Here is a 288358-nt window from a genome sequence, read left to right as displayed (position 1 = left end):
TTTAAGGAATTGGGAAGAGAGAGGTTTGGGGCAGGGAAAAGGTGGAAGCGGGGTATTTAGGAGGTAAGAGAAGACAGTTATGTTCCTGATCTCAGTAGGATTCTCCATTTGATTAGTAGAATCAGATCCAAGGTCCCTACTGTGGACCACTCCTCCAGAGGCAGAGAAGCCCCAGAAGGTTCTGAGTTCCTGGTTAAAAGTTAACACTTCACTGGAAGATAGCAGCTCACTACTAGCTTGCTCTCCCTAGAGTCATCCTGAAAACTTTTTCTGCCTTAGTTTAGCACTCATGCTGCCATTTCTCTAAGCTTCTTTGGACTCATTTTGGTGGTTAACCCACACTTGCTGCTTCTGCTTTGACCTACTCAGTTTACCTGTTTTGTGAAGACTTCAACCTTACATTTCTTTACTGTGGCCGATTACCCTTCCAGTTCAAGTGACAACACTTTAGCATCCAGCTTCCCCAAACCTAGATGTGACCAAGCCCCAAATTTACTAGGCATTGGAACAACTGCACTCCAACTCCTCATTCCCCAGTGGCTACACCTTACCTACCTTTTTTCAGAAGCAAGTCCCAGAGAAGTGCCAGCCTAGGAGTAAAGAGGTCTAGCTCACTGTATGACTTTAGCTAGGTCTGGTTATCTGGTCCTTAGTTTTTTCATCTGTAAATAGACAAGGGTAGACTAAAGGATCCTTAGACTCGCTTTCAAATCTAGGGATCTACCCAGTCAATTGTGCAAATAGTAGGTCTTGAATAATTAAAAGCTTAATCCATTTATCTATAGGTTTTTCTGAGTTTGTAGTTTTTGTGAGTGTATCTTAAGGGATAAAAGGATAAGAAGTTTAAGCTGATTACTTAATAAGGCATTTTTAAAAATTCATATTTCCTCAGAACAGGGCATCCTGTGACTGAGTGCATGTCTCTTGAGAAAAATTTTTTTTTAAATTGCTAAGTTTTGTTTGTTTCCCATCATGGGCTTTGCATACATGGATGATCTGTCATTTTGTCAAAGTGGGGTATCCTGAATGGCAGCTCTACATGTAGAAACCTATCCTGGACCTCGGGCCTGTGAAGTTACTTAAGCAATGAAGAGGTTAGATGACTTACCCAGGATCTCACAGCTAATAATAATTACTGTAATGATTATACTAATAACCACTTTTAAATAATAAGGTTCACAAACTGTTTTACAGATTTTTTTATTTGATCTTCACAATTCTATGTGTTAACTACTATTATCCTCATTTTTACAGATGAGGAAACTGAGGCATCCAGCAGTTGGCTTGTCCAGGGTTTCACAGCTAGGGAGTATCAGAAGTGAAATCTGAACCTATATCTTTCTGGATCCCAAACCTGGCACACATTCAATAAACCAGGCTGCCTCTGGTTTATTTGAAAAAAGATAAATACTAATGTAATTGATGAATACCTGACAAATCTCTACCAAATGTCGTCCTTGTAATAGCTTATGAACCACTACAGTTCAGTGAGGAAAACACCATTTTAGGTGACTTCCCTCTCTGATAAACCTATGATTAGTCATTTTAAATCTGAAAAAAGGAGAAGTAAATGGCAGGTAACACAAGGCCACCCCTTCCTAATCCTTAGGTATTTGGTGGTGGTGTTTTTTTTTAATTGATTCTCATCTGTGTGTTCATATTGTCCAATGCCTACCCTACTAATATTGTTTAATTACTGATCAAACCAATCTGAGTCTAGAGAGGGAAGACATAGAGCTGTGCTTTTACAACCATAAAGGAACTCCTATAGGGGAAACTCCAGCAACTTCTCTGTAACTCTTCATCTTGGAATTTCCTGGAGCACCTAAAGGTTAAATGCTCATGATCCCATAGCTGGTAAGTGGTATATTAGAGGACTATATATATTTGGAACTGGGAGAGTCCTCTAACTTTCCTAATTTTGTATATAACATATGTTTTCTATAAAACAGCACAGAAAGATGATGACTTGCCAAGTTCACCTAAGAGCAGAACTCAAATTCAATCCCAGTTTCTGATTCCAAATCTAGTACTTTTTTCTCCCCATGCCTCTTTGAAATGACTTTGTTTCTTCATTTTCTATAGCACAAAAGTATTCCATTACATATGTCACCATTTGTTCAACCATTCCTCTCTTTTATTTCAAATTTTTTTTTGCTACCACAAAAAAGAACTGCTATAAATATTTTTGTACATATAGTATCTTCTCCTTTCTTTGTACTCTTTTGGGTATAGACCTAGCAGTGATATAACTGGGTCAAAGGGCATAAAACTTTTGTATATAATCCCAAATTGCCAATTACTTTCCATTCTCAGGCCTACAGTACATCAGAGTGCCTGTTTTCCCACAGCTCCTCCAACATTTGTCATTTTCTTTTTTTGCTTTCTTTGCCAATGCAGAGTTTGTGAGATTGCAAGTCAGAAGTGCTTTGATTTACATTCTTCTAATTCTTAGCAAATAAGTAGTGAATAATTCTTAGACTGTGTTGAACAGGACCAGGATTATTCACTGCACTGCCTGTAAGTCAAACACATAAAGATTCAAAATGGAATTCTAGATATCAACTGTGACATGGTGAATAAAGATTCATTGCTCCACATCGTTTATTTTGTGGCAAATGATCACATGACCTTCAGCCTGCTAGTCTGGGAAGTCATCCATAGATCATTGTGTGGATGTCAACATTTAGTTATTATAGTTCAGCAAAATAAAGTCTGCCTGGATTCTTTGATGAAAAAAACATTCCTGTAAAGTGTTCCTTTGGAAACAATTCAATCACTTATTAAAATGAAGAAGAAAAAATACAAATAGATAATTACTCATGCCCCTTTGGGCGTAACTATAGGCAGAGAATCTTCCTGGGTAGAGAAGGGACTATTATGGTTAAGAGATTTTGAAATGGATATAAAGAACTAGAGTTAGTCATATACATTATTTGGGGTAGAGAGGGATAGCACTGAATTAGAGGAAAGAAACACTTAGAATAAGACTGGCAATAGAGGTCCCTGAATTAGGATAAAGGAGATAGTTTTTGGTTTTGATTCTGCCACCAACTTCTGAAATGACCTTAGTTACGACATTTAATATCTTTGGACCTCTTGATTCCTCTTCTATGAAACAGATCATCTCAAATGTGTATTTCAAAACTAAAATTCTGAGTTTCGGTGACATATATCATCCATTCCTGCTTTTCCTCATACTACTTCCTTCAAGCAGTCAAGAAAAGGGACAGACACTACTGGTTGCATAAATCTGTGCAAATAATTTGACTTCTCTTAGTTTCAGTTTCCCCATCTGTAAAATGGGGATAATTATAGTACCTACTTCCTAGGGTTGCTGTGAGGTTCAAATGAGATCTATGTAAAATGTCTTGCAAACCTTAAAGCATAATATTAACGCTAGTTATATTATTATTGCACATTGTTGAGTACTAGATAAACAAACTATTCAATGTTCCTGAAATATGATCTCCTGTTTTCTGTGTTCATATTCGCATAATGTCTGTTTTCACCAGCTGAAATCTGAGTTACTTGTAGTTGTGGCTAAAAAACACATGTAAGGACATTAGTTATTTAGTGTCCAAAAAAGGACAACTAGGATAATGGAGGATAACAAGTCCCTGTCATATCAGGATCAACTGAAGGACCTAGCGATGTTTAGCCTGAAGAATAGATCATGGGGCCATGAAAACTTTCTTCAAATATTTGAAAGTCTTTCCCCTAGCACAAGGACTCAACATATTCCACTTGGCTCCAGGAGGAAGAAGCAGGAGCAGTGAATGAATGGAATATACAAAGAGGCAAATTTAGGCTTGATGCCTAACAATTAGTTAAATGAAAGTGAAATTGGGATCCCTCAGAAACTAGTGGGTTTCCTTTTACTGGAAGTTTTCAAGTAAGGGTTGAATGATCACTTAGTGATCTAATGTAGAGGGAATTCATGCTGGAGTATGGGTTGGATTGGGTGGCCTATGGGCTACTTCCATGCCTGATTTTCTGTGATTCTCAAATTAGCTAGCGGAAAACTGCTTGGTGGTGAACCTCTCTGAAGCTAAATAGGCTGCTCCTTAGACAGAAAATGTAGAAGCCAGTTCCAAGTCTATTTCTAAAGGCCTTCTAACTTTATAGGATCTGCCAGAACCCGTACTCTTCTAGTATAGCCATTTAAGGAAACTCAAGTTCACCACTGAGTCACAGTGAAGGATTGGAGGACTTTAGTGAAAGGTAAACAGACATGAATTATTCATAAATATTAAAATGTCACATATGTGTGTGTAACATTATGTTATATATGTAATATACATGTATGTATGTATATATATGTATATATACACACATATACATATACACACACCACACATCCTTGTGGAAAGGCACGCCTTTTGGTGAATGGAAACCCCAAGGAACAAAATATTATATAGCCACTGCCTGTCTCCAAATTTCCCTTTTTAAAGGGGAGAAAACTCTAAGCCACATGAAAACTGTCAAAACTAGAAACATCATACTTCCCTTTTTAAGAAACTGGAAATTACAGAAAATCACAGCTCTTACGCCAAAACTAAAATGATGTCTTGTGTTTTTGTTCTTATTGTTGGAGAAAAGTTTTTGAGATTTCTGTTTTTTAGAAAGAGGAAGAGGAAAGGAATAAGCACTCATACAGAGCCTACTATGTATCTGGCAGTGTGCTAAGCGCTTTCTAAATATTTTCTCATTTGATCCTCACAACAACCCCATGAAATGGATGCTGTTATTATCCCTGTTTAAAAGATGAGGAAATTGACACATGGAGATTTAACTAGGGTCGTACAACTGGTACGTGTCTAAGGCTGCATTTGGACTAAGGTCTTCCTGATTCTGGGACACGTGCTCTATCCTCTGTATCACCTTGCTGCCTCTAAATTATATATTTTCTTTCAATGAATTCATGTTTTGAAGTCACATTCTCCAAATCCATCTCATCCTTTCTTTTCTTTTCCCATGAAACTTTTTATAACATGTATAGATGAAACATTAATTCTTAAAGATAAAATATTAGGGATTGGAGGTCGTTTCTATAGTGAAAATCACCCATGTGAGATAGTAATCATTCTTCTTTATGATGTAACTAAGCCTAGTTTTTAAAAGCCCTCTGGGCTTGAATTAAGTTTTAATTTTACTGTTATGTTGTCCCCAGATAATTGGCACCAGGCTTTCATGGTGGAGGCAAATTAACTTTTCTGCAGAGATGCATTATTTTACTTAATTATCAAAGGAAGTACATTATACAATGTGTTTCTGTGGGGGCTTGCCCTTTCGATGTTCTCTATAATAGGCTGATCATATGGAAATTTGCCAGGAAATTACATAGATTTCCAACTTAGAGTTTTTCCAAGAGCTATCACAGACACTAGTGGATGGACCCTGGGGATCCAAAAGGCCTGGATCTTGGTTTGGCTTCTCTCCCCTGACCCGAACTTCCCTTATTTTTACCCTAAGGAAAATTTTCCATAATGACTAGACATAAGACCTCATGGTTTATATCTCCATAATTCTAAAGGAACCTATTCATTCTACTTACAAAAAAAAAGAAAAGAAACAAATTTTATCTCATTGGGACCACAGAAACCAAGAGAATAATGCAATAGTTTCACCATACTATGGGTTGCTTTGTCATTTCATAGACCCATCTCCAAATTTCTAACATTAAGAGAATTATTTTTCTCAAAAATAAATGCCTATAGTTCATAGGAACATAAGTTTTTCTAAACTGGAAGAAACTTTAAATATTGGTTGGTTAGTATAAATAATATAATACTATAAAACCCTGATGAATCGATAATCTACCAATCAATAAACACATATTAAGTACCTTTATATTTATTAAGCACCATTTATAAGCACAAGCTGATAGGTGGTCCAGTGGATAAAGTACAGGACCTAGAATCAGGAAGATCAGGAGATCAAATCTAACCTCAGACACTTCTTACTGTATGACCTTGGGCAAGTTACTTAACCCCATTTGCCTTAGTTTCCTCATCTATAAAATGAGCTGGAGAAGGAATTAGACAACCAGTCCAATATCTTTGCCAGCAAAACCCCAAACGGGATCACAGAGAGAGTCATGAACAACTAAAATGACTGAACAACATGTGCTTGTCCCTGGACATACTAGACAAAAATGAAATCATCTCTGCTCTCAAGGAGCTTATATTCTATCAACAATCTGCAAAGACTTAAGTAAATATAAATCGTGTATCAAATAATTACAAGGTGCCTTGGGAAGAGGAGGATCGGTAGCAGCTGGGGGATAAAGAGACTCTTTAGGACTAGGCTCTTAAGCTGAGTTTTGAAGGCAGATAGGTAGGCTTCCTAAATAGAGCTTAAGAGCTTATGTATAATAAACTCATTCTACCAACACAGGTGAGGAAGGAGTATTTTCCGGACATGGGGGACTGCCTGTATAAAGAACAGAAATGAGAGATGGAATGTCATATATGAGGATCATCAAGGAGGCCCCCTGAGGAAACTAAGACATGCTCAATCCAATTGTCATAAGCTCTTTTTAAAATATGTATCTCTCTATTCAGTCCTTAGAAACAAATGTGCTTATGATAATAGTGTGTAGCTTCCTAATTGGAATATGTTAATTCAACTGGAATATGTGAATTGGAAAATGATGTGAATTGAAATTTCAATCTTTCACCAAAACAATTTGTTTTTTTATTGTTGTTGTTGATAATTCATTCTCAAAGAGGACCAATGACATCAGAAGATGATGTCTTGACTTGTGAGTGAATGGGGCTTAAGTGAGGTAGAGCTGTACAAAGTCATCAGCCTCCCTCTCTCCTTTAGAGTCATTGGAGTCCAATGGCAGGCCAAGAGTCAAGATTACTGGTGATGGGCCAGGATGTAGTGGGTGACCCTGGCCTTTTAAAATTGAGGACTTTCCAGGACTATAATCCAAAATTAAAAGCTAAAATGTTTTCTACCATGTGATCAATCCTTTGATTCAACAAATCTTTTGCTAATGATATCTACCGTACGGTATTTATGCCTAGGGGGTATTGACATTCAATAAGCACTTATTAAATGCTTGTTGATTTTACTTGACTTGTTGAGAGCTGTTTTACGTATATATATATATATATATATATACACACCCATATACGTGTGTATGTACGTATTGTAAACACACACATCCCTCCTACAAATCTTTATCTGTTTTACACCTAAAAAGGAGAAAAAAGTAACTTATGTTCTATGTCTACGCAGACACGGCTCCTGTGAGTCATACATACACAACACACATATGTACATAATTCACTTTTGGGGTGGGTTGGAGTAAATTTTGAAGTGTGATTTCAGTAGTATAGCAAATTCCTTCTATCCCTGCACACTGATAACTGCCCCATAACTTATAGTGTCCGAGAGCTGCCTTAGACACTGAGAGCTTAAGTGCCCAGAGTAACACGATATTTTTCTGAGGCAGGATCTGAACCCAAGTCTTCAAGACATGTGACTATTCCAGTCATACTGCTTCTCAATTTCCAATATCAATTTATGTGTGTCCTTATATGTATGTCTATATAAATATAGGCATACATATCTAATATAGAGCTATACATATATATCTAGATAGATATAGATATATGTGAATATGTAAAATATATATAATATATATACATATACACACATATGTATATGTGTGTATGTGTATATTTCATCCTATGTGATTGTTATGAAAGCAATCAATACCAACTGTGCACACAAAAGGTGCTTAGGAAATGCATTTTGAATGAATGGCACTGATAATGATTTTGTAAAGTAAAAATTTAACCATGCCATTCCTCTATTCCAGATAGTTCAATGACTCCCTATTCTCTCAGGATTATTTATAAAGTTCTCTGTTTAGCTTTTAACGTTCTTCCCAAGCTGGCCTCACGCTACCTATCCAAGCTTGTCACACATTACTCCCCTTCCTGTACACTTTAATCCAGCCAAACGGATTTTCATGTTTTTCCTCACACATGACCCTCTGTTGGGATTGGAAGCTCAATTCCGTGTGGACAGTCTCGGGCAGGTAAAGGTGGGAGCTTCTAAATCTTAGAGCTCTCACGAGACCCTCCCAGGAAACGGCAGGGAACAGAGGTGAACCGAGCTATCTCGAGTAATTCCGCCTCTTCCTGTGAGAAACGTGATGGGAGAGAGATCTCCCCGCCCTCGAGATGGTCCCGGATCTGGGCACACTATTGTTATCTAACAGCACGGTATTGAGATGCAAACTGTGTGGCTGAAGGTTAAGTAGGATTGAGGAAGCCTGAAAGCGCTCTTAGCACGTGAGGAGCCAAGAGGACAGTAGGCTCCGTTTCTCTTCTCTTCTCTCTCCCCTCCCCCTCTCTCCCCGCTTGTACTTCTACTTCCAATCCCTTAAGCTTAGCCTCCTTAGGAAATCTCCCCCTCTTCCTCCTAAGGAAGACCTCCCCTGCACTTGTAACTAGACCCTGAAATAAAGCTCAACCCTTGTTCGACTCTGGAACGTCCTTTCTCTCATATGTGCATCCGGCGTGGCCAGCCGAAGACCTTGGGAGGTGAGGTAAGAAAGACTCAGGTAGCCCACACAGGCCTCTAGGCCTGGCAACCCTCCATCTCCCATCACCTCATCTTCACGTTGGTTATCCCTCATGCCTGAAATATATTCCCATCTCACCTTTGCCTCTTAGAGAATCTCATTTCCATCAAAATTCTGCTGAAGTGACACTTTCTTCACAGTCTTTCTTGATCCTCCTACTTCTGCCCTGACTTCTCTCCGAGTAAGTTTCTTTGAATTTACTTTGCATATGTTTTGAATGTGCCTATTTACATGCATGCATTCTCCCCTGACAGAATGTCATCAACTCCTTGAGGACAGAGATTCATATTTCTCTTTATATCTCCAGTGCACAGTGTAGCATAACCCCTAACACAGTGCATGGTACTTAGTTAGCTCTTAATAACTTGACATATGCTGATTGATTGATTGATTAATACTTAATCCCAAGGCCAGTTTACTGCTACCTGCAGTACTTATACAAGCAAAATGGATATACCATTGAACTCCTTTAGTGGGATTCTTGTCCAACTCTATGTCATAATCTTGACATTATAACTTTTTCATCTACTTCGTTTCTCCAGGGCATGTGGTTGAACCAACACCATTCACATTACGATGAACTTCACTAAGGAGATAAAAACCACAGTAGGAAAGTAAGCATATATGAAAAGGAACAGATCTGCTGGTTTTTACTCAGAAACAATCTTGGAAAATAAGACTCTCCCAACTCAGCTGATGAACAACGAGTACTGCTTCAACACATGTTTTGAAAAGTATGAATCTGTTCCAACGGGATTGATATATTAAGGAACATTTTGAGCATAATGCAAATTTTAAGTTTATTTCTGCATTATTTCTTCTTCAAGAAATAGTAAGAAACAGAAAACTGTATCACTTCACAGTAACTGAACATCTACAACCCTTTCTATGTCCACCTTCACAGGAAAACCAGATCTTGGTCAAACTAAAGTGCCATTTTTTAAATTATTGTTAATCTTCTGGAGCAGCAGGATCTGTGAACAGAGCAGGGCTGATCCTCACCATCCTCGCCCTCTTCTGCCATGGCCTCTGACCCCACCCCAGAGTGGCCACCTGACCAAGTTGCTCATAAAGCCCATGCACAGGGTGAGCAGCAGCCTGAGGCTGAGGAGTTGGCCACTCTTTATTGGAGTATTTATGTATTTCTTCATCATTTAATATATGTAAAATGGCACAACATTTTTATTAATTTCATATATTTTTAAGTCACTAATCAAGCTTTCAAGAGTTGTGCCTCCCTAACCCATTTTCCCCATAAGTTCTATGATTTTTTTTTATTGTACTACTTGTGCATCATGGTGCTTTCTGTGAACCTATATATTGAGTTACAGAACAACTGACACTCTGCAAAGAAATAGTGATAGCACTTAAAAGATAAGTCAGTAGAAGTGATCAAGTATATATATAAAAGATCTTTTCCATGCTTTTGGAATCTTTCCTCCTCTGAAGTATCTTTAAAAATTAATCCTGGAGGGCTCTTAAAATTTTGTCATAGACAGCATGGGCTTCCATTTCATCTACATTCTAGGGGAAAATTGGGTTTTGATGGATCTCATGCTGTTGTCTCATTTTTCTTCTCAACTGCTAGTATATGAGATAATGTTCCTGGTGACCTTCTGCCTTTGTCCTTTGTAGTGAAGTGCACTTTAAATCAGTATACCCTTGGCTACCATGCTTCTCACTAAGTTTAATGGGCTAAAATATTTGCTTGCTAATTTTCTGCCTTGAATCTGATACTGGCTAGGAAACCAAATAACCAACAGTTATTTTAACTATGTCTAAAATGAGAATAAATATGATTTAAGTGAGCTGTTCTCCTTTGAGAAAAGTGAATGAATTTTATAACACCGACACTGGTCATTCAGAGGCTTTTATTGCTTACTAGCTGATTATTGACTGTGTTCAGAATAGGCACAGCTGCCATATAAATAAGTGTCACCATTCATTAGTACAGTAAATATGCTTTTAGATTGACTATAAATAATAATAAAACACGATTTCTGATATAATGCAGCATTGAATAGTGGGTAGAGGCCCCAAGCTGTAGTCAGGAAGACCTGGGTTTAAATCTTACCCAAGAGCTCTATGAAGGTGGACAAGTCACTTAACCTCTGTGCAACTCGCTAAAGCTATGTTAAGTTACAAGTTACTATTAGGTATTATTAATATTAAACAACCTTAATAGTAGCATTATGATAGAATAATTAATATTAAATATTATATAATATCACCATTATATTATTTGATAATGTGATATTAATAATTACTGTATATTCTTAATAATTTCTTAATATGTATTAATATAATACATTAATTTCCATGCTAGGAGTTCACTATGTAGCTGGGTCCCAATTAATGCAATCAATGAGTCCCATGAAGTGGTGGCATATGGAGGACTATTAGTTACCCTGTAACTCAATATATAGGTTCACGGAAAGCACCATGATACACAAATGATGCAGTAAAAAAATCACAGAACTTATGGGGAAAATGGACTAGGGGGGCAAAACTCTCAAAAGCTTGATCAGTGACCTAAAAAAGATAAGAAATTAATAAAGATGGTTTTGCAGTTTTATATATGTTAAATTTGCACCATTCAGTTATAATTATGTAAAACTTGGTCATTGGTTCCAGCCCAGTGCAAAAATTCAGTGCAAATTCAAATAAGTCAACCACTTCAGGGAATTTATTATTTATATTCATTGGGATCTCGCTGTGCCAATGAGATCACAGGTACAGATAAAACAAAACTTTACAATTCTCACTTCCAAAGGCACTGCATAAATTATATTTTTATAATTAATACTAAAAATTATAAAACTAACATCATCATACTTCCATGAAGCAGATTGCAACATCTCCGCAACAGAGTAGATGGTGTTCAAGAATTGCTATGGCAGAAAAAGTCCTCTCCCAATAACTGATTTGGAGATGAAGCTCTTCAGACTTACTGGAGTAGGCTAGAGCCCAGGTGGCATCCATACAATCCATACTTAGACTTTTCTGATTGCCAGAGCCTGCCAGAGTTTATGTACCCCTAGAGTGGTGGGGGAGTACTCACGGCCACCTGTGCCATATGTGACTTCAGGAGAGGGAAATAATAATGCTACTTAAAAAATAGAGTAAATATTGTACATACTTATTATTTTCTTCTATCACCATAAATCTCAAAGTAATCATTGTTCTTGACTGCTAAGGGCCTGGGAATGGGTTTAAAGAGCCAGTCAATGCTTACTGTGCTGTTTCAAATTGCACAGTAAGGAAGACAGGAGACTGTAGAGATGACACTTCTCTCCTGGTTCTGCTTATTACTCTCTGGACGTTGACAACTTGTTTCAGTTGCTTTCTTCCCTTGGGGCAATTCTCAGCAACTGGGGCCTATCCATCTTGCAATATCCCTATGCTAGGCTGGCCCCCTTCTCCCAAAGGTGAGTTCCTCTTGGGGCGTTCATTCTGGGGAAGGACACAGAAAGCATGTCCTGGTAAATTATCAATAACTGGTTTCCCATCCCTACCCCCCAAAGAAAGTTCACAGGACATACTTTTTAAGTTTGATGAGTGTTATTGTCATTTTCTCCATCATTTTCTTAAGTCTAGACCGGGGTAGAGAATCTGTGGCCTCAAGACCACATATGGCCCTCTAGGTCCTCAAGTGCAGGCCGTTTGTCAGCATATTTGACTGTGTTCAGTCAAAGGGACTGCACGTAAGGACCTCTAGGGCCACATGTGACCTCAAGGCCAGAAGTTCCTCATCCCTGGTCTAGATAATCAACAAAACAATAAATTGATTCCTGATTTGTACCATTTGCTGATTTCCAACACCTAAATGCTCATATTGAAAATTTAATAATCAGCCCTCCTGAGCCCCTCTGAGCTGGCTTTGACACACCCTGGGCCCAAGCCAACCACCTCTCAGACTTTTCTGACTGCTCCCCCCATTCTTCTCCTCCCTTTTGCACATTGCCTTCCCCCACTGTAAATTCCTTGAGGAGCTTACATTTTTTTTGTTTGTACTTGTATCCCTAGCATATAGCACAGTGCAAAGCAAATACTAACAAATGTTCATTAGCTGCCTGCCTGTCCACTGAGAATGAAGGATGCTTGGTTGTGGTTAAGTCCTTTCAGTCTTGTCCTGCTCTCTGTGACTCCATTTAGGGATTGCTTGGCAAAGATACTGGAGTGGTTTGCCATTTCCTTCTCCAGCTCATTTTACAGATGAGGAAACTGAGGCAAACAGGGTGAAGTGACTTGCCCAGGGTCACACAGCTAGTAATTGTGTGAGGCCAGATTTGAACTCCCAAAGATGAATCCTTCTGGTTCTAAGCCCAGTGCTCATACATTGAAGCTCTGCATATGGCATGATATAAAGAAATACATATGTTTTCATTTCAGCTTCACTCACTGTAGTGTAACAAAGGATGGTAAATTCTCTAATTCCCCATATGGGCTATACCTCTGGATGACTACCCCCTCTACCCTCCCTCCCCTTGCCCTACTAGATTTACTCTCTATGTACTCACTACAGGAAGAGAAAACTAATCCAAAATACAATTACCCTTGTGAACTATTCACCATGTCAGTAGCAGACTTAGGACTTCTGCCTCCTAATCTTGAGTTCTGACTACTCAGAATATATATACATATACATACACACACACACACATATACACACATACACACACACCACACATATATACATATACACACACAGATACATATGCATATTTTATATACATATATACATGTATATGTATTGTGTATATTACATTATATTGTATTACATTATGTTATGTTGTATTGTTATGTTGTATTATTATATTATAACTAGAAGAAAACATAGTGGTCTTTCAACATTCTGATTTTACAGATGAGGGAACTGAGTCTCAGGGATCTGACATTAATTACTACCAAATTCAGTGATGCAGCCAGATCTGAACTCAAGTCTCTTTTCTTCTACTATACCTTAAATGCATTCCTCATCTAAATGTTCCAGATGCATTATACCCCAGTACTAAACCAATTTCTACTTCACGAATGAATCCTGAAGTCTGGCTTTGCAGAATAGAGTACACACAGTTTTTGGCCCTCAGAGATCTGAATGCCTTTGAGGATTCACATCTTGCACCACAAGCAAGGCAAGATGTCTTGGCTACCATAACAACTGAATCTTAGGAAGGTGAAACTGGCATTCTGTCACTGGGGAGCTATGGCACGTCTCCTCCCCTGGGTGAACACAGACCAAATTATATAGATAACTTTTGAAAGGATTTATGACTCATCTACACTGGAGTCACTTGTCCATGAAAGAGAGAAAAAGGATAGTTTTTCTGTGTTAAAGCAATTAAAAGGGACCCTTTAACCTGCACACACACAAAAAAGTAAAAATAGACTATAGATTAATACCATACATGGAAATCCAATTAATTTAAATGAAATTATATAAAACATAAATGACAGCATTCCACAAATCAAAGACCACACATTTTCATGCAATTTTTATTAAATCTAATTACTTCTCTCTATGACTTTAAATGGAGGTCACCTTCTCTGATACTGAATTATTCTCCTCCCAGTATTTTATGTAAAGGTACCGTTAAATGACTGTAGGAACTTAGTGATATAGCCTCTAGTTGAAAATAGAAATATGAAGGCATAGATACCGGTAAAGAATAATATCTACATGAATGGATTGCTTTGCTACGGGAATTGAGAAGAGCCTAGGGTGGAGTGCCAACAGAATTTCCAAAGAAAGATCCAGAAGGCTCTGAGGGGCCATAGGAATTAATTTGCCTCTTCTCACTCTGGAATGCCTAGAACAATCCTCTTAACCTTCTACCAGCACCAGAAACTGATAGCCCAATTCACAGAATTCTCATTACATGGAATTAAGGAGAAATACATAAGCCTTTTGGTGGAGAGGATAAGTGGTGTTCACTTTGTCTGACAGCACAAAATCTCATCAAAAAGAACCTAGTTAGAGAATTTTCTGAAGGGTAGCTGAGAAATCCAAATTCTCAAAAGGTACCCCAGGTTTATCAGTTAGACCTTGCAATTCTCCTGGATGTTTTCATCCTTGGCCAGTAAGGTAGATCAGCATCTGGGACAGAACTGTGAGATTTCATAGCTACAAATAGTAATCTATTCAATCATTAGGCAGGCAATTCCTGCAGACATGATCAAGGGTATCATGAGTACTGACCAAAGTCCTAAGAATCAGCTACAGGTACCCTAAAAGCAAAGATTACCTGTATCTTCTATAGTAAAGTCCTTGCTGGATTGTTTGTTAGTCATGAAGCAGGATACTTTATGTGAATGTTAGGAAAGGAAGTTAACCTCATCAGGTTCCCTGAGTGAATTCTCTGCTGTTTTCTGTTTCACCAACAACATGTTGAGTATGGTCATTACTTCTTCTTGTGTGTATGGGCACAAGCTTTTTGTTTATTTTCCACTTTTGAAAGGAAATCTTACTTGAGTTATAAAAAAGAAGAGGGGAATGACTGATCTGGGTCTGTAAGTGAAAGTAGTTGATTCAGCGATGGTTCACTTTGGCCTGCAAAACCATCAGATCTTTGTATGCAACAACTTCCTTAAATGCAATCTGAAAATTTTTTATGTTGAAATAGCAGAAAATGCAAATTTATCAACACAAGGGAATAGCTATCTCAACACCCCCAAAAGAGGAGTCAACTTGAACATCCAAATAGAGTCTGTGGCAAAAGACCAAAAGTTTCTGTGAAATGATGATTAACCTTCTCTAGAGTCCTAGGTGACCATTTTCATACCAGATAAGGCTGATTCTCCATCATTAGTTTAATTCACTTCATTTCATTCGGTTCAGTTCAATTGAATTCAGTAAATGTATATTAATGTTAAATACCTAGGAAAGTATAGATAGGATTAGATGAACCAAGGACTCATAAGAACACAACACAAAACTTTCCCTGGCCCTAATCTGTCCTTAACCTCATGTCCTGAAGGACTGTAGACTACTAGGATTAGGATTAGAATTAGGAAGACCTGGTTTCAAATTCTGACTCTGAGTCTTATGAGCTGTATGATATCACCTTTCTCCAATTCCCAAATCATTTAATTTTTATGTACTATAGTCAAATCTCTAGGATTTTTGATTTGCTAATGCTCAGAGGGTTGTTTTGGTGTTTTGGTTTTTTTTGGAGATGGGGAAAAGAGAAGAAAGGAGGGAAGATGTCATCCTGCTGATGAAATCATGAATATTTTTGCATCTTTGCATAAGCATCTATTAGGTTCAGAACATATAGTCCAATATCCTGCCCCTGATACTGACAACACTGACTCAGAGGAAAATATAAAACTCTACGGGAACTTAGTGACTCATTGGAAGAAAATGGAGCAAAATCTTCCCTTGACCCCATCTGTGATCACTGCATGTCCTGAAGCATTGCCATTACTGGCAGTGTTATTCCTGTTAATGAGAACTTCATCTGTTTTAAAGAAAGTGCAGAATCCCACACACCAGTCTTGGACAAGCACTTCCTGCTTCTTCTTCTTTTAGATTATTTGCTTTCCATTAATGACTATAGATCTGAATAGGATTTTTAGAAATAATAACATCATCTCTGTGACCCATGTCTCAGGATCTCCCAACCTCCTCATGCATCTAGGTGGCACAGGCGATAGAGCACTGGACCTGGAGTTAGAAAGAGCAGAGTTCAAATCTGACCTCAGACACTTAGGAGACCCTGGACAAGTCACTTTACCTCTGTTTGACTCCATTTCCACATTTGTAAAGTGAGGATAATATAGTAGGACCTACCTCCCATGATTGATGTGAGGATCAAACGAGATGATATTTGTAAAGTGCTAAGCGCTATATAACTGATAGCTCCCTTCCTTCCTCCAGGTCTCTACAAACTCAGTCCATTCTTAGAATCTACCCCCAAAAAACCATCTTCTCTTTGACTCATATCAATCAATCACACAACGAGTATATTATTTAGCATTTATTGTGTTCCAGACAGAAGCTTATATTCTCTCAGGGGAAACAAAGTATACACATAGAAGAAAATATGTAAGTACCTACATAGATACAAATTTCAATGGGTGAGCCTGCCTTTCAATCCAGGTGCCAATCCATTCATAGCACAACGTGGTTTAGAAGTGGTAGTCATTTTAGCAATCAGGGTGTATAGGGATTGTATGTATAGTACCCTTTAAAATGCACTGAAAACTTTAAGGCATCCCACTGTAACAACACATATCTATAGCACACTTTAAGAACTGAAAAGTACTTACATACATTATCTCAGCTGAGTCTCACAACAACCCTGTGAAACAGCTGACGTAGGTTTTATACCCCCATTTTACGCATGAGAAAATTGATGCTTGGGAATTTTAAGGAACTTGCCAAGGACCCTACTGCTACTAAGCATCAGATAGATTTGGAAACTAGTTCTTCTTAACTCCAAATACAGCATGCTATCTGGTATAACACATTTCCCTTTCAAATTGTGTCATCTATGAACATTTTAGGGAGGCGTGGCCCAATGAAAGTTTGAACAAATTTCCCTTAAATCTAGCAGTTACCACCTTTCCCAAGGGTTTGTTTTAAACCAATACACTTTAAAAACATGGCATCCTGGGTCATGGCTGCTGGGAGGAGTAATATTTGTTTACCTCTCTTAGGATTTACCTATGGCTCATTTTTCTCTCATCAGAAAAAAAAAGGCCTTTTATCCCTTGATTTTTTAGTCAACAAGTATTTATTAAGTAAGTACAATATACTAGACACTATGCTCAGGTCCGGGGATACAAAGAAAGGCAAAAAAAGAAAAACAAAAAATAGTCTCTGCCCTAAAGGAAATTACAGTCTAAAGGGAAAAACAACATGCCCAGTAAAAGAATTATACTTTTGAACTCCTAGTGGTTCAGTGGTTCAATGGTACTATCTCCTTTGATGGTGGATAAAATGAATAGCAAATCTTGGAAAATATGATCTTACAATAGTCGCCCTCCCCCACTGTGCTAAGGGCTTTTTTTGAGGGGAGGTGGTAGGATGGGTGGGAAGGGGAAGAATTAACCTTCACCCATCAGTTATAAAGTCCTCTTAAATTAGAGTCTAGAATTAAGCCCCTACTTTGCCTCCATTATAAGACTTTTTTCTTCTTCCAGAAAAATTCTACGGAAGAATTTTGCGGAATAGAAAGCCACTTGATTATTCATCAGAATTCATTTTTACAGTCTAACACTTTTTCATGAACTCTTGGAAAATCCAAGCTGCTTTTTGCTTTCCTTTGGACCTCCACTTCACTTGCTGTTCAACCTCTGCCCTTTTCCAATTCCCCATATGCTGCCAATATCCAAGTCCCCAGAGCTATAACTAGCCTGAGGCTAATAGGGCTTTGCTCCAGGCTTTGAAATCTGGGGAAGTGCCTTTCCTTCTTAGGATGAGCCAATCCCATGGCCACTTCTTTGTGGTCCTCACTGTCTCCATGGCAAATAGTGTCCCTTGGCTTTACCTCTTCCTCCCCACCCCACACTAGAGGAGACCACCGTTTGACACAGATATATAGATATACATGCATATACACACATATATATATAAATATACATATATATGTGTAGCATCTTCCTTCATAGGTTCTTTGTAGTTGATATGAGTATTTCCAATACTCAGAATAACAATCATTCACAGTTATTCTCTGAAATATTACTGTTATTATATACAATGTTCTCTTATTTCCGCTTTTTTCACTGTTCATTATTTCATGCAAATTAGATGTCAGATTAGATTTTGAACTCCTTGAGATCAGGGGCTATCTTTTGCCTCTTTGTATTGCTAGCACTAAGCACAGAGCCTAGCACACAGTAGGTGCTTAATACAAGTTTATTAACTGACTAATTTCTAAGAGCCTCAGTTTTTTCATATGTAAAATGGAAATAATACTTGTCCTACAAACTTCACAAGGACTATTGTGAGAAAAAGCAAATCTTCACTGCTATGTGCATAAGTTGTTTTTGTTAACTTTGCCTTACACAGATCCTCTGATTTTATTCTGATACTCATAATCCATACTGCCAACCACAACATGGCAACTACTTAGAAACCCCATCATCTGGCAAAATCCAGGGACTAACCTGCTAAGCATGATAGCTAGAAAGAAGGAAGAGAACTGCATAGAAAGGATGTGGACTGCTTGAAACTCGAAAGGGAGAGACAAGAGAGACTTGAAATGGAATTCTGCATACAGCGTCGACGGACCATGTGACCAAAAGCAAGTTACTTCACTTCTCTGGGATTCAGTTTCCTAATCTGTAAAATGAGAATAAAAATACCTGTTGCATTGAGTTTGGGGGAGGTGCAATTGATAGCATTCATGCAAAATGTTTTTTAAAACATTGAAGCCTGTGGAAATGTTGGCAATCATTAAGGAAAGAACTCAAATCCATCTGTGCACAGGAAAATTGGAACCTTAGCTGGAGGGCAGCCAGAGTGGAAAAGAGAGGCAGAGAATCCCAGGAACAAAGCTATATGGATGTCCCAAGGGAGAAGGATTGGGTATATTTTAGGATTAGTGGTTTGTGGGCTAGTCATAGCTAATCCCTGTATCATCTGTATCCACAAGGCACTTGATCCATATCCAATTCTTAACCTGCCCTCAAACAATTATTTTCACTGTGAAATCCATATGGAAGGCCATAGATTATCCATGGATTGAATACTTTTCACTTGTCTAATTCTTTCTGTAGTTTTCAAAGCACTTACACATATATGATCTCATGTGATCCTTTGAGAAAGACAAAGTAGACAATATTATCCTCATTTTCCATAATGGAAATGGAAATGGAAACCCTCTGGAAACAGAGGTTACAAGTGATTGAGTTAAATCCCCAAAATTACATGGGTACTACATAGCCGAATCCGAACCCAGGCCTTCTACCCCATAGTCCATAGCTCTTTCCATCGTGGTTTCTACTTTTGCCCTGTTCCTGGGAATAGTGTCCAAAGTTTTAGTGGAATTTCCGGGAAATTTTCTTTAAGATTGGATGATCTAATTTTAAAAAAAAAGACAGATCTGTTATATTTTCTTCATTGCCTCCAAAAACAGGGTTTTTAAAGCAATCTCCCCTTTCTTTTCCTTTTGTTCCCAACCCAGTGCTTTCCCTGTAGACACATACTCCGCAGTTCTACCTTGGGCTTGAAGCAAAAGTGCTTGATTTCAGCTAGAAAAAGCTGTTGTTGCACTATTTTTGGCCTCACTAGAAGCAGGAAATACCAAGACTCTTATGGGAACCCTTCCCCATAGTATAGCCAGCTGAAATGTACAAAGCTAAGGACTGTAGAATGCAAATGATGGATAGATAAAACTCTAAACCCTTGGAAACTCCAAATCTCCATATCTTCTGAGGCCACAAGGTAGAGATACAAACTCTCTTAGAACTGAAAGTCAAGATAAGATGTTAGTTAAAAGTTTTAGAAATGCAAGCCCCTGAAGAGTAACAAATGGCGTTCCAATTGGAAACACCTGTTCTTAATGCTAACTTGGACTGTCAAACAGGCTAGCACGAATGAGACTGCCAAGCAAAGATGGAAAAGATATACATTGTACACCTTGATGAAAAAAAATATGAATTTACAACCATTACCAGATGTACTACTTACTCCCTGAAGACTTAGCCTGGCCCCCAGGTGCAACCAAAAAACATGCTCCACTCCTAGGTAGGCAGAGATATTTTTCAAAAAGACAAAAAAACAAAAATCCCAACAACAACAACAACAACTTTTATGCTTTGCTTGAGTATTTGGGACACTGGATTCCATCAGAATATAGCTAGGGAACATGGTGATCATGCACCAGCACCCATAAGCTTGATTTCTAGCATTCCATGAATCCTGGTGGGTCCTATTAAGTATTATGGGATTGTAGGTTTAGGGCTGGAAAGGATCTCAAAACCATCAATCCTGATAAGAAGATAAAGGGTTGAACTTGGAATCAGGATGAATTAATTTCAAATCTGCTCTCCCTAGCTGTGTGACTCTGGGCAAGTCATTTGACCTCTGCCTGCCACAGTTTCCTCCTCCGTAAAATGGAGATAATAATAGTACCTCCCTCACAGAGTACAAAAGAGATCATGTGCATAAAGCTCTTTGCCAATTTTAAAGCACTAAAGAAATAGAATATGTTGTTATTAACTCATTTTATAGATAACGGAATGGAAAATGGAAAGAAAGCTGGATTTGGAATCAGAAAGCATAGGTTCACATCCCTGCTCAGTCACTCACTACCGGTGAGTGATCTTGAATAAGTCAATTCATCTCTCTGGGCCCGCATTTCTTTATTTATAAAATAAGGAGGTTGGAGCAGATGATTTTGAAGGTCCTTTCCAGCTCTAAATCTATGAATCTACAATCCTACCCTCTTGATCTAGGGTATTTACCATACCCGGTGACTTCAATCACCATCAATTTGGAAATTATTATTATTGCTTGGAAAGAATGGGGTTTAATCAATTGTAGTGCTACTCATTCTCCTTGTTAACGATTACAGGAGTGAAGCCAATATTTGGGAAATTTGAAACTTAAATCTTTACATCTGCCTTGTTGTGTCCTGTCTAATGAATCATCTTCCAACTAAATCAATCAATGCAATTTTTCAAATATGTGCCAAAAAGCTATTTCTCTGTATTATATAAGGACCCCAATTTAAAAAGGTTAAAATGCACTCCTAACTTCTCCTTAGCTCTTCAGCTCCTCAAAGCTGAACTGTTGGCAAAATATTGTTGACAAAAGACCACTGGCAATGAATATGAGATTGGCTTTTAGAGAGAAGCAACTACTCTTGCCTCTTCAGATTAGTCCAATAACTGTTCTTGAGCATGTCTCTCTATTTGCCACAGGCTCCAAACAAAAAACATTTTGGTTCTGATGCATCAGTGGTTGAAAATGTTCCTGTAGGGACTATTTGTGCATAATTGTGATGTGATCCCCTAAGAACATTGTCTGTTGGAGTGCTAAGACAATGAATGCTAAGGACAAAAATGGCTTCATTTAAAACTATTGGGGAAAGGATAATATAAAAGAAGGTACAAGACAGTTGTTTGGACTGTGCTGGGTAATGATAAAAGATGATAGGAAGAAGGAGGAACTACTCAAAACTTACTTTGCTTTTATTCTCTGTGCTAAGAAGCATGATCTTAGGAAAGGTGAGGACTGCAGGAATATGGTTAAGAATGAGTTTGGAACCTAAGATAAGTGGGGAGCCATTACATAACTACCCTCAATGAGTTCATCTCATATGTCCTGGACAAACCACACCCTAGGGTAACTAACAGATGTAATAGTGATTTTTGAAAGATTATAAAGAAGACTAGATGTTCTGCAAGACTGAAAAAGGAAAAATTATAGCCATGAACCCCAACTACTACATTTCCTTTTAATAGCCAATTGGAAATTAGCTCACAGCCAATGCATTTACTAAAATGGCATGGCATGAATACTAGTAATAAAACATTTTCCTCGTAAATGTCATGCAAACTCTCTCACATTATGTTAGTAGGAAGAGTGGATGCCTATGTAAAATTTACAAGTTGAGAAACACACACAGAAAGGTTGAACATAGCCAGGGCAACTTCTATCTGTAGCCCTGTAGGGCCCCTGTGTCTTTTTCTCCTGTTATGATAACCTTACAATGCTTCTCCAGGACTCAGAACATGGGCTGGGCAGGTCACTTACATGGGCACCCTGGTGCTGCTGGGAGCAAAGTATTCCAGTGCCAGATACAATTGTTTATAGTGGGAAGGGTTGGGAGGGGAGGAAAAAAGAAAATCTCTTCTTCTCCTCTCCTCCTTTGCCATAGTACTCTGGCAAAAGCACAAGCAGATGGACAAAGGTTGATTCTTAATATCATCTACCACAACTTAGAGTTTAAGACCAAGGAAGCCACTACCAACAACTCTCTGAGCTTCCTGAGACAGATCTCAGTTAAACTGTTCAAGAATTATATATGTTCCCTTAATGGAGTATTCAAGGAGGATTAGAACCTCTGGTATGAGGGCTTGCTGAGTCCTTTTCAGGGCTGTTCATCCACCTTTGCTCTCTACCTATCCCTCAACTCTCACCTGAGACTCCAAGAAGCTGTGGCATATGCAGCAGCCATACAGAGATAAAACCACTTCATCAGACAGGCTTAGCAAGGTTGGGGGTAACTGATGGTTTCTTCTACCTGTTACCCAACTCTTGCCTATTCCATAACTCCCTGAAAACTATCATGGAGCAGGGGAGTGAAGATGAAACAAGTATTATCTCTCCACCCAACGATAAAGAGTTTAGGAAAGGACGAAGTTTGAAGATCAATTTTGGAATAATGCTATATTTCATTACAACTAGCTCCCCTTCTACAACAAAACACATCTGAAAATTGACTATGGATAGAGAAGATAAGGGGAAGGTCAATTAATCTTCTTGGATCACCTGCACCCTCTACCCTCTCTAATCAGGCCCTGAGGGAAGAGCTCTGGGATAACTTTCATAGCCTGCAATTTAAATTCCTGTGGGAATTTTACAATTACTTTTAACAAAGGCAATCCCAATGCTCTTTTGCCTCTAGCATTTTCAGAACCTGTAATGATAAAATGCCCTTCATTTCTAGGGTTAGAGTGGACAGCAAAGTGGTTTTTTAACCAGTGCTTTAGAAAAGAAAGCCAGATTTCAGGACAACGCTAGGATTAAACTGGTTGAAAGTACAGTTCCAGATTGTCTGCCCCAATGAGAATATGAACGTCTGCTTTTCTCTCTGTGTCCCCAGTGGTCACCTCAATGCTTGGAATACAGTAAGCACTTAATAATTGTGGTTGTGCATTGTTGTTTGTTGTTTTTCATTTATTTAGATGATAACATAAGCTCAATGATTTGCTCCCAAGTCCAGGTCTGCAAGTAGGCAGGTTGAACATAATGGAGAAGATTAAAGATGACTAAGAAAGGCATACTGCCCAATTTCTCACTCTAGTCACTTTTCTGTCTTTTGACCCAGTTTCATAACCACCAAGAGTGTGTCCCATGGAACAGTGATACATTCATGAAGGCTTATTGGTCAATTTCTTTATTCAGTCCAACACAATTTAGCCTGTATTTTTGTCCCAAAAGCTGTGCTAGGTGTTAGAAATATCAAGACAAATATGAAACCATTCCTGACCTCAAGAAGCTTACATTCTCCTTGACAAAAATAATACCTACGTGGGTAAACAAATATTTATATTTATACAATTTATGATTTCAGGGTTGGGGAGTGCTGACTGAGAAGGGAGGGTTGATCAGAAAAGCCCTTATGTAGGAGTTGAGCTGATCCATGAGGGGAAGTAGGAATCCCAAGAGGCAAAGGGAGAGGAAGAGCATTCTAGGCATGGAGAACAACTTGTAGAAAAGCAGAGAGGAAGGATATGGAATATCACTTACAGGGAAAAGCAAACAGGTCAGTTTGGCTTGAATAAAGAATGAGTGTATATTCCCCAACTGATAAATGGTCAAAGGATATGAATAGGCAATTTTCAGAGGGAGAAATTAAAGATATCTATAATCATATGAACAAATGCTCTAAATCACTTTTGATTAGAGAGATGCAAATCAAAACAACTCTGAGATACCACATCACACCTATGAGATTGGCAAACATGATAGAGCAGGGAAATGATAAATATTGGAGAGGATGTGAGAGAGTTGGAACGCTAATTCATTGTTGGTGGAACTGTGAACTCATCCAGCCATTCTGGAGAGCTGTTTGGAACTATGCCCAAAGGGCTACAAAAATGTGCATACCCTTTGACCCAGCAATATCGCTACTAGGACTGTATCCCCAAGAGATCATAAAAATGGGAAAGGGTCCCACATGTACAAAAATATTTATAGCAGCACTCTTTGTAGTTGCCAAAAACTGGAAGTCAAGGGGATGTCTATCAATTGGGAAATGGCTGAATAAATTATGGCATATGAATGTAATGGAGTACTATTGTGCCATAAGAAATGATGAACAAGAAGACTTCAGGGAGGCCTGGAAGGACTTATATGATCTGATGCTGAGCAAAAGGAGCGGAACCAGGAGAACTTTGTGCACAGCAATGACCACAGTGTGCGAGAGATTTTTCTGGTAGACTTGGAACTTCGTAATAATGCAAGAATTTTAAAAAAAAAAATTCCCAATGGTTTTCTAAGACAAAATGCCTTCCACACTCAGAGAAAGAACTATGGAATTCATCTGCAGAATGTGGCAGATTATGTTTGTATATGTACGTGTGTGTATTATGTTTTGATTTGTTTTATGATTTCTTCCATTTATTTTAGTTAGTCTATACAGCATGACTATAGTGAAAATGTATTCAATAGGAAAGTATATGTCGATCCTATATAGAATTGTATGGCATCTGGGGGGGGGAACTAAGTGGGGGGATAAAAATTTAAGTTTTTTGGTAGCAATTGTAGAACATTAAAAAATTAATTAATTAATTAAAAAAAAAAAGAATGAGTGTATGTAGGAGAGGAAGGACAGGTTGGGGGCAGATTGTGAAGGGCTTTGAATACCAAACAGAGGAACTAGTATTTTATTCTGTACAGATGTTAGAGTTTCTGGAGCATTTTAAGAACCAAAAGTGATATGGTCAAACTTTTTATGATATGATGTGTTATCATTGATAGGGTTTAGGTTGAGGAAGGTCTAAGTTCAAATCTTCCCTCTGATGCTTATTAGCTGATGACCTTGGACAAGTCATTTGACCTCTGTGTGCCTCCAGCAATTCTCTAGATTCCATCTAGTAAATCATAAATTTAACATGTAACTGCCAAGGTTAGAGGAAGCTCCCTAGTCTAATAAATTCAAAGATTCTTATAAAAAGGGGGGGAGGGGAAGTGTATATAGTCAATTACAAGTCTTCAATAGCCCCTTGTTTTGCACTTTTGTAAAATATTCTTTCAGAAGAGAAAACACCCTTTCCTTGTCCATTTGGTTTTGGGAGGGTATTTTTTCTGAATAACACATCTTCACCATGGCTTTAAAATCACAGCTGCTTTTCAAATGAATAATCAAAATGAGATGCATACTTCTGCAGTAGCACTACTCAGAGATTCCTGACACAAGACCAAGAAACCTAAGGACTGAAAAGTCACTTTCACCAGAATACTTTCCCTGCTCTTAATCAGTTTTATGTCATGCACGAGGGCTTAGTCAGGCAGAACCTCTTGGTTCTCTTAGGCTGAATGATTCACTCTCCCATTGAAGTAGATTCTGGCAATTGAGCCCGCCTCTTCATTCCCAAGGAAGGCTTATTGTTCAGTCATGTCCGACTCTTTGTGACCCCTTGGATCATAAGTGGACATGAAAGAATCAAGAGGAAGTCAATGGCTCACAAGACTTACCCTCTAAATAAGACTGGAAACTAGCTCAGTGCCAGTCTAGATGACAAAACTGAGGTCCCTTCCAATTCTTAAAATCAACAGAGGGAACTGGGATTATTAGCCATCCAAATATACATTAAAGAGGTTGGCAAAAATTTCCTGATGTTCAGGTCAATTCAATAATCAATAAACATTTTGTAAAGCATCTGCTATATTCCATATACCATGCTAAGCACTAGAGCAGGAGTTCTTGGGAGGGGGCGGGGATGGGGGGGGTCGATGGATCTGTGAATAGATTTCAGAAATCTTGTGAACTTGGAAGGGTAATATACATATATATATGTATATATATATATATACATATATATATATCTTTATTTTAATACAAGTGGTCTGCTTTGCAATCCTAGGCATTTTATTTTATGCATCTAAAAAACGATTCTGAGAAAAGTCCATAGGTTTCTTCAGATTACCAAAGGGCTCCATGGCACAAAATAAGATTAAGAACCCTTGCCCTAGAGATACAAAGACAGAAATGTAACAGTCCTCAGCCTCAGTGAGCTTCCATTCTATGTGGGAAATAATAAGACACATAAATATATGGAAAATAAATATGACATAATTACAGGGGAGAGGCACTAACAGCTGAGATCAGGAAAAATCCCAGTCAGGAGAAAGCAATTGTACCGAGTTTTAAAGAGAACAAAGAATTCTAAGAACCAGAGATGAGGAATGAGGAAAGATGTGGCAGCTAGACGGCTCATTGGACAGAGCACTGGACCTGGAGTGAGGAACGCTTGAGTTCAAATCCAAACTCAGACACAATAGCTGTGTGATCCTGGGGAAGTCATTTCACCTAATCTTGTTGGTCTCAGTTTTCTTATCTGTAAAATGAGCTAGAAAAGGAAATGACAAACCACTCTGCTATCTTTGCCCAGAAAACCACATGGACAGTATGGTCCGTGGATCACAGAGTCATTTATGACTGAATGACTGAAAAACAATGTGCTAGGCACTCAAATACAAAGACAGAAGTAAAACATCCCCCTACACTAAGCATCTTACGTTGAACCCAGCTCTTCTTGACTTTCAGATCAGCTTTGTATCTATTACTCTACATTGCTTCTCACTATAGACATTAATAATCAGAAAACATTAATAGAGAGTTTAAAGATGAAAAAAGTCATTTAAAATTGCAGCAGCCCACATTATTTATCTATTCTTGAACCACTGCTGGGCCAGCAAGGGCTGAGGTACTGTGTCATTCTTTTTTCAGCTAAAGGGACCCAGTCTTATGGTTTGGACCAAGTTCAGGCCTTAACAGGAATCTTGGCTTCTAATTAGAGGTTTTAGACTCCCTGTTTTTGAGTTCTTTGGCACCCTGGGACAATCAAACAAAAAACCATAAAAGAATCAAGTTTGAGATACACAGTCTATTTTTGCATACCAAAGGAATCCTCTACACAAGACACTCAAAAGCAGGCATTTTATAACAACAAACTTAAAATAAAATTCAGTGCCTTAATTTGTAAGAACTACTACTATAATTTTCTGGAAGACTGATACTTAAACCTCATCAAAACAGAAAACAGTTTGTAGGACTGTTAAATAGGCATTTTATGTTTCTCGTTGGATTTGCACTGTCCACATAATTCTTGGTATGCATCAGCTGGTGAAACATTCAGGCTCAGGCCAGTCCTCTTGTCAGTGGCCATCCTCTTTAAGATCACTGGAATAGTTTCAAGGTACTCCTCCCCAGTCACCATTTAATTCTAATCCTATGACACCTAGGATCTCCTGACCTTTTGAACTCACAAGGTCACATACAGTCTTAAACATACCCATCTCTGAACAGACATTCATTCACCTAAGATCAGGAAAGAATTAACACAAAGAAGGAGACCCAGAGCAAGGCTCATGGTTGCCAAGGCAGGACATTAACTTTAGCCATTATCTTCTCTTGGTCACATAATGGCGAGTGTGGAATGTGACCAGCAAACCCAGCCTACTCTTGATTTTTGGGAAGCAATCAAGACACAATTCACTATTCAAAAGAAAGAGAGTGAGGGGATAGGTTATAGAGGACTCCACATCAACTCCACACATACCCCGAAGCAGTTCACCCACACATACTATCCTCTCAGATTCAAAATGGTTACTTCGAGTATACCCATCAACTTATGTTTGAAGACGTTATGCATGGCTTCCATAGTATGTTATTCAAAGTATGTCATTCAATTCTTAACCTTGTCCCTTGGTAGAATTCATTTAACTTGTCATAGCATCATAGCTCTAGAGATGGAAGGGATCTAAGTCATATGATGCCAAAATCCAGAAGTCATTAATATAATTGAAGAGGGCAGCTAGTGGCATAGTAAATAGAGTACTGAACCTAGAGTCAGGAAAACTTGAGTTCAAATTTGGCCTAAGACATCAGCTGGGTGACCCTGGGCAAGTCACTTAGCCTCTATTTGTCTCAGTATTCTCAACTGAAAAATGGGGATAAGTAAGAGCACCTACTTTGTAGGGCTTAAATGAGATAATACTTGTAAAGCTCTTAACACAGTGCCTGGCACATCGTAAGTGCTATAAAATGATAACTATTATTATTAGCTATTACTATTATAACTATTATTAATAATAATTCCTAAATATTGTGACCCAGGTGTGGTCTGGGGCAGGATACAATCAGAGACTCATTCCAAGATCATAAATCTAGGATTGAAAGGGACCTCAGCTGAACCAGGAGAATACTGAATACAGTAACAATATTGTATGATGATCAACTGTGAATGAGTGACTTAGCTATTCTCATCAATAACAATGATCCATGACAATTCCAAAGGATGAAAAATGCTGTCCACCTCCAGAGAAAGAACTGATAGAGTCAATTCCCAACAGCAATTCCTAAAAGCAGATTGAAACATACTATTCTTCATATTCTTTATTTTTGTGGAGTCTTTTTGTCTGTCTTTTCTTTTACAACATGACTAATATGGAAATGTGTTTTGTGTGATCACACATGTATAACCTGTATCAAGTTACTTGCCATCTCAGGAAAGGAGGTAGGGAGGGAAATAGAGAATCTGAAACTAATTTTTTAAAATGAATATTAAAAACTGTTTTTACATGTAATTGGGAAAAATATTATTCAAAATGGAAGGAAGGAAAGAAGGAGGGAAAAAAGGAAGGAAGGAAGGAAAAAAGAAAAGGGACCTCAGAGGCTATTTAATCTAACCTTCTCATTTTACATATGAGGAAATTTAGGCCCAGGAAGGGTAAAGTGACTTGCCTGACATTACAGGGGTCATTAAAGATGGGATTTAAACCCAGGTCCTCAGATTTTTTCCCACTTTATCACTGGTCCCTTACTATATATTCTGCTTCTTCCTATAAGGGCTTTCCAACATATCAGTATCTTTTTTTTAACCCCTGGAGGCTCCAGTTCTGTCCTGTAAAAATTGAAAGGCTGGAATCCATCCCTATCACCTCTTCTGCCTTTTGATCCTATGAGCCTAGTTGCTGAGGATGATGTGCTCCAGCCCAGATGCGCCCAGGACTGCCTCCTGTGAGAGCCCTGACTGCCTGATGGAACCACTGTGGAGAAAGAAGTTTGTTCTGTGGCTCTGCCAGGGATTCCTCAGCTATTTCTGCACCTGAAATAACAGCACTGAAGAAGCCTAAACTGGCAACAGGTGGCTTAGGAATTTGCTGGATTTTCTGAGAGTTTCTTCAGGTTCAGTCTGCTGCATAACCACAGCCTAGCTTCAAAGTCAAGCAACAGCAATTCCTAGCAGCAGAAACAGTATGTATGGTGACCTGCTAAGCCCAAAGTGAGTTTCCTGTAATACCTTCATAAATGAGAATTTATTACTACCCCCCTCAGTAGGAGTACAGATCTAGAGCCAGAAGACTCTCAAAGGTCTTCTAGACCAGCCCCATTTTTATTACATGTGAAGTAAATAAAGCCCAGTTAGATTAGGTAATTTGCTCACTGTAACCCAGGTTCTAAGTGCTGGAGGCAGCATCTGAATGCAGATCCTTGGACTCCAGAACCAGGGCACTTTCAATTGCACCATGATGCTTCCTTTTACATATTTTATGTAGGTAAGTGGATCGTAGTTATAGAACTGGAAGAGATCACAGAAGCTATGAAGTTCAACTACTTTAAAATGAGGAAACTGAGGCCCTGAGAGATTAACGGATTTGTTCAAGGAAGCAGAGGTGGAATTGGAACCAATGTCTACCTGACTCCAAAGTCCAGTACTCTATTCTCTATACTATTGTCGAACTTTATTTGGGCAGGTGGGTGGCAAAGTAGTTAGGGTGCTGGGTCTGGAGTCAGAAAGACTCATCTTCCTAAATCTGGCCATAGACTCTTACCAGGTGTGTGACCCCAGGGAAGTTACTTAACCTTATTTGCCTCTGTTTCCTCATCTGTAAAATGAGCTAGAGAAGGAAATGACAAACCACTCCAGCATCTCTGCCAAGAAAACCCCAAAGCGGGTCACAACGGACTGGACATGACTAAAAAATAACTGAATAACAACAAACCTTACATAAGAATTCCCTGTGGGCTGCATGTTGACCTAGAAAACCACATGTTAACATTAATTATGTTTTATTGGATTTTGATTTATTTTGTTAAAGCTTTTCCAAATATATTTTAGATAGATGCCATTTTATGATGTGAAAAACGGTCCCTTTGAGGCTATATTTATAGAGTTTTTAGCATAGGTTGTATTTTGTCAAAGACTTTTTCTGAATCTATTGAGATGATGTTGTTCTGAATGTTTTTATTTTTAATATGATTACGTTAATTGTTTTCTTAATGTTGAACTATCCTTGCATTCCTGGTTTATACCCAACTTGATCATAATAAATGATTTCTTTGATAAATCACTGCCAGCTGATAGAATTTTGTTTTAAATTATTGAGTCAACGTTCATTAATATGGTCTTTCTGGATTTTATCTTTCCCTGGTTATCAGGTATCCCTGGTATCAGGATTATATTTATTTCATAAAAGGATTCTAATAGGGTACTTTCTCAGTTTTTGGAAATAATTTATGAAGTAAGTGTACTAAATTGTCTTTAAAAGTTTGATAGAGTTCTCCCGAGAATCCACCAGGATTAGGACTTCCCTTCCCCCCACCTTTGGTGGTTCGTTGACAGCCAGATCTATTTCTTTTTCTGATATTGAGTTATTTAATCCCAGTTTCATTTTAATCTGATCCAGACTGCACTTGATAGTGTTGTGGGCCTCGTATGACCCATGGGTTGTGTGTATTTGACACCTCTGCTCTGTGCTACCCTGATTCCTGACTTTTCTTACTGTAATATGGTGAATTAAACTTATCATATGTCTCTTCGGTATGTAATTATTGCCTGTTTCTTCACTTTCAGGTTTTGGTTGGCTATTATTATATGACAGGTTACGTCTTACAAGTTAGAACTATCTATGTTCTTGTAGGAATCAATTTTTTTTTAAACTATCAAATAAAACTTCCACATAGAAGGCAACTAGATGCCATAGTGTAGAGTTAAGAAGACCTATCTCAGACATCCTACCTCAGACATAAGTTGCACTACTCTGGACAAATCATTTAACCTTTGTGTACCTCATTTTGCTCATCTGAAAATTAGGAGGTTGGACTCAGTGCCCTCTAAGGTCCCTCCTAGTTCTAAATCTATGATCCTACGAAGGAATTGGATGGTGTGTTTGTTGCAACTTTAAAAACATTTCTTAAGCATTTACTAAATACAAGATACAAGTAATTGTTGAGGTAGTTAACTAGGACATTTACCCTATATGCAAGGACCTCAAAGTCCAATAGGAAGGAAATTCAGGCACACAAACAACTATAACACAAAAAAGGAATGTGATTCATGGAAGGTAAGATGGAGGCAAAATGCTCGGAGAAACCACGTTAAGATATTAACTTTTGCTAATGAGCCCTTGCCAGTTATCTAGCCTGGAAAAAATCCCCCCCTCCCCACTTTATGGAATGTGAAATGTAGGGAGTAACTTACATTCATTAAGACCATAGGGAATCTATTCGGAGTCAACTAAGTCCCTAATTTCCAATTCCCTTGCTATCCACCCACATCCATATTATGGAATTTGTTTTCAAGGGGAATAAGGTGGGGGAAATGTTATATGATTTCTTTCCAAGTCTTAATACATCTTAAAATCACTCACCGGGCATGTTCAGGCCTCTACCTTTGAACTGAGAGGCCCCTTAGCAACCAATCAACTCATGCAGTTTTCTGGTCCATCTGGTGACTGTTTCTTCCCAAGGGCTCTGAATAAACTCTGCTGCAGGGGATCCAATGCAATGTTTATCAGCCAAGGAAATGTTGTATTCCTTCCTGTGGCCTTTTAAAAAAATGTTCTATTAGGCACAGTAATGTTGATTCAGACTGCCAATGAGGAAAAGTACCAGCATCTTATGTCTTACACATGCTTAAGATCGATCTTGTCTTCCACACAGACTAGGACTTAGAGAATTATGGGACAGTCGAGATGAAGGGAATTAAGGTGAGGAGGCAGAGCATTGTCAATCACTTTATAGCAGAGAGAGGCCATCAGGAACACCTGGGATGGCTTTGAAGCTGCCCAGAGCAGAAAGGAATTATTCGTAGAACTTATGAAGAGTCACTATCTAGATAGTTATTTTTCTAGGAGATTGTCAGCAAAATATAAACTTTTTGCCTTCACTTAAGAAAAAAATAAAGAAGAGGACTGAAAGCTCATTCCATAATTCCATGGTTAAGAGGAGAGGTTATTATCCCTGAGAACAAGCCAGTACAGGAAAGTAGAGGACCAGGCCTCTCCCTTCCAGTGATTCAGAGCAGCACTGCGATGAGAGGACTGCTTTTAATGGGGAGAGGCATATGGGATCAGCAATGGGTTGCTCTTCCCATGCACAAGCCCACAATTTATTGACTTCAATGGGAGCCGCCCCTCCCAAAGTACCAGCCAGGTGGCTTCTTCGAAGAACCAACAGGCTTATTAACAAAAAAGCCCATCAGCTAAAAGCAGAGTGAGTCATGACATGTACAATCTGAAACAGAAATAGTTGGCAACAATGTCTTTTCTACGTTGTGGTTTTGGGGTGTGTGTGTGTCTGTGTGTGTGTGTGTGTCTGTGTGTCTGTGTGTGTCACAGAGAGAGAGAGAGAGAGATTATCGTTTGTCCTTTGTTTTTGAAGGACATCAAGGAGGTGATGCCGTGACATGCAAGTGAACTGGATTTAAGTGATGGAAGGCTGTGCAAAGTTACCAGCTTCACTTTCTCCTCCACAGCTATTTGAGTCCAGTGGCCAGATATAGAGCAGGATGGCTGGTGATAGACTTGGATGCAGGATAATTTGTAATTGAAAGTATTAATATTCTGTCTGAGGTGGAGAGGAAAGCAGGGAGGGAACAAGGAAGAGACCATGGGATGGCCACTTGTCATTTTAGGGATGAACTTTCTATGCACCTCAGTGAGCTAAACCCTTAAATCAAGCACCAAATGAAAGCTAATGTCTGGTAAGCTAAGCCACAGCACCAATGCTTCCATTATATTTTGGTGGTGTTGAGCAAATTGAGTATGGTTCAAGGACTCCAGCCAACTTCAGACCAAGTCACACAGTCAGCTAACTCTGCAGTAAAAGAACGATGATAATAGCTAGCATTTGTGTAATTGTAAGCAAAGCGCTTCCCATATGCTGTTCTTTAGTCCTCACAGCAACCCTAAAAGGTGTACAGCTATTATTAACCCTGTTTTACAGATGAAGAAACTAAGACTGGAGAGGTTAGATGACCTGCCAAGGGTCATACAGCTAGGAAGTATCTGAGGCAAAATTTGAGCTGAGGTCTCCCTGACTCCAAGGTCAACACTCTATCCATTAAACCAAATAACTACTTTTCCAAGGGCAAGAAAACTGCTAAACTATGAATATATCCAGGAGATTTTTTCAGCCTGGTGTTCACCTTCTACTGATAAAACCAAGTCACCATTTATGAGATCTGTGAGGTTTATGAGCCATTTATTTCTGAAAAGATTAAATAAGCCAACAGTGCCCCCCACAAAAGGTTCATTACCCCAATTATCCTGACTGCCTTAAACTGAGAGTTTGCCTTTCTTCAATACACCCTGCCTCAGTGAGCTCTTACTTTGTAGATTCTCATTTATTTTTCCTGTTAAATTTGCCACTTTCTAATTAGCAAACTGCTCAAAATGGATTACTTGGCATTTTCACCTTCAAGATTAGGCCTCAAGAGCAAAGGGGAAAATTAAGGCAATTATCAGGCTTAGATGAATAAATCCAGGGATGGGAGAGTCTGTGAAAGAATCCTGAGCCAGACTCCCTTGTATTTTTCCTTTCTTTATCTTAAATAACCTATTGATCTTCCCAATCATAATTGATCATAATCTTCTGGGCACTGCAGGAGAAATATAAATTATTTGGACTGCACCTATGATTTCATTGGAGTAAGAAATTTCCAGTGAGAAGGATCCCTCTACCAGTACAAACCGGACATTGTTGGGGACCTTACAGGCTTAAAAAAAAGTGACCTGGGACAGTGAGAGGTTAATTGTTAATTGTTTTATTCAGAAGATTATCAGATATATCAGTTCATGAAATATTAAAAAGCAGTTAACATAGTTTAGGGTGAACATTGATAAGCTGGAGGAAATCCAAATGCAGGGGGGAAGGCCCAGTGGTGCCAACAGGGATGGTGAAAGGATTGAATCCATGGTATATTATAATCTTTTGGAGGAACTAGGACTATTTGGCCTCTCTTGGCCAAAAGAAAACTCATGATATCTGACTTCAAGTATTTAAAGAGAAAGAAGGATTTACATTCATTTCTTTGTTTGATCTCAGGGGGTAAAACTAGGAATGGTGTGTCAAAGTTGCAAGGAGGCAAAATTAGACATGCTGTTGGGGAAAAGTTCCTAATAATTACTGTTGGCCAATAAAATGAACAGCCTTGGGACTGGATTCTCCCTCCCTGGAGGGATTCAAACAAAGTCTGGTAGGTTATAGTGGGGCATTCTTTTTAAGTATGAATTTGACTAGGTCCTTTGAACTCTAAAATTCTGTGGTTTTTCTGTGGGCTTATAGAAATCTTGGTGACATTCTCATTTGAGTCAGATCATCCCAAGAGCATTTAAGCGTTATACTGAAAGAAAATAACAAAAAGATGAAAATCCCAGAAGGTCTTGTTAGGATTTTATCAAACTCTTTTCTTTAGTAAGGACAACAGAATCATACTAGATTTGGACTCTACACCATAGTTCCTAGTGTACTGCAGGAAGAATGCAAATTATTTGGACTAGATGTATGGTTTCACTGATATAGTAAATTTCCAGTAAGAAGGATTCCTCCACCAGTACAAAGCAAACATTGTTGGGGAGCATTTACAGTCTTAAAACATCGCCTGGAATGGTGAGAGGTTAAAGGATTTGACTAGCATCGTATGACCAGTAATTATCAGAAGCAAGATCTCGAACCCAGATCTTTCTAATTCCAAGGCCTATCTCCCATTTACTGAGTACTAAAGAAAACAAAGGCACAAGAAACACTAGACCAGGCCATGTACACAAAGAGGAAGTCAATGCTGAAGTGATAAAATTTTGAGGATAATAAAGGATCAACTTTTAAAATGTTTGAAACAGGGGAAGATGTCAAATATCAGGAAAACATCATAGATGTTATTATTATCCAAAATCTTCATTGAAAAGCAGTCAATAACGACAAACAACAAAGCCTCCTTTCTCATCTCCTCAAAATCATTAGGTTAATCATTTATACATGTATTGAGAGTGTCCTTGAAGAAAATATGAGAACAATCAGACTTTTAATATGCCCCAGCAAACAAAATCTTTTGTTATTTCTTTTATTTTTTATTATTCTGGGGGCAATCAGGGTTAAGTGACTTGCTCAGGGTCACACAGCTAGTAAATATCTAAGGTTAGATTTGAACTCAGACCATCCTGACTCCAGGGCTGCTATTCTATCTACTCCACCACCTAGATGCCCCTCTTGGGGTGTGTGTGTGTGTGTGTGTGTGTGTGTGTGTGTGTGTATGTGTGTGTGTGTGTCTGTCTGTCTGTGTCTCTGTCTGTGTCTGTGTGTCTGTGTGGTGTGTGTTTTATCTCTCTCATCAAGGCTGGAAGTGCAGGTGTTATTCATGGACCTGGTCCCACTGTGAATTGACACAAGACCTTTGATCTTCTGTTTTTCTAACCTGGACCAGCTCACTCCTCCTATGACATCCTGGTGCCCCACTCCCATTCCTTACTGTTTGCCATATTGATGCTAGACTTAGTGTGGACACTTGGTTGGCTTAGTGCACTGCAGCTCAGAGCTGAGCTTGAGATATTGCCTCAGCCTGCCAAGCTTCTAGGATGACAATGGCGTGCCCCGCCTCAGAGCTTCCTAGCTACACAAATGACCAAAAGGAACACAGAATGCAAAATCTTACTGTGCTTGCCATTTGCAACAGGGGAAGTGTGAGTATAATGGATAGAACACTGAACCTGGACTTAGGAAGACCAGGCTGCAAATTTAACAGACATTTAACCAGCTATGTTACCCTGAGTGAGTCACCTAACCTACTTATGTCTCAGTTTCTTCACCAATAAGATGAGTGTCTTATGCTAACTTCATAAAAAATTCTTTGAAGACAGAAAGGAATAACCATTTATATAGTATCTGCTAGTACCAGGAACTATGCTAAGCACTTCACAAGTATTACCTCATTTGATCCTCACAGTAATCCTTTGAGGTAAGGGCTAATATTATCCCCATTTTGCAGTTAGGAAAGCTAAGGCAAGCAGAAGTTAAGTGACTTGCCAAGGGTCACAGATATGGTAAGTATCTGAGGCTGCATTTGAACTCAGGTCTTCTGACTCTGGGCCCAGTGATATAACAGAAGTAACTGTTTTATGATCCTCTGAATAACAATACCAACTTTAAAGAATAAAACAGGAAGGAATATTTGACGTTGTCCCAGAAGACATACAGCATAAAGACCAAATAGAAGAGAGATTCCCTGGAGACACTGATGTTCTCTAGATGTCCCTTTTGGTTGACTACATTTTGTATTAAATCCTAAAACTTGGCAGATCCTCCTATGAGATTTGGAATCAAATAGCATGAGATCCATAGTCGAAAGGATTAACCTTAATTATACATACAGTAAAACTCAAGTGAATGAAAAATGGCTGTCACCAAAACCATGATATGAAGTTGGATGGACAGTCTACTGAACTCATCTATCAAGGGATAAATATAGTTACAGACATATAGATATAAATAATGATATAGACAATGACAAACACATAAATATAGACAGAGCAGCTAGGTGGTACAATGGATAGGGTACTGGGCCTGAAGTGAAGAAGACTCTTCTTTCTGAGTTAAAATCTGACCTCAGACATTTACTAGCTGTGTGACCCTGGACAAGTCACTTAACCCTGTTCACCTCAGTTCCTCACATGTAAAATGACCTGGAGAAGGAAATGGCAAACCACTCCAACATCTTTGCCAAGAAAACCCCAAATGGGGTCACAAAGAGTTAGACACAACTGAACAGCAAATAGAAATAGATGATATATCAATATATAAAAGTATGGGTATCGATAGATAGAGATAGAGATATATCTTATTTGAATACTATACGTGAACAGTAAACTGAGCTCAGAATTGAACAGGAGCAGAAGAGTAGCCTGGTTTACATTTGGGAAGTTGTACTCTGGGGAAGGAGACAGACAGACATTGTCAATGATCTCCAAACTCCTTCCTGAAATAAAGCATCATCCTTTTAACATCAATACTCTTCTGGTGAAACCATATGGCTATGAATCATGGAATACTACAGCCTCTGAGGAATCAACATCGTAGATGACTCAGAAGGAAGTAAAGAGATGAAAAATGAATATAAATAGACTAAAGCATATTATCAGTAATAACTGTGTGCAGAAAAAGGATAAAAGTTATCTAAGTGTTGTGTGAATAGGAAAAGAGGTGGTCCACACAAAGAGAAAGAGAGAGCAAAGGTAACAAGTAGACATCCTAGAAGCAGCACTGGTACCTGTAAAATGTCAAAAGTCCTACATAAAACCCCCTGACAAGTACATTGGGCTGGTTCCCTAAGGAGGATTTCTGAAAGAGCATGGACTAGAATAGCACAGGATGAGTAGGTTATCCATCTTGGAGGGGGACCACGGCTAATCCTTCTTTGGATGAAACACTGTGCTTAGGATAGTGCTTTATATATCACAGACACAGAAGAAACATTTCTTGATTTACTGAAAGATTGACCAAATTTTAGACCAACAATAGAAGTATGTGAGGCAAGTTTGTGGAGAAGTTGCTGTAATAAGATTTAACTCCTTGAAAAGTAATGCTATTTTTATGCTTTGCTATTTTACATTAATCCTTCTATTTTGAATATTACCACAGGTTCATTAGAAAGTCCTACTGTGAGATTATCACTGTGGGATTTATGAGAGCAAAGCGAATTATAATACAGAAACTCTAGGAAGCATTTCCATCTATTTAGAAATGGCTGATGCTGGTCCATGAGTGAATGGGTTGAATGTGAAAGGGCAGAAAAATAGATGTTTTTATGCCAATGTCATTTTTCCATTAAATGTCTTAAAACTACACCCTAGGGAAATAGTGTATTGTATATTAAAAGTCATTTACATTTCTATTTCCATATTTGGTTTGGCTGTAAAGCTCTCCCCTAAGGGAAAGGATTTCCACTCAATTAGATCATGATGCTGAGGATTATGGAGTCCAATTCCTAAGCTGTGAAGGGGTTGAAGAGACAGTGTACAGAGAAAGATTAATTGAAGGTAGAAAAAATGTATAAAGATTCATGTTAGCATGATGGTAGTGTCCATTATGTGTGCTCAAAAAACATCTCATAATTTGTTCCTCCATGCGGCTGCCCCCAATGATACAATTCATTGCTATAAAAATGAATCCTGCCTTCTCAAATTGGATGTGGTGAATTGAGTCTAGTGGAGGTTTCAGTTCATGAGCAGCACATAGTCATAGTCTAATGTGAACCATAGCATGGCATTTATTTGGAATGCAAATTGATGTACTGAACTGGTACAAAGCTGAGGAAAGAAAGGAGAGCTGGATGCCAACATGTCTGGGGAAAAATAGATAAACTGTCTTCAAACACGTTTGAGCTTTGAATTCTTAAAATGAAAGGTGCTATTGATTATCATAAATCTTTGTTGAAGTGAATTGAATTATGTGTTATGATAAAATCCAATTTTCCAATTTTCTTGGGAAACGAATTAGACCCAATTGAGTGTGTGCTGGATCAAGGACATTGGGATTTGAATTCTAGTTCTCAATTAGTCATTGATTTTTCGTTGGACCCATGGGAAAATCAATGAACATATCTCTGTTTCCATTTCTCCACTCAGAATACCTTGTGAATCCTGAGATTCTGCAAGGACTCCAGAGGCCATCTGGTCAGAGCATAAATCCTATCCATATCATACCCTATCATGTGACTCCTGATAAAACTTTTCCAATAATGGGGAACTAGAATCAAAGGTCTTGGTTTCAAATTCTGCCTCAGTCACTTAATGTTTACATTGATGCTAGGCAAGTAACACCACCTTTCTGAGCGTTTGCTTCTTATTTTGAAAATGAGGGGGTTGGATTGTGTGATGGAAAAATGGAAATGAGATGGGAAATGGAAATGCAAAAAGAAATGAGAGCAATGAGAGAAAATTATGAAAAGATAACTAACAGCTTAGTGAAAGAAATACAAAAATCTTACTGAAGAAAATAAGCTCTTTGATGATAAAAATTGGACAAATGGAAACTAATGACTCCATGAGACATCAAGAAATAATAAACTCAAAAGGTTCAAAATAGAAGAAAATATAAAATATCTCATGAGAAGAACAATTGACCTGGAAAATAGATTGAGAAGAGATCATTTAAGAATCATTAGACAACCTAAAAATCATAATAATCCTAGCTATCATATTTCAATATATTATAAAGGAAAACTGCCCAGATGCATTAAAACCAGAGGTAAAGCAGAAATTGAACAAGTCTACTGGTTACTTTCTGAAAAAAAAGCTCAAAAATGTAAGCTCCCAGAAATATTACAACCAAAATCCAGAGTTTCTATGTCAAGGAAAAAATACTTCAACCTACCAGAATAAAGTACCACAGAAATACAGTCAAGATCACACAAGATTTAGCAGCCAGCACCATAAAGAAGTAGAGAGCTTGGGATGCAATATTCTAGAAGGCAGAGGATCTAGGATGCAGACTTGGATACAATCCTATTGGGGGGAGGGGAATAGGAGGAAAAGGTATCTTAAATGAAATCTAGGACTTTCAAATATTCCTGATGAAAAGACCAGAATTGAGTAAAAAATTTGACATTCAAATACTGGACTGAAGAGACTCATAGAAAGGCAAACAGAGTGAGATATAACACACTAAACACCATTAAGCTGTTTACCTCCTTATATGAGGAAACGATACTTGTAACCTCTTAGAACTTTATCATCACCAGGGATTTTTAAAGGGAACTTTATCATCACCAAGCATTTTAATTAGACAGCAGTTCTGAGTTGCTTCTATTATGTTGGGATGATCTAAAAAAAAAAGAATTAAAGAGTGGGGAAGAGGAATGCACTAGAAGAGGAAGAAAAGGAGAAGAAGAATGGGAGAAACTATATCACATAAAAGAGGCATTCAAGGAAGAGTTTATACAATGGAGAAGGTAGTGTCAGGGGGATCAGATGACATTTGAACCTCACTGTCATCTGAATTAGTTAAAGGAGGGAAGAATACACATATACACACAAATGGTTACAGAAATTCAACTTACTAAACAGAAAAGTGGCAGAGAAAGGCATTAAGAAATGTGGGAGATAAGAAACAAGTTAGATTAAGGGAGGCAATGGTCAAAAGCAAAATAGACTCTTAACAGGGAGAAAAAGATCACATTAGCTTTTCTGACTTCTATATCATACTGTTGATGCATACTGAGCCTGTAGTACAATCAGATCCCCAGATCTTTTTCACAAGAACTGCTTTCTAGCCAAATGTTCCCTATCCTTTACTTATACAATTGACTTTTGAACCCAAACACTAGACATTACTCTTTATTAAGTTTAGGCTTCTTGCTATATATATGACTTACTAACTTCGTGCCATTTCTTACCCCTAGGAAGCACCTCTGCTTTCTCTCTAGCAAGCATATAATTCAAGATCCAAATCAAAATCCACGGAGCCTTCAATCATTCCTTTACTTTGTATCACCACAGTACTAATAATTGTCAGTTTTCATGATTTCTCTTTTATACACCATTTTAGTACTATTCTAAGGTTGTTTTATATATACCAGTTGACTTCTTAACTACATTCTTATACTGGTTACTTTATTTTTCTGGAATTCAGTTTCCTTATTTGTAAAATGAAATGAATGGACTAAACTCAGGTCCTTTCCTGCTCTAGCACTCTATGATCTGATAACTCTGAAGGCAAGAAAAATGTTCTTTATTTCATTATAGCACCTTCATAACATTATAACACCAGTAAGCTGCTGAATACACATTAAAAACATGAGTATTTTCAGCTAAATCACCTACCCTTTAATGGGGAGACAAGGAGAATAAAATACTTATTTCTAAATTTATAAAAATGGCAATTTTGCCTATAAAGACAACATACGGAAATATTTTGAAATTGTAAATATATAGTTGAATAATAACAAAATTGCCATGTTCTGCATAAAAATATAATGCCTGCTTGTCTCAGGAGGTTTTGCATTGTCAAGTCAACAATAACCATTTATTAAACATTTACTATGCATCAAACAATGTATTAAACATTGGTAACACAAACAGAAGAAATTCAGCCCCTGCCTTCAAGGCGTTTACATTCTAATGGGAGAAGGTAATATATAGAAGGAAGTTGGAAAGGGTGAGGGAAGAAATATGACTACAACTTTGCATTGTAGAAAAATGCATTGTTCCCTAAAGTGAACCAGTCTAGAGTCCTTTTCCATCAAAAGCTGAGAAGAGAATGAATAGACAGTTTTCCAGGAAGTAGTCATGGTATAATTAGCTAAAAACATAAAAACCATTTTCAAAATAGAAATTAACTTGTGAGGAGAAGTAGGGTAGCATAATGGGTAGAAAATAAACCTAGACATAGTAATTTCTTAATAAATGCTTACTGGCTGACTGGAAGCTAGAAAGACTTGGGCATAAGTTCTGGTACTAACATACACTGACTTTATGAGATTAGACAAATTACTTAAACTCTCACTGGTCTAGACAACTTTCTATGACTGTTGCAAAGAAGGAACTGAGGGTAGAAAGTTTCCAAATCCATCAGTTCCCTATGCCAACACATGAGACAACAGATAAATAACATCGGTGTCTTAAAAGGAAGAAACCTTGGGGTAAATCTGGCTTCCAAAATGACCGCAAATTTCTCTTTCTCAGTTTCAGATATTGAATCTGTGTCACAAGGAAAAGATATCACAGAAGTGATGAATACTTTTTTTTTTTAAATACATAGATGTGGAGCACGAAGAGTAGTTAATTAACAGTATTCCACACCATTTGTAGCATGAAATTTATCTTCTTTCCATGCCTTATACATTCTTTCTTAAATTTGGAATGATTTTAAAAATCAAAATTTACATTTTAAAATCCAAATGACTTCTACTTTGTTTATGACTTTAAAAATAATTAGGTTCCAACCCAAATGATGCCTTATTTGCCGGCTGAAACTGCTTTTTTCCCCTCTATTTGGAAAAGCTGTACATTTTAATGACATTTTGTGAGCTTTCATTTTTGGGTTATAGGATTATTGTTAGAAGTTACCTTAGAGACTGTCTAGTTCAACTCTGTCTCTTTCCCTCTCTCTGTCTCTGTCTCTCTCTGTCTCCCTCCCTCCCCCTCTCCCTAACAGATGAGAAATCTACGACCTTCAAAGGTTAAGTGATTTCACTAAGATCAGGGATGTCGTAAATGACAAGAGGCAAGATTTGAACCTAGATCCTCCTATTCCAAACCCAGTGCCCTTTCTGCTATACCAACATTGCCTAGTTTATTAACTTCAGAATTATAAAGGAAGGTCAAGTTAAAAATAAAAAAATAAATAAATCTTGTGATGTGAATCCCCTAAGATTCCCAGTCACATCATTTCAAAACATGGTTTGGCAGAGTTCACCTTCTTGTGATGGATGCGTGTGTGTGTGTGTGTGTGTGTGTGTGTGTGTGTTTGGGGGAGGAGGGTGTGTTTGCTTAAATTTTCTAATCAGTTAGGCAGAAGATAATTCCCCCAAATCAGCAGCTTCAACCTCCTAAACAAACTCTGTTGCTCAAGGAAACCATGAAAACAAGCATTAGTCTGAATGCCCTGAGTTTAGCATCAAACCTCGTGAAATAACAGAAAAGCCAGCAGAAGTGGGCTCAAAGAAATGGAATGAGGGCTAAGTTCGTGCTGGTGTCCAGTACCTACTGTGTTACTGGTACACATTGTTCTCTTTTCTATTCCTTTTTACTTGGACTTTGGGGATAAAATAAGATAAAATTGGTAAAGCCCTTTGCTTTACAAATGCTCTTAAAGAGCCATACAAAAGCTAGTTATTATTATTTTAGGTTGTTATTATTGTCATTATACCTGTGTTTGGCAGGAAGTAGTGGGTATAGAAGAAACTTTTTAAGTATTTGCTGACACAAATTTAAGTATTATGACAAATCACTGTATCTCTTAACTGAGTAAGATGGGGAAAGTATATTAGATTAAGGAGGATACAGAGGAAGTAAAGAAATACAAAATAACCCATACAAGCTTTGTAAGCCACCTGACTTTTAGAAAATCTTTTCTAGACTGGCTGAAGATTAATGGAAGTAGAACCAGGAGAACAATTTGCACCAGGAGCACAATAGGTAAAGTAACTTTAAATCAACGTACTGCCTGTTCATGATTTCAGAGAACTGACAGTGACGTATTCCTTGTAATTTGACGATGAAGCCACTTTCTCCATGGAGCTTTCTCTGATTCTCCCCTCCCCCATTAATATATAGTGTATGTATTTTGCACACTCTCACATGTGTATAGGTTGCCTCCAACATTAAAATGTGAGTTCCTTGAAGTCAGGGACAAATTTGTTTTCATTTTCTTATTCCCAAGGCTACAGTGCCTGACTGATTGTAAGGTCTTAATAAATGCTTATTGGCTGGTTAATTCCCTGACTCTTTTTAGAAGGGTGCTTGATTGTAGATATAGAAGGAGCCTACATTTTCAGACAGGACCATTGTGTTGATTTGTTTTGCCTAATTGTATTTACTTGTTAGAATGGAGGATTCTATTCAGGATTGGGGAACAGATTGGGAGATAGTGATTTTTTTTTAAAAGCATGTTAAGGGGAGACTTGATCTAGTGGACAGAGTGCTGTCCCTGACATCAAGAATATGTAGGTTCAAACCCTGCCTCTGATACTTCCTAGCTATGTCACCAGGGGCAAGTCATTTAACCTCTAGGAACCTCAGTTTCCTCATCTGTAAAATATAGCAGTTAGGTCAGATGTCTTTAAACTCCCTTTCAGTTCTAAATCTACTATCTAATTGGGTGGGGAAGGGATTTTCTTCCAAAACTGACTGAAGGTTATCTTACTTACAGTCTTCATTTGAGATAAGAATTGTAAAAATAAAAAAGTGCTTAGCATAGAGCCTGACACATAGCAGGCACCATATAAAAGTTAGCTATTATCCATCACAGTACCTTCATTAACATTAAGGGATCAGTAGTTCCATCCCTAGATTCAGATACCAAATTACTTACTAAGGCACACAAGAGTCTGCGGTTCAAATGAAAGCAATCTTTTTGTCACCCTACTAGAACTTTTACAGGAGATAATTGGTGGAACTTCAACATCACTATTGATTTCTTTGATCAGTTTCAGTCAGTGCCAAACACACAGCTGTGGACTCAGAATTTTATTGTTTTTTAAACTCAACCACAGAGCTCTATTGACATTCCTTTTCCTTCCCTTCCTTTCCCTTTCCTTGGAAAGAAACTGATTGGCCAACCCAATCTACATATCCATTCTCAGGGCCTCTACAAATAACTGCCCACTTGTGCTGTTTCTGTGGTGGCATCAGAGTTTGTATTAAGTTCATATCTGTGTACTTTACAGTATACACTGATTTCCTTCATTTAAAACAAATCACTTAAGAGAATTCGAAATTTAAGTAAATCATGAATGAAATTACATTCACTTCAAAGTAATAGCCCATCCTGCATTTACAGATTTGGAGATCCCAATTTATCTTGAACACATAGCCTTGTCTCTGCTGCTATTTTCACCCTAAGAGAACAGCCCACCTCATTATGTCTGGTTTAGGTAATTGTAATTATCTAGTTAATTGCCTCAATTTCATTTCACATCATAGAGATTTGTCTTAAATTCAAAAATTCAACTGAATATCATGTGTTAGAAGATGATGAAATGCTCCAGAGAGGTCAAATAGAAAGATATGGGGAGGGAAAAATCACTTTTAGTTAGGAAGGTTTCTAAAGGAGAAATGCCATGTTGAAGGGAGAGAAAAGATTCAAGTGACAGAGATTGGAGGTTGGGAGTAGGGAGAGTAGCAAGATTGTTCCATACACAAAGGCCTAAAAGAAGAAGATAGGCAAAGGTTATGAAATAGTGAATAGTCCAGTTTGGCTGGAGTGTAGAGTGAGTGTAAAGTACCATGAAATAAGGCAGGAAAGATAGATTGGAGTCAGATTGCAAAGGAACCTGAGTACCATGATGAGGAGTTCTGAATTAATTCAGTGGGGGAATGAGGAGCTATTGAAGGTTTTTTAATGGGGAGCTGAGGGATGCAATATGATCAGGCCTGTGCAATAAAGTATGATTGGATTAGAAAAGTGAGTAAATTACAGGTAGGAAAACTCATTAGGAGGCTATTACTACAATCCAGGCACAAAGTGATGAAGGCCTGAACTAGAATGGTGGCAGTAGAATGGAAAGGAGAGGAGATATGAAAGAAATATTGCAGCAACTTGCCAAGTGATTGGACATGGTAGGGATGCAGCAAATTATAACTCCAAGGTCTCAAGCCTGGCTCACTGGGGTGATAGTGATGCCATCCACATAAATAAAGAATATAGGAAGAAGGGAAGATTTCAAAGGAAATTTTTGATTTATTGAGTTTAAGAAGGCAGTGGGAAAGTCTGGCATACAAGTCTGGCAGCTGGAAATGTAGGACTAGAGCTCAGGGCAAAGATGGAGAAGGTATATGTTTATAACCATATACATATGTGTGTACACATTTATACATTGTTATACATAAGCATCTATGTATGTATATACATATACACATAAATGCATATGTGTATTTATGTGTATATACTTCAGAGGCACCTAGCTGGCTCAGAGGATGGAGTTCTAGGTCTAGAATCAGGAAGACCTGAGTTCAAATCCAACTTCAGACATTCACTAACTGTATGACCCAGGGAAAGTCACTTAATCTCTGTTTCCTCAGCTGTAGAATGAGGATAAAAATGGTAGCCCCCTCACAGGGTTGTTGTGAGGATCAAATGAGATAATATTTGTAAAGTGTTTAGCACAGTGCTTGGCACATAGTAGGTGACACACAAATACTTATTCATATATATATATGTAAATATAGATATACCCAGATATGTATAAAGGAACTGTTTGCACAGGAATGATCTTCGAAACCAAGGGAATGGATAATGTCATCATAAGACAGAATGTAGATAAAAGAGGTAAAAAACCAACCTTGAGAGATACCCGTACTAATAAGGTAGAAGAAGAAATAGGAAATAGCAAAAGAAAGAGTTAAAGAGGTAGAAAAGTAGAGAGGATGAGTTATTTAAAAAAGGAAGAGAGATTATTAATAAAGAGGGGGTAATCAACATCAGATGCTGAAAAAAGGTAAAGAAAAATGGGGAATGAGAAAATTTCACTGGCTTTACATATGCCAGGGGAAAATCAGATCATAGAATAGACTATTCTATTTAGTTTGGCCATTTTTTCATCCAATACCAATCATCTTAGCTTAATCAATCATATATAATATGTATTGAGCGGGAAGATGGGTGGAGAAAGGGATAAATATATTCTGTTACAGTCCATTTCTTTTTGGATATGGACACAGCTAACGAGTCATTTAGGGATGAGTCAAATTGGAAAAAAAATTCAATTCCATCTATCAATTAGAAGATATTGAACCTGATCTGAAAGGTCAAGGTCAAAAAGAAGGGTAGAAATACACATGACAGAAAGGATTATATCTTCTGAAAAGCTAGTAAAACCCATTATCTTTTTGAGATTTGATTTCATTTCTCACAGGCATTCGCAGTGAAATTCCTATTCATCACCTAGCCAATGTACAAGACTCTTCATTCTATAGACTCTTACAGTGCCCGCTGACATTCAAAGAACACTGCAGGACTCCATCCTATTCATTCACACTGCAGCCAAGTGTGAGAGTATGTATAGCGGTTCTCTATCAACAGGATTTACACAGCCTCTGACAAAGTCCTGCTGGGTTGTGAAAGCATCACATGAGGAGAGAGGGGTAACTAAGAAAGGAAAATAACTAGACAGTCAAAGGAATGTAATTTATCTTGGTTTTTTAATACAGATATACAAACACATACGTGTGTGTGTGTGTGCTTATTTGAACATGACTTTTCCCGAGGGGATAAAAATAAATAAATAAATCTAACTTGATTATGAAATACAATATTTGTGTCTAAAAAGTTGTTACTGATCTTCAAATGAGGAATCATTAATGAATCAATTTCAATTCCTGGGGCTAATTCTAAAACTAGTGACTTTCATAAGGAAGACAGACTTTTTATACTATCTGTTTAATTCAGTAAGTATTTATTAAGCCCTCACTATGTGGTAGGTACTGTGTAAGTACTGGAGAAACAAAGACAAAAGAAAAAACAAGAGTTCCTGTCCTTAAGGAACTCAAGATCTATCTGTGTTCTAGCATAGAGATGCTGCTATAAATAGTTCCAAACACCATTTTGACTATAGACATAGAGAATAAACTTTAGAACAGATATGGGTACATACGTGTATTTTATCTATATATGACTGTACCTATGCATAGGGGTAGAAAATTGGGTAGGAACGTGAAGCAAGCACAAGCATGGATATTCTGTCAATTACTCAGGCTTCTCTTGGACTACAAAATTCAATTCAATAACTTCCTCTAAACAGTTTTCAGCTAGCAGAGATAACTAAAATTGTCAGTTGCTTTGGTGCTCTGGCTAAAATCATATCCACAGAAAAATGGAATGCCTTCCTTGTGTCACGAATACAGTTATTAAGTAGAGTTTGTCCAGAAGAATGCAAGAATTCATTTTGATTTCTTTCTCTCTGACTGCACAATGGTTTTTCTCAGTACTCACATTCCACATGTGAAATCATTGTATAAATATATTTTTGGCACCAGTATGTAGAAGATGGGCAGGAAGAAAATAAATAAAATGGAGAAAATATGAAGATATTCAATGAGTAACAGACAAAAAAAGACTTTGGATATTCAAAGCATATAGAAAAAACTAGTGTATGTTTTTTGACCTAACAGTACCAATACTAGACATATGCCCTAAAGAGATCAAAGACAGAGGGAAAGGACCCTCGTGTACAAAAATATTTAGAGTATCACTTTTTAATGTAGCAAAAAAACAACCTAGAAACAAAGTAGTTACCCATAAACCAAGGAATAGATCAGCAAATGTGAGATATATATATATATATATATATATATATATATATATATATATATATATATATATATATATATATATATACACACACACACACACGTATATATATGATGGAATATTATTTTGCTGTAAGAAATAACAAATGATAGATTCAGAGAAACCCAGAAAACTTGTATGAACCAATGTAATGTGAAATGAACAAAACCCAGAGGAAAACAGAGAAAAAAAGCATAAAAAATACAAAGGAAAGCTCTTTGGAAGACTACACATGGTACAGACCTGGAAAAGTAAGAAAATGGCCAGAATACAGCCTAGATATGGTGGACTCCCACCAATCAGTGGAGCATGATCCCAGCAGGAACTAGAAGACCTAGCTCAAGGGTGGGCCAGTGGCAGTAGCATGCCAGGAAGACCATCTTTATGGACACATAATCTAGGTAACACATTTTTAAACCTTAAGTGTCTATATAAATATAGGCTATTACTGCTGTTTTGAACTTTTTATTTAAATACATGAATAGCACTGTGATCTGAGATGTCAACATTAGATGGAGTCCCAGGGACCAAAGCAGAATGTACAACATGTCCAAGCAGGTGGTCTAATTGTATTCTTTTTATCCTTAGGATCATTTTTCACTAAATGGTTATTCTATTATTTATTGTCTATTGATTTCTTCTGTGTACTTATGAAATTGCTGTTGAAATAAATCTATTTGTGTCACTCAACAAAGACACCTTTAACCTGTTTATGGCAGTTTCCCTCAAAAATCATTATAGATATTATTATATCCATGTAGAATTCTAATGCCATACATTTACAGAGGGTCCTGTGCCTTACAAATCACTTTCACATTCTTTTATTTTTCATTCAGTAGTCAAAATCTATAGGTTGAATAGACAGTACAGTGGTTAAAGCATAGGATTTCAGGGAGGAAGTTGTGAATTCAAGTTCTTTCTCTGATCTTGGGCAATTCACTTTGGAAAGGATTCTTAATGTGAATATCCATACATACACATATGAATGTGTATACATATGTTACACATATGTACACACAACTATATCTATACGTGTATATGCATTCTATTTATACATATATAACTATATTTATTGGGTTTTACTGAAATTCTATGTATTGTTAGACATTTAAGAGAATTATGCTGCAAAGCGTCTCATAGGTTTCATCAGACTGCCAAAATGGTCCATAAAACAAACACACACTTATATACATGTATAAATGTATATATGTATATATATATGTATGTATGTAGCCCCTGACTTAGAGTGTCATACTAATGTTTAAGTTGAACCCTAATGACAACAAAGTTCTCTACACCCCTTACTTTCATTTGATCCTCACAATAATCCTGTGAGGTACTACTGGTATTATCGGCACCATTTCGCAGTTGAGGCTCAGAGAGTTTTTGTGACCTAAGGCCACAAAGATCATAGGAGAGGGAATCTGTCTCTTTACATCTAATACAGAGCTCCCTCCCTAAAGTTTAAATGCACTTGCAATTAATATTACTAACATAGAATTCATTTGAGTCTTACAAATGTGTGTGTATACGTGTGTTTGCTGGTTGATACGTATACATATAGACACAGCTATATACACATGTGCATAGGATCATATATGTTATGTATAGCTACATTCACATATATGTATGTATACATGCCTATATCATTTACACATGTACACACATACAGAGAATATCCCAAAAGTTTTAGTAGAGTTTTAAGCTTTAATAACTTGAAATTGTATTAAGACTTTTGGGATACTTTTTATAGGGAATTAGTGTAATTTTAAGCTATTAAAGCTTAAAACTGCAATGAGACTTTTGGAACACCCTGTATAAAATACTGTGTAATTATAATGATATAATGACAAATGAAAATGTGTCCTTTCCTCCTTGGTAGAGGCAAAACTATATATTCAGAATATACTACATACTGTCAGACTTGGTTGATATGATGGTTAATTTTACTGAAGATTTTTGCTCTAGTTTTCTTCTCTGTCTTTTTTTGGAGGGGAGCTCAGGGTAGTAGAGGAAAGAAGGCAGACATCTGGAAATAAAGAGATGTTAAAAAAAAGAGATCAAAACATTTTCAAATATGTATGTATACATGTATACAGATATATTTAATCTTTTTTGTTTTACATCTCATCTACCTTACACTCAGGTTCAAATCCAAAGCCACATTTGAGAAGGAGAGGATTTAAAAAAAAAAAGGCATGAATCAACCACCAAAAGGAAGGAGAAAAACATTCCACTTCAAATTGAAAACACATCATTCAAGAGATCTCATCACACATTGAGGTTTTCCATTAGAATGAGGTGGAACACCAAGGTTACAGTTTCATAGAAATTACTCTGTCGTTTTAAAAGGGAATTGGAAGGACAGTTGACCTTCAGAGTAGAAAGTGAGACTCATTCATCCTCAATAGGACTCTCAGGCTGAAGGGGGAAATATTGTGGGAGTTTCATTTCAGCTGGGCTCCGGCTCCCAGTGGAATGTGATGTTTCAGTAATGGCAAGATTCTGCAGCTACTGATGGCAGCCTGAGGAGAGGGTGTATCTCTTTCAGCTGCCTGCCAGAGGCGATAGGCCCAGCTCCTTAGTGCCAGTCATCATTACGTGAATGCACCCAGGGACAGGCATCCAGGCTGCAGGTTTGTGAAAACACAAGTAGGAGTAAAAGCGATGATGTCACCTTCCTCCTAACTGATACAGTGCAGTCAATTGGACCATTTTTTCAATTAGTCCACCTCATTCACAAGCCAGGGTTTTTAAAACAGTAATATTACATATTCCAGGAAAATCATATGCCATGTAAGCCTGCTTCAAAAAGAGATCTGGGCTGAATGGTGTAGCAGAGAATGAAATGACTGAATAAGAATCCGGAGATATAAATTAATTCTAACCTTGTTTCTATCACTACCTAGCTGGATGACCTCAAACAAATAATCTAACCTCCCTGGGCCTTGGTTTTCCTGTCTGTAAAGGAAGACAGTTACACTGGATTAGAGGTTCTTAGCCTACGGACTTTTTAAAATAAATTTTGATAATTATATTTCAACAGAATTGGTTTCCTTTGTCATCAATGGCTTCCTTCAGGACAGCTAAAATCTCACCTTCTGCAAGGTCTTTCCCGATCCTCCTTAATGTTAATGCCTTCCCCCTGTGATTATCTTCCATTGCCTTTTATTTATCTCGTTTGTATATAGCTGTTTCACATAAGTCTTCTCCATTAGATTGTAAACTCCTTGAAAGCAGGAACTGTTTCTGTCTTTATATCCCCAGTTATTAGCAAAGTACCTGGCACATAGCAGATATTTAATAAATGTGTATTGACTTGACTTATTTTTATACGTTTAAAAACATTACTCTGGTAAGGAATCCAGAGGTTTCGCTATACAGTCAAGGAGATCCATGAAGGAAAAAGGAAATAAGCATTTATAAAACACCTATGTGCTAAGTTCTTTACAAATATTATCCCATGACATAAAAAAGATAAAAAAGCCCCATACTGGATAATGATCGCTTTCTCTTGTAAACCTGCTTCAGAAACCTGCTCTTTTCCATTTGTTAGTAAATGGGGAACCTCTTGATTTAAAAGTCATTTTGATGCAAAACATAGATTTCCCAAAGAACCTATTTTTTTTTCCAATTAACACAGTAATAAATGACTCTCCTATTTGATTAACTCCATCAAATCACTAGAGTGTCCATTAGTGCATGGATGGTTTGGGTTATGAAATGTGCTGCCTTCAGTTCAAGTCAACACACTCCACTGAGAGCAAGCAACAATTCTGCTTACATTACATTTGTCTTCCAGAAAATTCAGTCTACTGAATGACCACGGTCCAGTGAAAACAACATTCAGTCTGAACGACAGAACCTGGGTTCAAATGCTGCCTGTGTTATCTTACCACCTGTATAACTTTGAGCAAGTTACTCAATCATTTATTTTATATTTCTACGCTAGGATGAGATGGGTTATGGTATAATGGATCAAAAGTTGGTTTTGAAGCCAGGAAGAATTGGGTCCAAATTCTGCCTGCCACACATACTGGCTATGTAACCTGGGGGAAGTTAATTAACCTCCCAATGCTCTAGGCAGCTCTCTGAAACCCTAAATTGCAGACAAGGTGTCGATTTGCATTGCTGGGGGGGGGGGACCTCCAATACCAGTGAAAGGATAGATCCAGTCCCAATTCCCTATCTCACAATGCCCTCAAACAGGGCTGTGTATCACACAGCAGGCATTGCATTTTGGATAAATTAATGCAAGTTTGCACATTTTCTGCATTTTGATTATGAGGTAAGGAGGTGGTGCAAAGTAGTCAGGTGATTTGCTGAAAGTCAAACACTGTAGCAGAGCCTATACATGATGCTAAATCTCTGTGATCCTAATGACCTATCCTGTCAAACAATGATATATACAGTTCTTATTTGGAGACTACAGAATGTTTGAGGTTTTTTAATCCAAAAAAGATATTCTAAGGGATTGTCAAAATCCAGTAGCAAAAGTGGCCAGATTAAATTATATGACTATATATTTCTATTTCAGTCATTTGATATATACAGAATAGCATAGATAAGGAAGCTTTGTTTCTATTTTTACTTAACTGGATCCCTTTAACTTAAAAAAGATGTTCTTTCCCACAGTCCAAAGGAGTTTGATCATTTCTTTCTAAGACTCACGGCCTTCAAATAAATAGCACTATTTGTACAAGGTATTCTTGTTTCCTTTAGTGAAAAATAATACAACAACCCTGTCTTATGTTCTTATTGTGACAAGTCAAGGGAGAGAAAGATAAAAAGGATATTTTGTCACCTTCAGGAGAAAAATTGGCAATTGGGATACCTGCGATTAAACATATTTCTTAACCTGAGGAAATCTTCTGGATAGTTTTATTGCCTTTCTCTCTCCATTTGGACACTTCACGAAATAAATCAAATTATATTTTCATTCAAAAGGCTTTTATTGAAGAAAATATAGTCAATTGTTTTAGAGAATCATGAAACTCAAAGTCGCCTGCATTTCATAAGGAAGTGAGCACATTTCTTTTTAAGGCTGTGACTTAAATGGTCCAAACAACAACAAAAAAGAGGGGTGTGGAGGGGGACTATTTTTGTATTCATCCCAGAAAGCCTTTTGGTTAATTTATCCTTGCTCAGTTATTCCTTTGCACTGTCTCTCTATGTATCTCTCTGCTTCTGTCTCTCACTCTGTCTCTCTCTCCTCTTTCCTCTCCTCTCTTTCATTCTCCTCTTCTCATTCTCCCCTTTCTCTCTCTCTCTCTCTCTCTCTCTCTCTCTCTCTCTCTCTCTCTCTCTCTCTCTCTCTCTCTCTCTCTCTCTCTCTCCTCTCTCTCTCTCTCTCTCTCTCTCTCTCTCTCTCTCTCTCTCTCTCTCTCTCTCTCTCTCTCTCTCTCTCTCCCCCCCCCCTCTCTCCTTCTCTCTCCCCTCCCTCCGCCCCTCTCTCCTTCCTGCTCTCTCTTCTTGCTCCCTCTCAGCTGCTTAACTACAGTTCCCACTGGAACTCGGCACAATCAAAAACAGCTCTCCTCTCCAACCGCGGCAAGACATCACTTGGAGAACCACTAACTGAAAGCCCAGGTTCTAGAGCGGGAGGGATGCAGCCAGGTAAACAGGAGGGACCTAGTCTCTCCTGTGCTCCTATTTAGATTAAAAAATAATACTACAAAGAGCCCGGCATCCTTCGGCGCCGGTTCCCATTACCCGGAGACTTGCCGCATATGGTCTGTGGGCTGCCACCAGGGTCGTGTAGCAGTTGTGTTTGTGAAATCGAGGAATGACTAAAAGAAAAACGATCTAGCCTATGGCAGCCGAACGCTGGAGAAGGTCTCCGCAGTAGCTGGTGCAGCAGAATGAATGAGTGAAGGGAGGACTCGCTGCCTGGAATCTGATGGTGCTGCGTCCGCCCCGCTCTCCTCGTTAACTGTCTCCAGAAGGGATACTGAGGAAAGCCGATGCACTAAGCCAGTGCCCCGTACCGGACCTCCAACTGTGCACTCTCCGCTGTGGAAGATGGTCAACAAAGACATGAATGGATTCCCAGTCAAGAAATGCTCAGCCTTTCAGTTTTTTAAGAAGAGGGTAAGGACGGGTCTTGCTCGATTTTCTCCCTTTTGTTTCTTTCTTTTCTTGAAATGCGTCTTTATGCCGACCTGAAGTGGGAATATTGCTCGGGTGACAAGCCCTCCCCCATAAAGCGGTGTGTGGAAGACTGGTGAATGAACTGAGAAATAAGGGCAGAGAGTACCTGCCTAAGGTGCAGCTGGGGGTGGGCAGGGGGAGGTGAGGAGAGGGGGATGGGCAGGAATTGCTAGAGACAGGGTCGGCTATGGAAAGAAAGATTCTCTGTCAAAACCAGAGATTCTGTACCTTTGAAAAACATAATTGGATCAAGTCCAGTTATAACTGTAGCTTTAGTTAGGGGCTCTTGAAGTATCTCTCTCTTTCTCCTAAGTCTGTCTGTCTCTGTTTCTCTGTCTCTCCGTCTCTCTCTCTTCCCTTTCTCTCCCCTCTCCATGTTTGAAGTATTCAACTTTCTTCCTCCTCTCATTCACTTTGTCTAGAGTGCTACATTACCGTCCTCACTCAGCAGGAGAAGTACCTCTGGGGTCCCCAAATCATCCAACCTGTAACGGGCTGTGTCTCTAGCCACAGCACCAATTCATGGGAGAAGATGTAATTCAGAACTGAGTCAGTAAAGGGCAAGCATGACCTCAATCAGAAATATTGAAGGCCATCCTTCAAGAGCTCTCTTTGAATTCCCCTGTGTTCTGGTTGAGCTAATTTAGTACAATTACCTTTGGAGGTTTTTTTCCGGAGGAGGGGGGGAGCTTTTTTGTGAGAGAAAGCAGCAAGGGTCTGGATTTGACCGATACCTCAGTGTTTATTATACATTAATGCATTTTTTTAAATGTGCACACCAGAATATCCAGAGCATTTCACTGTGCTCCATTCGTTGGGAATGGGCAGAAAAAGGGAAATATCATTTTCCTTTCTGTTTGACGATAAAATTATGCCATTGTGCAGACAGCATAGGTGGTCTACATAAACCTACATATTAATGTCCAAGTAGGAGGTAAGCCGAATGGGTTTGTTAAGTGGCCCAATGACATCAGAAACTCCTTAATGAAGAGTGTTTCTTAGGGAATGACAGCCTGACCCCACCTCCTTCCCATCGTGTTTAATACCCTGGGGCAGCCCCATCAAAATTATTTTGTTCATTCATTCTTTCTGTCCTCCATTCATGTACTCTCGGTGAGATGCCAGGAACAGAAATGCAGTCACTCACTTCATTTAACCCGCCAGCACAACACAATGAAAGGCAAGTCAGTTGAATTATGAGCAGGGATGAGCAAACTCCCTGCACCAGAGAAGCAAGCTGGAAAAATACAAGCAGCTTGTCAGGAAAAGATGAGAGGGTTGGAGAGCTTTTTTTTTTTTTTTTTTTTTTTTTTTTTGCCAGACTTTGATTTATTTCTCATTACTGAAGTCACATCATTCCAAAAGGTCCTGGGGGCAAAAGCAAATGCATGGAAAAGAATATTATTTCTCTGTTAGAAGATGCTTGTGCAAGAGCAGAGGCAATAAATACCAGGTGATGCCTGTTACCAGGGCTCTGACTGATCCCTAGGAAGATCAAGTCACCACAACTAAATGGATCTTTACGGTGTCTCTTTGCCTACCTCTCTCCCCCAATATAAAAATAAAAATCTGTCCTTGAAAGATAATGGTGGTCACATATATCAGCAGTCAGTGAACCATCTGCTAATAAAACTATCCTGTTTCTCCCTGAAATAATTCTATTAATTCATCGTTTGTTTTTTTGGGGGGTGGGGTGGGTGGGAGGGATTGTTTTGTATTTTTGCTTTAATAGTTTTAAGAAAGCAGGTATCCTTATTCAATTGTACCATTACAGAATCGTTTTGGTTTTTTAAAAAGTTGCCTTTCATGTATCTTGCAAAGGAAATGTGCTCATTGCAATACTAATTAACCATCTGCTGCCCTTCTGCTAAAAACCACAAACTACCAAATTACCCATTTGGTGCTATATCAATCCTTGATACATATGTGTGTGTATACATATGTATATATGTGTGTGTATACATAAGTATGTATATATATGTATACATTTAAATAGACCAAGGGAATTTACCTACCTTTTATTTGGGGTGGATAAAAGATGAGAATGGAAGCAAAACAAGTTACACCAAGATGACTAGCCATGTGTTTGATCTGCCTACTGATCTGTACCTATCAGATTGCTGGAAGTAGAGACAGGGTTTCAAATACTCTCCCACTCTTTTTTTGTCCTTTGTCCACTAAAAGATGACGAGGATATCACCATGACTAGGTAGGTAGAGCTTTCAACTTAGGAGTTAGGTTCCTTGATTTTTCAATGACATCATACCCTAAGTCCTATATTTTCAAAGTTGATTCCAACTTATGATAATAGATAGCATTAAAATAGGAAAAAAAATCTTGGAGATCATCTAGTCCAAGGCTTCATAATCTTTTTACCATGGTTGCCTTTGGCAGTCTGGTGAAGTCTATGTATATTGCTTCTTAAAATAATGTTTTAAAATAGGATTACAAAGAAAACCAATTTTGCTGAAGTACAGTTATCAAAATACTTAAAAAAAGTAGTTCAAGTGTGTCCAGTTAGAAACGTCCAAATTCTAGTTTCTCATTTAACAAATAAAGAATGGAGACCCCAAGACCTTACATTTCTTGCCTAAGGTTATCCAGTTCCCAGAGTGGTGTCAGGACTGGAATTCAAGTCCTTTAAAACCAAATTTGCCACTCTGTCCTATTACTGCACTACTCTGCCTTGTTTCATGGTATTGGATTTTCCTAAAAGAATAATCCTTTTATTTTTGAATTCTATGGTTGAGATTCCAGGCATAACTGCATATCATGTTTTAACCTAGTTGGAAAATCTTGTAAAATGAATCTTTGTTTGGTGCCCACGGAGAATTCTGGATAAGTCCTGAATGAAAACCTAGAGGGTTTTTACTAGACTTGGTAAAATAAATAAATAACTTGGCCGATGTATGGATATTATTGTTTTAATTACTCAGATCTCTGAAAGTGCAGGGCAAAGTAGAACAGTAGCTCAAAGAAGTTTCTTTCTCAAAAGAAAATTGCAGTTCATCTCTAATTACTTTACCTCTGCAGACTAAAATCCTTCTTAGCAAACAGAACTAGTAGTTCTAAAAAGATAGATATCTTATAAGACTTGTGAGTGCTGTCTCAGTGGACAAGAGGCAATGTGACCTGGTGTAGTAGAAAGAGTGCTATTCCTAGAGTTATCAAGAGGTATGGGTTCAAATTCTGCTTCTGATCTCTGATATTCACTAGCTGCATGACTTGGGGTAAGTCCTTTCATGTCCCTTAATTTCAGTTTCTTTTCTCTGTGGAATAATTTCATTTACATTAATGATGACAATAATAATAATAGTTAGTTTTTATGGAACCATAAAAAAGTCAGAGAACCAAGTTTTGACTTTTGGTTCTCTAATACAGGCAGTTAGATGGCTCAGTGGTTAGTGCACTGGGCCTAGAGTCAGGAAGACCTGAGTTCAAATCTGGTCTCAAACAGTTACTAGTTGTTTTACCTTGATCAAGTCACTTAACCTTGTTTGCCTCAGTTTACTCATCTGTCAAATGAGGTGACAAAGGAAATGGCAAACCACTCCATTATCTTTGCCAAGAAAACTCCAAATGGGGTCACAAAGAGTAGAACCCAACTGAATGATTGAACACCAGCACCACTTACCAACTTATATGATTTTGGGCAAGTCATCTATCCTCTCTAGGGTAAGTTTCCTCATTTGTAAAATCACACTAGAAATGTGATCTCTAAGGACTCTTCTAAGTAATAATCCTATGACTAAATTAGAGTCTTAAAGGAAAAACAAAATATGTCCTAGCCACAAGGACTATGAGTTCCTCAAAGAAGTGAACAAGAAATACAAATGGACTAGGTAAGGAGGAAAGACCTATAAGATATGTAAGTTCTTTATAAATAGTATCTCATTTGAACTTGTTAAGAGGTGGGTGATATTATTATCCCCATTTTACAGATTGGGAACCTGAGGTAGACAGAGGTTAAGTGCCTTGCCCAGGGTCACACCGCTAAGTAAGTGTCTGAGGTCAGATTTGAACTCAAGTCTTCCTGACTCCAAGTTCAGCACTTTGGGTCAAGCATTATAGAAACCTGAGCTATTACCACAAATGTCCCCTAAAACTGAGATTTGATATTGTTAACCTTTCAGCTTCTAAAAGAAAGCATCATTAGATGGACTTACATTCTGTTTTTCCCCTAGAGTTCTTTAGGAATAAAATTAAGGTATACAGGCAGGGGGAAAACTAGGTTTGGAGTTGTAGCACCTAGGTTCAAAGGTTAACTTTGCTTCTTAAGGAGAGTTGCTTCCCTTCATAAAATGTAATCTTCTTAAGGACAGGGGCTGTTTTATTTTTATATTTGTATGTCCAGTGCCTAGCACATAACAGGTGCTTAATAAGTAAATGCTTCATTAATTAATTGATTAATCACTAATGTTGTGACAGTCTTTGTGGTCAGAAATAGACTCTCTACAAGAGGTCAGATTCCTAGTTAAAGGACTTGACATCTGTTCTCTCAGTGTAGAAGATATATTCCTAAAGCCTTGGAGGACTCTGGAGAGGAAGTTTATAGTGATCATATCAGATATAGTCCATTTTTTATATGGTGGGGATAAACAGTAGGGAATATCCCCCAAGGAGGCAAAAGGCTAAATAAAGATGTCCAAATATTCATAACAGCACTTTCATGGCAGTAAAAAGCTGGTAACAAACTGGGTGCCCATTGCCAGAGGAATGGCTGAGCAAATCGAGGGATGGGAATGTAATGGAATGTTACTGAGCCATGAGAAATATGAAAAGATTCACATGAATTGATACAGAGCAAAACAAACAAGACAAAAAACAATATATACATTGAGCACTATAAAGTAGGCAAAGACATCAGAATTCAGATTACTTACAAAGACCAATCTTGGCTCCAAAGGACTGCCACTGACCCTTGTTTTCCCTGTCAGTAGAAGTGTAGTGGACTCCATGTGTGGAATATTGCATAGACTGTCAAATGCAGTCATTTGAATAATTTCTTTTGTTTAATTTTTTTTTCTTTGCTATGAGGGAAGACTGTCATTAGAGAAGAGACAAGGAGTACAAAACAAAAAAACAATTAGAAAGATGGAGGGAGAACAAATGAATGAATATGAATGGAGAAGACCCACTTTGGTCCTCTAACAAACTAGGGTATCTATCTTTGATTCTCCTCCCTATCCCTTCCCCTGTCATGATCTCTTCCCTTCTAGGTAGCAGAAAATTCTACTGGTCATTAATATGTTCTCTTCTAGAGAGGAGGGTAGGATGGTTTGTTCCCAGAAAGACTTTAACAGAATAAAGGGACTAATGATCTACATATCTACTGAATTTATTATTCATTTGGGTTGTATGTAAATTTGGCATTTGTGAAATATAATTCATTTTGGGGCTGTAGTATAAGATCTCATGATCTTTTATCTGCTAACAGGCATTCACTTTCAATCTCCCAGTTTATTTCACTGAGAGAATATCTTGGCAGAGGTCTCTCTGTTCTACTTCTCTTAATGGGCCAGCCTGGGTACGTCAGTGATTGACTTGGTCATTTTTCTTTCAGTCAGCATCTCTCACTGCCTGTACTGGTTTATGGCATCTGCATTGTTTACCCTCCCACCCAGAATCCTAAAAATACTTCTTTCCATTTCTTCTTGTTTATTGTTTTCATACGAGCTCAGAAAAAGCAAAAAGAGAAGAAATATTTGGGACTCTAAGATACAGTTTTCAGTTTTGCCACTAACTCACAGCAGGTGGACCTGAGGATCACTCCAGGGCAAGAGATGGCTAGGTTTGAGGTGTCCGAGAAAAGAGAGGGAGAGAGGGGCAGAATATCCTTTTGTGCTTTGTAATGAAGGGGGCTAATCTCAAATTTTGTGTGGCTTTGAAATATTGGCAGGTGAGTCCTGTTGTGTTTCTAGGCTTAGGAGACTGTGCTTAAGAAAGGTTGTGAGTGAAAAACAGAGTTGTAGCAGACTTCTTGGTGATGGCCTCCATGAGGAGCAGGTGTTGAAGTATTGCTACCACATGAATACTGTAGATCGCAACACTCCAGACTTTACCACATTTTTGTGATATGGTGGAAAGTGTATTTGGAGTCAGGAGAGACCTGCATTCAATCCCATTTCAGATATTTCTAGGCAAGTCACTTAATCTTTATCTGCCTCAATTTCCTCAACGTAAAATAAGGATAATAATAGCATTTACCTTCCAGGGTCATTGTGAGGATCAATTGAGATAATATTTGTAAAGTGCTTAACACAGTGTATGGCACATAGTGGGCATTTAATAAATGCTTCCTTCCTCTCCCTTTTTTCCTTCCTTCCTTCTTTCTCCTTCCCTCCATTTCTCCCTTCTTTCTTTCCTTCCCTCCTTTCTTCCCTCCCTCCCTTTCTTCATTCCTAACTTGTTTCCTTCCTTCCTTCCTTCCTTCCTTCCTTCCTTCCTTCCTTCCTTCCTTCCTTCCTTCCTTCCTTCCATCCTTCCAAGGTCCCTTCCAGCTCTAAATTTATGTTCTTAAGGCCAAAGGATCTCTTGGATCTCTTCCCACTCTTAAGACTATGATCCAGTTAAGACTACAGATAAAATAGTCACTTTTTTTATAGATGAGTCAGCCCAGATTGATACTTTCCAAGTATAAAATAATGATGATGAAGATGAAGATGATTATGATAACGTTTATATAAGGCTTTAAGGTTGTAAGAGAGCTTTACAAATATTATTTCTTTTGATCTTCACAGCAACTCTGGTAGGTGTGGGGGGAAAGAGAGCTACTATTATTGTCTCCATTTTACACACAAGGAAATTGAGGCAGACTTGCCCAGGGTCATACAGGAAGTAACTGAATTTAAATTTGAACTCAGGTCTTCCAGACTCCAGGCCTAACGTTGTATCCACAGTATCACCTTGATGTCTCTAAATGTAAGTTAAAATGTAATAATAAAAAAACAGAAATTGATAAATATCAAGATTGTTAGTAATTTAGATTAATCTAGGGCCCTCTCCCCCTTCCCCAAATTCCTTTGTATATTTTGTATTTAATTAGCTATGTACATGTTATTTTCTCCAAAAGGAATTAAGTTCTGGGAGGGTAAATATGATTTCCCTTTTGTCTTTGAAACCCCAGTGCCTAGTTCTGTACCTGGCACATAGTAGGCACTTTATGAGTGCTTGTACTGAATTAATTGGCAGAAATGATATTCTACATGTGTTTAAGTTGCTTTTTTAAAATAGTGATTTGTAATAGATACAAATCACTATTTCACTTGTCTCCATGTATATAGTGCCCACATGTATGTAAGGTGAATTTTAGTGTAAGTAAGGTGGATTTTAGTGTGTGTAAAGTGAATTTTTGTTATTATTTCTCAGAGTTCAGTTTCCCAGGATCCATAGCCATAATAATCTTTGGTTCACAGGTACTCAATATGAGTTCCCACATTTATGGTTCAAAACATCTCCACTATGCTTGCGCATAGTTATATAATGGTAACATCCACTGTGGCTGAGCAGTAAGATACAGGGATGGGGTGATGTAAACTTGTAAGTCTATTGCTGGCAATATACCTTCTTTGTCTGTTGGCTATAAAACAGGTGATCACTAGATAGTGAATGGGGAACCCTTGAGGTTGAATGCACAGATACTGTGTGTGCCTCAACTAGCCCCCATTGAGGCTTGGGGGGAACCTTTAGGGTTGAAGCTGAAATGCTGTGTGTGCCTTGATGGGCCCCCATCAAGGCTTGGAGGAAATCTGTTTGCCTCAACTGGCCCCCATTGAGGCTTAGGGATTTTGGGGAAGCACAAGTTTCGGCTCTCTCAATTGACCCCATTGAGACATAGGGGTAGTTGCCCCTCCCTGCTCACTGGCCCATGTGAGAAGGGTGATTAGGGAATGCTGTAGGACTTTGTGCTCTCACTATCAGCAGCCTCTTCTGAGAGAACTAGATTATTAACCCCTTTGTAGTGTCTTTCCTGTCTGACCAAATTAAGAGTGAATCTGTGCAGCAGCCCTCAAATACGTTCTGTTTTATCTGCCTTACACCACACAATAGTACTTTTCCTATATAAAAAGAAAGTGAAGTAGCAAATAGTAGCAGCCAAGAAGCTGGCATATAACAACTGACTGACAGATGAGGAGAGCAGACATACATATCAAGAACCTGCCGATTCACTACCATGTTGTTTTGTTGTCTCTAAAAAAGAGTTTAAGTTCTTCGCTTGTCAGAATATCTGAGCCTAATATTCTTTTTCCCTTAAGCCATCCTTGGGAGGAAGATTTTTTAACTCCTCTGTAGCTTAAAAAAATAAAAATAAAAAACACTACCCTGAGACATGTGGATGATTTCTCAATCCGACTTACTTACCCGAGGGAACATGCTGTATCTCCCTAGCTATCAGTTGTATAAATTATGAAGTCATTCTTGCCGTAGACTTAGTCCAACTCTCAGCCTTCACCTCTTTGTCTTTCTTCTCCTCTTCTGAGATTCTCCTCTGGCTCCCCCAAGGGCAGCGTTCCCAGAAAAGTGGTCCACCCTCTTCATGAGGCAGCACAGTAGTTGAAAACAATTTCAGACTGAATACATAGTTCATCTCACATGGTTGACAAGGGATGAATGGATGGACAGATGGATGGAATGAATAGTAGCTCAAAACACCCCAAGGGCAAGGTTGGCTGGGGGCTAATGTGATTGCCTTCTTCCTGCTCTTTATTTAGTATTTGGAGTTATAGGATTGCAGTCACAGTTTGTTTTCTCTAGCACCTTTCCTGGCAAACATCTCCAAGTGCTTTAGAGCTATTTGCAAGAAGGGAACTGAAAATTGAGGGTGTGGATGAAGACTATAGGAAAACTCTTCTCATCATTAGCACAAGCTGCCAAAATTTGACTCTAATTACTTTCCAAAGCCTGCTGTGACATCTTTCTGTGAAGAACCTGCTTGCCTTGTGATTTAGCCTTGCTATCACCTTGGCCTCCTTTCCTTCCTGATACAAGGCTCTCACACAGCAATCCTTTTGCTTAAGGGAATGAAACATTACGTGATTTTTATTCTCTTTTTTTCCTTTTTGTTTCCTTGGAGTAGGGGGCAGTGGGAGCAGAGCAGAGGGAGAAAGAGCCTGATTTGGAAAAGCTCCTGGAATCTCTCTTCCCTGAGCACAATGGACTCACTGCTTTCTTGTCTTAACAGCTTCAGGAACACCTACTGCCCACCCAGCCTTCCATCTTCTCCTTATTCAGTGTTCAGCCAGCCTGCTCTCTTGATACCAGGATGTAAAACCTTGCCAGCTCAAAGGAGAGCAGGAGTCAAGCGGGGAATTTCAGTGCTTCCAGAAATAGAAGGGCTGGAGAGATTCAGAACCTCACTAAGACATGTTTTAAGCACAAGTTTCCCAAAGGACCAAAATTAAAATGTGTCAGACAAAATAGAAAATCCAAGTTAATAGCCTAGGTACTAAAAATAAGCACAAAAGCTGGCTTTCAATGTTTACTAAAAAATGTTTTCTTGCCCTTCGTGATTTCCCTGTGAACTGACTTAATTTCTTTTAGTCCCTAGACTTCTGAACTAATGTTCATTTAGACAAATACATTATACTATAGAATGAATGATAGAAAGGAAAATTCTTTAAAGCAAGACGCCCAATTGGAAATAAGAATATAGAGCGTTGCTGGTAGCTAAAAAGTACTGTGTGAGGATATTGCAAAGATACCAATTAGTCAAGTTTAACCTATTTCACTGAACTTCTCTGAAGGGGAGATCTTACTTGGTAATGAGAATTTATAATTGTATATTGTTTCCTTATTGATGATAAGTGACAATCTTATGATTCAAAACATTCTTTAATGTGTCTTCCAAAATTATAGAGAAGGAAAATCATTTTTTCCTACCCCTATCCAATTCTCCACTCATATCAAATTTGAGGGAGGACCTTGTGACCTGAAGGTACCAACTTCAGGGTCTCTTGGCCCTTGCCTTGGCTTTAGCTCCCTCATCTGTAGGATGAGGGCTTTGGATCAGATGACCTCTTAAGCTTCTTAATGTTTCCATGATGAAATGGCAAAAGCAGATTTCAGGCTTGCTTTGGAAGTTATTGAAGAGCAGTTGCAGCACTTGCAGTTGTGCTGGGGAAAGAATACCAGTTGTGGAGTTGGGGATCCTAGATTCAAATCCTTCCTATGAATACCTGCTGTATGTAACAATACCTGAAGACTCTGGTCACTAAAGTTCTCTGGGTCTCAGTTTTCTCATCTATGAAATGAGGGGGTCACCCCAGATTGCTTCTGACTAGCTCCAGATCTATGACTTTGATTTTTGAGAGAATGCCCAAGTTGCCAGCTTCATTGGACTATATCCCTAGATAGACCTATGCAGCAATATCTGCACTTAGTTATATTTTTTTGGGTAAAGTCCTCATTTTATATAAGTTCCAACATGATGGCATATTTCTTTTCTAGACTGAGCATATGATGCACAGGTAAATTATTTCTCCTGGTCCAGAGGGTCCATATAAAAAGAAAGAATGAGATGGAGTGAAATGTTTCGGTGTACCATTTTATTTCTTAGTCCCGTCCACTTCACTAGGGTTTATGAAGCCATAAGATCCACAGAGGTAAATGAAGATGGTGGTACTGGGAGTTCTCTGGTAGACTGATAAAAGTTTCAGGCAAGTCTGGAGGAGCTGAAACTTTACACTTGTGAGGCCTTTCGGTATGATAAACTGAACCCATTCTTTTCATTCAGCTTGGTGTTGGTGCCAAACACTTGTAATCTGAAACTCAGACCTTGACCCCTGATGCCTACTTTCTAAGTTATTATAAACTTTGATTTTTTTACTCTGTTTCTTCTAGTACCCAAATAAACATCATGCCTTCTTGCCTCTGGGCCTAATTCACAAAATCTTCTTTCCTCACTTTACCTGCAATGCTTTTCTCTACCCCTGGCTCTATCTGTTCAGTCACCACCCCAAGTTCAATACCTAACTCAAATACCACTTCTTCCATGAAGTCTTGAGTGATTTCTTATTCTCTTCCCCTCCTTGATGGAAATTAAGTCTAGAACCTATTAGTTAAGGCATCCAGGACAAGCAACAGACCTAAGGTAAGCAACACAAAAGGGCAAGTGTCCTGAAATCACCTCTGTAATTCATGATGTAAATATACAAGAAAATTAAATTCATTTGAGTGGGAGGAAGAATTAGTTTCTATATGCACAGATGTGCACTTTTGGTAGTTTCCTATTTTACCATTCTTTGCAGCTAGGCCCAGTTTTTCTAAGATTCTTTTGGGAATACATATATACATTCATATACACGTGTGTGTGTGTGTGTGTGTTTGTAATTTTTGTACCCTTTAAATTTCAGGGCTCTGGAATAAAGTTCAGGCAGCTTTTAAAAACACACTAAGACCCTCCTGTTCTCTCTTATAGGAATGTTTAAAGAATCCTTTTTTCTTAGTGTCTTTGTCTGAAGTCCTTGGTCTAATCTGAATAAGATACCTTTATCAGCTTTTAACTAACAATTCTGAAACAATGTCCTGCACTATACTCTTTGAAAATCATTCTTCTCAAAGCCCTAACCAGTTTCTAAGGGAAGAGGCCTGCTCCCTAAAAGAGATCAAGTCTAAAAAAGAATATCTGATTAATTCAATTAATGAAAATATCTCTGAAGTTCACTTTTGAGCAAGTTGGAATGGGGATCTTTAGAAAGATCAGATGATTTTAGTAAAATAACTCTCCAGGGTGCTTCAAAAATTGTCACAATCCTTTTTGATGAATGAAGCTGTTACCTAAACTCTGGACTCCTATTTAATCTTGTTTAAGGAATTTTAGTCTTTGTATTAAACTCTATGTAACTAGACATGGCTTGGGTCTGAGAGATTTTCAAAGGGAGATTAGAATTCTATCCCTTTGGATTTTTCTAAGCAGAGATACTTAGAATTATTTAATGAAATACATTTGTCCCTTGAAGATTTATTTGTACATAAAATGTGTATTGTAGAATTTTTCTTCCACATAAACTACCATTCTGAAGAATTCTTTGGCTAGACTTCCCAAAACACTTTTACTCCTGTGTTTTGGGTGGATGGCAAGTGGGGCACTAAAGGCTATCGTTGGGTAGGAGAAAGCCAGCTGTGCTTTTGAGGTCAGGCTTGTATTTCTGTCCACAGTGGTAGGGTACGGATTCTCTTCTTCCTTTCCCTTTCACTCCTACCCCTCTCTTACCCTTCACTCTTCTCAGTAACTCCACCCAGTGCTTTTACACACCAGGTACCTCCAGTAGCAAGTAAGGGTCATGGCTCTTTACGGAGGCTAAAAGGACATTTGGCTACTTGGTCTGTCAGTCAATAAACACTGATTAAGTGCCTATGTGCCAGACTCTGTGCTAAGCACCAGGGATACAAAGAAAGACCAAAGACAGTCTGTACCCTCAAGGAGCTCACAGTCTAACAGAAAGAGATAATACATAAAAAGAAACCGAGGAAGAGGAGTGAGAGAGGGTATCCAGGGAAAGGGAATGATGGCGTCCAGGCGGGAAATAAAGAGATAGGAGATGTCCTTAAATGGGAGTTCTGAGAGGAATTCTCTAATCTCATTCTCTCCAACCAGATGATAGGAGGAGCCTCAAGGGCAGCGAAGATGAGGTATAAGTTCCAAGGTTGATGTGATCTTGTAAGACGATGAGGTTGCTGGGGGCATGATAGAGTCCAGAGGCAGCCAAAAAGTGAAGCCATTTGAGGTACAAAAATGCACAACTTAAGGGGAATTCTGATCAGAGGTTTCATTAGAAGCCTACCAATAAAGTTGGCTTTAATTTGATTTTAAGATCCCTGAGTACCTTATTACATTTCTAATCAGTAAAGTTGGTTTTAATTTGATTTTATGATCCCTTAGTACCTTGTATTTTAAAGCTCAAGCCAAACTCTAACTAGACTAACCTCATTTAGGCCTGACCTAGAGGACTCCCATATGACCTTTTTTACATTGTGGGTATCTGCACATTGTTCTAATTTTTTATGTCCTTAGCAGAATCCTAAGTTCCTTGAAGGCATGAACCAGGAGAATATAAATTCCTTAGGGGTAGGGAGTAGTTTTTATTTTTGTATATCCAGCGCCTATTGAAGTGCCTGGCATATAGTAGGCACTTAATAATTACTGTTGATTGGTTGTTGATTGAACCATGTGTTATTCTACTGTATTTTCCCACAGAGGTCATCCCTAGTTCTTTATAGTAGGCATTTTACTTGTTCTTTTAATAATATTTTATTTTTCCCAATTACATGTAAAAAGATTTTTTAATGTTATTTTTTTTTTCAGTTTTGAGTTCCAAATTCTGTTCCTTCTTCCCTCTCTCCCATATTCCCTAAGACAGTAAATAATTTGACACAGTGTGTACATGTGCAACCAGTAAAGCATTTCCATAGTAGTCATTTTGAGGAAGTAAACTCAAAAAAATGGAAGAAAGTAAGTAAAAAATAGTATACTTTAGTCTGTTTTCAGACACTATCAGTTCTTTCTCTAGAGGTGGATAGCGTTTTTCATCATGAGCCCTTTGGGATTGTCGTGGATCTTTGTATTGCTGAGAATTAACTAAGTCATTTACAGTTTTTCGTCTTGCTGTTACTTTGTACAATATTCTCCTGGTTCTGATCACTTCACTTTGTATCAGTTCATTTAAGTCCAGGTTTATAAAAATACTTGTTGAATAGACAATAACAGCCAAGATTGTGATTGAGGTTTGTCAAATATTTTGCACCTATTATCATGAGAACTCTGTGAGATAAGTATTAGAGACACCATCACCATTTTACAAATGAGGAAACCGGTTCAGAGGAGCTCATTGAATTCCTAATATCACATACTGACAACCAGGTTCTGAACCAGTGTCTTTCCAGTGTCTTTTTCCTCTGCGCCACAGTCACAAGAGAAAAGGATTGTCCATCTCTTTGCCTATCCAATATCAGGCTTTCAGCAAACTCAGAGAAGAGGCTTAATTTGGGGATGTGACAGCATTCCTGTTGCCTCTGAAATCATCACATTAAAGCAGCAGGAGTAGACATTCTCATTTGTGTATGAGACCAGCACTGACTTGGGCTCTGTGAAAAGCATCCAACAGTTTGGTTCCTTATGTCTGACCCCTAGGTCCCAGAAAACATAGTGGGTGGCCACCAACTTTAAGTAGCCTACACTGAGAGAATTCAAGCTTTGAAAGAGGAAAGAAAACAAATAATGACCTTGGTCATCCCTCCCCACCTCACCCATCACAGGGGGGTCACAGGGAAACAAGATTATGTGTCTTTCCACCATGAAAACCTCCTATTCATGCATAGCTTTTGCCTAGGTATATTCTAGAGAGTAGAGTGGGAATTGTGGAGTTTTGATTGTGCACAATCTGAAAATTGTACCTTTCTCTAGGGGACTATTGACCAAAATATATTCTCCCCCAAAGGCTGGGAAAGTCATCTTTTTTTGCTTCTGTTTTGAAGCATTGACTATTTTTTGCAAGTATGCTGGTGAAGGGGAAGATTAGTGAGCTCATTTGGATCTTTCGGCTTCACATATGCTGGATATAGACTACAGCATCTTTTCTCAATCATTTATTTTTATTTACATTAAATAATAAGACTTCTCTGAGCTATGACAACAGCCCCAAAGTGTAAATACTGTTTATGGTGTAATTACTACTATCAATGGAGTGGCTTTAATGTATTATTAAGGAACAAGGAGGATTAGGAACTCATGATGTCATGTTTCTGTATGATATGAAACTTACCTCTTGTATAGCCACCTTGAGTGTTGTGTGGCATTCTAAGCAAAGAATGAATCTAGAATCTAGAGAAGGAAAGCGATGGAATGCCATATTGTTAATGTAATATCAGTAATAGTCAGCATTTATATCATGCTTTACATATACTATCTCATTTGATCTTCACAACAACCTCCTAGGGTAGGTACTGTTATTATTCTTATTTTACAGATGAGGAAACAGGCTGATAGAGGTTGAGTGATTTTTCTAGGGTCACCTAGCTAGTAAGTGTCTGAAGCTGGATTTGAACTTAGTTCTTTTGAACTACAAGTCCAACATCTTAATCACTAGACCAAGCACATTCATCCTACATTTGATATTGAAAGGACATTGACAAGTTGACTGGGATTTAAGATAACTAGAGGCAAACACCCTGTTGTAATTTGTGAAACATTAATTATTATTAACATTTTTAAGAAGATAAAGGTAATTTAAAGGAAGCCATTGGTGTTGCAGTAGGTAGAACACTGAGCCTGGAGTCAGGAAGACCACTATTCAAACCTGGCCTCAGATACTTTCTAGGTGTGTGACCCTGGGCAAGTCACTTAATCTATGTCTGTCTCGGTTTCCTCAAATGCAATGGGGAATTATAATAGCATCTCTCTCACATGTAAGGATTAAATGAAATAATATTTCTAAAAGTGCTTAGCATAGGATAGAATAATGCCTGACATATAGTAGGCATTACTTAATGCCTAGTATAAATGCTTACTTCTTTCCCTTTTTTCCCCTAAAAGTTCTCAAATTACATTTTAATTTTCGTAACAGATCCCAGCCCCTCCACATTTTAAAGAGACAAGTTAATGGTTTACTGTGGACAAAAAAAATCATCACTTAGTGGCCATTTGCAGATTTATCAGGGCTGGTCTTCAGAAGACAGGCCTACCCTCACTACTGGTCCCCAGGAGAATCCCTTCCAACTTGGGATGATCAGCTAGTTTTGTGGATAGAGCCTTTAGAAAGCCAAGATCACCTCCACACCATAATGAAGCATCAGAGAAAGAATTAAGTAGAAAGCTGATACAGGTCTTCCTAAATTACTGTCAAAGCCATTCTGCTACATGGGGACATAGTCTATGAATCACCCATATCAACTTGGCTATGATTAAGAAGTCCTAACATTAAACAGACTAATGAGAAAAATGCTACATATGGATAATCTCATTCCAAAATGGGTTTGGTAGAATTTTGCCTCTCCTAGGAATCTGGAGAGTTTATACAGAGTCTAATTCATGGCAATAATTAATAGAATCTCTGATGTGCCCCTATGGTGGCCAGTGAGAGAAGGAACCAGCAAAACATCTTTAATTGTCATAGCAAGAAGAAAGATTCTATACTTTTTTATTCTCCCATGCCACTGAAATACAGGTTAGAAGCTGGAAGACCAAGGTGCTAGTCCTACCTCTGCCACTCTGTGTGACCTTAAATAATTTACATACCTTCCTTTATGAACATTTCCAAAGCAGTTAAATGGTGAGGTTGGACATAACAATGTCTAAGGTCCCTTTCAGTTCTAACATTCCATGACCAGAGACCTGTTTATTTTGGGGGGTGGGTTAATGTTTTTGGAAAGAAAAGGAGGGAAATAATTCAAAAATAGCCTCAAAAGACTACTATTCCTATTTAAGTATATATTAAGGCTTATTTTATTATATAGTACTCATCTTTATTTATATAGTACTGTAGAAAGGCCACTATAAGTGGACCCAAGAGACCTGAATTTGAATTCCAGCTCTCCCACTTATTTGCTGTGTGGTCATGGGCAAGTCATTTAACTCTTCCAAATCTTCAATTTCCTCTTCTGTAAAATAGAGAGAATACTTAACTCAAAGAGTTTCTGGGATGAAAGTGTTGAATAAATATGAACTACTTTGCATTTTGTTTTCCTTTCTCTCTCTGCCTCCATCCCTATCCAAGACTCAGTGGGGCCCCATCTAATGTTTCTCTCACTTTCCTTGTTTCACTGGGGGGTAGGAAACTGTGGGTCTGGAATGGTACATAGATGACTGACCAAAAACAAAGCAACTTTGGACAAATAAAACCTCTGCTTTGTCATCCAAATGGGAAAGAAAGGAGGTAGCTGTTAGAGTATTTATAGCCAGTCATGAAGAGCTTTAAGTTCCTCTGGGAAAAAAAAAAAAAGCCATTAATCCCCTCAGATGGTTCAGGGCAGCTCTATGCTCCCAATCCTTCATGCCCATCCAGAATTTTGGTCTCAAGGACAAGAGGTCAAAGTAAAGAACTCTTAACGGACCTTCCTTCCCACTCCCTGTGGGCCAGTACATAAGGTAGGGGAACCATGTTGTGTGTGTTTTCTATGTCAAGATTCTCTGAGGATCTACTATGGTAAAGACCCTGTTTTAGGGCCAATGGATCCGGGGCCTGTTCTAAGAGTGGAGTGCAGATACGTTCCCCAGAATCTCTTTATTATAGCAGGATTCAGGAGGGACTCTATCTGGCATCTCCTTAACGTGGGGAAATGACCCTCTTTGAATAGAGAAGAATAGGGAACAAGTAGAGGCTGTGGAAAGGATCCCAGAACCCTATGAAACTATCCTGCAAAATATACTTCCCAAACCCCTACCTCTGACAGGAATTCACCTTAGGCCTGAAAGGAATAAGCCTGTAAATAAAAACTAGGGGAGGCAGAAGGGAAATAATTATACTGAGAAACTACCTGACCTAAGAATGAAACATTAGCCACCCACAACTAGAACACTGCACTCATTAGCTATGAAGCTCTGACTATCAGTTTTCCCAAGTTAATCTGTATCAGATTGCATGTTAGTAAACCATTAAATAGAAGGGCCTGTATCATAACCTTTACATTTTGTACAGCACCTGATAACATGGTAATGCCTAATCAGTTGCTAATAATTCAAAACAAAGAATCTTAGAATCAAAGGGATATGGAAGAGGTCTTCCTAACTCAGGTTCAGCACCCTATCCTCTCTAACGTTCTGCTGTCCTCTACGGGTGAGCAAACTCCAAAGAAATTTAAATCAAATGCTCAGTATTAAGACAGCTTCAGAAATTGTTTGTAACTTGAAAAAAAGAGAATGCATTTTTTTAGCCACAGAATGTCACCTTCTTAACCCAAAGTTTAAAAAAATAGTCCTGTATTGGATAGAGAAAGCCTTAAAAGATCAGTGATCCTGGACTGGTTTTATAGTTGCCTGAATCACCCTGGACATGTGGAGAAACTTGTTCCTGTTTCCATTAACCATTTATTGATCTGGGCACAGGGGATATAAGGAGGCAATAGACACTGACTACTCCATGAGGAACTTGCTATCTATTTAAGGCATAAGCATATTTAAAGGGACGGATCTGTGATTTTCTGAACTTGAATGTGCCCTCCATTAATAGAGATAGAAACCCATCAAAGTCTGCTCACCCTGGCAGCCTCTTGTCCACATCCTTTCCATAACTTTGCTACAGAAGGTCCACTAGAGACCTTACTTTCTCTTGACAATGTGAGGATACCAACAAAGGATTCTAGCCTTTCATCGCCATCCCTTGCCTTTGCTACATGACCAGCCCATCTTCCCTTCCTATCATATATTTCCCTGATAAAATATTTTTCTCCATCTTCCTCAAATTTCCTCGCTGGTTATTTGTTGAAAGATGCTTATATCCATCATGGGGCTCTTCAATACCCTCTGGTAGAATGTTGGTATTTCTGGAAGGAATTGCCATTGCCAAATCATCTCGCAGCTCATGTATCCCTCATTTAATTCTCATTCCCTACTAAAATGTCAGCTTCTTGAGGGCAGGGACGAGCTTCTGTGCTTGCATTTTTATCCTCAACACTTGGGACAGCATGTGGCACACAGCAAACACTTCGTAAATGCTTTCATTCATTCATTCATAATTTCAGTGATAGGCGTATTTTATCTAATTGATCTTTCCTATGAAATTATAAGGCCAAACCAAAATAAATCATGATCCCAGGGCATTAACCTACAAGAAAATATAGAACAAATCTCCAATCCACAAACAAAAAAAGTACCCATTAAGGGCAAGGATGAAGAATATAAAGTTGACTATTGCCATGATAAATCATACATACATTGCCCTGATAGCATAGTAGAGTGAAAAGAGTACTAGATCTGCTGTCTACCACTTTTGAGTCTGTATCTCGGTTCTGGCCTTACTACTTCTTTGACCTGGGTCAAGCATCTTAACCTGAGTTCCAGATTTCTCATCTGTAAAATGAGGCGATGAGACCAGATAACCTCTAGAAGGATTCTTGCAAGCTTTGCATTGTTCTCTCACCCACTTTTTTAACAGCAACAAATTTAAGTAACAAAGATGATGAACTGCATGCCTGGAAAATGCTATTTAAAAAAAAACCAAACCTTAGTACTCTCATACTATACATCTTTTTTTTTTTTTTTAAAGAAGTTCTTATCCCAGGCCAAAAGTTAAGCAGAAGGCTGGAGCCAGCTGTCAACTCATTGATAATTTAGCCCTAGAAACTATGTGAAACACATAGAAATTGGGCATATGTCTTCTTGACCAAAAGTAAGCATGATTTTCCAAGTCTTATGCTGCCTTACTGAATTTACCCATAACTTTCATCTGGATCCCATCAACTGAATATTTTCCACCGATGTTCAAATTACTGAGCCAAGATTCAAAATCCCAGCCCAGGAATGTATCATAAAACTTTTGTTGCCTATAGGAGCAATGATGATTTCACTTGTGCACTTCCAAGCTTGATGCTTTGCTACCTCATTCTGTTTTAAGACTTCATTTTTAAAAGGGTATTTCATTTCTAGGAAATTGTGTTAAATCAAATGACATTTTTTCCCCTTCTGTTTAAAGCACAGTTTGAGGAGGGACCCAGATGACATCAATTATTGCCTAATTCAACTTGTTGAATGTATGAATGAACAAAACATTTATTGAACACTTAATATATACAAAAAAACAATTAGAAAAGCAAGACAATCCCTGCTCTTGAGAAGTTCACGTTCTAATGGGAAAATAATACATATGGAAGGTCTCAAACGCAAGTCAGATGGAAAAGTTTCATGCTCTTTAGAATGCCACAGAAAAACAGATGGCAATGTTTCTTCTTTAGCATTAATAAAATCATAAGTTTCTGATGTTGAACCGTTTCACAGTGTTAAGGACTTTGGCAGTGAGAACTTTCTCTTCTGGGTCTTCAACAGATATGACTGTAGCACCTGAAAGGGGCAGTTACCAAGCTGTACAAGGTTTCTTCCCAGGAGGCACTGGGCTGAAAACATTGCTGTTCTCAAGGTTCTTGGGTTCAAAGTTCTGGGTTTGAGGGGAGATGGTAATCAAGGTGATGGTGGTGATGATTTGCTTTGCTCAACATATACTGTCTCCTATCTCTCCCTTGGGAGCTTTGCTGTTACAGGTAGATTGACTTGTCTTCAGTGGCCATTACAGCTCGACAGGAAGCAGGATAAATGATTGGGGGGGAGGGGGCAGGTACTGCCACTCCCACTCCCAGCACTTCTATGTTAGCAGTTGGTCAGCAGTTGTTGCTGAGAAGATAGGCCTCTTTTCCATTAGGATTTGTCCCTTCAGTGATGGCTATAGGGTCTAGACTGAAAGCAGGACTGGTAGTTTAGGGTCTCTTGGCTCTTGAAAACAGCTGCTATCTCCATCAAGGTCTGAGGGGAGGTGGTGGTCAAGATGGTGGTGTTGGTTTGACTTATCTGACCTATGCAGACTCCTTTCTCTCCCTCAAAGTACCTTGTTGTTGAATAAAGGAGATTTTGGCCAAAACGTTAACTTATAGAAGTAAACATAGCCTAATTATGGCTTGGAATATTTAAGAGTGTGGCTATGCCTTATGATTAGCCCTTAAGACTTCTATTTTATTAAAATGCCTTCATGGTCTGCTCTTATTTCCATATGACTATATCTCACTAAATGTTCAGAAAATTGCTGCCCTGGCTTTCTCCGTAGTTGAATATAGAGGGTCTTCCTTCTGAAGATCTCAAGCCCTTTATAAACAACTGATTACTCTGTTTCTTTATCTGTCGTTATCCAATTATATCTTCCTTTTAAATTTTTGTTGTTTACAAAGTTTTTTTTTTAGTATAATTATAGTCCATGTGTATATAGTATGTCTAGTTCTCCTTTCATCATTTGTCTTTTCTTTCTGTTACTAATATTTTATCATTTTATTAACACACACATATTCCATTTTATTGTAGAACCACAATTAGTTCAACCCCTCCCTTACTGTTGGATGTATAGATTGTTTCCATTTTTCTACCATTACAAATACTGAAGGTATGATTTTTTTCTTTTTAATTGTATCCTTAAGATATATCCCCAATATTAGGTTTTTCATTGTTGCCTTGCACATTATCAGATTCCTCTCCAGAAAGATACAATACCTCTAACAATGTAATAGTGCACCTACTTCCTCTCAGCTTTTAATGATTTTTTTGCCAAGTTAATGAGAATAACTAGGTAGTAATTCAAAACTATTTTTAACGTATGCTTAGTATAATTAGTGATGTTGAGGGGACTTAATTAACATTTTTTTGTTTCTTATTATGTAAATTGGTCATATTCATTGACCATTTATATACTGGGGACAGAATATGGATATGTAGCTGAACAGCGATTCCTTTAGATAGTGTGGAAGTCAAAAACTTAGGCTATATTAATAGAGTAGTGGCTAGAATAGGGGAAATCATATTCTTGTCATATTCTGCTCAGAACAAGCTGCATCTGAAGTATTGTCAGTTCTAAATAACCTGTTTTAGGATAAGGCAGAAGACATTGAGACAAAGACAATGAGGACAGTGAGGAAGGAAAGAAATAAACATTTATTTATGGTTTACTGTGCTCAGGGCTTTATCAATGTTATCTCATTTGATCCTGATGACAACTCTGGGATGTAATTCCTATTATTATTTCCATTTTACAGTTGAAGAAACTGAGGCAGAAAACCACATACTATGAGGATCAATTGAAGGAACTGGGATAAAAAGAGGAGGAAACTCTAGAGAAAAGAGATATCACCCAAAAGAGATATCAGAGATATCACATCTATAAATATCTGAAGGACTCACATATGCAAGAGAGATTACATTTGTTTTACCTGGTCCCAGAGAATAGATCTAGGAACTATAGGTGAAAGTTGTAGAAAGGCAAGTGTAGGTTTGAAATAAGGGAGAATTCTCTGACAATTAGAGTTCTACAGAAGTAAAATTAATTGCCTCAATAAACAGTGAGTCCCTCGCTTACTGTAGAACTTCAAACTGGGGTGTTGCCTTTCAGACCTGCTAAAGAGCAGACTGTTGTTCATATGTGGGCTATGAGTTCCCTTCCAATTTTGAGAGTCTGTGAAAGGATATATAGATTCTGTTTACCAGGTATTTATCTGATATATTTTCTAAAAGCATTTTAATAAAATATATTATTTCAAATATTATTATAATGTGTACTTTAACAACAGAGACAATGAAACACTAATAGGTGAAATGACTTCTTTATATAGTCCAGAGGTTCTCCACATATTTTTGTGCCCTGGATCCCCATGGTAGTCTGCTAAAATCTGTGGACCCTATCTTAGAATAATGTTTTTAAATGAATAAAATTACGGGATTACAAAAGGAAATCAATTATATTGAATTAAAGTTATCAAAGCACTTTTTAAAACCATGTTCAGAGACCCTAGGTTAAGAATATTTGCATTTTGGTTGTGGGAAGTAAAACAGTTGATATCAGAAACCCCTCCTTTGGACCAGTGGGCCATCCTAGCTTTCGTATGTCTACTTTTTTCTTATTCATTTTCCTATTTTTCTCCCTTTACATGTCTGAGAATCATCCATTTCTTGCCAACAAAGGTCATAAACCTTGTGCCCCTCAATAGATAGTTCCTTCCGTTGATGTGACCTGAAAACATCATCGTACCCCTGTGTCTGTGTACTCAGCCTCAACGATGCGTCAGAGTGGGATTGCAGTGGAGAAATCATTATATGGGAGAGAGGGTAGACAGTTGGGGAGGGGAGGATAGGGCATCCCAGCTACTAAACCTTTCAAAACATTTATAGCAAAGGTACTGCCTTCTTAATTTTTTAGAAGCTTATTTGAAAGAAAGAAACCTTCTTCTTTAGGGAGGATTGAGGTATTGGATCCTTATGAGAATAGCTGCTAATAATATGTTTCGGTTCCTCTCTTTCAAAGAGAAACCCCAGGAGGGGTAAGAGGAAAAGCTGCTAAGCATACAAATCTTTTTCAGAAGTCAATGACTCCAATCCTTTATATGAAACTGGAATCAATAGACTTCCAAAATATTAATTGAGACTCTACAGATTCAGAAAAAGATTTTGAATGTTTAAATCCTTTATTAGCTTATCTTTCAAGGATTTGGCCACATGAAGGTATTTTACAAATCGTAAAGTGATATGGTATGTCAGATATAACTTATTATCATTACTATATTACTATTACTTTCATTATTATTAGGACTCAGCTCTGCCTTACAATAGGGTTTCTTAATTTCTGTGTATGTCATAGACCCCTTTGGGAGCCTGCTGAAACCTGTGAACCCTTTATCAGAATAATCCTTTTAAATGTATAAAAAGGAGACTGTGTTGAAATAAAGATGTAATTATTCCCAACCAAGTTCACAGGCATCCCTTTGGGGTTAGAGGGTCCATGGACTCCTAGGTAAGAACCCCTGCCTTAGTAGAATTACCCTTATGAGTCCTTAATAGTCCTATAGCCAACTTGGTTTGAAGGTTCTCTGAACCTAGCTATATCCTGACAGAAAAATGATAGATTCAAGGCACAGAAGGAGGCATACGTTTTCAAATATAGTCAGTGTGAGCATGTGGTTTACTTTACTATGCATCTTTATTATAAGAGTTTTGTATTTCTTTTTCCCAATTTTTTTTAGGGGGGGTAGGTAAAGAGACATAGGTGAAGGAAGGAAAGAAGGAAGGGAGGGAAAAAAGAGGAGTGGAGAGGGAAGGAGGGCAAAGAAGGAAGAAAGGGAGGGAGGGCAGTGACACTAGATAGAAAAATATATGGTAAGGAGTAGGTGTAAGAAGAGTGGGCAGAAGGGTAATGATCAGGTTATGAAAGGCATACAGAAGATTTTGTATTTGATCCTGAGGGTGATAGGAAGCCACAATACTGTATTGAATGGGAGAGGATATCATGGTCATATCTTTTAGGAAATTCAATTTGGCAACAAGTTGTATATTATAGACATCTGTAATTTCATGTATAATTTTCCTTTTTCTGTTTTATGTATATGGAAATGTCTATTTTATTTGGTGTTAAGTTCAGAATAAAAATAAATTGTAAAAAAATCTTAGTAGAGCTAATCCTTAGATAATGGGCATGCACTCACTTTTAGTCCATGGGAGAAGCTTATCCAACTTGTTGTAGGACCTGCCCAAGTTGAGGCTTCTCAGGCAGAGTACTCAGGAAGGAATCCAGGGTCACTTCCACACCATGATGAGGCATCAAAGGAGGAATTAAGTGGAAACCTGATAGAGACAAACAACTACCAGCCATTCTGTTGAGTTGGAACACTTAGTCTATGAGTCACTCATTTTTTCTCAGTCAGTTTTGCTATGATTAGTAAGTGGTAAAGGTGAATAGATTAACAAGAAGAAAATGCTATAGATAGTCTCATTGCAAATGGGTTAGTTAAACAAAGGCTCTGAATTGGGAGGGGGAGTTGGAGAGGAGTAAATGGTTAGTGATAGTGACACAAAGAAGGAAAAGCAGAAAAGAGCATCAATAGACAATTTTAAAATACCCAGAAGGGAGTAGCAAAAGTTGGGACAGACAAGCAGAGCAGTTTTGTTATTACCATATTAAATTCAAAATATGCTTTAAAACCTAGATATAATAGAAGTTCACAGTTTATAAACAATCTTCCTTTTCTGTTATTCATATATTGAAATCTTCATGTGTGTTAAGTTCATAATAAAAAAAGAAAAAATGTAAGTTAGGATGAGTGAAATTTTACTGCCTATAGGAATTTGAGATGTGAGCTTGGGAGCTCATGATGGTAATTGAAAGAATCTCTAATCTATAGCTTTATTGGCTAGTGAGAAAAGAGATCCGCAAATTTCTCTGGTTGTCATGGAAGAACAAAGTTTTATGCTTCACTCACCACCATCCCAGCTCTAATTCCACCAGATTGTTCTGTTAATGGATAGGATATTGCACTGGAAATTGGGGAAGACTGGCATTCTAGATCTGCTAGATCTGCTTCTGCTACCAATTTGTTGTGTAATCAATCAATTGCTTACTCTTTTACTTGGCCTTAGTTTCCTCAGCTATAAAATTAAAAACTCATACCATGTGATAATATTTTTTAAGTAAACTCATCTAGGCCAACGCATTTGCCTTGTTGGATCCATTGTATTAGATCTAAGCTCTTTCTGGTCTGTAGGACACTACGTGATCCACTCTGTTGATGTAATAATATTTTGCTCCACTTTTGGATACCCGTGTGCCTTCATACCAGGCAGACAAGTTTCCTAATATGCTGTGGTCATTCTAACCTTCATGCTTTGGCTCATGTTATCATCACCCTTCCTGGAATGTGCTTACCTCTACTTAGCTAAAGTTTACTCACAGTCATTGGCCCAGTTCAAGTCCCACTTCCTCTGTGAAATCTTCTCCATTTCCTCTGGCTCAGGCCAGGATGATCCCATCTCAAATCCTTTGGTCCTGACACTTAGCAGCACTTTTAATTGCTTCCTCATTGCTTTGGGTGCATTAGTTTTGTCTTCCCAGGATGGACAGCAAGATGTAGGGAAAAGGGGATTAGATTTGAAGTCAGAAGACTTAGGTTTGAGTCATAGTTCACTGTATGAATGTATTCACTGTATCACTATGTTGGGTAAGTTGGTTTTCCTTTCTTAGTGCCAGTTTCCTTACCTAACATGAGGAACTTTGGGATTCTAGGCAAGACTCAGTGGATGAATCCTAATCATGGAATCAGGTAGATCTAAATTCAAATCCCATTGCATAAACTTACTAGCTGTGTGACCCAGGGAAAGATATTTAACTTCTCTCCAAGTCTGTTTCCTTCTCTGAAAAATGAGGGAGTTGAACTTGATTACATCTAAGTTTCCTTGCAAAACTAAATACCATAATTCTACATAGTACTTAATGATTCATTGTGTTGGACGACTCTCTGATTATAAGTTGCTGTCCAAGAAAGAAATGGTATGGAGAGAGTTCCCCATCCCTCAAATTCTTTAAGCAAAAGTGGAATGATTACATGTAATTTACAATGCAAAAGAAGTTCTGTTTCAAATGTGGCTTGAATTAGCTGTTGAAGTTCCTTTTATCTGAATTTCAGATATTCTGTTAGTAGTCTGACATTTGCTTTATAAAAATAAAAATCATACTTTTACATTTTTAACACATTATACAGACTCCCACTATATTCCCAGTTCCCCTCCCCAAATGGTCAGGTAAAACATTAGAATGATTGTTGATATATGCTATGTTTGTATAGAACTGAATGTTGATATGATTTATAGAATGATTGATGATATATATAGCCTTATGCTTTAGTAATTTTCCACTTGTTAACAGGATGAATGAGTAAATTAGTATAAGTTAGTATAAACATTGCCCAGTGTTTTTATCTGAATTTCCATATTTTAAAATTCTTAGTTTGTATCTTTTTTCTAGCTGTTACAAAGCAATTGCAATTAATATTTTAATACAGTTAAATCTTTTCTTTGGTCTGACATTTACTTCCTCTGACTCTTCATACCTTCTAGCAAAAATCAGCAAGAAATGCACTGGATATATGACACGATATTTCTGATCTTGTGGACAAGAATGCCAAGACATGATGGCAAATGTCAAAAACAGAATCGGTATAGGAGAGAATGCAAGTCATTTGAGAAAGTGCAAGAATAGTTCATCTCTTGGCCTTCACTTGCTATTCTTATACCATTACAGGAGGAAAATGTAGTATAGAACAGCAAGTAGTTTGTAAAGTTCTTTGGTATTCCTGTCGGTATTGTCACATCCATTTGGCTAGGAATGGAACGGGCCATATGGAGTTGTCCTGTGATTTCTAGTTCAGATGTCTCAGAAGGCTTGAGCGGAGAAACAAACTATCCATCTCCTTCTTCCTGAATAATCAATATAATGTGTTCTGCATAGTCATAGGCTCAGTAGAAGATGAACAATTCGAAAGCTTCTACAAAATCTCTTTTTGTTGCTATAAAAGTACATTTTTTGCTGCATGTCATCCACATGGTTTCCCCCAGAGCAAAATGACTATCTTTCCCTGGAATTACATGGAAGTGGCAAAATCTGTAAAATCCTCTGGAGAGGAACTGGGCTCTCAGCTCACTGTCTTGGGCCTGTCATTTGTCTTTCCATTCTCACATTTCAGTCTGACAGATCAGTTCCCTCCTATGTGTCATCAAGGAGTTATGAGGTACTTGGTGGGGATGAAGATGACTAAGTTCGTGCTAATCAGATAATTACATCTGATTTATGTTTTCAGATTTTACCACTAATAGTTTTTTAATGTCCACGTTTCTTTGAGTTTCAGTTCCACACAAATTATTCTTAACTCCCAAATACAATAATTCACTCAAAGTTCATTTGTAATCTTGTTCCAGATGACTTGTTTTCCATTGTTTCAGTACCTTGTTAAAATCATAATAGAAATAATGCCTATAAATTACATAGGTTTAATACAGAGTATATTAATTTATCCTCTTAGTACTAAGCTAGGATCTCACATAGCCAAGGAACTGGCTGAAAAGCAAAAAAGTTCAATCAAATTAATTAGTTGTTTTGACCACACTTGAATGACAAGTTTCATGCCGTGTAAGAATCAAGCTAATTTAATTGATTTTCCCTCCTTTCTTTTTGCATCAGGGGGTTGTTTTACCAGCAGAATCACAGAATTTAGAGCTAGAATGGGCCTATAATCATCTAGTTCCACCATCTAATTTACACAGAAGAAATTGAGATCCACAATATATAGACTCTACCAACTTTTCTGCCTTTTCTTTTCCCTTCTAGACCCAAGTTCTACGATTTAGGGTGGTTTAACTAACAAAAATGAGGTTTCAGAGCTAAATAAAAAAGCATAGACACTATAGGCCATGCACTATGTGAAGATAATCCTGTCCTAAAGGAGTTTACTTTCTAATGAGGGGAGATAATACACAAAGGGAAGTGGTAGCCAGGGAGGCATATTTTGATTTGGAAAGTTATAAGGCTGATATGTGGAAAAATTGGGGGTCTATAGTACCAGAATGGTGGCTGGCAAGGAGATGACTTAGGAGTAAAGTATAGTGGGGCTAGATCCAGGCCTACATGTAGTGGATAACTGAGACAACCACCAAATTGGACGATAGGGACCAAGTGTGAGTTCCAAGGATAGAATGGTTGCATTCTCTGGTGCATGGTTTATGGTCTTAACAGCATGAAGTTGAAGAAGACATAACTGGGGAAGTAAAGGGAAATTTTGGTTAAGCCAGTGTATAAGCAGGGGCCCCAGCATACACAGGAGGGCCTGATGTACAGGTTCTTAGATCTGCTTTTCTAAAAGGAAAGCAACTTTTGAGGGGTCAACAATCACTTTAATCAAGCATATGTATCCTTCACTTAGTTCAGGGGGAAAAGTCAGCATCTGGAACTTCAGAGAAAATACAGAGAAATGCAGATCAATAGACAGGGTTTCCAACTATCTGATGGTAAGCAATACATACATCACAAATCAACAGACAGATCCAACTATCTGATCATACGTACATAGTTACAGAGAGAGAATCACCAACCTCTGGGTTTTCAAAGCTGGGGTGGGGGGGGCTCCTTAGCTGCTGCCCAGAGTCTTGTCTGGCCAAACAAACACCTCCAATGAGTAAGCCCCAAAGTAAAACTTCACCTCAGAGTATTTATACATTTTTCAGAGCCAGAGGGCATCACAACCCTGGAGAACCAGTGCATTAGAAATTAACAAATGGAATGGGCCTCAGCCAATCAAGTTTCCCTTAATGGGGAGGTCCATCAGTGGGTGGGGAAGATCTTTAACTCTCTAAGTAGCATTACAGTCAGGCTAGAGTAAGTCTTGTAGGTATGGATAAAATTACATTATTAGTAGATGATGCCTACCAGCCATAACTAATATATTATGGCTTTTGTTTTTCTCTAACAGATATGATTTTTTTCTTCAAATCATAGTAAACTTCACAAAGCTAATATGACAGGTCAAACCATGAGCCATTTTCCAAGATGTGAATATTAGAGTAAAAATTGCCTGGAATTTGATACTTTAGAGAATGAAAAATGCCTGTTCTTATCTTCCTTCTCTATATCTCTCACAGGCCAACAAATTATGGCACTTATTTAAGAGCACAGCCCAGAGCTAGAAGCAACTGAATTCTCATTATGAATCTGACAGGACTTGAATATATAGTTATGACCTTGGAATAATTATTTAACCTCATTGCCCTAGAGCCTTCTCTCATGTGTCAAAAGAAGCCCCCCTCCACCCCTGCCCCGAGCCACTGTGAAAAATGAATTGGCTTTTGCTGTGTTCCTAGAAAATGACAATATTTTGAGTGAGCACTAAATTGGAGCATTTGACCCAGCAAGTGACCAGCTTAAGTGATTAAAAGTAAGTTGTTTCCCTTATCAAAAGCTGAATAAATTTTGAAAACAAATTTTCATTTTTTTTTTTTAACATTTCATTCACATCCTCTTAATGTTCCATTTCTTGCTGGATCAACTTAGTTTAATGTTTAGCTTAGATATTCCTATAATGTTGCACCTAGCCTTCTATTTCGTTGTTTTTCACTGTAAAATAATGTGGGGAAAACCATGAAGTTGTTCCTCTTGTCATGATGGAGGCAGCATGGTGTGCTGGATCTGGAGTCAGGGATCTAGGTTCAAAAAATAGTTCTGCATTTTGAATCTGTGGAATCTTTGGCAAGTTCTTGACTTCTCTCAAACTCAGTTTCTTCATCTGCAAAATGAAGATTTAACCTAGCAATATCACAACTACATATACATACATACATACATATATACATACATATATATTTTTTATATATATATATATATATACACCCCTCCAAAAAAAAATCAAAGAAAGAAGAACCAATGTTTGCCAAAACATAACAGCACTTTTTTTTGTTATAGCAAAGAATTGGAAAGCAAGGGGGTATCCATCAACTAAGGAATGCCTACGTAAATTATAACACATGAATGTAAGGGAGTATTATTGCACTGTGAGAAATTTTAAAGGAACTGATTCAGAGAAACCTGAGTAGATATATTAATTGATGCAGATGGGAAGTGAGCATAATCAGGATAAAAATTTATACAACTACAACATTGCAAAGAAAAACCACCTTGAGAGACGTAAAAACTCTGATCAATGCAATGACCTATTCCAAAGCATATGTGACCGAGCAGGCAACTCACTACCTGACAGAGATCAGAATTGGAGGGACAGATTAAGATGCACATTTTTGGACGTGGCTAATGTGTTGATTAATTTTGCTTGACTATGCTTATTTGTTACAAAGAAGATGTTGGGTTTTTTTTGTTTTGTTTTGTTTTTGTTTTCTTTATTGGGATGTAGGATTTAGGAGAAAAAGAAGAAGAGGATGGCCACCAAAAAAGAAAGAAAAGATAAAAGATCATTATAGCATTTAAAAAAAATTATGCAGAACAGTAGAAGTTCAGAGGGAAATAGAAAAAGGATTGCTTTGAAACTAACATGTTGAATTTATTATCCTTTTTTGAATGTAAGCTCTATAATAGGGTTTTGTATTTTGGGGTACAATTCTCTTTTCCTATTCTATATTAAGGAAATGATCATGTTTGCTATTTTTCAAGTACAGTGTAACCAAAATAAATTCCTTTTAAGTGGAAAAAATAAGGCAGTATTAGGTGAAATCTAAAGTACCTTGCAACTCTGACACGCTATAATATCCATTAAACTAAGCTCCTTGAGAGCAGGGACTGTATTTTACCTTTCTTTTTATCTCCAGCACTTAATACAATGCCTACCACATAACAGGTGCTTAATAAAAGATTGTTAACTGACATTTCTGTGAAGTGGTTATAGAATTATTTTACTTTGAAATTAGTTAATGTAAGTCTTAAGTCATTCAAAGCTTTTATCATGCTGTGAAGCTTAAAGAAAAAGTATATTGAATCTTATTCAACGTACACTTACTTCCCAAATGAAAGACAATCACAAAAGATAGCTGATGTTTATATCTCACTTAAAAGGTTACAAAGTACATGTATTATCTCATTCAAGTTTCATAACAGCCCTATGAACTTGTCACTCCAGGTATTATTCTCTTCATTTAACAGATGGAGAAACTGAGGCTCAGGGAGGTTAAGTGACTATACCATAGTCATAGAACTAATAAATATTAAAAGCAGAATTGGCACTGGGGTCTTTCTCACTCCAACTCTATGAATCCAAATTCACCTCATGAAAAAAAAAATCTGTTCAATTTTATCTGTGTACAACTTACCTTCCATGTGAAGTTATTTCAGGAAACCTTCATGTAAGCCACAAGCTCAAGTGTGGAAAGATAAGGGTAAAAAAAAAATATATTTATCTATCTCTATATCTATCTGTATTGCTATCTATATGCATATATCTATGTGTATATTAATATACTTTTACCCATAGACATCTGCACATACAGATATACATATAAATCTATGTATAGATATCAATATCTGCCTCTATAGATGTATGTAGATATGTTAATGTAGACATAGAAATAGATGACTATGCAGAGAGATGAATTATGAAGCACTGTGAGTGATCTGATTTAGTCTCTCCTACATTTCCAAAGCAAGGCCCTTTTATTACAGTGTCTCAGAAAGAGCTTTTTTTTTTTGTGGGCAGGGTGGCAGTAAATGCAAGACTGAAGGTTTTTCTTTATTTGTTTCTTGTTGTTTATTTATTTTGGGGGGCTAGCCTTGAAAAAGCTGTCCTTAGAAAAACCATCTCAGGTTAGAGTTTAACATAAATTGAAGTTTAAAAGGATCTTTGTAGTTGCTATGTGTGTGCTTTTATATCTTTTGTTATAGCTTTGTTGATGACAATTTCTATGAATGGTAGTTTGTGAATGACAGCATGAAATGTAGTTTATTTCTTATTTCTCCTTGTCCAAATCACTCAGTCTTCCTTGGCAATCAAACCTCTTCAAGGAAAATTGTAATAGCACTTGGAGCCAGTTCTCCAGGCACCCAGCATCTCCAGCAGATACAGGGAGAAAATCCTTTAGTTCTCCCCCAATAGGACATCTGTAAGTTGATGGATGCTTTAGTTTTGCCGAGAGAGGAGTAGCTCCTGGTAAGCTGCCCTCTTTACGGTCTCCTTCAGCTCAAAGACTCATCACCTCCACCCTCCTTGTGGATTCAGATGTCTCAGGTGAGGACCAGACCAGCTCCCCAGAACAAAATGTCTAGAAACCCCTCAGTTCCATGCCAGAGTGAAAACTGAATCTCAGGTTTTTATGGTTTACATATGGAAATGATTTCTGGCTTCAGCGAGCTATAATGATTTCCTGCTCTCTTCTACATGATCTGAAAAAAGAAGAATGTATAAGAGCAAGCCCTATAAGAACTTGGATTCAAAATCTAGCTCAACTGCTTGTGTGACTTTGGGCAAGTCATTTCTCTTTTCTACATCTGTTTCCTGACCTGTAAAATGAAGAGGTTGGAGTAAATGATCTTGACAATTTGCCTTCCAGCTCTAAATCCTGGGATTCTGTGGTCCTCATACCACCACACCAACAGATGTTAGCTTTTTCCTCTGGTCTCCTTCAAGATCCAATTCAAGCACTACCTTCTATGTGAAATGTTTCCACCACCACTCAGCTTCTGGCACCTTCCCTTCAAAAAAACAAAACAAAACAAAACACTTTAGATTCATTTTGTATATACTCTATACTTACTTATGTAGATGCATGTCTCCCTGTTAGTGAATAGAGAGCTGGTCTTGAAGTCAAGAAGACCTGAGTTCAAATGTAATGGAAGCCAGTTAGATATCACAGGTAAGTAGTTGAGCAGAGGAGAGAGCATTCCAGGTAGGAGTGACAGCCAGAGAGAATGCCCAACTGAGAGATGGAGTGTCTTGTTTGTAGAACAGTCAGGAGGCCAATATCACTGGATAGAAGAGTACATATTGGGGAGTAAAATGCAAGAAGACTGGAAAGGTAAGAGGGGGCTAAATTATAAAGGGCTCTGAATACCAAACAGCATTTTTGTATTTGATCCTGGAGGCAATGAAAAGCCACTAGAGTTTGAGTAAGGAAGCAACACAACTAGACCTGAGCTTTAGGAAAATCCTGCATGACTAAATGAAGGTTGGATTGGCATGGGGAAAGCCTCGAGGCACACTGACCCACCAGCAGGCTATTGAAGCGACCAGGCAGCAGGTGTTGAGGGTCTGTATCAGAGTGATGGCAGTGTCAGAAGAAAGATTGGGGTGTATTTAAGAGATGTTGGAAAGGTGAAACTGACAGGCTTTAGCAATAGCTTGAAGTGGGTTGAGAAGAAAGGAAAAAGCAAGAGATAGTGAAGAATCCAAAATGATTCATATTTCAAGTCTGAGGAACTGGGAGAAAGGTGAGAGAGAAAGGGTTTAAGAGAAAAAATAATAAGTTCTGTTTGGGACATTATGAGTTTAAGATATCTACTGGAATCTAGTTTGAGATGTCTGAAAGGCAATTGGAGATGCAAGATGGAAGGTCAGCCAGAGAGATTGGGACAGGAAACATAGAACTGAGAATTATCCATAGAGTACTTGTCCATATCTCTCCATCCCTCATATGCATATACCTTTGCCCTTACATAATTCTATTTGTATATGTATCTTATCTCTCTATTAAGCTCTAAACTTCTTGAGGACAGGTTTGTTTGTTTTTTAAAATAAATCTTAGTCTACCTGATGTTAGTCATAATGCCTTGCTTTATATGTAGTAGGTTCTAAGGAAATATTTTTTAATTAAATTGAACTAAATTAATCCCATTAATCTCCCAAAGAGAATCTTTATTTCATGAATAACTTTAAGGACACAAGTGATATTTCCATCACTGCTAGTGATTGAAGGCAGGAGTTTCAGAAAAGAAGGGAAGAGGTGGTAAATAAATGACCACATTTTTAAAAATGATGTCAAAGAATGGGATTTTAATTTCCAGAATGGGGCTTAAGATGTAAAAAATAATAGGTTCTTGGACAACAAAGTAGTACATTCAATGTGGGTCAGGACTAATATATTTGCTGGAGACTTAAAGATCGAATCAAGAGAGCTTTAAATTGAAAATGGAGAGGTAGAGAGAAAATTGCCTACATACAACTTCTAGTGCATCAGTGGCAGGTAAGACATAGAAAGGGTAATATCATCACAGAGGGCCAGTAATTCATGGGAGGCATTACCCAGGAAGGTAAACAAGAATAAAAATGTCTACATAAAGATGGACACAGTACTATGGGTCATAAAGTACCCCAGAGATCTTAATGTGTGGAAGTGAGTTTGACCTATCAGGTATTACTAATGGAATATTCCTTTTCAGTGAAATAGGACTCATGATGGGAATATGGTCTTGGAAGGATGTACCTTATTTAAAAGTATCAAGTTAGATTAAAGACAAAAGACTAGCTTTTCCTATCAAGAAGATCTATTCATTCCTCTGAGGAAACCAATGTGCTAGAAAAGGAAAATGTAGTGGAGAGCATTTAGATGAGGATCCAAGAAGGAACAGAAGCTACATTGTAGTGAAAATAATAAAAAACAAAACAAAATAACCCTCAGTCAGAATGTGGAAATGGAGAATGAGTTTCAAAAGCAGATTAACAAATTGGCACAGTGACAGGACAAAAATTATGATAGTAGACTTTAATATCTGTCATGTTGAAGACAGATTGAACTTCTTCTTGGCCCCAGGAGTTACAGGAAGGCAAATTTTGGTTGAATGTAAGGAAGAACGTCTTAGCAATCAGAGCTATCCAAAAGTGGAATTGGGAAGAAATGGTCGGTATAAACTGAGATTCTTGTTTAAGTACAGGCTGGACTAGATGGCTTCTGAAGCCTGTTCTATGTGAGATTCTGTGATCTCTCTCTACAAAAAACAGAACAGCTGAAAAGTACTTGTAGATAATTTTGTACTATAAAGATAAAGGAAAAAAGAGGCAGAAGGTGAGGGTAGGAGGACTGTTATTCTGGACTAGATTCACCAACCTGGTCTTCCTGATCAGCAACAGAAATACTTGAAATGTTAGAATTTATATAGACAGGAAAGTAAAAGCCAAGGTTTCTCTCATGTGCGTTCTAAATTTTGACAGGAGAGATTAGGAAGAGTTCAGGAATAGATCATGAGATTCTTCTAATCTTATGATTTATAAGGGACATAGGTTTAGGAGGAATGGGATACCATTGGGATACCCAAGATTTAAATAGATGATTCCCATCAGGAAGAAAAGGGAGTGGGTGGCTATTTTTAAAGTTTAAAGAGATAACTCTCAACCCATTCAAACTTTAAAAACACATGTAAAAAGATAGATATAAGGACACATAACTATGGATGAATACAAGAATGTCACAATCCTGAAAGAATTTCAGAATGCACCAAAACCTCAAATGAGGGAACACTAGTGGTGAATGTTCAAAGCAAGAAACGAACTTTTAAGTTATATTGGTTACAAGAGAAGGTCAAGGAAGGATGATTACTGGGGTGGACAGAGTGATGGTAACAGGTAATAGAGAGAAGGCAAAACTACTTGACCCCTACTACTTTCTTTGCCAAAGGGAATGATATTTCAGCCTTGGAAGTATAGAATAAAAAGGTTTGAAAGGAAATTGAACTCAAATGAGGAGATGGTAAGAAAATACTGAGCAGCCTCGATTAGTTTAAAGCACCAGGCCCAGATAAACTACATTAGGATAATATTATAGAATTTCTGAGAACTAAGTGATTTCTTGAAAATTAAAATAATGGGGAAAAAGGAGAGATACATAAAGACTAGAGGCAGATAATGCTGTCCCAATTTTCAAAAAGATGTGTTCTTCAAATTATTAACCTATGACTTTGACTTGAATTTTAACATTTTGCTTGGAGCACATTATTAAAGGCAGGAATTGAGAGCACTTAAAAAGGGAAGCAGTGATAACTATTAGAATTTTTCCATGGTGGAGTAAGCTGCCTCAGGAACTGAGGAGTTGCCCATCACAGGAGGACTTGAAGAGAAAGCTGGATGACCGTTAGTTGGGGATGTTCTGGAAAGAATTTTTGCTCAGGTACATATGGCCTCTGAAACCCATTCCAACTTTGGGATTATTTAAGGAAAACATTTCTTTCAAATCATGGCTATTCCTGTCAAATGCTAATTTTAGCAAACTTGTTTTCCATTTGCAGAGAGAAAAGTAGCAAAGGACTAAGAATACATACAGAAATATATGAGTAAGAAAGATGTTTTAAAAATATATGTATATATTTAAAAATTTAGAATTCATTTTCATTTTTCTTTAGATTCCTTTCCTCCTTATTTGTTAATTTCTTTCCAAGCACCCTTATCCACTGAAGTCATAGAAATACATAACATTCAACATAAAAATAGAAAGTAAAAACAAGAAATGCATTGACTTGCTCTAAAACACATAATATCCTTCAAGGTGACTAGGCTTAGTGACTTCAAACACATAATTTCCATCTAATTACTAATGATTAGAGATAAAGTTGTTTCTTTTCAAGGAAAAGAATCCATTACACTCCTCTCTAGTGGCAAGTGATTATTATTATATTGTAATTATATTTTATAATGGCTCCATATTTCAATCCAAACTGCTGAAGAATGGGAAAAAATAATTATAGCAAGCAATCCTATGAAGAGCATGTCTAGCAAAATGACTGAGAGCAGAACTCTGGTTATGCAAGTTTGTGTGTGTGTGTGTGTGTGTGTGTGTGTGTGTGTGTGTGTGTGTGTGCGTGTGTATGTTTATGTAGATATATGCGCATATATGGAGGTGAAAGATAGACCTGTAATTTCATAGATTTGGGGATTTCTCAAGTTAGAAACTACCTCCATGATAAGGCTTAGCAATTCATAGTAACTTAGTCTTAGGGAGTTGCCAGTGATGCAAGAAGTTAGATAATTTGCCTATAATCACATAATTGGTCAGGCAGGAAACATATATTAAGCTTCTACTTTGTGCCAGGCACTGTGCTAAGTTCTGGGGATACAAAAAAAGGTAAAAGACAGTCCATGCTCTCAAAAAGCTCACAGTCTAATGGGGGATACATTTTGCAAACAACCATACAAACAAGATTTATACGGAACAAGTTAGAAATGAAAAGAAGGATGGCACTAGAATTAAGGGGCATTCAGAAAAGCTTCCTGCAGAAGCTTTTAGCTTTTTAGCTGGGTTATGAATGGAGGCCAGGAAACAGAAATCACGAGAGAGAGCAATCCATGCATGAGGAACACCCAGTGAAAATGCCCAGTTGGGAGATGAAGTATTTTGTTCAAGGAACAGTAAGCCAGTGTATACCAGAGACAGGATCTTGCTGACTCCAAGGTCAGTCCTTTATTCAGCAAACACCACAACCTCTCCAAAGCATTGGCTTTAAACTAATTTTGTGTTAGATATTTAGCATTACCTTTCTATGGATGCATGGATAAATGAATATATCAGAGATATAGCATTGTGAAGGACTTATTCTGTGCCAGGCACTGTGCTTAGCACTGGAAATACAAATACAAGTAAAAAGAGTGTCTGCTCAAGGAATTTACATTGTCATAGGTGAAGATAAGATATAAACAGGAGATTGAGCATGGCTAGCATGGGTATGTCCTCAAATGGAAGTTTTGAGGCAGGAACTCATCAATCAGAAGAAGGGGCTACAGGGATACAGGCTTCTGTAGAGTGAGCAGGCTGCTGGGACCAGGGTGGAAAAATTTAGTTAGGTATGGACCTGAGAGATGAATGAGTATGGGTGCAACCACATGAAACATAGTAAGGAAATATGTCAAATATTATAGTTCACATAGCAATTCTATACAGCTCCAAATCATGGAACCACCATTCTATTAGGAGACTTTAAATTTTCAGCAATCCTAAATAATTAGGGGTGGTAAGAGAACTTTAGATCATGTTAGGTCCTGAGTTAGGATTTAAGTTGTGTCAATGAAGATACCACATGCAGAGCATGGTAAATGAAACCCTTGCTTTCTGTCTTAGAACGTCATTACATTTTTTTTTTTTTTTTAGTTCTAGGTGTTTTAGGAATTGACAAACTAGTGGAGAGGCAGAGAAGAATGATCAGGGTGATAAAAGAACTGGAAATCATGCCAATAGATAGGGTGTCAGACTTGAAGTTGAGACCAGGGTTTTAATTCCTCTTCTGGCAACTGATCAAATATTCAGGGTGGGTTAGATGAGGATAATACCAAGGTTAGAAACCTCAGAGACCAGAAGAATGGTAGTGTCTCAAGGAAGTTTGGAAGAGGGGTAGGTTTGGAAAGAAAGTAATGAATTGTATTTTGAATATATTGAGTTTGAGATGAAGCACGATCCCAATAATGTCAATAGAAGCTGTGTCATAGTCAATAAGCATTTATTAAGCACCTACTATGTGCCAGGCATTGTGCTAAACACTGAAGACACTAATGCCAAATACCAAATTAACTTACACCCCCCTCAAAAAAAAGGAAAGAAGGAAAAGAAAAAGAAAACTCCCTGCCCTCAGGGAGTTCACAATCTAATAATGGAGGAAAACAAAACACAGAAGGAAACTGAAAGGAGCAGAGGTGGGGGAGGTATCTGATGGAGGATGGGACATGATGGAGAACTCAGTCATAGAAGTTCCAGGTAGTGCAACTAGGTGAAAAATGAGATGGTTTGACCCAGATTCTCTCCTTAATTGGAGTTTTTTTAGTTCATGGTTCCACCTTCCATTCAATCAAAGGAAGAATGATGATGAAGTTGAGTACCAAGGCTAAGGCTGTTGAGGTCTTGAAGAATAATGAGGTTATCCCAATAATGAGCTTTCTGGGTCATGGTGCAGAAGCCAATCAGAGAACTTCCAAAGTAGTGCAATCAGGTGACAAATATATATGTCATTATTTCCTATGATGTACCTGTCATAAAACAAGATCGATCTTTCCTCTGCTTTCCAAGAGAATTCCATGCTCCACACCCCCACAATGGGCTTCTTAGTTCATTTTCCTATTGCCAGACTCAAGGTAAGCTGCTATTGTATAAGGATAAGAAGATTTCTCTCCTGAAGACCCTGCCTCTGTTCCTCTTTTCCAACTTTATTTGCCAATACTTCTTTTCCCACACTGCCCCACATAGTCAATTTAAATGTACGACTAAATTTTATTCCTGCAAGAAAAATGCATAGTAAAAGCAGTGGATATTTTTTTCTTTACTTCAAGAGATGAAACCTGTACCCAGTAGCCTGTCCTCTAGACTTGACCCTCTAAATTTAGCTTACGATAACTATTCCTCAGAAATATCTTGTCTGGCCATAGTTAAAGCTCATAGTCTATTGGCATAGCTATCGTGAATCAAGGATCACCTCCACACTACAATGAGTCATCAGGGTAGAATTCAAGAACATATTTGAGTTAAATAACATGTATGGTTTCTAGTTATTCAGTTGGTTTCACAAAGGTTTATGGCATTAAATAGTCCTTTTTCAGTCACTCTTTCAGATGTTCTAGGTTCTGACCCTTGTGGTCTATCTTCCTTAGTAAACTCTGCTTTCTTGAAAATTACCCCTCATCTTTTTTGATTTGGGGAGAAGATAGTTCCTGTTTGGAATCCCAAGTCCACCTCTCTGACTTTTGGTAAAAACTTCTGGCCTAACAGCTGCTCTGCTCTTTTTGTTGTCCATTCTCTCCTACACATGCTTTTAGATTTTTCTAACAGGCTGTTCCCGTAGTTCTTCTACTTGGCTTCTTTGACTGTTTCCCAAAGAGTCCTAGCTGTCTAAACTATGTGTTAGGGGTGAAGAGAGGATGTATTCCTTTCAAAGGATGGCCATTGCAAACCCTTATTTAAGATGACTTTAAAGCTGGAAAGACCTTAGAGATCACCTAATCTGAACTCCTTATTTTATAGATGAGAAAACTGAAGCCAGAGAGGTTAACTGAGTGGCCCAACATCACATAGGTAATAAGTGAGAAGAGTTAGGATTTAAGCTTGGGTCCTTTTATATATCCTTTCCATAGTACTACTCTCCATACACAGTAACATTGTACAGAGAAAGGGAATATGTTTGCTATTATCCCACATCCCTTTTAATGAGAATGAAAGCCCAAGAAGATGGGAAGTCAAAAGCATGGCTAGATCCTGAGAACCAGTAGAAATAGTACTAGTGAAATGGAATTATAGCCTAAATTCAGGAGTGACAAATTAAAAAAAAATCAATGTGTAATGATCTTCTGATTTTAAGCTTCCTAGTATCATTCAAATGCTCTTGGTCACAGTGCAGAGTCACTCATCCTGTGGGTATCTCTAGTGAGCCCTTGGGGGCTCATTACCTTCCATTGGTCTTTGAAGGACTCCTAAACAAAGCTTCCCTATGGTATTCTTTGAAAGGTAGGCTAGTGTTCTTGCTGACTTCTGATAATGGCCTTTGGTCAATCAACAGAGTTTACTTAATGTTTTCTCAATAAAGCATGCTGATCTAAATTGCCTATCCATAGTTTCTGTGAGAATGCAGCTATTTATCCAAATTTCAGTTGAGGAATTACATTTTCTGTTCTTGAAAATTCTTTATGATTTTTCATGTACTGGGGTAGCTTTCTCTTTCTTCTATGAACTTTTGTACTGTGTGACTGTATTACATTTAATAGGGAACTTACAACTTGACCATCACCAAACTGCTGCTAATGACATTTTGGATGTATTTACAATTCCAGAATGGTGGCCATAGTGTTGTGAATGGGGCATTGAACTTGGAGCCAGAAAGACTTGGACTCAAACCCAGCCTCAGGCACTAGCTTGTGACCCTGGCAAGTTACTTGATGTCTTTGAGCCTAGTGCCCTCATCTATAAAAGGAGAGGGTTGGAATTGATGGCCTCTAAGGATTCTTCCAGATCCAGATGTATAATCCTATCTGATTCTACATATCTGTGGGATATTCAGGGAAGACTCACACTTCTGGTGTGAGGGCCAGCGGAGCCCTTTTCAGGGCTGCTCATCCACCTTTGGTGTTCATCTCTTACCCAACTCTCACCTGTGATTCCAAGAACCTGTCACATGTACACCACCATACCCTTGTAAAACCATCTCAACAAATGGGTTAAACCAGGTTAAGGGTAACCTACAGGCCACAAACCCATCCATGAGTTACGTGGATGTGTACCCCAAGCATATGTGGATTTCCACTGGTAGAATAGACGGATGAAAACAATTTGTTCCAGTGTCCACGAAGGCAACTGAAACAAACACCATGGAGCACTCAGAGCTTGGTCAGGCATCAAAGATACCAAAATGACCTGCTGCATCTGGGCCATTGCCAGTCATCTTGTCTTTTGTTCTGCCAATGGACTTTGATGACTCTGAAAGAATGAGACTCACAACTTGGCACAGCTTTGCCTCACTTAAATCCAATTCACAATCGTGTCAAGGCATTACCCTGTGATAATGGTGTGATATCGGTCATTCTTGAAAATGAAAGACAAACAACCCCAATATGACCCTGTGCATTGTTCAGATCTTTTCTCTTTGGAAATCTTGATGTGCTACAATTGTGTGTTCTGATTGTGGATCTCAGGGTCATGGATTTAGAGCTGGAAAGGGTGGTAGAAATCACCAAGTCCAACCATCTCACTTTGTAAATGAGGAGCTCAGAAAGAAATGACTTTCCTAATGTCACACAAATACTGAAAAATAAAACTAAGATTTGAACCCTGACTCCAAAGAGTCTCTGAAGAATTACAACTGAACATTCCATAGAGAGCAATGGGGACATTTATGATGGGTAGGAGCAAGCCATAACATACAACCAATGAGGAGTTTTAAAGAATAGGAATAAAGAATGTCATCAAGGAAACAGATGATAGAGAAGATGAGCCAGTCACAAGGTGAAAGGGAGGGATGATAGGTGGAAAGCTTGAGTGCTCTACTAGCATCCTTATGATGTGCAGAGAAAGCAACGAAGTTCTCCACCACTTTGGGCGAACCCTCTATGGTAAGTTTATGAACAAACAAGAACCACCCCCTGGGATGAATAGACATGGGTAAGTTGCAATTTGTACCATTATATAGTGTATATAAATAGATAAAATCATGTCTCCATTTGAAGAGTATCCCTAGAACCTAGTAAAGCTAGGAATTTTTTGTGCTTAGTTGGAAGGAAGAATATCCTCTTTAGAAGGGAGAGTTAAGGCACTGCCATGTGGAAGGAAGAGACCAACGTTGGTGAGGGACAGAAGGGTAGGGTAGGAGGAGGAGGAACCATTGTAGGTTACCTATTTTTAACAAATGATTCTTGTTCCCTGGGTGCTAAGCTCTAATATTTCTCCATTACAAGGACTTCAAGTCTCTTAGGTTTCATCTAAATTGGTTAGCCCAGTACAGTATATAGTAAGTGCTTAATAAATATCTGTTGAATTTGGCTTAAATTTTGCTATGATAAAGGAATTGGGTCTTATTGTCCCCTATATTTACAAATTAGGAAAAGAGGGAAGTATGGAGGAAATTTAAAGAACAAATTCAAGCTGAAGGAATTTATCATCTCCATTCCTCATTCCCATCATCAGTTTCTTTTCCCTAGATTATTTCTGATATTTGAGTACTTTTTTGTCATTTCAACAAATATTTTATCTATAAACCAGGGACTAATATAGAGATTATTTTTAGGTGTCTGTTTTCCTCCCACAAATGGAATCCTTTGTGAGAATTCCATTGCAACACAGCCTAACAAATTAGACTCCAGAAACATCAGGGAGTAGCAATGAAACCCCAATTCAGAGAGTAATCATCTTCCCTTTAATTTACTGTTTCCAATTGAATTAGTTTACTGTACTCAGTGTGAACAATGAGCCCTTCATTCAGTCTTTGTAATTGTTATCTAAATGGATTTTTCTAACAATTGTCCTTAAGATCATGAGATTATTTCAAGATCCTGTGCTATTTGATTTACTTAATGGGGAAAATGGCAGACTAAGGTGATTTATGCTTAGGATACCAAGTAAAAGAGTAAAGAGCAGACAGTAGAAGAAAAGAGCATTTGATTATACCAGGAGAACTCCTGTGAATAAAATCAGTTATATTAGTTGAAGTAAATTTCCTCCTTATGATAGGAAAATTCTTAAAGATAATGGGGTAATGTACTTATATGAACCAAATAATTCATGTCAGCCAAACACTATAAAAATTCATGAGATGACCAACTGCAGAAAGAGATAGGAAACACCTTGAAAAAGAAGGCCAAGCGTTGTCCATTTCCTCAATCAATAGAGCAGGTAGATTTTGTGAATTTTTTCTTAAAAAAAAAAAAACTCACTGAACTTTTACAGACATTAAAAAAAGAAAAGCTCCTAAAAGCTCAAGGAATTATACTTATGGGTATGCAGGGCCTTTATAGAAATATATAGACTGTTATCTTCCTGAGTTAAAATCTGACCTCAGATATCTACTAGCTGTGTGACCTTGGGCAAGTCACTTAACCCTATTTGCCTCAGTTTCCCCATCTATAAGGTAGGGTGGAGAAGGAAATGACAACCCAGTCTAGTATCTTTGCAAAGAAAACCTCAAATGAGGTCATGAAGTTGAAAAACAAGATAGCATGTTATCCATAGTCTTATTCTCCTTTCACCAGTATAAACAGTTTCCTGAATACTATTCTAGTTTCTATGTTACCGTTAATAGTAATGAAGTTGTAATGACATTATTACATGTTAATTTAATAAGGCTTCAAGTCTTGCAAAGCCTTTAGATATATTTTCCCATTTGATCCAAACAACATTTTGAGGTAGATGCTATTATTATCCCTATTTTACAGATGAGAAAACTGAGAGTCACAAAAGTTAAGTAACTAACTTTCCCAGAGATAAGCAGAGAGCAAGAATCTGAGACAGTATTCTACCCCAGGTTATCTTTACTAATAGATAGAACTCTATCCAGTATATCAGGCAGTATCCCTTTTGTTACTGAACAAAAGATAGCTATGTTACCCAGCAAGGAAAGTAGCATTAAAATTTTATCTGTTTCCCAATATAGGTGCTCATATGTGTCTGAGAACGAACATATTATTGCTGGGCAATATGACCTCTTCCAAAATCATAGGTAGCTGGTGTGCCACGTTGTGTCCCGGGGGATGCTCTCTCTCTCTGTGGTTGTTCAGTCATTTCAGTCATGTCCAATACTTGGTGACCCTATTATCATTAAAAGCTTTGGATTCACAGGATTTCACACTGCCTTTCATTGTTCGTTTTTTTATGTCTCTATATTTTGAATCCCTATGTAGGCTATAGATTTCTTAAGAGAAAGGAGAGTGTCTCTGGATTATTTTGGCCCTTCAAAGAGCCTAGCATAGTGTTTTATATATATGGTAGGAGGTCAGCATATATTTTGGTTGATTCTCTATCCTAACAATCATTGTTGATTGACTTGTGGATCTCAAGTGCTTACTGGATGATGAATCAGCATATTTTTTAAATAAACACATCTCCAAAGGAATAAAGTAACCTAGTTCAGTTGTTTTTCAGTCATTTTCAACTCTTGGTGAATCTATTTGGGGTTTTCTTGGCAGAGATACTGGAGTGGGTTGCCATGTCCTTCCTCCAGCTCATTTTACATATAAGGATACTGAGGCAAACAGGGTTACGCGACTAGCCCAGGGTCACACAGCAAGTAAGTGTCTGAGGCCAGATTTCAATTTAAGGAAAATGAATCTTTCTGACTCCAGGACCCATGCTCAATATCCAGTGCACCTCTCCTTGACTCCCTGACTAGGCCTTTGTTCAAGAACTGGCCTTGAACTTGACCTTTAAAAGGGAGTTTCATATCATGACTCCCTGAAAGACAAGGGGAGAGGCTCTTATTGGGACATGCCTGTCATAACCATACTGGGTACACTTCCTTAATGCAAGAGACCACATTGTCTGGGGATAAATGTGACAAGCAAAGATACTGTTTCTAATTCTAGATCATTGTAGGAGGTACACTGGATAGAAAACTGGGCCTGGAATCAGGAAGACTCATCTTCATGAGTTCAAACCTGGCCTCAGACACTTACTTACTGGCTATGTGACTCTAGGCAAGTTGCTTACCCTGTTTGTCTCAGTTTGCTCATATATAAAATGAGCTGGAGAAGGAAATGGCAAACCACTCCAGTATCTTTTCCAAGAAAACCCCAAATGGATTCAACAAGAGTTGGACATGACTGAAAAACAACTGAACTGGGTTACTCTATTCCTTTAGAGATATGTTTTTTTAAAAAAATATATTGATTCATCCAGTAAGCATTTGAGATCCACAAGTCAATCAACAATGATTGTTAGGATAGAGAATCAACCAAAATATATGCTGACCTCCTACTATGTATATAAAACACTATGCTAGGCTCTTTGAAGAGCCAAAAGAATCCAGAGACATTGTCCTTGCCCTCAAGAAATCTATAACCTAGTTAAGGATTCAAAATATAGAGATATAAAAAAACGAACAATGAAAGGCAGTGTGAAATCCTGTGAATCCTAATGTTTTCAATGATAATTTCATACAGACAGTGTAGGGGAAGAGAATAAAGGGGAAACCTAATGGATTTCCACTGAAGGAAAAAAAAAGTGGGAGGTAATAGTGAGTTAATGCTCGAGTTAAATAGGGAGATAGTAAGGGAACCCCTTGATAAATTCTAGGTAGTAGGTCCAAATAAACTGTAACCTGGGAAACTGAAATGTATATGACTAGTGAGTATTAGTGGTAAAGGACCTATAAACCCTCATAAGAGTATAGAAAATAAGCCAGGGTTCGAAGAGAGCAAAAATCTCAAGTTTGTTTTTAAAAGGAGCAAAATGGAATCTGCTAACTTGGGTCAGTGACCAAATTTTGATTACTGGTAAAATTCCATTTTACATTAGTAAAGGGAGAGTAAGTGCAGATTTAGAAAAGGAAGGCATAATTACAAAGTGCCAGCACTCCTTCATCAAAAACAGGTCATTCTAAACTACCTTCATGTTTCCTTTTTTTTCCCCCCACAGAGTTACAGGACTAATAGATAGATCAAGAAATTAGTTTATTTGTTCATATGGTTTATCTAGATTTTAGCAGAGCCTTAGACAAAATCTTTCACATTCATCTTATAGATGGGATGAAGAAATATGTCCCAGAGGATTGGGGAACCTACAGCCTCAAGGTGGCTGTAGGCCTTCTAGGTCCTTGAGTTGCTGCCTTTTGACTGAGTCCAAGTTTCACAGAACAAATCCTTTTATTAAGGGGATTTGTTCTGTGAAGTTTGGATTCAAAGGGCCACACTTGCGGACCTACAGGAACACAATTGACCTCAAGGCTACGGGTCCCCACCCCGGGACTATTGTATAAGTAGATGGATTCTGAACTAATTGAATGACTAGACCCAAAGAACAGTCACTGATTATTCTATATCAACATGAAGAGTGTTTTTAGAAGGGTATCTCAAGAATGTGTGTTTGATCCTGTCTTACTTCATTTTCTAAAGCAATTACTTGGATAAAAGCATGGATGGCATACTTATTAAATTTTCAGAAGCTACAAAGCTGAAAGGGATGACTAACACAGTGGTGAAGACTCAGCAACTCAAAAGACCTTGACAGGTTAGACATTTGGGCTAAATCCAATAGGTAAACTTGAATGGTGATAAATCTCAAATTCAGGCTCAAAAAATAATCTATTTCACAGGTACAAGTTGAGGAGGGTACAAGTAGACAGCAGTTCTTGCAAAAAAGACCTGGAGAATAAGATAGCCCCCAAAAGCACTACCATCCTCAAAATCACCCAGGTTGGAAATTTAGGAATCATTCTTGACTTTTTCAACCAGTTCTGCCAAATTGTCTACTTTTGTAACTTCTCTTGAGTGATTCCCTCTCAGTTCTCTACTGATGCAGGGTAGGAGTCAATAAACATGAATTAAGCACCTATCATATGCCAGGCACTGTGCTAAGAATTTGAGTTACAAAGAAAAAGCATAAGATAGTCCTTGCCCTCAAGAAGCTCACAATCTCTAATGAGGGATTACAACACATAAAAAGAAGCTGAAAGGTAGGAGGAAAAGTTATCTAGTGCATGGGATATTATGAAGTTTTACAGACAAAGTGAGAAATGAGGTGAATGCCCTGGATGCCCTCCTCAAATGGTGGAGGATTGGAGAGACTCTCTCAAATATTCATCCTCTCCAATCAGTGGGATACAGGGACACCAGGGGCAGGGGATGTGAGTTTCAAAGTTGATATAGAGTAGTTGTAGGGTGAAAGATAAAATCTATCTTGGATGTATAGAGTTTGATGTGCCCTACAGAGTTATCCCTTAAGGCAGTAGGTGGCACAGTGGATAAAGTTTGATGTGCCTGCATAGAATCAGGAAGACTGGTCTTTCCTGGTTCAAATCTGGCCTCAGACACTAGCTATGTGACCCTGTGCAAGTCACTTAACCCTTTTTGTCTCAGTTTCCTCATCTATTAAATTAGCTAGAGAAGGGAATGGCAAATTACTCCAGTATCTTTGCTAAGAAAATTCCAAATGGGATCAAAAAGAGCCAGACATGAATGAAAAATATCAGAACAAAATGGGGTTCTCCAGTTCTAAATAACTAATAGGCATTTGGTGATGTAGGACTGGACCTCAGAAAAGAGAGCAGATCTCAATATATGGAACTCAGAGGCATTTACATAGAGATAATTGATCTCATGGGAACTGATGAAATCACTGAGAGATAAAGTGTGTGTATGTGTGTGTGTTACACTCAAGGATAATGATCCAGCAAAGTAACTGAGTAGTCAGATGGGAAAGAGAACCAGTAGAGACAAGAGTGTCATAAAAGCCAAGAAAAGAAAGAGTATTCAGGAGAATTGAAAAGAGTGTCATACACTACAGAGAGGTAAAAAAAATGAGGACTGATAAAAGATCATTGGATTTAGAAATCAAAAAGTTAATTCACAAGTACAGAAATATTTAAGACAGCTCTCTTTGTGGTGTCCAAGAACTGGAAATTGAGGGGATGCCCATCAGTCAGGGAATGGCTGAACAAGCTGTGGTATGTGAATGTAATGGAATACCATTGTGCTATAAGAAATGATGAAAAAGTGGACTTAGAGAAACCTGTAAAGATTTATATGAACTGATGTTGAGTGAAGGGAGCAGAACCAGGAGAACATTGTACACAGCAACTGCCAGTGTGCAATGACTGATTTTGATAGACTTAGCCCTTCTCAGCAATGCAAGGACCTAAAACAATTCCAAAGAACTCATGATGGAAAATGCCATCCACACCCAGAGAAAGAACTATAGAGTCTGAACGTAGAGCAAATCCCTTCCCTTCCCTTCCCTCCCCCCCCCCCATCCTGTCCCATCCCCAAACCTTAAACCTACTGCACTCTGAAGCTGGGAAGCCAATGGGCCCCTGAAAAGGGCTCTTCTACACCCTCCTGGCTTTACAATGATTATCAATAGTAACTGTTGCTGTGTCCCTCTCGCCCTGATGTCTTTCTTTTTCTTGGCCTCATTAAAGGAGCCATGCCCTGGTTACTTCTTAAACAGGCCTATTCAATGAATGGGCATTGCCTCACCCTAAGTGAGTATCTGCAAAGATCTTGGCCTAAAGGGCCCAAGGTCTCCCAGTGCATCCTGGGTCATCTCCAGTCATCCTGATGAATATCTGGTCACTGGATTCAGATGGCTCTGGAGAAGTGAGGCTGGTGACCTGCACAGCCCTCCCTCACTCAAAACAAAGTCAAGTGCAAGTCATGTCATCATTTCTCTGATGGCATGGTCTTCTTTGGCAACAAAGGATGAACATACAATATGTAGAGCCTATATTGGATTGCAGGTCATCTTGGTGGGGGGGAGGGGGGCAGTGGATTTAAAACTTACAGAGGTGAATGCTCGAAACTAAAAAGAAATAAATTAACAAAAAAGAAATCAAAAAGTTATTACCAACTGTAAAAAAACAATTTCAATTAAGTGATGAGATAAAAAAACAGATTACAAGAAATTGAGAAGTGAGTGACAGGAGAGGAAGCAGAGATAAGGAAGATAGTTTTTTGCCCTAAAAGTTTGGCTGACAAAGGAGTAGAGATATATAGGACACCTTAAGGGGATGATATAGTCAAGTGATCATATACATATATAAGTATATGTATAATGCATATACATATTCATTACATATACATATATAATATAAAGGACAGGTAAGAACTGGGCATATTTGTATGCATCAGAAAAGGAGGCAATAGATAGGATGAGAATGAAAATTAGAAAGAAAGGGTTCATTATTACAAGACTTGGGTGGGAGATGATTGGTTATGAGGGCAATTTGTTGGAAGATGGATTCCAGGACACAAGGAGAAGGGTTGGCCTTGAGAACTTCAGTCAAATCAACAAACATTTATTCAGCACCTACTACGTTATTATGTGTCAGACATTATGCTAAGAACTGGGGATGCAAGAAAGCAAAAACAAGAACATAAACAGTCCCTGCTCTCAAGTAGTTCACAGTCTAATAGAAGAGATGATCTGCAAACAACTGTGTGCAACCAAGACAGATGCACAGAAGTTGAATATATTCTTAGCAGGAAGGTATGGTAGAGGACGGCCACCTCTTGGTCAGAGGCTAGAAACTAGCAACGGAAAAGAGAATTGGATCAGAGAAATGATGTCAAGGGGGTTTCCATTGTATAGCAAGCGAGAAGGGAAAGCTCATGGTAAATGACCTTTTTTTTTCTTTTCAGTAAAGTATAAAGCAAAATTCTGAGGGAATAAGAGAAAGGATTTTGTGGAAAGCTTGAGAAGGAAGAAAAGCTTTGAGACAGCTTCTGTTCAGAACATGATAGAGAGTAACTTAAAGAAGAACAAAAGGATTGTCTTACTGAAGTGAGGACCCAGCTGATATTAATGTAACTGTGTAGGAGGCTCCACTGGGCACAGGTGGCTGACTCTTTATTAATACTATTCAGCTGAATGTGATTAGGAGCAGAGGAGGCAGGAGGTAAGGGTCATCCAGGCTGTAGTTTGACAAGGTAGAGAATAATGTAAGACTCAAGATCGGGAAAGTTGACTGATAGAATGAGGAGAATCAAAGCAAATGAAAAAACTTGCTCATAATTTTGGAGTCAGAAACTTCTGAATATGCATGAATTGTCTTTATCAGAATGATTCTCTTCCATGATTCCAGATTGAACATTTTGACTGAATGTTCCATTTAATTTCCATTTTATTTAACCATTCGTCTGGGCATCATATAATCATAGAATTCTTTGTAAAATAAAATTGTAGATTGGGTAGAATGCTGAAGTCATAAATACTGGCAGACTAGATGAATGAGGCTACTACGGATACACAGAAAAAGTGGTTCACATAGCGATACACAGGATGGACTTAAGAGTTAGTGAAGGAGTAAATAAAGAGGGAACATTGCATTGAGCTAAGTGATATTGTTAACAACGAAACCACTTTAAATTAAAAGTAATACCTATTTCCTCCTTTGTAAGAGGCCAAACCACAAGTGGAAAAACCCTGGAAGTTGGAAAATTTCATTAATCAAATCTGGCAATTTTCCATTCTGGTGGATTGTTGAGGCTAGATGTCATACGTGTGTGTATGTGTGTGTGAGTGTGCTTTAATAAGGAAACAAACAAAAGCTAGAGCAAACCAGACTTAACAAAGAACTTGGCTTTATTTTCAAATATTTATTTGCTGTTCAAGAAGATTAAGCATATAGGAGGGAAAGAGAACATCATGTTTTCTAGTGGAGAGCTAGAAGTTTACAAGGCAGTGCAGTCATGGGTAGAATGCTGGGCTTGGAATTCCCCTGTTAACCACAAGGTTAGGTGGACTCAGATCAGTCTGAAGGAGACCCAAAGAGGAGAATGCCAGCTGCCATTTGAAGTTTTAGGTCATTGACTGGGCCTAGGTGTGCAGTAATGATTAGAGTGCTTTACTTAAAGTCAGGAACACCTAGGTTGGAATATGACTTCAGACTCCCACAAACTGGGTGACCTGGGAAAGCTGCATTTTCTTCATCTGTAAAACAGGGGTAATAATAGTACTTACTTCAACAGGGTTGTTGGAAGGTTCAAGAGAAATCTATGTAAAGTACTTTGGAGATCTTAAAGCACTGTCATGATCAGTATTATGATACTTCATCTTTAAAAGGAAGAGGTTGAACTGGATGGCCTCGGAAGAGCCTTCCATCTTTTAGATCTATGGTTCTATGAGTGATAGTACACTTATGAAATTGGCTAATGAGATAAAGCTCGCCGGGAGGAGGAAGGGATCTGAAAAAAGACCTCAAGGGCTAGAAAAACTAATGAGATTCATTTTTAAATGGAAAGGCAATGTGAGAGCTGGCCTTGAAGCCAGGAAGACATGAATTCAAGTATTGCCTATATATGACAAACACTGAGGGAGGTAGGTGACAAGCTAGATGGAGTGCTAGACCTAGAAGACTCATTTTTCTGAGTTCAAATCTAGCCTCAGACACTTCCTGGGCAAGTGACTTAACCCTATTTGGCTCTGTTTCCCCATTTGTCACTGAAGCTAGAGAAGGAAATGGCAAAACACCCCAATTATCTTTGCCAAGAAAATCCCAAATAGGGTCACAAAGGGTTGGACATGACTAATATAATAGAGCAAAAATAACGAACACCAGCTATGTAACCTTGAGCAAGTCATCGCCTACCAGTGCTCCAGGTAACAAATTGCAGAGGAGATGCTGACCTAGTCATGGAGTTTCCTCACCTGGGATTTCCATAGATTAATGAAATCACAGTTTCCTAAAACTAAGATAAACACAAACACTAATCTAAAAGCAGGATGCACTGTTTCAGAAGGTAATGAGTTTTCCACTTTAATAAAGGTCCTCAAATGAAGGGTTGATTACTTATTGGAAATGTCATAAAATGGAATTCTGTATACATATCTGTTGGAGTAGATGGCCTGCCCTCCCTTCTAGCTCAAATTCTATGATTCTGAGTCAGGAATAGCTTCACACTTACTAGCTACTTCTAATTTACTGATCTCTAACACTTACTAGCTGAGTCTGGCCCAATCACTTAACCTATATGTGTCTCAGTCACCTTCCTGGAAATTATTATATAATCTACTGCATTCCCACACCAAGAGAACCCCAGACTGTGAAAATCATCTTGAAATCACATTCAACGTTCCCTGAAGCCTATAAAGGTGTAGTTGAACTAAAGTTCTGTCCATCATGCTGGCTAATTTTTCTTAGGGCTAAATTATCATACTCTGGTTTAGAGAATAGGCTTACTTGAACCTCAAGATAGGAATTTTGTGGAAAGTGCCCTATAAAGATCATCTATTCTAAGTATTCATAGGAGGCAGTCATTCAAGCAGAGAATGAATAAGCACTAACTGGGATAGCAGAGAGTGGATTCCTGCATGGGGTAAGAGGTTAAACTAGAAGGCATCTGAGCTTCCTTTCAACTCTGAGACTCTAATTGTATGTCTCATCTACCATGTTTGGATCAAATGAGCTAGCAAAGCACCTTGCAAACCTTCAAGCACTATGCAACTGCTAGCTTCTGTTATCGTTGTTGTTAGGTTTTTATACATACAGGCCTTAACCAAGAGCGCATACACAGTCTTATTTACCTTCTAGGAGTAGGAAAGAGACCAGGGTTGGCACACGCAGTCACAATTTCAAGAGGAACCTGCAAGGAATCTGGTGCCATATTCCAGGTACAAGCTTGCATTGTCAGGTGGTCTTCACACAGCTCTCTCTAATTAAGCTCTTCTGTACTTAAATCAAACATATGGCCAATTGATGTGCAAAGACCCAGAGAAAGTCTAGATTTTTCACCCCCTCTGCAAGGCCAGAGGAGATATTTGAGATTGATTCGCTGTCTAACTGGATTGATGAATAGCCCATCATAAACCACATCATTAATCAAATGGGGAAGCACGCTGAGCCAAAGTTATTGCCTCATGGAGTAAAAGGAGATAAAATTAATGGGAATGTGAGGATTTGCGCCAAAAGAGAGAGTATTTCAAGATGACTAAGCTGAAATAAATGGAATGGGCAGCATGACTCTTACAAAGTAAGTGACTCCACAACACCCTTCTTCTTTGGAGAACCAAATTGTCAAAATTTTCCTTGAAACAATCCTGTTACATAGAAAGAGAGCAGATACTGGTGTCTCCATTCTGTAGGAGGTATGAAGTGGATGAATTCCTCCTGTTCAAGGTCAAACAGGGATCTCTTGATGGATCTGAGTTTCTGCCCCACTTGGAATATATGAAGACTATCTCTGTTCTTTAGCACACAATCTTACTTGGAGGGTTATCGGCAAAATGTATGATGTTTCCACAAATCTAATTGGAAAACAATAAATTATGATGCACAAACCTCTCAAGAAGTGTAAGCATAACATCTACATGAGCATTTCATGAAGGGCCTGTAAGAGATGTTCCCCCCTTGACAGCTCCCATTGGAGTGCCAATGATGAAGATATTGTTACTCTAGTTTCAAGTCCAAGTTTGAAAGACTAATAGCTATAAAATGTCGGGGGAAAAACAAAATTTTTTTTTTTGTTCCTAATCTGAGAATTTGCCTGCTCAGAGTTAATTATTCCCTCTATGTAAAGCCATCATGACCAGAAAGAATGAAGTAAGAGCCTAAATGCAAATCTTCACTTATTCTAAGGCAAAGGTTTACACAACAAGAGACAAAGGTTCAATAATTATATTGCTGGACTCAGAGAACTCTGCTTCTAATTTGCTGTTAGTGTGAGACAAGTCAACATCACCTTTCTGGGCCTTAATCTGTAAAATAAAGAGATTGAAATAAGTGATCACTGAGTATTCAATAATGAAATTCTGTGAAACTACCTATTATTGCTTATCTTATGGAAGTCTTTACCTTTTATAGGCCTATTCTGTAAGTCATTGACTCCACCCAAGTCATTTGTTTCGATTCTTTCCCTACCCTGCAAAGAAATTGCATTCGATGATTTAGTATTTTTTAACTGAACCTCTTTGCATAAAATCTAATGAGATTATGGTCTCCTTTGTGAGTTTTACTGTGATTACATCTGCTCCCTAGAGGGAATGATATGAAAAGGAGAGGGGTGAAAGGAATCATGGAATTTTTGTGTCCCTTGATAGAGAGTTAGGGTAGGGGTATATAACTCTTTTGCCTCAAATTTTATGTGCTTTCAAGCAAATCACTTTTCCTATTCGCACCAATTATAACCCCTATGAAAGGTCAAGTTTAGCAACCTGATCATTCTATCATAAACTAAAGTTGTGAAATAAAGCAACGAATTCAGTCAATGTAAAAATGATAATGATAAGTTTTACTTGTCAACATACCAAAATTTGAAATCAGGTCAGACTATGAAAGTACAAATTCACTTGAATACAAATCTATTTAAAATCAGACTCTTAACAAGCCTAGAATCAAGCCTCCTTGGCAAAATATATATATTGAAAGTCAGCCAGAGTGAAAAGATTAATTTCATAATATAGAGCTGGAAACTAAATAGAAACAACTACCAAAATTGAAGCCAAAATCCCACTGAATAAGGAGAATAGTGAAAAACAGATTTTCTGCCTCTAATGTAATTAAAGAAATTTTTTTTCAAGTTTGATCAAAAACATTTGCTGCTAACATCAGGAAAACCGATTGCCCAGAATTCCATCCTTTGAACACTTAATTCAGAATGCCACTGACAAAGCAGAGGAATACTATGCATGCATAGATTTGCTTATGAGCAGAGAGCATATTTAAGGTGAATCCTTCAGAGTAAAACATACAGTATCAGTGATTTCATGACTTAGGCGACAAGTCTTAGAGAATTTTCTAGAGGTTAAGTGACTTGCCCAGGGTCACACAGCTTTGGCCAGATGGGGTTATCATCAGAAAATAGATTTAAGGGCACAAGAAACCATGAAGGTCAGTTAGTCCAGCCTTTGCTCCTAGCCAAGCATGTACTGGGGAATGTTTAACAACTGCCAAGGGTGAGGGTGGAGGGACACTGGGAGGCAAATGCATGCAGAGCACTTGTCTAAGCTTAATGTGCATTATTAACGTGTTCTGCATATCTTTCTTAAATTTAGATAATAAATCAAGTTCTGACTTCTAGCATTTGCCAATTTCTAAGGTATAAATTCTCACACTGAAAATTTTGCTATTGCTTCCCAATGGTCAGTTCAAGCTGGCTCCTGCCTAGCCCTATGTCCACCTGACCAAGCTACCTCTAACAAAAGAAAATAGGAGGTTTTCACCTTCTCTCTGAAAAAAAAAAAAAAAGATTAGCGACAAGAAGAAAAAGCCATGAAGAACTATGACACCCAAGAAAGAAATATGTACTTCTTACTTCCTTCAAAAGATCTTTGCAAAAAATTGTTGACAATCTTTTACTTTTATACCACTGTTTCCAAATCTATTTTTCGCTCCTGCCCTCCCCAGAGTCATTCCTTGTAACAAAGAATAAAATTAGATGGGAAAAAAAAAAAGCAGTTCAGCAAAATCTAAAGGTTAACAGAGTCTGACGTATACATAATGTTCCACATCAGTGGCCACCTCCCACCTCCATCACCTCCAAAAAAGGGAAGTGCATCTTTTCTTTTGGGGAAGCAAACTTGATCATGATAATCACACAATATTCAATTTGAGGTGGTTTTGGGGTTTTTTTTGTTTGTTTTGTTCCTCCCACCTATGTTGTTGGTTTTCTGGCCTTAACGAGATTTCTGTCATCTTTACTGTAGGATTATGATGTGGAAGGGACTTTGAGGTATATAGGAAACAGTGGTAGGCCTGGTGTCAGAGGTCCTGGGTTCAGATTCTACCTCTGCTTTTTACTATCTGTGTGACTTTAGGCAAGTCATATCATTTCCTTCCACTTCTCTGAACTGATCACACTGACTGCTAAATTCTGACTTACTAGCTGGAGGTTTTTGGAGAAACCTTTATGAGCTTAGAAAACTTTTCACTTAAATACCCTTGAGAATAAGGTGTTCATCTAAACTTTCTACACTTGTTAAGTCTACCATCAAGAGATCTGGAATAACGAGAACAATACTGGATTGGGAGTCGGGAGACCCAGGTACTAGAGCTGCCATCAACTAGGGGTATGACCTTGAAAACTAAAACAAGATTTAAATTGAGCCTTGATCCCCTCATCTGTGATATGGGGTAATAATATTAATTAATATCATTGCTCTCTACCTCGCAGAGTTGTTCAGATAATGAGCAACAGCCTACGAAAGCACATGATGCTAGACTTGATGTCAGGCATCCTGGCTCTGACTAGGATAACTAGTCCTAATAGGACAATTTTTCCTAATAACTAGGAAAAGAGGAGGAGGAGGAGGAGGAGAAAGAAGGAGGTGGTAGTATAGTAGTGGTGGTGGTAGTGATAGTGACCGTAGGTAGTGACTGCCTACAGTGGAGGTAGTGTGGGGAGATTGAGGTACTTGATCAGGATCAAATAACTTCTACATATCTCAGTATTTGAGCCAGGCCACTCCAAGTTGAGCTCTCTATTTACTCTCTGGGATATGCATAACACCAGGGAATATGAGAAGAGGGACTGGGGAATATTTAGTAAATAATTATATTATCTTATTGAAATTAATCTCATTTCATATATATATATATATATATATACATATATGGTAAGTTATAATTTTTCCCTTTCATATTGAAAACCCAGGGCAGGGTAAACTCTAAGAGATGTTTCCTTTTATATTAAATTTAGCTTATGGAAAGATTTACTGAAAGCTAGGAGTACAGGAACTGAAAAAGGTTGGGGAAACCCTGTACCATATCAAGCAATCTCTCTCATTTAAATGGGTAAATGACCGCATTTAAGCTATCTCGACCTCAATTTTCTTATCTGTAGTGCCTACCTACATGGGCTGTCGTTAAGAATGCGTTTCAGCATTAATGTTTGTAAAGGGCATCTGTACGTCTCAGTGAATAAATCCCAGAACGTAGTCATGAAGACCTGAGTTTGAACTGCCTCATATAATAGTAGAGTGATCCTAGGCAAATAATTAAACCTCTCTGATTCTCAGGTTCTTTATCTAGAAAATAAAATAATGGTACCATTTGTCTCATGAGATTGTTGATCAACTCAGATAATGTATGTAAATTTATTTGTAAACCTTTTAACTTTATATCAGTCTAAGCTATTAAAGTGCTATATGAAAGTGAGTTATAGTCTAGGAAGTACATCCATGATAATGTAGCTAACGTTAATGTATTTATATAGCTAACAAATATATATTTATATGCTTACTATGTGCCAGGCACGGGGATACATGCTCTACAGTTATAGTCTCATTAGATCCTCCTGACAACCCTGAAATGTAGGTGCTGTTATTAACCCCATTTTATAGATGGGGAAACTAGGACAAACAGAGGTTAAGTGACTTGCCCAGAGTCATAGGGCTAGTAAGTGTCTGAGGTTCAATTTAAACTCAGATCTTTTTGTCTCCAGGCTCAGTGATCTATTTAATGTAAATTATTTTTGATTTTCCAAAATTAGGACAGAAATGTCAAAGTCTGCTTTGACCATTAATCATTGAAGCATTTTTTAAAATAATATTTTATTTTTTCCCAATTACATGTAAAGAAAATTTTTAACATTCATTAAAAAAACTTGGGGTTCCAAATTTTCTCCCAGCTTTTCTTCTTTCTTAAGATGGTAAGTTGATATGGGTTATATGCGTGCAGTCATGTAAAATATATTTCTGTATTTGTCATGCTGTCAAAGAAGAAACAGACCAAAAGAAAAACAACCACACACACACAAAATGAAATTAAGATCCGATCTGCATTCAGACTCAATCAGTCTTGAAGTATTTCAAGAACAACTGTGTCCATTTTACTATTAATTATTCTCATAACTTACATTAACTCTATATGCAGGAAAAGGAAATGGTGAGACACTAAAATGAAGAAATGCATTGGAGAGCCCTTCCTAGCCCAAGGAGTGACTTTTGTTCAGTGGAAAATGTTCTTTCCAACATTTACAACATAATGGCTTAGAAAGTGGGATCAGTGTTTTCCTGTCATGTCTTGCAACTTAGCCTAGTAGAGTGTTAATTTGGAGACTAGGAATATCTGGTTTCAAATTACAACTCTGTCTCTTGCATGCTAGGCTGCCCTGGACAAGTCACTTGACTTGCCTTCTGACAGCTAGTCATAATTGATAGAATAGCTCCTTATTGACAGACCCAGACAAAAACCACAGATCCTTCCTTATTTCCCTGCAGCCAACCTGATTTTCTAAAGTCATTCACAGATAGTCTTTATAAGTCTTTCACTTTTCCTTTCACTTATTCATCTATCCACTATTGCCCTGGGATTCTTCAAGGAAGGCCAAATATATTTGACACTTTCTTTTACATTTTGTAGGTACGAAGATGGATTAAGAGCCCAATGGTCAGCGTGGAAAAGAGCGCCAACCTGAAGTACACAGGACCCTCGGTGGTGCACAGACATCAGGGGGAGCCTGAATTTGAGTCCTCACTGTGTCAGACATGCTTGGGTGAACACACTTTCCGCAGAGAGATTCTCTCTCAAGAGAAGGAGTCATGTTCCTGGGAAAGCCACCCAAATAGTGAAGTAAGTTACCAACTTGACCAGGTCATGCCCTTTGAAAGGCTCCTAGGTCCTTGCTTTGTCTCTTCAAAGTCATTTTCACGATAATGGCTTCTTTCACACATTTATACATTTGTAGTTACTAGGGGTAGGAGGGACAGGAGTATTATGGAGATGGAAAGAAACTGGGCTATATTTGTTAGCTTTTTGATTTGGGCCAAAATGCAAGCATTCAGCAAAATTTTTTCTATAATGCCACCCCTTTCCCTCTGGCTTTCACTCATTTTCTTAGCATAATTTTGTTTTGAAATAAATTACCATTCTAGTAGTATTAGTTAGGTGCATAAGCACCATTTAAAATCACAGAAGCTTAGAATTTGAGAGAGTTGGGAGGAACTTTAAGGGTTATCTAACCCCCATTAGACATATTTATGGCTCTAGAGGAGAATGATTTACTTCATCACAACTGTGTGTGATTTCTAAGGGAGTTGTTTTTCATGGTAATGGATACAGGAAGCAAAGATAATTACACTACAAACAGGTTCCAAGAGCTCACAAATTTAGGTGGTTTTTTTTTTCTTAGAGCTCAGTTTGACCCATATTTATTTCTGAAGTAGCTATGGGAAATATGACTTTCCTAAATTATCTAGAAATTATTTTAGGCTCAAAATATTAATATTACTATGGTAAGTGGTACTTAGTTATCTTAATTTATTTTGAAAAGAAGTAAAATATTAAGATAAAAGGTATGGCAAAGTTGACTTAATTTCAGATATTCTTCAAATATTTTGTTTCAAGCTGATGCCTCACAGGAAGACAAATTTTGATGCTTGCTAGTGCTGGGCAATATGTTTTCCAGAAAGAAAAAATAAAAATAAAAAACCTAATTTTAATTGTAACTGGGGAAAGGAAGAAGAGAAGGATGAGAAAAGACTTATTTGTGTTGTTTATAACCTGTTGATTTTTTTTATTGATTTATATATTAGCAGTATCCTTAAATCATCAACATTTCCTAGAATCCCTGAATTAGTGAACTAAAAGGATCATCAGAGGTCATCTAGTTAAACACCCAGACAAATCACGAATTCCATTTTACTGACAAATGGTCTTCCAACCTTTATTTTAAAACTTCTGATTATTTGAGACTCATCACCCCATAAAATAATCCATTTCCATTGTGGGGGGAAGCATAGTTTCAATTGTTAGAAAATTATTCCTATATTGAGCCAAATTTGACTCTTTAACTTTCACTCATTTGGACTAGTTCTACCTAGGAGGAAATGTAAGGGTACAGGGTGTGGGGGGTGTATGCAGAAGAAGGCTGATCCCTCTACTACAGGTACTGAAAAATAGGCATCATGTTCCCCACTTAATCTTCTCCAGGTTAAACGTTTGCAATTCTTTTAATTAATTCTACCTTGGTATGGTCTTAGGTTCTGGGAACCCTCCTACAGAAGTATTCAGGTTTGTCAGTGCCCTTCCTACAGTAAGGAACCAGTATTTGAAATGTAGTCTAACTAGGAGAGAGTACAGTGGCACTCCTCTCCTTGCAGATACTATCAACTGATCAATGCCATCTATGATCACATGGACTTTTGGGGGGCCATTTCTTATTGCCGACTCATCATGAGGTTACTGTCCGTTAAACTCCTTATATTTAGTGCTCAAAACCATTTTTCCCCCAATTTTTTTAACATTTGTATTTAAAAGTTGTCAGTTTCAAATTTTATCCCTTCTTTTCCTCTTCACTCCCTGAAAAAGTAAACAATCAGATATGAGTTATACATGTGCAGTTACATAAAACATTTTCATATTAGTTATTTTGTACAAGAAGACTCAAATAAAAGAAAATGAAAAATAGTATGCTTCAGACTGTATTCAAAAAATATCAGTTCTTTCTCTAGAGCTGGATAGTGTGCTTCGTCTTTAATCCTTTGGGATTGTGCTGGATCATTATGTTGCTGAGAATACTTAAGTCATTCACAATTCTTCATTGTACAGTTTTGCTGTTACAGTACAATATTCTCTTGGTCCTTTTCACTTAACTATGAATCAGTTCATATAAGTCTTTTCAAGTTTTCCTGAAATCATCTTGTTTGTCATTTCTTACAGCACAATAATATTCCATTATATTCATATATCACAGCTTGTTTAGCCATTCCCCAACTGATGCCCATCCCTTCAGTTTCTAATTCTTAACCACCACAAAAAGAGCTGCTATCAGTATTTTTGTGCCTTTGGACATAGTTCCAAATTGTTCTCCACAATGGTTGGGTCAGTTCACAGCTCCACCAACAGTGCATAAAAGTGTCCCCTTTTTCTGATATCCTCTCCAAAATCCAACATTTTCCTTTTTTGTCATATTAGCCAATGTGATAGGTATGAGATGGTACCTCAGAGTTGTTTTAATTTGCATTTCTCTAATCAGTAGTGATTTAGAGCATTCAAAACCTTTTTTTCTACCCAATATTTCTTATTTTATATTTATTCTTTTAAAAATTCAAGTGTAGGCCTTTATTTTGTTTTCATTAAATTTCATCTTATTAGCTTCACCCCACTCTTCCATCCAGCCTGTTCATTTATGTTTTAGATTAGTTGTCCTCCTTCATGTCCTTCAAAAGTCTGATAAGCAATATAATCTATACCTTCACCTGCGTCATTGATAATCACATTCAACAGAACAAGGTAGAAAATTAAACATTGAAGCTCTCCCTTAGATTATTAGTCAATGATTCTACAAGTATTTTATTAGGTAAACAACCATATATCAAGCACAGTGGAATGCACGTGGAATGCAAAGAAAAAAAGAGATGGTCTCTGCCCTAAAGTTTACATTCTAATAGGGGGTACAAAAATGTAATTAGAAAACACAGGCAAAGCAAATGCAAAGAAGAATAAGGATAGGCTTGTGCAGGCAGGGTCACTAGAGCTACCCTTTGAAGAGAGCTAGGGATTCTGAGAAGTAGGGATAAAGAGAGAGTGTATTTAGAATTTGGGGGACAATCTGTACAAAGATATGAAGAAGAGAGGTGAAGTATTGTGTGAAAGGAAGAGTGAGGAAACCTGTTCGGCTATAATGTAGAATGCATGAATGCATGAAGTGTACAGTAAATCTATAAAAGTTGACCAGAGCCAGATAGTGCTATAAGGTCATTTTTCAATTGTGTCTGACTCTTTGTGACCCTGTTTGGGGTTTTCTTGGCACGGATACTGGAATAGTTTGCCATTTCCTTCTCCAACTCATTTTACAGAGAGGAAACTGAGGCAAACAGGATTATTGACTTACCCAGGGTCCCATAGCTAGGAAGTATCCAAGACCAGATTTGAACTCAGGAAGATGAGTTTTTCTGACTCTCATTGCCAGCAATTCAACATCTTGCTGCCCCTCTAGTACAACACAGATGTGTTAAATTGTGGTTTTCTAAGTCCATTTACTGCTGGTAAGGATCTATCTCTAATTGGGTTTGTTACCCCTGCCTACCCTATGCTTACCACTTCCTCAAAGAGCATACTGTATATTAGTCAGATGAGATGCCAGTATTTACAATACGGATTTTTGCATGGTACATGTTTTAGACAATTACTAAATGGGCCATGAGTCTTTACTGAATGGGCATTGAGATTGAATATTGTTTTAAAGAATAGGTAGGAATTCAGCTGACAGAGAAGAGAGAGAGAGAGAGAGTATGCCAGGGAGAGAAAGAACAGTGTGAGCAAAATCGCAAATGTATGAGCGTAAAGTTCATATCCAGGGAGGCAGTATGCACTCTAATTTAGCTAGAACCTAAAGTACATGGAGTCAAGTTAAATCAAGTAAAGTCAACAAGCATTTATTAGGCACGAACTACATACTAGGCATTGTGCCCAAAAAAGGCAAAAGGTAACCCTACCCTCAAGGGACTTACAGTCTAATGAGGGGAGACAACAGGCAAACAACCATGTACAAATAGATGTGTATAATTTACAATATAGTTACATAAAGAATAAGTGGGACTTAATTTCAAAGAAAAGACACTAACTTTATAGGACATGGGGAAAGGTTCTTGATGAAGATAAAATTTTAATTGATACTTGAAGGCATCCAGGGCATCCTGAAGAATGGCAGAGAGTAATGTGAGATAAGATTCTAAGAGGAGTGTGGGCCCTTATATATAGTGGGTAACATAGAGTCATGAAAGTTTATTTGTTTTTTTTAAAGCAGAGAAATGGCATGGCCCAAATCTTCTTTTGAAAAAAAAAAAAAAGATTATTCTGGCAAAGGTATAAAAGATATATTAGAGCAAAGAAAGAATGGAAACAGGAAAACCTATTAGGAAGATATTATGTTGTTCTAGCAAGCAGTCACAAGGACTCATACCAGTATGTTGACAATGGGAACCAAGAGGAGAGCATAAATGGAAGAGACTTTGCCAAAGTAGAGTCAGTGAAATTGGTTGTGAATGAGGAAGATGGAAGAGCACAAGGTATCAGCAAGGTCACACACACAGAAGATGAGGTGAAAAGTGATGTCACAAACTGAATTAGGGAAGTCAGAAAGAGGAACAAATACAAGACGAAATAGAATCGACTGGGTTTTGGACACATTGTGTGGGAAATACAAGCTAATGGAGTTATTCTTTAGGCAGCTGAAGGAAGTCTAAGACTCCAAAGAGGAATCAAGAGTAAGAATATTTAAGCATCATCAGTACGGAGGTCAGTCATTCAATAAATATGAAGCACCTCCCATGTGTCAGTCACTGTGCTAAGTCCTGGGGATGCAAATACAAAAAAACAAAGATAAGCTCTGCTGTCATGTTTACCATCTGAGAGGGAAAGGCAACACACCAAAAGAACCTGGGAAGGAAAGAGTGAGCATAGCGGGGATAGGAAGATGCCCTGCTCAGGATCATGATGGATTACTCTAAAGCAGTGTAGACAGGTTAGAAATGAAGTGATGGCTGATCTCCTTCAATCCAGATTCTAGGAGCAACTCTCTACTCCTCGCTCTAATCAGAGAAGCCCCAGAGCAGAGGGCTGATGAGATGTGAGTCCCAAGGCTCTGTGATCTTGCAGGATGATGAGATTCCCTGGGGGAATAGGGGGAAAGTCCAAAAGAAATGCAGTCAGGTGAGAAAAGAAGGTTTGATAGAGGTGGGAAGTGAAGCTCTAAGATTCCCAAGGGAGAGAGCCTGGAGAGAATAGGTAAGGCCAGACTAATGGGGAAGGCCTGCCTAAAGTGGTAGACTGGAAGTTGAGTGAAAGAGAGGCAGGACAGTATTGAATCTCTGGGAGAAAAAAGGGGATGGAGTATTGGGTTCAACCACTCAATCTTTTCTGGTATATCTAATGTAGATAGTTATATACTGTTATTCAGCCTATTTTTTCTGTCTTGTCTTCAAGAGAAATATGTAAGACTTGGTGAAATGCCTTGTTGTTGAAAGCAAGATATACTATATCCATCAATCAATCAATAAGCATTCTTTTAGCACCTACTATGGGCCAGGCATGAAGGTTACAAAGACAAGAAAGAAATTTTGGATAAGCATATATAAAGCTATAAAAAGTAATCTTGTAGAGGCACTAATAATTGGAGGAATCAGGAGTCAGGTAGCATTTAAGCTGAGCTTTTGATGAAAGTTAAGGATTCCCAAGGGCAACAGTGAGGAAAGAGCGAATTCCCTAAATAGGGGACAATTCGTGCAGAAGCATGGAGATCAGAGATGAAATGTTGTACATGAGAAACAGTATTCTCCTGATTACTAGTCTTGGAACTTCATCAAAAAAATGGAAATAATATTAGCTTTTGGCATGCTTTATTCTTAAAAAAAAAAAATGGGGCAGCTAGGTGGTACAATAGATACAGTGCTGGCCTGGGAGTCAAGAAAACTTTTCTTCCTGAGTTCAAATCTAGCCTTACTAGCTGTGTGCCCCTGGGCAAGTCACTTAACCCTGTTTGCCTCAGTTTCCTCATGTGTAAAATGAACTGGAGAAGGAAATGGCAAACCACTCCAGTATCTTTGAGGTCACAAAGAGCAGGACATGACTGAAAATGACTAAACAGCAACAACAAAATTCTAAATAAATCTCCACTGGCTTTTGGTGATCATGTCTTCAAGGGCTCATAAGCCATATCTTTTAATAATCTATTAGAAAATATTACCAAGAGTTGATGTCAAGTTCAGCAGACTAGAATATCAAATATCCACCTTCTTCCTATTTTTAAAAATGGGAATAATATTTGCCAGCCAGCTTCTAATTCTACGGAAGTTGTTTCATTCAGCACATTTTCTTGTAGATACAAGTTCAGCAATGGCAGCTTTAGATTTTTTAAAAAATATATGTCATACAGGCTAGATAACTTGAACTCACTGAGGAGGATTTGAAAGTGTGGGAAAGGCCTCCTGCAAAAGATGAGTCAAGTCTAAATTGAAAAGATTGTGGTGTATATGGAGAGAAGTGGACAAATGAGAGATATGTTATGAGAGTAGAATTGAAAATACTTGGCAATTGATTGCATGAGTGATGAGGGAGAAATGAAGAGCCCAAAATAATTCCTAGATAATAAACCTGAGTGACTAGAAGAATGATGGTGCCCATGAGAGCAACAGAAAAGCTAAGCAGAAGAGCGGGCTTAGGCGGGGGAAATGAGTTGTTTTGGAAATGGTGTTTATGATGCCTGAGACATCTGGATGGAAATGTCTGTCAGGCAGCTACAGATGTGTCAATGGATCTCCAATGACAGAATAAGACTGGATATGTATATTTATGCATCATCTGCAAGTAGAAGACAGTTGAATTCATGAGTCTTGGTGAAATTTCAGAGAAGAGAGAAAATAGAAAAGGCCCAGGGAATACTCCAATATACTCAGGGGTATGTTGGAGCCAGCTTGTAACATCTCTCAGGCTGAGTGTTAAACTTTCATTGAACATTTGTACTTCAGAAAATAGCAGATGCTACAAATCAGGGTTTGATTTACTGTTTTGTTGTCTAGAAGACTTAAAAAAGTTGATGGGGAAAATGTTGGTAATGCATATAAAAGTATGTCATGTATGTAGATAGAGAGAGGTAACCAGGGGAGAGAAGCTGAAAAAGACACTTTTTTCTCCTTGTTCATTACAAACTTCAACTTGTTTTATAAGATGATGCCCTTGTTTTGTATTCTTCCTCAGTTACCTTCCCTTGCTCCCATCTATTCCAGTACATATATATATATATGTATATATGTATGTGTATGTATATATATATGTGTGTGTGTATGTATGTATGTATGTATGTATATATATATCAGGAGTTTGTTGATGTGCACCCACATCACCCTCCTTTCTAAGAAGGGTTGATCCCAAACTACTTTGGTGAGCTTACAGATCAGTGTATCTTCTTCTGGGACTTTTGAAAGCCCCACTTCTCCCTTTAGTATATTACACATGCCCATTAGCATTTTGTTAAGAGGACAAAGATTGAGCTTCCCCCAAGATTAATTGAATGGTTTGGATCAAGTTCTTGACACTTCCTAGGGCAGAGATTCTTAATCTGAGATAGATAGATAGATAGATAGATAGATAGATAGATAGATAGATAGATAACCATATGTCAATATAGTTTTCTTTCATATTACTATAGATTTTATTTTACACATTTAAAAACATTTATTTAATACATCTAAAAATTATTCTGAAAAGGGGTCTATAAATTTCACTAGAGTGCCAAAGTGATCCATGTCATTAAAAAAGGTTAAGAACTCCTGTTTTAAGGAATGAGTGGAGTTGCCCCCAAGATGACTTAATTGCCTATCACCCTTGGGAAGACAAACTCTTGTCAAAATAACCGCTGGCCTATAAAAGAAAATTTGAAGACTGATCTCACTTTTTTCTCCCTTTTCCTTGTTTGGAGGACTGGTCAGGGGTCAGGAAAGAGGACTAGGTTTTGGGAGTCAGCACATGATAAGCCAGTTGCATTCCAGATAGCTATTACCTTGGGGCAGAATTGTATGAAAGTGAGGTGTGCTCACCTAGAGCTTTAGCATCCCCAAGAAAAGTGAGTATTGCTAGCCCAAAAAATAGCTAGGACCCCAACTGGTGTGAATAAGGAATCCTATGAAGTGGTTTTATTATTTGAATTTGCACTATTTGAAGTTATAATTACATGTTATTTAATCCCAATCCACTGTAACTATGCAATGAATTTTAATATGTTTGTAAATATAGTCTGATAGCAAAGATAATGAAAACGTATTTGATTCTTTTATTACAGTCATAAAAAGCAAAATTTTAAAAATTAAAAAATAAGCTGAATGTCATACTTAAAGAAGTCTACACTGATTATATGATGAAAATGCCATTATTGTCATTTAAAATATTTTAGCAATACGGACTGAACTTTCTTCTTTTTTTTAAATGTTTCATCATGTGCTGATAGGTATAGAGAGCTTTATCCACGCCTCTTCAAATTTGCATACTCACATTCTCACACGATGAACCAAGTATGTAGTTTGATTACCTGGGGCAGTATCTAAAATCAGTAATGCTTTAAATGTTTTATGATTGTCCTGTAAATATTTTTCAACAGGTGAGCTAAAAGCATAACTTGAAAACTAGTCTTCAAAAACAGGTTTAGTCACCAATGCTTTCTTACTTTCTTGTCAAAGAATTGTAAATGATCAATAATCCTCTCAGAACTGGAAGATTTCAAAAACCAACAAACAAGCATTAGTTTTCATTTAAAATTTCCTTCCGTATTACCATCCAATAAAAGGGTAAGGCATTATTAGACACTTTAATTCGACAGCTTTTTTTTTTTTAATTTCTTAAAAATACAAGTTCTGGAAGGTATCCTTTTCCAGAAGAAACCTGTTTTATACACATTGAAAATTTGTCAATCAGTGTTATTCACTTACTTAGATTATTTTCCTGAAAACATCTGGATTATTTAGCTCCTGAGTCTTCACCTACACTAGCTACCTCTCTGGTAATTTTAACATTGTATAACAGAACTTGAATTTTAAAGATATCAAATCAACCAGGCTTACGGTAAAAGTTTCTTTCTTATCTACTTCATTTCCATTTTCTTTCAGTGCCTTAAAAAAACTTGAACTTTTTATCTAAAAGGCTACTCTGGTTAAAAAAAAAAAAGGAATGAATGGATTTTTTATTGCAATTCAGCCAATACAACCAAACTGTCATCAGGTTTTGCCATTTAACATTTGGGATCCACATTTACTTTGGGATCCACAAAAATCTGAGTCAATTGGCCTTTTTCTTTTGTTTTGCATACATGCTTTATAATATTCCATGCCATAGATTTGGGCATTCCACACATCTCATCCTATTTTAGAGTTACTATAATCATGTTCACGCCATTCAATTGCATCAAATTTTTTGTTGCAAGAATAAACCTCTTCTGTTCTGCAGTGGCAATATTTCCATCCAATATTTTCTTCCTTTTGTTCATTTTGTTCAAAAAAAATTTTTTAAACAACTTTTGGTAATGGGATACACACCAGCATATCACATCCATGGGCCATGATAAGCAAGTGCTGACAGATGGCATAATGATATATTATAATCCTCGATTAGTTCACACACTTCATAGTAGTTGAATTTTGGCTCACATTAAATGCAACCTGGTGTCATTTCATAATTAGCACTAAATTGAATTTCGCATTATTTGAACTCACATTAGTCTCTACTTAGCTGCCTCCCGGAGAAGCACATAGAACCTACACGTGCTTGCACACATAACCTTAGAGGCATTCTCTTGCTTCTCTTGTAAATGTATTAGTGGGAAAGTTCATGCTCCATAGTAAGAAGTGCTTCCAAAGGACTCAAATAAAGACTCACTAGCCTGTAAGCTTATCAAGTTGATGAGGCGAACTGTCTAATGTCCTTCTCCCACTTCCCTTAGACATTTCTTCCTTTCTTCCTTCTTTAGAAATAATTGCAAATGTGTCCCTAGAATTTCTCTGAGAGCTTCCCATCTCCCTCAAGTTTCCTCCATGGAAATATCAAAACCTTATTTCCTGCTTTATCTAATGTTTTTTAGACACAGTGTTCAACAGTCCCTTCTTTGACAATATGATAACATAGTCAGTCACTGCCTCCCAAGTTCTTATCATTTCATCTTTACTAAACATCTTCACGAAACAGTTTTTCTCTATTGGTCAAAATCAGGTCGAGAATAAGAGTTTCCCTTATCACTGCCTCTACCTTCTAAAGTAGGAAATGACTAGCAAGAAAAGGCAAGAATGCTTCCAATGATCTGCTTTTAAGAGTGACAAACAGCAGATGTCAGGATAATTGAAGTTTTCCAGCCACACCAATACTCCTTTCTCTCTGGCAGCTTTGTCATCTGAATTAAGCATGCATCATCCATTTTGCCCACCTGCTCTGGTGACTTTTATAGTTCATATTATATTATTTCCTATGCCACTCTCTTGATCCTGGAACAAATATTTTCCATCCTGTTGCCCTGTCTCACATTCACAAATTCCTGTACATTTTCATCTGTGATACACTATGACTCTCACTTCCCTGCCTATTTAATTTATGTAATCTGTCCTGTTTGAATAGACTGAATACTTAATGTATTTGGCCTTGATGATGAAAGTAACAAGATGCAATTTACTCAGATATTTTCCCTGGTGTGTTTAGTGTATAAGCAGACTATATCAAAAGGGCTGGCAGTCAAGATCACAAGTTAGACACTTTACTGCTTCTCAATTGGCCTGCCTCTAGGCAGATCATTAACTGCTTTTTGTCTCAGTTTAATGCTAGTCATCCAGCTTACAAGAAATGATATAATAGTTTCCCAATATGTCATGATAAAATCTTTAGTAAATCCAAAATTCTTGATAATTCCAGACTAGGAATAAGGAGACCTGAATTCTAATCCAAGCTCTGCTCACAGCTAGCTTTGTGACTTTGAGCAAGTCATTTCATTTGGTCTCAGTTTTCTTGTCTATCAAAAAAAAACCCTTTAACTAGTATCTCTGATAAAGGCCTCATTTCTAAAATATGTAGAGAACTGAGTCAAATTTATTAGAATACAAATCATTCCCCAGTTGATAAATGGCCAAAGGATATGAATAGGCAGTTTTCAGATGAAGAAATGAGAGCTTTCTATAGTCATGAAAAAAATGCTCTAAATCACTATTGATTAGAGAAATGCAAATCAAAACAACTCTGAGGTACCACATCATACCTATCAGATTGGCTAACATAACAAAACAGAAAAATGATAAATGCTGGAGAAGATCCAACTATTCTGGAGAGAAATTTTGAATTGTGCCCAAATGGCTAATGTGCACACCCTTGGACCCAGCAATACCACTTCTAGGTCTGTATCCCAAAGAGATCATGCAAATAGGAAAAGGACCCACATGTACAAAAATATTTATAGCAGCTCTTTTTGTGGTGGCAAAGAATTGGAAGTTGAGGGGATGCCCATCCATTGAGGAATGGCTGCACAAGTTGTGATGTATGAATATAATGGAATACTATTGTGGTATAAGAAATGATGAGCAGGAGGACTTCAGAAAAACCTGGAAAGACTTATATGAACTGATACTGAGTGAAGTGAATGGAACCAGGAGAACATGGTACATGGTAACAGCCTCACTGTGTGATGACTAACTTTGATAGACTTATCTCTTCTTAGCAATGCAAGGATCTAAGACAACGCCAAAAGGCTCATGACCGAAAGCGCTGTCCACATCCAGAAAAAGAAATATGGAGTCTGAATGCAGATTGAACCATATTATTTGTTCTCTCTCTCTCCTTTCTCGTTTCTCCCATTAACTCACCATCTTGGGGTGGGGAGGGGAGAGATACGGAGAATGTTTGGAACTTAAAATCTTATGGCAGTGAATGTTGAAAACTAAAAATAAAAACAGTTTGAATTAATATCAGTGGTGTCTTCGGGTTCTAACATCATTATCTAAATTCTATGGTTTAAAACATAAGGATAAGTCCTACATTTAACCTGCCAACATGAAATAAAAATGGCAAGTTGAATAAATAATAGGGACATATTAAGCTTCTACTATGTGCCAAACACTATACTAAGTGCTGGTAATACAAATACAAAAGCAAAGACAGTTCCTTCCCTAGAAAAGCTGGCATTTATAATGGGGGAATTCACAAGACATAGAAGAGTGGTAGCCACAGTGAGTAACTCTGATCCAGAAGGTCACAGGGATAGTAAGTGGGTCCAGAGGCAAAGAGGCTGACACACCCTAACCAAGAATAGTGGCAAAATAGATAACGATTCATGGCTCCAGAATTGGGGATTGGGGAGGAAGAAGAGAAGAGAAAGGCTATTTAGGTGGTAACTGGACAGGAGGGAGTGAAGTGACGCATGTCTGCAATTTTCTTGAAATAGTATTCCAAAAGAAGTTGTCAGTTAGAAGATGGAGGTACCAGGGTAGAATCTCCTCTAGGACATGGGCTGGTATGTGGACTGACAGGTGGTTGGAGAGCTGGTTGTAGGGGTCATGGATGGAGAGGAGAATAGGAAGGAAGGGAGTGAAGAGAATGGAAAGGGGAGAATATTTTGTTTAAAAACTAGATCGTTTTAAACCAAGAGATGAAAAAAACTTACTTTTGTACATGCATTTTCTCATAGTAAAAACTAACATGCATGCATACTCCTAGTGGATAGCACCAGAAGTAAAATAACAGCATGTGAGAACACTGGTAGCAGTAACTAAATGCTACTATTAATAAATTTACGTCTTTCTAAGAGTAAGGAAAGAAAGATGGCAATGATGAAGGTAGTAAGCAGGATGTTACTGAATAACATATACCAGAGCAACCTATGATCCAGCCTCGGACACTTACTAGCTCTATAACCCTGAATAATTCACCTAACCACCACCTGCCTCAGTTTCCTCTTCTGTAAAATAAGAATAATAATAGCACTTACTTTCCAGGGTAGTTGAGAGTTTTGTAAAGTGTTTTGGAAACCTGAAAGTTCTATATAAATGCTAGTTGTTATCATTAATCTTGTAGATACATCCAGGGATTATGGAGGGACAAAGGCCAATGTTATTTCCTCAATAATAGAGGACAATACATGTTCACAGTCACCACCACCACCCCTAATACGTGTAAAGCACTTAGCACAGTGCCTGGAACATAGTAGGTGCTTGATAAATGTTTTTTCCCTTTCCTCAAGCTCACTCCTATCGTTCTCCAATAATTTTAGTCATAGATCATAGCATCTTAAATTTTAGAGCTATATGAGATCTTACAGATTAGTTAGTCCCATCCCTTCTTCTCTTTTTTTGTTTTTCCTGATGAGGAAACTGAGACCCAGAAAGGTTATAACTTCCCAAAGTCTCCCACAGTTAATCAACAACCAAGCCACTGACTCCCTGTGGTAAGATTTGGGTTTGGAATTAGAAGATCTGGTTTCTCTACATACTACCCATATCCTCTCACTCCAAATCCAGTATTCTTTCCATTGCACCAAGTCAATTATCCATGAGGAAATGGAGAAGGCAGAGTGACTTGGTGTGAGACACAGAGCCTCTGTGACCATGAGAGAGCCTCCCTGGCAGCCAGTTACAAGTCAGAAGCTCCAGTCTGGCCACGACGGTCGATGGTCTAAACACAGGCATCCTCATCAAGACTGTTTCCCAGGCCTGGGTTGCTTCATCACTAAACAGACAGGCAGATGGAGAGAAACGTGTGGATTTGGCACTGTTCTCGAATGCAGCTGCCCCAAGGAGGTTATTACTATGAAACATGGATATATGCTTTAAAATTAACGATTCTTTCATTTGCTTTCATTAGCAAAAAAATGAATTTTTGCTCAGGCTGCAATCTAAAAAAATTAAAAGGAAGCATTAAAGAATGCTGTTAACCATCCTGGTTGTAAATCACCCGTACATTCCAAAGCCAGCAGAGGAGAGGGCCCCACAACTGATTCTCATTAGGTTTGCGCTTTCATATGGGATAGATTTAGCTGAGGGAGAATTTCTTCAGACATTTTCTGCCTGTCTTTCTATTGAAGACAGTTTGGAAGGTGCTGAGTCAGCAGCCAGAGGCTGGAGCCAGAGGCAGTGCATGCCATTTTGAAGGCCTAGTTAAGTAATAGAGTCCCTTGGATGGAGCCATCCTACATGGAGAAGTTATTAACAGTTCTTGCACACAGACGAGTTAGCGCTGCTCCTTTGATGTGACTACATAGAAGGTCATTGTCTCCTCCTCCAGAGGAGTTGAATAGTCCAGGACAAGACAAAAAGTGCTTTTAATTGAGCAAACCTCATGGAGCTAGGAGATGAGGGCTGACCCATACCCTTTTAGTGTGTTCTTGCAAGAGCAGTCTCTGTCTGTTATTCTGTCTAATCTCAGATGGATAGCTTTATGTTTCTCTTCTCCAAAATTATAGGATTTTTTTTGACACCTGGGAAACTTTGGTAGTAAAATGGTCAGCTGCAGAAGATTTTTTTCCATCCTGACTCCTTCCCACACTGTCTTGAGTTTTCTGATCTTTTTTTAGGAAGATACTATAAAAATATACTTTAATCAACCAGATGGCTACATAGATTTCTGGCTTCTTTCAATTTACATCATAAATATGTGTTTTATGAAGGCTTATGGTGCTAGGCTGGAGAATAAAAGTATACAGTCTCAAATTTCTCTGTTGCCCCACTTACTTGCTTTTCTATCATGATATATTATGGCATGTCTGGGTCTTTTCTTATGTTAATTTCACCCTCTGTCAATCTTGTCTTCCAAATTTTTCATTATGTAATCCAAGTGAGAGCATTTACCAAATAATTCAGAACATTAATGCACTAACAGGCATGGGGGGAGGGGTAGCATGAGTAAACTTCTGTTTTAGTTTTTAAAAGACTCTTCTTTTTTCTCTAAATACAGTCTTTGACTGGATATATCATAATTGAAATGGAAAGAACCCCGAATTCTTGAGCTTGAAGTACTAAGATTCTAGTTTTTGAGTTTTACTTTCAGCACTTTCCAGTTGTATAACCTTGGACAATTCATTTTATCTCATTGAACTTTGTGTATGTCTATAATACTAGGGAAATAATGTCTTGGCTATTCCAGCAGGTTGCTGTGAGGCCTAAAAATGATTTATACATGGCTACATAGCTAATGTATTTCCAAGGCAAAATCTTAATCCAAGTCCCTCAGGCTCCAAGTTGGGCCCTCTATCTACCACTTTGCTACCTCTCTCAAATGAGATAATATATGCAATGGTGACTTGAAAAACTCTCTCTTTCTATCTCTGTATATACATATATGTATGTATGTATGTATGTATTTTACCTTTATATGTAATATATATTTATAGAAATGTTAGGTGGTGGTGAGTTTTTTTTGTAGTCAGGTATCATATCTAATTATATGACTGGTCACCATAAGTGTGCTAGTGGTGGCAGTGGTTAGCACTGAAAACCATATGGAAGTAAGAGCACTGTATACTTCATTTTTAAGTGTTCTCAATGTAAAAAAAAAAATTTGGAAAATTATTTACTAGAAAAAGTGATAAAGATGATTGTATAAATAGTCACCTTTCCTTAGTGGATAAGCTATCGGTGCAGACTATAAATATGTATATAGATATTGATAAATACATAGATATATAGACACAGATATACATAGATATATATGTATCATGCCTGTTAAGATCTATATTATTATTATTGATTCAGAAAATATACTTATTTACCCTGGCTTCTTTAATGAACAGTATAGTATGGTGGCATAGTACAGTTGGAAGAAAATGCTTTATAATTAAGAAGTCCTGACTTTGGAGCCCATCTTTGATACTCACTAACTGTGATCTCAGATACTTTATTATACACACCTTTTAGGCACTGAGGATTCAAAGACAAAAAAATAGTCCCTGCTCTTAAGGAGCTTATATCAAGTCAACTAAACCTCCAGAGCCTCAGTTTGTTCCTACAATGAAGGGGGTTGAACTAAATGACCTTTGAGGTCCCTCCTAACTCTAGATCAGGGAGATTAAAACAAAGGCTCATGACCACAGGTGCATGGTTCATCAGAAGGGCAACATCTCTGCCATTTCAAAGCTGCCTAACTAAACACAGCATCCACTCTCCTCATTAACAAATACTTGTGGAGGGCATTCTGTATGCCAGGTACTATGCCCACTATATGAGTAATTTTTATTTAAAAAAGATAAGAAACTCTGCTATTGTCAAGAATTGCTTGCCATTTTTGGCAGCCTGGATAGACAAAATGAGACTCAGTTCTCCCACTTCATCGAGTTTACCTGGCATCTCTAAATTACGAGTCAGGCTAACACTGTAAAAAGAAGGTTAGACTTGGAATCAAGCAAAGACCTAGATCCCATCCTCCCTGTAACATTCATTTACTGTGTGTTCTGGGCCTCAATTTCCTTTTCTGCATAACGGAGATAATTGCCAGTAGCAGTTATCTCCCAGGTTTGCTATGGGGATCAAGTGAGATAATCAGTAGAAGATACTTTGAAGAGCTAGATAAATGTCAGTTAACCTATTATTAGTATATCTTATTCTCAGATACTCATGGCCAATAAATCCACCCCTTTAGATTCCCTTTCTTGTGACTTTGGCTGCCATGGATAAAGTCAAAAGGAAAGGTCCTTATGGATATCCCCAAGAGGAATTTCCTTCCTATAAACTTTTAAAAAGGAAATCATTTCTTTGTTGGTCATTTTGGTTTATTTTTAGTTTGATTATCGGATTAGGCTACCTTCCTTAGGAGGAGCTAGCCCTAAGAGCGAAACCAAATGAACATACCTAGTCTTTTAAGTCTAGGTTACCTATAGATTTAGCAAATAGATTGGGAAAACTTAATCACTTAGTAGCAGATAATTTAGAAGAATAAACTCATAAGAGCATAAGGTTTTTCAAAAGGTTAAGTCTCCCTTTCTAGCACAAAATTTGTGTGTGGGGGAAGAGAGGGTGTTAACCAAAGGCTAAGCAGAAAGTGAGATTGATGGGGGGAGGCCAAGTTCCCCTTTCTGGCAGCTGGAGAAAGGTTAGTCAGAGGTTAAATTAAGCCCCTTTTTCTTTTTTTCTTTAGCTGGAGTCCAAACTGGGTCTTGGACTTTGCTAAGGAAGATGGGGGACAAGGGGAGGGGGAAGAAGTGGGGGGTGACTGCTAACCATTGATCACACGTTCCTTTTTCCCACTATACTTTCTGATTACAAAAGGTATCACCTGGAAGAAAGGATATCTGGCATAGGATTAAAAAAGTCTGAGAGAAGGTAACTGATCAGGTAACCTGCCTTGTCCAACTGAATCATTTTCAAAACAAGTTTATATAATTTTTTCAATTCCTCTTCTTTTCTTTTCTTTTCTTATAAAAATCATCTCTATAAATCACTCCTTGTCTCTGACCTCTGAGGAGTCAGGTGACCTGGTTTCATATGCAAATACGAGCTTTGCAAATAAAATCATAGAATACTCTGTAACTGTCCTTAGTTTCCTTTTTATTTCAGAAAATCAATTTTAACCAAACCCTGTGTGTTCCTAGCTGAACCAGAACCACTGTCCGCATGCATATAGGAGCCAACAGAATTTGCTTGTGATTATTCACCTGACCAAAGGATTCCTTTAAACTAGCAAAATCCGCTAGAGCATTCCACAAAAAGTCATTTTATGCACAGCATTTCAGGAATATGTCCAGTAAGGAAAGGAAGCTATGTCATGTCAAGCAAGTTATAAGAGGAAAGATTTCAAGGGATCTGTGAATGTGGATAGAAAAAGAAATCTTATTTTTCCCAATCTTGGATATTTAACTGTTCCCTCAACCGTAAATGTAAACAATGAGCCATTGCTAATATGCAGTACTTATGACTGTCATCTATAGAAATCACATACATTTTTGTATCACATTATAATTATTAGCAATATCTCAATATGCATTTATATTCATCGCTACCTCAGAATTATCGTAGTCATCAGATCTGATGCTAGACTGTATCACAAATTTGTTTTTCTAACATTTTGATACCTATATTTCAATAGAATTGGTTTCCTTTGCCTTTTGTATTTTATGTAATGCATTGAAAAACTTAAATCTGAATAGTCCCTTCAGCAAAGGGGTCCATGATGAAAAAGCTTAAGAACCTCTGGTATAAAGCAATCAACCTGAGCTTGGTTCTGTTTTATTCTGCCTCATTCATTGAGTTAACTCATTATCTCTTCTCCCAACTGTCCCCTCTTCCTAATTTTCCCAGATGTTGAGACCACCAACATCCCTCCAGTCGCTTAGATAGGAAACAAAGGTGTCATCTCAGTGTTCTGACTCTCCCCCCGCCCTCCCACTCCCATATCCAATATTGCCAAACCCTGTTGATTTTACCTTCCTTACATCTCTTGTTAATGCTCGTTTTTTGTTCTCTGCTTCTGGACCAAGTCTTTATCTTGGACTACTACGATAGCTTTCTTCTTGTTCTTCTATCCTCAAATCTTTCCCCACTCCAGTCCATTCTCTGACTCAAGGTGATCTTAAGCAGATCCCACATGTCAATGAACTACCTTGATTTCCTATTACCTCTAGAATAAAATATAAAATCCTGTTTAGCTTTTAGCTTGAGGACCAAAAGGATCACATGTGACCTTGAGGCCACAGGTTCCCCACCCCTGGTCTACTCAGTACCTAGTACACCCATGTGGAGTTTTTGTGGTTTTAGGAATGGAGAAAGAAAAGCATTGGTTTGGAAGGAACCAGAAAGTAGCATTTATTTAGTTGACCACACTGTCTTCCAACAATATCTGTCATCTTAGAAAAAGAAACTTTATCCTTTCGTTGAAAATCTTCAGCCATTGCCCGCCCATTCCAATGTTTCAATCCCTCAGAGACAAGAAAATCTTTGTAATATCTGAACTCTTTTTAATGTCTAATGTAATCCCTTCTGCTTCAGAATTAGCCCATTTCCTTTAGTTTGTTGCCAGGGGAAACCACCTCCTTACCACCATGGTCATGGCTTTTTGTAGTGTGGATACAGTAAATCCTCTTTCAAAAGTATTAGAGAAATCTCTTTCTAAAAAAAAAAAATAGTTTAAAATTCTACAAGATCAGGATTTAGGGTTTAAGACAGATTGCTCAGTTCTGTTTTGTACCACTCATAGTTGTTGATCATACTGCTTATTCTCAAGAATCCAGAATTTTATTTATTTAGCTATAAATATATTTAACCTACCTCATAGAAAAGAGTTTTAAAGTTATGTGATTGAATCTGCTGAGTAGAATTCTCACAATGTTGCTCACTACAGAGAAAATATATAATAAAAATGTCAAACTTTTTATGAAAATTTCTATGATTTTTTAATCCTAGACAGACTGATCCCAAGATTTACATTTTCTGGATGGGATACCATGTTAACTGAAATCTATATGTTACAAATTTATGCTTCTTTACTACAAAATAATTGGAGATAAAAATGATTTCCTAATGTATTCATTATCCCCTTGATATTTCCTCTCCAAAAGGAACACAATCTCCCATTTATTCTACTTACACAAAAAGAATGTGTTAGTTATAATCTAAGCTCTGCATAAATGTGAAATGGACTAGTGCTTGCCCATTTTATGTTGGATCACTGAACAATAAAAGGTAACCTATTTAAAGGGAAAGAGTCCTAGATCTGAGAGTTGTGCAATATGGGTTCTGCAACCAATTCACTGACCCCGGGTAAGTCATTTTCCGTCTCTAAAACTTCATTTCTTCATTTACAATTAATAGATTGTACTAAAGCAGGAAGTTCTTGACCTTTATGTGTCATGAACCCTTTTGGCATCCTGGTGAAGCTTATGACCGCTTCTCAGAATAATATATTTAAATAATTGAAAAATGTTAAATTTATATTAGAGGCTAATAAAAATAAAGATGTATTTTTTTTTTCCCATCCAAGTTCAAAGGAAACTTTGAACCCTATTCACTGACCCCACAGGAATCCATGGCTCCTAAGTTAGAACATTTTGGACTAGATGTTTTTTAAAGGTTCTTTTCAACTCTAGCAGTCTGCGCTCTGTGATTTTTTTTTCAGTTGTCACAAGTCCTGGGTCCTTTTTAACTTTATGAACCAATAAATGAACTAAACTGTTTCTATTTTTGATTCTAGGCAGGCTCAACCTGCCGTGACTATTTCTATTACAAATCTGATCATTCTCAGAATAAGCATCCCATTCCCTATGTGCAGCTTGGCTCTCTCCAATGGAATGAGACACCATTAGATTTCTCTTCTTGACCCTGAACATGAGACTGTTGGTATTGTATCATATTAAAACTTCCTTTGAGACCAGGGAAATTACAGCCACATCTTTACTCCTCTAATTAATTTTAGCACATCTCCTGAAACTTCCATCAACGTTAATAGCTAGGACTCTCCTCTGTGAATCCACAATAGCAACTTGCAGTTCAATCTTCTCCATTGTCCTTAATTGGCATTTTTGAAAATTGGCCTTCTAAATTGAATTTAAAATTTGCATTCCAGTCCATTTTACTTAGATTCCTACTCAAGTGAAAAAGGAAAAAAAAACCTGAATGCCTCTGACTGAGTTATTTGAAGGACAGAAAAGTCCCTCCCTCCTCAAATGATGTTGGAATGTGAGTTGTGAATTCCAATATGTTAGAGAAAAAATGTGCCAGTTGGTGATGATACAAAGAAAAATGAAATTGATAACAGTTACAATATTCTTTAGCATCTCAGGGATAGAATTGAAAAAATCATTAACCTTAAGAGATTTCTAAGGCAACCTGACAGACATATCAGAGTATGCCTAGTAAAAAGGGTCCACAACACAACTGAATCTCAGAATGGTGAGAATCCCACTTGACCTTACATTTCTCAACTTTCTGATACCTGAGATTTCACCAATAGATAGTTGCTGCTTTGGACCCTGTAAAATGCAAATTTTCCTCGTCTGAGAAGTAGTCTGTCATAGTGAAAAGAGGAGTGAGGGTAGCTAGGTGGCACAATGGACAAACTACTAGCCTTCGAGTCAGGAGGACCCGAGTTCAAATCCAACCTCAGACATTTATGAGCTGTATGACCTTCAGCAAGTCACTTAACTCTAACTGAAAGAAAAAAAGAAAGAGAAAGAAAGAAAAAGAGTACTCAGCTGAGGAGTCAGGAAGAACTGGGTTTGAGTATTGCCTCAGCCACTCACTAGTTGTGAGATCCTGGGCAAATTGTTTAACCACTCCAAACCTCAGTTTTCTCATCTGTAAAATTAGGGGATTACACTCAATGACCCCCTAAGATACCATTTCAGCTCTAAATTAGGGATCCTATGATTTCTTTTCTGTTTACCCAGGAAGTATGAGCTACTACTCTCCAACTTCTTCCCTCTTGCTATTCTGTGGAGGTATTTTCCTTGACAAAGGGACTGAAGGACATAACATTTAAGGAATACTGGAAAGGAATTGTGATTAGTCATCTTGGTCCATCATTTAATTCTCAGGATCAGCTTGATGCAAAATTGTGAAGGAGGTGGCCTTTTCTTACATTTAGAATCAAATAAATTTGACATTTAATGCTCCTCACAAACTGGACCCTTCCTGTGCTTCTGGTATTCCTCAGCTAACACTTAAGTAAGTGACTTGCAATTGGAATTAAGTGACTTGCCCAAGGTCACACAACTAGCTTGTCAAATGTCTAAGACCGCATTTGAACTCAGGTGCTCATGACTCCAGGGCTGGTGCTCAACTCAATGAGCCACCTAGTTGCCCCCTCAGCATCCTGGGCCATCTCCAGGCATCCTGATAAATATCAGGTCACTGGATTCAGATGGCTCTGGAGGAGAAGTGAGGCTGATGACCTTGCACAGCCCTTCCTCACTCAAAACAAAATCAAGTGCAAGTCATGTCATCATTTCTCTGATGGCATGGTCTTCTTCGGCAACGAAGGACAAACACAACAAGTATTCCTCATCCATGAATCCCCTGGTTTAGATCTGCCATTCTGGATCAGTAAAATAGGACATGTTGCATTCTAACTATTATTACTATTAAATTAGGGTGGAGGTAAATTGTCCTAACCATTCTAGGAAACAATTTAAAATAATGTTTAAAAATTACTAAAATGTCCAAATCATTTGACCTAGAGGCATGCCCCTAGGAGATAAAGGGTAGAAGGAAAGGTCCCATATCATATATACCTTAATATTTACAACAATGCTTTCTATTGTTAAAGAACCAGATATACAAAGTAGTTACCCACCAGTTGGGAATGGTTAAGCAAACTGTGCTACATAATGAAATACTACACATCTATTGTTCCATAATAAATCACTAGCATGAGGAATTCAGAGAGACAGGAAAACTTATATGAACTAATGAATAATAAAGTAAATAGAACCCTACATATATATATATATATATATATATATATATATATATATATACATATACATATATATACAAATACATATACAAATGCATACATACACATTGATTAGAGCATTATAAATGAAAATAGCAATAAAGTCCAACTGAATATATGTTTAGCCCTCCAAAAAGTATGAGAATATTTTCCCTTGCTTCTATCACTAGAGATCTTTTTCATATTAATTGCTATCCAGCCATATCTTCTCCATATTTTGTGTGAATTTGATTTTTTAACCCAAGTGTATAACTTGACATTTATATATTTCTCATATTTTCTTTTATTTGTGCTGTCTCTTTTTGGATCATTTTTAATCTGTTATCCAACAGGTTAGCTATCTTTCTCAGCTCTGTGTCATCTGCAAATTGGATAGGCATGCTATCTGTATCAAAGACCCTAATGAAAATGTTAACTCAAGGTCAAATACAGATGCCCTCACTCCAAACCTCACCACATTCCTCTCTTCAAATCTGATATCAAATTATTAATGACTATTCTTTGAGTATGATCATTTAACCAGTTTCGAATCCAACTGTGTTATCATCTGGTCCACATCCCCATTTTATCTAAAGCATTTGACTTTCACGTTCCTGCAGCCAAGGCAAACTATACCTTTACCATTTTCCTGACCTACCAGTTTTGTAACTCTGTCAATGAAGGAAATGGGGTTCGTCTGGAATGACTTGTTCTAGATGGAGCCACACTGGGTGTTTGTGGTTACTGCTTCCATTTCTACATGTTCATAAACCATCTATTTAAAAACACATTCTAGAATTTTTGCAATTTAGCCAACCTCTGACCTATAGTTTTGCTGATTTCAATATACTTTGTTTTTTGAAAATTGGGATATTTTTCCTTCTCTCATTCTACATTGTCTTTTCTATTCTCCATTATCTTTCAAAAATGAGTCAACAATCATATCTGCCTTTTTATTTTCAGTATTCTATGATATTTAGTTCATCTAGGCCTATTTAATGGCTTGAACTCATCAGTGCACTCTCATTATCCTCTAATTTATCTTTAGGTTCAACTATATATTTTATATATATATATATATATATAGGCAATTCTTATTTTTAGTCCAAAAAGTCCTCATTCCAGAGGAAACAGAAGCTGAATGAGAATTTAGTAGCTCTTCCTTCTCTCCATCCTGTTATTATCCTACCTCATCTAAGCAGTAATTTCATCCTTCCTTTGATTTTTCCCCTTTGGCCAACAGCTCTCAAATGTATGTCTTCCATTATTAATTCTCTATCCAAGTCAATCATTATAGTGTACTATATACATACATACATATAAATGTATATATGCGTGTGTGTATATATATGTGTGTGTGTGTGTGTATACACACACATATACTATCTATAGTATAGTAAGTTTTGCTGTGAATTTGCTGCACATGTGGCAGGCATCATGTTTACTCCTAGACGATGTTTTTCCAAAGAATTTCTTCTGCCACCCCACATCTTTGTCTTCCTGAGTTCTATGCTGCTTGTGATTGATCCAAGACAAACTTTCAGGTCTAGGTGTATGCCTCGGAGGCAGGTCTTAAGATAGAGGAATGTCTATGTTAATTTATTGAGTAGAGGGAGGAAATCAAATCTATATCCCATCTGCAGTATCCATGACAACCCTATGAAGTAGATAGTATACATATTGCTCCCATTTTACAGATGACCAAACTGAGGTTCAAAGTTGTTACATGACTTTCCATAATGGTGTGCCATGTAAATTTCAGAACCTATATCTGAACCCAGCTTTCCTGAATGCAAATAGCATACTCACATCTTTGTTGCTAAAAACTCATAAATTCATCTTTTGGACTGAAATTCAGACACAATCTCTCTCTCTCTCTCTCTCTCTCTCTCTCTCTCTCTCTCTCTCTCTCTCTCTCTCTCTCTCTCTCTCTCTCTTCTCTCATCTCTCTCTCTGAAAAAAAAACCTATTTCTTTTTGTGGGTTTTTTCACGGACCATCTTCTGATTGAGTAAAATTGCAATATCTGCGTCTCCTTGCCTGGGTTTTTTGTTCATGAATGAGTGAGTTGAAAAGTATTTATTATACTTTTATTATATTTGAAGCACTGGGCATGCAAATAGAAAAGCAAGACAGTTCCTCCTCTTAAGGAGCTCACATTCTAATGGAAGAGGCAATAGATCTGAAGATTTCAACTGCAAGTCAAATGGAAAAGTCTTAAGTTCCTTAGGGTAGAGCAGCAAAACAGAGAGCAAATATTTCTTTCTTAAGGTCATTTTCACTGATAAAATTGTATCAGTTGCTGATGATGAACCATTTGATGGTGCCAAACTTTCTTTTCTGCATCTTCAGTAGTTGTGACTAGCACCTACAGGAGCAGTTACCAGACTGCATCCTCATGGAGGCTGCTTCCTGGGATGTTGGCTGGGGGCCGTGGTCTGGAAGCGCTGCTATTCCCAAGGCCCTGGTGCTATCTCCATCAGGATCGGAGGGAAGAGGGTGGTCAAGGTGTTGGTGGTGGTGTGACCTACTTGGCACATGCCAGGAGGTACCTGTCTCTACTTCAGGGTACCATGTTGCTTCAGCTAGACTGGATTGCCTTCTCTGTGAGTGGCAATTGGTTGGATATTGGTGGGGATGGCTAGCCACTTCTCCACAGGAATCACTTCCACAAGTGATTGCTGAGAGAGGTGCAATGGAAGCACGTAAACAAGACCAGTGGTGGGGTGGGGGTGCTGCCATTCCCAGGACTTGCATGCTTACATGGATGTTCATGGCAGTTGGTCAGCAGTTCTTGTTGGTGTTATAAGGAGGATGGGTCTCTCTTCCACTATTAGTTCTCCTCTCAGTGATAGCTGTGGGGACTGGGCTAGAAGCAGGTCTGATGGGTTTTGGGGTGATGGGTATGCAGAGTGATGGGCATCCTCTGAAGGGAGATGGTGGTGGTGGTAGCTTGACTTATGTGGCAGATACTCCCTCCTGTTTGTCTGTCCCTTGGAATGTCTTGCTGTTTCAAAGAAAGTGTTACTAATTCTTCAAAGCACTAGGTGATTGAATATCTGGTGTGGTTTTGAGAGGTTCTGAGAGGGTCTAGAACCTTTCCCCACTCCAAATCTTCTTCCCAGTCCTGTCAACAATACTCAAAATTCCATCACTAAAGATTCATTTTGGAGGGTTAAAAAAACTGCTTCTTATTAAGTTAGATACTCTGGAGATATAAGCAGTTAACAGGTTATTAGATAGACAGACAGATAGACAGATATTAACGTGAATTAGTTTGTTTGATCTTTTTCTATTTTACTTTAGAAAACAGTTTACTAAGAACAAGTTTTGATAGAGAAAGTGTAGACAAGAACCAAGAGCTCTAAATACCTGGGAGATAAGTAGTAGAGGACTTGAGGTTAAAAAGAATATTAAAAAGGAGTTGGTTGAGGGAACTGGGGGATAGATACTAAGATGCCTAAGGAGAGGAAATATTTCAAAGATGGTGTCCATCAATACAGCCTAAAACCAAATCAACACACACACACACACACACACACATACACACACACACACAAGCACATTTTTTTATGTATTTTAATGGGAAGAAGCTAAGGACAGGTTTTACTTACTTTCATAATTTAGCCTAGGGATATCCCTGATGATCAGTATTATTTAGGGATTATGAATGTTAAAGGTGAATTTGGAAGCTGGAAAATTGAAAAGGTCAAAAGATGATATATTTTCAAAAAGAGTTCGGAACATATTTGACATAGTATGTGAACAGACTTGTTTATATGAGTTTTGCTACTCATACAAAGTGTATTAGTTATGATTCCACATGATAGGTATGACTTCCATTTTGTGTTCATCTTTATAAGGCATCGTGTCTAGATCATAGACTTCTCTAAAGGTCAAAGGCAATAATCCTCCCCTTCCCATTGGCACCAATGAGATCTAAGGAGGAACAAAGATGAGATAAAAGCATTGAGTTCTAAGTATAAATAATCTTTTAAATGAAAAGAAGGTATTAACTGACTGTCACTAGAGGCATGAATTTTTTCCAGTAGTGGTACTGGATTTCTGCTGCTCTATCCACAGTATACTCTCTCACACAATCCCTTTATCATCAATGCAGCCATTAAAAAAAAAAAAGTTGCCATGGATTGCAGGTAAGGTTTAGCCAACTGGCCTCCACCGGGAATGAACCCCTGACTTGGCCTCATAAACACTGTCCTCTGATCGACTGAGCATCACTGTAAGGAAATGAGGAAAAGCTATCCAAGAAGTAGCTTTACTAAATGATTTTTAGACCAAATGGCAAAGTTCTGATTTTCTTTCTAATGGAAATCACAGCAGCTGTGAGGAATCAGTTGTGAATCCAAGAGACAAGGAGGTCAGAAGGTTTCATTTCAAGGATTAAATCTGAAGGCTTGATGTGCTTTCATGGTGTCTTATGATAGACAGGTAATGGCTATTATGGATGATGATATTTATTCAAACACGTCCGAAACACTACATATGAAAGGATTTTAAAGCAAAAATGGCAGAGCATATTTGTAAATGCATAGGCCAAAATTATCTGTAATTTTGGTGACTGGCATAAATTGTATAGAATTTGGCTGGCTCTGGCTTTCATTTCCATAGTAAAGACAGCTTGTAAATCAATTATATGACTCATAGGTCCCAGTCATGATGCATCAGTCACCTGCTTTCTAAATCAATCAAGTGCATTTCTATCCCAAAACGAATTGCTATGTTATTAATCTCAGCCATTAAAATCATTCTTTAGCACTCAACACATGGCATGCTAGTTCCCCTACAATGGATAAGAGAACCCGTTCCAATTTTTTTTTTACATATACTATGCACTTAATACAATAAGATGGAATACTTTGTATTTAGCATTTGAGATAAATGCCTTAACAGGTGCCATATGCATTATCATTGTGAGCTGTATATAAATTGGTTATCTAAAATATCGCAATCTCTTTACTCTGCTCCAAGGCCATGTGACTAATAGCATGATGACTCCCAGAGCTTATTTGGGGCTTGGCCCAGCCCCACTCTTTTACCTTGGAACTCTCTTGAGTGGCTGTGGCTCCCCATAGTTACAACATAGCTAGCAATAGAAGTATTTGAACAGTGAAAAGATAGCCTACAGTTTGGGGGGAGACTGTTTAGAGTGTCTTCTTTCATCCATTCTTTAATTCTAGCATTCCCAAAATGAAAATGGTTATGCCACATCCCTGTATCCTAGGAAAGTCTCCTAGAACTTTGTGGAATAGGTAACAAGGCTTCACTGAACATCTTGGGAAGACCATTAAGTCTTTCAGAATATTTCATAAATACAAATACAGCCTTGAAAATAAACACTAGCCCTTGTGTCCAAGACCTAAAAGAAACCAAGGTAGGCTTATCTAATGAAAATCAAGCAGAAATGCTTAAAGGTTCAAGCTTTGATGTTAGCCTCCTGATTTGTGTTCCCATAATTTTGTGTTTGAGGAAAGACTTGAAATTGCACAGTCTGGGATGGTCTCACTAGGCCAGTTACTAACCGGATGATTATGAGCAATGAATTATATTCACCTAAACTCTCCAATTCTCAGTTTTCCCATCTTTAAAATGGGGGTAGAGAAAAATAATAGTAGTAAATAGAGAGCTAGCTTTGGAGTCAGGAATACTCAGTTCAACTACTGCTGTTCCTCACAAGTGAAAGACTGACCACAAAAATGTAATCTTGACTGAAAGAATGTACTCTCCTTATTTCCAGCTCTTAGAATCCTTGATTTCTTTAATGACTCAGCGCAAGTACCACATTCCACAATTTTTCCCATTTTTTTGACCCCTATCCCAAAATTACCTTAAGATTTACTTTGTATATATTTTGTCTGTGATATGTAATACTGTCTACCCTGACTTCTACTGCCTGAAAGCCAAGTTACATTTCAGATCTCCCTCAGGGTTCTCCCATACGGTGATGGAGGTTTAGGGTATATGTCTAGGGACTCTGTCAAAGGCTCCAGTCATCCACCAGTGGTGTTCCCCAATTGTAGCGGTAGATCTCCTGTACCCCAATTCCATTTGGCACTAATAGATTAGTTTTTATAAAGGAATATTTACTTCAAAAGGTACAATCACAAATATGCAAATTTATTCTCCAACACATGAGAGGCATAATTTCTGTCTCTCAACTCCTCAGTCTCAGGGAGGGGAGGAAATTAGGTTCATAGTTTAGCTTAATTCCTATAAAGCATCCCCATTCCAAGTACATCCTCCCTTTCTCTTCTCCTCCCCACTAACTCAAGTCCCAAGTGCCCTGAAGTCCCAGGGGTTTTCCTGTCTGTCTGCTTTCACCATCCCACCTGTAATCTTGGCTCTAAGGGTGCCCATAACTAGGACTCTAGTCTAAAACTGAAGACCTAAAATGCAGAAGGACAAACAACAGACAACATAATAACTACCTCTCAGTCTCATTTTTCCAAGCTGGGGTCAAAGGGGAGGGGAGGTATGAGGAGATTTCCCCATCCAGCTCACTTTATGGTGTTGGCATTGTGGGTGAATTGTGAGCTTCACCCTCTGGCCATAACAGACCAGAGCAAGGAGGCAGAAAGAGAGACAGAGACTGTCTCAATCTCACAAGTTTGAAAGACAGCCAGCCTTTGCCATATCAGCTCATACAGGTGGAGAGGTAGAGTGCCTCCATCTTGGTAGATCTGAACATGCCCAATGCCCTTAGAGTGCCTCATTGTTGGGCATGGGCCTAGGCTGCAAAGATCTTGGTACACTAACAGAAGAACATAGTATCTTCCCCGTTTGAATGTAAGCTCCTTGGAGGCAAAAAATCTCATTTTTGTATTTCTTTCCACAATGTGTAACACAGTATCTGGCTCATAGTAAGTGTTTCATATCCATTTTTTGACCTAACTTTTCAGCCCCCCAGGCAACTTTTTAGGACTACAAATTACAGAGCAGTTGTGGATCTCCATTGGGGGAGGAGGTTGCCTTGTAGGAAGTTCTCTATACCAATGAAATCACAAGTTTAATTTTTTTTTAATTTATTTGTTTTTTATTAAACTTTTAACATTCATTTTCACAAAATTTTGGGTTCCAAATTTTCTCCCCTTTTGTCCCCTCTCTCCACCCCAAAACACCAAGCATTCTAATTGCCCCATATCACCAGTCTGCTCTCTCTTCTATCATCCCTCTCTGCCCTTGTCTCCATCTTCTCTTTTGTCCTGTAGGGCCAAATAACTTTCTATACTCCTTTACCTGTATTTCTTGTTTCCTAGTAGCAAGAGCAATACTCGACAGTTGTTCCTAAAACTTTGAGTTCCAACTTCTCTTCCTCCCTCCCTCCCCACCCCTTCCCTTTGGAAGGCAAGCAATTCAATATAGGCCATATCTGTGGAGTGTTGCAAATGACTTCCATAATAGTCATGTTGTATAAGACTAACTATATTTCCCTCCATCCTATCCTGTCCCCCATTACTTCTATTCTCTCTTTTGATCCTGTCCCTCCCCATGAGTGTTGACCTCAAATTGCTCCCTCCTCCCTATGCCCTCCCTTCCATTATCCCCCCCACCCTGCTTATCCCCTTATCCCCCACTTTCCTGTATTGTGAGATAGGTTTTCATACCAAAATGAGTGTGTATTTTATTCCTTCCTTTAGTGGAATGTGATGAGAGTAAACTTCATGTTTTTCTCTTACCTCCCCTCTTTTTCCCTCCTCTAAAAAGTCTTTTGCTTGCCTCTTTTATGAGAGATAATTTGCCCCATTCCATTTTTCCCTTTCTCCTCCCAATATATCTCTCTCACTGCTTGATTTCATTTTTTAAGATATGATCCCATCCTCTTCAATTCACTCTGTGCACTCTGTCTCTATGTGTGTGTGCATGTGCGTGTGCGTGTGCATGTGTGTGTGTGTGTGTAATCCCACCCAGTACCCAGATACTGTAAAGTTTCAAGAGTTACAAATATTTTCTTTCCATGTAGGAATGTAAACAGTTCAACTTTAGTAAGTCCCTTATGACTTCTCTTTCCTGTTTACCTTTTCATGCTTCTCTTCATTCTTGTGTTTGAAAGTCAAATTTTCTTTTCAGCTCTGGTCTTTTCATCAAGAATGCTTGAAAGTCCTCTATTTCATTGAAAGACCAATTTTTCCCCTGAAGTATTATACTCAGTTTTGCTGGGTAGGTGATTCTTGGTTTTAGTCCTAGTTCCTTTGACTTCTGGAATATCATATTCCACGCCCTTCAATCCCTTAATGTAGGAGCTGCTAGATCTTGTGTTATCCTGATTGTATTTCCACAATACTTGAATTGTTTCTTTCTAGCTGCTTGCAATATTTTCTCCTTGACCTGGGAACTCTGGAATTTGGCCACAATGTTCCTAGGAGTTTCTCTTTTTGGATCTCTTTTAGGAGGTGATCAGTGGATTCCTTGAATACTTATCTTGCCCTCTGGTTCTAAAATCTCAGGGCAGTTTTCCTTGATAATTTCATGAAAGATGATGTCTAGGCTCTTTTTTTGATCATGGCTTTCAGGTAGTCCCATAATTTTTAAATTGTCTCTCCTGGATCTATTTTCCAGGTCAGTTGTTTTTCCAATGAGATATTTCACATTATCTTCCATTTTTTCATACTTTTGATTTTGTTTTGTGATTTCTTGGTTTCTCATAAAGTTGTTGGCCTCCATCTGTTCCATTCTAATTTTGAAAGAACTATTTTCTTCAGTGAGCTTTTGAACCTCTTTTTCCATTTGGCTAATTCTGCTTTTGAAAGCATTCTTCTCCTCATTGGCTTTTTGAACCTCTTTTGCCAGTTGAGTTAGCCTATTTTTCAAGGTGTTATTTTCTTTAGCATTTTTTGGGGTCTCCTTTAGCAGGGTGTTGAATTGCTTTTCATGCTTTACTTGCATCTCTCTCATTTCTCTTCCCAGTTTTTCCTCCACCTCTCTAACTTGATTTTCAAAATCCTTTTTGAGCTCTTCCATGGCCTGAACCCATTGGGTGGGCTGGGATACAGAAGCCTTGACTTCTGTGTCCTTCCCTGATGGTAAGCATTGTTCTTCCTCATCAGAAAGGAAGGGAGGAAATACCTGTTCACCAAGAAAGTAACCTTCTATAGTCTTATTTTTTTTCCATTTTCTGGTCATTTTCCCAGCCAGTGACTTGACTTCTGAATATTCTCTTCACACCCACTTTGCCTCCAGATCCACCCAGCCAGTGCTTGGGGTCTGAGATTCAAATGCTGCTTCCCAGCCTCAGGGTTTTTGGCGGGGGCAGGGCTGCTATTCAGTGTGAGATTAAGTTCAGGTGCTCAGGTGGGGGCAGGGCTGCCCCACAGGGCTCAGTTCCCTCAGGGGATTTATGCAGAGACCTTCAACAATGGATCCGAGGTCTGGCCTGCTTGGGGAGCCCCTGTCTGCTCCTGCCTCTGCTGCTGCCTCCCGAGCAGGCCTGAGTTATGGGGGCACCCCACTCCCCTCTCGGCAAGCTGAGAAGACCCTCTCACCAACCTTTGGGGCCCGTGGGTGGAGGGACCCGGGCGTCTGCTGGAGATTCTGTCCCTGAAGCCTGCTCAGATCCACTCCTCTTGGTGCCCTATGGCCAAGGAAGGTCTGGGCTTGGCTCCGGGTCCAGGGCGCAATGGACCTTTTGCAAGAGGTTTTCAGGGCTCTCTGGAACAGAAATCTCCTCCGCTCCGTTGTTCTGCGGCTTCTGCTGCTCCAGAATTTGTTGGGAGTTCTTTTTTACAGATATTTTATGGGCTGTGGGCTTGGAGCTAGCATATGTGTGTCTTTCTACTCCGCCATCTTGGCTCCACCCCCCCACAAGTTTAATTTTTTAAAAGGTGGGGGAAGGGAAACAGTCATACTTCCACTACAGGGTTGTTGTAATAAAAAGAGTTTTGTAAATCTATAAGGTTCTCCCGCATATTGTAGTAGTTGAAGGAAGAATAATTGTATTCAATTCTACCTTTAATATTCTCTAGCTATGTGAATATAGGTAAGTAATGTTAATGCTCTTGGCCTCAGTTTCCTCATCTATAAAATGGAAGAGGGTAGACTAAATGGCCTTTGAAGTTCTTCCAGATTTAAATTTATGATCCTGTGACCTTAAGTGCTATAGAATTATGCAATGCTATGAGTTAATACACAGAAAACACTTTACAAATCTTATAACACTATATAAATGCTAGCTGTTATTGTGATGGAGTTCAGTCGTTTTAGTCATGTCCAACTCTTTATGATCCCATTTGGAATTTTCTTGGCAAAGATACTGGAGTGGTTTGCCATTTCTGTCTCCAACTCATTTTATAGATGAGGAACTGAGGTAAACAGGGGTAAGTGACTTGCCCAGGGTCACACAGCTATCTATATTTGCACTTGGGAAAATGAGACTTCCTGACTACAGGTCCAGCACTCTATCCACTGCACTACCTAGCTGTCCCATTGTGATGGAGAGATTATTACTATATTTATTGTGAACTGTCCTTTGCATTCTCTTCTCTAGTAGAAGAAACATATTGGCAAATGATGTAGGTCCAATACACATTATATAAACCAGGTAAGCTTTTTTTTTTTTTAAATAAGCTTTATTATTTTTTAACTTTTTATGGCAAGTGGAATTACTGGGCCTCTGGAACAACAAGATCCTTAGATAAGCTTGAGTCCCAGGATTACGAAAACTACTCTAAATTCCTTCTAGTTTATTTACCCTTAGGGAACTAGTTTCATAGTGAGCCAGGGTCCATTCCTCCAAAGATGAAGAAGGCTCTCTTTTCCTAAGTGCTTCCTGTTTGCAAAATCAGTCTGTCTGTCTGTCTGTCTGTCTGTCTGTCTGTCTCTGTCTCTCTCTCTCTCTCTCTCTCTCTCTCTCTTTCTCTGTCTCTCTCAATCCCTGAGTAAACTACAGTATTTTCTCATGGAAACCTCCTATGTTCATGCAGCAGATATCTCCACTGACACTTTGGAGAGTATGATCTTGAAAAATAGTCTCTTCCTCAGCCTGCATGAGAAAATACTTTAAATGTGCCTCAACATAATCCAGGGAAGCTCTGGAAGAGCCAGACTAAACTAACAGTGATGACATAGCAAACACTGATGACAGATCCAATGGAGCATTGCTGTAGTTTGGAGCATCCTCAGTCCTGTGTTTATCCATCATAAACCACCTTAGCATTTCTCATGGCTTGAGTTTACTTCATCTTATATTTGTTAAGCTAAAACTTATAGTCCAATGTCTATGCCACACCTAAGAAGCATCCACCCAGGCAGTTGTTTTTAGTTGATTTAGATAGGTAGGCAGACCGACAGACAAATAAGTACTTGTTATATTCCAGACACTGTGTTAAATGTTGAGAATATAAATACAAACAACAAAAAAAAAATAGAGCCTACCCTCAAGGAACTTACATTCTAATGGGAGGGGGAAATAGGTGAGAAGGCCCAGAGAGTCAGGAACAGAGCCAAGAGAAGAGTGAGCATGGCTGGCTTGGCCACTTCCTCAAATATACATTCCAGGAAGGAACTCACAAATCAGAAGAGGAAACTACAGGGCAGAGACAGCCAAGATAAGAAGGTGGCTATAGCAGAGGTAAACAAGTCTAGACCATCTGGAGAAAAGCCAGCTGGAAAGGACCTCAGAGATTCTCTCATTCAACCCTTCATTTTCCATATGAGCTAACTGAGACCAGAAAGGTTAAATAACTTACTTACCCACAATCATACAGGAAGTAAGAGGCAGAGGCAATATTTAAACTCACATCCTATGACTCCAATTGCTGTACTTGTAAACAGAGATTTTGTCTTTCTAAAGAAGATCCAGACATTTCAATGAATTGGCAACTGGTCATTGGGCTAAACAGATCAGAAAGCACTACTAAGATTCATTTCTTAAAATAGAGACTGTAATTTAAAAAAGAGGTCTCCACTAACATTTCCCCAAGGCTGAGACTTGGCATATGAATAGCCTCTAGTGTATTTTTGTAATTAGCATTTAATTTGAATATACCTACACAGGGCAGACTTGGGTAATTTGCAGGTGAAAACTTAATTTCTTGGGTTCCCTAGAGACCAATATGTCTAGATTGCTATCTTCTGTAGTCTTTTTCATCATCCTGCCATTACTGATTCCCCATTCCATATACCAAAGGGTATAAGAAGAGAAACAGGGAGATATAGAACTGGACAACAGTAAGGAACATAGAACTGGACAACACTAAGGAACGTCAGAGCATTTCCCCAAAGTTTGGAGAATATTGATTGAGAACCAAATGTTTGGTGACTACTCTGAATATTTTCTTCCACAGCAGGTTGAAAAGGAAGTTTATTGACAAAAAAAGAATGAGAGAAAACAAGAGAATTCCCTGTAACCCTGGGTTGAAATCTGATCTCAGTCTTGTCACTGTGTGACTCAGTTTATTTGTGACTTTATGTTTTGAAGGCAAAAAGGATAACTTAAAATATTCCAAAGGTACGTTTTGTCTAAAACACTCTCTGAAATCAATATCTGGGAAATTTAGTGTGAATTGGAAACATATTCATTGAATTCTCCTTTGGGTAAATCCAAGTATGCTTATTAATGGGGAAATGTCTGCTTTGCAAAAGACATTCTCAACAATTTATGGAATACCAGACCTAAATGTGACCCCCTTGTTCCCAGTTGATGAGTTCTTAATGAGTCTTAATGCATGGGTGGCATCACTATGGATATTCAATTAATTTGGGTTGCTTCTGGGATATTCCTTCTAAAAATTTCATCTAATTCTCCAAACCAGACCTATGCTAGAGTTTTGAAATCGAGAACCAATCATTTTGGGGTCTTCTCAATGTGAGAGATACCCAGACAGCTTCAAAGTGCTCTTATTCCTATCTAAAGAATACATTTAAAACTTTGTTATTAAAGTTTTAAAATAGAAAGAGCCTATAGGGCCTTCTCTGTGTTGGGACTAAGTCAGTTTCCTAATTTGATTTCATTCTTTAGCTTATTTGTTACACTGCTCCTGTGGGGAGAGAGGTAGAACAAAGGTTGTCTTCACCTTCCTCTTAATAGAGCTGTTATGTTCAGAGGCGATGAGACCAGAATCTAGTCCTAGGGAAAATCCATGCCAGATGTTTCATAATTGGTCATGTAAAGAGCAGCAATTGTGCTATATAGTCTAATATCCACTCCTTCCCTCTATTCTCTTTCTCTTTCCCTCCTTCCTTCCATGCCAGTTTTGACTAAGGAATATAGTAGTAATATATAGTACTAGTAATGACACCTTGTTTCATAATGCTCCCTGGCATCCTCCAGATCTCAGTCAGAAGAAGCTTCTTTTTTTTTAACCCTGCAATGTATTTTATATCTATTCTAGCCTCAATTTAAAATAAAGAACAGGTAACTTCTCATGGGCATAGTGTCATAAGGAAGGGAAGGAATCAGCTATGGATTTATACTGTTCAGTAAAAAATTAATTTCTAATCAGACTATAATGCCATCAGGGCAACTAAGTGGCACAGTGGATAAAGTGTGAGGCCTGGAGTCAGGAAGACTCATCTTCCTAAGTTCAAATCTAGCCTCAGATACTTACTACCTGTGTGACCCTCGGCAAGTCATTTAACCCTGTTTGCCTCACTTTTCTCATCTGTAAAATGAGCTGGAGAAGGAAATGGCAAACTGCTCCAGTATCTTTGCTAACAAAACCCAAATGGGGTCGCCAAGACTCAGACATGACTGAAAATGACTAAACAACCTCAATAAATAAAGCCATCAGATCTCAAAGTGACTTTTTTTCTCATCAGTGTTTTAGTGTGATAGCCCAGAGCTATAATTAGAGTTTTTGATATTCAGGAAAAGTTTTACAAACTTTACCTCAGGATATAAGCATAAAATAGAATCCCAAATCATTTTTTTTTTTTTTTAGAAAAGACAATTACAGTTGATGGAGCAAGGAGACAACTAAACCTCATAGGCAGAGACCCTGGAAAACCTTGGCTTTAATATTGCAAAAGCTATGTGGTAGAGGGAAGACATAGAGAATAAGGGGAAATTCACCAAGTGAGCAGCCAAAGATGGGAGGGGGAGAGGGAGGAAGCTTGTCATCTGGTAATTTCTGATTTTAATTACTTAATTCTTGTTAACAGGGATGCTGAATTCAGTTCTTTCTAGGATCTTAGGTTTATAAGTGCTATTAGCACCCTCTAAGTTTTAGTGCCCTGGGACAAATTCCTTAACACCCTGCCCTAGTTATTACTCTGCTAAAGACTGAACATTTCTTTGGAGACTTGCCTTTATCACATGTAAACTAGTCATCAAGTACATAACGGTGCTTACATGTAACTAAAGTAACCTGTTTATTAATTTAGTGGGGCAAGGGATAGGAAGGACATTTTGTTCTTTTAGAGTTTTGCAGGTAAATAATGAGGCATTTAACTGGCTTTTTTTTTTTTTAGCCCTTTCCATTGACATCATTGTAAACAGAGCTTTAACCCAGGCTGCTGGGGCTACATACATGTCTTTGTATTTTTGCTCTACCTGGACTTGGATATCTATCATATCCCTACTAAGGGTGTGTCCTAAGCCAGGCAGAGTTTGCAGCTAACAACTACAAAGAAAATAGGAGCATGGAAATAACCATTAGTTAATCCAACACCCTAAGTCCTCTGTTCCTTATATTAAGTACTTTTTTAAAAAAAATCCCAAAGCAGTGCTTCCATTTCCAGTGGATCTCTCAAGCTTCTTGACACTCTGCCTGAGAGGCAGCATGCACAGTGAGTGGTAGCCTGGGCATGGGAATCCTGCTTAATTCACTTAATGCCTCTGGGACTTTCAGTTTCCTTCTCTGTAAAACAGAAATAATAGTTATAACTACAGGGCTAGATAGGTAGATTTGAGAATCACCAGCACGAAGATAAGGAGTAAATGAAACAATATACAGAAAATACTTCAAAAACTTTAAAACTGTGTTAATGGTTATTGTGGTTGTCATTTTTACCTTAAATACCAGTGTCTAATATATTCCTACTGAACTATCACAGATCCCCTGAAAGCTTCAGCCATACTCAGGAACTGAATTATTATGGAAACAAACAACATTCAGTCAAATCAGTCAGAGGGAGGAAGGAAGGAAGGAAGGAAGGAAGGAAGGAAGGAAGGAAGGAAGGAAGGAAGGAAGGAAGGAAGGAAGGAAGGAAGGAAGGAAGGAAAGAAGGAAGGAAGGAAGGAAGGAAGGGAGGGAGGGAGGGAGGGAGAGTTCTAAAAACAACTTCTTTAACATATATAGACATAGGGTTCATTTCATGACTGAGTTATAAACACAATTTAAATCATTTGAGGGATAATTGTAGAGGATAAAAGAGGTATTATATTGGACCAGAACTGTATCTCATTTAATATAGTAGTCTGTTTCCATGATCAGTTGTAACAGATAGGCCATGGGAAGGTATGTATTTCTTTCTTGACATCAGCCTTCAGTGCTAGAATGGGCTTATTTTGTCTCAGAAGTCAGTCAGTCAATAAATATGTAATAAGCACCTACTGTGTGCCAGGCTCTATGCTAAGCACTGGGAATTTTTTTTAAAAAGGCCAAATATAATTCCTGCTCTCAAGGAGTTCACAATCTAATAGGAGAGAGAACATTCAAATTATGTACAGACAGGTCATATACAGGAAAAGCAGAAATAATAAACAGAGGGGAGGCATTAAAAGTAAGCGGGAAAGGCTGGGATTTTATCAGGGACTTGAAGGAAGCAGAAACAAGGAGGGAGAGAATTCCAGGCATGGGAGACAGCTCGTGAAAATGGAAAATTCCATTAAAGCTCATGGAGAGGGCGGAGGTTTAAATGTGAGGTATAAGAAGGCTGTAAAGGTAGAGGTAACAAGGTAACAAGGCTTTGAACGTAAAACAGAAGGTTCTCTATTTGACTCTGGTGGTATTACGTTGCTGATGGAGTTTATTTAATAGTGGGTCATGGTTATACCTGTGCTTTAAGAAGATCACTTTGACAGATGAATGGAGGATGAACTACAGTGGGAAGAGACTCGAGGCAGGGAGACCAGCTAGCAGGCTATTTCAATAGTCCAGGAAGGAGATGATGAGGGTCTGAACCAGTTTGATGACAGTGTCAGGGAGAAAAGAGGGTGGATCTAAGAGATATTAGGAAATCAAACATATAGACTTTGGCAATAGATTGGATACAGGGTGTGAGAGATGACAACTAGGTTTCAAGCCTAATTAAAATGGGGCAGGAGGGGATACTGCCAATAATAATAGAGAAGTCTAGAAGGGAGGAGAAGTTAGGAGGGGAAGATAATGAGTTCAGTTTTGTAAATGCTGAATTTAAGATGTCTACTGGACATCCAGTTTGAGATGTTGTAAAGGTAGCTGGAGATGTAAGACTTCAGCAGAAAGTTTAGGGCTAGGTAGGTAGATTTCAGGATCACCAGCATAGAGATAAGAATTAAATCCACAGGAGTTGATAAAACACCAAGTAAAGCAATAAAGAGGAAGAGAATAGGGTCCAGGATAGAGCATGAGCTGGGTAAGGATCCAGCAAAGGAAGCTGAAAAGAGCAGTCAAATAGGTAGGAGGAGAATTCTGCAGAGAGTATCAAGAAAACAGAATTGATAGTGCCAAAGATCAAGAAAGATAAGAACTGAGAAAAGGCTATTCGATTTGACAAGTAAGAGTTTGTGAGTACTTTTGGAGACAGTGGTTTCAGCTGAATGATGAGGTCAGAAATCAGGCTGTAGAGAATTAAGAAGAGAGCGAGAGGAAAGGAAGGAGAGACACCTATTGTAGATAGACTTCTCAACGTTTAGTGACAAAAAGGAGGGCAAATAGGGAACAATAGTTTCTAAGGATGGAAGATCAAGTAAGGATTTTTTTTTTGAGGATGGGAAACAGGGGTAGAATTTATGTAGGTATTAGGGAAATAGCCAAACAGGGAGAGATTGAAGAGAAGAGTGGAGATGATAAAAGGGATAATCTGTTGGAGAAAATGGGATGGAATTCATGTACATAGAGGAATTTTCACTGGCAAAGAGAAGGACGCTTCCTCATGTGAGAAAGGGAGGAGAAGGAGAAGATAATGACAGAAAGGCGTCTGAGTGATGTAAGATGAAGAGGAGGGGAGAAGTGAGAGCTCTGGGGGAATGACCTCATCTTTTCAGTAAAATATAAGGTAAGGTTCTCATCTGAGAAGATGGGGGAGAAGAATCCATGGTAGACTTGGAAGAACTACTGTGGTGAATGGGATAGTGAGTTAATTGGAGTGGAAGTGGGAAGTATCAAAGAATTGCCTTGAAGCAGCAAGGTTTCAGTTGAGGTTATGTAACACAAATTTTTTTTTTTTGCAGCTAGGTGGCATAATGGAAAGAGTGCTGACCCTAGAGTCAGGAGGACCTGAGTTCAAATGTGACCTCAGATACTTACCAGCTATGTGACCCTGGGCAAGTCACTTGACCCTGTATGCCTCAGTTTCCTCATCTGTCAAATAAGTTGGAGAAAGAGATGGCAGGAAATGGCAAACCACACCAGCATCTTTGCCAAGAGAATTCCAAAAGGGGTCACAAGTCAGACACAATCAAAAAATGACTAAACCACAACAACTAGCATAAATTTGTAAGGGACCCAGTCGATACAGTTTCGTAATTTTCTACATGTTTGTTCAGCAACATGTACATGAAGTCTGACAGAGCAAGATAAGCAATATAATAAGATTAGTATTCAAGAGGAAAGTACAGACTTGAACTTGAACATCAAGGGGTCAAGATGGTGAAGGCGGGAGAGTATGGCTAGTACAAGGGTGATAGCCTGGGAAACAACTGTCTAGGGGTTACAGTGTAGATGAAGAAGGGGTTTGGGGTTACAGGGCAGAAAGAGAAGAAAGAGAAAGAGAAGGAGGGAGGTAGAGAGAGAGGTGGAATAATAATAGTTTATGATCAGGTAAGGGAATTGTAGAGTTCACGAACATAGAAGTGGCGCATTTGTGGTTGATGGTAAGATCAAGAGTATGGTCTTTGTATGCAGCCACGTATGACTCTCTTGCCCATGCAGTCCAAAGTATTCTGCTCTTCCAACAGAAACCAGACTACCACTTGTTGTGAATGGGATATATTAGATGGCCATGGAAGTCCCTTCCCACTCTCAAATTCTGTGATTCTGTGAAGTTGTCCAAACCCACATCAGATCCTAGAATCTTAGCTCTAGACTTGGAAGGGACCTCAAAGGTCATCTAATCCAACTCCTTCATTTTGGAGGACATTGAGGCCCAGAGGATTTAGTGGTTTGTTTGCCCAAGAAAAATATTTTTTCTTAATTGATTTCTATAGATACTTCTCATATGTAAATGTTTTTTTTTTTTTCTGAGGTGGGTCAGTAGCTCATGCCATGCTACTGCTTATATACAGAGCTAGAGAGTAACAAATAATCAGGGAACCCATTCTCTTCTTTTCTCCAGCCCCCTCCCCTCCAAGCAAACATATTCACTGCTGTTTTCTTCTGCATGGGAAACTTTCACCAAATTCCCTTTGTGCCACATGGCAAACCCCCAAAGGCCTCAAAGCCCATGAGATCACTTGGATTCCAGATGTGCTTTGCTACTGTAGATCTGTGGTTAATGTAATTGAAACTCTCCCTTTCTCTTACTGTTTTGTGTTCAGTCTTTCAGCCAATTAATTGTGTTCCATGGCTCCCTCTCTCTCTAAGGGTTTTCTACTTCAACTCTGATCTTGCTAGTAGACATAATACAGTCTTTAGGACTTTCTGGTCTGCATGAAATAGCCATAATGAGTTAAAACCTTGCTGAAAAATAATGTATTCTAAAAAACCCATTAGACCATTAGCTAATAAGATGCATGATGTTCATCTTGAGTAATGGAATTCCCAGATCTCAGAATTCCTCATTGTATTTCTATCATAATATAGCAAACTTGTTCTGTATCAAATTATATTCTCTCCTATTTTCTTTTTTTTAAGGGGGAAGGCAAGGTAATTGGGGTTAAGTGACCTGCCCAAGGTCACACAGCTAGTGAGTGTGTCAAGTGTCTGAGGCCGAATTTGAACTCAGGTCCTCTTGACTCCAAGGCCAGTACTCTACTCACTGTGCCATCTAACTATTCTCTCCTATTTTCAAAATAACTTTTTGCGGGTTAGTTTATAGCATTTTGATATCTAAAAAAAAATTATACTAATTTACTCCAGATTGGAGAAACTTCTTAAAAGGAACCTATATTATTTTCCCAGTTGTACTAATTAAAAACACTGATTATTTCTGTGCTAGTGAATGAAGAGCATCTCCTACTATGTGCAAGTTTTGTCCAATTTTATCTTACTTTTGTTGATACCTTTCAATTTTATGTCACATTTATTTTGGAATGCATCCTTTCCTCCTCCTCTGCAGGAGAAGGCAAAACCAGTCAGCAAACCAATAGATGTAACAACTGAACCTAAAAGTATTTGCAATATTCTATACCCGGCATCCCTCACCTTTTGCAGGAAGATTTTACAGGACTCAAAACAAATCTGCTAAATTTGGGGAATACATGAAGGAATTGATCTTTTTAAAATTTCCAACTTTAAAAACATACAAATCAGTTTTTTGAACCTCATCCTTCATTTTTCTAAATTCCAATATGTTCTGAATTTCTGACAAGTGGTTATGGGCTGCCAGAAATCCCCTTTATATAGCATTGAGTGTAATTGATGCTAGAATAGAGGCTTATCTATATTTTAAGCTGGCAGACTTTGCCAAAAGCAGGGGCCCCTATCTGACTCCTGTCATCTATAGAGATTATTTAGTCCAAATCTCTTCCATTTCCAAAATTCTATGAGTCTCTAAGTCTTGACGGTCATTTTGGTAATTTGTAAATTCTGTCTGCATCTTATGTTAGAGAATATAGGTGGGCCAAGATATTTAAAAAGAAAAAAAAGAAAGAAAGAAACATTTTAGCATGTTTTTTCAAATGGGAAAGGTGAGAAATTAGCAAAAGGTTTATATTCCCAAATGGTATATGATCCTTTCCAAGAGATGTCTAAAAGCTTTTGAAACCCTGAACATTTCAAAGAGAAATAAACTTCATTGTGGTCTTTTAGGCAACTAGATGATGTAGTGGATAGAGTGCTAGGAAGACCCAAGTTCAAATCTGATCTCAAACACTTACTAGCTGCATGACCCTGGGCAAGTCACTTAACCCTGTTTGTCTCAGTTTCTCAAGTATAAAATGAGCTGGAGAAGAAAACTGCAAATCACTCTAGTCTCTTCACCAAAAAAAAAAAAAAAAAAAACCCAACCCCAAATGGGGTCACAAAGAGTCAGACACAACGGAAAACAACTGAACAAATAGTCTTTTAATAAATATTCTATATGAGCACCACAATTTGAGATGACCAGTTGTCTCATGAAATGATCTGTCTTGTCACTTTTGGATACATGATAAAACCACCACCACCACCATCATCATCATTATCTTACCATTGGGAGGGACATCTACTTTTGAGTTCATGAGTATAGGGAACTAAAATTGGTGAGGATTCCTTCTACTTGCAACTTGGAGTCTCAGGGTTTTGACTGGGAGGGTGGGGGTACTGAGAGGCTAAGTGACATCTCCATGGTTATACATTAATTATAGGTCACAGAAGAACTGGAACCTATGTCTTCCTGACTCCAAGGTCAGATGTGTATTAACAATACCGGGCTACCTCTCTATAATAATATTAAGTGACATTTATATAACCCTTTAAGGTTTACAAACATTATCTCATTTGAACTTCATAAAAACCTTAATGGAAAGTACTATTGTTTGTGCCATTTTTTTAATATGAGGGAATTTTTAAAATTTCAAAATATATTTAAAAAATTTTTAACAATATTTTAATATGAGGGAATTATTTCATTCCTAGGTTGTTATGGCCTGCAATAATTCATCCCACCTTGTGTTCATTGTCCTCTCAATATTTAGTTTCATTCATCTTCAGAAAGTAGATACAGTCTGTTGCTGAGATTATTTCTAAGATGGGAGGCTCCATCACTTTCAGTGACATCCATTCTGAGAACCTGGAGTCACCTGATCCCACAATAAAACACTTGGAGTTGGAGATTGTGCACATGCACGTAGCATAATGCTCTCTATGTAGGAGGTACTTAGTAAATGCTCAGTGAATAAATGAATGAATTAATTAATTCCCTCATATGGAGTCAACTGTTCATACTTACAGCCATGGCTTTCTCCTAGACTCCTTTGGCATTTAAATCATCCTAATGAGATATATTGGGTTTCTATTCAATATCTCTAGATGTGTACAAATCCAGTATTAAGCATGAAAGGAATCACCTTTAGTTCAATTCTAAGATCACGAGACAATTATTGTTCCGATTGTAGTAGATTCATGGCCCTTCTAGTCCTTGGGGTCTCCTAGAGTGAAGGATCTGAAAATAGCCAATTAATAGCTAACTCCCCTTAGCGCCCAGGAATGAATATCCTCCTAAGCATTTTAAAGGGAAGAATTGGGTTCACCAAGTAAAGAAAAGCTCCATTTGCAAACATAAGAAGCATTTCATAATCTGAAACAAATGACAATTAAGACATTTCGCCTATTTGATGCTTCAGAGCTTTTGCCAAGGGAAGGTCACTGCTTAATGACACTTTGAGTCACCTTTCTGGAACTAATGGCTAAAACAGGAAATGATAGACTGTACTAGCACTTTTAGAAAGTGGATGCATAGAACATTGTGTAACATGCTTTGGAACTCAATAGCATGCAAATCTTTTAAATTCTCTCACTTTGAAATTCCAACCTAAGAAATCCCTCCCTTCATTACCTGCTTTTGGGGCAAACCTGCTAGCACTAAACCTCCTTTGCTATACATTACAACATACATAAATAAAGTGGGGAATCATTAAATCATTGGATGATCTATGTTAAGGGTTTTTCGTATGCATGACCTTGGGCTAGTACTGTTGAGGTTTCTGATCTCAAAGTCAACATTGAAATAAATCTCATTTCTTTTCAGTGTCTTGCAGATATTCGTATCCCTGAATATCACTAATCAGGGAAAGAAAATGAGGCAATTGGAGGGGGAAAAATCTTTTTCTTAACAAAAACATTGTTCTCCTTATTTTCTTCTTCCCCAAAGTTTTCTTTTCAGATTTATTTCACTGGATTTAAAAGAGACACCCTTACCTTTTATCCACAAATTGAATTAGAGTTTTATTTTCTATTCCTTAATGGAAGTAAAATGGCAATGTAGTAGAGTGGAAAGAAATCTCTAGTTTGGGAATCAAAGAATCTTGGTTCAAGTCTCAGTTCTGTCACTGTGACAGGCAAGTCTCTTAAACCTCCCCATCTTCAGTTTCCTCATCTATGAAACAAGGGAGTTGGACTAGATAACCATTGAATTCCCTTCCAGTTCTATAAGAAAATACTCAATAAGATGGTAGACTTGGAATCAAGAGACCTAGGTTGAAATCCCGCATCTGGCACTTACTAGGTGAGACCACAGAAGAGAATTTAACCTCTCTGAGCCTTAGTATTGCTATTTGTAAAACAGAGTTGATAATATCTATAGTACTTTCCTAACAAGATTGTTGTAAAGCTCAAATGGCATGATGAATATAAAGCATAAGTGTATTTAATGGGAAGCCATCTTGCTATTTGAAGCATCCACCTTTCCTGCCTTCACTGACAGAGTTGTCTTAGTCACTGACCCCTAGCTTCAAAAAGCCACTCTAAAAAGAATCACAAAGACATAGAGTTGAAAGGGACTGGTAGAGTTCACTTCAGCAGCCTCAGGCAAGACCACACAGAATCTGTTTTATTTTATTTCTCAAGTCTGTAGAGAAAGAGATTCCTCCACCTCCCTGAGCAGTTCATTTCAATGTTTAATAGTCCTTACTGGCTTTCTTTGGTTTTAATCAAATCCCTCAAGCCCATTTTCTCTTGCTCTGTCCTCAGTGCAGGCGGCCAACAGTACCCCACAAATAAGAAGAATGTAGCTAAGTCATCACTCAACTCTCTCTTTGGACTCCGTACTAATAGTTCATTTTACCTTTCCTCACTGATCTTCTTTTCCAACATTTAAATCATCTTACCATTTCTGGACTTCTCCTTAAAGTTGTTTCCAAGTTCTTGATATTCTTCTCTGGAGTCCACAGTTTTAGTGTACATCTGCCTAGTAAGTATTGAGTTAGGACTGATTAATAGTTGCTCCATATTTTCCCCCTATTTATGCCTTATAGTGGCATATTGAGTTGTGAATGTATGTGTGTGTGTTTGTGTTTGTGTGTGTGTGTGTGTGTGTGTGTGTGTGTCTTTTAAACTATAGTGCTACACTGACTTGATAACAGCCTGTTATCTTGGTCTTTAAAAAAAAATAGACATTTGCACATTGCATTCCTGTCTTGTATTTTTCTCACTACCACCCTCAACCCAGCCCTACCCCATAATATACTATAAACAGCCTGCTAATTTCCCAACTATGGTCATGTACATAGAGGAACACTGAGCTGAGATACAAGTCTTTCCAAACTGACTTTTTTTAGAAACCATCACAACAATTAAAATGGCTACAAGATTTTCCCCCATTTGCTACTAAGATAATGCTCATATAGGCTCCATTTCCTCTCTATTTAATTTTGGCAGAATTTTCCATTTTTCTTGTTTTTCCAGCAAAATTCTGGCAGAGGGAGATCCGGAAAAAAAAAGCTTATAATACTAACGCAAAAAGTGCGCCAATTTAGTTTGGCATCTGCTTGATTAGAAATGAATCTGGAGCTGCAAGAATGTTTTTGGCTATTTCTGCATGAATGCTATTTAAATCTCAGGTTTTCTTTTTTTCAAGTGGAATAAAAAATGATTACAACAAACGAAGTCTGCAATTTCTAATTCATTAATCTCTCTGAAGGCCTCTGCTCCAGAAAGAGAGTAACCGAGAATAACCTTATCTGGCATATGTTACATGCTACACCATGTCCAGTTACTATGTCCAGAAGATAATCCCCACAGAGTGTATTTATTGTCCTGGCAAGTGAACTTCAATTGCTTTTAAGCAGGAGAAACACACTAAAGGAATAATCCAACCTAATCAGTAGAACTTAGAAAAAAAATAACCCTGTAGAACCAGGGTTCTACAAGACTCCTCCAAAAAGAAAGAAAACTTTGAGGCCCATTTCCCCTCTCCCTCGATAGGCATTTCATGGTTTTACACTTGCAAAGTGAGCCTCTGTAGAATGACTCTCAGGTAATAACAAAAGGATTAAAAAAGTACTAGATTTGGAGACTGAATAGAGCACATGTCAATCCTAGATCATTTGTTATTTTATGTTGTTTTAAGTCATGGGGCTGTAGCTGATGACTTACATCCAGTGCTTCCTGACTTCAAAGTCTGTATATCAACTACACTATCCTGCCCATCATTTAAATTTCAAAACTGCTACTAACAGCTTAGATGACTAGCCAAATCATCCTTGTACCCATGTAGAGATGAAATTCAAAGGACCATAAATAGATGTGAAATGGTACAAATCTGCCAATATTCCTATTATGACCTAGCCTCATTCACATAATAGAGAGAGGAACTCTTAAATTCCAATACCTTAGTACTCAGTGTTTTATATGAAGAAATAGGAATGGCACTTAACACCAGTAAGTATGGAAGGACGACTGAGCCTGGACAAATGCACACAAAAAGTGAAAAGACAGACTAGATATTCAGAATGAGATATATTTCTGATATGATCAGTGTGAGAATTTGATTTATTTGACTGCATATTTGTCATAAGAATTTTATTTTTCTCTTTTTTCAGTGGTAGGGGGAGATGGGAAGGAGAGAAAATAAGTGTTTAATGAAGCATTAATAAATACTTAATAAAATGCTTACTTTTGTACAACATGTATATGCACACATATACATGTATATGAAACCTGTGTTGGAGATGACATGTTTTTTAAAACTCTTATGGACTGATTTTCAAAATAATTCAAAGAGGAACTTTTCAAAGGAATAGAAAAGATTCTCTCTTACTTGCTTCTTGACCTTCTGAGTCCTGTCTTTCAACCTGAACACTCAACTGAAACATCTTTGCTCAAAATTACTAATGGTCTCCTAATTTCAGAATCTGATAGGCTTTTCTTAATCTTTTTCCTTTCCAACAACTCTGCAGATTTAGACACTGTTGGCCACCCTCTCCACTCCTCCTTCTCTGGGTTTTCATGACTGTTCTCTCTTGGTTCTATTCCTCGGTGTCCTTTGCTGGATCATCATCCATGCCCCACCTCCTAGCTCTGGGTGCACTTCAACCCTCTGTCCTGGATCCTCTCCTCTCCTCTCCTCCCCTCCCCTCTCTTCCTCTCCCCTCCTTTCCTCTCCTCTTCTCTCCTTTCCTGTCCTCTCTTCCCTCTCCCCTCCCCTTCCCTCCCCTCCTTTTCCCTCTCCTCCCCTCCCCTCTTCCCTTCCCTTCCCTTCCCTTCTTTTCCCTTCCCCCTACTTTGTGACCTCATTAGCACTCACAAATTTAATTATGATCTCTCTGCAGATGACTTACAGATCTATATATCCAATCCTAGTCTCTCCTCTTGAGTTCCAACCCTAAATTTAACCCTAGATATCCCAAAGGCCTCTCCAACTCACCATGTCCATAACAGAACTCTTCCTCTCCACCCACCTCCTCCTCAAAAAAACTCACATTCTTCTTCTGAGCTTCCCTTTATCTGTTGATAAAACTACCATTCCTCTAATTGCTGAAGTTTGCAACCTTGGTGTTGTCCTTGATTCCTCACTCCCTTTTACCCTATAAATCCAACTCTTGTCATCTGTAACTCTACAATATCTTTTGCATATGTCCCCTTCTCTCTTCTTGAATGCTGTTTCAAGTCCTCCTTATCTCATCTGGACTACTGTAATAGCATCCCAATTGGTCATCTACTGCATTCCAATCTGTCTCCTACACAGCTACTAAAGTGATTTCCTAAAGTACATCTTTGACCACATCACTGCCTGGTTTCAGGAGTTACAATGGCTTCCTATTGCCTGTAGCAATATAAACACCTTCCTTTGGCTTTGAAAGCCCTTCACATTAAGTTCTTAACCTACCTTTTCACTCTTGTTGCTCATTAATTGCCTTTCACTCTGTGTAGTTCACCCATACTGTTCTTATTCCTCTTCCTCACACATAATGCTTTTATACTAGCTGTCCCTCAGGCCTAGAATGCACTCCCTCATCCCACTCCATCCCTAAACCTGTTCCCTCTAAATTTAGTTCAAATTCCACCTTCTACATGAAGGTATTCCCAATTCTCACAGATATTACTGCCCATCCCACTTCTACCCCCACCAGTAGATAAAACATCTGCATCAATGAGATCATGGATACCACAAAGAATTGAGAAAATCTTTATTATCATTATTGTTGCTGGGTGTTTTTTTTTCTATTTAAATGAATACATGTGCATTCTCCCCGACTGGTTTTGCCTCATTAAGTTTAGGTGTCATAATAGAACATACCCTCAGATTTTTTCACAGGTTCAGGGACTAAGGGCCAACTCTTTGACAGTTACATAAGTAGCTATGTACCACCTTTCAGTCTTTCTCAGCATGTCATCCATTTTCTGCAAGGATAAAGCCTCTTAATTATCACTCAATTATGTATCAAATTTTATTATACTCTGAACTGACTCCCTTTTTGCACAAATATATGTATTGTTTGGAAATATGAGTTTTTCAAAGAAATATTAAGTTTAGGAAGAGTGTTTATAAGGACTCCAAGTAAACCTTCTCTCTGGCCTCCTCCTTTGCTTTCTCTACGATTTCCTTACCTTCTAGGGTAAGAACTAGATCAGGGATGGGAAACCTTCTGCTTTGAGGCCACATGTGGCCCTCTAGGTCCTCAAGTGTGACCCTAACAGGGCTTCAAGGTCTCATGTTCCCCACCCCTGAACTAGATGATTATACACTAGAGGTCATCCATTTATGAAAGGGAATCTCCAAGAATAGGTAGTTTTCTTAATTCTAGATCTTTTGGAAGGAATCATCTGAATATCTCTGCTTTTCTAGGTTCCTTTCGCTGCTCAATACCCATTTTGCTTCTGCTTCTCTGCCTCCCTCTCAAGAAAAATTCTCTTTAAGTTGGAAAGGGTGGAACAATCATAGTTAAGAGGGCTTTGAATCCCTGAGGAGATAGCAAGAGAACACCTAGCTTCTCTAAATGAGGTCAAGTCACAGATTTGAGTGATTTCTTTCCCTACAGAGAAAGAATTTGGAGATGAGATTGCCAACTTATTACTCGTAATCTTTTCGTGAAGAATGGAGCACAAGACAGACCTCAGAATGTTATCCCAGTTTTTAAAAATGATAGATTTTGAAAACTAATGAACTGTTGATCTTACTGTCCACCCCCAGCAAAATTTAAAGGTGATTTATTAAATAACCAGCACTCTGAGAATAATTACTAGAAGAGAATGAGTTGGCTAGTTATGCCAAACTAACTTGATTTCCTTTTTTGATAAGATTACTAAATCAAGGGAGTGTTAGATACCACTAGATTTCAACAACATATTTCCCAGAGTTCCTCCTTATGTGATATTATGTATAAGACAGAAAAATATGGTATTTGTTGCTATTGAATTTTTGGACCCTGCCAAGATCTCAAAGGGCAGTTGGAAGATTTATCTTAGATACTTATTAGTTGTATGACTCTGGGCAAGTTACTTAACCTTTTTTGCCTCTATTTCCTCATCTGTAAAATGAGCTGGAGAAGGAAATGACAAAATACGCTAGTATCTCTACCAAGGAAACCTCAAATGGGGTCACAAAGAGTCAGACATGACTGAAAAATTACTCAACAACAACAACGTCTCAAATGATAGAGAACTTGGCAAGGATTCCTGGGCAGGGAATGGACTCTATGTTCACATAAAGAGAAGAGATAATATAACTTTTCTTTATCACTGAGTTGGCTCAGAAGCTTTTTTTTTTTTGTAGCCTATTGTTAGGAGCTGGGGGAGGGGGGAATGACCAGCAGCCCAAAAATTTGACTTTTTCTCAGAAGGAATGACAAAGTTTAGTCTTACTTAAATGTCTTCAGGGAACGTACTTTGAGAAGGATTTCTTTGGTTTTTTGTTGGCAATGTCTGTTGAATAAAAAGAAAATCTATCCATTTAAAAATATTTGTTACAACTCTGAAAGTTTTATTCAGTTTTAGTCAACAAATATTTAATGAGGACCTACACTGTATTTAAAGCTATGCTCTGGTGGATAACACAGAAATAGAAGGTCCACATCATCCTGTCCACATCTCTGTCCTCAAATAACTTACAAATTTCCCAGAGAGACTAACACATATGACATAATTTGTATGTGATTTGGACTTAAAATTTTTATCAGCATAAGAAACTCATGTACATTTCTGACTCATCCACAACTTATAATCTTAGGAAGTTGCCTGGTACACTGACTTGTTAAATTACTTGCCAAACATCACAAAGTTGGTAGATGTCAAAAGCAGGACTTGAACCCGTATCTTCTCAACTTAAAGACCAGTCTTCCATTTAGTATACTATTCTGCTCCTCATGAATGCAGTTTGAACTAAATTGTGTCGTATAAATTGTAAGTGCTATCTAGGTCAAAGCTGAGAGAGATTTATGTAGACCAAAGTAATGAGGGAAGGCTTCCTAGGGGAGACAGGATTTATAAGTATCACATAAATTTGCCATAGACTTTTGGATTAATGTTTGTGGAGATTTTTTCAGAAATTTCTCTGAAAAATCAGAGATCTTATGCTAATTACCTCCCAGAAATTATGCTCTTAAGTGACCAGCAGAGATTAGAACCTGTAACTCTTAGAATTCAATACTTAGTCAAACCATCTAGTGTTCCACATACTTTTTATTCCCAGGATGCTCTCATGCTTATTTTCTTTGTGAGCCAACCCACAGAAATGCAAAGATCTGCTGGAAAACAGAATCATTATAAAGTGTACAATTTACTTTGCTGAAAAAGAAAGAAAGAAAATTTTACAGTCTCAGGATGAAAATCTACTGGCACTGCCACTCATCATAAAAAATGCTCACGCAAAGAAAGCACTTTATTTCTGTCAGGTATCCTTTTTACATGTGTTTCATATCAGACATTAAGGAAGGTTAACCAAAATTTAAAGAAAACATTTGCCAGATCTGCAGTGAGTCCTCCAGCACATCTGGGATCCTCAGTAAAAATTAAGTCAACATCCTGGACTCTCAGAATGGCCAACTTATTAAATGATTTTGCAGGAACCACTGCTTTTGCAAGCCCTAAGACAAGCCAAAATCTAAAATAGGCTTTTAGAATTTTGGACCAATTAATAGAGTACTGTCCCATCATATGAAGGAAACAGTAAGCATCTAACCTAGATATGGCATTTCAAAAAATGAAAATGTAGGAAATTATACCATTCCATTCAACAAGAATTGGTTAAAACACATTAGACCTCATGCTAGGCCTTGGAGATAGCAAAATTAAAAATCAAACAAACCGTGCCCTCAGGTAACATATTTTACTGGAGGAATTGTGTAGCATGAAGATAGAAACTAAACTAAACCTCAGTGGGATACAGAGCTTCATAACTAAACTTTCTTTTTAAATAAGGAAACAAATTTTAAATTAGGTAAGTGTGACCATGATCTTATATTCAAATTCTTTTAGTTTTCTCCTGATCTATAACATTTTCTATTAATAACTGTGGACAGAAAAACTAAGTGACATTTTTCATTTGTGCTAATTAAAAGCACCCGCTACCTTTTTCTTTTTCCTATAAAGCCAAGCACTGGAAATTTTTTTCCAACTCAGACATGGTCTAGCAGTAATCATATCTGGTCTGTTTCTCTCATCCACACCCATGTTTTCCCCAAGTTCCACAAAGTCACCACTCTTAGGCAGATGTTCATCTGAACAAGGCATCTTAGATTGGTTGAAAGAAAACACAGTAGGGAGTAGGGTGGGGGGGTGTAGTACAAAATGATCCAGAGCCATTATGTCTGTTGCATTAAGGATGTGCATATATAGATAAACCATTTTCAAATTTGGTTTTTATTTGTGGGTTGGTTTTTTTGGGGGGGAATGTTTTCCAAGTAGGATGTTGTGCATGGATACAATTAGACCTGAAGGTGAATATAATAACAATAATTACTCTTATTTCTATGGTACTTTAAGGTTTAGATTCAGAGCTGGAAGGGATCTTTGTAAGAGAGGCCCTCACTGTCACCTTTTGCCCGCACTATTACAATACCCTCCTGGATGGTCTCAAGTCAATCCCCAAACTCCTGTCCCAGCCTTCTTTCTTCTTGACCTTTCTGCAATCTTTGACACTCTCAATCTTTGTACTCTTTCCTTTCTAGGTTTTCATGACATTGCTCTCTCCTGGTTTTTTCCTACCTGTCTGACCAGTCTTTCTCAATCAATCTTGTTGAATTATCATCCAAGTTATTCCAACTAACCATGGGTGCTCCCCAAGGCTCTGACCTGGACCTTCTTATCTTCTCCTTCTATACTTATTTTGCTTGATTTCATCAGCTCCCACAGCTCAGTGGATAGAGAATCAGGCCTGAAGTTAGGGAGATTTATCTTCCTGGGTTCAACTTGGCCTCAGACATTTACTAGCTGTATGACCATGGGCAAGTCATCTAACCCTGTTTACCTTGGTTCTTCATCTATAAAATGAGTTGGAGAAGGAAATGGCAAACCATTCTGGTATCTTTGCCAAGAAAATCCCAAGTGGGGCCATGAAGAGTCAGACACTACTGAAAATGACTGAACAACAATAATACAGAAGACCCTAAGATCTATTCATCTGGCCTATCCTCTTTCCTGACTTCTAATCTTGCATCTTCAGTTGCTGTTGGACATCTTGAACTGGTTGTCCCATAGACATCTTAAAATTAGCATGTCTAAATCTGAAGTCATTATCTTTTCCCCAAGACCTCCCCTCTTCCTAACCTTACTGTCAAGGGTACCACCATCCTCCCAGTCAAGTTACCCATGCTCTTAACCTAAGTGCCATCCTCAATTCCTCTTCCCGCCTCCACACACACCCATATCTAATCTGTTGTTAAGTCCTGTCAAATCTACTTTCATTTTTTTTGTATACCCCCTTCTCTCTTCTGACACAGCTGCCATCTTGGCTCAGGCCATCATCACCTTGTGCTTAGACTACTGTAATAGTCTTCTAAATAGTCTTCCTGTTTTACATCTCCCCACCCACCCCAGTCCAACATTCAGCTGCCAAAATGGTCTTCCGAAAGTTTAGGTCCCTGACACCCTCCTTTTCAATAAATTCCAAAGACTCTCTAATAACTCCAGGATCCAATTGGAAATCCTCCTTTCTGCATGTAAAGCCCTTCACAGCCTGAGACCATACTACCTTTCCAATCTTCCCACACTTTATAATCCAGTGACACCAGTTTCCTTATTTTTTCTCTAATTCAATACTCCATCTCCAGCTTTTGTTCCTTTTCACTATCTAACCCCCATGCCAGGAATGTTCCTCCTCATCTCCACATTCTGGCTAACCTGGCTTTTTTCAAGTCTCATTTCAAATCTTGCCTTTCTTGGTTCACCTCAGTGCTAGTGCCTGCCCTGGGAGATTATCTCCAATTTATCTTACTACCTCCAGTCTATCTTGTTGTAGATTACCTCCAATATATCTTGTTTGTACATAGTTGCTGGCATGTTGTCTCTCCCATTAGAAAGCAAACTCCCTCATGTCAGGGACTGCTTTTGCCTTTCCTTGTGTCCCCACAGCTCAGCACAGGATCTACCAAATAGTAAGATCTTAATAAATGCTTGTTGACTTGATTCATTGATCTCCCTGTATCTAGTGTCTGTCTACTCCAATCCAACGCTCTCACAGCTTTCAAAGGGATTTTACCAAAGCACAGATCTGACCGTGTCCTTCTCCTGCCTTTAAGACAAAAATTAACTCTTGGGTTTGACATTTGAAACCCTTCACAGTCTGACTCCAATCTGTATTTCCAGGCTAAGAACATATCATGCTCCCTCACACATTCTATGGTTCTGTCCAACTGGCCTTCTTGCTGTTATGGATACCTGACCTTGCAGTTCCCACCTTTATCCCTGCCTTTGCACAAACCATCTTCAATGCCTCGGGTATTTTTCCTTCTCACCTTTACCTCTTAGTAGGCCCAACTCCCTACAGAGCTTAGCCCAAGTCCCGCCTGCTTCAAAATGGCAAAACTCCCAGGGGCCCTTTCCAAATTGCTGTGCTTTTTTTTTGCACATATCCTATATTTACATTTCTTTGAGCATGTTGCTTCCCTTATTAATATGTAACTTCCTGGAAGACAGAGGCTGTCCCACTTTTGCATTTGTATCACTAGTGCCTAGCACAGCACATATTGGGGCCCTTAACAAGATTAATTAATTAATTAACTAATGAACAAAGTTAATAGAGCTCACATTTATATAGCACTTTATGGTTTACAAAGTACGTACAAGATTCCATTTGCTCTTGTGAGGTGGATGCACTAATTGTCTCATTTTAAAGATGAGGAAAGTGAGGTACAGAGAAGTTGCTTATGACTTCCTAAAGGTCACACAACTAATAAGGCAGGATGAATCCAGCCCCAATATTTTATGTATTACCGCTCCCAAAGCAGGAAGTAGCTTGACTGCCTAATTCATAAAGTCTTTATCCTACTGAGTGTTAAGAATTTGAAAAACAAAACAAGCGTCTGTAGCTCAGTTGAACCAGCCTCAAACTTAACATTGGAACTTCTCCAGTTTTACTGCTGATGGCCTATAGCAATCACAGAAAAATGGAGATAGAATGAAAAAAAAAATGAAAAAAAGAAATAAGAGCACAAATAATAAAATTGTAAAAAGAAATATGTCAATCAACAGACATTTTATTTAGCACCCATGTGTCAGTTAATATTGCTCCATATGATTACAATTTCCTCTGGGGCCAAGCCTAAGGCTTCCACACTCTATATAGACACCATGTGTTCAAAGGGAATTAGCTCAAAACTATATCCAAAGTTATTGGCAGTGCTCAGGATGGCAGAACGGTGCCCTCTGACCCTGCTTTAATCTCCAGACCAAATTTCTGTTATCTTTGTTTGAACTGAGGGCTGAATGAGGATACAGGTGGCCAAAAACAGCTAAACAAACCATGTAGCTTTGGGAACCTTCGCTGGAGCAAGACATGGGGTCCCCTTTATTGAACCCAATTGTTTCCCCACCATGGGGAAGTTTGCAGTGAACTAATTAGATGAGGAAAGCCACTCCTCTCCCAGTGTGGGAGAGGAAGAGGGAGGAGAAAGTATGCAAACATAACCACTTCTTTACTAAACCATGTGTGATCTGGACACATCAGAAGCAGAACAGGCAAGGATTATAGCAGTTGCCTAAAAGCCACTAGAATTCTTGTTGTGTTGATGTTTCCTCAGAGTACTATAATATGGTACAATGCAGAGGTTGTTTAATTTGGAGACAGATAACCTGGATTCAAAACCCAGCTATATAGCTAATTTCCTATGTTGCTTCTGGCTATCACATTATCTCTCTAGGTCTGTTTCCTCATTTGTAAAAATGGAGACTTGAGGAGTCAGCATAGGATGACCTCTGCTAAGCTGCTATCCACCTCCAAATCTATGATCCTTTGATCTCTTTGTCTGAAAACTATAGAAGCTACCCGCCAGTGAGTCAATAAGCAATTATTAAGCACCAACTGTGTGCCAGACACTGTGCTAAGAATTAGGGATACAAAAGCAAAAAACAGTCCCTGATCTCAAAGATCTCATCTAATGGGAGAGACAATATATAAACAACTACATACAAAAGAAGTAAAGGGTCAATTGGAGATAATCAACAGAGGGAAGGCACTTAAGTGTTAAGGGGAGCAGGAAAGACCTCTTGTAGAATGTAGGATTGGGGCTGAAAGCTGAAGGAAGCCATGAAGCAGAGATAAGGAGGGAGAGAATTCCAGGCCTGGGAGATGGTTAGTGAAAATGCCTGATGTCAGGAGAGGAAGTATCTTGTTTAAGGAAGAATAAGGAAGCCAGTGTCACTAGCTTGCAAAGCACATGACAGTAATGTGTAAGAAGACTGAAAAAGGAGGAGGGAGTGAAGCTATGACAAGCTTTGAATGTTAACAGAGACTTTTATATTTGATTCAAGAGCTGTGTGTCAAACTGGAGTTTATTAATGGTAGTGGGGCAGGAGGTGACATGGTCAAATCTCCACTTTAGGAAGATTAGTTTGACCATTGGAATAAGAAGAAACTTGAGGCAGGGAAACTTACCAGAAGGCTGTTCTACTAGTCCAGGTAAGAGATGATGAGGGTCTGCACCAGGGTGGTGGCAATGTCAGAGGAGAGAAAGGCATATATACGAGAGATGTTCGGAGGCTAAAATGGACAGACCTTGACAACTGACTGGAAATGAGAGGTGAGAGTGAGGAGTCAAAGATGTCACCTAGGTTTTGAGTCTGGGGGACTGGGAGAATAATGGTGCCCTGGATAGTAAAAAGAAAGTTCAGAAATGAGGAGAGTTTGAGAGGACAGATGATCAGTTTAGTTTTAGACATGCTGAGTTTAAGATGTCTATGGGATATCCAGTTTGAGATGTCTAATAGATAGCAGGAGATTAGAAGAGAAGTGAGAGCTGGATAAGGAGATTTGAGAATCTACAGCATAGAAAAGATAATTGCATGCATCCAAATTAATAAGATTTCCAAGGGAAATCATATATAAAGGGAGAAGAGGACCCAGGACAGAACTCTTGGGGACACCCACCATTAGCATAATTTGGATGATTGCAAAGGAGACTGAGGAGCAGGCAGATAGGTAGAAGATCCAGTGTAGAGTAACGATACAGAAACTTAGAAAAGAAAGGGTATCAAGAAGAACACAGCTGATCTCCGGTTTTGGCCACCCAGATAGCACGGTTAAGAACGTTGAATCTTTATTGACATTTCCTTCTTCCTTCTATGAGGAGGGAGGGGTCCACTACCTGGCAGAATGGGAGGAGACCACTCCTGGAGACTGTGGAAATTGTTTACAAGATCTTGTTAAGCTGGTTAATCTAGTTAACCAAAGGAGGAAAGAGAGCCTCAGGCTAGTTCTCTATCCCCAGAGATTTTAGGGATATAGGATCCCATATAACTCATAACTCTAGGATCCCATATAACTTTTGTTAAATCCAGGACTGTTACATTTGGCATTGCACGGGCACCTCAGCAATCCAGGCATCTGAAATATCGTAGTCAGTATCATGTTGTTTTGTTCTTTGTGTTTTATAGATGAAAGAGCCGGGTAATAAAGCCGACATCCTGACTAAGCCTGACCCAAGAACTTTCTGGAATAACGATGAATCAGGTACTAATGGAAAATCACATTCGGGGCCTGTGTACACACAGGGATATAGTCTATCAGCAGTCCCATGAATGTTAGGGGCAGGCAGGGAGGGAGGGAGAGCCAAAGCAGGTGGTTGTGGTTGTCATCTTAAATAGTGTTATATAAGGAGATTATATCCTTTTCTAAATCCAGACTGACTGAAAATTTAAGACAACAGAAGCCAAATCATACTTCTTCGGGCATCGGCCCAAGATATTAGTGTTTGTTGGTAAAGTCGGTATTATAGTAGGTGAGATTTATCATATAATGTGCAGTGATTCTCTAATCTATATTTCTTACCACAATGTCACAAAATACCTAACCTAAATTTCAAAGCCTAGTTTTTAGGAAACCTCTCATTTAAAATCCTCTTGGTACTTTGGACAAATAAGAAAAATGAAAACAGAAGAAGGTGGCTTCCTAGACTGGACACTCGGAGAAGAAATCATTCCTGTACCTTCATTGTTTATGTTCTGGTTCTTTACTTCTTAGGTATACAGACTATTCATTAAATAAGTGAATAGCATCAGATCCACAAATTTTAAAAATATGTTTATGGTACTTTCCTGAGAAACACAAATCTAATAGTGGTTGTTCACATCTACATTAGAAACAGAGAGGAGATTTCAAGTCTGATGGATTGCCAGAGTCAAAACTCTTACACGGGAAATATATTTTTCTTTTTTTTTTTAATTTTTGTTTTTTATTTTTAACACAGTTTATAACAGATGAAACAATTCAAACTTTTGGTCAGGTGATACTTCTTTTTAAAGCATTTACAATATGGACCACAAAAGAATTTTTTTTTAAACATTAACCAACTGAGACACAAATAATATTTATGTTGCTAATTTCACAAGCTCTTGACCTAATTGTCTCCACAGTATTACTAAGAATTAAAGGACCCTAACTTATTGTTGTTGGTCTAAAGTCCTATGCCTAATAGCTTAATTTTAGACTTAACCTCAGATGTTCCCCTACCCATAATCTATAATTGAATAGATCTTACAAACCTTTTGACTATAGGGAATTGCCACCAAGAGTAGGAACATTGCAGAGAGGAAATATATTTTTCTAAAGGATTATTTCATCTAGAAATAATTGGAACAGTGGTAATATGAAAAGAAAAAAGACTCAAGATTCAGGTAGGATACATGGTCCACGATAGATATGGTCCTGCATTGTTATGGATAATCTACTTGAAATACTGGTGACTGAATAACTACAGATAGTCAGTGACCCTGTGCAGTAAGACTATAAATTGCTTATCATTTTGTGTAAGCAAAAGGCAATCGATTTAATGTGAGCTTTCAGATCTCTGGTGGCAAATCTCATGAATGTTTTAAAGTAATTGGCCAATTTCCACTCAAGCTGAAATGACAAAGGAGAGTGACTCTAACCATATTTTGCTAATTGAGCTTCTTATAAACAACTTAACATCTAAACACATAAATGTCATCTATCATTATTATTGGTGCCAGAGGAGGGCAGAATTAGAAGTAGTTGCTAGAAGGTGCAAAGGGGTATTTTGGGGCTTGATGAAAGAACCATCCCAAAGTAGAGTAGGCTGCCTTGGGAGGTCCTGGATCTTTAAGCAAAGATTAGATCACCACTTGTTTGGTACATTGTAGAGGGAAGTTATATTCTAATATTGTTTGAATTAGATGAGATCTAAGATCCCTTCCAAATATGAGATTCTGTGATTTGAAAATGATCAAATACCCCAATGGGCTTAGTCTATTCCTTATGCATGAGTGATAACATGTGCTATCACATTTCTGAAACGACAGCTTTGTAATTTCTAGACATCTAAGTGCAGCTATGTCTGGTGGCAGTAGCCATTTACCCCAAAAATAAAATAATTAAATTTCAGTAAAGAAGAAATTTTAACTCTAGGCATATTTTTCTTTTGCACTTAAAAAATATCTGAAGCGCTAATGGCTAGTCTATTCCAGAGAAACAATTTTCTTGATACTGCTTTAAAAATGATAAATAGTTAAAATTCTCATGACTCCACAACAGAATTCTACGAATTTCCCCACATTATTCCTATACTTTAGCCCCCACTGAAGCCAGTCAGGAACCAGAAGAAAGAGGACTGAAAAGAATGATTTCAGGAGAACATTACTGTGTATGATGGCACAAGAACTTGGTTTTCCCAAGAGTTTAATCTTTTAAATGTATTTAATTTTAAAAAGCAATCCTAACAATAGAGATCTAGATATAAATGGCTATCTGACTAGTTCCTCCATGAGAAAACTATACCAGAATAGTAAGTGAATATACTTTAAAAATGTCCTGGAAAATTTATTCTTCCCCTCCCCCTCCAATATGGAATTTCTTTTGTTTAAAAAAATTTAACATCATCTTCATTATCAGTATATTCCTTTCTCCTACCCTTACCAAGAACTGTTCAGTCATTTTCAATCATGTCCAGCTCTTCTTTACCTCATTTGGGGTTTTCTTGGCAAAGGTACTGGAGTAGTTTGCCATTTTCTTCTCCAGCTCATTTTTACAGAGGAAAAACTAAGGCAAACAGGATTAAGTGACTTGCCCAGGTCACACAGCTAGTAAGAGTCTGAGGTCAGATTTGAACTCAGGAAAATGACTCTTTCTGACTCCAGACCCAGCAATCTGTCCACTGCACCAGCTAGCTGCCTGCTGCCAAGAGGGTCATCCCTTGTAATAAAAAAATAAAAAATGATAAATGGAGGGGGGAAAGCAATTCAGCAAAACTAACAGAGACATCAACAAGTTCAAGAGTTTTTGCAGTGTTCTGTGCCCATTTTTTCAGGGCCAGGCTTCCTCACTATAATGACAATATTTGGTTTTGGCATTTATTGTTGTTCTTTTACACTGTGTATATTGTTTTCCTGTTTGCTTGTTTTCACTTTGCATCAGTTCATGTAAATCTTCCATGCTTCTCTGTAGTCTTTATATTCATCACTTGTTGTAGCATAGTAGTTTTCCAATATATTCATGTAACATAACTCTAGCTACTTCTCAATCAATGAGGACATATATTGTTTCCAGTTTTTTGCTACCACTGATTATTTTGATATATGTATAATTTATTTCTTTGGAATATTTGTAGGAACTCTGAGTTAAAGCGTATGCAGATTTTAATCACTTTCTTTGCACAATTCAAAATTGCTTTCCAAGGCAATTTATAGGTACAACCACAGTATAATAGTGGGCCTGTTTTTTTTTTTCCACAACCCCCAGAAAGGGCTATTCTAATAACATTAAAACATCAAACATCTTCCAGCCTATCAGAAATAAAACCAGCAAGTAATGTTCTGAGTGAATTCTTGCTTTCTGTAGGCCTGCTATAAAATTAAATTTAGCACATATTCTCTGAGCAAGAGACAAATGGAATTGCTGATTTTGTTCATTTTTCGGTCATGTCTGACTTTTTGTGATGCGGGTTAGAGGTTTTTTTGGCAAAGATACTGGAGTGGTTTGCCATTTTCTTCTCCAGCTCATTTCACAGATGAGGAAACTGAGGTAAACAGGGTTAAGTGACTTGCCCAGGGTCACACAGCTAGTAAGTATCTGAAACCAGGTTTTAACTCAGGTCCTCCTGATTCCAGACCTGGTGCTCTATCTCTCTCAAAAGTTTCAAGGCAACTTCCTTATAGAAAGGAAAATGATAAAACATCATGTAATTAGGCAAATTCCCAGAGATGATTATAGAAGACCAAGAGTTATTTTATTTGAAGAATTTGTGAGCCCAAAACAAATAATGAATTACCAGGGTTGGGGAAACTGTGGCCTTGAGGCCCCTGTGGTTCTCTAGGTCCTCAAGTGTGGCCCTCAGAAATCCAAGGAGGTTAAGCAAAGAGAATTAAACACACTTAATTCTCCAGATTTTCCATGAAACAAAACTCTGGCAAGAATTATTGTTGATGATGATGATGATGAAGATAAGGAGGAAGAGGAGAAGGAACTCTTACTGTCAGCATCAGAGTCTGCAAGGATTTCATTATAAGAGTTAGTTATCATTATAATTAGCACAAGAAGACTTGAAAAAGCAGAAAGGAAAAACAAATACTTTCTAGAATGATGACTGGTGCTTCTTCAAAAGCCAAGTTTATGATGTTAACTAAGCCTAAACAATTACATAACAGATGGGGCTGTGATCTCATCAGTGTATTCTATAACACACATCCAACAGTGCATTCAGGCCTTCTCTTCTCATCTTGTGTGACTCTAACTCATGCATCCCAATATTGACTACATAGGACCTGTTTCCAATGTATGGAAGGTCTTTCTCTATTTCTCTTGACATTGAGCCCACTTCCACTATCAATCAACTGACTTTGTCATGCCACTCAATTTTCCAATGATATACTTTACAGCTAGATACCAATGTATCACCTGAAGTGTTTGTATTATTTGAATTTCTACTGCTTGTTTCCATTGGGCTAGAACCATTTAATATATTTTACATAATTATAATTTTGAATACTGTGAGTTAGAATATGTACAACCACTTCAAGTGATTCAATATAGCATCAAACAGGACCTAGCTATGAGCCCAATTTTTGGTTGGTAAATAGGTTTATGCCCCATACATCTCCCCATGGCTCTTTGGCAAATTTAATTCTTTAGAAAGTATGGTAACTGCAAGACTCAGAACAGTGAAGCAGCACCCAAAGGATATTGTCAATAGTTTCTAGCCATCAAAAAGAACAAAAACACACATATATCTGGTGACTGGCTTAAAGAAATTTGGAACCTAGCAAAGCAAACTGATATAGTTATAAAATGTTTACAGCCATTGGCACGTTAGAATAAAAATAACAATAAAATCAAGGATAATACTATTCTTAGGACTCACAAGCACTTTTATTCAGTGTAGCAAACATTTATTAAGTTTTTGCTATATTCAAGACATTATGCAAGGACCTGGGGTATAAGACAAAAAGGAAATGAGTCCATGGCTCAAAGAGCTTACCTTCTGTGGGGAGGGGGACAGGGAAAATTATGAAATAGCACCATAAAATGAAATTGAAGAAAAAATTTCCCCATGATTCTTAGCACGTAGGGTAAGATAAGTAGTGCTGAAGAGGGAGATGTACCTTAGAGGTTTGTCTAGTGTCATGTGGACCCTAATAAATGTTATTTGACCTTCAAAAATTTGATTGTCCTCTCATCTCTCACTTCCCAACGATACTTGAATATTCCTAGCACCCAGGAAGGTTGTGAATTAAAAGGGAAAACCTGAAGTGGAACATGGAGACTAATACTGAGAGTGTGGAGATAGTAAATGTTAACTAGTAGGTGGTAGTAAGAAAAGGAAACTGAATTCAAGGTAAAAGACCTGGATGAGAATTCTGTTTCTAAACTTGGGTTTACAACACCACAAATTTAGAGGTGAATAGTTCCTTTTTAGTCATAGAATCCAACCCCCTCATTTCACAAATGAGGAAACTCAGGAAAAAAAGAGATGAAATGATTTGTGTGTTCTACAGCTAGGAAGTATTAAAGGTAGAATTTAGATCCAGGATCTCTTATAACTCCCAAACCAGCAGTTTTCCTCTATGTCACCCTCTCTTCACATCAAGAAAAAAAAATATTTTATTGATTCTGCAGTTTCATTTTATATTTGCTGTTTTGTAACTTATTAGTTGTGGGACCTAATAATAGTTTTAGGTAGTCAATATTTTGATGATTATTAGAGATTATATATTCTAATGAACCAATGACTGCAAAAAATAGTATGAACATGTATGAGTTTCAAATATTATAAGGCATAAAATGACAGCCACAACTAGTAAAAAAAATTAATTTCCCCCAAGAACAGACTGACCCAGCTCTCAAAACCAGCACGAAATTTCATAAATTTAGATAATTCAGCCCATACCCTAAATATGGTAGAGTATCTTTTCGCCAGTCATTTCGGCATGCTAACATTTTTTTCAGAAGCATTCAGTTTCTTCCTCTTTTGTTAGGTGCCAACTTGCGCTAAAGTGACTTTCCTGTTGTCTTTTTGTAACATGCAAATTACTGTCCTGAAAAGGGTCTCCTTTATGAAGACAGTCTTTTTGTCACGGGGTGCCTCCATTATTTTAATTCTTTTCACATTCTCAGGCAATAATTAGAATAAAATTATGCCACCAGTTTCTTTGTGGACGATGTTCAGATAAGTGGAATATTTCCAGGTGTGCCCCCCCTCCCCAGTCTGCAGCTCATTTAATCTCCTGTGCAGTTATTTGAAGCAGTTAAATAAGGTTATTATTTGGAGGTAAATCATGAGAGCACTGTGGATTGAAGAGACTCATCTCTTTGTTAGAAGGGCAACCATGACTGAAGGAAGCAAATTCAAACAAGAAATCCAAGGAGGTTAAACTGGGCTGAAGTAGAATGGGATTTTAGAGAAACTCAGATCTGGTAACATTATGGGGACTAGAACCTTCAGTTTTCACAAGAGGTGAGACATCAGTGAACATTTTCTTTCCCTTCTAAGTTCTGGCACTTCTGTGGGAATAGGAGAGGGAAGGGAGGGAGAGAGTCGAAAGAAAGAGCTGTGATTACTCCTGTAGTATTGGCTTCCTAAGAGTTTGTTAAATTGAACTGATGAGGAACATAGATTGTCTGTAACTTTACTGAGGTAAACAGTGTCATCTTTTGTACATTCAAGGGGCTGACTGTGTTAACAGACCTTTGAAAATTTTTACCCTTGCTTTGTTCTACTTGGTACATATCTGTATCTGTTGGTATCTCTGCGTACTCTGCCAGTATCTCAGTTTTAGTCTTTAAACCCTTAGTTATTGGCTTTTACTTCCTTTTGTCTTTCTAAAAGTGATAGCACATTGGTTCTTAACAGTTAGTTAAATTGTCATTTCAAGGTAGGATGAGTGTGCCCACCCCAGTGCTGGTAGATAGGGCTCTTTCCTTGAAGAGGTTTGACTAAGTTAAGGAATAAATAGCCAGTTTGCTTTGCCAAGTATCTGGGTTGCACATGGGTACTTATCTCAAGCACTGTTATGTTGGAAAATAACATTTCAGCTCTACAAACTGCACTTTCACATGAATCCTCCCTTTTCAGTGACTTGTAGTCTTATAGATTTCAAGCTGGAAGGAACATCTGAGAGCATCTAATCCAAACTTCTTTTTCAACTGAGGAAACAAGCTCTGAAATTAAGTGACTTGCCCAAGGTCACATAGGTAGCAATGAGTAGATCCAGGATTTGAATCTGTGGCATGATTCCTTTCACTTTTAAATCTTCCACATCACTATGTAAAGAAGGGAGGGTGCACCAGTGAGACCAGCAAAAGTTGAAGGTCTACTGAGGCTAAAAGACAGAGATGTTGATAAGGAAGGAGAAAATACCTCCCTTATCAATATACTGTCTCATTCCCCACATTGTCTTTTCCAAACCTTTTCATCTCTCCTCAAACCTCCCATGGTTCCCCCTTCCTCCACTCTCTCAGGTTTTTCTGTTTGATGACAAAGGTATAATAGAGCCAACCTATCGCCCTAAATAGGTGAGAGGATTCTGTGTACTAAATCTTGGCCACCCTCCATCTCTCACAGCAGTAAAAAACCTATGCCAAAAAAATAATAACCTAGCCCCTTTTTACTCTCTGCCACATACTCCTATACAGTGACACTGGCCTCCTGGCAGTTCAAAGAAGACCTCTCAGCTCCAGGAATTTTCTCTGGCTGTCTCCCATGCTTAGAATGCTCTACTTTCTGGCCTCGAACTACTCAACCTCTCTGGTTTTACTTCATTTTACATCAATTCATACAGTTTCTCCAAACTTCTCTAAAATCTTCTTATGCATCATTTCTTAGAGCCCAGAAATATTCAGTTACATTCAGGTATCACAATCTGTTTAGCCTTTCCCTAATTTAAGAATTTGTTAAGCACCTACTTTTCTCAAGGCACTAAAAGAAGGCTTATTGACTTCCTTTTTTCTCAAAATGCACAGCATCACATTTGGGAGGAAAGTCACTTTGTTACCAAAACTAGATTAATTCAGAACAAAATGGTAAAATACTCTTCTTTTTACATGGAAACTTTCTGCCTGGAAAATTTTCTATCCATGTGTTCATACTAGAATTTAGTTCTTAAGGTTTTTAACTTTCATTCTCAGATTCTGAATTATTTTCAGCCCAAATCCCTAGAACCACAAAAATATTTTTGAGTGGGATATCTCCATTTGCTCAGGGCAATTACTGTTTAACAGTGAGCCAGCTCATTTGGAACACAGTGGTGTACCCCAGAGGCCAATATAACTTGAAACTTGATGAGGACCAAGAAAGGACAAAGGTAGAATAGGGTCAGCCCATCACCCCAAATAAGTTAGGTTCTGTGTTCTGAATCCTGGCCTCTCACAGGGTGAACCCCTCTCACAGCAGTAAAAAGCCTATATACAAAACCAAACAAAACCAACCAAACAAAAACCTAACCTCTTTGGGGTAACTTTAGGCTAGAGCTACCAGAGGCCTCAACAGCATCTGTATCACTGAAACTTTCAGTTAGTACATCTATGTGGAGTCCTATTTGTTGCTGCTCTAATGGGATATTAAATACCATTATGGAAACATCTCTACGGCCTCATGCACAGCTTGTCTCAGAGAGATCCATATGGGAACCCAATGAGTTGATTTGAATAACACACATGCAAAAGTAGGTGGAAGAAAGGAGGAAGGAAGGAAGGAAGGAAGGAGGGAGAGAAGGAGGGTAGGAAAGAAGGAAGGGAAAAGGAAAGGGAGAAGGAGAGGGAGAGAGAGGAAAGAAGGAAGGAAGAAAGGAAGGACAGACAGGTAATTCTGCAAGGAGGGAGACAGGAGTATACTTTCAGCTTCTCACTATGTGAATCATACCAAAGGCTTAATCCATGTCTTGTAACATACTTTTCCTGACAAATATTATAATACAATTAAAAGTACTGTTGTCACTTAATGAATCCATTTTCTGTAATCAGGTTATCATTTCTTTCCTTTCACATAGAGGCTTTTGTTAATTTGCTGTTTCCCTAACTCACTTTTCCTTGCCTCCAATTTAAAATAGAAAAAGAAATGGCCCAATTAGCCCTCTCTTTCCCCAACATTATTTCCTTTTAATAACGAGACTCATGTCAGAGTTTGCCAGTGATGTTCAAAGCTGTGAAGTAGCGGAAGTTTATCTTGAAAGGCCTATCCCACCCCCCCACTCCCCAACTCCAGGTTTCTCTCCCTGCTCTTAATTCATTCTTCTGTCATATTAACAGCAGGTACTTTGTGTCCTAGAATTCTCAGGTTGCCTCATAGCTGCCCAGAGACCTCCAGTACAGAGACAGACCTGCTCTTTTCCAGTGGTATCTCCGAATTCTACACTCTCCTCTGTGATGATTTGCCTCTTCCAAATCCCCTTCCCTCCTGCCTCTACCCTCTAATTTCTAAGGAGATTTTTAACGTGCTAAATTGGTAATGGCTTTTAAAGGGCTATCTCACCAGGGGTCATTTTTAACCCAAGAGAATGAATCATTAGTGTTAGAATGGTGGCAGGTCTACAGGATATATCTTTAGGGAGCAGAAGGGAGGGCTGAGCAGAGAAAAAATGGTTTCCAGTGATCTTTGAATCATACCTTGCAGGCAGTTGATGCCTACTACACTTATTAAGGGAGTGGAAAGATATTAGCTTCAGTCTGTGTAATTTCAGAGATCAAAATTGGCATGAAAGAAATTCTATGACTATCGGTTATCTGGAACCAGATTTAGACTCAGTTTAAGAAATAACTTTTCTCTCAATTAGGCCTCTCCAAAAATGAAATAGGCTGCTTAGGAAATAGTGCATTTTTCTGGTGTGGTGGTTCTCAAAGAGTCAACTATAAAATTCTGACTGTTATGTTACTATAGATTAAAAAAAAAAACTTGTAAAAAAATTCAGTATAAATTTTACTTACCTTGCTTATGTAACAAGGTAAGTATATCAGTTGCAAAAGAAACAAAATGTGTTTATCAGTAAGAACTAATCTCAAACATATCAGACCTTGGACTTGCAAAGAATATAGAAGGTGAGGCACAAACCTAAAGAGAGAAAAGGAGATTTGGAACAGCCATTGTACCATGTGAGAGTCATGGAAGAATAGATTACTGTGAGAAGTGATGATCCAATTGAAATCAGATAAACTGAATTCATAGTGTAGCCAGTTAGGCTGACTAGGTAACTTCCTCCAGAGGTATATGAAGAGGACTAGAAAAGATATAGAGATGAAAGTAATATAAGATTAGAGTTTGACAGGGTATGAACAGGACAATGGAGCAAGAAATTCAAGAATAAAGGAGAGAGGATAGCTGATTGATTACCATAGGGCTAAGACTACAAAGCGAGAAAAGTGAGACCAGGGCAGGGCTGATGGGTTGGGAGCACAAGGTGAAATTGGAGGGTTGTTATGAAATAACAAAGAGATAGTAAGAGGCATGAAGGAGAGGGAAAGATGGAAAGAAAAGAGGTTGTGGTCAGACAAGGGAATTTAAGAGTTCTGATGCATGGATCACTAATGGGTGACGACGAGATCAAAAGTTTGAGCATTCCTGTGTGACTGAGGTGAAGTGAAGGTTTAGGTCATCACATTGAAGAGATTGATTGAAATGAGAAGCCAAGTATTTTGAGGAGATACCAACATGTGTATTGAAATATCAAGGGTAGGGAGAGAGAAGACAAAGGAGGAAGGATGACCACTATCAGGCTTTAGACATGATGCTTTAGACATGGAATCAATCTGTCATGGGAAGAGAGAAGAGATTCCTGAGTAATGGCAACATAGTGAAGGTCTGAAAGTTTCCATGAAGATGAAATTATGATTTCACCATTCAAAAGTTAAGGGAACTAACAAGGAGGAACTACTGTTCCATATCTGATTCTCATGGTCAAAGAGGAACTGCCCGATGAGATGGAAATGACAGGGACTTTGTTGGGGGAAGTAAGTACTCAATATTAGAACTCATGATGCAAAAGAGTAGCAAGCCAGACAGTCTGCCATGCACCCTATATTTTAGGACAACAAACTTTGAAGAGTTCAGAAAAAGGGTAAGTGGCATTACATCACCCCAAAATCAGAATAACTCAACCTATCATCCTCAGAATTCACAAAAGACAATCTCACTTTAATAGAAGGTTCTTGAAAATCTAGGAAGTTGAGTATATAATTTTTCACTTTCTTCTTTCTGTGTCTTTACTCCTCTTATCCGGCCATTTGGGACAGAATACTTAGACCTTGTAAATCATGATTTGACTGGGCATGTTCCCTTGGTTTCCCAACAGTGAACTATGGGCTATACAGCTAGAAGGATAGAGTACAAATATCTCAGAAGCTCAGTAATACACCGAATTTGAGCAAAGAGTCATTGTAGTGTTACAAATGTGTATACTGTTCCCTTTACACTTTATAGGGCACATGTTCTAGAGGTCAAAAGGTAAAATAAAGTTGAGTGTATAACTATTATTGGTCAATGAGCATTATTGCATTTACTTATTTTTTTCCTTGACACATGAAGTTAATATTTTGACCTATTCTCTTATCTTTGCAACTAGACAGAATAGTGATAAACACTTTGGGAATATAAAGATAAAAAAATGCCACCATTCCTAAGCAAGGATTTGTAGAGAAAAAAATATACAATTTCACATGACTCAACCAAACATTTCTAACCCCAAAAGATTATAGGAGGATCCAAGTTCAAGACTTGAGATTTATTCTGGCTTGAGGCAAAACATCAGTTCTAAACTCTTCTATTAACAGAAAGTTTAAGACATACTCACCTAGAGTCTGTTGTATTTGCCAAAGATAAGTTGAACAAATTTGATTATTTTGGCACTAGTGTTGTCTGAGGGCTAGATCTGGCCCACTATCAGGTCTTAACCTGGGCAAACTGACTTGTTTAGATCTCTGTAACATAATTCAATGAGAAATAAAATCCCTTTGCATCAGTGATGGAGCCCTTATAACCTTCTAGCTCCCTTTGTTCTTTCTTTTTTTATATACAGAAACATTTATGACAAAGCTTTTTTTTACAACAAAGTAATGCCCATGATCGTATTATAGGAAAGATGAAATAAAAGATTAAACATTAAAACACATAAAAAAGAAGAAAGTGCTCATAGCAACATATTGCAGTCTCCATGAAGTGCATAAATGGCCAATGCCAAGGTACCAGTTTGGTGCTGGCATCCTCAAAAATCCTTCAAAAGCAAAATGCCAAAGTTTTTTATTTTTTCTAAAGACATTTAGATGGAATACACTTATAAACCCATTCTTACTATACAACTATTTAAAAATAATTTCTGGCTACAAAAAGGTACAGAAACAATTACTTTACCAAAAATCTGCTTTAAAGTAAGTCAGATGGTTAATAAAACAAAAACTTTGCTAGTTTACTCTTCAAACTTTACATTGAACTCACCAGGTTTAAGACTCTCATAATCCAAGATTATGGAGTTGATTTTGAATTCAGTGGCAGGAAAAAAATTCAGATATATCCCTCTCATGTTCATTTCTAGCTCCTAGCTTATATAATTCAGTTATTGCCACATGAATACTACTTTCAGCATGTCTTGCATCTTCATGTAAAGATATGCTATGCTATACTAACATCTGTGGCTTATATGCTAGTTCGTTATATGAAGTGCTACATATGTGTGATATATTTTGCTCTGTTCTGTATCATGTGGTAGTAATATAAATAAATGTGCTCTCCCAAGTTCAGCCAAAATATCCATGGCAAGACAGTACTGGATGAATGTCAAAACTTTTCACTTATCTCTCAAAAGCTCCCCATCAATAGAATAATACTGATACCAGGTTAACAAACTCCAATTTTTGTGGTTGGAGGAGAAATTATTTTAATAACTATACTTAAATGATGGGGATAAGACAGAAGGAACATGAGGTTAACCTTACTCAAAAAGAATGAGTACAACTACCATTTTAGGGGGCAAACAATGCATCTGAATTCTAGAGCATATGGATGTAGAGACAATGGACATCTATCAAAGAGCATCCATATTAAAGCATAAACATTGCTTTCCTATACTAGGTTCTCTACCCTTAGAGCAATCACAATACCAATTACCAATTGCATTACCAGTCAACATTACCAATATATTCCCCATATTTCATTTTGGTGGGGTATTTTTCCTAGTCATTTAATCCCTAAATATCTATTAATCTAATTAATATCTAAATATCTAATTAATAAATTAAAGGGACTCCTTAATTTATATTTAAATATTTTTAGTTTTTTTTGAAGATTTCTATTAAAGCCCAACTGTCATAAACTCAAAAGGAACATCTTGACCATTTATGGGTGCCCTAAAGTAAGGACTGGTGCCATAATTCGGCAGGGATAGCAGCCGTCAACTAATTGTGTTACACAGCGGACGTTACCTTCTGCTTCACTGGAGACTGTTTTTCTATCAGGACAACAAAGAAAGAGCTGATTTCCAAGGGTTTTCTGGTCGCATCGGAAACAAATCAAAGAGACTGAAATCAACACAAGTAAACCAAAAGCTTCAGGATTGGGGGCCAAGATGACCATGAATAAGTATACAAGATCTAGAAGATAGTTTATCGAGTTCTGTACACCACTGATAATGCCTCATTCCAACTCTATTATGTGTTCATATAGTAACAGTGTCAAGGTCAGATCAAAGCCCAAAGACCAATTCTAACAGCAATGACCCCTGCAAAGAACAAACTAGCAGAGATTAAAGGTACAGGTTTTGGACTTCATCTCTGTGTATCCCTTAGTAGGATAAGACTCACTTAAGTAAATTGTACATTCCAATTGCAAAGAAAGTTTCAGGTCCTTCTGTAGATACTGTTGGGAACAATTCATTACTTTGAATTAATCTAGTACAGAAGTCTTCAAAGGGAGAAACTGATAAGTCCAATGAACTTCCAGACATGAAAACAGAGACCACAGAGATCTGGATTATCCCAGAGATTGAACCTATTCAAAGCAGGCCACACTTTTCTTATAGTCTGGTGAAAGCCATTGTTCCCATAATGCCAATGATGGCTGAAGATGCCATGAGATGATTGAGTACTGAGCCATTCAGCCAGTAGTGAAACAGTCAAAGTCCAGGACAGTCATATAGAGGAAAGAAAGAATAGTGTCAGCAAGAAACACTGGTTGGTTGTAGTATGAGATCCATCCCTCATGGAAATTATGGAAAGGCTCCAGTATCTGGGAAGCATAACCAAGCTCTTTTTCATTCTGAAACTCATACTTCTTAGTATCTTAACTCATAAGATGGAATCCTTCCTGGGCTTTTTGACTTCATATCTTTCTGTAAATTCAGTTGTTTCAGTTCTGTTTCATCAACTTTTGAAGAAGCTTTCAAAGCCAGAGCTGGGATTTTCTGGTAAACTTTCCAGAGGAAGAAGTACTCCACACATATGAACACCAAATTCCATCCAGGAAATGAACCCACAGCCAGTCAGTGGAGAGCCAGATGTCATTATTAGAGCAACAACCAAGGGGGCCAGAATATTAGCTAACTGGTCAATTCTTCCTATTGTAGTATCCATACCTGCTAATTTGCTTCTGTCACCCCCTGGCAACAACAACATTCCAGTCTCTGTGAATGGTGATCTCAGTTGCAGTGCTGGCCAAATTTGCAGTATTTGCAATAGTAATGATCAGGTTATAACGGGAAGTAAAACCCATCTATGATCAAAAGATCAGCTCTATGTAAGAACACCTTCATTAGGATGACACCACACATGATGAATGAAATATTCTGTACAATCAAAGACGTCTGGACCACTTTAAGCCTTGCATTCTTATCTACCTAGTCTCCAGGATCAGAACAGAGACTGCCACCACCAGCTCATGGAGAGTGGTTAAGAGCAGGCTGTTTCTATAGAGCTCAGCCACACAGATACTGCAAAATGCTATATCTGGTCTCTCTAGATGGATCCAGAATGGTCAAGGCAGAGAAGAAATTTTGCAGAGGTAACATTGCCTTTAACAGATCTACAGCATCCTCCACACGTGTTTTAGTCATTTTTATGGGTTATGATACCAGGAGCTCCTTGTTGACTTTTCTTTGTCCTCTGCAATTGTTGTTTCTACTGATGTTTTTGTCACTAACTGGAGTGCAAATAACTAGAGACAACACCACCAAAAACTAAGGAAACAAAACAAAAACAATAGTATAGAAAACTTTTTTTAAAACAATTAAAAAGGTAACACAGGATTTCTTTTTGTTATCTTTCCAAACTTAGCAATCACTGTAGTTGAAGTTAGAAAGCTCTAACCTTGCGGCTGGGGAGAAGGGTAGGCAGGCTCTGGATGGCTGTTGTGGGGGAGGCTCCCAGATGCCGAGCCTGTCTTCTCTTTATTCTTTCAACACTCTCTACAGTTTCTATTAAAACTCAAATCCAACAAGATTGACTTCAATTGTTAATCTTCGATTTTACCAAAAGCTAAATTTCATGTTGGCCCAAAATTAATAGTTGCCTTTTATCATATACCAGGGCATTCGCTTTTTGTTTTTATCTTTGCCCCCTAATTTACCAAGTCCATTCCTGTTCCAATAATTTTTTTTTGTATCTCCCTTTCCTCAAAATTTCATGGTATATTGTATAGTGTTTCTGGAAATTTTCTCCTTAGCTAATGTAATAAAAACAAATGGAATATAGTTTTATAAGCTCAGGAAGTTAATTATCTCATTTTAATGACTTCTCCATTTTCATCCATTCATATGCCAGAATAATGTAGCATATCAAAATTCTGGTGGATTTTAATTGAAACCAATATTGAGCATTTACCATAAGTAATAATTTAGTGATAGTGATCATTAAAATTAAAACCTAATATACTTTTCTTCTATTCAGTATGTTGAAAGTTTCAGTTTTTGAGTTGCCAAGAATGGTATCCTAGGGCAATCTTTATTCTTTAAGAATTTGACAGACCTTGAGCTAGAGAGAACTGTACAGCTCATCTAGTCCAATTCTCTGCTTTGACAGATGAGACAGACGAGGCTCAAGGAATTTAAGCGACTTGCCCAGACTCATGAAACTAGTAAGTGACTACAGAAGGAAGAACGTCTATGCGAGTCCCCTGCCATGCAGATAAAATATGCTCGTTCTTTTCTTTAAGTCATATTGAAACCCTCCTGTAGTCTTAAATGGTCCAACTCATCTGAATTAGCAAGCTGGCCCATCCATGCTATTGCTAAGTAAACTTCCTTTTGTTAACCATCAGATCTTATCCTTCTGGTTCATTTCATTCCGATGTTGAGCCCCAAATGCCAGGAGACTGGCCTATCTTACAACAGTGACAAAGGGGAAATTGAAACATAGGTCCTATGATTTCAAGTCCGGCATTCCTTCTTCTGAATCGTACTGCTTCCCAGATGACATCAGTCATAGAAAAACAACTAGGGGAAAGTTTTTTTTTCCTTCCTATTCATTTAATCTTTCATCTTGATACCAAAATTATTTTTATTTGGTTGAAAGTATAAAAAAAGTTTGAAGCTTGACAACCATCTGCCAATATGCATTTTTATTGGGTTATCTACAACTCTGCTAGGCATTATGGGATCATTTATTTTAATTGGACCTTCATGTCACTCATATTATCTTCTTTATTTAAATCTATTTGCTATTTTAAAAAATCATTTAATGGTATGGTTACTGTTATTATTTTGGTTCATGTAACTTGAATTCTAGATCTAGATGTTTTAAAAAAGCAACAAAAAGTTGCTTAACTGTTCAAATATGATTTTTATCTTAAAAAAATGGTTGGAGACAGATGGGATTATATGGCAAGGCTGCCTCCAGTTCTAAGCCTCTACAATGCTTAGAGAAATAGTAGAGTTTGTAAGTTTTCATGTCAGAAATCCTGGAAGAATCTGATGTGTATGTGTGTGTTTAACAGTACAGTTTTCTGGCAATACCATGGCTCCATGTAGATAGATCCCCAAACAACAAGAGAATCTAGACATTTTGGAGGTAGGAGGTAGGAAATCTTTTTGTTATAAAGGGTCACTGAGCCAATTAGAAAACAGTTCCATCAAGGGCCACATACAAAAAGCAGCTTAACTTTTTTTTTTTAATAAAGAAAGATGTGTTCAAATCATCTGCTTTACAAATTAAGAATAAGAAACATTAAGCTTTATTCAATGAGCTGTTGCTCATTCTTTGTTTTCAAAGAGGACCAATGACATCACAGGGTGATATCTTCATGTGCCAGTGAATTGGATTTAAGTGAGGCGGGGTTGTACAAAACCATCAGCCTCACTCTTTTCCAGAGTCATCAAAGTTTAAAATGGCAAAGTCAGGGAAACTAGCAATTCAATGTGCACAGCAAATACAAAGGAGAAAAAGATCATCTCTGTTCTGTGTTGTGGCTAGTTAATGGGAGAAGAACAAGGGAAAAAACAGAATAGAAGAGGGAAAGGGAGCAAACTGTGAGTGAAAGAAAAGCAGCCACTGAAGGAAGGGAAAGGATGGAAAAGTTAAAAAAGACAAAGGAAGGGAGAAATATTCAAAGCAAAAGATAAGGACAAAGACCAAAGAAACAGGGATTGTGTACATCAGAATGACAGCACAGATTCAAGGCTGTAATACCAGGGAGAGTCATGGAAAATAGGAAAGGCAAAGGAGAAGTCTGGCACTTAAAGTTGGAAATTAGTTCCAGCTCTGATAGAGCTGGGGATGCAGTAATCCCAAATTGGGATGCAATAATCTATTAGGTAGTAGAGTTTGCTTACATATGTTTATGCTATAAAGGTACTGGATCTATGATTATACTGACATGAGGAATTTCTGGATATAGCAACCCCCTCTACCAATGAAGGTTATCCCCTTTCCTGAAACTTATGGCCTTAGAGAATTGCCCAGATGATTGAGAAGTTAAGTGACTTGTTTGGGTGTCATATAGTCTGAGTCAGAAGCAGTACCCAAACTTAGGTCTTCTTGGTACTGAGCCCAGTTTCTTTATCCTTTTTGTCACACCTGAATCTCATGCTATCTGATAAAGGAAGGAAATATGGTAATTTTTCTTTAAAAAAAAAAAAAGGATAGAATTGGTCAATCCATACTTGTTTGCATTTAAACACAAGAAAATAAATTCAATGATTAGAAGAAAATGAATTCCAAATAGTTCTTTTATAATATATGTTTATAATAATGTCCTATTATTCAAAACATTCTATAGTTTCCACATGCAACTGTATAATATATAAAATGACTATTGGTAATAACTGATAATACATTTTTAGCCTAAAATTTGTAGCTATCATTTTAATTTGAATAGACAATGTAAAGTTATATATGTAGAATTTTTTTAAATGGCATTATCTTTGGTCTAGAGCAAGGGTTCGTAACAAGGAATCCGTGTATTCTTTAAAAATATTTTGATAACTGTATTTCAATATAATTGGGTTTCTTTGTAGTCCTACGTATTTTATTTTATTCATTTAAAAACATTATTCTGAGAAAGCTTCACTGGATTGCCAAATGGGTTCATGACACACACAAAAAAAGTTAACTCAAACCTTTGTACTGGTTGTCTCCTATCCCCAGAATGCTTTCCATTTCCCCAGCAACCTTTTTTCCTCTTAGATTTCTTGACTTTCTTCAGGGCTGCTCAAATTCCATTTTCTTCAGTTCTTTCCTGATCCTTCACACTATTAAAGCCTTCCCTAATTGAGAATTCCTTCTATTTACTCTTATGTTAAGCTAATTTTATGGTTTTCTTTCCCATTAGAAAGTGAGCTCCTTGAGGACGGAACTATTTTTGCTCTCTCCTTTATGGTCCCAGCCTTCCCCTCCCCTAAGTGCCTGGCACATAGTAACAGCTTAATAAATGCTTATTGATTATTGGATTGATAGGAGGAAAGAAGATACTTATAGGGATGAAATGTACCCTGTCATGGATTATCTTACATATTTAAATTAAAAAAAACTAAGTAACATTGTAGAATAACTAGGTCAAGGCAGGCATAACATAAACATTAAACATTTGTGCCTTCCAACAAACCAACAGCAAATCAATTTTCTGTTTTTAAAAGTTTTTTTTAAATGTTATTATGTTGCAACTGCATAGATTATCACAGATCTTCATATCAGATTGTTTTTTATGATTTTCTAAATTTTAAAATACTTTATTGATGCTCTTTATTTTTCTTATCACTGCCCACCAATCCACCATCCAAGCATTGAGTAGAAGACCTCCTTTTTAATAAATATGTTTTGCACATACACACAAACACACAAACTAATCAAGGTATTCGCCATATCTAAGAATATATACCTGACTCTCTATACTCCATTACCTTTCCATCGAGAGGTATAAGATATGCTTCATCATTTGTCTTTTGAAATCATGATTGCTATCAGATCATTCATTTTGCAGGGGCTATGTTTTACTCGCTGCCTCCAGGTGCTCATAAAGAATTATCTGCCAGAATCAGTTACAGAGCAGGGAGCAAAATCCCCCATGTCTGTTTCAAACTTACCAGTTTTTTCATGAGTCAATCTCCCTTTTTCACCTGCCAGTCTAATTGGAAAGTTTTCTTTCTTTCTTCATCTCTTTCATCATCTTTCTTTTTCTTTCTTTTTTCTTTCTTTCTTTCTTTCTTTCTTTTTCTTTCTTCCTTTCTTTCTTTCTTTCTTTCTTTCTTTCTTTCTTTCTTTATTCCTTCCTTCCTTCCTTCCTTCCTTCCTTCCTTCCTTCCTTCCTTCCTTCCTTTCTTTTTCTTTCTCCTCTCTCTCTCTCTCTCTCTCTCTCTCTCTCTTCCTTCCTTCCTTTCTTCAACATGATTTCCAGTTTGGTGAGTAGATTAATCATGAACACCTATCTATTCATACTATGTAAAACAAAGAACATCTAAACAATCACATCCAGAATTTTAAAAAAATATTTTTCCAATTACCTGTAAAAATAATATTTAACATTTATTTTTTAAAAAAATTTTGAGTTCCAAATCCTCTCCTTTCCTCACTGAAGAGAGCAAGCAGTTTGATATAGATTATACATGTGCAATCGTGTGCCACATATTTCCATATTAGTCATTATATACAGAATATTAAGGAAAAATGAATTCTGGCTCATTTAAAAGGACACCGCTAAAATGTGGATCATTAAATGCACAGAGGAAACTTTCACAGTATGGAGGTTTCCTAATGTATTGACCAATCCTCCCTCACCATCAGTAACAGAGAACACCACTCAAGGCAACATTCCAGCAGCCAGGCTCACAACCCAAGGAAACAGCACAAGCTGCTCAGCCCACAGAGCATTCTCTTTTCTGGGCTTGTAGCTATAGTGGAGTTTCTTGGAGTGAAGAAGAACCCTACCAGATAGAGCCAGGAATGAACTCCCTTCATCTTACCTAACACTGCTGCTTCTCCAGCATAAAACTCTCACTCTTGTTCTTCATCCTTCATTCGCCAAGAAGACCAATGACATCATGAGGCTGATGTCTTGACTGAGGAAGAGTCACACAAAGTCATCAGCCTCACTCCTCTAGAGTCAGTGAAGTCCAGTGGTAAGACACTGGAGATAGCCCCAGATGCAGTGGGTGACCTTGGCCCTTCTAAATTAAGGTCTTTCCCAGGTCTCAGTTATGGTTTAACCCAAACCACCTTATAGAAATGATATTGCAATAAAATTATTCATTCATCAGCAAGGGAAAATACACAGATGTTAACAAATGGCATGTGGAGAGTGCTATGTAATAATAAGGAACAATTATGTAGTACTTCAAGGTTTGCAAAGAACTTCACCCAAGTAATTTCTTTTTGCTCTTTAGAACCATGGAAATTGTGTCATTCAACCGTCTTACATTACAAATGAGGAAATGAGCTCTAGAGGGACTAAGAGACTTATTCAGTTCCCAGAGCTAGGGAGCAGAGGAGAAATAGAACCCAGGTCTTGACTCACGGTCCAATGTTCTGATCATTCTAGCTTTATTTGATTATTTGTCATAAGTGAATAACCACACATTTCATTTAATATGTAAATATACCTACTATACAATATTATATGCTATGTATGTAATATATGTAATAATCTCATATATATTGTATATACAACCATATTATATACTATAAAATATATATATACATTCACACATTTTTGCTTAGCTAAAACTATGGAATAGAGCAATATAAGTGAACAGTTTATGCACATAAAACAAGGTCTTAGTTGATAACTTTCCTCATGGTAACTTAAATATTATGCATCCGTAATTTTGAAATTAGTTTTTCCAATAATTAGCTAGACCTCAATGGCAATTTCATAATCATTGAGACCTAGCTACCATGTGTAGATAATGTTTGAAAGGGACATGAAGTAGAAGGTGTTTATGCTAAATTTCAGTTAAGACCATCTATGCTAAAACAAATCATTAAAAAAGCACCATGGTTGCAAGATCTGCAGGCAAACATTCCTCTGAAATTGCCTTTTTATCATCCCAGCTGGCTAGAAAGGTCAAAAGTTTTATGAATACTGTTTGAATAAGAAAAGTTAAGCCATACTGGTATTTTTCTACAAAACCAAACTACTCTAGAATCATTTAAGAAGAGCTTTTTTTTCAGATAGACAGACGGACAGATAGACTTTCTATGTACACACACAATCGATATAGCTTCTTCATTACTGTCACCCAGTAACCAGAAAGAGTTTGAGAGGAAGTTCAGCTGTTTTCTTTCAATTAAGAGAAGCTAGGTTGTACAGTAGATTAAGTTCTGAGTTTGGAGTCGGGAAGACCTGAGTTCAAACCTGACCTCAGACATTTACTAGCTGTGTGATCCTGGATAGGTATAATAACAGTACCTACCTCATAGGTTTATTGTAAGGATCAAATGAAATAATATTTGTAAAGTGCTTATCACAATGCCTAGCACACAGTAGGTACTTAATAAATGCTTGCTCCCTATGCTCCTTCTCCCAAGTTGCATTGAAATAATAAATTCCTAGGACTGGAAAGTTCTTCTGAGGTTAAGTCTGTTTCTCTGACTTTAGGTTGGACCAGACTCCAACTGTGTCAGAAAGATAAGCAATCTTATTATAACTCTTTTCTTTACAATCTCCTGAAAAAGAGATTCCATGGGTTTTCCTTTATAAAATGCTCTAGTACCTAATGAATACAGTATAACCACTTCCTCCTTAGGTATTACCCCACCCCCATCCTGTCACTCAGAAGACTGGGGTTCGATTCCCCAATGGGGAGGAGCTGTGTGTTGAAGACAGGTAGATGGCTTGAAGGATAGAGAGATGCCTGGAGTAGAAAAGACAAATCTTCCCGGGTTCAAATCTGGCCTCAGACACGTACTAGCTGTGTGACCCTGGGCAAGTCACTTAACCTTGTTTGCCTCAGTTTTGTCATCTGTAAAGTGAGCTAGAGAAGGAAATGGAAAACCACTCCATTATCTTTGCCAAGAAAATCACAAATGTCGTCATGGCAGATGAAAAATGAAACAGAATAGAGCACGATTTATCTGCTCCCTGAAAATCTGGAAACATTCATAAAGTATGCACGAGGTTAGAAGCCAAAAATTGGAGAATAAGAGGCAACAAGTGCCCACCTGTTTGTTTCATGATGGAATCACAGAATAGATTAAGAACTGAAAGAGACTTGAAGAGATCATCTAGTCCCTTATTTTGCAGATGAAGAGACCAAGAGTCAGAAAGTGGGTGTGACTTGCTTTTCATCACATAGATCATATTTCACTGCCTTCATGATTCCATCAATGAGCATATTCCTTCCATGGGGCAGGTTTAACCCAACTCAGAGTTGTAAGCCAACTCTGCCTTCCCATCCATGTTCCTTGTCCCTTTTCTCCAAAAGATCTTTCACATAAGCTGTACCCAATACTAGAAATCTTCCTCTGTAGGTCTCTTAATACACACACACACACACACACACACACACACACACACACACATACATCAGGAATACCAGTGCATCACTCAAGGCTGTCAGGAATAAAAAGATTTCACTTGATAATAATTCCCTGACTCATTTGAGAATTACCTATATTTCTTTGAACATCAGGCATTGTAAGCACCTTAATGGGCTGGAAAAAATACCCTTTTTTTTTTTTTCCATTAAGGCCCCTGAAAATGAATGGCTTACTGTAATCTTCCTGATGAGTTGATTCTCTGCCTATTCCAATCTTGCCACTATCGTATAATAGAATGATGTCTTCTGAAAATACCACATCCTTTTTTAAAAAATGGAACTTGGTGGTTTCCCAATTTGTTTTGAGCAGCAGAGGAGTATGTAGTTCTGGCATTCACATTGTCCCAGGTGAATAGACTGAATCAAAGTTTGTAGTATTCCTCATTTATATTCATTTCTTGAATAGTTTTTCTGTTTAAATTTTTTTTTCAATTTATAAGCATTTTTCTCTCCTTCTAATCTACCTTCCCCCATTGAGAAAGAAAAAAAGAAAAAACTTTTGTAACAAATATTACATAGTTCTTCAAAGGCAACTTTGGGGAAATATATCCTATTATGTAAATCAGAATTTTTTCATTTTGGGGAGTAGGTGCAAGGTTCCTACTAGGGTTATTACTCTTGTCTGAAGTAGGGAAGAAGGAAACTTTTTGAGTTTTAAGCCATTAAATTCCCAGGACTGATGTTTGTCAGTGAGACAATAACAGAGAAGATTAGAGGTGGGTTATTCTGTGATCCAGATAATCCAATCCCATAAAATCATGAGGTAGTCAGATACAAATTTTACATGAAATACAGAAAAAGGTACCTTTTGTATCATAAAATACTGGCAAGAAGAATTGACTTCTGTCATCGTACAGTATTATTCTGTAAGCATTAGGGGAAATCAGGGCCTAAAATAGGAATTGACTACTGTAAGAAACGTCAAATAAAACTATTATGTTCTAACCTTTACTGCAGATAGAGCTGCTTCTTTGTTACGTAAGCAAGTATAGCATTCCTAGGATATATAGTTCAGTATATCATACAAGCTTCGGGACAGTCTTTACCTTTATGAACTATGGAAAGAACAGTCTCTTCCAGTACATGCATTTTTCACAGCTCACGAATACCATCGTTGTCACTTTCAACATGTATAATGTCACTAAATATATACGTTTGTCTTTAGAGGATATATACCTGTTGGTCAGGGTACTGCCTTCATTTAAACCATGATGATGTAATACACCAAAGTAGGTGTGAGCTCATCTTATGATCTCCATGCTGGAAACTTCTCCATGTCTTCCCATAAATACTCCATAAAGGATCTGTCATCTATCATCTTGAAGTCTTTCCTTTAAACCTTTTGGCATCCTGTGGGTACAAATAGAGTTTTCAGATTTTCCATCTGTTATCCCCTCATTTTTTAAATATATATATACATATGTGTGTGTGTGTGTGTGTATACATGTATATATAGGTGGATGTATATATATAGGTATAATTTCTTGATTTATGTATTTCTTTCATGAAAAGTCATTGTTGTAATTTGTTACATCTGCCGTGTAGCTCTGTTTCCCTTTAGGTCACTCAAAATTTTGATTTTTGAGAGATCGTGACATACCTATGTTTTAACAAAAGTCAAGATTTTATTTTTGCCTATCACTACTATTATTTAGGGGCAATTGGATGACTCAGTGGATAGAGTGCTTGACCTGGAGTCAAGAAAACCTACCTGAGTTTAAATTTGGTCTCAGACCCTAGCTATATAACCCTGAGTGAATCACTTAACCTGTTTGCCTTAATCCACTGGAGAAGGAAATAGCAAACTGTCCACTATCTTTGCTAAGAAAACTCCATGAACAGTATTGGCATATTAGGGTCCATAGGCTCTCAAAGAGTTAACCAAACTCTAACAACAAATACCATTCTATCACTAAAGCTATAATACTCTGGAAAAGTAACTAAATTTGACTATTCAGGGACCTTCATTAATCTAAATGAAACTCCTCTTATGTCACAAGGATGTTCTAAATCCAGAAGATGAATCAACAAGGTGGCACAATATGCTGGACCTGGAATCAAAAAGACTTGAGTTCAAGTTCAGGTTCAGATGTTAGCTGAGCAAGTCACTTAACCTCAGCCTCCATTTACTCTGTAGTTAAATGTGGATAAGTTATAGCACCTACCTCACAGAGTTGTTGTGAAGATCAAATGAGATATGATTTGTAAAGTGATTAGTATAGTTCCTGGCACATAGTAGGTGCTTAATAAATCCATCCTTCTTTCCTTCCTTCCTTCCTTCCTTCCTTCCTTCCTTCCTTCCTTCCTTCCTTCCTTCCTTCCTTCCTTCCTTTCTCATATCCCCAACTCTACCTCATTTCCCTCACTCTCAACAAAGGTTCTCACTTCTCAGTTTCCTGAGATCAAAGACCTCAGATGAGCTCCTCAGCAATCCTCTTCTATACCTCAATCCCATCTGTATCTTTTCTCATAGTTTTCTCCTATTGCAGAGATAAAGCAAGTCTATTTTGCCAAATCCAGGATTTATCTGCCTGTACTTATGATCCCTTCCCTTCCTATGTCCTCCAGATGCATCAATTATTCCCGGTTCCTTATTCATCTTTAGTATCTTACGCACCACCATTTTCTCCCTCTGACTATAACCATGTACCGTAATCCCCACCTTAAAAACTAAAACCCACAGCCATACAATCTTCCCTTCACCCAGTTACCTCCTCAAGTTACCATCTCAAGTTTCTCCTCCCCTTTACTGCTAACCTCCTAGAAAGAGTCCTGTAGACTCCTTTTCACTGTTTCTTTACTACTCACTTACTCCTCTTACAATCTAGCTTCTGCCTCACTGTTGTATTGCAAACATTCTTTCCATGGTTCCAATGAATCACCACCTCATCAGTGACTTTTTCTCTGTCCTCAACCTTTTTGAAGTCACTGCAGTATCTTATACTGCTAACTACCCCCTCCTTTCTGTTTTTTGTTTTGTTTTTTTTGGAGACCAGGTCTCCCTACCTCTTTCAAACTGAAAATTCAGCAGTCACTTGATGTCCAGATCCCAATACCAAGAATTTTAACCTACTTTGTTTCTGGTTTGTCCCTCCGAGGCAGCTTGGTACCCCATAGTTATCATTGCCTTCCTGGGGGTTAAACATATCAATGCCAGACTAAATGCCCAAACTGAAATTAGCCAGTTATAGCTCAGAACTCCCATTGTCAAGGATCCACAGGCCTCAGCCTCCCTGTATCAGGAATTACAGGCTTTTGCCACCATACCTCAGGCTCAGACAGGCTAATAAAAATTACACCAAAAAAAAATTCATTTTTTTTTTAAGAAGAAGGGCCTTTTAGTTCATCTGTAAAAAATACTTTTCTCAGTTCTTTTTGTGATAGTAAAGAACTGGGACCTCAAGGGAAGCCCATCAATTGGGGAATGGATGAACACATTTTGGTAGATGATTGTGATGGAATACTATTGTGCTATTAAAAATGACAAAGGAGATGGTGTATTGTCAAGGCAATATTCACAGCCCTGACAGTGACTATGAATATGCTGGTATAGTTCTGAATCACAAAGTAGAAGGCAGAAGAAAAGCATTTATTCAGACACCAGAAAGCCAAATCCATCATAGTAACAAAAAAATCTATACACAATAACAATGCAGAGAGCAACACCATCCCCAAGCCTTCCCCCTGCTAGGGCCTTCCCACAAATCAGGTCCCTTAAATTACCAACAAGCTCTCCCACTCACACTAGTCGCTGCCTTTCCCAACTCTGACTGCTCTCTGACCAACTTCCTCTCAGCTCTACTCCACCCTTCCTGCTCTATCCCTTCCTGTTCCACCCATTTAGCAAGTTCCTCTCACCACTGACTCATGTAACTCAGGCTTCCGTGTGACCTGCTTGGATCACATGGCCCTGTTAATGAATGGGAAAGATCTTCCCATTTAAATTACCATTACATTCTTTAAATTACCATTATAGATGGTTTCAGGAAAATCTGGGAAGACTTATATGAACTGATGCAAAATGAAGTGAGCAGAACAAGGAGAACATTGTACATGATAACAGCAACATTATAATGATAATCAACTGTGTCTTACTGTTCTGATCAATAGAATGATCCATGACAGTTCCTCATGATGAAAAGTGATATCCACCTCCAGAGAAAAAATGGAGGGACTTTGAATGCAGATTGTGGCATATTTTTTCTCTTCATTTTTCTTGTTCCCTCTCCCCATACACATATACAACATAGCTAACATAGAAATAAATTTTGCATGACCTCATGAGTATGATGACTATTGCCTTCTCAATGAATTGGGATAGAGGTAGAGGAAGAAAGAGAAATTAAAATTAAAACCAAAATATTTTAAAATAATAAATATATTTATATCTAAAATAAAGAAGAAGAAATCATTTAGTATTACAGTATAGTATAGTATACGTTATAATATAGTAATCCTTTAGTATAGTATACATTATAGTACAGTAATCCTTTAGGATTACAGCATTATGTAACCTGGAATGATCTGTTAAAATTCTAATACTTCTAGGAAAAGTAAATATTAAATCATCAGTCACTATTTGTACTTTAGCTAAAATAGGTTTATCAAACTTTATCTGGTTTATTAGCCAACCACTTAAAAATAAAACTCTTGAGAAAATTAATTGTAAGATGTTTGACTCAGGATATTTTGAGAGGGGAAGGAAAATTCTGGAGCAGAAATCATCATTCATGTCCTGAGTGAACATTTGAAGTTGAGGGTGTTTAAAGATGGCAAGGGTGGACCAAGAAGCATAAGAATGCTGGCTTATTTATTTTCCTCAAGCACAGGTCTGACCATGTCACCACCAGCACTCCCCCATTCAATAAATTCTGGTAGTTCTTTATCACCTCTAGGATCAAATTTAGAATCCTCTCTTTGGCATTTATAACCTGGCTCCAGTCTTCTTTGCCTTACTGGCCTATATATTCTGTGATCTAGTGACAATTGCCTCCTAAATGTTCCTTGAAGGGAACACTCCATTTCTCAACTCCATGCATTTCTACTAGCTGTCTCCAGTGCCTAGAATGTTCTCCCTCATCAATTCCACCTTCCAGCTTCCCTGAGTTCCATAAAATCCCAGATAAAAATCCTACCTTCTACAAAGAACCTTTCCTGATCTCCCTTGATGTTAGTGCCTTAACTCTGTTCATTATCTCCAAATTGTGATTATGTATGATCTGTTCATCCATCCATCTATCCATCCATCCATCCATCCATCCATCCATCCATCCATCCATCCATCCATCCATCCATCCATCTATCTATCTATCTATCTATCTATCTATCTATCTATCTATCTATCTATCTATCTATCTATTCTATCTAATCTATCTAATCTATCTATCCATATCCCCACCTTAGACTATGCAGTTCTTGAGAAAGGGAACTATCTTTTCCCTTTGTATCTCCAGCACTTAGCAGAGTGCCTAGCACATAACACGCTTTTAATACATATATGATGACCGACTGCTGAGGAAGGAAGGGAAGATTGTAGAAAAGGAAAACAACAAGGGATAGAAATCAAACTTCATTTATTCCCTTGTTTATTTTTTGAGTTGACTTTGGCCACCCTCTAAATGAAAGAGATATCAGCATTTTTGCAGATGGATAAAATAGATATCTGCATTTTTGTTCTGTTGACAGTATAAAAGGCCTTCAAGCCTATTTGATTTTTAAAACGTCAACCTGAAATAATGCATGGGTTAAGAATCTCACCTCGGAGATGTGCCTATTGTAAAGTTACAGATTTGCATTATCCCAAGGCTCTTTCTCACCTCCCAACATTTTTCCTCCTCATTATTTTAGGCTTTTTCTTCTTGTGTTTTCATCCTTTTCACTCTCATTTTGGTGCAGAATCTTGATAAGATAAATTTAGTCTTGGAAAAAATGCAATTTGAGGAGTGATGATGGGTGTGTAGGTGTTTTAAGTGATTCAAGTATTTTGTATGGAGCCCTCTTCCAGAAAAGAAGTGAGATACTCTACCCTCACCAACCCACATAGATCTCCTTCAGATTGGGCTCCTCAGAGGAGTACTTGGAATCATGGACTTTTAGAGCTTGAGGTGTTCTAGAATTAAGTGATCCTGCCTAGATCAATCAAAAAACGTTGTTGTTATTTTGTAGATGAGGATACTGAGGCCCTGAGAGTGATGGGCAACTGATTTGCCCAACACTATACATGTTAATTGTTAGTTACGTTAAAGCATAGGTGGAATCCCAGGGGACGTAAAGATTATTGGTATATATACTCACCTTTTACTCTTGAGAAAATATTATATAATTTCATAATTTGCCCAACACCATAGATGTTAATTGTTAGTCACATTAAGGCATAGATGGAAACCCAAGGAAAATGTAGATTATCAGGTATATGTAATCACTTTTATTCTTAAAAAAGTATTATATAATTTCATTTACAATTTCATTTGTCCAATATTCTTATTGTTGAACTGTTCAAGAAAGTGAGCAGAATACAGTCAATATTTATATTTGCTTTTAAGAAAATATTATACACATGAAAATATATAATCATAAAAATTACATTTTGGGTATCCCTCAGCACCTAGCATAGCATCTTAGTGCTTTAATAAATGTTTACATAAAAAATAATTATTCATTCATCTAATAAGGATTTATTAAGTGCCTACTATGTGCCAGGCACTGTGTTATATATAACTGAGGATATAAAAAGAGGTGAAAGAGAGTCCTGTCCTCAAGAAGAGAGGGAGAGAGGACCTACAAACAAAAATATCAAAGGCAAGCTATGTGTAATATATTGCTTGTGGAATATAATGTAGTCTGAGTGAGATTTAGGGATGTATTTGTCTTGAGCAGAAAGAAAGGGCAATAGGAGTTAATTCATATCAACAAGCATTTATTAAGTCCTTACCATATGCCAGGGCCAAGTGTTGCAGATTGGTAATACAAATTAGAAACCAAAAGGATGATGTTCCTTGCCCTCTCAGAGTTTATATTTTAATTCTAACTCTGAGAAAGACCACACACACACACACACACACGTATATATGCTGATGGGGGGAGGAGGACAGCAATGCGGCAGAGAAAGAAGTCTGTAATCCATAGCAGAGCTTAGAGGGAAAAGAAAGAATAAAGGCTACTTCCATAAAAAGAGAATGCTTCACCTGTATATTCTAACTTCCTATTTTATATATTAATTATTATTTTGCATGCATGGGCATTAGTTTTTATGAACCTTGTAGCCTGGGTAAAATGTTTGGGTTTTTTTTTAATTGTTCTTCTAAACTCATCATAGGAATAGCACCATGGCTGTAGGCTTGGAAGGGTCTTCAGAAGCCATCTAGTCCAAACCCTTCATTTTACATTGAAAGCCCAGATCAGTTAAGGGACTTGCCCAAGATCACACAGGTAATCATTGGGATTTTAACCCATGTCCTGACCCTTTTCTCTTTACCAAAAGGGCTTTTAAGGAATTTTTTTAACCTTATCTGTAGTAGGTATTCAATAAGTGTGTATTGACTGACTGTAGCATTGAAATCAAAAGATCTCTATTGCTTACAGTCTTGAGGGAAAAAATAATAATTCCAATGAGGATTAATTAACTTTTTAAAATGAATACTATGTTTTGTCATCTTAGTCTGTCTTGTCTTCTGGATGAGAAAACTTGATGTTTAGGGAGAGGGTAAGTGATTTCCTAAAGGTCAGTCACAGCCTAGGTAACCTTGAGCAAATTTCCTCATTTATCTGGGCCTCAGTTTTCTCATATGGAAAAAAGAGACAGTAAGACTAGATAACCTCTGTGTCTCTTTTCAAATTCTAAAGTTGTGATCCTAAAGGAGCCAGGTCTATGGATATACTGTGTGTGTGTGTGTATGTGTCTGTCTGTCTGTCTGTCTGTGTCTGTCTGTGTGTGTATCTGTGTGTCTGTGTGTTTTAACAAGCTCATCCCCAGGATGAGGATGTGGGAGACAGGTTATTGTTGTTAGCAAGATCATCAAGTCATTCCCATTTTTGCTGCTGCAATTTGTAGTCAGGATTTACAGGAAATAGCCCTGAAGGGTGTCCTGAGCTTCTGCTGTTTTACGTGAGGAGACTTAATTATAAGGTCAGAGAGAGAGATGTTTTAGGAGAGATTTGTGCTAGGAAAATTAACGCTTTCTGGTCTCCCTTAACTTAAGACAAAAGACTGCCATCAGCAATTTATATTCTTTAGTTATTGTTCTGGTAGCACAGATGTCACTTCTGCAAATAAACTGGGGAGTGACAACATAGATTGCATCCTGTCATTTAAATAAAATAAGATTTTATTGATATGTTCTATTTCTTTCATCATCATAACTATCCCAAGTATCCTTCCCTGTGCCAGAGAACCATCGCTTATAATAAACAGTATCTTATAGAGAGGGGGAAAAAATCAGCACAAATCATCAATACATTGAAAAAGTCCCCAAACATGTGCAGTCTGTAGCATCTGTGGACTTCCCACCTTGGGGTGGAGGGACATGGGGTGGGGAGAAGGGGAGTCCTTTCACATCTCTTCATTTCAGTCCTGTAAATTCTTCATGTGGTTAAAACTAAAATGCCGCCACCACCCTCCCCCTCCCCCCCCACGATGTCTACCACCAATGGGGAAAAATCCTAGATTCCATGCTACCTAAACCACAGAAAGGGTTGGTAGTTTTAAGAGACTTTCTTTGTGACACAGCAAATCTGTTTATATTGAACAGCTGAGGGCAAGTGAGTAGCTAACAAGAAATAGTGAAATAAATTAGCAAGGCTCTACCCTGTTCCCAATATCTTCCCACCTCTCACCTATACCTGATATTTAACCATTAGAAATACACTTAAAAAGCCTCAGAGTCCACAAAGCCTTCAGAGGTCATTTGATGTCACCCATGTACTGGAAAAAGGATCCCCTCCTCCACATACCCACCCAATACAGGCCTGGTTAGGCAGACTGGAGGCACAGCACCAGGCTTCCTCTAGGCTTTAACAGCTTTAATTGTGAAGAAGTTCTTATCAAAATCAAGTCTACCTTTGTTTCCATTCAACTTTCACGATACACTCTTTGTTTCCCCCTCTGGGGCCAAGCAGAAAGGAACTAGTCCTTTTCGGGGCTTCCTGCTCCAAAGTGAAGTAACCTTTAAAAAAAAACAACAAACTAACCAAAAAACCCCCAGGGACAGTTTGAAGGTCAGTGAGAAATTATCCTACTTTAGTGTAAATTAGTTAATCCCATTAATTGTTTTGGGCAACTAAGAATTCCTAATTGTCAGGAATATTCATTCCTAACAATCAAAAGCTGTCCCCTGTCAGAAGGCCTGGAAAAATAATGGGTTTTCATTCTAGTTCTTTTAACTAGGGCTGGGTAAGAACTTAACCTGAGTGTGGGAGAAGGGAATCCTTTCCCCTGGTCATGAGTGACACCAGATGGCCCAGGAGCCTATTTGATTTAGTCTAGGAGGGCTGCATTCGCAGGAACGTTTTTGAGTTTCAAAAAGATGCCTGAGGGGAAGGAGCTCTAAAGAAAAAGACTTGGAAGGTAAAAATGTTGTTCTTAGCTTTGTTCAGTAGATTGTATTGTAAACTCCTTGGAAATGGAACCAATTTCCTTTTACTTTTTGTATTTTTAGAAGGCACTTAATATTAAACTGCATGAAGGCTTGATCCCGTACTCAGTAGTAATTAAGTGGGGGGTGGGGGGAGGCGAGAGTGGTAGGGGGCAGTTAAAAGGGGTAGGGAGAGAAAATTTGCATAGTAAGAAATTCTTTGAGCCCTGAGCCTGTTTCAGATTCTATTTTTTGTTTTCTGATCCAGGTGCTTCCACTGTACATTTCACACTAAACACATTTAATATTTTTGAGTTTGTTGAGTTGAATTCATGCATTAGTTTAAAAAAATATATTTATTAAAAATACCTTGGAGGCAGTGTGGTGCTGTGGCAGAAATCCTGGATCTGGAGTCAGAGAAAATGGGTTCAAATCCTGATTCTTTAATTGCCTACGTGATCTTGGTCAAAACATTTAACCTCTCAGTAGCTCGGTTTCCTCACCTATGGAATGAGGAAGTTGAATGAGGTTCCATCTGTTAAGTCTAGGACCCTATGACCATTTCAATAATCAGTCAGTCAGTCAGTAAGCATCTATTACAGGCCTATAGGCCTTAGGTACAAGGAAAGATATAGGACTATCCCTGTGTTCAAGATCACCTTCTAATAGGAGAGTAACATGCAAACAACTGTGTGCAAACAAGCCATCTGCAGAATAAACTGGAAATAACTAACAGAGAGAAGGTATTAGGAGAAAGTGGATTTTTAGCTGAGATTTGAAGGTTGTTAGGGAAGCCAGGAGATAGAGATGAGGAAAGAGTATTCCAAACAGGGAAAACGTACAGTGAAAATGCCCATTTATATAATATTTTAGAGTTCACAGATCAGACTGTAGATTTAGAACTGAGATATTTAGGTCATCTGGTTCAATCCCCTCTTAGGAGTTAAATTACTTACTCACCAAGGCACAAACCCTAGATCCAAGGCTAAAACTCAGTCTCCAAATTCCTTTTTCCCTGTAATGCAACACTATATTTTTGTACATATTGGCCTTCTTTGCCTCAAATCTCTCCCCTCTCCAATCCATCTTCCACACAGCTTCAAAATTGGTATTTAGACATTAGTCTAACCATGTCACTCCTCTGCTCAGTAAACTCCAATGGCTCACAATTAACTCTAGAACCAAATACAAACTCCGCTCCGACGGCATTTTAAAGTTCCTTTTAACTTGGTTTCCAGACTTAATATACGTTAACCTTCCTGCTGTTCATCACACCCAGGTGTATGCTGGAGTCTAACTGACTTACTTAAGAAGAGCTAATTGTTCAATTTTCTGTGTGAGCATTTATACCTCAGAAATAAGGTCCCTACAAATCAGGGTTTGATTTATCCTTTGGTAATTGCCTAGATTTCAGAAAGCATAAGTAATTACCTGCCTACCACCAGTCTGATTGTTAAACATTTAGCAACATGCCCCTGTATTGCTTTATAAATTGTGCTAGTGCTCAGCTGGAGTGAAGTAGAAAGCCTCAGGGAATGAAGTTATCTCCAATCTGAAGGTCTGGTGATCAGAGGCAAATAATATTAATAATACTTGGCATTTATGTATCGATTTAAGATTTGCAAAGTGTTTTACATCCATTATCTCTTTTGAGTCACATACCTCTGCTCATGATGAGGGCTGGAAGGGGAGGGTGGTGAGACCAGGGCACCAGGAGCAGGTCACCTGGAGAAGAATTCATGGACTCAAGCATTGTGGAGGTCAAGGTAAAGATTTATTATGCTTTTCAGCAGGCAAGAGTTCTTAGGGAACCTGCAACTTTAAAGGGGTACAGGGAAAGTTTATATAGGAAATTCTATAGTATCACTTGTGCCAAATATGCTAATTGGGTGTTTTGGGGTGGGATTAGGGAGTGGTTAAGGAGTGGTCAATTCTTAAAGGAACATGCACTTTTGGTATCTACTGCGCAGGTATTTTACTCAGAGTTCATGGGAAATAGCCCAAGGGGGCTACCTGGAGGTGTGGTTTTAGGCCTGAAACGTCTCTAAGTCTACTAGCAGTCAGGGCTGGCTCAGAAATACCAGGTTTCTCTCATCAATGCCTTGTTAGACAAGATAAATGTAAGGGAGTATACATATGTCTAAGTCTAGGATACCTATGATTGGTCAGTGAGTAGTAAATGTCATCATGACCCAGTGCACAGCCAGTTCAGTCAGTACACAGCTGGTTCAGACTAATCAGTTCTGTAGGTGCAGCTGGCTGCTATATCAGGAAAGGAGATAACAGTTGTTGCTGAGGCAGGCTGTGTCCTTGGGCTGGGGAGAAATTGCCTGGGATAGTATTTTGAGGCTAGAAAGAAATGTAATTTTTAAAGAGAAATGTGATTTTAGAATTGGGGTCCAAGCACATGCACCCAAACACCCCATCACTCACACCTCCTGTCTCCTCCCTGTGCTTTTGTGCAAACTGACCCCCAAGTCTACAATACACTCCTTCTCAGCCTCTAGAGAAGAATCCCTCATATTTGTTAAATTTTAGTTCAAACACTTCATCCTTTATGAGGCCATCTCATGATATATGCAGAGCTATTCGTGCCTCTTTCCTAAATTTTTTTTATTTGATTTGTATTAATTTCATATGTGTTTTGTTTAGTCATGCATACTTTTATTAACTTATATGTGCACATGTGGTCTCTTTGAGAAGAGAAATTATTATCATTTTTGTTTTAGCATCCCCTAGGTTTAGTGCTTGTTGTACAACAGCTACTTCATAAAAGGCATGTTGATTCATTGGTTGAAGGAACTCTGTTAGATAATAATAATAAGACAATCCACAAGCATTTATTAAATGTTGACTGTGCCAGGCTAAGTCCTAGGCGCGTGCGCGCGCACACACACACACACACACACACACACACACACACACAAACGCACTCCTTGCTCTCACTTACATTTGAATAGCAAATTATTTTTTTTCAGTCATTTCAACCATGATGTCTGATTCTTCACACTTTGTGACCCCATTTGGGGTTTTCTTGGCAAAGGTACTAGAGTGGTTTGCCATCTCCTTCTCCATCTAATAGGGAGATGACATATATGAATCAAAACATACAGGATAAATACAGAATAGAAGCAAGGTGCCCTCAGAAGGGATGACAATAGCTAGAGGAGTCAGATTATTGTGATTGTTTGTCCTTCATTCTCCAAGAGGACCATGTCAGGAAAGTGATGCCATGACTTGCAAGTGAATTGGATTTAAGTGAGGGAGGACTGTGCAAAGTCACCAACTTCACTTTTTCCTCCAGAGCCATCTGGGTCCAAAGACCAGATATAGGTCAGAATGAGTGGAGATGGCCCCCAGAGGAGCCCGGAAAGTTTTCCTGGAGGAGGTAAAACTTGAGTTACATATTAAAAGAAGCAAAAGATTCTAAGAGTTAGAGGATGGGAGTTAGAGGATTCCAGGCATGGGGAGCAACTAGTATAAAAGCAAGGAAATGAGAGTTGTGTTCCAGAAATAGTAAATAGCCAGTATAACTGAGTGGCAGAATTTGGCTGGGTAGGAAGAAGACCAGGTTGTGAAATGCTTTCATTGACAAAAATCTTTTTATTTGATGTTGGCAGCTGAGTGGAGGATGAATTAGATGAAGGAGAGAGTTGAGGCTGGAAAACCAATTAGAAGGCTATTGTAACTGCAATAACTATTACTATTGTAATAGAGTTAATGAGAGCTAGAACTAGAGTGGTGGCTATGTAAGTAGAAAGAAGTGGACCTAAATGAGAGATGGAGGGAAATTATGAGATTTGGCAATTCATTGGATATATAGGATAAGTAAAAAGGAGAAGTGAAAATGACACCAAGATTGTGAAGCTGGGCAAGTGGAAAGGTCATCTATCTTACAATAATAAGTTCAGAAGAGGGGAGAGTTTGAAGGAAAAGATAATATGTTGTATGTTGGACTTATTTAATTTGAGATGCTTAAAGGACTCTAGTTTGAAATGTCCAATAGTCATTTGGTAATATGGGGACTGAATCTCAGGAGAGAGACCAAGGCTGGTATGCATAGAGATGATAATTGAACCCATGGGAGCTGATGAGATCACCTAGTGAGAAAGTGTAGAGAGAAAAGAGAAGAAAGACCAGGACTAAGTCTTGGGAGACATCCACAATTAGTGGGTATGACAAAAATGAAGAGCCAACAAAAAAGACTGAGGAGAGGCCAAGAGACTGAGCAGAAACCAAGAGAGAGAAGTTAAAAAAAAAAAAAAAGAGAAAAAAAAAAAAGAAGTATCCAGAAGAAGGTGGTCAACAGAGTCAAAGGCTGCAGAAAGGTCAATGGAGATGAAGATCAAGAAGAAGGCATTAGATTTAGCTATTCAGAGATTATTGGGACAGAGTCAAGATGGTGGAGTAGCTGGCAGAATACAGCCACGCCCCCCTCCATAAAATTCCTCCCCTCAGACCTAGAAAATACAACAGATTGAATCCTGATGGTAGAATTCAGAAAAAGTCAGAGTAAGTCATTTGTCCCCATATTACCAAATGACTATTGGACATTTCAAACTAGAGTCCTTTAAGCATCTCAAATTAAATAAGTCGAACATATAACATATTATCTTTTCCTTCAAACTTTCTCCTCTTCTGAATTAATTATTGTTAAATGGATGACCTTTCTACTCGCCCAGGGCAGTGTACAGAGACACAGAAGTTTGTGGACACTGGGAATAGGGTCAGACCAGGCGCACCCTCCATGTGGAGCACTCCAGAGGCCCAGTGTAATTCAGTTCCAGACCCATACCTAGGCATCTCCATAACCATGTTAAGGCAGTATAACAGGAACAGGTGGTAACTGGAAACTTTGTTGCCTAGTATGCAATTCTGGAACAAGGAACCAGGGTGATGGAGAAGGGGACCTGCACCAGGGGGTGACACTCTAGGATAGGAAGGACATAGGTAGTATATTAAGAAAGAAGGAATATCAGAAGCAAATATAAGCAATGAGGTTCAAAACACAAGATCAGAGCAGGGTCTCAGTTTCAGCTTCTCTCTTGGCTTGTAGAGGGATAATGAGGATAAGAATCCCAGATGAAAGAAGGGAAGCCTACAATTCTATCTCTCTGAACCATCAGAGCTTTCCAGTTGACTGATAAGGGCTGAGTCCAGGAGCATTCTACTTTTTCTCAGAGACAAATACAGGTTAAGAAATACAGGTTGTAGAACTCAAACCAGCAGGGCTACAATCAGACTTTGCCCTACATCAGACCACATTGGGAACATTGAAAGCTTGTAGGCCCCCAGCCTTTCCTTGAGATCCTAGAATAACACAATACTCACTACCACAAGAAAGTATCAACAGGACCAACCTAGACCTTCCCTGTAAAAGTGCAACACAGCCCAACTTTAAACATATAGGAAGTAGGTTAGAATGAGTAAACAAATGAACAAATGAATGAATGAATTCCATGATAAAGAGTTTTTATAATATCAGGAAAGCTGATATTATAACCAAGAATAAGAGAATGACTCAAAAATATGGTTTGAACAAAAATTCAACCGGAATTCTCAGAAGAGATGAAGCAAGAGATATTTTTTTAAGAGTTAAAATACCTTTATAAATGAAATAAAGAGTGCTCGAGAAAAAAAATGGAAATTTATGGAAGAAAGAATTACAAAGGAAATTGACAGCTTGGTATAAGAAGTAAAAAATAAAACAAAACAAAACCTTGCATAAACCAAGTTTCCCCAAAAAAACTCCCTGAAAATTGCAATGAATCAAATAGAAGCCAATGACTCCGTGAAACAACAAGAAATTTTAAAGCAAAGTCAAAAGACCAAAAAAAATATAAGAAAATGCAAGATAGCTCATAGAAAAAAAAATGATCTGGAAAATAGATCAAGGAGAAAAAAATTTAAGAATCACTGGACTGTCTGAATATGTGACCCAAAAATGACGCAAACCATTATATTTCAAGAAATCTTAAAAGGAAACTACATAGATCTCTTAGAAATAAAAAGCAAGATGGAAATAGAAAGACTACACTAGACACCTCCTGAACGAAACTCCAAAATTCAAACTCTGAGGAAGAGAATTGCCAAAATTTAGAGCTTCCTGATTAAAGAAAAATTACTGTAAGTAGCCAGAAAGAAATAACTCAAATACTGAAGAGCCATCATAAATATCACACACAATTTAACAGCCACCACTATAAAGGAGCAGACAACTTGGAATGTATTATTCCAGAAGACTTACAACCAAGAATAACTTGCCCAGCAAAACTGAACCTAATGGTAAGGCCAGAGGTGGGGAGGATGGGGATGGATCTTTAATGAAACTGAAGATTTTTCCAAGTACTCTGGATGAAAAGACCAGAGTTGCATAGAAATTTGAAGTTCCAACATAAGATTTAAGAGAAACATAAAAAGATAAACCTCAATGAATAATGATAAGGAACTAAACAGTATAAACTGTTTATATTCAAACATAGGAAGATGATAATGCATGTGTCCCCTGTGGAGGGGCGGGGTGGGGGAATGAGGTTATAGAGAGAGTATAATTAGATAAGACCTGTAAATGGTTCTGCTGTGAGAGGAAGAAGAATATACTGGAGGTTGTGGGGAGAGAAGGTTAGGGATAACTATTTCACATAATCAGAGTGTGCAACTAGACGTCCATACCAAAAAGGAGAAGGGGTGGGGGAAGTATCTGACATTTCAACCTCACTCTCATCTGAAGTAGTTCAAAGATGAAAAAACATATACACACAAATGGAGTACAGAAATACAGTTCACTCAACAGTCAAATAAGAAGGAAAGGGGGAAAAGGAAGGGGAAATGAGGGGGACACTAGATTATGGGAAGAATTAGTCCTAAGCAAAACAAAGTCAAATGAAGTATGTACAAAACTGTAGCTCTTTTTGAGAAGACAAAGAGTGGGAATCTGAGGGGATGCCTATCAGTTGGGGGAATGAACAAGTAATGGCATATAAATGTGATGAAATACTAACATGTTGTACGAAATTATAGAGAAAGTTTCAGAGAAACCTTGGAAGACTGTTATGAACTGATGCAATGAAGTAATGAGACCTAGAACAGTTTTTGTACACTGACAACTATATGGTAAAGTCACACAGCTTTGAAAGAATTGGGAACTCTTATCAACATTATGACCAACCATGATTCCAGAGGATGAATGATGAAACATACTGCCCACCACCTACCTGAGAAAGAGGTGAAAGACTAAGAATAAGGCAAATAAGAAAAATAGATCTATATATATTGTATGTATACATATATAGATTGATTATATATGTTTGTAACAGGTTCCTTTTTTTTTCTTTAGTTCTCAATTGAGGAGGAGAGAGAAGAGTTGGGGAGGCAAGTGAGAAGGCACATTTTTATTAATTGAAAAAATAAAATATAATTTTTAAAAAGATAGAGATCATTGTTAATTTTGGAGAGAGAAGTTTCAGTTGAATGTTGAGGTCAGAAGTCAGGATGTAGAGGATTTCAACGATTGATAGAAAAGAAAGTAGAAGTAGCCATTATAGATGGCTTTTTCAAGGAGTTTAGCTGAGAAGAGGGGATTGAGACACAGGACTGTAGCTGGCAAGTATGGATGGATTTAGTGAGAGGTTTTTAAGGATGCAGTTGACTTGGGCATGTTTGTAGGCCCCTTGGAAAGAGATCAGGGTCACACAGCTAGTAAAGAGAGACTGAAAAAGGTTAAGTAACTTGCACAGGTCACACAGCTAGTAAGTATCTGAGGCAGGACTCAAATTCAGGTCATCCTGACTCCAAGTCCAGCTCTATGCACTGTGCCACCCAGTTTCTATTAGACTGTGACCTCTTTGAGGGCAGAGACTGTCTTTAATTTTTTATTTGTGTCCCCTGGTTTAAAGTGTTTGACATAGGGTAAGTACATAATAATTTTGTTTTTCATTCATTCATTCATCATTCCAAAATGATCTCTATCCACTCTATGGGATAAGCATAGCGATGGTCACTGTAATCCACTGTGCCTAAAAAACTTTAAAAAATCCTATTAATTATTCATGTTAAAGTCTACCTGAACATGTTTTGGGAATACATCCAAAGTGGCCATAATTAGGCTACTTCCTCCATAATTAAAGTCTACAAAGGCCTGCTCATCTCATATAATTCTTGTTTGGATGCTTCCATCAGTCCTCCATAGAGCTCAGATTAGAGGCCTTCCTTTAATATGCTGTGGGTACCAGAGCAGCACTTAGATTGCTGAGTTTCACTCTTACTACATGACAATTCTCTGATACAGAAGTCTCCTTGGAGAGAGAAGATAGGCCACAGACTCCTGAACAGCAACAGCGTATTTGGAGAACAAAACCAGTGAATTCCTCTGACAATGCAGGTTCAAGTGAACAAAAGTGTGCTTGTCTGAGACGGGGAGATGTGGGAACTGGATTTGTTCACGGGCCCTAGTGAGCCCTTGGATTCTTGGGATTTTCTGTGGTCAGTGAAACAAAGGCTATTCCATAATCGATAATCCATATTATACATTGAAGACTTATGTTCAAGTTGGGGACCTTATTACTCACAATTGGGACAACCAATACTTGAGCTATACCTAAACTTTATTTGGAGATTCCTCTAGAGGCAGCTCTGGGTTGGAGCAGGAGGCAAAGAGAGAAACGGACCCTTTTGGGTCCAGCTCTCAGGACTGGACCTATTTATGTGAGCCCAGTATCTTAGGTCCTAAGCTATAGACTACATTTACCTTTGCCTTATATTTACTTATCTGTACATATGTTGTACTGCTCAAGTAAACTGTAAGAACCTTGAGGACAAGAGCTGGTTATTTTTTTCTTTTCATCCCAAGTTCCTGACACAATGCCCAACATATGTTAAACACTTAATAAGAGCTGGTTGATTGATCGATTGACATACCAAAAGTTATAGCTAGTGCCCTGGTCAAACTTCACAAAATGTACCCAAAGTAAATAGCATGGAAAGGTAAGGGAATAAGGGAATAAGCATTTATATAGTGCCTGCTATATTTAGTCGTGTGTGTGTGTAATCAACTTTTTTACAGATAGATTCAGTGGAGAGGTGGAGGAGGAGAGGAGAAAACTCCATTAGAACACCACCCTGCTATAGGACAAAAAGCTGCTCTCAGGGAGACTATCCCTCCAAGGTGGGATCAGAATGGTGCTAGGCAGGGAAAGGGCTCACCTTCTCTTTTAGCTAATAATTCTTGCTAAATAATTTCATACATTAAAAAAAAAGATCTTCTGAAGGATAGTTCAAGTACTATTAGCAAACTCTAAATTTCTGAGCTTTGGCATAAAATCTACCTTGGAACTATAGCTGATCCTCCATAATTTGTAGCTATAGAGCTACAACATTAGAAGAACACTGGTGTAAAAGACTTTTTTTTTTTTGCATGTGTCAGAGAACCATCTGGGATCTTTGGAAGTACTATCCAGTTTTCCAAGTGTACTCTAGCCAGCTATGATCCTTTTCAATTCTGCACCCTGTTCATTGTCTGCCTTTACTGCCTATCCAAGATTAGTGGACTGACTCGATAGGTTGCTCATTTTACTGCATGTCATGGCCCAGACAATAGTCATTCTTCATCCATTTGATTTTTCTTGTGTGGATTGCTAAATTAATTCCTTTTTAATGATTGTGGATCTCACTAAAGAAGCTCTATAGAGTCATGGGGCTTGATGGGAATAAACTAAAGCATTTAGAAGTATTCACCATCCATAAAGAATCCCTCTTCCATTTGAACTTGTGGTACAAAGTACATTCTCCTTAAGTGGTGAACACCTGTCTTTGGCAAACATACATTTCCTTGGTTTATACCTTGCTTGAAATCTAAGGTATTTCTGGGGTTATATTTAACATGGAATCTTTTGTGTTCTTCACAAACTGCCACATAATATAATTTTTATAACATTTTAATAACAGCCATATATGCTCTTCCTCAAGTTACTTTGCCACATTCTAATTTTCTTCATTGTTTCTTTCTATAACAGTATAAATGTATAATAATAATCAGTACAGACAGTCCTTAAATGTATTCTAAAGATATTTACTTAACCATATCTTCTTTGCTACTGACTTATCCTTAGTTGAATTGGATAAACTGATCTGTTAATTTGCTTTAATATGATCTATATTGATTATATCTATAGAGGTTGGGTCCTGGAAAGCTTCCACAGGAATGGGGGTAAGCCCGTATTGTCCTCCATTGTGTCCTGGACAAGGTAGCAAATTTCTAGGACAAAGTGAATTCTCTGAGAATGTGTGGAGTTCACTTATTCACTTTCTGCCACACTGACATCTCTTTGGCAGAGACTTACTGGGAAGTATAATGTCTCCTCACCCCTCCCCAGTCCTTCTTAATTCCTAATTCCTACTCTGAGAGTTCCATCCTTCCCCCAGTGACCAACACATTACTATCATCTCTCTATTGCCTTATCCCAGGTATCCCAACCAGACAGTCCTGAGAAGACATTGCCTGAAGCAGCCAGGGATTTGTCCTTTCCAACTGTGCCACAACTAAATTTACCCTGGGCACCAGAACTCCCTATTTATGTCTCCCATGTTGGTTGGCACATTTGATGGGGTAGGGGGGTTGTGGCTATTAAAAAGAGTATCAATTGATAAGGGAATTTTGAATTAATACAGAAGGTGTATAAGGCATTGGTCGTCACCTTATGGAGTTTACAATTTGATTTAGGACTTTGAAATTCCCTCAATTGTTGGTGTTCCTTCCCCTCTACCCAATACTTATTATTTAATTTGTATATATCATGTCTTTACTTATCTGTAAATATGTTTTATCCTCGAGTGGAATTCAAAGTCAGGGACTGTCTCACTTTTGTTTTAATTTCCCCAGTATTTAGCATCTAGTGTACCAAGGAGTAAGGATTTAAGAGCTTATTGATTGATTGAATACAGAACCTAGGATTTACAGCCTAAAAAGTTATGTTGAAAGAGTTTTGTCCTTTATTTTGAGGGAAAATAAATTATATTTGCAATAAGGACAAAAAAAATCTCGAAGATTTTTAAAAGAACACTGGAAAAGGCTTTCTCCTCTGCATCTGTACTCACTTTATTCAATGGAGGATCATTATAATCTGGGATTTCTGAATTCTGAATCTGTACAACACTCGGGCAAAAAGAGGAGGCTGATTTTTATCCAGAAGGGACAGGGATAGCTATGGTATATGTGAGGCAGACACAAGGCATTCTTTAAAAACACTGCCTATTTTCTCTCCAGGCCAGAAAGTCTAGCGTGAGCGACACTTTGGAAATGACTACACTGGGATGAGGTGGGGAAAGTAACATTGAGAACAGCCAGTGTTAGAGCTGCAGCCCTTACTTACAGAGTATGAGCGCCCTCTAGGATTCATTTAACAATTGCAGTTGGTCAAATCCAAACGGTCGCTTCCCGGAGGAAGGAAAAAGCTACACAAGTAGTGTACTTACTAGTCTTACAATGGGACTATATCTGGGGATAAGGATTGGGACAGAGAAGGGAAGCTTAGCAGCTAAAATACAGATGAAAAACCAACCCGAAGTCTATACAATAGACACACGCATGCACACAGGATTCAGGCAGCTTCCTTTCTACCCCCACCCACCCCCTCCCTAACACACAGACACAGACACACAGACACATACACAGACACACAGACACATACACAGACACACACATGCGCACACACACAGGCATATGCACGCACACAAACAGATGCTCACACGCGTGCACACACATACACATACACACACACACACACCCCTCACCACCAGCCACTCCAGTCATTAGTCATCTGTCCTTTTCCTGTTCGGAAGGGTTTAGTAGGTTGCCAGGACAGAACTGGGGGGCGCCTGCTCCACCCCTCAGGTATCCGGTTGAAAGAAAAACCAGTCTCAACAACTTGGACTCACTCTGTTAAAAGATAAGTGAGTGTAGCCAGCCCATCCGTCTCCATCTTCGGAACTTTAAAAGGAGAGGAAGACAGGACAAATCCATCAAATTTTCCTTTTCTGTCCCAGCCACAAATAGCAGCCTGTGAGCCCCCTGACCCCCAGCATCTCCTGAAAGTAGTCTAGTCACCCCCACCCCCCAACCTTCATCTATCCCCCTCAACACCACAAGGTGATCCTTAGAGAGAATAGAAAATGCACCATGTGCCTGCCTTTTGATTTCTTCCTAAGTGGATTTGTGCTGGCAATCAGAATCAAGGAGTGACATTTCTTGCGTGCTTTGCAGGAGTGTAATAAACCTGGTACATCTATGACTCTGACTTCCAGGGTGATGTTAGAGTGGGGGGAGGGTAGGAGGAATGGCCCAGAGTTGAACTTTGCAGCCTGTTCCTTCTCTCGTATGCAAATTGCCTTTAAATATAGGGTTCATAAACAGGGCAAAGATTGAGTTGGACTTCTTCCTGTCTTATGGCTCTCCAGTCATAGAAGACTGGAGGAAGGAGGCTTCTCCAGCCAAAACAGAAGCTCAGCCCCAAACCACCAGAAAACAAATCCTTCATCCCCCTTCCATTCAGGTTCCTGGAAAAGGATGAAAGACGAAACAGTAAAATCTCCTTTAAAAGGTTGGTCTGCTTTTCTTACTCTAACTTTGGTGTGGTCCCTTTGCCGCTGGGAGAAGAAAGCTCTTTTCCATGTGGTTGGTTATCTGTGGGACTTTACTGGCGGTTAATGGAGAGTGAGGAAGTAAAAGGGTTTTTGGAGAGAACATGTGGGGGAAAGTCTATGACTAAAGTTCTTGGAGCTAACAAAAGCATTTTTTTTTTATTAAAGATAAAAGAACAGGCTGATATATGAAAGAGGCTAGAACAAAATTTGCTCTTTGGAGTATGACAGTAATGGGAGGTGGAGCAGGGCATGTTGAAAGCTGGTTGATTATGTGGAGGGGGAAGGAAAGACAGACTCTATGTGTTGAAATATAGAAGCTTAAGCAGTTTAAAAGTTTGAAAAGTCAAATAAACACCAGAAGGTATGGTGATGTGAGTTCGGTAAACTATTGGTTTAATTTGGAGCGACTGCTTATTGAAACAGAAATTTCAGGTATCTGTTGTTGTTTGTTTGTTTTCAAAAGACAGATTCAGTCCATTTTCCTAGCCTGAGTTTCCAGAAGTGATAAATTCAGGTGATTCTTCACTGTCCTTCCCCTTCTATTTTAATTAAGTTGACACTCATTTAGTAAAGAGACCAGAGAACGTCTTAGAACAAACTGAGGTGCCCAGACAAATTCCTCTCAGCACAGGTAAAGGGGAGAAAAGGCCAGGGGGAGAGAATCCAAGTCTCTCTTAACATTCTGTTCCTGGTTTGACAGCTGATGTTAAGGAGTACGTCAAGCCCTGCATACAGTACTGGTATGGCGTGGAGGGGTCACTGCAGGGCAGTCTTTCCTGCCTGGACCAACAAGCCATCCAACAAGCAGATAGCGTTGGAAGCATGAGATCATTAGCATCTTTTAGATGCTTTTTTCCCCTCCTCTGCTTGCTTCATGTTTTCCCAGTGGCCAACCAGTGTTCCAGCTGGCTTTTTCCATTCACCTGGTGCTTAGGTTACTCACAGACCATTCCTAAATCTTAACAGGTTAGTGCAGCATTCTGTGCTTTGAGAGATATTGAATTTCCCTGGTGCACCTTTCTCCTGCCCTCCCCCTCCAGGATGAGGAGTAAGTCACCTAGCTCATCTATTAATATGCATTGAGCATTCTTCGAATAAAGGAGGCCTTAGAGAGGAAGAAAAAGACTAAAAGAAGAAAGCACCTGTCCCCTGCTCTCAGAGGAGCCTAGGCATAGTGGTAGGGACAGTGGTGAGGTAAGCAATCCCAAGCAAGTCTTTTTTCCACGGTCCTGATTATACGGTAGGGAGCACATAAAAGCATGGCCATTGATTTGTGACCCGCGGTGCGCTGATTGGCCTGGAGACCTCAGGCTGGGTTACCATAGGATAGCCTCAAATGCCCATATCTTTTATAATATGCCACCTTTTCACGTGTCCTTGGCATGGTCAGCAATTAAAAAAAAAAAAAAACCAAGAAATGATATGCTCACGGACAGAATGTTCCCAGTCACTACTGGGGGGGGGGGGGGCAGGATCGAGGGGGAAGGAGGGGAGAGTGAAATGCAGATTGTGCTTTTTTTTCTCTGCAGACTTGAATTTATTTCCGCCCCCTCCCCTCCACATTCCTGACCTCTCCCTCCCCCTTCCTCCTTTCTTTCCTTCCTTCCTCCCTTCCTCCTCTTCCAAGTTCTGGGATTTTTCAGTCCTGGGTTTGGCCCAAAGCACAAAAAAGGCGTTTTCGGAAGCCGACCCGGGCAGGGACTGTGCGGGTGCACAAGGGCCATTTGTTTGTTTTGGGACTTGGGGCAGGAAATCTTGCTCTGCCTGAGTCACGGCGGCTCCTTCAAGGAAACGTCAGAGTTTGCTTATCACTCGGGGCTGCTGTGCGCTGAGCGGGCTGCTGTTCTTGGCTGCTGCTGCTGCCGCAGCTGTCTCTGCCAGCCAGGGAACCAGAGTGGTTAGTGTTGAGCCCGTCGGGGGCAAGGAGGGTCCATGGGAGAGATGCAGGGGGCACTGACCAGGGCCCGGCTGGAGTCGCTGCTTAAGCCTCGCCACAAAAAGAGAGCGGAGGCTCAGAAAAGGAGCGAGTCCTTCCTGCTCACCGGACTTGGTAAGGGACCCACTGCCGGAGACTGGGGTTGGGGTTCCAGCTTGCCTTGTTTTCCTTCTTTGCCCACTAGTTGCTTCTTTGCTGACGAAATTGTGGAGAGACAATTCTTGCTAGGGCTCGATACCTGGGCAAGGAGGAAAGGGTCCATGCGGGCATTTGGCTAAAATCTTAACGCCTTGATCCCTTTCTGACCCGGCTCCTGTCCTGAAGTGTGTAGGCGGAGAATGCCTTTTTAGGTGTTAACCCAAGTGTTAGGGAAAGTGGGGGGGTCGGGGGGGGGGGGAGAAGGTTGGGAGACAGGCTCAGAAAATGTATTTAACTCCCCTGCCTCCCTGTCTCCATTTTTAGTATGGACTTGTGGTTTCCACAGTGTGGGTATTCCTGGTGTGGAAGTCCCTTTCTTTGCGTGCAGATATACAGCTAGTGTGTAGTTGGTCTGAGTTACTTGGTTTCTCATGTATGGTTACAGATGTCAAAGGTAGGAGTTAAATCCATGCACGGAGGTGTGTGTCTGTGTGTGTGTCTGTGTGTGTGTGTGCGCGCGCGTGTACAGTAATAGTCAGATGTGAGAAAGGGTAGGGTCTCCAGAATTTCCTGTAGCAATGCAGAAGTTGCTGGAGAATCTGAATTGAGCTGAAAAAAACAAGGCTGCATGAATAAAACCTCAGCCAACTTCGCGAATATAAAGTGCCCCTGGTGCATCAACTTTGATTTCCTTTTGGAACTAGTGGAATAAATGAAAGGTGGAAAATTACCCCAGTCCGGCCTTCCTCTCCTCCCCCCCGGCCCGTCCCCGCTGTCCGGCTTCCCCTCCTCCTGCGCGGGGGGTGGGGGGAGCAGATTCAGAGCGGATAAGCCTTGCTGGCTGGTACAGTTGTACCCTCCGGGCAGTATCCTTGAGCTTTTGCCCCCGAGCGTCTCCCGATCTTTCCCGGTTCCGGTTCTGCTCTCAGTTGCCTTTCGCGAGAGTCTCACGCTCCCTCTGGTTCTGTTCTCTGTGTTCTGGTTCTGTCCGCGGTCGTGCCCGCTGCCCCATCAGCGGCTTCCCTAGCCTAGGCCCTCTCGCCCCGGGAGATGACCCGACGAGGGGGAGGGGACAGACTAAAAAAACTTGGGGCCGGGCGCCAGCTGGACGCGCTGGGCACGGTTCGGTGCGGCCGCCTGGGGAGCGGAGCGGAGGCTGGAGGCTTGGCCTGGCCCTCATTGTCCCGGCTGGCTCCGCCCCTCCCGGGTGGAGCTGTCTATATAAGAGGCTCTGGGGAGGGAGCTCCGCACTAGCACTTGGAGCGGTGCTGGCAGCGGGCTTGGCTGCGCAGCCTTGGGTTTGCTCACTGGGCAGCCGCTGCCTTCGCTGCTTTCCTGGGAGCCGCGATGACGGTGAAAACCGAGGCTTCGGGAGCTGCGCTCACTTACTCCAAAATGAGGGGCATGGTAGCCATCCTGATCGGTGAGCGTTGGGAAAGCCAGTTCTCTCTAGTCTAGGTTTGATGAGCATTAGGTAGTTTAAAAAAAAATTTCGCATTGTGTTTTATTAATCTCACTTAAATGCTTTTTCCCCCTTCTCTTATTTTACAGCTTTCATGAAGCAGAGGAGGATGGGACTGAATGATTTTATTCAGAAGATTGCCAGCAACTCATACGCCTGCAAACAGTAGGTATTTGCAGTTTGGAGAATTAAAATTTAACGTGGCAGTAGTTAAGTTTTTCTGCGATTAGTAGGGGCAAAAAAACTGAAGTCTTGAAAACCCACCGATTTCCTGAAAAAGGAGGAATTTTTGTTCCTTTAAAATGTAATGTTATTTAAAAGTAGTTTAATTTTCACTTCTCCAAGGTTTGGCACTAAATTTTAACAACTATATAATTCAGGACCTGTCCCTTTGCAAAATATATAATATAATTAATTAAAGAATTTACTCTTTTTAATCTGGAAATACAGCTGGGTATTTTCCATTTGAAGTTATTTCATAATCTGAGAAAAAGACTAAACCATTCACATTGGTGAATAAAGCATGCCCTCTAGTGGCAAACTTATTTTTTTACCTTTGCCCTCTGCAGCCCTGAAGTTCAATCTATTTTGAAAATTTCTCAACCTCAAGAGCCTGAGCTTATGAATGCCAACCCTTCTCCTCCGGTAAGTATTTTTTATTTATGATACATCTTCTGAAGAAAATTGTAAATGAGTCAGGGACAGAGTCCTCCTACATTAATGTTTAAAAAAAGCATTTCTGGAAATTAGCCTAGAAACAAGAATGCCTCATTAGCATTAGTTCATCTCATAACACAGTGATAGTATTGCATCTGTGGATTTCAGAAAATAATTGAGGCATTTAAAAACTTTTGCTTCACCAAAAGTCCCTGTGTACCTTTGCTGAAATTTTCTTTGGGTAGATTCATAAGGACTTTTTGACCTAAGATTAAATTTCTGGTATACACTGATGTAGTTTAATTTTTCTGACTACATCCTTGTCAGAAATTAATTTTGTTATAAAGAGTAGAATATTCTCATGACTAATGTGAAAATATGTCTAATAGGAATGTATGAGTAGAATTTACATCAGATTGCACATCCTCTTGAGGAGGGGGAGAAAATTTAAAACCCAAAATTAATTATAAAAAATAAAAAAAGAGTAGGATGCTCAAAAGACATATCAAACATGTATTGATTTTTTTTTTTTTTTTGGCCCCAGCCCAGTCCATCTCAGCAGATCAACCTTGGCCCATCATCCAACCCCCATGCAAAGCCATCAGACTTTCATTTCTTGAAAGTAATTGGAAAAGGCAGTTTTGGAAAGGTAAATTTTGACTATCTACATCAGTGATAACTTTTTTGGGGGGGCGGGGGGATGTTGCTTTAAACCATGGTACAAAGCTTTCTGCTTTCTAATTTCAGGTTCTTCTTGCAAGACACAAGGCAGAGGAGCAGTTCTATGCTGTCAAAGTTCTTCAGAAAAAAGCAATCCTGAAAAAGAAGGAGGTACAGTCCATTTTTTTCCAGAGGGGGAGGTGTGGAAGCATATACTATTAACATTCTTTGAACATTCAAGGATGTCACCATCAAATCTGTTATCCTTTTTCTAGGAAAAACACATCATGTCAGAGCGTAATGTTCTTCTGAAGAATGTTAAACACCCTTTCCTAGTTGGACTGCACTTCTCCTTCCAGACTGCAGATAAACTCTACTTTGTCCTAGACTACATCAATGGTGGAGAGGTGAGCAGAAAAGAAATCTCCTTTTGGAAGAGAGTGGAGTTTGCATATACAGTCTCACTCATTTAGGGGAGAATTTTTAAAAGACTGTTGAGGGGAGAGGTTAACCAGGATTAGCATCCCCCTCTAACCTGGCAGGTTTTAAATCGCTAGTGGATCATCAGGACACACTTCCTGCCATTGTCCTCCTTGGCCATAGATGTCAAATCTGATTAAATGCATTGTTAACAGGCTTTGTCAGCTGGCGCCTGACTGTGTTCTGTCTGTCTCCTGCAGTTGTTTTACCATCTCCAGAGAGAGCGATGCTTCCTGGAACCCCGAGCTCGGTTTTATGCTGCTGAAATTGCCAGTGCCCTGGGTTACCTGCATTCTCTGAATATTGTTTATAGGTAAGCAGTGTCCCTTTTATGCTCGTGCTACACCACGTGTTTTGACTTAAGCATAGATTGTACTATGGATATCAGTAATAGTTGGACCTTTATATAATATATGCCTGTAGTCTGAGGCCCCCTGGACCTTGCATTAACTTCTCAATGGGGGAACAGTGTGTTGTCCTAGGAACTTAAAAAGTGTGCATATGTATTTTGCTTGTTTTCATCAGTATGAATTGTAAATACCACGTGATTTTATTGTGAAGCAAAACTAAAGGATATATTTATCTCTCCATATTTTGTCCTTTAGAGACTTAAAGCCAGAGAATATTTTGCTGGATTCACAAGGGCACATTGTCCTGACAGACTTTGGACTCTGTAAAGAAAACATTGAACACAATGGCACAACGTCCACCTTCTGCGGCACCCCCGAGGTAAGTGGAGTGTCCAGCTTGGAGCCTCTTAGGACTTTCTTCCTGAGGAGAAAGGTCAAATACTCACAGGTGTTGTGATTAGTCTACTTTGGCACACCTGAGAGGGATTGGTATCTGAATAAACATGAGAGAATTAGAAAGTCTTCTCTTGCTCAAAAGAGAATATTGGTAAACTAAGTGCAGCTGAGCCACTGGAAGGGTCAGTGAAGTCACATAGTCTAAATCCTACATAGCTGCATGGGACAGAGGTGGTAGTAAAGGAATAGAAGTTTTATACCTTTTTTTTTTAAGTACTCTTTACTTTAAAGACAGTCTCCTCTATGGGGGTTTCCTAGGACTTCAGTTTAAAATGAATCTTTTGATGTTTTTTCTTTTACACAGTATCTTGCCCCTGAAGTTCTTCACAAACAGCCTTATGACAGAACAGTTGACTGGTGGTGCCTCGGGGCTGTCTTATATGAAATGCTCTATGGTCTGGTAAGTAGCCTATTAAAGAACAGAAAAGACCCTGTAGAGACCTTATCCTTCCCCCTTCTCCCACTCCCTGGCAAGTGCTCTACTTAAATTAATCTAGGCAAACACACTTCAGTCTGCCAAGAATATTCTGCCTTTATCAGTAAGGTCACTAAAGGCCAATAACGCAGTGGATGGTTGGCTGTGTGTTTCACAGCATTTCTAACTTTTGAAAAGATTATCTTTAGATTTTTATTTTTTACAGATCTTTTGTCTTAAATAGCCTACATTTCCCCCCACATCCTTCCCTCAAAGAGGTGGCTTTTAATTTTTTTGTTCAGTTATCAGCTCCCAGATATTTTGACTATCCCCCTATATTTTAAAAGTTATTTTGAACCTCACCATACTTTCAATTAAACATATTCCTTCTTTTCCCCCCTTGAAGCCTCCTTTTTACAGTCGAAACACAGCTGAGATGTATGACAACATTTTGAACAAGCCACTCCAGTTGAAGCCAAATATTACAAATTCTGCAAGACACCTTCTTGAGGGCCTACTGCAGAAAGATAGGACAAAGAGGCTTGGTGCCAAGGATGACTTTGTAAGTAAAAATTTTGTAGTTCTAGTGGGGGGGGGGGGGGGGGATGCACGAGAACACTAGATACTAGAACATCCCACCTTAATCTAATTAGGCTTGTCTGAATGAGTCTTGTTTCTTCTCAACAGATGGAGATTAAGAATCATATCTTCTTCTCCCTTATTAACTGGGATGATCTCATTAATAAGAAGATTACCCCCCCTTTTAACCCAAATGTGGTGAGTATCATTTCTAAGTATAGTTGGTCCCCCAAAGGGCATTTCTTTCTTTAGCCTGAGCTTGCTCAGAGGGAACCAGTGTGACTCAGAAGGTCTTAAGTGGTTTTCTAACTAGAAAATGGGATAAACTCTGATCAAAGGAAGCTGGTGGTTCTCCTCCTTCCGTTCCCTCCCCCATCTCCATTCACACTCTTAGCCACATAGTAACAGGCAAAATAATCAAGTGAACAGTCTGTATCTTTACATTTTTGGAACAAAAGTCGTAGCCTTGTGGCTTTGGCAAGTCATTTGACCTGCCCCCAGAGGTGGTAACAGTTTCATTTAAACCTGCCTTATGATCATCTCTAAAATATGGTAGGATATTAAGTACAATCCATCTGCCTGGAGCTAATTTCAGAAATGATTAGTTGAAACAGATCATAGATGTAGAACTGGAAGGGACTTCTGGAGGTCATTTAGTCCAGCTCTTTCTTTAAAAGGAAAAAAAAAGATAAAGTTAACTAGGGTGTAGATATTTGAAGTGGCTTACCAAAGGGATCTTGGGTATTAAGTGGAAGGGCCAAGATTTGTCCTCGGGTTCCATGTCTAGCACACTTTACACCACTCCCTAAGACATTCTAATTAGCCTTTGTGCCCAGGACTACTAAGTCCCAGATGATCAAGAACAGCATAATAGATCCCTAACATGTCCAAAGAAGTCCTATTCTCTGAGATACCAAGAAATACTTGAATGACTTTATTTTTCCTTTGGCTTTTTCCTTGCCCTAAACCTCACTCTATGTGTTTTCTCTTTGCCTCCGCTAGAGTGGACCCAGCGATCTTCGACATTTCGATCCTGAGTTCACAGAAGAACCTGTTCCAAACTCCATTGGCAAATCTCCAGATAGCATCCTGATCACTGCCAGTGTCAAGGAAGCTGCGGAAGCTTTCCTAGGTTTCTCCTATGCACCTCCTATGGATTCTTTCCTCTGAACATTCTTGGACTGGTTTTGAGAGAGAGATTCTGAGATGGTTTTGTGTGTGTGTTTCATTTTGTTTAGCCCTTCAGCTGAGCTGCCAGCTGACCAGACATCTTTAAAAAAAATTTGCACATCTCTGGAAGCGTGGCAACTGTCATTTCAGCTACGCTGTTGGCTGAAAGCTTTGTGAAGAGGACATACTTCTCCTTACAGTGAACTCACAAGCTTTTCGTTTTCTTATTCTTTCCGCTCCAAAGTGGTGCTATCTCTTTGAAACAAGCAAGATACTGCTGTCATGGATAGCAGGTGTGTAGTTTTTGTAGGAAGGAAGATGGAGTTCAGAAAACCAATCTTGTGAAGATCTGTATGGGCTATGATAATAGATTTTATGAAATGTGCCTTTATCTGATGAGGTCCTTGTTGGCTCCAAAGCTTTTTTTTTCTTATTTCAGAGTGTTTCAACTTTTAATCTTTTTTCCCCCCTTGTGGGTTTACTATGTGAACAATGGTATGTGTATGTGCGGTATGCTTACTACGGTTGGATTTAGTTATAAGCATCAATGTGACACTTGCAGGACACTACAATGTGGGACATTGTTTGATTCTTCCATATTTGGAAGATAAATTTATGTGTAGACTGTTTTTTTTTGTAAGATATATATATATATATATAGTTAATAACTAAAATTTATTGAAAAATGGTCTTGCAATGACTTGGACCCAGATGCTTGAAGAAAGCATTGCTGCTACAAATATTTCTATTTTTAGAAAGGGTTTTTATGGACCAATGCCCCAGTTGCAGTCGGTCAAAGCTGTTGGTTTGTTTCATTGTTTTCAAATGTCACCTGTAAAATGGGCATTATTTATGGTTTTTGTTGTATGTATTGTATAAAGAAAAGGTCTGTACGATGTGTTATGACACTTAGTTGTATATTTAAACTTACAGACTTACATGTAATGTATACCATCATTGTAATGTACCGTGATTAACATGGTTATAATATGTACAACCCTCTTCCCCTACCACACAACTTTTTTGTGTGTGGGCAATTGGTTTGCAGTAAAATCTTTAAAAATATTCATATAAGTTGTGCTGTGTATTTTGTAATATTTCTTCAAAGTCTTCATGGTGGAATGATTTGCCAGTTGGGTTAGACATCGTCTTGTCAGTCCCATATTCTGTTGGCAGCAAGAGTCCCAAGGGTTATTTGGTGGAAGGGCAAATTGGTTCTCCCCAGTGAAAGACTGGGTGTGGGCCAGCTTCTCTTAGTTATTCCTGGCTCTCCTATGCATTTATTTGTAGCAGGCCTTTTTTTTTTTTTTTTTGGAGGGGGGGATTCCCACAAGTATTTATTACTTGATGTTACTTCTTATTTGTCCTCTATTTTTTTTTTTTAACCTTAGTCAAGGTGTGACCCATGTTCTTGGCCTTAAGAAACATGCAGTTATAACAGACTAATATTTGCAAAGGATGGAAACCTTCAGTTACAGGTTGGGAATCCATGAGATTTGTAATGATCTAGAGCCAGAAGTGGGTGATTCTGGTTACAAACTGTACCAAATACTGGGAGGAAGAGAGGGGTTGGGTTAGGTTTAGGACAAAAGCCCTGCAGAGTATATAAACATCTAAATGGCAACTTATGTACATAAACATTGCTTAAAGACCTAATTGAGTACTGGGATGGTTGGATACATATTCATTTATGAAAATGGAATGCAAAGGAGTAAGGGTGGGGATATTTGAAAATGGAAATATTCCCAGAAATCTGGGCTGGAAGGACTTAATATTTCTTCACTGATTTTAAGGCAAGGGTCACACCCAAACTTCTTCTAGTACTAGCTTGAGAAAGGTACCTTCCCACTTATTAAACACCTTGGGTAGGACTGAATCCTCTTATGGAAAAGTACCTGCATGTGAAAGATAAAAGATCACTGTAATTTGTCTCAAGTCTGAAGTTTCACATCCATGTAGGATAGTTTGACCTGAGAAGTGCTGTGTAGGGAACTAGGCCAGAAGCTGAAATCAGAGGTGGTGGTTGTTGAGTCATGTCTGACTCTTCATAACTCCATTTGCGGTTTTCTTGGCAAAGATACTGGAGTGGTTTGCCATCCCTTCTCCAGCTCATTTTACAGATAAGGAAACTGAGGCAAACAGGGCTATAAATGACTTACCCAGAGTCACACAGCTAGTAAGTGTCTGAGGCCAGATTTGAACTCATGAAGATGTCTTCCTGACTCTAGGCCCAGCACACTATCCACTGTGCCATCTAGCTGCCCAGAGGGCACCAAACCACTTGGCTTCAAATCTTGGTTCTGCCACCTGTCATTGAACTTTTCTGAGTCCCAAAATGATGAACTGTCAGACAGCCCATAATACTCCCTTGGGACCTGAACCGGATTAGAATGAAATTGAAAGTCAATATTTACAGGTTAATGGCCCCTATTTCTATTTGAGTTTGACATTATTGAACTAGATGACTTCCAAGATTACTCTCAACTGAAAATGTGTATCTATAAACTCCAGTTTATTTTTTTCTTCGTAACACCTGAAACTCTCACAGTTAAAAAGGACCTATGAAGTCCCTAGTTAAAACTTTTTGTCTTTATATCACCTTTATTTCTAAAACTATGCCTCTTCCCTTCTATCCCCAGTCAGCTATGCCTTATAACCAGAAATTAGTCCAATCATCTAGTCCGAGCTAGGCATTCCCTCTTTCCACTCCTCTAGCGAGGTGAGAAAAGTTATTGTCTCAGTCTTCAACCCACTTTTCTCCACTGTCTTCCTCCAGGTTCAACACCTTCTGTCAGTTTCTTGGTAATAAATGCAAACTCAAATGTGTTCCCTCTGACGTAGAGGATGGATACTAGTGTAAACTAGTGTGAAGTCAAGGGAGAATCAGGAGGGGGGAAGAAAGCCCGATTAAGAATTTAGGGACCAGGCTTTGTTCCCCACTTTAGGATATTGAAGATACTGACTGGGAAGGTCATGTAGGGAGAGAAGGTGATTGATCACTTGTATGGCATCATCTGAGGGAGGCACCAAAGCCTTCACCTTCCTGTCTGCTACCTCTAAGAAGCGTAACTTTCCAGACACTTCTAGAGTGCTCTATACCCAGGTGTGTCAAATGGTAAATGTTTGTTGACCTGATAACCTGAGGCTCCCCAGTTAGAGATTCATTCTTTTGATAAGGAATTGACCTCTGTTAAAATGACAATACTCTATCATTCAACTGAATTAAATTAAGATACTGTTAACAGCATATTTTGAATTATCTTCTCAAGTTCTTTTCAATGTCATAGCTAACTGAGAACCTTTTTCTGATGAATATAATACGTAAAATTAGGAGATTGGAGGGTAGAAGAGAGAAGAACAGAGCTGGAGCTAATGGCCAAGGGATGACTAACCTCTATGTGGTGCTGAGCAGGGTCCTTCAGGGAGACTGTAAAGAAGGGTGCAAATCTACATTTTTCATAATTTTGCCTATAGTTAGTGCTGGTGTGGGCAAATGCTGAGCAAGGAGTCAGAAGCTCTTTTCCCACTCCTGAATCACAGCTAGAGGCAGCTAAAGCCTGAACTCAAGATGACCTGAGTTTAAATTTGGTATCAGACACTAACTGGCTATGTGACCCTGGACCAGTCATTAATCTTTGTTCGCCTCAGTTTCCTCTTCTGTAAAATGGGGATAATAATAGCCTCTACCTACAAAGTTTGTTGTGAGGATCAAATGAGATAATATTTATAAAGCTCTTTGCAAACTTTAAAATTATACAAATATGTAATATATAAAAATTACATGTATGTATATATGCACATATATACACATATATGTATATATGAACACATTGATGTGTGTGTGTGTGCACACATGTGTGAGCATGAGTATGATATCTAGCCCACCCCCAACTTCCACACTAATGTCAGGCCAACTAGTTCAGCCTCTGATAAAATGATCTGTCCAGCCCTTTTCCACTCACTCTACTTCCCTTAGAGACAGAGTGGTTTTGTCATTACACTACAGGTCTATAGAAGAATATTGAGATTCTCATCTGCTGCAAAGCTGAATTGTCTTAGTAGATCATGTATTCCAGCTCTTCAACTAAGTACATGTGCTCTGGACTTCTATCCGATCAGAACATTTCCAGGTCATCTTTTGTTTTTAAAAATAGTAAATCAATAAACACTGCCCAATGCCCAGTGCCAGGAAAGGGATCCCTACAACAGCCATCCAGCCTTCCCTCTCATCCATCAAAAAGCTGGAAGAGGAAATTCTTGCTCGGGGAAGGAGGTGGAGAAGATAACCTCTGAGATTTTTTCTGCTCTGGGCTACTAAAGTTTTATGACTCTTCTTGTCTTACTCAATATCTCCACTTGCCAAAGAGTTAAAAAACATTCCTGTTATTAGTTTTCCTAAACAAACTAGAAATGGGGGGATTTGATTTTTTTTAAACTAAGATTATTCAAGGTTTTCACCTTGTATGAATCTCATTAAGAGACTGGTGAATTTTTTTTTAAAGTTATATGAGGATAATAATGATGGAAATTTCTTGGGTTGCATAGAACGAAGAAGTGAATTTGGAGGTTTAGAAACTTTAACAAGCATTGACTAACCGCTTTATTCTGTGCTAGGTGCTGCGTCCTCAAAGAACTTAAATTCTACAGGGCGACCTACAGTGAATAGCTGGGAATCAGGAAGATTCATATTTATGAGTTCAAATCCGGCTTCAGACACTTACTAGCTCTGTGACCTTGGGCACATCACTTAACCCCGATTGCCTTAATTTCTCTATCTGTAAAATGAGTTGGAGAAGGAAATGGCAAACCACACCAGTGTCTGCCAAGAAAACCTCAAACGGGGTTATGAAGAACTCTAAATATGACTTAAAAAAGACTGAACAATAACTCTAGTCTGCATATTTTAAGGTGATCAGTCCACACCTAATTTATACACCTGATTTCCTCCCTAAATGCCACATAAGAAACATTGTCACTCAGAGATCCATATAACCCTCTTTATTCCCTTTACTCATCACCACCTGGTAACATTGTGTTTAGTATTTACTGGTTGTTCTTGGAAACCTTGGAGATGAGCAGGGTTCTTCCCTTCTTTTCTGTGTGGGTGTGAGTGGTATGTATTCAACGGTGAGCTGGAGTCAGCTCAAATCAGCTTGAAAATTGATTGTGAAATTTTCAGTGTGAGCATTGATATCTTGGACAATGGTACAAATCAAGGCTTGATTTATTATTGTTTTGTTAATTGTCTAGGCTTAAAGTGTTGGAGAAAATATTGATAATGGAGATTAAACTGAAAAGTGAGTTACAAACATTTTTTTTTCCCTTCAGAAAGCCAGTTGTTAAACATTTACCTGCACACTCCTGGACGCACTCCACCCAATGTAAAGTACCAGACACTAAGAATCATAAAACAGGATCCTAGGTACAGATTGTTCACTTCAAATGCTTACATAATTACAGAGATGAACTCCTGTGGCACTGTAGGACAAAAGTCACAAAGAAGAAGAGAAACCTTCCCAGGTGGCAGAACAAGAAGGGGCGGGATCACAGCCCTGGGTGGGACTTTTTACTTATCTAAAATATAACTTAGGGCAGATGAGACCAGATGGCTGATTTGATCCATCACATACAGGGAGAGTGCAGTTTTAAGCTTTAACAGCTAAAACTTCTAGGCTGATTTGTAATTTTTGGTGCCATCTTGTTTTGCTACACCTCTTCCACAAGTCAAATAACTTCACACATTTTGCAGGGCCTTCCCAAACAGCTTCCCAGGAGCTAAACTGAACTGACCCAAATTATTTAAGATGAGAGATTTGTTCTGCTGTAAAAGATCTCCAGAGATCTGTTAAAACTTCGATCATAGGAACTAAGGTTAAAATAATTTTTTTAAATAACAAATTTGCAGGATAATTTTTCCCATCGTTTATCGATATATTTTGTCTTTATATCACCTTTATTTCTAAAAATATACTTCTACCTTTCACTCCCCATGAAGTCATCCTTTGAAACAACAACATGCAAAAATAAAAGAAAAAGTTCTGAGAAACTAACACATATCAGCCAAGTCTGACAATATGTGCTGTGTTCTACACCTCTATAAAGATGGGATGGAAATAAATGTTCCTATCTTTTTTTTTCCTGGGGCTGTTTGGTCATTATAATTAGTCTTTATTTAGTTTTGATTATTTTTCTCTCAATTTACATTGTTGCATCCATTGTTTATGTGGTTTTCTTGGCAGCTAGGTGATGAATGGAGCGCTGGGTCTAGAGTCCAATACTGAACCCTTAACTAGCTATGTGACCTTGGGCAAGTCACTGTAACCTCTGTTTGCCTCCATTTCCTCAACAACAAAATAGGGATGGCAGTAATACCGACCTCACAGGGTGGTTGAGAGGTTCAAATGAGGTAATTCTTTATAATGTGCTTAGCGGATTGTCTGACACATAGTCAATGCTTACTAAAAGCTTGCTCCTTTCCTCTTCTTTTCTTCTGGATTCTGCTTACACCCTTCTGCATCAGTTCATGTATTTTCCCATTCTTCTCTGAGTTTATTATTTTGTACAGCACAGTAATAATTATATTCTCATCCCTCCTTCCCCCCCCCACACAAAATGATATAGGAGGTATAAAGGAATGAATTTTTTTAATCACACACCAACAAGGTAGCACAGCACACTAAAATATATATATATATACATAAAGAAAAAATATAAAGAACTATCCTCAGAATCAAGACAACCTCAGGCCAGGCCCCGTGTCTGACAAATACTGACTGCACAGCCCCGAGCAAGTAACTTAGCTTCTCAGGCTGCTGGATGATTCTCAAAGACTAAAAGCTGTAGAAACACTGCAGGTTGGTGAAAGCAGTTCCTTGCATTGACTGAATGACTAGTCAGGACCGAAAGCCAACGAATCCCAGCCCAAACAAAATACACTGACCACCTGAAACATCGGAACAGCTGGTGAGTAATCTCTGTTGGGCAACCATTATGCAATGGCCGCCAGCCTAGCCACTGGAGACAATGACAAACAAATGTGGTTTCTTTGACCTGGAAGGGAGAGAATAATGGAGAAAATCTACAAATGAATAGGTATGTCTGAAATAAATTTATGCACATCAGATACAGTGTTTGGTAAACAAAGAGAACAGAAGACCATGAGGTCAAGTGGTACCAGTTTTCCAGAACAGACTTTAGAAGGAGATGGACATTTCTACCTTTTGATACTAGACATTCATATTGTATATGTACACACACATATGTGTGTATGTGTATGTATAGAAATACACACATATATGTATATATGTGTATGGGTATATTTTAAAATCTTAAAGTCTATATAAATGCAAATTATTGACTGAGTCAAGAACCTTAAAGACTTTAATGCTATGGAAATGTGAATTATGACTATTTATAATTATCCAAGAGAAAAAGAAGCATTTTCAATTCAAGAAGTAATTGTTGAGCAACTGGTATTACAAGACCCTGTTCAAAGCCCAGGGGATACAAAGACAAAAATAAAAAGGTTTTCTTCAATTTTTCTCATGTTATAGTTGCTTTTCAACAGTAATTTTACTCTCATTTTCTGTGATGAGATCAAAGGCACACATAGAACCTTACCTCATATATATCTACCATCTCTGCAAAACCTTCCCATCTGTAAAATGAAGGGCTTGGACTGGATGGTGTGGAAGGCTCCAGCTCTAGCATCCTGGTTGATCCTGTGATAACCCATCCTGATTAGTGTCTCCAAATTGCTGCCTTATACACTGAATTGCCACATTCTGCTTCAACGATTTTGTCCCATGCCTAAGGCGTACCTCCTTGTCCCTACGATGGAATGCTGATACTGTCCCACATCTCTCCTGGCCACCCCACTTGGAACCACTGACTTCTTAGCAGTTTTCGAGGTTCAGAAGCTATGTAAAATGCAGTGCTTTTCCCTTTCCTCTGTTCCCTCTCTATTTCCTTCTCTATCAGTTATTAAATAAGTGAAAACCCATAACTTGTGGCAGTAGGGATAGGGATAGGGGGAAAGAGAGATTTGTACAACTGAAGGAAAAAGCTGCTGGTTTGTAGTTAGGTTTTAAGTTACCATTTGCCAAGGGATGGCCCAAAGCTTGCAATTTGCCCAGGCCAATGTCAGACTGGAATAGTCAGATGGGTGGTATTGTAAACTCAAGCCAATATTTATTAAGGATTTACCATGTGACAAGCACTGTGCTAAGCACTGAGAGTGAGGGGTGGGGACAGCTGCTACTCTCAAGGAGTTTACTATCTAATGAAGGAGACAACATGCCAACAATTGTGTAAAAAGAAGATAAATTGGAGATGATCTTAGAAGGAAGGCACTACAATTGAAGGTGATCAGGAAAGCTTTCTTGCAGAAGACGGAATTTTAGCTGAGACTTGCAGGAACCCAGAAAAGCCAGAGATGTGCACAGAGAGCATTTCAGGCATTGGGGACCGGCAGTAAAAATGCTTGCTGTTGGGAGATGGAAATATTGTTGGATGACCAGCAAAAAGGCCATTGTCATTGGAGTGAAGAATACATAAGATATAAGAAGACTGGAAAGTAGAAAGGGTTCGGTTAGGAAGAGCTTTACAAAGCAAACAGAGGATTTTGTATTTGATTCTTGAAGTAACTGGGAGCTACTAGAGTTGATTGACATAGGGTTATGACTTGATCAGACCTACATTTTCAGATGATCACTTTGGAAGCTGAGTGGGGGATGAACAGAAATTGAAGCAGAAAGACTGACCAACCAGCGAGTTATTTATTGCAATAGTCCAGGAGTAAGGGGAGGAGGGACTGCATCAGGGTGGTGGCAGTATCAGAGGAGAGAGGGGGGCACACATGTGAGAGATTGTCACAGAGATAAAATTCAACAGGCAACAGATGGGATATGAGGGTGAGGAGTCTCGGATGACATCTATGTTTCAAACTTGGGTGACTGGAAAGTTAGAAGCCCTCACAGTAACAGGAGAGAATGGTAGAGGGGAGGACTTGGAGAGAAAGATAATGAGTTCACTTTTTGATAAGTTGAATGTAGTGCTCGACCTGGAGTCTGGACGACTTGTGTTTGAATCCTGCCTTATTTATTATTTTCATAACTCAGCCTCAGTTTCCACATTTGTAAAATGGAGATAATAGCACCTACTTCACAGGGTTGTTGTAAGAATCCAACAAAATAATATTTGCAAAATGCTTTGTAAATCTTAATATAAACGGTAGCTACTATTATAAGATTATATATATTAGCAGTAGCTTTGAGCACTTGATCACACTAACTTTGGCCACTTTTAAAAGTTTTACCTTTCCAATTTCTTGGGTTAACCCAGTTCATGTTGCATTTGCCAGAGCCCCACACCTAACCTCTGTACCTAATAGCTAACTCTGTAAGCCAGCAACAGGTAGAAAGGAGGCAAGGAACAGGAGGCTGCCAGCAGATCAGCTTTGGAGAATTTTCATCCTTAACAAGGGAAGATGGTCAATCACAATCTATAATGATTTGACATCTCTCTTTTGAGTTTCTTTAAAAAAAGTTTGGGGTTTGGGGGACACATTTCATCTTGATACAACAGACATTTCCTAGCAAACACTCAAATAATCTCTGACACAAGACACTTCCGAAAGGCCACCACACAGCCCCCCCTAATAAGTACATTCCCCGGAAAACAGTAATCAGTTATCAGTTGCTAACAGAAAGGAGTCTTGTGCCTTCAAGCTTTGACAGTATGGTACCAACACTGACCTCTGTATCTGACCAGTCTTGTGGCCTCTACAGTGACTTTACTTACATTGTCTTAGCCACTCTTCAAGATTTTGGTTTTGCTTTCTTCCTTCTGCATTCTTTATACTTGTTTTCTTACATTTTTCTAAGTTTTCATATTGTCATTATTAATACTACAATCACATTTAAGTACATTCGTATAATGAATCCTGGCATCTTCCAAGTAATGGGCACAAATTTTATTTTTAATTTTTAAGCACAAATACTATTGCTATGAAAATTCTGCACGTGTGGGGTTCCCTATCCTCTCCCCATACTCTCTAAAGTGGGATGTCCAGGTCAAAGGGTATGAACAATTTAGTAACTTTTCTTACATAATTCCCCAATTGCTTTTTACAACAATTGAACCAAAATCCAGTTCTACCAGCACTGAATTAAGGTTCTTCTGCGTGCATGCGTGCGTGCGTGCATGCGTGTGTGTGTGTGTGTGTGTGTGTGTGTGTTTCCACAAGAAAGGATTGAAGATAAGGACCAGGCCAAAGGCTTGTTTTGATGACCCTTTGAGATCTGTCATAAGTTATAGTCAACAGGCAGGTGGGGTGGGGGTGGAGGGACTGGAGTGAAGGTGGGTTGTTACACCACTGGGATGATAGCAGGCTGCAGAGTTCTCTGAGACCTTTACAACTTAGACTCAAATCAGCTCTTTCCTCTGGCTGCCCAGCTTCCCCTGGAGGCTCAAAAAATAATAATGTCCTCTCCCACTCACTGGCAAGAAATATTTGTGCACACTTCCAGCTACAGCTGGCAGCTCAGGGAGCCCAGATAGATAGACTCTCCTAAAACAATGATTCCCATCGCCAGGCCTGACCCCCAACCCAAAAATCTCTTTAATTATCCCAAAGGTTCATAAACTTAATCAAACAAGATTAAGAGACTTTAAAAAGAGACACCTGGTACAGAACACAGGTAAGGGAAGTTAGTAAAGCAAATCTGTAAAGAGAACTTTGACTGGGAATCACTCTTCTAGGAGATGAAAGCCTTATTAACCCTAGAGGTAAGAGCCAGGGGGAGCCATCGTGAATGGTGAGAGCTGGACTTGGAGTTACTAAGATCTGGGTTCAAATTCCCACCCCAAATGCTTATTAGCTGTGTTACCCTGGGAAAGTCACTTACCCTTTCAATATGCATAGCACTTTAAGGTTTACAAAATACTTTTCATATATTTTCTTTTTGCAACTCCTATTTTACCAAGGAGGAAAATATGTCTCACATAAAATAATAGGTGTAAAGCACCCTGCAAACCTTAAATGTTTGCTTTTAATAATTTTAATTTAAAAAGAAAAGAAGAGGACTCCCTTCTTTCATTGTGAAATGTTACAATATGCTATCAGAGCTCAGCTGTGTAGGTTATTTTTGTGGTTTGATCTGCTTGTTTGTTTTTATTTTTGTTGCAAGGGGAAGGCTTTGGGTAGGAGTGGAGGTGGGGGAGGGAGAAGGGATTATGTGGTAATCTCTAGAAGGTAAAAACAAAAGGCACCAATAGCTCATTTTCTAAAAAAGAGCATGTATGAAGCTGTCCGCTCGCTCTCCAGATATTTCAGATGCAGACCCAGCATTCTCCTTACTCATTCTCCTGCTGTCAACAGGGTCAAATATAAAATGTTCCTTCCCTGGGAACTTAGCAGGCTAAAAATTGGTTACCTCAGTGCACCCTCTTCTCGTGAGACTCTACTTGGGCCTATCTACTGTTAGCCTTGGCTACTGAAGAGGGCTGGCTGTACCAAAACTTATCCCACCACAAAAATCTCCTATTTAGAAGCAGGTAGCTTTTCCCAACTGCTAAATCCCCAAAAGGTTAGCTTGTGGTGATTCTTTCCTTATCTTGCCAACATGATTGCAATGACTGACAGTGAAAATCCTCTAACACATGGAGGTTTTCCTTCCCGAGGCTATTAATTTTTTTAATATGTGTGTGTGTGTGTGTTCGTCCTTCCTTGCCAAAGAAGACCATGCCATCAGAGAAATAATGACATGACTTACGCTTGATTTTGTTTTTTATGAGTGAGGGAGGGCTGTGCAGGTCACCAGCCTCACTTCTCCTCCAGAGCCATCTGAATCCAGTGACCAGATATTCATCAGGATGACTGGAGATGACCCAGGATGAGACAATTGGGGTTAAGTGACTTGCCCAAGGTCACACAGCTAGTGAGTGTCAAGTGTCTGAGATGAGATTTGAACTCAGGCCCTCTTGACTCCTGCACTGGTGCTCTATCCACTGCACCACCTAGCTGCCCCCAATTTTTTTTTTTTAATGTGGTTTGCAGAAAATGTGCAATCTTGGGTTCAGATTTTTTTTTTTTTAATGAACCTTATGTGCAAAATATTACCAAAGAAGGAAACATATGGGTGAAATTTCATTGTATTTGGTCAATCACTTTGTAAATTATTTTTCTAAAGGTCTGGATCTATGATTTAATTGATGTAAGGCAATTCCAGTAAAAAGGACTCCCTCTACTAAGTCAGATCAGCAGTTGATTTACAAAGCAGTCTTAAGAGTTTTTTGACCACAGATGTCAGGTGACTGGCCCTGGGTCATATGAAGTGTAAGCATTTGAGAGAGTACTTACTTGTACCTAAGCCTTCTTGACTGAGGCTAGTTCTCTATTTTGTGCTGTCTTTTCAAGTTCAGTTTTCTCTGTAATCCAATCTAGTGCCAAAGCTTTTATTAAGCACCTACTATGTGCAGGGCTCTCTGCTAGAGAATGGGAATGCAAAGGTAAGAAAAATAGTTACTGTACTTAAAGAGCCTAACTAAAAAAAAAACCAAACAACTAACATTTACTTAGCATTTTAAGATTTTTTTTAAAAAAGTCTTTTGCAAACTACATTATTTCATTTGGTTATAAAATTCTTTGATGTTGATACTTTATTTTACCTATTTTGCAGATTCAAAAAAATTGATGAGGAGGAGTTATGAGGCTCAAGGAGTCACACAGCTAGGAAATAAAATGGAGAAAAGTCTGGGGCATATTTATATGCAGTGGCTGAGAATAAATTATGGCCATTCAATTTTTTTATTTGTTAGTATTTTCTAAATATTTAGATAAAACCTATTTGATTTTGTCCTGTACTCTGATTACAGCAGCTTTTTCTATGTTGACTTAAAACACATTTTTCAAAGGGCGTATGTATTCTTTTTTATTTTGTTATTTTCTCCTTCTTTTCTGCCCCCCTCCTTTGAGATGGAGGTGTCTCATTTCTGGAATTTTCTGAGAAAATAAACGTTTAAAAGAAACAAAAAAAGAAAATATATGTTTCACCCTTCAGATTTCTCACTGGAAGCAGAAATTTGGATCATGATAATATCATCCTATCCAAATATTCACTCCCTTAACACAGATTATTGAGCACCTACTGTGTGCAGGAACTGTGGACTATGTAGAGTAGGAGAGTCTCCAGTACTCGTGGAGCTGGCCATGGTGGGAGTGAAGATGGGTAGCAATAATAGTATACATGGAAAATTAAGCAGTAATATAAAAATTAAGTCATGATAATGCAATAAATTTTAAAGGTGGAAGGGGCCTTAGAGACACTCTCATTCAACCCATACATTTTTTAAAAATAAAAATGGATACCTTTTATTTTCCCACCCTCAACTCTCCTTTCCAAACATGTTTGTCCTCCTTTCCCCTCCCTAGAGTCATGCTTTATAACAAAAGAAAAAAATGAAGGGGGAAAAGCAGCATTTCAGCAGAATTAACCAACACAGCAGCTTAGTCTGACATTCTACTCAATGCTCCACACCAATAGTCCCCCATCTCTGCAAAGAAGGGGAAAGGTAAAGTTTCTTATCTCTTCTTGAGACCCAGCTTATCAGCTTATTTTATAAGTAAAGAAATAATCGTCTAGAGAATTGAAATGATGGATCCAAGGTCACACTAGTGGCAAAGTTAAACTTAGATCCCAGGTCTTTTCAACTCTCAGTCCCTTGAAATTATTTGTTTAAGGGACAAAGGAGCCACGTAGATAATAAGGACTCTAAGTTCAAAGAAAGGAGAAAGCACTGTGTGGCTAGAGAGAAAGCGCCATTTGAAAAAGGTGATCGATATATATTGTGCTTTAAAAGATGTATAAGAATTGAGTAGGAGAAGAAGACAGAAGAGGGAGAGCAGATATATATTATTCAAAATTATTATTATATATATTATTCAAAAAAGAACAGCTACAGAGCAGGAATAAGTACGGCATTGGGGTGTGGGAAGAAGAGATGGTAGATCATTATTCAAGAGAGAATTGCATTGGACCTGTTCTCTAGGAGAGACTCCATTAGATTTCAAATCGTGACCCTAAGTGACTGTAGGTAAGTCACTTAACATCTCTGGGTTTGTTTTTTCATCTGTAAAATGGGGATGATAACAACTGCTCTACCTACCTTCCAAAACTGATTTCTGGATCAAAAGAGATCCTATTTTAAAAATACTTTGCAAACCACAAAGCACTACTCACATGGCAGTTTTTATGGAGAAGGTTTAGGGTATCTGGAGCACAGAGACTACTACTATGAATACAGCAGTGTATCATTTCAGGCTTCCTCACACAGGCATTGCTTTTATGAAATAAATACTTGCTTAAAACCATGTTTCAAAACACAGGCTTCTGACTTTGTCACTGTGAACCATATTATAATTAGTTATTAAAAAGCAAAAAGCTCCATTAAAGTCATCACAATAATGATTATAGCTGACATTCACCCATGTAAAAGTCTCTCCTCTCCTTCCCTCTCTGTCTCTCTGTCTCTGTCTCTCTCTGTCTCTGTCTCTCTGTCTCTCTGTCTTTCTCATCTTTCTCCAGCACTGGACCCCTCCCCCCTTGCATAGCATGCCCATATCAAAGAAAACGCAGTACTGTGTGAGCAAAGCAGAATTGTCGTACCTCAAAAGAAATATGAGCTATGCAAATTTAGAAACATCTCCATTCCAAATGTTCAGATGAACTATATGTGTCCGAACTGTGGTAGAGTCTTCCAAGCTTTTATTAGTCCGATCAGCCCCAGCTGGACAAAGTGTACCTTGACCCCTACATAGCGACGTCATTTTGGACAAAGGACAACAATCGTGTGTGTGTGTGTGTGTGTGTGTGTGTGTGTGTGTGTAAATGTCCTATCTATCTATCTATCTATCTATCTATCTATCTATCTATCTATCATCTGTCTGTCTGTCTGTCTATTTTTTCTCCTTTGATTCTTGAAGCAGAAGTGCTGGTATCTCCATTTTACCAATGAAGAAACTGAATGTCCAAAGTTTGGTGACATCCAGGGTCCTGCAGCTAGTAGGTAGCTAAGGATTTGAATGCAGATCTTTCTGACTCTAAGTTCTTCAGTGCACTCAGTCCCCTCCCATACTCAAAGGTGATGGAAATGAAGACAAAGACGCCAATAACAAACTCAATTTCCAGCAATTTTAAAGGTTTGTTTCTCCAGGATTGTGAACTGTGGTTCATTTTTGTCCTTTGGCGGATGAGAAGCGCCACCCAGTGGCTAAATCCAGGAATGGCATGCTCACCTGTCAATAAAACATGCTAGCTGAGATCAGGGAGCCCAAAAGACTTCTGGCTGCCATGACAGATCTGATTAATCATCTCAAAAACAGATTTGAGAGGGAGTGAGAGGAGGAGGAAAAGGAGACTTTTGCTTCTCATTTAAGTAACTTAAATTAGCATATTCCATTTGTACTCATGGATACAGAGGCTAGATAAGTGATAGTGAAGAGAGAAATTGTACTCAAGGAGGCCGTTTTCAAATTAAGAAGATAACTCTTCTGTGAAACTTAGATATAAATAAACCTAACATATCCTGATTTTTATGGATTACATTGGCTATGGTAGGCATATACAGTGCAATGCATTAAAATCAGAAGATGTTAGGTTTATTTATAAATGTAATAAAAATGTAATAACTCATTATCCTTCATTCTATTTGAGAATAAATTCCATGTCTCCTCGTACATATTTCATTAAAGAACTCTGATCACATACAACCTCAAGAGTTCTGTGGCCTTCTATTTTTCATATATGCTTACATAATGATTGATGACTACGAAGTGGTTTTACGTGTATTGTTTATAATACCTCTCCAAGATGTGCTCAAAAGTGTTTGAGCCAGTCTACTTAGGGGATATTCCAAGAAATCTGTGCCCAAGTAGAGATGGTTCAGTTACTAGCTCTATGGGTAGACCTTTAAGTGTCATATAATGCTCATCAATCAATCATCATCATCGATCGTGATCAATCATCATCATCATCGTCATCATCACCCTAACTCCTGAGCCAGGGTTCTTTTCACTATCCTTTGCTATGTTCTTAAATCCCAGTGTCCTACGGCTAGCAAATTTCCACTTTGTCTTAATTCCTGTGATTCAGAATCACTAACCCAATAGCTGAAGATCTACTGATTCTGGAGAAACACTGTACCTTTCCCTGGGCACTTGGCCAGGGCAGGATGATCTATCACTGTTGGGCAAGGTTTTCCAAATGACAACTATTTCTGCACTTGTGTGAGAACCGCTTATGGTTGCTGTTGACAGCTTGGGCCTTGTGGCCGATCTGGGCATTTCTGCCTGTAAATAGACCTAGAGCAACTGTCTGATGATGATCTTTGCCAGTGAACTCATATCCAAGAATCCTATTTTCATAACCTTTAGGAGAGGACACAGACTGAGATGTGGGGGCAACAGAGAGGTTCAGTGTGAGAAGGCACAGCTGATCTGAGAGGTTGCCCAGAGGCAGCCCACACTGCTGTCCTCATCAGAATGGCAGCCAGTTGATCTATCTCGGGGATCAGCTGTTATTTTAAGAAAGGCTAGGGAAGTTGCTGCATCATTGAAGCTAGCTGTCAATTTGCCCAGCCATGGCACTTGCCTGAAGAAGATTGGTCCCATTCCTTGAATCTTCTATCCAGCTCCTTTTCCTTTCACAAGCCATTCTCCTCTCTCTTAGGAAAAGCTAAACATTTGTAAGAAGTCTGTGTTATACTGGGAAACTGATAAATCTGCCCAAATATTTTTTTTTTGGGGGGGGATTCTATTAAAGAATGAAAGACTCTTGTTTGGCTAGCATAATGAGTTTGAAAATGTTTTCTCATGAGAACACACTCAAAGTAGTTTTTCTAAGACCAGAAACAAAATTCCCCTTAAGGCGCTGCTCATGCCACAGCATTTTGTAACCACTTGACACCATTCCCCACCCTTCATCCATACTTATCTTTGAAAATGCTACAGAAATCCTCAGAGTAGAATAAGATGTACCCACAGGAGGGTGACTAGTGAGTGGTCTTCAGAGAACATCATATATCAAGGACATTTAGCTACAGAATAATATTGACACAGATGTAAGCTATGACGTTGCTTAAAAAAACAAACAACTTTTCACAGTATTCTCATCTCCACTACTTTATTTTATCCTTAAAATTCATTGGATCATGGACTCAGAGCTGGAAGGGATTTCAGAGGCCAACTAGTCTAATTCTTCTCATGTTACAGATGAAGAAACTGAGGCCCTGAGAAGGTAAGTGACTTATCTAAGGTTACACAGATAATAAACCTCAGTGAGAAGATTTGAACCCAAATGCACAGACTCCAGAGGAAGTGAGCTTTCCTTTGTATCACAGGAAATGTATTTCTGTTTGACAGACAAGCAAACTGAGCACACAGAGAGGTTAACCAACTTGATTCCTCCTCTGCAGAATGAGGGCAGGCTTACATGATCTGCGATCTCATGACTATGCCTAAGGCCCAAAGTTAGAAGCCTAGTCTCCTGACTACAGGTCCCATGCCCTTTTCACTGGACTACAGCAGAATTTAAAAAAAAAATTTCCCTTAATATCTAGGCCAAATTGGCAGTATAAGTAAGTCATACCCTATCATACTAGGTGTCTCTGTTTCCAATGCAATCTTTGAGACAATTGTCCTATTCATCCTACAGGGGAAGGAGATATATCAAATAGCTAGAGAAGTTGCTTGAGTTACAATGCTACATGCTGTCCAATCAGGTTACCCCTTAGGAGGAACAACCGAACCCAAACATTCCCCTTGGACCAAAAGTGCCTTTGTTTCTCGCAAAGGGCCATTCTGCAGGAATCTACAGTAACAACAGAAAGTTTTTACATAAATATTTAGTAAGAAACTACCCTCATTTAGCTGCTTGTATCTAATGCCATTTCATTTCACAGAGAGAGCTGGAAGAGCTAAGTAACTCTCTTACACCTAGTATGATACAAGGAATCAACAAAGAATCCGTGAAAAGAATCTGTTACCCTAGACTCCTCCTCCTCTCTGTTTTCCATCCTAAACCCTAGAGCAAATGTCTTCTTTAGGTATTTGGGAAGTGGTGTGACTGACTTTTCTTTAATTACTTTGGAAAGCAGAGGATATGATTTGAAGATTTTCTTTCTGCTCACTTGTGAATGAATGAAAGTTTCTTACAAAAAATAAAAGCATTTGCCTGCCAATTTTCTCCTTTTTTTTTTATTCTCTGCTTTCTTAACTCATGAGTTTGAACTCCCTCCCTATCTCATGTCCATATTATTCAACATGTTATCAAAAGAATGAAACTTGGAAGCCATAACTAAGCTGGCAAGACTCTTACATCACCAGGTCTGGATTGTAATTTTTCAGGTGACTTTACAACTGAGTTGGCATTACCCAGTGAAATGTGAAGAACGAAAGGACCCGCATAAGACCAGAAGAAAGAACGCCCTTACCTACGATGCTGGGCTATGTCATTAACCAGGGTTTAGTTTAAAAGGGGAAGGTGGACCATTACTACCCCCTTGCCAGCTGAGAGCATATTTCCCAGTTCCGTCTGTATCTTCTAAAGAAAGATCCTATGAGATTCCAAATTTAAAAGCTCGTCACTGACTAAAATGGTCCAGGAGTGAGGAGATATGAGTTTAAAGAATCAATCCCACTGCTAACTAGCTCAATCATTCAAATAACAAACATTGACTAATATTAGGCAAATTTTGCTTCAATTCAAAAATTACTAAGCACCCACTATATATAAGGTACTCTGCTAGGGAATATGTTGAGAAAGAAACAAGCAAAAAACATGAGCCCACAAGTTAATAGTTCCTTCATATCGATCTCAATTTCTTCGTTTGTACAGTGGACATGGAAATACCCTCCCTGCTTATATCTTAGGTGTATTAAAAGGATTGAATAGGATAACATGTGAACATGCTTTGAAAAGTTATAAAGGTATTATATATAGGAGGCTGGCATAATTCATTATTAGCAAGGCATTTTCCATTATAATACTTCATACTTTGGGACCTCAGTGAGCTTACAATATCATTGATATGGATCCTCCCTCCAAGGCTGAGGAACACAGCCTGTCTATACCTTCTTTGTGACTTTTTTCCATGTCTTCCCAGAAATACTCCACAACCACCTGTAGGCTCTCTTTAGTTCTCTGGATATTAAGTGGATACAAATAGAGAATGCAGAGTTTTGATTGGTTGTTCACTCCCCATAAGTAACCAACCAACTTTCTTTTCTGATCATTTATCTCTCCAATTATATCATTTCTACCATTTCTTTCACATAGTTCCTTGTTGGAAAGATATTACAAGCCACTTATGATTGTAATGTGCCTCTCATGACTTTCAACTTGAATTCTTTGGAGATATTGCTATTCTGTGACTCAGCTATACGGCATGGCTGAAACAATATTGCTACTAAGAAGATGAGCCTTTGTTTCAGGGAGTAGTTTGGGTGCCATTTTAAAGCACTGCACATAGGCAATTCAGTTATCCTTGTTTTCATGTTCAATTCTGGGGCCTGCTCATTGGTTTTCAACAGTGTCTGAATAAGATATGCTTCTACTGGATCAGCTGTATGGATTGCCCATTCAACTGCATACAAAAGACTGAACAATAGGTGTTTTTTACTTCATTGTCCCCATGTATCAATTAGGATGAACTTGAATGATTATAGATCTCATTTAGGAGGTTTTGCTGTGTTCTGGAGTTAGTTGTAATCAAAATAAAGTTATCCACAATTAGAAGCACCTGGAAGACTTCACCATCTTCAGAGAATTCCTTTTATACTTGGACTATGAAATGAATACCTTCCATGATTGTGGTAAACACCGTTAACATGCATATGTCTTCCCAATTTGTGTCTTGACTGATTTTAATAATCATTGAACAGTTATCTCAATCGTTACACCTTTTTGAGAATCCTGTATGATCTTGAAATGTTCATGGGAAACAATTTGTTGAGGGATAACCCTTAGAGTGGCATATTTCTACACTGAATAAAATCCTTTTTTTATAGTCATCAAAAAAATAAGCACAACAGAATTTTTATTTATTTATTTTAATGTTCTACAATCACTATCATAAAACTTAGATTTTTACCCCCCTCACCTATCCCCCAACACCCCCCTCCCTCCCCAAGACGGCATACAATTCTATATAGGATCTACATATACTTTCCTACTGAATACGTTTTCACTGTAGTCATGCTGTGTAGATGAACTAAAATAAATGGAAGAAATCATATAACAAATCAAAACATAATACACACACACACACACACACAGAGACACACACACACTCAAACATGATCTGCTACATTCTGTGAATGAATTCCATAGTTCTTTCTCTGAGTCTGGAAGGCATTTTGCCTTAGAAAATCACCAGGAATTTTTTTTTTTAAGTTCTTGCATTATTACGAAGTTCCAAGTCTACCAACCAAAACTCTTGCACACTGTGGTCGTTGCTGTGCAAAAAGTTCTCCTGGTTCTGCTCCTTTTGCTCAGCATCAGATCATATAAATCCTTCCAGACCTCCCTGAAGTCTTCTTGTTCATTATTTCTTACGGCACAATAGCACTCCATTACATTCGTATACCATAATTTATTCAACCATTCCCCAATTGATGGGCATCCCCTTGACTTCCAGTTTTTGGCAACTACAAAGAGTGCTGCTATGAATATTTTGTACATGTGGGACCCTTTCCCATTTTTACGATCTCTTGGGATACAGTCCTAGCTGCAATGTTGCTGGATCAGCACAACAGAATCTTGTATTCTCTACACCTCCCAGTTAATTTTGTTACTCTACAGATACTCTGCTCTATAAGCTTCTTGCACTCCCTTCTCACATTTTCATCAAATGTGCCTTTTGAATCTGCACATAATTCTCATACAGTCTTTGTAGCGATGGTAGACATTCAGTTGGTAATCATGATATTTTCCTAGTCACTTTATTTTGGCATTGGAAATTCAGATATAGACATTCCATTATCACTGATGAAGAAGAATTTATTATAAAAAATCTTTACAGGCATTTCCCATTTTTCATGTATTTATTGTCCTCCTGGGTTAATAAATCAATGAATAAAAAGGCATTTATTAAGTACTTGCTACATACCAGGGGATGCAAGCCCTCGTGATGCAAATACAGAAGTGAAATCAGTTGCTGCTTTTAAAGATCTTGTATTCTAACAGGAGAGTGGTGGCCACAGAGGGATAGTTTGCTTTGGAAATTCACAAAGATAGTGAATAGAGCCATAGGAGAATTGATTAGCAGATCTTTTCTGGAAGTAATGAGAGAGTTCATTTGATTGTGGATTGAGAACTGGAAAGTGACGAAGCAGCTAGAGAAAATATGGCTGGGAATTGAAGTGGAACATGGCTGGAGCCGGGATTAGTTGTAGTGGGTGACAGAGGCAACCAGCAATCAGGATGGCTGTATGAAATGGTTAAGCCCTCCCTGTCATAGTTTCTGACCTTGAGGGGTTAGACAGCTGATGAGAAGATAGCCTGGGAATGAAATGAGGTCTTAGTTGGATCTCTGGCCAAGCTTTCTGTTAACTCCTTTGTCCTTCACTGCATTTTGATACTTTAATAGGCAAGAGTACTCAAAATCTTCCACTATTCTCCTTCTGTAAGATTTTAATAGGCAAGAGCACTCAAAATCTTCCACTATTCTCCTTCTGTAAGATTTTAATAGGCAAGAGTACTCAAAATCTTCCACTATTCTCCTTCTGTAAGATTTTACAAAGAAGTTTTTATTCTATCCTGGCATTGTTTTGGGCCACTACATTCCTCTCATGCAATGAGATTGTGGCTGTTGCATTTTTTGAGTCTCCTTGTTTAGTCAAGTGATTCATATTGGTTAGCATTTCTTAGGAAATGGTAAAAGTATTGTTGGTGTCTATTCGTTTATCCATTTCCTTTTTTTTTTTAAATTTTCAACTATTTGTTTAAAAAGACTAGGTGAAATATAAATGAAGAGACCACTAAAACAAGCTGAATTCTTAATAATGGAAAAACTAGTAAAAGTTCTGGAGAAGAGGCAGAGAGATGGGATAGAATACTCATATATTGTTAGACAAGGTTTCTGTATATCATTCTTTATGATCAAATTTGTGGTTAACCATGTCTAGCACCTATGTCCTCTCTTCTTAAGGAGAATGAGTACTCAAACTATATAGGGATGAAGCTTCTCTTTCATATACAAGTCTTTGACCTCTCTCATTTCTTACCCCAAGCCATTTTCCAGCATATTTTTTCATTATTTTCCTCTACCCTAACTTTTGCATTGAAGTCACCAAGTACTAAAAAAAAAAATACACTCATTTAATTTGGAGGGTCTTATTGCAAAATTTCTCTACCTCCTCATCCTCTGCAACAGGCATAAAAAGGAAGGAAAGAAGGAAGGAAAGAAAGTAGGAAGGAAGGAAGATAAATATTTTTAAGCACCTGCTAAGTGCCAGATACTTTGCTAAATTTTTACAAATTCTTATCATTTTATCTATATAACAACCCTGGGAGATAGGTGCTGTTATCTTCCCCATTTTGCAGTTGAGGAAACTGAGCCAAACAGAAATTAAGTGACTTGTACAGGTTCACAGAGGTAGTAAGTACCTGAGGCTGAATTTGCACTCAAGTCTTCCTGACTCCAGGCCCAGCATTCTATCCACTGTGCCACCTAGTAAATGTTCTAGAAATTGTGTAATCCTCAATACCCTCTACCCTCTTTTCTGCTACATTTTCAATGACTTTCAATGGTATAGCCCTTCTGATTCCTGCTGAATTGCTAGTTTTCAGTGTTCCAATTGCCTGAGAAAAATATAACGCTGACTGACAGCTATGTTGGCAATTTGCATAATCAGACCCAATCAATTATTACAAAGATTTAAGGAAGATTCCCTGGCATTAAAAAAAGGGCAGAATAACAACTCAGGAACTAGAAATCCAACAGATATGAAAACACCATGTAATAGAAACCACTGTTGCTTTTGCTTTGAAGGAATATGTTCCTTGTCAGCTTGAGCCTGCATTTTGAGATCTTTTTTTTAAATTTTTTTAGTTTGCTATACCATCATACTGTAGATGGAGAGTCACAAGCCACTTTGTATTTTGATTTGTTTCCCAGTTGCCATGGCCTAAGAATTCATCACTTAGTGGCCAGCCTACTGGTGATCAACTTCTTCCTTCTTAGCTAGGCTGGTCCTTGGAAAGGAGACAAGAATCTGTTGCCAGGACTATAATCAATGCCTTTCTAGCTAGACAGAAAAAAAAAATGGAAATACAATCAAATTTATATTGAACATATACAGTTATGTATGTTGATCTATAAATGTATGTTAGAGGTGGGGGGAGACAGCTGTTGGTTTTTCATATATAAATGTTTCCCTTGGTTTCAGTTCAGGAGTACCAGGATTGTGGCTTTTTTTTTCTAGGACCCTGCAATATGCAGTGTTAAAAACAGACACCAGATCCCGGCTCTCGTTTAGGCATGGTGTGTACAATGTCTGTACATACATGCAGTAGTACGGTTCAGCAGTTGGTATCCAATAGCTTAATCCAAAGATTTCTTGATTAGGGTTGAGAAATTCTCTGGGAAAATTCCCATCAATTTCATTTCAGATCAATGCCAGACCATCTACTAGGGAAGTCCAGGCCCAACCCTGAATTCTGTACATCCTTTGGCCTGCCTCTCCCTTCTCTTCAATTCTGAGCTGCCAGAGTGTAAAAGAGTGTGTGGAAGAATTTCCTGATAGGGTGGGTTAGTGAAGTCATGAGTGAGTTCCAAGGATGGGGTACGGAGGCCTTTAAAAATAGGCTATGCTCTCATTTGCCTTTAATGATTTGAAGACAGTCAGCTAAGGGCAAAAAATCTGGGCCACTTCTGACTCATCTTTATCACCCAGCCCATGTCTACCATGGCAACAGTAGTTACATGTCTGACCATGTCACTCCCTACTTTCTCAATAAACTTCAGTGGCTCCCTATTACCTCCAGGATCAAGTATAAAATCCTCTCCGGTTCTTAAATCCTTCAACTTGGTTCCCTTCTCCTTTACAGCTGTCTTACTCTTTATTTTTCTTCATGTACTCTTAAGATCTAGAGACACTGCCCTTGATGTTCCTCCCACAGGTTGAGACATGTCCAAACTCTTGCTTTTTCACTTGTTGTCCATGTCTGAAATGCTTATCTTCTTCATTTCCTCCTTTGGCTTCCTTCAAGACTTTACTCAAATCCCACTTTCTGCAAGAGGCCTTTCCTGGGGGCAACTAGGTGGCACAGTGGATAAAGAACCAGTCCTAGAGACAGTAGGACCTGAGTTCAGATTCAACCTCAGAGGTTAACTAGCTGTGTGACACTGAAAAAGTCAATTAACTCAATTGCCTCCAAAAAAAGGAAAAGGCCTTTCCTGGTCTCTCTCCACTGCTAGTGCCTTTCCTCAGATCTACTCCACCTGTCCCATTTACAGTGATTTTATATATATATATATATATAGATATAGATATAGATATATAGATATATAGATATAGATATAAATATATATAGATATATAGATATAGATATAGATATAGATATATAGTTGTGTTCATCCTTCGTTTTTGAAGAAGACCATGAAATAATGACATGACTTGCACTTGACTTTGTTTTGAGTGAGGGAGGGCTGTGCAGATCACCAGCCTCACATTCTCCTCCTGAGCCATCTGGATCCAATGACCAAATATTCATCAGGATGACTGGAGATGGTCCAGGATGCAATGGGAGAACGTTTTAGGCTAGGCTTTTTGAGGTACTCACTTTGAGGGAGGCAGTGCCCATTGAGTGAATAGGCCTCTTTAAGAAGTAGTCAGAGGATGGCCCTTTTAACGAGCAAAAGAAAAAATCATTAAATCAAACTGAGGAGGAAAGAGAAACTGTAACTATTCTTATTCACTCTAAGCCGCCATTAAGTGGAGCTTGAGCAGGGACCCGTCCCATGGGCTTCAGAGTACACTGACTTTAAGGTTCTCCAGTTGGAAAGGGTGCTCTCTGAGGGCAGGTCCCTTTTTTTGAATCCCAATACTTAGCACAATGCCTGACAAATATTAAGTACTTGGTAAATGCTTGTTGATTGACTAACAAAGTAATAATGCCAACTTTCCCACCCTCTCTTCCTTTATAATTTTCTTGGCTTCACACCAAATTTGAGAGGCAGGCTGTAGGGACAGGGATGCACAGTGTCTTTCTTGACAAGCTCTTTTTAGACAGCAAAGCAATTTCCAATGGTGTGTGAGTGCCATCTAGCGTCAAAACCAATACATCGCATGTGTCATACATTGCATATTAGGGATAGGAGAAACTATGAAGTGACCACAATTTATCACACAAACAAAGGGCCCATGGATTGTCAAAGAATCCTCCATTTTACAATAAGTGCATGTGGGGTAGTGGCTTGACACCTCGAGTCAGTTTTTATTCAATCTGGTGTACTGGATTTGAAACACTGGACCTATGTCACCTCTCACACTTATTAGCTTTGTGACTGTGGGCAAGTCACTAAACCTCTCTGTGTCTCATTTTTCTCTTCTGAAAAATTCATGCAATAAAACCTCATAGGGATGTTGGGAGAATCAAAATAAAGAATTCACCCGCCTTAAAAAGCATTTTACCAATGTCGTTGATGAGCTCAAGTTGGAGTCAGGTAGAGGTTAATTCAGATTCCCCTTCCAATGCTTATCAATTCTGTGACTCTGAGCCTCAGTTTATTCATCTGTAAAAAGAAGATAAAAATAACAACTAATTCATGCAGTTGTGAGAATCAATGAACTAATTCATGGAAAGTGCTTTGGAAACCTTAAAGTACTGTCTACAAAAAGAGTTACAGCTGTTGCTATTGTCCCAAACTACGATTTTGCTGACCTGTGTCTGAATGGGCACTCTTGGCAATCCTTTGCCCTTGTAACTTCACATCCAGAATCAAGCTTGATGCTGACTCCTCCTGGGAAGAAACCCCTGTGATAGCTGCAGACAAGCTGCAGGCAAGCTTCAGGGAGTCAGGGCTGGCACACAAAGCAGGAGTCAGAAGTGTCTGTCTTGCGTCTGGATTCTCTGAGGAAATTCATGATGGTTGGCAATTCTTCCTCACTGTGACCTGATATTTTTGCCTTGTGGGCATAGACTCCATCCTATTCCATTCTATTCCATGGAACCAAATGGGCCAGCTGGCATCAGTGTTTGTCTCTATTTTCCGCCAATTTGCTAATACCAGGCCCTCTACATAAGCCTCTATAGATGAGTTTGATGCACCTGCTTAAACGGAAGAAAGAAAAGCATTGGCTTTTCTCTGAGTCAAACTGCAATCTAAACACATAAAGTAAGGTGTGGCAAATGGTCTGATTTTGCTTTTCTTTACCCTTGAAAAGTACGTGGGGATTTTGTTTTCGGCTTTTCTGTATTCTTGGAAATAAATATTTCTGTTACATAACAAGTTTGTTACCTGAATTTGTTACCCTGAATTTGGTAACAAAATTGAGCTCAAATAACCCACAAGAATGTTATTTGCTCACTTAAATTTTACATGGGAAACATTCCCAAGCTGTTATTTCTATGAGTAATGCAAAATGCTACCTAAACTGTGTTTTTTCTAAAGTGATAAATACTATATAAATGCGGAGTAGAATTACTTTTAGAAGAGACTGCAGTGTTACTATCAATTCTACTTTATAGCTGAAAAAATGCAGACGTCAGATGTCTTATCCTGAGCTATCCAAGAAGTAATTTGCAGAGCCAGAACTTTGTTTCTCTGGCTTCCTCTATCTCTGTTCTGGGCAGTTAAGTGGCACAGTGGAGTCAGGGGGACCTGAGATCAAGTTCAAGCTCAGATAACATATTAGCTATATGACCCTGGGAAAGTCACTTGACCCTGTTTTGCTCAGTTTCATTTCTAAAATGAACTGGAGAAGATAATGGCAACATTCCAGGATTCTTTGTCAAGAAAACCCCAAATGGGGTCACAGAGAATTGGACATGACTGAAACGACTTAACCACCACAACAAATCTCTGTTCTACCCATAAAGTCAATTCTCCTTCCCCTTGTGGCCAAAGATATCCTTGAGAACGCCATCAATAAATTGTTTTAGAACTTGACCATTATTTTATTATTATTATGAACAAAAAAGAACGTTTCCATGTATGCAGCAGAATCCAAAAAAAGAAAACCAGGTCATCTTTAAAATTGTGAGTTTCCATTACATGCAACTTAGTATTTTATAAAGAAAAATATACATTCAATACATTACTGACAAAACTGTCCTGCTCGTCTGCTTTCTTCTTAATTTCCGTCTATTCTCTTCTGTGCATTTAAAAAAAAGTTTCAAAAGCCCTCCTTCTCTATTTTTTAACATAACTTGTTAACACCCCATTTCTGCTTCATCCAAATCCTATTCCTTGTTGCAAACAGTTAGGGAAAAACACGTAAGAAATAAGGACAGTCAAGAAAACATCTAAAAAGGCACCAATGTTCAAAAATTTATGTCTCTTTTTTGCGACTGGAGTCCATCAGCTCTCTGTCAGCATATGAGGAGCATGCTTCATCTGAACCTCTCTGGAGACATGGCTAGTCGCTGCTTTGATCAGAGTTCTTAAGTCTTTCAAAGGTGTTTTTTGTTTGTTTTACAACATTGTTGTCACTATATGAATAGTTCTCTTAATTCTGTTCATTCCACTCTATCAGTTCATACCACCCAGGATTCACTGAAATAGTCTCTTTCGTCATTTCTTATGGCACAATAACTTTCCATTACATAAATATACCTCAGTTTGTGCAGCCATTCTCTAGTTGATGAATACTTCATTTAGATTCACTTCTTTTCTTTTTCTTTAACACCTCCTCCTCCTACTTTAGGATCTGGTGTTTGTTTTGTTTGCAATAATCCCCTCCCTTGTATCATTCTCCCACCTAACTATATTTCTTTTATCTCCCTATCCTTGCTTGTTTCCCTGTTCAGTTTGACACTTTTTCTAAAGCAAATCGAGTGTGTGTGTGTGTGTGTGTGTGTGTGTGTGTGTTTTCAAACCTTCTTTGTCCAGTTCAGATAAGAGAGAGGTTAATCTGATGCTCACTTCCCCTACCTCTTCTTCCATGTTTGTTTATTCTTCTCATGACCTAAATATGAGGAATATCAAGTTCTATCTTCTTCCTCCTTTCCATATAAGTGTGTTGCTTTTACCTTTCCTTATCTTTCTCTTCTTAAAAACTCTCAGAAAAGAACTGATATAACCAGATTTCTTTTGCTTTTCTTATTTAACTCCCTTAATACCCTTTGAAGACATTAAGCTTCTGCGAGGAAATTTCTTTCTACTCTCCCTATTAGAATGTTGTATTGTTAATGTATTTTTGCTTAATTTGAAGATCTTTCCCGCTCATTAATAGTCCCATGTAACCTACTTGGATCACATGGAAGCCTAAGTCATATGTGCTGGGGGCAGCTTGCTGAATACGTAGAACAGGGAGAGTGGAGCAGAACAGGAAAGAAGTTGGTGAGAGCAGTTGGGGTGGAGAGAGGACACAGGCAGGCACAGCTCATCTTGTGAGTGTTTGTTTGTGAGAAAGCCCCAATGCGGGGGAAGGCTTGGGAAGGGCATTGTCCCCTGCAGTGCTAATGTGTATTGACTTTTTGGTTGCTATGATGGATTTGGCTTTCTGGTGTTTGGGATTTGGCTTTCTGTCTCTGAACAAATGTTTTTCTTCTGTCTTCTGTATGGAGAATCTGTTATACTTTGTGATTCAGATCTACGCTGGCATATTCATAGTCACCTGTTGGTGCTGTGAATATTGCCTTGGCAATACAAATGTTAGTACTGAATCATCACATAGCCTTTTCCACTTATTCAAATAAATTTAGTTTTCTAGGTTTTTCTTGACTCTTCTGTTTACATTTCAAAATTTTTACTCAGTTCTGATCTTTTCATCAGATATGTTTGAAAGTCCTCAATAAAAATCTATTTATTTTACCCTATAGGATCACATTTAGCTTTTTTGGGTTAAGTTATTCTTCTAAACTCCTTCTATAAATACAGGCTGACACTTTTTTCTACAACTTAAAGTCTTAGAGATTTTCCTGGGGGACTGAGAAATTAAGTGCCTTGTGCAGGATCACGCTACCAGTCTGTGTCAGAAGTGGGACCTGAACCCAGATCTTTTTGACTTAAAGACTGGCTATCAATGTCTATACTCTTCCCAAATAAAACCTATTAAAGGGGAAAATTACTGGTTTCATTATCCATTATTTTGGATCATGGGTGCTATTGCATCCTTTTATTAATGTAAGTCATTAAGAATTATCTATATATAGAGGAGTTCCATCAGGTCATGGACATGTGAGCATCTGATCATACGTCTGTGTCAACCTGATTACTATATATGTAACACTGCAGTAGTACAATGCAACTGTGTTATACAAATTAGTATATATATGAAAATATATATTTTTTTGAAAATTGTATGTATACATTATGTCCTAGATATGAAAGTTCCTCTTCCTAAGAATGTGGCATCTTGGGATGATTTTGTAAGACCCTTATGGCAAAAAGAAGGAAAGAGAAGCCTGTCCTATTGCTTTCAGCATATAAACAGGATCAGGGGAAAAAAAGGAAAAATGCTAGAGGTCTTAAATACTAAAAAAAAAGATAGAGGTTAGGCCTCTAATTCAATCCAACATTAAGTATGTTTCTACTCTGCTCCCTATGAATGCTAGTCAAAGACCATTTCAAGATAGATGCTCTCTATTACCCTCTGAGACTGCTGCTTGGAAACTAACGATGGTTTAGACATGGTCAAAGTGTGGATTCTGTTTTTGCTGTACTATGCATATTTGTTAAGATGATTTTATCTTTTCTTTTGTTGATCAAATGATTGTGGGGAAATGGGAAGGAGAGATAAATATTTGTAAAACAGACAAACACATTTTAAGAAGAAAAAGGAAATTAGAGTTGGAAGAGTAGATCTTCATTGTAATTGCTGTTATGCCTTTTTTGAAATTGTTTGCATCTTTTTTAGGGGGATGAGATTTAGAGATTACAGAGTTAAAACTATTTTGGGGCTAAATTTAAGAGTATCTTCTCTCCAGTTTGAATTCACTTAGCTTTATCATGAATTTAGATCTTGATTCTTTTTTTTTTTTTAAAGATGGGGAAACCTTCAATATAAAAATAAAACAAAATATATTCAATGCAATCCAATTCAGCCTATATAACATATGCATAGAGAAGTAAATGCCAAATATATAACAATAGTCTTGAAATGTGTTGAGGTAGGAGGGGGTGGAAGAAGTTTTAAGAAATGGGAGAATCAGAAAAAAAAGCACCAGTGACAAAATAAGAAGAATTAACCATTTAGACTAGTCTAGCAATTTGTATTCACAGGGGCTTTCCAAGTCATTTTGGCTGATGACTTTGGCACATGTTTCCTCAGTGAAACCAAGTCTTTTGTGCTAATCTGTTTTTTTAGTTTCTTAGATGGAATCCTAACAAACACTTCATATCTAGTCATCTAGAATTTAGTCTTTGGTCCAATTGCCTTCATACTCTCGTGAAGTGTGTGTTTCAGTAACTATGGCTGCAGCGATTTCCAAAATTGCTGGAAAAAAAGGTTCACTGGATTTCATAACACAGAGGGGAAGATCAATAATTCAAACAAAATTTGTTAACAAGCTGTTTAGAAGTATAATTGCCTTTGTTATCCTCACTTCTAACAGGGAAACCATTTTATTTATTCATTCAAGAATATGCACAAACAGAAAAATGGACATTTGTCCTTTCCCAGGAGCTATTATCACTCAATATCAATATTTATCTATGCACACACACACACACACATACACACATATACATACATACATGTGTCATATGGGGACAGCCAGATATTGATCTAAATTCCCAAGCTAATATTCTCAAGGTTTTCCAAAAAAAAAATCAAAATTCATATGAAAGTTTTGAGTAGTTTGGATCTGTGACAAAATTAGGGAAGGAAATTCTCTTGGCATTCCTGCTACCAGTTCCAAGTAAGTTACTGTTTTACTTGGAATGATTATAGCATTGGAGGTCCAATGATTATACTGGAGTTGTGATGGCCATTTGTGAGTTGTGAAACTAATGACCTTGATGGTGAAATGAAGGTGGCCTTGTCCTTCATGCAAAATAAATGTCTTCATCTACTGCAAGTCTAAAAGTTGGTTTCTTAAGATTAGCTTTTCTTGATTTTTGAATTCTTCATAGGACCATGAGTGTTACAATCAGAAGGGGCCTTGCAGAACATTTAATCCAACCTTTTAATTTTAAAGATGAGGAAAGCAAAGCTCAGAGAGGTTAAAGGAACTGTCCAAAGTGGTTCAGACGGTAAATAGCAGAGCTAGAATTTGAGTCTTCTTATGGAAATCCAGATCTCTGGTTACAGGGAAAGGGAAGAAAGGAAGAATGTTTCCTTTAAAAGTAACTGGAATATTCTTCATGAAGCAAGAGAGTTTATTTCAAGAAACTGATTTAAATCTAATAGGGTTTAATTTTTTTAAAAATACAGATTTTACTCTGTCTTGGGTGTTCAGTGAACCTATCAACACCAAAGCAGCTATACATGCCAAATGGGTCACATGGAAGATGCAGATCAGGAAAAGCAAATAGAGGTTTAGTAAACATATAATACCATATAGCAAGTGAAGGCTGCTAGGAAATGTAGTTTTTACTCACTGGAAGGGTCATGAAAGGGGACACAGGAAATAGGTATGCACATTTTTATAACCCTTTGGGCATAATTCCAAATTGCTCTCCAGAATGGTTGAATCAGCTCACAGCTCCACCAACAACGAATTAGTGTTCCAACTTTCCCATATCTTTTCCAACATTTATCATTTTCCTGTTTTGTCATATTAGCCAGTCTGATAGGTGTGATGTAGTACCTCAGAGTTGTTTTGATTTGCATCTCTCATATTCTCATATCAGCAGTGATTTAGAGCATTTTTTTTCATATGACTACAGATAGCTTTAATTTCTTCCTCTGGGAACTGCCTGTTCATATCCTTTGACCATTTATCAATCAGGGAATAACTTGTATTCTTGTAAATTTGACTTAGTTCTCTATATATTTTAGAAATGAGGCCTTTATCAGAGACACTAGTTGTAAAAATTCTTTCCCAGTTTTCTGCTTCTCTCCTAATCTTGGTTGCACTGACTTTGTGCAAAAACTTTTCAATTTAATATAATAAAAATTATCCATTTTGCATTTCATAATGTTCTCTATTTCTTGTTTGATCATAAATTGATACACTGTTAGCCAATCTGATTAAAAAGAAAAAATAAAATAGCAAATGAGTGAGATATCACAAAAAAAGTTATAAAAGTTATCAAATAAGATAAAATTATTCTCCATTCTCCATAAATCTGAAAGATAAACTATTTTTATAGAAAAGTCACAACAGAATCAGTTATATTCAGTCAGACCATCAAGTGATTAGAACAAAGGTCAATATCAAAATCTAGGCAAACAATAAAGATAAAAGTGAAATATGGTAGGCAGTTACCAAGACTCAACCCAAACTCTTTAAACAAAAATGCTGACTCTAAAAATAGAAAATGAAAAGTAAAGACATTACTCTGATGACCACCATTCTCAGAAAAATGTAATCAATATAAAATGGTCACCACAATAAGGATGCCAAGAGAGAACAGAATCTTCGGCTATATTACAGCATGCATTAGTAACAGGGGTACCTACAACTATAAGATATGAGGTAGCTGCAGGTTTTGATTGAATTATATATAAGAATGAGGTCGTGCCATACCATAGAAAGAGTGCTGGATTCAGAATTAGAGGATGCCACTTACTATGTGACTTTCAGTGAATTATTCAACCTCTTTAGATTTCGCTCTTCTCATCTGTAAAATAAGGATGCAACAGAACTGAATGACCTCTAAGGTCTCTTAATATAAGGCTCTTTAAATGTATACTAAGACTACATTGTACCCTAAATAAATGCGTATGGGGAAAACAGCCCCCACTAACAATGTGTAAGTCCCTGTTTATTTAGTTTATAATATTTGGTAAAGGTTCAGATTAATTTGAATGTTGTTATAGCCTTTATATGGTATAACTTCTCAGTTTGTTTGGTAATCTGTTTCTAATTCACATGTTGAATTTTCTTTGAAGTTGAAGTGTGCTCTAGACTAGAGGAGGCCAAGGTAAACTGTATCTAAGTCCAATGATATCAGGTTTTTCTTATATAGTTCGTTGTATACTATTTTATTTGTGATCAGAAAGAAGAGTTTGCCACTGTTGTCTTATTTTTTCCATATATTGACAAAGCCACAAGTTTAAAAATTAGTATGAAATCATTATGAACTTTTTAAGAAAAATGCATAAAAATGTGGTCTTACTATGATAGATTAGGGATTCCAACCAGAACCAAAAGTGTGTGTAAATTATTTTTCCTGGTATTTCTATTCCAAAGACCACAGAGAAGTAAACCAAATGGCTTAATTCTGCCTTTTACATCAAAGAAAAAAGACTTAGGTTTCCTATGTAATCAGTGTTAAATTGAGACATGAGTCCTAGACCACTCCTAGACCACTCTTAATCTTTTTTCCCACTACTCCTTCTGTCCCAATTTTTAGTTCTAAGAACAATGCTCCATTATCTTTCCCAAATTTAGAATAGTGGGCTTTACAGATTTAGACATCTACCCATGATCTCTTTATTCTGTAATCTTTTTTACAGTAGCCATGAATAAAGAAAATTCTCTAACCAATTTGTTCTCAAATTAAGATAAAGAATACACTAGTAGTCTACATAGTCTGGGAAATAAAATCAGAACTCATGAGAAAACTCCAGTAAAAATGGGTCTGGGAATAACCTCTGTTCTGAATTGTTTTGCTCCTGAAAGACTGTGAATATAATTAAAGAGACACCAGAAATTCTCTGACTTTTCATTCTTTTGATTGCAGTACCTGTTCTTTCAATGAACCATTAGGGTTGAAGATAGTTGAGGTTCAGTGCACAATGAGTAATGATTCAAATTTACATAATTTATTCTAACTAAAACACTTAAAATTTATTTTTTGTTATTGTTTTGGCTATTGAAACCTAGTTTGTGTCTTAACACATAAATTCTTTGAAGTGGATTTGAGTTTTTTCTTTAAAGTTTACAGTTAAACACGATGCACCTTTGTCATTCCAGATAACTAGTTTCAATGATGTCTTTTCAATGATGGCTGTAGAACTGTCAGTTATCAGTTCCAATAAAGATGGAAAGGTATATCGATTTTGATAGTTAAAAGAAATCATACGTGAGAAAGGAAAGCCATCTCCCACTCTGAGATTTACGTCCCTTCTCTGCTCTAGTCTGTATTCATTTTCTCATTCTCTAGTCATTTAAGGGATGGGGTCAGAGAAGCCAAAATAATGGGACTGGCAATTTTGGAAATTTTAAAAATGACATGGGGTCTCCTTATATGTAAAGTTATCATGAATCAATGGTGTCTTTTGACTGAATAAAATTTGATATTTATAATGGCTTAAGTTCTAATCCTATCCAAAGACAGCACCTAATACCATTGTCTGATAAGTATACATAACACAAAGTCTGTCCTTCAATTTTCCTCATGACTATTGATCCTGCTAGTGCAGCTAGGTGGCACACTGGCTGTGGAGTCAGGAGGACCTGAGTTCAAATCCAACTTCAGACACTTATTAGCTATGGGACCCTGGGTGAGTCACTTAACTCTGTTTACTTCAGTTTCCCCATCTGTAAAATGCTCTGGAGAAGGAAATAGCAAACTACTCCAGTCTTTGCCAAGAAAATCTCAAATGGGGTCACAAGGAGTTGGACATGACTGAACAACAAAATTGATCCTGCTGCCACTCCTATTGTAGTATCACACAAGTGAAGAGAAGGGGCATCATCAACAGTACCAAATGCTGCAATTTTATGACCAGTTCCATTATTGTCTTAATATAACACTAGCCCCGATAGTATAAAATTCAGGATAAGTTGGCTTCATCCAGATTCTAGAACAGGTCTTCCCAAAAGGGTTTAGTATAGCACACAGCGATATAGTAAATAATTGTTGAGCTTTTGATTACTAGAAGTTATAGAACCATTTTTCCTATATCATTGTCAGAACAATCTCGAGGTTAAGTCCACAGGATAGCATTATAGAAAGATACCAGATAAGGATTTTTTTTTAAATGAGAAGATAAAATAGGTCACTTCTTGGTGTAATTTGGGGAAGAGTCTAAAAGATCTTCCTTTCTTACTCATCATAATGCATGGAATTCTAGAATTGGAGTTTAATTTCTCTTGCTTATAATGTAGCAATTCACAGTATCCTTACTAGCTGTGCAAGTCACTTAACTTCTGTCTTCCTTGGTTTCCTCATGATGGTAAAATGAGGGTAATAATAGCACCTATCTCCCTATATCAAGTGATATAATATTTGCAAAGTGTTTAACCCAGTACCTGACACATAGCAGGTGTTTAACAGATGCTTATATTCTTCCTTCCCTTCCTATTTTAAATCTCTTCTACAACATTCCAAGCATGGTCAACCAGTCTCCACTAGAGACCTCCAGTAATCCCCCACCTGCCACAATGCTGATTAACGCAGCCCATTATTTTTTTGGACTGTTCTAAGTGTAATTGATGTTTTATTGGGAATGCCTCCATTAATTCCCACTATAAGAGAAAATGGGAGACAAATCACTGGAGATTGCCAAACTGAACTATCTTGCCCTGTTTTCTACTTTTGTGCTTCATGTTATTTCTCTACTCCATTTAACTATCAAATTCCCATCTATAGTTTAAAACTGATTACAATTTTCTCCCACAAAGCCTTCCCTAATAGTTCTAGCTGGCAATAATCTTAACCCCACAGATCACAGATATAACAATTTGTTTTCACTTCTTTAATGTACTTTTTTAGGATGATAATCATTTGTATAGATGGCATCCTTCTTCAAGACCCTATAATAACATAAATGGTACCTCATGCAAGTTTCCACAGGGCTTTGCACACCATAGGCATTTAATAAGTGTTTGTTGAATTGAATCGAATCAGTGATTTAGAACAAAATATTAATTAAGTACCCATGATGTGCTAGGTCTTGGGATAGGCATAGGAAATACAAAGTCAAAGATTAACAAAATAATTCCTCCCTGCAAGGAGCTCATAGTCTGTTGGAGAGATAAATTACTACATAAGCAAGAACATGCAAAGGAATTTCAAGAAGTTGAGTGTCAGTGATAAGAGAAAGAGGGAGAGTCAAGAAAGGACTTTTGAAGAGGGAAGTGCTGAACTATGTTTTGAAATAAGGTAGAGATTTTCCAAGAGACTGTAAGGTTCTGTGTCCAGGTAAATAGGTATGTCCATATAGGTTGTCTATATAAATTTTATGAGAGGAATTGATTGATATCCTAGGAATCTTGCCCTTCCTTTCCAATGGAGACTAGAATTTCTGCTTTGGGGGAAGCAAAAAAAAAGGGTTACAAGTCTGGATACTCTTTTTCTTAGTCTCTGACAGAGATATTAGACTGAATTTTATTCATGTCCCCTCCCAGTAGAATTCAATATATAGTTCCAAAATAATTGCTTCCTTGATCATTGGCCCTTAAAAGGGAGCAAAATAGTCTCAAGCTATTATCTATTGGCTTGGCCCCTCCCCAAGAAATGCTGGTTACACAAAAGACTGTCACATATAGTGAATAGCAGGTAAATCTATTTATCCAAATATGACATAAAATGGAAATTGAAGAAGATATTCAGATGATACTGTTCTAGAAAAATACACACAAAGTAATGGTTCTGTTCTGTACTTATTTTCCAAGACTTCAGAAGGATTCCTTTCTACCTACCCCTTCAAGATTTTAGGCTAACCCTGAAAGAGTTGGAGTGATTTTTCTGTAATGTTATCAGCTCTAGCTTCCATTTCTGAGTGTTCTCTACTCTATTAACCCCTAGTGATTATCACACCCATTCCATTTAACCAATTAACATCAATTAACTTTTACAAAGGCATATTACTTCAAAGATGTGTTAGTACAAAAGTACTAGCATTACTTCTCTCCACCACCAACACCTGAGGGTTACACTCTGTTCTTCATTACCACTGTAGTTTCTAGGGAAAGTAGGCTCATATTTAACATAATTTCTGCATAACATTAGTCTTATCAAATTCATATGCACCATTACTGCTGGGTGAGTCCTTACCTCAGCTGTACTTGGGCTGGATAGCAAAGATGATTTTTGGGAATATCAATGATAATTGACTAGTTGAAAACCTGACATAGGCTTTGCTTCTGGATTTCCTAATGGCTCACTCTTCTAATATTTTGAAATGCATAAGGTCATAACCATTGCCAATCTCCTTCACCTGAAATTAGAAAAAAATTATTTGAAAAGAGTAGAATTTCATATTCTCAAGCCGTATTTGACACTGGATAGAAACTTGAAACATAGCCATCCAGGCAGGAATCACTCTAAAAAGGGACAGCTCAGACTGATTACTGTCTTTTTAATATTTAATTATTGGTCATTGGCCAATCATGGCCAATCACCGCATGTTAGATGACCCTGTTACAGAATGTCTGCACATGCTCTAATCTTGCCAAGCCATCCCTACTATGCATCACCATGCTTTTCCAGAATCTGGCTCCCAGCTTCTTCCATAGATTCCTCACTTTCTTCCATATGGGGGATTATCAGCAGACCATGCTGATGCGTGCTTATTAGTGACTCCCCCTCCTCCTTCCATTACACACAAGAGTGAATGAGCTCTTTTTGGCAGGAGAGGTACAAGATATCAGCTCAAACCAAGTGAAAGAGACATTTCACCTGATCTTACTCAAGGGAAAATTCTCTCTCAAGATGATTTCCAGCTTGCCTCCTTAGAGAACCCTTTTGGGCTTACTTATTGAGGAGCTAGCTTCCCCTCTTTAGGCATCTGTAGCTTCCAGAGTTTTTCTCTCTTCTCTGCCATCAATCCATTCTCTTAAAGAATGCTCCCAGAGAACAGTTCATGCATTGACTCCAGCCTTCAAATAGTCCTACAACATTGCATCAGTATTTTCTCAACCAGTTGGGACTTTCTTTGCATAAGCAGAGACTTGTAAACTTCCCCAGACTTGGAAGCCTGGGTACATGGGAAGTCATGAGTTACATGACAATTTAAGCAAGCATGAGGTTTAGTTCCACATAAAACCCCTAAATAAGAATCATTACATTTTGATTAGGCAGATGAGGGAAAAATCACATACACATCGTACCACACATTTTAACAAGCTAATTGACAAACCAAGCTAAGTAAGAGGAAATGTTTGATTCATGAAGGAGAAGCAAGAGATTCCTTGAAGGAATTTTGAGTATTCAGTGCAAATCATACTGAAGAAGATATCTACCATAGGCTCTGGATGGAAAAAAGTAGAGAAAGGACTACACTAATTTCCTGAGCCAGACAAAATATGTTGTTAGATACTAATGCATTATAATCCCCTATTATAGAAGACAGGCCTTTTTTACTTTGTTTTTGTTGTATTTTAGGTCCAATACAAAATATTGTTTCATGTTGCCTGTAATTCTGTGAAAAACATGGCTAAGTTCACACATCATCCACTCCAAAGGATCCCTGCCCTGCAAAAATGATACTTTTTCTATAAGACAGTAACAAATAAATTGCTTCTTGCTTTTGTGATAACAATGAAATAATAAACAACTCTCCAAGATAGGAGAACCTAGATATAAAATACTACTGTGCAACTTTGGTGACATCTACTGGTGGAAATGAACTTGTTCAATTAAAGAACTGTATTAGTCTGCTTTAGTGGGGTGTTTGGCTTAGAATAAATAAAATCACCTCTTATACTTATTAGCTTTGTGCCCCCAAGGAAATCACTAAATCTCTATGACTGTCAAGGACTTATTTACTAGGTAGAAGGAGTTCTCTACCCGGTGAAAACACAGATAGAAAAACATAGCTACTCAGTATTAGTATTCAATTGAACAATTTAATTCAATGATAATTTATTGATCACTTAGGTGAAAATTACTAGCATTGTGGTAAGAGAGAATTTTTAGATATGGTCTTTGTCAAGGAGACAAGATATCCATCCATCCATCCATCAATCAAATATTATGCATGTATTATTGACACTAACCCCTAGGGCAGGGCTGGGAAACTTGCAGCCTGGAGGCCACATGTGGCCCTTTAGGTCCTCAAGTGCAGCCCTTTGACTGAATCCAAACTTCACAGAACAAATCCCTTTAATAAAAGGACTTGTTCTGTAAAACATGGACTCAGTCAAAAGAACACACCCGACGTCTAGAAGGTCATATGTGGCCTTGAAGCCACAGGTTCCCCCCACCCCCATCCTAAAGACACAAAGAAAGGGGAAAAAAAGTCTTAAGGAGCTAACATTCTAACAGGGAAATACAATTAGGTAAATGTTTACTCTCAACATAATTTCAGAGTAGGTGGAAGGTAATCTTAACTTTCAGCTGTCCCTGTTAGATAAGTAAGGCATTTATTAAAGCATTTATTGAGGTCTTATGCATCATGTGAGATGGTTCAGGATAAGAAAGTGAGGTTGGTGACCTTGCGCAGCCCTCCCTCACTCAGATCAAAGTCAACTGCAAGTCATGTTATCATCTGGATGTTGTGATCCTCCTCGAGAAAAAGGACAAACACAGTTATGCACCATGCACTGTGTTGAACTGGCAATACACATACAAGCAAAAAGAATTAAAAAGCGTACATTCTAGTGGGAGAAGGAAAAACATAAAAAGATGGGGAAGGGTACTCATATGATGCCACGTGGGGAACAAAGGCAAACAAAACCCTGTGAGTAGTAGGAGTTGTTCTGCTGGGGAACCAACTGGAGCTGGCCAATTGGGTAATACAGGGAATTGTGAGCTAGTCTGGGTTTGAAGAGAACATGGCTGGCATTCTTTTGGGGGCTTCCTCAAATAGAGGTTTAAGGAGAACTCACCAAGCTGAGTAGGAGACCACAAAGATGAACATATAAGAAAAGGGCCTCTGGGGTGGAATTGTTATAGGAGATGGTTAAATAATGATGCATGATAGTATGTGATTAAAGCCCTAAAGGAAGGAGAATAAGTGTTTTGGGAATGCGATCAGAATAGGTAGAAATAGGGTGGGAACAGATAGATTGGGATCAAATTGTGCATACCCTAAGGGAAAAGAAGAGTTAGTCTGAAGAGTCTGACTTTATCTGGAGGTCATCTGAAGGTATTTGAACAAGAAAGAGATGAGGAGAATGGCATTTTCAGATAATCAATATTATAGCTACATGCAGACTAGTCTGGAGCAGAGGAAAACTAGAGTTATGGAGACTGGGCAGAAAGCTGTTACAATAATCCAGGGGCTTTGATCTCTTCAGAGATCAAAGGGACCAGAGCTAATGGAATGGAGTTCTATCAGATTTATCTGTGAGGACATCACCAGGAGGACAACAGCTATTTGCTGCATGAGTGAGAGAATAACTGTAATAACAAAATGAGGAGGAGGAGGATAGCTAGCATTTATATAGTGCTTCAAGATTTGCAAAGTACTTTACAAATATTATCTCATTTGTTCTTCACAACAACCCTGGGAGGTAGGTAACTCCCATTTTACAGATGAGGAAACTAGGGCAAGCAGAGGTTAAGTGACTTTCCCAGGGTCACACAGCTGGTAAATGTCTAAGGCAGTATCTGAAGTCAGGTTTTCCTGAATTCAGGTCCCAAGCTCTGTCCACTTTGCCATCTAATTAGTAAGAGTGCAGACAAGACATGTTTGCTCCTTTAATTAGGCAGGCACTTTTATGGATGTAGTTCAATACAAAATGACAATACTATTTCATATGACCTTGAAGTTAAAATGTTTATACCTCTGAAGGTAGAATGAAGCCAGAATCTTTATTCAGATAAAAGAAGTAGAGGAGGATGCTGTGTCTGTTATCTGCTATTAAAAGTCTCAGAACTATAGATGATGAGGGCTGGAAGGGGGGTGTGTGACTCCCCCTTCACAAAGACTGGGGTAGCAGGGGCAGGTCACCTGGAGAAGAATTCAGGGACTCAAACATTTTTGAGGTCAAGGTAAAGATTTATTATGCTTTTCAGTGGGCAAAAGTTCTTAGGGAACCTGCAACCTTAGAGGGGTACAGGGAAAGTTTATATAGGATATTCTATGGAGAAGCATGTACCAAATATGCTAACTAGGTGATTCAGGGCAGGATTAGGGAGTGGTTAAGGAGTGGTTAGTTCTTAAAGGAACATGCACTTTTGCATCTACTGCACAGGTATTCATACACAGAGTTCATCAGGAAATAGCCTAAGGAGGGCTACCTGGAGGTATGGTTTTAGGCCTGAAACATCACTAAGCCAACTAACAGTCAGAGCTGGCTCAGAAATACCAGATTGCTCTCATCAATGTCTTGTTAGATATGATAAATGTAAAGGAGTATACATATGTCTAAGTCTTGGGTACATATGATTGGTCAGTGAGTAGAAAATGTTATTACCCAGTGCACATCCCATTCAACCTGTACATAGTTGGTTCAGACTAATCAGTTCTATAGGTGCAGCTGTCTCCTATAGCAGGAAGGGAGATAATGGTTGTTGCTAGGGCAGGCTGTGTCCTTGTACTAGGGAGAAACTGCCTGTGATAGTGTTTTGAGGCTAGGGAGAAATGTGATTTTTAAAGAGAAATGTGATTTTTAAAGAGAAATGTGATTTTTAAAGAGAAATGTGATTTTAGAATTAGGGTCCAAGCACATGTACCCAAGCACCCTATCACAGAGAACTCAGTTTTCATCAAAGAGAATAATGAAGAGGGGATCAAGAGTCAATGAGATGTAACAGAAAGAGCGCTAGATTTAGACTGAGGATTTGTGTTCGAATTTGTTAAATAAAGTAGTTGAACTAGATCATCTCTGAAATCCTTTCCAGCTCTAAATTTATGGTCCTGTGATGTGATGTTACAAAAGGAAAGGGGAAAAGAGAGAAGAGAAGAGAAGAGAAGAGAAGAGAAGAGAAGAGAAGAGAAGAGAAGAGAAGAGAAGAGAAAAGATAAGAAAAGGAAAAAAAAATTCTCTTAACCTTGCTATGCCCCTAAACTGGTAGCAGGATATATTAAAAAGAAACTGGGACTTTGAATTCTAGCTGTAATATTTACTAGTTACTAGCTAACTATGGGAAAAACCACCCCACCATTTTGAGGTTCAGTTTCCTAATCTATAAAATGGGAATAATAAAAATTGACCAACCAAAAAGATGTTGCTCAAGACAAAGCAACTTTAAAAAAAAATTAGCTCAGTATTTAAACTCTCAAGTAGAGGGAAATAAAAAAAAGTATATCCTATACAAGATTCCAAATTTGTAACACCTTGTTACAATAATTAACTCACTTTAAGTGCCTTTAAGATCTGCTTGGTTCCTTATTCTTCATCTTTAGAAGGTTCTTTTTTTAATAAAACATTCTAAGTTTGATAGCAATCTCTCGGAGCCCTTAAGCAATTTATAAATATAAATATATGTATATGTGTGTGTATATGTATATATGTATATATAAAAAATTTGAAAGGAAAATTCCTAACACCTCGGTGGAGTTTGGGCTTTCTCATAACCTTACATCTATCTCTAGTTAACCCTTTGCCTTTTTGTGATTTAGGCAAAATTCTGTTTACTGGAAATGTTAGGGTAATTAAGTAACAGATTATATTTCAATGAAGCCTTCCTTGGGCCTCAAAAATGTACTAGAGCTCCAACCTCTCAAATCCAGACTTTCAGAATCTAGCTTTTAAAACAACTCCTGTTTTGTTTCGTTTTATATAAATTGTGTAAGGGGTGGCATAGTGTCTCATATAATGGCTTTGATTGATGTAAGGAGGTATTACAGGCCCTATTCACACTCAAGTCAGATTGTTTTATTCAATTAAAAAGTATTCTTACCAATTAAGGCATCAGAGTCAAAATAAGATGATTTCTACCCCTACTGTCCTCCAAGTTTTAATATTTGTTACATTCAGCAAATCTTGTGTACTTTGTTTGGCAAAGGGCAAATTCTGGATAGCTCTCTAGTGACTTGAGAAGGTTCTGCATTATCTCATAGAAAATTCTATGTGGCACAGTTTGTAATCAAATCTGGTCATTAACATTCCTCCCTCTCTAGAAGATTTAAACTCCTGCTTTGTATGTGTGTGATGGGGGTGGTGATGAGAAAAATTCCACTCTCTAAAACTAGGATCCAGGAGCGTTTGTGAATGAACTTGAAACTTTTATCTGAAATTAACTTCTTAAAGATGAAGAGGAGGAAAACAAATGTATCTTAGGTACTATCATATTATCTCCTGGGCTTAAAATGAGCTAATTATTGTAATAGATATTACATACAAATAATAAAAGGTGACCTTAAAAGGGAAGGAAACTATAAAGCCAAGATAGGTCTTTCCTGTAATAGGTGGCACTTGAGTTGAGTCTTAAAGGAAATGAGAGATTTCAGGAGGTGCATGTTTGAAGGGATAGCATGCCAGGCATGGAGGACAGCCAGCACAAAGGTAGGGAGATGGATGGTCGGGGTGAAGGACAACAAGTGGACCACTGTGGCTGGACCACAGAGAGTACAGAGAAGAGGAATTTGTATTTAAGGTGGAAAATTGTGAAGGATCTAACTGTAAAAATCTTTAAGTGACAAATAATGGAATTTATATTTGACCTTAGAGATAACAGGGAGCTGATGGAGTTTATTAAGTAGTAGGTGACCAGGTGATCAGACCTGCAATTTAAGAAAATCACTCTGGTGGCTATGCCAAAAAATATGTTGGAGTGAGGAGAGACTTGAATCAAAGAGACAAATTAGCTATTGGCAATGTCCAGGTCAGAGATAGTGAGGGTCTGAATTAAGGTAGGTGCTGTGTGGGTGGAGAGATGCAGAAGTATCCAAGTGATATGTCCAAGATATATGGGTGTGAATATAGCAATGAAAAGATTTAGAAGCTCATTAGATATGTGGAATGAATGAGAGTGACTGAAGATGGCATCAATGTTCCAAATCTGGGTGAATGAAAGTATGACAGTACCCTCAATAACACAAGTTAATGAAGTTTATTTGCAAATTGATAATAATAACAACAATAATAGAGTTAATAAAAGTTCAGAAGAGAGATAGGTTTTTAGGGGGAAATAAAACATTCTTGTTTTTGGGAGGAGGGGAACACATTGAGCTTGAGACATCCATAAGACATATAGGACATCCATTTCAAAATGTCTAATAGATAGTTGTGGATGTGCAAATGGAGCTCAGAAGAGAGGCAAGAATTGAATCTATAGACATGGGAGTCATCTGAGATAATAATTGAAGTCATGGAACTTGATAAGGTGACCAATTAAGAGAGCACAGAGAGAAAAGTAAGAAAATCCAGGACACAGCATTGTGGTGCACCCACAGTGAACATGGCATAGATAATGATTCAGCAAAGGAGACTATGACTCAGACAGGCAGAAGAACCAAGAAAGAACATTGTCACAAAAATCCAAAGAGGAGAGACTATTCAGGAGGAAAGGGTATTTAACAATGTCAAATGCTAAAGAGGGCTTAAGAAGGATGAGGATTGAGAAAAGGTCATTAGATTTGATCATAAAATATGATTAAGGACTTTGGAAAAAGAAGTTCCAATTGAGCAAGGAGGACAGAAATCAGATTACATAGTGTTAAGAAGAAAATGAGCAAAGAAGTGGAGGTGCCAAGTTATAGGTGATTTTCTCAAGAAGTTTGACCAACAAAAAGGAGAAGAGATAGAGGTAGCTAGTGGTCTTCACCATGTCTTTGTGGTGGCAAAAAGCTGAAAACTAAGAGGATGTCCAACAATTGAGGAATGACGGAATAAGATGCTGTATATGAATGAGATGGAGTGCTGTTGTGGTATGAGAAATGAGGAATGGATGATTTCAAAGACTTGGAAAGACTTATAGGAACTGATGCTGAGGAAAGTGAGCAGAGCCAGGACTATTTATACTGTAATGTCAGTATTATAAAAATGAATAATTTTGTTTTATAAGCCAATAAAGAGTGAAATAACAACACTGTTAAAAAACAAATGACTTTGAAAACTATTATCCATGTAGGGAACGTTCATAATTTCAAAGGACCTATTATGAAGTAGGAATAATCTATAAATGCTTGTAACTTAGAAATAAAACATTAATAAAAAAAAGTTAAGCAAAGCAAAGACAGTGGATGGTGGTAGTCAAAGAACTTTACTGTCTAATAAAGTAAATGTCCATATTGGTGCATACAATATCAACACTGGATCACTTGACAATACTACCAAGCAAGAGGATGCATGATATGACCCATGTGTTGTATGCCACAAACACCACTTACCTCTCTAGATAGACATAACAAGAATGAATTCACACATGTTTTAATGAATAATTGTGATGCATCTTTTAGTGTCTAATTCTCTATCTTTGGTAGTGCTTATATTTTGTAATAGCTATATTTTAAGTGGAATTTTTCCTAATTTGATTCAATTTTGTATGGTTTGTTAAAATATTGACATTTCAGGCACATTTTTATGGTTTATGGGGAAAATGAATGAGATATTATTTGAAATTGGTTCTGTACCTGAAAAATATATGATGAGTGGTTGGTGTAAGTATTAGTCATTGAAATGGATCACTCTTTACAGTGGGCAAACTCATGTGGGGAACTGGACGTCACAGATCAGAAGGTTTCTTACTGAGAAAAGAATCAGAGCCAAGAAAGTTGAATGCTAAGAAAAAATTTTATTTAAATTATAGTAGTTTGACAAATTTCCCTGCTATTAAGAACACCGACCAACACCCTTCTGTAGTAAAAATAATATTAGTACAACTGGGTAGATTTTAGCCTTTTTTAGTTGACTATGTTTTAAAGAGACTCTGAAAGATAAGTTGGCCTTTTCATCTGAGCACATTGTCAGTGAACCTGAGGATCTCCTCTGAAGTAGAAAGGTAAATAAAACATCCAAGGTCATGGACATCCTCTTTGTTTCATTTTTTGCCACCACAAAACAAGCTGCTATAAATATTTTTGTTATAAATTACCTTTTCCTCTCCTTGGTCTCTTTTGAATATAGGCCTACCAATGGTATAACTGGGTCAAAGGGCACATACTGCTTAGTAATTTTTGGTGTAAAATTCTAAAATGGTTGCATCCATTCACAGATCCAACAGTACATCAATGTGCCTGTTTTTCCACAACTTTTCCAACATTTTTCATTGTCCCTTTTTGTCATCTTTGCCACTCTAATGGGGTTGAGGTAGAATCTCAGAATTATTTTCATTTGCATTTCTCTAGTTAGTAGTGATTTAGGCATTTTTCTCATATGATTATATACTGCCTAGGTTTAGGACCTTTATTAGAGAAACCTGTTGCAAGGATTTTTTTCCCAGTTAATTATTTTACTTTTAATTTTAACTTTATTAGATTTACTTATTCAAAAACTTTTAAATTTTATGCAATCAAAATTAACCATTTTATCTTTGATCTCTATTTCTTTTAATATTATATTTCTATTTAGTGATTTATAATTTTTATTTTATTTGTATATTATATATTTTATTTGTATTATCTTTTATTAAATATAGGTATTTATATTATTATATGTTATATTTTATTTAGTATATTTCTACATCATAATATTTCTATTATTCATCAACTTTTTTCCCCTACTGGAGAAATAATATTTTTTCCATGTTTCTTCATTTTGTTTATATCTGGGTCACACATCCATTTAGAACTTATTTTTATGTAAAGTATGAATTAATAAATAATTTATGAAATTATGAAATGGAGGCAGGTATGCCCAGTTCTTTGAGTATTTATTGGGAAAGACCAAAATTGGCAGTGGGAAATAGTACAGAAATCATGCTTTCATTAAACACAGAGGATATGGGGCAAAAAGCCCATAAAGGCAGAGATAAGCATGGAAGGGTACAGAGGCAGATCACAGTGTGGGGACAGGAAATGGGGAAGGGGATAGGCAGAGAATATTAGTCACATAAACATGGATTAGAGTTGGAGTTACTAGGCAGCATGGACCCAATGGAGAAGGAATAGTAATTGAGGGGACAGGAGTTTGAGGTCTCATTTTATTAGCTTTTTTTTTTTTTAATTGGGAAAGAGACCAATTACTATCTGTGTCACCTTAGGGTTAATTCATTAACATATCCAAGTCATCTCAAAGTTATCAGTAAAACCTTGAAGTCATCATCTCAAAGTTATGGTTTGGAATTTGTCTGAAATTTACATATCATAGGATCAGAACCTTGACAAGCAGAGCCTAGATGGCTTCTGCTGATTTACTACAGGATAAATCGGGATGTGAATTTTGGTTAATAGATGATACAGTTTATAAATTATGCTCCTTTGATCTTTCGGGGATTTGGACATGATTTCAGTTTTCCTTTACAATCTTATTTCCTCCTGTTGCTGCTTTTCATGATTTATAACCTTGCTTATTACACTGACCAGAGAGAGTGGTGGTCAGGGGGACCTAAACAAGATAAAATTTTAACACAATGTGTAAGATGTTGGTCTAAATCTAATTTCTTCCATACTGCTATCCAATTTTCCCTGGAGTTTTGGTTAAATAATCATCACAGTAGCTGGGATCTTTGTGTTTATCAAATTCTAATGTGTTAGATATATTTGCTTCTGTATGTCACATACCTAATCTGTTCCACAAATCGATCTCTCTGTCTCTTAACCAGTTTCAAATTGTTTTAATATAATTGCCTTGTAGTATAGTTTGAGATGTGGCATGATTACCTCCCCTTTCTTTCCTTTTAGTTTCATTATTTCTCTTGAGAGTTTTGATCATTTCTTCCCCCTCCATGTGAATTTTATTACTTTTTTTCTAGTTCTGTAGAGTAATCCTTTGGTAGGTTTGCATAGTTTACATAGTTCTTATGTAAAACTTGGAAAGCAGACTTCTAAGCATATTTTACATTCTGTAGCAATTTTAGTGCAGGGAGGTGACTCAATGGATAGAGTGCCAGGCATGATCTTCTGTTGACATTCTTTCCTATCTACAGGACACTGGTGATACTGGTCTCTCCTGGTTCACCCCCTACCTGCATGATTGCTTCTTTTTATTCTCCTTTGATGAATCTTCATGTATTTCACTTGATCTCATCAACTTCCATGGATTTGGTCATCCTCTCTATTTAAATGATTCTCCAATCAATTTATCCAGCCCTAACCTTTCTCCCTACCTCTAATTTTGCATCTCCAACTACTTACTAGATATCTCAAACTGAATGTCCTGTAGCCATCTTAAACTCAACAAGTCTAAAAGTGAACTCATTAACTTTCCCCCAAACTTTCCCCACTTTGTAACTTCCTAGTTATTATTGAGGGTTCTACCATTTTCCCAATGACCCAAGTTCACACCTTGACTCTTCATTCCCTTTCACCAACCCCCTCACCCATAATCAATCTGTTGCTAAGTCCTGTTGATTCTATTTTACATTTCTCACATATGCCCCCCTTCCTCCTCTAACACTGGTACCACCTTCTCCCCCGCCTCCATTCTCCCCTCCCCCACGCTGTCTAGGTCACCATCACTTTATGCCGCAACTTCCTTGTTTTTCAAGTATCAGCTAAAATCTTACCTTTTAGAGAAAGCCTTTCCTAGTTCTCCTTAATTCTAGTGCCCTCCCTCTGAAATTAACTCCAGTTTACCCTCTCTATATTTTATATGTACATAGTCATTGGCATACTGTTTCCCCCATTGGAATGTGAACTCCTTGAAGGGAGGGACCATGTTTTTGGCTTTTTTTCAAATCCTTGGCATTTAGCAAAGTAACCGGCACATAGAAGGCCTTTATTAAGGGCTTGTTGACTGTCCAATGACTTTGCAAAGAAATGATAACAATGGTAAATATTATACTTAGCTGTTGTCTGGGGGCACACTTGGCGGAAATGTGATAGGAATGGTTCCAGTTGTATTTTCTTCCATATTAATAATTCATTAACTGGCTAACTAAATGCAATTCACAATTTTGTAAGAATATACATATAAACAACTTACTTAATGTTGTATGATTTTGATGAGTCCATGATCTTTTTAGTGTGGATACTCTGTCCACCCACACAGATCGTAATCCTTCCTGGACTTCTCTTCCTATTAAATTCTTTGATATTTCCAGAAATACTATAGATACTAATATAATAGCCTGTCTTTTTCCAGGTACAATATTCTTGATAAAGTCTTTTAATCCACTTTTTCCCATGTTATTATAGATAACCTGTTGCAGTTTGATTGAGATTGCATTTATCTTTCTGTTGTCCTTTGGTTAACTTGCAATCTTGAAACTGATATTTTACAATTTGCAACTTATAGCATCATCAGAAACCTAAGAAAAAGGTTCAGAATTTGGTAATGGATGAAACCACTCTAGAACATATTTGAGGAATTGTGCCATCAGTGACCTCAACCTGCCCACAATAGCAGAAGCCCATTTTTAAAAGCATCATTAGTATAAAATTACAAATCAAAGAAGAAAAAAAACCTCTTCTTTGAGCACATCTTCATTTCTAATTGAGAAAATACATGTATCATGCTGATTCTGGCTCTCATTTTGGTTCTCAATGGTTCTTACTCTTCAATAATAAATTGATTCCCTAGGTGATCAGTATTTTGAATGTGTTAAAATGACTAGAGACTGATCACTGCAGGGTGAACTGATAAAAATCAATTTCATTAGTCTTCAAACCTGATCATTTGATCTTAATTCTATAAGCCCACGAAAATACTGTCATCGCATGAAGCCCATTCTTAACAAATGAGACCTTTCTTTGCTAATTAACTTTTGCTGTAAAATTGCCTTCTTTTTAAGCAATATTTTCTTTTAAAGACAGATTGAATATGCCTTATAAGCATCATCAAGCTTTCATTTAGGTCTGGGATGGTATTGTTGTCTCTGACTTTGGAAATACATACTCCCTATAATCCATGATGATTAACATGGATGTCCTTGATCAGGTGTAATAGGACAATCCAGTATTGGATTCAGGCTGAGAATTAGAATGCAGTAAGACTCATGGACCATACAATGCAATAAAAATGACTTTATATATTACAAAGAATAAAAAGGCTACCATTCCTATGGTTAAAAATATACTAGTTCAGACGGAACAGCCACCCCTCTCTCCACCTCCACATTCACCATGACAACCAGCTATGTTAGGTAAGAATGGCATTCTGCAGACCTGTGGGGCAATCACATTAAAACTTTCAAGACCGACTTTCCATACTCTGGGTCTTTTATATACAGGGAAGTCAAACTGCCTCACTTCTCCTTACATGACTAGTATAGACTACATAAAACTGTTGTTGCTTCTACAAACAAGGGGAAGAGCCATTATATGAATTTAGTCAATTGTAGTAGTTCTGAAAACCAGTCAATTATGAGTTTCAGGGCTGTAATGAGGCATATTTTCATCTAGGGCAAAAATAGTTGAGAGCAATGAATGATGGTAGTGCTGTTGTGAATATAGTTGTATAGGAGGGTGGAGTCTCATCCCTTTGAGAAATGAGGATGGAAAACAGGACCCAAGAGATGAGCAATGAATGGCAGTGGCAGCGAGGTGGCAGAATGACTAGCCCTAAGCCTGGAATCAGGACGATCTGAAATTCAGACAATGAGTAGCAGAGTGCCCCTAGACAAGTCATTAAACTTCTGTCTCAGTTTCTTCAACTACAAAGTAGGAATAATAATAGCACCTACCTCCCAGCATCATTGTAAGGATCAAATGAAGTAATATTTGTACAGTGACTGGCACCTAATAAGTTCTAATGCTTGTTTTTTCCTTCCTTTCAGTGGCAGAGAATATAGTCCAACCACAGGTTCAGTCTGACTGGTAAAAAGGCCTCTCACTCCATAGAGAAGAAGGATAAAAAAATACAAAACAGGAAGGGTTCTCTAATCTGCTGCTATAATTCAGGCTCCTAAGAAAGGAATCCATCTTTCAATTTTCCTTTCCTTTACACAATAAAATGCAAAATATTTCTTTACCTCATTACCCAAAAGTAATTTTGTTCTCAAAGAACAAAAAAGGAATAGTGATAGACACCATTAGGTGATAAAGGGATGCTATAGATTTAATATATATGAACTTCAGTGAGGTATTTAGCAGTGCCCAGTACTTAGCATAGTGCCTAGAACATAGTAAGTAAGGCATTATTAAGTGCTTATTCACTGTCTGACTTTTGAAAGAATTTTTCATGATTCTTAAGAAAAATCTTGTGATTTTTCTGGTGAACTAGCAGATAGTATAGTCAAGTATCATTTGTAATTGCAAGTTGATTAAAGCTGATTGATGGATTAACCATCAACCTAGAAAGACGGCTCTAGGGATGTCCAAAGTCTTTGACTTCACCTCTGTTTTGGTCAACATGTTTATCAGTGATTTTGATATAAATCCACTCTCTTCTGAGGCAACCTATTCTACTTAGAGATAGTTCTCATTTTCCTGCTTAAGAAGCATTTTCCAGTTTAAATTTGTCCCTTTGCACTTTCAATCTATTGGTCCTGTTTCTGTCCTTTGGAGTCAAATAGAATAAATTTCACATGATAGTATTTCAAATAGCTGATATCCTTCTTCCCCTTACCCCATCTTTCTTCTCTTGGCTACCTATGCCCAGTTTCTGCATTCACTCCTCATGTGGCAAGACATTGACTCAAGACCCGTCATTATCTTGGTTGTCCTCCTCTGGATATTCTGCAGTTTATTAGTGTCCCTCATAAACTGACGTTCACACAACCAAAACTGCCCTAAATTTCTCTAAAGTCAGAGTACAGTCCCTACAAGAATGTAGCCCAACAGCTTTTTTGGCTACCAAATCACATCATATCTGATATTGACCTTGAAGTGCGCTAAGACTTCCAGATCTTTTTCCCACAAATGACCATCTAACCATTCTTCCCTGCAGTTTGAGCATGTGAAATCAATTGATTTTTTTTTTTAAACCCAAGTGTAAGATTTCACATTTTTCAATGCAAGCAAGTGCTCCAAAGTCCCTTTCAAGCCTTTCCTGGCCACATCTATATATGAAAAAGACCATGAATACAGTTAGGTATTTATGAGAAAATCAAATAAATTCTGATTCCATTTTGTAAATTATTCTATTCTGCATCACACCCAATATGTTAAAATTGCCTGAGCCATGTTTCTTTGTCTTTTAGTTAAGTTTAGAAGTTTAGCTTTCCCTCTGATCTAAGTTGTCCCTTAAATCACTTTAATTCAAAGAAATATATTGTCTTTACATATCTTGCTGCTTTTAAGGGAGATCTGTTATCTTGATATTAAGCTTTGCAAGATGCAGGTGGGCACCAGGAATTCTGTCATCTTTGCAATGCTGGCTGTCCTTCATCAAAGTCTGGACTGTTATCACTGTGACTCTAACCATGCAGGTGGACATCACCAATGAACTGTCCATAGCAACAAGATGGAAGAAGGAGTTGTTGCTAGTTCTGCATTCCTGGCTTCTATCCAGTCCTATTGTTTTTTTCTATAATACTTTAGATTTCACAACCAATCATACTGTTTTCTACTTTCTGTTATTTGTTCTCTTGTACTTCCCAAAACTATATGAAAACTGATAAGCCCAACCTCATGGTTTTTTGAATGACTGATGAATCAAGACCCCTTTTATTGGTAATTGCCAGCCTACCAATAAACTGAATGTACCTAAAACTTTGTTCTTCTGTTTACCTTAATTTCAATCATAACATTTAGAAGAGCTGATGACCTTAACTGCCTCCTTGGACTTAGGCTAATTCAGTACTTTTTCTCCACTTACTCATCTAAGAGAGACCGAAATAAGCTTAGTTTTTGAAAACTGAGTAACTCCCAAATCTGCAGCCATTTGATATTTGTCATTAGATAAAAGACAGCTAGGTGGTTCAGTGGATAGAGTACCAGTGCAGGAGTCAGGAGGACCTGAGTTCAAATGTCACCTCAGACACTTGACACTCACTAGCTGAGTGACTTTGGGCAAGTCACTTAACCCCCAACTGCCTCATCCTGGGTCATCTCCAGTCATCCTGAGGAATATCTGGTCACTGGATTCAGATGGCTCTGGAGGAGAAGTGAGGCTGGTGACCTGCACAGCCCACCCTGACTCAAAACAAAGTCAGGTGCAAGTCATGTCATTATTTCTCTGATGGCATGGTCTTCTTTGGCAAAGAAGGACGAACACACACACACACACACACACACACACACACACACACACACACACATTAGATAACCACTTGTAATGTTAATTATGTTAATGAGAGTTAAAGATCTTCCCCACCCACTAATAGGCCTGCCCATTGAGGGAAGTTTGATTAGAGGAGATTTGTTTTGTAGGAAGGCCCACACTTTTTGTTATAAAGACCAAATTGGGGAAAAAAAAACAAGTAAAGCATTTTGCAAATCTTAAAGGTGCTCAGGAAACACTGGTTATTACGATTACGATGATTAGCTATTCCTGGTGGGAATCCACCTGCAAGTTCTCACTAGAGGAGCTATATGCTGATTAATTTTATCTTATTAGATTCTGCTGTATTCTAATCTGTCTATATAACATTTCATATCCTAATTCTGCCATCCAGTGTGTTAGCTGTCTCTACCAGCTTTGTGTCATTTACAAGTTTAACAAAGACGCCATTTATGCCTTTTGCCAAGTCACTGATAAAAATCATTAAAAAGCACAGGGTCAATACCGCCTCCTTAGGGCATTTTATTGGCAACCTCTTGCCAACTTGACATCAAATAATAAATAACTATTTTCTGAGTACAGTCATTCAACCAGTTTCTATTCCATCTAATTGTCTTGTTATTTAGTCCATATCTTTCCACCTTTTAAATAATAGGATGAGATAATTTATTGGCTTTTTGCTAAAATATAGTTAAATTACAACTTTAGATTTCCACCAGCTGCCAGTTTAATAGACCTGCCAAAATTAAAAAACACAAAAACAAAAAGGAAACAAGAATAGTTTGATGTGGGGAGAATGGGAGTCAGGGAGAGATTTGTTCTGGAGACTAAATCAATTAAGTTCTTCCCAATACACTTGACGAAATTTTACGTGTGAGGGTGCAATGTTAATCAGAGAGTTAAAGGTCTTCCCCACCCATTAATGGACCTGCCCATTAAAGGAAACTTGACTAGGGGAGGTGCAAATTTTTTGTTAATTTCTCATAAGGCACTGGTTCTCAAGGGTTGTGATGCCCTCTGACTCTGAAAAGTGTATAAATACTCTGAGGTGAGGTTTTACTTTGGGTCTTACTCGTTGAAATTGTTTGTTTGGACAGATGAGACTGTGGATAGCTGCTAAGGAGGCTCCCAGCTTTGAAAACCCAGATGTTGGTGATTCTCTCTCTGGTAACTATGTATGTATGGTCAGACAGTTGGATCTGTCTGTTGATCTGTGATGTATTTATTGCTTATGGTCAGACAGTTGGAAGCCCTGTCTGTTGGTGGATCTTTGTTTTTCCATTTGTATTTTCTCTGAAGTTCACGGCTCTGACTTTTTCCCCTGAGCTAAGTGAATGATATATGTGCCTGATTAAAGGGATTGTTGACTCCTCAAAAGTTGCTTTCCTTTTAGAAAAGCAGACCAAAGAACCTGTGATAGAAGGCCATCCTGGATGTGTCAGGGTGCTTGCTTTTACAGAGGGGCAAATTCTTATTGTTGTACAGTTATTCAGTTGTGTCCAACTCTTCATGATCCCATAGACCATAGCACAAGAGATCCTTCTATCCTCTACTATCTTTTGAAGTTTGTCCAAATACATGTTCATTGTTTCCATGACGCTATCTGTCCATTTCGTCCTCTGACCTCCCCTTCTCCTTTTGCCTTCAATCTTTCCCATTGTCAGGGTCTTTTCCAATGAGTCCCATCTTCTCATTATATGGCCAAAGTCTTTAAATTTCAATTTCGGTATTTGACCTTCCAGCGAATACTCTGAATTAATTTCTTAAGCAGTGACTGGTTTGACCTCTTTGCTGTCCAAGGGACTCTCAAAAGCCTTCTCCAGCACCATAATTTGAAAGCATCAATTCTGTGGTCCTCAGCTTGGTTTATAATCCAACTCTGACAGTCATACATTGCCACTAGATATGGACCTTTGTCAGCAAGATGGTGTCTGCTTTTTAATATGCTGTCCAGATTTTCCATAGTTTTCTTTCCAAGGAACAAACATTTTTAAAATTTATTTCATGGTTGTAGTCACCAGCTACAGTGATCTTTGAGCCTAAGAATGTAAAATCTGACTGATTCCATTTCTTCTCCCTTTATTTGCCAGGAAGTGCTAGGACCGGCAGACTGCACAATTCAAAATTAAAACATTTAGCGACATGGCACAGGAAGAAAAGGATCAATAAAATTTTCTCCCACAAACCTGGGATCTATTTTTCCACAAATACATACAACATCAATGCAATGAGTTGCTATATTCAAAATTACACAGATTGCAAATGACATCCAGGATTTGAATGCAGATTCTCTAACTCTGCCAGATGCACTGCTCTTTCTACCACATCACCTTCTGTGATTTTTTTTTAACGTTTGTTTATTTAGTATCCTTTTGCTCATGTACAATTGTATCTATCTGTAAACAAAAGAAACACTCTTAGAATGCATTCTGAAAAGTCTCTTTTTGTTATGTCAATATATTACTGGTTACCTAGGTGATTCTTGAAAGTACACAACACCGCACAATGGCCTTAATTAAAGTTGCATGGATACTGGGTTCCATATTCCAATGTATTCATCATTAATGAAAACATATGGTACAGTGCAACTTCATTAACTATTGTCTCTGGTGAGATAGATTGCCAAAGTTAAATAAGAACACAGATTTTCATTATTTGAGTTTTGTGATGCAGTAACTCATGAAGAAATTCTAGATGCTGGCTATATACGCCTTTTGACAATGATGATGGAACACAAAGTAAATCAAGCTTGTTGATGTAATGGTAAGCAACATGAGAAAATTCTCTTCTCTAACAAAATATCAAGTGGCACCCAATAACGATGTCTGATAAAAATTTCAAATATATTTTCTCATTTTAAAATAAAAATTAAGGGGATATCTATTGTTAGTGATTGTCATCATCATTATTAAAAAATAGCTAAATCTCAAACTACATAAACTTCAAGCTGTACAAGAGAAACAGGGGTGTTGCTGTTTGCAAGCTAGAATCTTTTTTTCCATGCCTCACATTCTAAGGCAGGGATGAAGAAGGAACCTTCTCAATACTTTGAAAATTATTGCACAATTAATTATATGTACGAAGAACTGAAGACCAAATTGCATTAGCCTATTTTTCTTCCTTCCCACATGTAATGGGACCAAGATCTACCAGGCACCCTAATCCCACCCACTCTTGCAGCTTGGGTTGGCTAGTGTAACAGCAGTGACCCTGGCATACACAGGAGGGCCTGCTGTGCAGGTTCTTAGATCTGCTTTTCTTAAAGGAAAGCAACTTTTGAGGGGTCAACAATTTACTTTAATCAAGCACATATATCATTCATTTAGCTCAGGGGAGGAAGTCAGCAGCCTGAACTTCAGATAAAACACAAACAGAAATTACAAGCAAAAATTGCAAACAGAAAGACCAGCAGACAGAGCTTCTAATTGTCTGACCACAAACAATCTATACATAGTTACCAGAGAGAGAAGTACCAACATCTGGGTTTTCAGTGCCAGGGGGCTTCTTAAAACGGCTGTCCAGAGTCTCATCTGGCATAGAAAACTTCTTCCAAAAAATATAAAAATTATAAATATAATATATATATATATATATATATATATATATATATATATATATATATATATATATATATATATACCTCAGAGTATATATACTTTTTTCAGGGCTGAAGGTCATGACCTTTGTGACCCAGTGTCTCATTAGCAATTAACAAAAGGTGTCTAAGGTCTGTTAATGGGAGGAGAGGATCTTTAACTCTTCCCTCCACTCACCATTAACCTTACATTAAACTTACAGTTAGCTGGGTTTTTTTTTCCTAAGAGATGACAAAGCTTAGACTTGATTGGCCTAGGAGTGATATAAGGCTCAAGCTGAGTCTCCTTTGAAACAACACCCTAGTAACTTCTGGTTGTATTGATGTGTGGCTTCCTGGTCAGTCAACAGCATAAAAAGGTCCAGCCACTATGGATCAGGGTCCTTCAGACTTGGTGGATACCCCAGGATTTCACAAGTTATCACAGCTTACCTTATTGATCAGACACCTGATCTAAGGATTTATTATTGATTATCCTTTCTATATGAAGGTTAAGTAAACCTCAGTTAACTATTCAATAATCTACTCTGAGATCATGGATGAGTTACTGAGAAGTGCTCATGGATCACAAATCAGGTAGTTTATTACGCATAGACTTGCAAGCATATTGATCTCCAACTCTTCAGTCCCACAGGCAAATTATTGTTCTTTCTTCATTCTCAAAGAAAACCATGACATCCTGAGGGTGATGACTTGACATGTTTACAGTTGTCAGCCTCGCTCTTTCCTTCTGAGTCATCGAAGTCGCATCAATAGTCGAGACAGATGGTGATACAGAGTGGGCATCACGTGGGATGGATGCCCTGGATGAAAGCCTAGAATTCTGGGTCTCTCTGCCCTTATATCTGGTTGTTGTTGCTGGGCAAATTTAGAGGGATCAGTAGGAGGGAGATCTTAAAGGATGTCAATCAACAGGTGGTCCAGACTCTGACATTACCTTTCCCCTTATCAATTATAAAGGTATTGTGATTAAGAAACTTTGCTAATATTGTATACATGTATTAGGTAAAGTTTGCTAAACCAATTATGATTAGGAGAGTCTTACATTCCTTGCCTAATGAAACTGACTAAACCAGTTATCGGTTTCATAAGAACTTCCTAGTGCATTAGCAGGTCAATCAGTGGTCAAACATGGCTTTGGTTGACTAGAGGCTAACAATAATTCAGCCCTCATACCTGCCAGTGCTTCATTATGTCCTAACATTGATTCTAAATTAATAGGGTGGCAGCCTGAGTCAGACCTTCCCCTAATACTATGTATGCATATAATTTATAGATCCTTTTACCTCAAATGAGCTTTCAAAGAATAGTTCTATTTGAACAATGTGATGAAACTAAAAATGCTAGGCAAGATGAGACATTTCCCTTTAATGCCAAGCAGCTTACTTAAAAGTACTCTTCCCTTCTTATGATTGCCTTGTTTCACTGAAAAGCAATCCCAAGATGACTGACACAACATGGGAAAAGTCTCAGTGGAAGTATCCCAACTAGTTTCAATACAGAATTAGCAGTTCTTGGCAACCCTGTTATAAACAGGCAGGAAATTATTAGGTATGGAAGCAGATTCTAGTTAAGATGATGTTTTAAAGTTGGGCATTGGCTCCTTGGTCCAATAAATTGTCCTTTTTGCAATCGTATAACAGTATTTGACTTAATTTGGCCCAAATCTAAATCACTCCCCCTTCCCCTGCCTGAAATAGGATTACTTCAAAAGGAAAAAATAATATGCATACACAGACAGTTATATTTGGAAAAATAATGACGATTGTAAGCTACATACTGGTTTTATATAAGCTACCTTCTGGAGACAAATGTAGCTTATGTAAAGTGAGAACAATGAGGTTTTGACTAGTCTGAATCTCAGATATCTACAATAAAGGCAGGAATGTGGAAGCTGCTGGGTTCACCTAGCTATCTATGCTTGCCCTAGTTTCATTTATATGCCAATTAAAGATAATTTCAGAAGTGAGATGACTTCAGCTCCTGCAAGGCTTTATTTGTGAACAAAGTCCCTGAAATACCTATGGGTGGGGGGTTTCCCCACAGATATACATATAATTAGACTAATAAGGTATAACTGCTTTCTTTGGCTGATTCTCCTGCAGTGAACATTCCTCAGTTTCATCCCTGTTTTCTGGTTGTGGGTGTTAATTAGGGTCAAATGACAAAGATCCTATTTGAATTTCTTCTTCATTTTAGGCGCAGATTTCAGAAAGGCTGGAAAACTCTGGAACCAAGTGATATTTTCTTGTGTTGGATGGGCCAGTTGTGTTAGAAGTGAATTTGTATTCCACACAAAGCCTCCCACACACTCATAGTGCAGTACTTGAATTATTTCTAAAGATACAGATTGATATATTTTGTCATTTAAGTCAAAAGTTTAATAGCTACTAATATTAAATACATTTATTTTCTGTTGGTACATCTAGATCTATTATCCTAAGCAATCAAGGTAGAGAATGGTGACTCCAGGGGTGGAGCCAAGATGGCGGAGTAGAAAGACAAACATACGCTAGCTCTTACACCACAGCCCATAAAATACCTGTAAAGAAGAACTCTCAACAAATTCTAGAGCAGCAGAAGGCACAGAACAACAGAGTGGAGGACATTTCTATCCCAGAGTGGCCTGAAAGACTGATGGGAAAGGTCTGTCATGCACCAAACTTGGAGCAGAGCCCAGCCCTGCCTTGGCTATGTGGCATCGAAAGAAGCAGATGTGAGCAGGCTTTAGGGACAGAATCTCCAGAAGCAGTGCAGATCCATCAACCCAACCTCAATGCCAAAGGTCAGTGAGAGGGTCTTTTCCGCTGACAGAGAAGGGAACAGGGTGTCCCCATAACTCGGGCCTCCTCAGGTGGCAGCAGTAGAGGCAGCAGCAGATGGAGCTCCTAAAGCAGACAGTAGCCCACATCCATTGTTGAAGGTCTCATCGTAAACCCTTTGAGGGAACTGAATCCTGTGTGGTGGCCCTGCCCCCACCTGAGCAGCTGATCTTAATCTCACACTGAATAGCAGCCCTGCCCCCATCTAAAGTCCCTAAGGCTTGGGAGCAGCTCATCTGAATCTCAGCTCCCAGTGCTGGCTTGGCAGAACTGGAGGCAAGGTGGTTGTGGAGAGGAAACACAGAAGTCAAGTAACTGGATGGGAAAATGCCCAAAAAAGGGGAAAAAATAAGACCATAGAAGGTTACTTTCTTGGGGAACAGGTATATCTCCCCAGCCTTTCAGATGAGGAAGAACAAGGCATACTGTCAGAGGAAGTCAAGGCCTCTGCCTCCAGGGCCTCCAAAGGGAACTTAAACTGGGCTCAGACCATAGAAGACCTTAAAAAACAAATTAGCAGCTTACTAAAGGAGAACCAAAAAAATGCTGAGGAAAATAACAGCTTTAAAAAGAGACTAACTCAATTAGAAAAAGAGGTCTAAAAAGCCAATGAGGAGAAGGAGGTTTTAAAAAGCAGAATTAGCCAAAAGGCAGAGAAGGTTCAAAAGCTCACTGAACAAAATAATTCATTGAAAGAGAGAATTGAGTTCAGGGAAATGAATGACTATGAGTTAAACCAAGAAGTTAGTAAACAAACCCCCAAATTTGAAAAAAATAGAAGATAATGTGAAACATCTCATTGGAAAAATAACTGACCTGGAAAATAGATACAGGAGAAACAATTTAAAAATTATGGGACTACCTGAAAGCCATGATCAAAAAAAGAGCTTGGACATTATCTTCTATGAAATTATCAAGGAAAACTGCTTTGAGGTTCTAGAATCAGAGGGCAAAATAAATATTGAAAGAATCCACTGATCACCTCCTGAAAGAGACCCAAACAGAGAAACTCCTAGGAATATTGTGGCCAAATTTCAGACTTCCCAGATCAAGGAGAAAATACTGTAAGCAGCTAGAAAGAAACAATTTAAGTATTGTGGAAATACAATCAGGATAACACAGGATCTGCAAGCTTCAACCTTAAGGGATTGAAAGGCTTAGAATGGGATATTTCAGAGGTCAAAGGAACTGGGACTGAAACCAAGAATCACCTACCCAGCAAATCTAAGTGTAATACTTCAAGGGAATAAATGGTCATTCAATGATACAGAGGACTTTCAATCATTCATATTGAGGAAAAGACCAGATCTGTATAGAAAATTTGGCTTCCCAAGACTAGAATCAAGAGAAGCATGAAAAGGTAAACAGGAAAGAAAAATCATAAAAGACTCTCTAAAGCTGAACTGTATTACTACATGGAAAGAAAATATTTATAACTCTTGAATTTTTTCTCAGTGTTTGGGTAGATGGAGAGATTGTACATACACACACACATATACATATATAGATAGAGAGTACAGGGTGTGTTGAATCAGAAGAGATGATATCCACACACACACACACACAAATAAAATAAAAATTAAGGGGTGAAGGAGAGAAAGGGAGAAATGGAACAGGGCAGTCTATAATTCATAAAAGAGATAAGAAAAATCATGTTCAATGGAGGAGAAAAGGGAGAAGGGGAGAAAGGAAAAATGAAGCTACTCTCTCCACATGTGGCTGAAGGAGGGAATAACATGTTCACTAAATTTGATATGAAAATTTATATCACACCACAGGAAAGTAGGAGAGGAGGTGACAAGTGGGGTGACGGGAACGTTAGAAGGGAGAGCAAATGGGAGAAGGAGTCACTAGAAATAAACACTTTTGAGAAGAGACAAGATCAATTGTAGGGGGGAAAATAAGAGGGGATAGGGTAGGTCAGAGAGCAATATAATTAGTATTATACAACATGATTACTATGGAAGTCTTTTGCAAAACAACACATATTTAGTCTGTATTGAATTGTTTGCCTTCTCAGTGGGGCTGGGGCGGGAGAGGAGGAGGGAGAGAAGTTGGAATTCAAAGTATTAGCAACAAATGTTGAGAATTTTTATTGCATATAATTGGGAAATAAGAAATACAGAATGGGGTATAGAAATTTATCTTGTCCTATAAGAAAAGAGAGAAGATGGGGATAAGGGAAGGGTGGGCTGTGATAGAAGGGAGGGTACATTGAGGGAAGGAGTAATCAGAATGCAAGGTATTAGGAAGTGGGGGGAGGGGAGTGATGGGGAGAAAAATTGGACATGTTACAAAGTGAGGTAAAAGCAATTAGTATTAAAATAATTGACTGAATTAATTACTGAGAATAAATCAATGACATCTTTAGTTTGGGGAAAAGAATTTTAGTCTAAATTTCCTAGAGGAAGGTAACCTCAGGAAAAATTTGGCATTGATGGAAAAGTTAAGGTTTCAATGGTAAATTTGATTTTATGATTGCTGTTTAATCAGGAACTAGAACATTTTATAGAAAGGCATGTAAGCCACTTAAGACTTACCTCAAAAGATGTTCCTTAGCCAAAGTGAAACTATAATCATATTTGAAATCTGGTTGTTGGAACTTGCCATTTTTAGATGCCATGGGACTATTAAGTGACTGTTCTTCCCAGTCTAACTCCAGGTATGGATAGCAAGAAAGGCAGTCTGAGCCTTCAATCCATGATGCCTGTAAGCTGGTGAGATGCTGGTATGAACTGCAAAAGGTGATCTCATGGGAAGGGTGGGAGAGCAGCTGTTCAGCCTGGGCTGAGGTAGGATTCTCCGGACTCAATTTCGTCACTGACACCTGGCAGACTTTAAGCCTGACTGAATGCAAGTGGACAATCTAACCCTGTCTGGAATTGACATGAAGTTGGGGAGATATTGTATCCCTGCAATGTCCCTACTCTTGGTGGCAATTTCCTATAGTCAAAAGGATTGTAAGCTTAATATCAGATCTATTAAATTATAGATTATTGGTAGGGGAACATCCGAGGTTAAATCTAAAATTAAGCTATTAGGCATAGGACTTTAGACCAACAACGAGTTAGGGTCCTTTAATTCTTAGTAATAGTGTGGAGACAATTAGGTCAAGGGCTTGTGAAGTTAGCATACCTAGTTATTATTTGTGTCTTAGTTAATGTTAAAAAAAAAGTTCTTTTGTGGTCCATATTGTAAATGCTTTAAAAAGAAGTATCACCTGACCAAAAGTTTGAATTGTCTTATGTTATAAACTGTGTTAAAAATGAAAAATAAAATTAAAAAAAAAAAGACAGAGAATGGTATTAACTCAGGGTTTTTTGTAGTGAATTTCTGTAGTTCCAAAGGCTAAAATACTGACTATTCAGACTGAGAATCCCAATGATCATGGTCCATGAATTGAGAGTTTGAGATTCCTAGTGGTGAAGCCATGCTCCTGCATTAATACAATAGCAATAGACATATATAGTGCTTTATAAACTTTAGTTCACTTGAACTTTACAACAAGCTTGTGAGGTATTTACTTCAGGAATTAGTATTACAATTTAAAAAAAAAAAGAAACTGAGGTTCTAAGTGAATTGTCCATGATCACACAATACATGCCAGAATCCGAATTCAAAAACACAGGAATTTAGTTTTAGAGCTGGAACCTTGGAGAGCATCTAATCTAAGCCCCTAATTTTATATATAAAGAAATTGAGGTTTAGATAGATTTAGTGACTTACCCAAGGTCACACAAGTAGTAAAAGACAAAGAAAGGATTTAAATCCAGGTGTGTTAGTGTTCTTTGCACTGTGCTGTTAACACAGCATGCTATCATGTCTTTCATGGTTAGTGATATGAAAATCAATTGGTTATTCACATGAATATTAACTCCCATTACCTATATCTTTGCTATAGTTGGTGATCATTTATTGAGTCACCAAAAAATATTTAGTCCAGTGCTGTTATTCAATTGTGTCTGACTCTTCATGACTCCATTTGGGATTTTTTTTGGCAAAAATACTGGAGTAG

General features: G+C 38.1%; 1 protein-coding gene and 1 pseudogene across 7 annotated transcripts; one reads left to right on the top strand and one right to left on the bottom strand.

The window, feature by feature from the left end:
• The first annotated feature begins 54801 nt into the window (after positions 1-54801).
• SGK1 (serum/glucocorticoid regulated kinase 1) lies at positions 54802-225673 on the top strand. Of its 7 annotated transcripts, XM_072643395.1 has the most exons (14): positions 54802-54885; positions 113322-113531; positions 171088-171163; positions 219931-220006; positions 220411-220486; positions 221043-221147; positions 221246-221329; positions 221434-221565; positions 221839-221951; positions 222244-222367; positions 222749-222844; positions 223266-223421; positions 223547-223636; positions 224441-225673. In XM_072643395.1, exons 1-14 carry the CDS (start codon positions 54817-54819, stop codon positions 224606-224608), a joined length of 1575 nt encoding a protein of 524 aa, XP_072499496.1. In that variant the 5' UTR covers positions 54802-54816; the 3' UTR covers positions 224609-225673. The 7 variants fall into 7 exon arrangements, with proteins under 7 accessions (XP_072499496.1, XP_072499502.1, XP_072499501.1 ...); XM_072643401.1 differs by lacking the exons at positions 54802-54885; positions 113322-113531; positions 171088-171163 and adding an exon at positions 216109-216262; XM_072643400.1 differs by lacking the exons at positions 54802-54885; positions 113322-113531; positions 171088-171163 and adding an exon at positions 216141-216262 and having other exon boundaries at positions 219931-220010.
• On the bottom strand, positions 184939-205410 carry LOC140530419 (ferroportin pseudogene; annotated as a pseudogene).
• Positions 225674-288358: the final 62685 nt, after the last annotated feature.

The sequence above is a fragment of the Notamacropus eugenii genome, chromosome 2 (assembly GCF_028372415.1).
Source record: "Notamacropus eugenii isolate mMacEug1 chromosome 2, mMacEug1.pri_v2, whole genome shotgun sequence".
Taxonomy (NCBI): domain Eukaryota; kingdom Metazoa; phylum Chordata; class Mammalia; order Diprotodontia; family Macropodidae; genus Notamacropus; species Notamacropus eugenii.
The sequence above is the reverse complement of the archived record's forward strand: the minus strand, read 5'-3'. Positions and strand labels throughout refer to the sequence as shown.

What these genes read in the sequence shown, in the direction of transcription:
- SGK1 (XM_072643395.1), top strand. Translation starts at nt 54,817, where the DNA reads ATGGTCAACAAAGACATGAATGGATTCCCAGTCAAGAAATGCTCAGCC. An exon ending in TTCAGTTTTTTAAGAAGAGG is followed by an intron (nt 54,886 to 113,321) that starts GTAAGGACGGGT and finishes TACATTTTGTAG; the next exon opens with GTACGAAGATGGATTAAGAG. An exon ending in ACTACATCAATGGTGGAGAG is followed by an intron (nt 221,566 to 221,838) that starts GTGAGCAGAAAA and finishes TGTCTCCTGCAG; the next exon opens with TTGTTTTACCATCTCCAGAG.